Source organism: Monodelphis domestica, chromosome 6 (genome assembly GCF_027887165.1).
Source record: "Monodelphis domestica isolate mMonDom1 chromosome 6, mMonDom1.pri, whole genome shotgun sequence".
NCBI lineage: Eukaryota > Metazoa > Chordata > Mammalia > Didelphimorphia > Didelphidae > Monodelphis > Monodelphis domestica.
The window spans coordinates 84,605,250-84,893,607 of NC_077232.1; the positions used below are offsets into that span (position 1 = coordinate 84,605,250).

Genomic DNA, 288,358 nt, shown 5'->3' on the forward strand with positions numbered 1-288,358 from the left:
GCAGAGATTTCCTTCCAATGCCAATCCTTTCCTTCCCCCTACCAAAGCACCAATCTCTACCCATCACCTGCAGTGGTATCCACCTTACCACTGGTTAATGGTTCTCTAATGACCTTGTCTCCTAATACAATATCCCTTCAAGAGCTGTCAAAAAAAAAACTCCCTGGCAATCATTTCATCAGTGGATCAACAAGTATTTACTAAGCACCAACTATATGCCAGGCTTGAGTTCAAGAGAACAATTTTTGTTATTTTTGAATCATTTCCCTCCTTTGTGACTCTTCATGACCCCATTTGGGGTTTTCTTGGCAAAGATACCAGAGTGGTTTGCTGTTTCCTTTTCCAGTTCATTTGACAGATGAGGAAACTGAAGCAAACTGAGTTATGTGATTTGCCCAGAGTCACACAGCAAGGAAGTGTCTGAGGTCAGATTTGAACTCAGAAAGAAGAGTTTTCCTAATCAACTGTACAAAAAATCAAGTCATTCCCCAATTGATAAATGGACAAGGGACATGAATAGGCAATTCTTAGCCAAAGAAATCAAAACTATTAATAAGCACATAAAGAAGTGCTCTAAATCTCTGATAATCAGAGAGATGCAAATCAAAACAACTCTGAGGTATCACCTCACACCTAGCAGATTGGCTAACATGACAGCTATGGAAAGTAATGAATGCTGGAGGGGATGTGGCAAAGTAGGGGCATTAATTCATTGCTGGTGGAGTTGTGAACTGATCCAACCATTCTGGAGGGCAATTTGGAACTATGCCCAAAGGGCGACAAAAGACTGTCTGCCCTTTGATCCAGCCATAGCACTGCTGGGCTTGTACCCCAAAGAGATAATGGACAAAAAGACTTGTACAAAAATATTCATAGATGCATTCTTTGTGGTGGCAAAAAAAATGGAAAAATGAGAGTTTGGCCTTAGATTGGGGTTGTAGTATATGTTGGTGATGGAATACTATTGTGCTGAAAGGAATAATGAATGGGAGGAATTCCATGCGAATTGGGACAACTTCTAGGAATTGATGCAGAGTGAGAGGAGCAGAACCAGGAGAACATTGTACACAGAGACTGATACACTTTGGTACAATCAAACATAATGGACTTCTCTACTACAGCAATGCAATGATCAAGGACATTTCTGAGGGACTTATGAGAAAGAATACTATCCACATCCAGAAGAAGAACTGTGGGAGGAAAAATACAGAAATAAAACAACTGCTTGATCACATGGGTCGAGGGGGGTATGATTGGGATGTAGACTCTAAATGATCTCTCTAGTTCAAATATCAATAATATAGAAATAGGTCTTGATCAATGACACCTGTAAAACCCAGTGGAATTACACGTCAGCTAGTGGAGGGGTGTTGAGAGAAGGGAGAGAAAGAACATGAATCTTGTAACCATGGAAAATATTCTAAATTAACTAAATAAATTTTTCCAAAAAGAAGTTTTCCTGACTCTAGGTCCAGTATTCTATCCATTGCACCATCTGCCTTCCCCAGGGAGACCAATTAGGAGGCCATCATAGTCATCTAAACAAGACTGGATGAGAGCCTAAATTGAATTAGTAACTGGATGAGTAGGGAGAAGGATTGGATGTGAGAGAAGTTGTATTGATGGAAACAGCAAGATTTGGCAGTCTTTGTGAGGGAATGTGTGGAGCAAAGGATAATCTCCAGGGGACATCATGAACAGTCCTGGAGGGTCCATCTCCTCTGCTGAACTAAGAAGTCACTTCTCACTGCTTAGGTATAAGAAGGGCATCTTAAACCTCTTCCAGGGAATGGCACAGAACCACTAACTGCTGGCACATCACTGAATCTAGGAAAAACAGAGCTCAATGTACTACCCAGCTAAATGCAATTTATCCAGGAATAAAATCTTTGTCAGTACAAAAGACAAATGTTGAAAGTGACTATTTCAGAACGATCTCAGAGATTTTTTTAACTGTTTCCTATATAGCCCTTTAAGGTTTGAATTAATTCTCTTCCCATGCATTAACTCATTTGATCCTTAACTCTACAATGCCAAGGGTGTAGTTATCCCATTTTACAAGGAAACAAGCTCAAAAGCATTAAGTCATTTGCCCAGAGACACACAGCTTTGAAGTATCTGGAAGGAGGCTCTATACAAAGGTCTTTCTGATTTCCCAACCCCCTTTCTTATATAAAGAATGTGGCTATCAGCATGGTCAAGTGGAAAGTTTACTGGATTGGGGGAACAGGAGCCATGGATTCTTGTTCTTCATCTGCCTTGGGCACCTCAACTTCTAATTTCCTTGTCTATAAAGTAAGATGTCTCCAAGAAACTATTTTCACCTCTGAGAGTTTCTGTCTCTTCTATGTTCTAAAGTCCCTTATGCCTGTGGCATTCTATGTTCTAAATAACTACTGTCCTAAAAAGGATAGAAAACTGCTTTTGATATTCCAGGTACCTAAATTTCTTCCAGAAGAGATCTGGGTATTAGACATAGGGAAAATTGGACTTGTGATCTAGGTAACTGGAATTATAAAGCCTATCCATCAATTTAGGCATAGGGGATGGGTGGGGGAAGATACCCATCTGACTCAGCTTTGCTGAAAACAAACCAGCAGAGGGGCAGGAATTTTCCCTTTCAAATGAAGTGCATTGTTCAGATACCCTTCCCAGCAACAATGTCATAACTATTATGTCAACTCCTTACTCTCTAACCCCTAAATATCCTCCCTCCGTCGTTAATATAAAAATTTCAATAAAATTGGATCCAAGGATTTTTCTCTCATCTTTTCTAGGGAACAATGGAAAGATATAGATTTGAGTTTTAGACAAAGATATGAAATGTCCATATCCAAAAAGTAATGGTCATGATGAAACTTTTTAAAAAATCAAAATGCTGCCAGCTGAGCCCTCATCTCTGATTAGCTGGCAAGCTCACTGACATAATCTCCTGCTGATACCATTTCTTGTTATTTCATTTAATTCATCTTCACCAGATCTGACTGTCAAAAAAAAGAAGGAAAGGAGGAAGGGAAGAAGGAGGGAGGGAAGGAAGGAAGGAAGGAAGGAAGGAAGGAAGGAAGGAAGGAAGGAAGGAAGGAAGGAAGGAAGGAAGGAAGGAAGGAAGGAAGGAAGGAAGGAAGGAAGGAAGGAAGGAAGGAAGGAAGGAAGGAAGGAAGGAAGGAAGGAAGGAAGGAAGGAAGGAAGGAAGGAAGGAAGGAAGGAAGGAAGGAAGGAAGGAAACATACTATGGACAAGCTTTATTGTATCCACTAAAGTGTGATCTTGCCCTACCTGACCCTACTTTCCTTAATCCCTACTCAGCAGCCCAAATTTTGCCAGAGAATAAGAGAATTTTAGAGCTGAAAGGGACCTTAGAGGTCACTCAGGACTGTTGCCAGGGGCAACTACTTAGTGCAGAAATTCCTCTGAATCCACAGATACTTTGGTTGCTGTTTCCTACAGGGTATCTGGGGATGTGGGGTGTTAATTTAGGGTTTGCTTCTATCTCCTGCCTACAGATAGTAATTTGATGGGTGTGGTGGCCTCTCTCCCACTGGGGTTTTGATAGAATCAGGAAAGAGCATAGTCACTTTTGGAGAGATTACTGAAATACAACCCAACAAAAAGTTACAGAGCTATCCTGGGAATAGATTACATGAGATCTTCCTGTCCAACTTGATCTCTCTTGACCAAGAAACTTTCCCCCTTTCCTGGGCCTCAGTTTCATCCTTTATAAACTAAAGTGATTTGTACTCAAAGCATAAAACATTAGAATTTTAAAAGGCCTTAACTTTCCAAACCATACATGAATCCCCTCTATGGCATCCCTATTGAAGAGCCATCCATTCTCTTCTTAAAGACCTCTGTGGACCTCAAGAATTCCCTGCCTGCCAAGTCAGCCCATTCCTTTGAAGGAAAAACTTTCATTCTGAGGAAGCCCTTGTTTATATTCAATAAACAGACATTTATTATAATGGATACTATGTTTGACATTGGGTTTAATGAAGATATAAAGGAAATAGTCCCTGCCTTCCAATAGTTTCCATTATATATATAGTCCTTCTCTAGGATGTTCTCTTGAATGCTTGAAGACAAGGATCGGATCATATCTTTTCCCGTAAGTAATATTTTTCTCTAGATGAAGCATCTCTGGTTCAATTATTCTGTGACCTATGACCCTGGATAACTCATTGTCTCACAATACATATTTTGCCATTTTTTCTCCTCTGCAGAGACTGATTTGATGTCACTATGGACCAAAATATGACAAAATGAATTTTAATTAAAAGAAAGAGAAAATTCCAAAATAGACCCTTGACTGAGCAAACATTCAGATACAACAGCATCAAAGATTTAGAACTAGAAAGGACAAGAAGAGTCCATTGGTACAATCTTTTGGTTTTCAAAGGGGGAAACTGGGAAAACTGAGGTCAAGAGTAGTTAAGTGGTTGTCCACAGTCATATGCATAGTACATGGAATTTGAGTTTGGGTTTGAACCCAGATGCTCTGAGTCCAGATCCAGTGCTCTTTGCATTATACAAACACTGCGTCACCAATATAAGGAGAAATCTTAGGGCTGAGTCCTTTCCCCTCTACATACAAATCCCTAACAAAAGTTGGAGAAGAATGCCATTTCTCACCCTTGTGCCCTTCTTTAACTTCCAAATGTTCCTCATGCTACTCCCATCCCTGAAGCATAGCCAACCAGTTTCACTTGTTCAGGCAAGAATGTGATTCAGGTGTTTCTTTTCATCCCTCTTTTTGACCCATTGGCTCTTTATGTTCTCAGTGATGGAGAGTCAGAGACTGGACTTGGATTAACAGGCAATGCCTCCTCAACAGAAAAGACCAGTTAACTGTGACTTTCCCCAGCCTGTGTCACTGGGTTGTAAAGTCTTACCTGGCAATGCCAACAATCTATAGCCCCTCTATTCCCCAGAAAATTCCCTGTACCTCGGCCAGAGAAGGCTTAACATATCAACCTCAAAGGAGGAATGAGGGATTCTGGGTTGAGCTCCTCCTCTACAGGGGAAATAGAAAAGATTGAGGAACTAGAGAACAACGACCTGAATGACCCACCTTCCATCTGTCCACATTCCAGGTCCAAAGTTACCAAAGTAGGCCAACAAAAAACACCTTAGAAACTCAAGGACACATTCCTTCAGAGACACAGCACAGATAGAACCTACTGATAAGTCCTATACTGCCTTTTCTACAGAGGACTGTAGGGCAACTAAGTGATGCAGTGGTCAGAGTACCAGGTCTGGAGTCAAGAAAACTCATCTTCCCGAATTCAAAACACTCAGACACTTAATGGCTGTGTAACTCTGGGCAAGTCACTTAACCTTGCTTGTTTCTATTTTCCTCATCTGTAAAATGAGCTGGAGAAGGAAAATGGCAAACCACTGGGGTCCCAGAGAGTATGATTCAATTGAACAACAACAGGACTGAAAACCACAAGGGAAAATTTCAATTCTGTCTTCCATACCATGAGCTTGGAGACTTTCTCCCCACAAAGGATAAAAATGAGAAATTGTATACTGCCTAAGAAATTTTAATCAACAGGTTCATTCTCAACATTCCTCTTCTTTCCCATTATACTCTAAGATAGGAGCAGGTTGAATGAGGGTTCAATCAAGTAGACCGGGCTAGCTTTTTGTTTACATTTTCCCAAGTCCCTGACCTAATGGAAGCTAAGCTAGTCTTCCCTAAAAAGGCATTGAGACCTTCCTCAATACTACTCTGGGCCATGAACTTAAGGCTTAAACCACTGGTCTCCTAGTGGACTAATTTCAGAAATCAGCACTAAAGGAGTTAAGAGATCAGAGCCATGGCCAATGCAGATACAGAGAAGATGCACCCAACTGAATCCATGCTGTAGCCTTAATGAATATCCTTTCCATACTTGTACTAAGAAATGTCCTTTTGCCAACTGTTAGCTGATTGACCATTGTCTAATTTCATCCTAATCTCACACCTGAACTATTACACTGGCTTGAATCATGTCTAGTCTATAAAACCTTCCTACTCAATAGATTCCAGTACTCCCTCTTACTTCTAGTATTATTAGATGCTTTTGTTTTATTTTTTATTAATTAATGTATTAATTAATGTTTTTGTTTGGCATTTAGAGCTCTTTATAACCTGTTCCCACTCTACCTTTCCAATGTCATTACCCATTACTTCTCATCTCACATTCTATGACCCAGGTAAATTGGATTTCTTTTCTTTTTAACCCTTACCTTCTGTCTTATTATCAATTATAATACAGAAGAACAGAAAGAGCTAGGCAATTGTGGTTTGCTCAGGGTTGCATATATAGGAAGTGTCTGAGACAGATTTGAATCCAAGATCTCCCATCTCTAGGCCCAGCACACTAGTCACCATACTACCTATCTGCCCCAAAACTAGGTTTCTTAATGCTCCTTATGGACAACACTCCATCTTTCTTCTCTGCATCTTCACCCTAATACTTTCTATACCTGTAATACACTCTCTTCATCTGCATCTCACAGAATGCCTAGATTGTTTCAAGGCTTAGTTCCAGTTCCATCTTCTTTTTGAAGCCCTTTCTGACTTTACTCCCAGGCTCAGTGGCTAGTGCTTTCCCTGAAAAAATTAGTTTGTATGTATTTTGTGATTTTTTGAAATATATATATATATATTTATATATATATATATATATATACACACATATATGTGCCCATCATCTCCCTGGCTAAATTGTAAAGGTCAAAGATAGTTTCTCTTTTATTTGTATGTTCCTTGTGCCAAGACTCTGATTTGAACCCAGGACCCCTCATCTCAAGTCTTGGCTCTCAACACCTAGATATCCCCAACGACAGCTATTTATTAGATATCTATTATGTACTAGACACTGTCCTGTGCATTGGAGATACAAATAGAAAGAATGAAATAATCACTACTCTCAAAGTTTATTCTATTGCATACCATTGATTAATGGATTACTATATCAGCCTTAGATCCTAGATTATTACAGGTGAGCTAGCAAAGGCCTGACAGGCATGACATAGGGAGGATTGTGTGTTTGTATAGCAGGTTGAAGCTTTTTCCTCAATCCAGAACCATATTAATTAAGAATACTTTGCTCTGATATTATAGTTAAGGACAAAGTGCTCTAAATAGCAGGAAAAAGGGAAGAGTTCACTTTCAGTGGAAGAATAAGGAGAACAGAGGGACAGGGGCTCAGGAAAGGCTCTGATTGTTAGTAGGGTCTTCCTTAAATTGAACAGAAATCTACTTTCCTTTAATTCTTCCAGTCGTTCCTTGTTCTACCCTCTGGGGCCAAGCAGAAGAACCATAAAAACCTTCTTTCTCATTAGTGCAAAGAGTCTTCAACCAACCAAAACACACTTAAAACTCACCAACAGACTACAGTTCGAGGTAATTAGGGGTAAGCCATTTAGAGACAGAAAGGAAACACATTAGGAACAAAGCTTCAGTTGAGTATATTGGAAAGGATACCTGGATTTCAATTCCAGATCTATCTGGAACTTGCTTTGTGACCTTGAACAAGTTAATTCAACTCTTTGAGCCTTTGTTCCCATAAAGAAAAAAATTAAGGTAAGGAGAGGTGCATCTTAATGATTGCTAAGGTTCCTTCCAGGTCTAAAACAAAATAAGTACATAGTGTGGTAGAAAACAGAAGACTTGGCTTTGTCTCTCAGCTACCATATTTAAAAAATTGTGTAACTAGAAAGTCTCCCTAGACCTTAGTATCCTCATCTGTAGAAAGAGGACAATAATGTTTACAATCCTTACCTCACTGAGCTGCTGCCAGGAAAACACTTTGCACACCTTAATGTTCTAAATAAATGTGAGCCGTGATTATTATTGGGAAGGAAATTATATAGTTATGGGCTAGGAGTGGTCCATGGGGTGAGAAGGAAGGGAAGCAAGGGAGAGATTATGCTGTAATTCCATACAATGAAAAATAATCTCACAAAGAAAAAAGTCCTAGCCTGCAGAGGAAAGTGAGGAAAATTCTTGTTGCATCCACTCTGGCTTGCCCTCCATCCTTTTCGGATGTTATACCCATAATACCTTTGCAAGCTCCAGTGAAGGGGCTTTTGTGGTCTTGTTGTCCCAGGCTGAATCAGGGATAAGAGTATTCTACCAAGACTCTGCCTTCAAAATCCCCTTCCTGAGAATTTAACAGATACTTCAAAATAAATGGTTTTACTAAGAATAATGGGAAAGAGTTCACTATTTCGATGAAGTGTGAAGCCATTTCAGATATTTATTAACCATTTGTCCTCAAGCATATCACTCCACTGATTTATGACCTCAGTTTCATCATCTGTAAAAGAGGAATAAAAATATTTGTCCTACCTATCTCACAGGAATGTTGTTAGGAAAGTACATTGTGAACCACAGCTTTAATATCATCACCATCATCAGTATGCTGATGATTATGTGCCTCTGCACTCAATGCATCCTCTGAGACTGAGAGGCACCAGAGCAGGGATCAGTTCTCTGTCACTTGTGCTAATTTTGGCCTGAAAATTAACATCAAGAAAATAGAGGCTCTCCCCTAGCCAGCACTGCACCATCCATATGTGGAACCATTGGTTATATGTAGCAAATGGAGAAAATTGGAATGTTGTGGACAAGTTCACTTACCTTGGCAGTATATTTTCCAAGGATGTCCACATTGATGATGAAGTTGATACATACATTGCCAGAGCTAGCTCAGTGTTCAGGAGACTTCAAAGGAAAGTGAGAGAGAGAGAGAAGGGCTGCCCCCCAAACTGAAAGTCTGTAGAACTATTGGGCTAACCTCATTATTATATGCCTATGGAACCTAAACAGTATACCAGTGCCATGCATACCAATATAGAAAATCACCGGGCAAGATAAGGTCCTAGACACTAAATTGCCAAGCATTCAGACGCCATTGCAGACAGGACAACTCCAATGGACTGGCCACATTGTTCAAATTTCAAACACACATTTGCCTAAAAGCCTATTTTACAGAGTTCTCACACAAAGCAAACACTCATTAAGAGGTCTGAAGAAGTATAAGGATACTCTTAAACTCTCTCAGAAGCATTTTGTATCAATTGTGAGACACAGGAGACCCTGGCACAGAATTGTCCAGCGTGGCATGCCCATCAAAGAAGGCACTGGGATCTGTGACCAAGTAGAATTGCAGTAGGTCAAATGAAACATGAGAAACACAGATTTGGAGACATCTCCATCCCCAAATGTTCATACAGGCTCTTTGTGTCCAGCTTGTGGTATAGAGCCTTCTGGGTTCATACTGGTCTGATTAGCCACAGTTCAATGTACTGTATCATTGACCTTAACACAGTGATGGCATTTTGGTCCTCTGGAAATACAAAGAACAATAACCAACTAACTAACCAACCTTCCCAATAATTAGTAGCTTCACCAAACTGGAAATTCTTCAAGACCAGTTTTGGTGACAAATGGCATCTGCTGTATCAAAACTGTATCCCTCAGTCTAGCTGTGAATGAAAGGGCAGGCTAAGCAGAAGGAAATTATCCACAGTAGACTAGGCAACAAGTGATTAATTCTTTGATGACACATGAAACAAATTTTTAAAAATTATTATAAATCATTCCATTTCATCCCATAAACAATTTCTAAATCCTCACTACATGGAAAATTTCACTTAATTCATCTTCACCAGATCTGTCAAAAAAAAAAGAAGGAAAGGAGGAAGGGAAGAAGGAAGGAAGGAAGGAAGGAAGGAAGGAAGGAAGGAAGGAAGGAAGGAAGGAAGGAAGGAAGGAAGGAAGGAAGGAAGGAAGGAAGGAAGGAAGGAAGGAAGGAAGGAAGGAAGGAAGGAAGGAAAAAGCATTTACTAGGCACTTACTATGTGCCAGAGCTCTGTGTCAAACACTGTGACATAAATAGAAAACTAGACAATTCCCACTCATAAGAAGGTTACATTCTAATAATGGAGACAACACACTAAGAAAACTGGTGGCTGAGGAAAAGAGTTTTAGTTTGGGAAATTACAGATAGTGTGTAGAATAAGAGCACAGTCAAATATCAGTCAATTCCGGTCAATGGTAATCTTGATTTGATTATAGTTCTCAGAGCTAGGAATGGAAAGGGAGAAGGGGAGGCATCTAATATTAAGGTGCAAACTGGTTGAGGTCATAGATCATAGGATCATAGATTTAAAGCTTGAAAAAAACCTCAGTGGTCATTATGTTCAACCTCTTCATTTTACAGATAAGGAAATTGAAGCCAGAAAGGTTATGTTATCTTCCTAGTATCACAGAGCTAGCAAGTATCTGAGGCAAAACTGGAACTCAAGTCTTCTTGACTGTGAGTTCAGCATAAAGAAGAAAAGGAGTCAATGAGAGAACAGTAGCAACCAAAAGAGAGGAAAAGAGTCAACTGAGACTCTCTCTTGTCTTGCGCTGTGATAATGGAACTTGTTAGCCATTCAGAACTGGGAGTAGCATGAGTATGTGCAGAAGTTAGATAAAAGGCAACAAGGTGGGGAGAGAAGACCTTCACATTTGTATTAAGCATTAGAATTTGGAAGTTGTCCTACACTAATGCATTGCTGGTGGAGCTGTGAACTGATCCAACCATTCTGGAAGTCAATCTGGAATGATACCCAAAAGGATATAAAACAATGCATACTCTGATCCAATAATTCTACTACTAGGTCTGTATCCCAAGGAGATTTTTTAAAATGGGAAAGGATTTGCTGTACAAAAATATTTATAGCTGCTATTTTTTGTGGTGGCAAAGAATTAGAAACTAAAGAAATGTCCCTTGATTGGGAAATAACTGGACAAATTGTGGTATATGATGGTGATGGAATACTAGTGTGTTATAAGAAATGATGAACAGGATGATTTCAGAAAGAGCTGGAAAGACCCACATGAACTGATGCAGAATAAAATAAGCAGAAACAGGAGAACATTATACACAGTAACAGCAATATTGTGGAATGTTCAGCTGTGATAGACTGTGCTACTAATATCAATACAATGATCCAGAACAATGCTGAGGAACTTATAAAAAAGAATGCTATTCACCTCCAGAGAAAGAACTGTTGGAATAGGAATACAGATGAAAACATATGATTTATCATTTCTTTATTTGAGTGTATTTGGGGGATTTTTTAGGTTTAGAAGATTATTCACTTACAAAAATGAATGATATGAAAATGGGCTTTGCATGATAATACACGTATACTGTATTAAGGAAAAGATACCCAAATTGAATTGCTTGCCAGCTCCAGGAGATGGGAGGGAAGAAGGAAGGCAGACAATTGGATCATATAACTTTGTGAAATTATATGGAAATGTATTATAAAAATAAAAATAAATGAATACAATTAGGAAAATAAAAAATGAAAGTTCTCCAGCAATTCTCTAAGACAATAGGTTGTCATGTTGGCAGAAGGAGTTCTTTCTTCAAAAACTCACTGAGTCAGTAAGATCACCAAGGTCAGACTCTATCCCTATGCTAGGCTAAGGGCAGGGGATACAAAACAATCTTTGTCTTAAAGGAACTTACTTTCTAATGGGGGAAATAAGTAACAAACCTTGAGCTGCCTACCTCTAAGTCTATATTTAATTTGTGTACATGTTGTCTCTCTCTTCATTAGACTAAAAATTCCTTGAGAGCAGGCACTATCGTTTTTTTCATCTTTGCCTTCACAGTGCTTAGTGCAGATGTGCAGATCTAATTAGATGACAGATGTGAAAGTATACATGTCATGGTGAATTACTATCATGCTATTTTCTAGCAATGGTAGGTTCCTATAAGAATGCATTTGAAATCAGTAAATTTAAAATTGATCATTCAATCAACATACAAGGAACTATTCTTATTCAGGGCCAAGTATGTGGCAAAATTGTGAAGTCTGGAATGTTTTTCTTCAAACACTTGTCCAAAATCCTCTCTTTATACCCTTTACTTTTCTTTTCTCCCCCAAGATTCATTACCTGTTTGCCTAACACAGCTCCACACTGTCCATAGAAGGGGCCAGCTAGGCTCAATCCTTGCACCAATTCTGTCCAAATCTCTTTCCTGGGTCTTAAGTGTTCTACCTGGTGAGATGACAGATGACATGAACAAATCTCTGGAAAAAACAAAACCTTAACAGATAAAAGAGACCTTATCCCATATAACAGAGAATGTCAAAGCTGAAAGAAACCTCAGAATATCGTACATAGATTGTCAGAGTCAAGAGGGACATTAGAACATTAAACATAGCATGTTAGAACCTGAAGGGACTTAATGGATCATTCAGTCAAATCCAAAGAGATTAAGAGGCTTGATAAAGGTCACACAGCATGTCATTCAATCAGAAGTTCCAAATGGAATACTCTGTATGAAGTACACTGAGAGTGGATGGAGCTGCTTTTAAATCAGGGTAAGGTTATACAGTGATCTGGAAACCAATCACTTGGGATGCTCTTAGTGTTAAAGACATTCCTAAACCTGAAGCTAAATGTAGATATCATCAGGAAATGATGAACCTGGATCAGCGTGCTCAGAATAACAGAGCATCTTTTCATAATTGGAATGCAGGAGAAAATGGAAGAGCAAGGATCTATGAGTTAAGAGACCTAACCCCAGCTCTACACTACTTGGTTGTGTGACTTCTAGCAAATCATTTTTATTTTCCAGGTCCATTTTCTCCAGGGGCAGGGGTATACGAAGTGATCTCATATCATTCCATAAAGTTGCTTTGCTTTAAGTGCTTCTCCTATAAAATAAAATTCAGGGAGCTCAAGCAAAGCTCAGCAACCAACCAAATCTCTGATGTTACAGATAAGAAAAATGAAGCCCATTGGGGTTGCTAAAGTTCACACAGATAATAAGGGAGAAAGATTTGAAGCCTGGTCTTCTGACTCATTAGCCCATGAACTTTCTACTATCTCCCAAGGCTAATCATGGCAACAGGGTCTTTCTATCTATCTATCTATCTATCTATCTATCTATCTATCTGTCTGTCTGTCTGTCTGTCTGTCTGTCTGTCCATCCATCCACTCACTCACCTATCTATCTGTCTATCTATTCATCTATCCACCCATTCATTCACCTATCTATTTATTATCTATCAATTCATCATCTATCTATCAATCCATCTCTCTTATCCATCTATCCATTTATCCATCCATCCATCCATCCATCTATTTGTGTATCTATATGTCTGTCTGTCTGTACATCCATCCACTCACTCACCTATCTGTCTGTCTATCCATCTATCCACCCATTCACTCACTTTTCTATTTATCATCTATCTACCTATCAACCCATCTATCTATCTATCAATCCATCTATCTTATCTATCCATCCATCCATCTATCTATGTATCTATCTACTTATAAGTTGTTTGGAAGACTAAACACTATGTAAATGTAAGAGATTGTATTCGTTCCATTCGATTTAATAAACTTTTATTAAAGGTCAATCTATTAGCAAAGCATTGCACCATCCATTGCAGGGATGCATAGATGAAAAAGGACAGAGTTTCTGTCCACAAGGAGCTTAATGTCTAATTGAGGAATGGAAAGAAGAGGAAGGATATGATATATGCCCAAATAAACCACATAGAGATTCAAAATCAAATTTAATTTAATAGAAAGAAAGAATTTTTAGCCTAATTTGAGGCAAAGGTTGAAGAAAAGTTTCATGGAAGAGGTGGTTCTAAACTGACCATTGAAGGATTTAGGATTCTAATTAGCAGAGATAAGGAGAGGGTACTTTCCAGGTATGGGAGTGACTTATGCAATACCACAGAAGTCACAGAGAAGAGGCTAAACAACTTCCCTATGACCACTGACCATCATCTCGACAATGCCTACCTTCTAGGACTGTTGTAAGGACCAAAACAGGTTAATGATGAAATTAATGATGATAATCATAACTAATAATGATGAGATTTTTCCAAGTCCTATGGAAGACACCTGGCACAGCCTAAAGCACTAGGAATTTAATGTCATTCAATTTACACCATTTATTTGTAGATCTAGAATAAAACTAAAATGAGTAAAGCAGAGAGGTATGAAATAAGGTGAGAAAGTTATATGGGGAGGGTAGCTAGGTGGTTCAGTAGATAGAGGGCAGGACTTGAAAATGAGAGATCCTGGGTTCAAATCTAGACCCAGATACTCCCCAGCTATGTGACCCTGAGCAAGTCATTTATCCCCCATTACCTAGCCCTTACCACTCTTCTTTTTTTTTATTTTTTTAAACCCCTTACCTTCCTGACATAACCTAGAAACCAAACACATTGATGAATGGAAAGAGCAATAAATTTGTTTGCAATCAAAAACAAAAGCAAAAACAAAAACCCTTACCTTCCCTCTTGGAGTCAATACTGTGTATTGTCTCCAAGGCAGAAGAGTGGTAAGGGCTAGGCAATGGGATTAAGTGACTTGCCCAGGGTCACACAGCTGGGAAGTATCTGAGGCCAGATTTGAACCTAGGACCTCCTGTCTCTAGCCCTGGCTCTCAATCCACTGAGCCACCTAGCTGCCTCCCCCCTTGCCACTCTTCTGCTTAAAACCAATACTTAATATCAATTTTAAGACAAAAGGTAAGAATTCTTTTTAAAAAAGAAGAAAGGTAGGTTAGGTAAAGATCATAGAGGAACCTGAATACCAGACTAAGGAGTTTGTGCTTCATGCTAAAGACAAATAGCTACTTGAAAGTGTTTGGCAGGGGAGTAAATTGGTCAGACCTTTGGAAAATTATTTTGGCAACTGTATTAAGAATGCATTAAAGGGAGCACAGGAAGGTTAATGGGGATAGGGGAGATAATGAGTTCAATCCTAGACATGGAGAGTTTGAGAGACCAGTAGGATTCAGGTAGAGATGCCCAGCAGTCAAGATTTATAAAGTCTGGATATATCAGATGGTTCCTTGACAAAATCATGATACAGCTATTTGATGTTAAAACTTTCCCTGCCCGTACTTACTCCTCCATGTCCCCTGGTGCCCATTTTAGTGCCCTCATACTGCCCCTCAGTGGCCCTTGGTTCTCCATTTGTAGCAACCCACTCCCCTCCAATCTGTCTTCCCAGGTGACATTGCCCTCCTACTTAGAAAACTTCTCTAGCGAGGAAATTTGCTTGACTCTGGTATGCTTATATTCCTTATTTCTGGTAATTAAGAAAAAACAACTAATACTTGCTTGATATGTTACTTGTCTTATAGTGTCGACATGAATACTTTCATGGATTGGTGATCTAATGAATGTGAGTACATATCAATCATCTACAGCTTTTTAACTGGTAAAATTCTTGTTCTCGTTTTCTTATAATGAAAATCCACCAAAGATCCAGCCTGATAATTTGAAGAGGCTTGCTTTTGCATCTTTTACTCTCTTAGAGGTAACAGCCAACCTCCTTCTCTGCTCATAAAATATCTTGATGGAATCTTTCATGCCATTTCTCAAAAGCAAATTATTTCTGAAAGAAGCATTTGTTAAAAGACTATTATGCAAATATTATGTCATTTGATTCTTACAACAAGCCTGGGAATTAGGTGCTATGATTATCCTCATTTTACAATGGAACAAACTGAGGCAGATAGAGATTAAGTGACTTTTGCAAGATCACAGAACTAGTGTCTAAAGTCAGATTGAACTTGGGTCTTCCACCACTCTATTCACTTCAAAATCTCTAATTTGTCTTTGGTAACTGTGGAATCTTCGTCAAGATGATCTTCCTTGGTAGTACTCTGAGCTCCAGACCATTCCTTCCTTCCTGCTCCCCAGAAAAACTTGCCCCAGGTGACCAAGCAGCTGGATTACAGTTATCATCTGCTGGACCATCAGCCACTACTAGAACATCTTCCTTGGCAATGTCTTGGACTCTATACTACTTTCCCAACACACCAGGACCTACTACTGTCTCTACTCTGGTTTGTCCACACCACCTTCTCCCTACTGGTCATTTGGACTCTGCCTCTGGGTCCTTCAACCCTAAGAGGGCAGCTATTGCCAGGTCTCAGGTCTCCACTTCTCAGCATGTACTCTCCTTGCCATGTCACTGTATGTCTCCCTATCCATCCCCTCTCCCCTTTCCTTCATCTCCTTTATGTTGTCTTCCTCCATGAGAAGGCAGGGACTCCCATGCTCATTTACACTGAATGGTGCCTGGAACATGGAAATATACTTAAGTAAGTTATTTACCTTGATAGCTGGCTATTCTCAAATGCAAATGGTTGTCACTAAGGGAAGTAAATACAAGTATTCTTCCATATTGTAGGGGTTAGGGGCATGGAACTCCTGAGATCTGGAAAACTTGCAGAAAATCTTTTGGCCCTCTCTGTGTACCAGAAAAGAAATCTGATTTTTTTCTTTTTTCTTTTATGGAGTGTTTGTAGTGCCTTATTTTAAATTTGGGTTAAATTATGGGACAATCAAATGTAATCGACTTCGATAGTAATAGAAATGTAAAGATCCAGGACAATCTCAAGCGACTTATGAGAAAGAACACTATCCACATTCAGAGGAAAATCTGTGGAGGTAGAAACACAGAAGAACAACTGCTTGATCAATGGGGAAATAATTGAGGTTATAAACTCTAAATGATCACCCTAGTGCAAATATCAATACTATGGAAATGGGTCTTGACCAAAGACACATGTAAAACCCAGTGGAATTGTGCGTCAGATATGGGAGCAGGTTGGGGGGAGGAAAATAACGTGATTTTTGTAATCCTGGAAAAATGCTCTAAATTAATCAATTAAATAAAATTTTTAAAAAGAGAGAAATAACTGTGGGAGTGGGAATACAGAAGAAAAATATATGATTTATCACTTGTTAGTAAGGGTATACGATTTGAAGTTTTGGTTTTAAAAGATTGTTACAAAACTGAATGAAAAAGGAATAAGAGAGAAAGAACTGTGGGAGTAGAAATGCAGAAGAAAAAATATGATTTATCACTTGTTAGTAAGGGTATATGATTTGAGGTTTTGGTTTTAAAAGATTGTTACAAAACTGAATGATATGGGAATAAGTTTTGAGTGATAATATATGTATAACCCAGTGGAATTGTTTAGCAGCTCTGGGAGGGGGAGAGGTAAAAGGGGAGAGAGAGAAAATGAATCATGTAACCATGGAAAAATACTTTTAAAAATTAATTAATTAAAAATAAATAAATTTGGGTTAAGTATTTGGTCATTGGCTATATAGTTTCTAAATGTTTTCTGTATCACCTCCCAGCCTTTGTATGTCATCTGTGGCTTCTGAAAAACTCCCAGAATATTCTCATTTAATTTCTTCTGTTGAGCTGAGATATATTGAAACCACTATAGGGCATGTCGTGATGTGGAAGGGAAACTTGTAGTTTAGACAAACCATGGTTCTTCTGAATCTTTCCAGCCAATCAAAATATTTTCACCTATTTTTATGTGTCAAGCCCTCAAGCCCTCAGACTTGCTAGCATCCAAAAGGATCCCTTACATAGATGAGCTCTTTGCTTTTTAAATTTTTTAATTCTTAAATATTTCATTTAAATATGTTTCCATGATTCATTTTCTTTCTCTCCCTTCTTCTCTCCCCCCTCCCAGAGCCAACAAGCAATTCCACTGGGTTGTACAAATGTTATCATTTGAAACCTATTTCCATATTATTAATTTTTGCTATAGAGTGATTTTTTAAAGGTGAAACCCCAAATCACATAACCATTCATACATATGATAAGTGATGTCATATGTTTTGCTTTTCCATTTCTACTCCCATAGTTCTTTCTCTCAATGTGGATAGTATTCTTTCACGTAAGGCCTTCAGGAGTGTCTTGGCCTGTTGATACTAATTGCAAAGTCCATTATATTGTATTGTTCCATAATGTTTTATTCTCTGTGTACATGTTCTCCTGGTTCTGCTCATTTCACTCTGCATCAGTTCATTCAGGTTCTCCAATTCATATAGAAATCCTCCAGGTCATCAATCCTTACAGTACAATAGTATTCCATCACCATTACATACCACAATTTATTCAGCCATACCCCATCAAGACACAACCCTTCATTTTCCAGTTTTTTGCCACTACAAAGAGTGTGGCAATAAATATTTATATACAAGTCTTTTCCCTTATTATCTCTTTGGGATATAAATCTAGTAGTAGTATTGCTGGATCAAAGGGTATACATTCTTTTAAAGCCCTTTGTACATAATTCCATATTGCCTTCCAGAAGGGTTGGATTAATACACAACTCCACCAGCAATGTATTAGTATCCCAACCACTCCAGCATTTATTCTTTTCTTTTACTGTTATATTGACCAATCTACTAGGTATGAGGTAGTTCCTCACTGTTGTTTTGATTTGCATTTCTCTAATTATGAGAAATTTAGAACACTTTTTCATGTGCTTATTGATAACTTTATCTGAAAACTGCCTATACATGTCCCTTCACCATTTGTCTATTGGGGAATGGATTGATTTTTTGTACATTTGACTTGGATCCTTATGAATTTGAGAAATGAGACCTTTGAGACCTTTTTGTTATAATTTTTTCCAATTTGTTGCTTCCCTTCTAATTTTGGTTGCATTGTTTTTGTTTGTACAGAAACTTTTAAATTTAACATAATCAAAAGTATTCATTTTATATTTTTTAGTTTTCTCTATGTCCTGCTTGGTCTTAAATTCCTTCCTTTCCCATAGATCTGAGAGGTATTCTATTCTATGTTCATCTAATTTGTTTATGATTTCCCTCTTTGTATTTAAGTCATTTGCCCGCTCTGAATTAATCTTGGCATAGGGTGTAAGATGCTGATCCAAGCCTAATTTCTCCCATACTGTTTTCCAATTCTCCCAGCAGTTTTGGTCAAATACTGGGTTCTTGTCCCAAAAGCTGGGATTTAGGGGTTTATCAAACACTATCTTGCTACTGTCATTTACTCCAAGTGTATTCCATTGATCCACCCTTCTATCTCTAAGCCAGTACCATGTAGTTTATGAACTCTTTGCTTTTCAACATATAGAGAATGACAAATATTTTCAGATTCCCTTAATAGACAGAAGAATTGTGAATCTCTTTCAGATCCTCTCATGCCTTTGGCAACTAAAACCAGGAAATGACACTACAAATTACCCTGAATATTCAATGAAACTCAGAGTCACTTAGCAAAACCAAAGAGGGTGAGACATAGCTGGTGACCTTTGCTTAGCATGCCTAGTACTATAGCCAAATCCCCATCCCCTTAAACTCTCTATCACCCAGCAAGATGAGACATGCAAAGTATTATTATCTCAATTTTAACAGGGAAGGCTATTAAGTCTATAAGAGTTTGAGTCATGTGGCTCATCAATGACAGAATCAACATAGTACTTTATTTGATTCTGATCCTGGCTTCAAAATCCTTCTCTGTACCTGAACATGGATGGACAAGTGGCTTGAGCTTTCAAAGCTTCAACATTTAAATAGGAAGAGCAACTCTCTGCCCTACCTTCCTCTGAAGACCTTTGGGAGGATCAGATCACAAGATAATAAGAAGCACCCTGAAAATTAAAGCATTACATAAATGGAAGAAATAAGCACTCTGGGGAGAAGCAGAATGGGGAATGCCCTGGAAGCACCAAGAGCGTAAATCCTCGCCCTCTGTCCTTTACTACCTGTGTAACCTTGAACAGGTCTCACCTCGATCAGCTTCAAACATCAGTCCTTAAACTGGGGTGTGGGGGTAGTTGATTGGGATGATCTCTGAGGTCTCTCTCAGCTCTGATGCTGTTCAATTTGATGATTGTAATTATGTCATTTAGAGTCTATCCACTCGAGAAAGCTACACTCAGTGATGTGTTTTAAAGATACAGACTAATCTACTTAGAGGCTCCAAGGCAAAAAAATAAAATAAAATAAAAAATAAAAGCCAGTTTCCTAAGAAGGAATGAAGTTACTTCTTTTCTTTTCTTTCCCTCAGAAATCTAAGTTTCTGGGCAAAGAGCCACTTGGGGCTCTCACCAGCTCCAGAAAAGTGAAAGTTAAAGCTACAGGAAGCTCAGCAATCAATGGGACAGTTAATAAGCTTGGGAGGTATTCTGGGGAGAGTCATTCCAGGAACTCAGACAACTGAAGCTGTGACTGCAATTGCAATAGAAGGCGTGACATCACACCTCCAACGCAGTGAAATCCTAGATTATTTTTGTATGATTGGCTCAAGGAACTTGGAGATTTTCGCATATTTTGCAGAGACAAAGCACTTTGTAACAATGATAATAAGTATTATTATTATATAAGTATAATAAGTAAAAATAATAAGAAGGAAGGAAGGAAAGAAGGAAGGAAGGAAGGAAGGAAGGAAGGAAGGAAGGAAGGAAGGAAGGAAGGAAGGAAGGAAGGAAGGAAGGAAGGAAGGAAGCAAGGAAGGAAGGAAGCAAGGAAGGAAGGAAAAAGGAAGGAAGGAAGGAAGGAAGGAAGAAAGGAAGGAAGGAAGGAAGGAAGGAAGGAAGCAAGGAAGGAAGCAAGGAAGGAAGCAAGGAAGGAAGCAAGGAATGAAGGAAAAAGGAAGGAAGGAAGGAAGGAAGGAAGGAAGGAAGGAAGGAAGGAAGGAAGGAAGGAAGGAAGGAAGGAAGGAAGGAAGGAAGGAAGGAAGGAAGGAAGGAAGGAAGGAAGGAAGGAAGGAAGGAAGGAAAAGTAGCAATAAATAGAGAAGGGAAGGCAAAAAAAGATAAATGAGGAAGGAGAGAGGGAAAGAAAATGATTGAGAGAAACATAAATAGCTTTAGACAGGTGACAGGGCAAACCTCTGGAGCCTTTTTTCTCATCTGCCTAACATCTCCTCTGGGGTCAGGGCCATGTTGTGTAGTGAGGGGGTGTCAGTGCACCCCCCTGGGCTCTCAGAAATAGTAGTGTTGTTATTACTTATTTGATAATCAAGAAGGAAGCTGCCTAGAGACTCCCTGCTCATAAATCCTAAATGAAGCCTATGGACCAACTGTCAGGATTTAGCAGCAGGCAAGGTACTGGGCAAGGGCCTTAGTCACTGCCAACCCCTTCTCTCCAGCTGCCAAGCTTGTGGATTAAAGTAACCAAGCCCTACTTTTAATTTTCCATCTGATGATTCCAATATGATCTTGGAGAGTGGGTGTAGGAATAGAGAAATAAGGGATAGGGGAAAATGTAAAATTGTCTCTAAAAGAGGAGAGGAAAATTTAGCCATGAACCCTGGATTCTGGAAGGAGAATAACACAAGGTGAGGTTTGGGAGTTAATTGTCACTTCACAGTCTTTCCTGTCCCTGAGCTGGAAGGGAGAACAGCTGCTCCATCAGCTCCTGTGACCTGACCAGTTTTGTGGCGAAAGCTGAAGGTTCTTGGCCTTGGAAGATGCCTAGGAGGTGATCTGGTGTTCCCTGCAGTGCTGTGTCAATTTGGCTGGGGTAATCCAAAGATTAATATCTGGGACTTTGGGGTTTTTACCTAAGAAGCCAACCCTAGGTTTGGGGAAGGACTCCGTCCACCTGTGAGTCCATTCTCAATAGCCTGTTAAGAAACAATTAAGGTTAGTTGATTAACAATCTGGGATGCTTAGTCTTGATATGGGAGAGGGCAGAGCATCTTTCTACAAACAGGAGCAGGAGAAATGTCATTTCTTATTGCCAGTGAGTCACTCCTTCAGAGCAGACCCTGCTGTGATATTTTCTCTTTGACCTTTTTTTCTCAAATGAGCCATTCTTTTCTCTTTCTCTTTCATCTTCTTTCGAAAGGTTTAATGCTTTTTCTTTCTACTCTACAGGAGAAAAGTCCCTCCCCCCTTTTATTGAGCTGGTTTGCCCACTAATGGAGCTTTCCACAGGGGTCAAGGTGGAACAAGCAATTGGCTTAAGAGCCAGAAGGCAAAGAGGAGGGAGTAAGTATTTATATGGCACCTATTATGTTCCAGGCTCTGTGCTAAGTATTTCATAATTGTCTCATTTGATCCTCACAGCCCTTGGAGGGTTGTGATTATTATCATGATGATCCCCATTTCATAACCGAGGAAACCGAGGCAAACAGCAGTTAAGTGACTTGTAGTTCTTCTTGATTCTCCACTCCTATCCACCATGTTATCTGTCTCTGCCGGTGTCTCTGCCTTCCCCAGAAGACCACAGTTCTAGGCCTGGCTACACCAACAATTAGTTGTGTGACTATAGGCAAATTCCTTAGTGTCCTCGTGTGTAAATTTAAGATATGTGTGTCTTCACAAGCGATACATAGGCCCACAAAGGTTTTCTAAATACAGTTTATATGGGGGCAGCTGGGTGGCTCAATGGATTGAGAGCCAGACCTAGAGATGGGAGGTCCTGGGTTCAAATATGGCCTCAGACACTTCCCAGCTATGTGACCCTGGGCAAGTCACTTAACCCCCATTGCCTACCCCTTACTGCAATTCTGCCTTAGAATCAATACACAGTAATGATTCTAAGACAGAAGGTAAAGGGTTAAAATAATTAATAAATACAATAATTAAATGAATAAATGAATGAATGAATGCATAAATAAAATAAAAAATAAATACAATTTATAGGCAGGTCTAGAATCTGGCCCCTATTCGCCAAAGGAGACAGATTTCTGCTTTTAGGAGGACAGAAGAAGAACTGTGGCTAGTGAAATAGTTGGGTAATATGTATCAAGTTAGAGGGTAGGCCCAAACGACCACTTACTTGTAGGCCAAAACACTATCTGACTAGTTGACAAATTGGTAAAAACATTAAAGATGAGGTTTATTAATATTCACAAAGACAAGGCAGGGAGGACCAGGAACCAAGGAGTCCCCGGCTCTAAACTCTGGATACTCCACCCCCTTTCTACGGGTTTCACAAGAAACCATCTTCAAAGATCCCCCAGCTGCCTTTCACTATCCTCTATCTATAAACCCAGCACTTTCAAGCTTTCTAACCTAAATGGTCCTCCAAATTAATGGTAGACAAATTTAGAGTTCGTCAAAATTACGACAGCTCTGAACTCTTGGTGAGTTCACCCTCCTGGGCCTAAGCCAAAGACAGCTTCCAGCCTTTCACACAGACAGACTTTACTGCATCTCGGTGGTTCTCTTTCAGCAGTCAGGAAAACCCTCAGGACACAGGATCTCACAGGAACTCAAGTCGATGAAAATGTGGAGATAAGGTCTCGGGATAACAGGAAAGCAGGAACACAGGAACGTTCAGCTTCCCAGGGACAGGTAGGCCAACTCCCACTAGGCTCAGACAAAACCAAGCCCCAGGAAGTAACCTCTCCAATCCCCTTGAAAGACAGGAACAAGGGTTCCCCGACTGTCTCCTTGTGTCCAGTTTTATCCCTTCCCCAGGCTCTAGAATAGAGTTCATAAAAGTTGTGTGTGTGTGGCAAGTTCCCTCTTTGCAAATTCTTGCATTGGTATTTCTTTTGCAAAGTCTTTCTCACAATAGGCACTGGCTCCTTCCCTTCCTTATCTCCAAGAGGCATGTTAAACTCGAATTAAAGCCATTTCCCCCTCAATTATTGTTCATCTAGGGCTACAAGTCTCGTTTAGGACAAATGCTACTTTCTAATCACTGTGAAGGGGAAGAAACAGATAACCCTCAGTTTATATTTACCAGCTTAGCCCCTTCCCAACCAAATTCTGGTTACACAAAAGATAAGCACAAATACTAAATAAACACATTTATTCAAGCAAATTGCAAATAGGAATCAGAGAAGTTATACTAAGTAGAGTATACCAGAAAATGAATAAGAGGAGAAAAGCTCTTTAGATGGGAGCAAGACAAGATCTTGGCTCAATTAAGGAAGTGGATCTAAGTTCACCCAATGAGAAGATGATGCCTCTTTAGAATCTATAGTGGAATATATGACAGAAATCAGAGTCATTCAGAGCAATCAGCTTCCCCTAGTGCCTGCAGCTTTCACATCTTTCCACTCTTCCCCCTCCCAAAAAGTTTTGCACTAATTCTGCTTCTTATACAGTATGGTACCCAAGTGTGTCACATCACTCTCCATCAGTCCAGAGCCAAGTATCCTTCTGCATTTCTTCCAACATACAAAACTTGGGGGAAAGCCTAGTTACATAAAATAAGAATATTAGACTAGATAACTTCTAAGGCTCCTTCCAGGTCTAAAATTCTATATTATGGACAGTAGCATAAAGTGAGTGGAATAATTCCTGGGTCTGACATCAGATGGTTTGGGTGTATTAAATCCAACCTGTCCAGTGTTTATATATTTTGTTTGTGTGTATTAGCTCAAGGTCTGGCTTTGCCAGTCATGAGCTTGGCTACCCTTCCCCAAGCCAGCTTATTGGCTCTAAACACCATATCTGAACCTAACCTAACCTAAAAGTTAAGTCAGATAATATTTATAAGTAGTATATTAACTATTTCTATTGGCGATCCAGCTAGGAGGTTGAGAACTTGGATTGATTCTAAGAAAGAAAGTAAAAGCAAAAAAGTAAAATTTGTGTTAAAAATGAGGGAAGGTGCTGAAGACTGGAAAACCAATTCCAAAACCATTCCAACAGTCCAAGAAAGAGGTTATGAGGGACTCAACTAGGGTGATGCCTTGTCAGTCAATCAATTAGCATTCATTAAATACCTAATATGTGTCAGGCTAAGCCCTGAAAGGGAAGAAAAGGAGATATATAATTGAATGTATAAAGGTAGAAGCAATAGGACTTGAGAAATGATTGCATTACAGTAGATTTAAATGCTAAAGATTTTATTTTATAAGCATTGAAGATCTACAAAACTTTGGAGTAGCACATTGCTTACTGCCACAGAGGATAGAAGCATCTTCTATGTGGATGCTGACTCCAGCACCATTATCTATGGAATAACCAGAGACATCTGGCCAATCCTCCACCCTGTGATTTAGGAGACAACAATGGTATCCATGACTCAAGTCTCTTCTCATCCCCTCCACATCTGCTGCAGAGGTTGCCTTGAAGCTCTAGTATGACCATATCATTCCCCTGTCCAATAAACTGTAGTAGTTTCCTATAACTTCTAAAAGCAAATATCAACTCTTCTCTTTCACACTTCTAGCCCATCACAACCTTGTCCCATCTTACCTTTCCATCTTTCTTGCTGTTCAATCCCCTCACACACTACATGGTTCAGACAAAGTGACCTTCCCTTTGGTCCTCATACATACTATTCAATCTCTTCTCTCTGAACCTTTGTACTGGCTGTCTTCCATACCTGAAACGTTCTCCCTCCTCGTTCTCTATCTTGAAGCCTTCATCTTTCCATTGTCAGTGCAAGGTCCACCTTCTAAATATAAACCATCCCCAACCTCCATCCCAGCAGCTAGTGCCTCCCTGATGCATTTTATAAAGATGACATATGGGCATATTGTGTCCCTCATTTGGAAGACAAGTTCCTTGAAGGCAGGGACTCCCTGGCTTTTCACTTTTTATCACGGTGCTTGGCACACAGTAAGCCCTTAAGAAATGTTTCCAGTTATTGATTGATTCATGTGGTGTCAGAAGGTCTGAACTGAAAATCCCTGCAGCCATTTAATTCCTTGTGGGACCTTGGTGGTGGGGAAACACTCTTTATAAAGACTTCAGTTTCTTACTCTGTAAAAGGGAGGGTTGAAATAGGTGATTTCTAGTGTCCTACCTTGCTTAAAATCCAATGACTTAGTGACAAAGCAAAGTTCTCTTAAGCAAAATCAAGTTTATCTTTATGGAAAAATTCATCCCACTCTCACTTGGGGAAAATGAAGGCATAGAGTTTTCTCCTCCAGCAGCCAACTGAAAAAAAAAAAACCCAAAGTTTTACTTTTTCAGCAGAACATCATGGTGAGCATCAAATCAGGGTCATCTGAATAGGGGAAAGCAATTTTCTTAGTTGCCACCCCAGCTTTCCCTGCCTTATCAGTTTAATTGAGTTGCACTAAGGCTGTTTCTACCTCTTGAATTATCTCATATGTTGGAACAAGGCTAAACACCGTGGAGATATGGATGGGTCCCCCCCCCCCCCCAACAGCAAAGAAATTTGGACTTCTGAAGGAAGATTTTTGGCCTGAGACTGGGAAACAGAAGAAAAGACATGAGAAGTTATTTATGTCACCTTTACCACTGATTATTTAATGCAGGGGAATGGTTCAAGAGGTATCCTAGATTTGATCAATATGTTCCAGGGCTGGGCTTGAAAATAGGTAGGAAACACAGAGGTGAGAATGTTAGAATCAGAATAAGACCTTATTGGACTCCCAGATACAATACTTAATAGACATGACCTTAGGTCATTCACATTGCCTCTATTGCCTCAGTTTCCTTATCTGAAAAATGGATTTTTTTACTACTGCCCTTCTCCCATGGTCTCATAGGCTTTTATTGTGACCAGAAGAATGTCAAAGGCCAGGTAGTCTTACCCCTTACTAAAAGATAGGTGGAGATATGATGATTTCTTCCAAAAAAAGAATCATAAAACATCAGAGCTGAGAATGATTCTAAAATTCAATGTAATATGTTTATTTGCTCTTTGTGCTTGTCTTTGGCTAACCAGTATTTGGTTGGGAAGGGGCTAAGCTGGTGATTATAAACTGAGGGCTATCCATTTCTTCTACTTCACAGTGTCTAGAAAGTGGCATTTGTCCTAAACCAGACTTGTACCTCTAGATGAGTAAAAATTGAGGGGGAAGAGAGCTAGAATTCAAGATAAAAGGGACCTTAGGACACAAAACCAGAAAGAACAAAATTGTTACAATATAGAACATTGAATGCCCAACACTAGAATGAATCCATTCTCACAAAATGTTAAAACAAGATGGGATTAGAGAAGGTATCAGGTCTGGGATTAAGAGGATATGAGTTCAAATCTGACCTCAGACATTTTCTAGCTATATGACCTGAGCAAGTCATTTAACTCTAATTGCAAACCCTTGCTGCTTTTCTATCTTAGATCTGATACAAAGGCAAAAGGCAAGAGTTTAAAACAAACCAAAAATGAGAAGGAATTTGGGGATGTGGAGTGTTAGGGCTAAATGATACCTTAGAACACAGAGGGAAATCTGACTGTCCATCCAGTCCAGCCCTTCCTTTTTTAAAAAATCCCTTACCATCCATCTTAAAGTCAATCCTATGTATTGGTTCCAAGAGAGAAAAATGGCAGGGCTAGGCAATAGGAGTTAAGTGACTTGCCCAGGGTCACACAGCTTGGAAGTATCAGGCCACATTTGAAACCATCTCCAGACTTGACTCTATCCACTGAACCACCTAGCTTCCCTCAGCCCCTTCATTCTAAAGAGGAAGAAGCTGAAGTTCAGAGAAGAGGATTGACTTGCCCAGTTGCACAGAATTGAGACTAAAACCCAGATCTCCCAACTCCCAGTCCTGCAGTCCTTCCATTGTACCACATCATCTTTCCAGAGGAACAGTTCCTATTGTCTTTCCCCTATGCACAAATGCCAAATCCTTGTCTTATCCTTGTGGTGCTTCTTCCTTCCTTTCTTGTTGAAGGATAAATATCTGTGCTTCACACAATGATCTGATTAGAGACTTATTGAAATACACTGAGCTTGTGTCTGGTTTTGTGTATTTGTTTTGTTTTTGTTCATGCAGATTCCATATTTGGAGCCAACAGATGTTTATCATGAAGGAGCCTGGAGACACTGCCACCAAACCTTGCCACCCATTCTGCCTTGGGCTGTCTGCAGGCTCTTTTCATTTACTCTGTTCAAAAGGAGGAAGAGGAGTCCTTCCCATCCTGATGAGCACATCCCTATCCTAACTCCCCACAGCCCACCCTCCCCATGCTCTGCACAATCTGCTTTGGAGAGAAAGGGACACTTTCATCCCAGAGATTCAAATGAGAAGTCAGCTTCCAGAGCATACCCAGTCAGTAGTCAGTAGGAACTTGAGTTCCTACACTCCCTGCATCCATAGCCCTAGAGAGAGACAGAGACAAAGACAGAGAGACAGAGACAGAAAAAGGGGTGGGGGGGAGACAGACAGACAGACAGACAGGCAGGCAGGCAAACAGAGAGACAGAGAGACAGACAGAAAGAGGAAGCAGTAGGATAATCAGAAAGGCTTTTTGTTGGAGATATAGCACCTGAGCTTTGCTTTAATTGGAACTAGAGAAGACTAGGTTGCTTTCTAGATATGGCGATACATAAGGAGGGAATGTTGTGAACAGGATGCTAACAAATCTAGTGCACTGGAACCAAGACTGGATGAAGGCAGTGACAGGAAATGAGTCTAGAAAGATAAGTTGGACGTTAGATTGTAGAGGACTCTGATTGTTAGGTTGAAGATTTTGTCTTTTATCCTAGAGGCAATAGGGAGGTAGTAAGGATTTTTGATCAGGGAAGTGAGGTCAGATGTATCTTTTGGAATATCAACTTGAGCTAGGTGGCTCAGTGGATTGAGAATCAAGTCTAGAGGGGGAGATCCTGGGTTCAAATCTGGCCTCAGATACTTCCTAGCTGTATGACCTTGGGAAAGTCACTTAACCCCTACTGCCCAGTCCTTACTGCTCTTCTGCCTTACAACCAATACACTGTATTGGTTCTAAGACGGAAGATAAGGGTTTGAAAAAAAGGAGTATCAACTTGGCAGCTTTGTGGAGAATGGATTAGAGAGGGGATAGACTTAAAGCAGATATATAAACGCCAGCTGTTATTATAGTCCTGTTCTGGCTTCTAACTAATCTTTGGCAAGTCACTTCCTCTCTGGACCTCAGATTCCCTCTCCCACATGTGAAATGAAAAGATTAGGCTGGGTGATATCAAAGATCCCTTCTAGACTCAAATCCCATGTTCTATATTTTAAGGTTTCTTCTAGCATTGATGTTCTATGCTTAATGTTCTATGGTCCCTTCCAGCTCTGCCAATATATTTTAAAGTTCTTCTCAGTTTTCATACTCTATTCTAAGGTCCTTCCTAGCTCTGATAGTCTACATTCTAAATTATTTTTTTCTGATCTAACATTCTTGGGTCCTATTATATATACATGTGTGCATATATAAATATGTATACACATATACACACATATTTCTAATGAACAATGGAGGCTTTGCTTTCTTTCACAGGTCTTGGGGGGTCTCCATCTCCAAGTAACTGTGCAAAAGTTAGAATACCAATGAGAAAGAAAAAAAAAACCCTTGAGGGAAGGGGTAGGAAGATGCTGGAGTTTTCCATAGACACTGCAATAAAGCAGCAGGAAGAATGAGCTCACTGTCCCTCTTCAGGACTTTTGCTTATGCTTGGAAAATATTCATGCTTTCAGAAACGTCTATCTTTCTGATGGCTGGAAGTAGGATTAGTCTGTCAAATTCTGGTTCTTGAAAATACTTATTTCTAAGCCCCTATTTATACAGTACAATTAAGCTGCCATTCTCAGAAACTCATCTTTCTAAACGGAGCCAGTGTCAGCTCTTGAATCCTAGCAGACTCCTGAAAGCACCCAAAGGCCTGTTTCCTAGTCAGGCAGGAAGGTAAAATGTGATAAGAGAAAAATAATTGTGAGGCTCTTATAGGGAGCTCCCCATTCCCCAAAGGAAAAGCTGAAGAAACACACAAGGCTTCCCATAGGACTAAGAGCCATACCGAAGATGAATAATAGAGAATTTCAAACAGGAAGGGACCTTTTATAGATGAGGAAAGAGGTCTAGAAAGGGGGAAGTGGCTTTCCCAAGGTCATACGGGTAAAGCTGGGATTCAAGCCCAGGTCTTCTGACTCCAAATCAAGAGATCTCACCTTCTGTAGACCACTTTAAAGGGATACAAAGTAGATTCGTAGTGTCATTGGGATAGCGAATTCCTGCCCAGCAATTTCCTCTCCTAATAAAGAATAATGCCTTTTCTACAACTAAGAGTCTTAGCAAGTTGCCTACAGCTCTACGAGGTTAACCACCTTGCCCAGGGTCACACAGTCATATGTAAACCCAAGTCTTCTTGGTACTAAGGACAGCTCCCTGTTCACCATGACATGTTTTATGTTTTACAAAAATCTTTCCTCACCATGAGCCAAGGAAATTCATAACCACAAGTATTATTCCCATTTTACTGAGAAGAATACCAAAGATCAGATAAAGTGAAAAGTTTTGTCCAAGGAAGATCCCACAGTAAGTGGAAGATCCAGGTCTTGAATTCAGGACTTTTGATTCCAAGTTCAGTGTTATTTTCCACTATGGCATTCATTCAATACCAGAGATGGAAAGAGGCTTAGAGGTCATCTAGCCAAACTTGTATTTGAAACAAAAGTAAACTCCATAATATCCCTAACAAGTAGTCACCTGGTCTCTGCTTAAATGTGATGGGGAACTCACTACCTTCCAACAGAGACCAGGGAAGAGCCTCAGTATTTGATCACTACTCGGATCCCAAATCCAAAAGGAAACCACAGTAAGTCATTTTTCCAGCTCAGATCAGCTTAATGACTATTGTAATGGAGAAGAATCATAAACAGAACAACGAGAACAATTTATGCAAAAGCAACAACATTGCAAAGACCAATTAACTTTGAGAGACTTAAGACTTTTAAATAATGCAAAGACTAACAATGATTCTAGAGATGCAGTGGTGATGTATGCTATCCAACTCCTAAGAGAGATGGAATCAAAATGAGACAAATATTCTTGGATGTGGTCATTTTAGGGGAAGGGGCAGGGTAGGAAGAGAAGGGAATGAGCATTCATGTGATGCTTACCAAGTGCTAAGCACTGTTCCAAGCTGCTTTATCTTTTTAAACCCTTACCTTCTATCTGGGAATCAATACTGTATATTGGTTCCAAGGCAGAAGAGTGGTAAGGGCTAGGCAATGGGGGTCAAGTGACTTTCCCAGTTACACAGCTGGAAGTGTCTGAGGTCAGATTTGAACCTAGGACCTCCCATCTCTAGACCTGGTTCTCAATCCACTAAGCTACCCAGCTCCCCCCCCCAAGTTCTTTAAATATAAATATATTTTTGAAATCATTTGTGGGAAATTCTTTTGCTCAATTATGTATGTTTGTTCCAAAGATTTTGTTTTTATTTTAAAAAATAGCAATTGCTTGCTAATTAAAATAATAAAATAAGGTTTTTGTTTTTTAAAGACAAAGTTAGGATATTTGGCTTCAGACTTTTACTTCACTCTGCCAACAAGAGGATTTACTTTTAAGGTAAGCAGGAGCCACTACAGTTTGTTGCACAAGGAAGCAACCTTTATGAACCTCTGTTTGCAGAGTATGACTTTGGTACCTGTGTAGGGAATGGACTGAAGTGGAGAGAGACTTGAGGCAGAAGGACAATGTCAAGCTATTACAGTAGTCCAGTCTGAACTAAGATGATGACTGTGAGAGTAGAGAGGAGGGTAAATGTCAGAGATGTAAGGGAGATGAAATAAGTATGACTGACTACATGTGACTTTTGAGGGATTATCCCTTGCTGGCCTCAGTTTCCCTCATCTGTAAAATGAATATTTTATGTAAAGCAATATACTTGCTATACTGACAGCACAGAGTTGTGGTGAGAATCAAATAAGACATGATAAGAGCATCATAGGACACTGAAAATATGAGGGAATAGCATCATTGATTTCTTCTGCCCTGACAAACAGGAAGAACTGGGTCTTCTCTCAGTTAAACCAACCAGTTTCTTTTCATGCCCTCAACTCATCTAGGAATATTAGGCAGCTCTCTTCCTGGGTCTAATAAAAGGGAACATAATGTTAATTCTCACCTGTGTTCTGGTGCCCTTGTTCTCTCTTGTTCTCTGTCTCTGTCTGTTTCTTCCATCTCAGTCGATTTCTGTGTCCTTCTGTTCTCAAGATCTTGCTGGAGGAATCAAAGACAGTTTAACTGAAGAGGATGTCATGTGTGCTCATCCTTGAAAGGTTAGAGAAATAAAATGCAAGGATTTGGAAGGGGCCAGGATCCCAGTATCCTCTCTTTATGACCCTGCCTTTTGCCAATTTGACCCCAGACTTAATGTATCAGACATGTCTCTAAAGGGTAAAAAGTCATGTTCTGTGAGAGGAAAAGATTTTGAGTCAAGAAACCTCCTTTTAAATCCTTTTTCTCTCACTTATCATCTCTATGGTCATGGAAAAGTTGTTTGTGCAATTCATGACTCCCTTCACCATCTTTTCTGGATTTACATGACAGTGAAGTAGTTCAGTGAAGTAGCTGAACCCACAATCAGGAAGACCTGAATTGAAATCTAGTTTTAGATACTTCCAAACTGTGTGACCCTGGGGAAGTCACTTCTATTTGTTTCAGATTCATCTGTAAAAATGGGGACATCTGCAAGGATTTGTTTTGATGACCAAATGAGATAATCATTGTAAAGTACTTACTTAGCCCAGTGCTTGGCATATAGTAAGAACTATATAAATGTTAGCTATTAGTATTAGTATTAACATGACATGGTTCCATTTTAGTAGGCATTGCCCAAAAATATTTTTGGCTCACTCTCTCAACAAGTGTCCTACCTAGGGATTATCATAACATAGCTTAGGTCTAGTCTCTACAAAATAAATTATAAAAGTGCCTTCAACTTCATGAAAATATTCAAAATCAGTACCTTCAATGCAGGACAGGATTTATTTAACTTCCCAACAAAAGAAAGACAGAAAGAATTCATGCCTATACTCATAAGCAGTCTAAACCATCCTTCCCTTTTTATTAAAATCCCATGTTCCCCAAGGACTATTTTTTTCTTTTTTCTTTAGAATATTTTTCCATGGTTACATGATTCATGATCCACACACACCCGGCTCTTTCCTCCCCCCCCCTCCCAAATCTGACAAGCACTTCCACTGGATTTTACATGTATTATTGTTCAAAACCTATTTCCGTGTTATTCATATCTGCAGTAGCATGATCCTTTAACATCAAAACCCCAATCATATTCCCATCACATTACATGATCTATCACATATTTTTCTAATGCATTTCCATTCCCACAGTTCTTCCTCTGGATGCGGATAGCATTCTTTCTCATAAGTCCCTCAGAATTGTCCTGGATCATTGCATTGCTGCTAGTAGAGAAATCCATTACATTCGATTGTACCACAGTGCATTAGTCTCTGTGTACAATGTTCTCCTGGTTCTGTTCCTTTCACTCTGTATCAATTCCAGGAGGTTGTTCCAGTCCCCATGGAATTCCTCCACTTTATTATTCCTTTTAGCACAATAGTATTCCATCACCAACATATACCACAATTTGTTCAGCCATTCCCCAATCAATGGGCATTCTGTCATTTTCCAATTTTTGGCTAACACAAAGAGTGCAGCTATACATATTTCTGTACAAGTTTTTTTTCCTTAAAAAATTCTTAATTCTTAAAAAATCCTTAATATAATATTATTATATTATCTCTTTGGGGTACAAACCCAGCAGTGGTATGACTGGGTCAAAGGGTAAGCATTCTTTTAAAGCCCTCCAAGGGCTATTTTAGTGATGGAATCCCAAAAGGGAAAAGAACTTGAAGTCTCTAAAGAGTAAACCCCCTTTCCCAAAATGTATACAGTTTATGTAAGTGTATATAACACCAAGGATGGTCAAGGTCCATGTTTATCCTTTCATATTATGGCTCTGATTCTTCATTCTCCTTACTTCTGCTTCCTACTAAGTCTTAGAGCTCCAAAAAACTTGATCCTAGAATTCCTCCATCTACCAAGAAGTTCCTCCAAGGCTCCACCCCCACCTCTGGCTTCTGCCATCTTTGAAGCCAAGTAGTTCCTTGGAAGGACCCCCAGTCACCTAGCTTCTCCTTTGAAAGGTGTCATCCAAAAATGTGACCAAAGTGGCCTGAGTCTAGATGGCTGCAGGGAGACAGAAGTATGTCTTTGGCATAACTCTGAAGACAGAGATCAAGGGTGAAGATTTGCCAACATTGATGAGCCATAAATGAATATGTTTCAAACACCAAAGGCCATGGAGTTAACAAAATTGCAGGGATATGTAATATAAGCATGTGAACCTTGTGCTGAAGTATTTGCCTCTTCACTGTCACTCTTCCATTTGAGGAACTATGGAAATCAGTGTTTATCTGCTTTAGTGCTACAATTAAAATTATCTCAAGAGACTGATTTGGGGTTTGGAATATAAATTTATTGATTATATCAGGTTTATTAGTTGGGCTAGCTTCATATCTGATAAAGTGATATAGGTCTCCATGGCTCTCTCCATACCAAATGACCCATGCTGTTTCAAGCAGCCTGATAAATAGATTTTTAGAGATCATTATTCAGTCACCCCCTTGACCATCCCAGGATATCATTAATTGATTAAAGCTAATAAAAAGGTGGTCCATCAGACCCGCTCTCCTCTCCCAAACTGACAGTAAAGTTGTGTACATACACACCTGGAAAAGGACTCTTGTCTCCTTCATTCATTAACCAAATTCTATTTAAAAAGAAAGACATTCCTTGGGATTCCCAAGGACAAAGAAAATACAAAAGCAGCAGACAATATGATATCTCTGACCTAGATCCCAGACATAGGAATACACACTAATTCTCCCTAATATACAGAAACTAATATAATATATGAAAAATAAATTCTCACAATAAGGTACATGCATGATAATATGATGGACAGAACTTATAACTGGGTAAGACTGAAAAAAAAAGTTGAAGAAGAGAGAAAAAAAATCAGGAGTTTGGCCATTCTCATCTCCTATGTGAATGTATTAGAAGACTCTAGAGATTCAACCCACCTGGTTTGAGAAATGGGGCCATGCTTCAAAGCAACAAGAAGTGACATGAAGAAAAGAAAAAGAAATAGCATGTTCCCATTTCCCTTTTAGGAGAAAGGAACAGTAATCCAAGGACACAACCTATGGATAAGGGTCTCCACAAGAAAAAGCCTCATTCTAAGGGACTATATGTGATTCTGAGGAGATCTCTCTCTATAGATAGATAGATAGATAGATAGATAGGTAGATAGATAGATATAGATATAGATACAGATACAGATATAGATATAGATATAGATATAGATATAGATATAGATATAGATATAGATATAGATATAGATATAGATATAGATATAGATATAGATATAGATATAGATATAGATATAGATATAGATATAGATATAGATATAGATAGCTGTGTGGTACAGTAGATACAGTGAGTGCCTGGAGTCAGGAAGACCTAAATTCAAATCTAGCTTCAGACATTTAATAACTGTGTGACCCTGAGCAAGCCATTTAACCTTCTTTGCCTCAGTTTCCTCATCTATAAAATGAACTGGAGAAAAAAAATAAGTCACTTGAGCATCTAATAAAACACCAAATGGGGCCATGAAAAACTGAACATTGTTGAAACAATTCAACAACAGCAAATCTTCATCTATCTATACATGAGAGACAGAGAGACAGAGAGAGAGACAGAGAGAGAGGCCACTATAACACAGTAGGTATCTAATAAACGTGAATGAAAGATTGAATTCCTTTATGAAAAATTTTATATCTATAACATCTATATAAAGATATAGAGAGATAGATGTATATATTAAGATTAATGCTTATGCATTCTAGAATTGCCATTTTATTTTTCCCCTACTTTTGTTATTGTACACTACATGTCTTCAAGTAAGGAGAGGTCTCAGTGTACTAAGAGACATTAATCCTTCTTTTCCCAAAAGTCCTGGGTGGGCTCTTCAAGGCTCAAGCAAGTATGAGGAGATTATTAAAGTAGACCTTTGGGTAATGAGTTTCTCACATGGGCTTGAATGAGATTGCCAAGAGATAGAAAAGAAGGCCAAGGAATTTTATTATCAAAGAATGCAGAATTGGAAAGTGTTCCTTAGAGGCCACCCATTCAACTCATAAATTAACAGGAACTCTCCCCCTATCCCCAGTAACACACTCAAGAAGTCTTGAAAATACCTAGGAAAGGGGAAGACAGGACCTCTTGAAGAAGTCCATTGCACTACTGGATAGCCCTGTTAGGGATTTTTTCATCATTTATTTTAAAATGTGCACCTCTGGAATTTCTACTTATTACTTTTAGTTCTGCCCTCTAGGGCTAAAGCAGAACAAAATGAATCCTTTTTTCACTTGATAAACCTTCAAATATATGGATGCAATAATGATGTCCTACGTCTTCTCTTCTCCACAATAAGTTCAGAATATCAACCCATATTCATAATTCAACCCAAATGAGCAATTATTAAATGCCTACTTTCATGTGGCTCAGTGTATAGAGGTGGGGAAAATGGAGATCATAAGAGGAGTTAGAAAAAGCCTCTTAAATCTTTCTAGGAAGTTGGATTTGGAAGTTGGGGGTCAGGAGGCAAATAAATAATGCTTCCTTTGGCACTTTGAAAGCTAGGTAGCATAGCAGACAAAACACTGGGTCTCAAGTCAGAAGGATTCATCTTCCTGAGATCAAATCTGAACTCAGATACTTACTAGCTGTTCAAATCTGAGAAAGTCATTTAACTGCCTCATTTGTAAAATGAGTTAAAGAAAGAAAAGTACTCTTTGCCAACTGACTCAACCCAAACTAAAGTCATGAAGAGTCCAACATGACTGAAAAAAAAAACTCAATAGCAACAACCTTATAAAAGACATTCTACCATGTGTTGGGAATACAAAGCCCAAAATAAGAGACCCTAATCTCAAAGAGCTTATATTCTGCAAGGGAGGAAATAAAATACATAAACAACACACTATAGACTACAGGACAATTCAAGATACAATGAAAGGAATGCCTATAACGAGGGAGGTCAGGGAAGACTTCATTGTGTAGGTGGTATCTGAGCCAAGCATTGTGGCAAAGATAAAGAGGAAGCACACTGAAGGTATGGAAGATGTTAGTACTATTCGCATGTAGTAAGTAGTCTGCATTAGTACAGAGTCAGGAGACAGAGCACTGAGTTCAGAGCCAAGCTAGCAAGTCATTATGGCTGGAATGTACAGTTCTTAGAGGTCTGAAATCTGAAATAAAGCTGGAAATGATTGGGTAGGAGCCAGACAGGGAGGTGAGGTTGAGGAGGGGGATAATATTATATGCCAAACTGAGAAGTTCAACTTTTATCCCTCTTTCTGAGTGAGAAGTGACAGGATCAGACCTATGCCTTGGGAAGATTGTTTTGGAATTTAAGTGGATGATAGATTAAAGAAAGAAGAAATTGAAAACAGTGGTCCAAAAAGGAGACAACTAAAATCACTGAAGATAAAGGTGATAAGGATCTGAATATTGGTGGTGCCCACTAGGTAAGGAGAGAGAAATGGAAATATGTAAAGGAGGTTGTAGAGATAGAATCAATAAGTCTTAGAAACTAGTTGGACAGAATTCGAGGAGAGAGGGTGAAAGAGGAAGGAGGAGTCAAGGATGACTTCAGGTTAGAAAGTAGGATGACTAGAGAGATGCTGAAGTGTCCAACAGAAATTAGGAAATTTAGTAAAAAAAGGCATGTTTAAGGGAAGATTGAGTAACCTTTTGGATCTGTTGGATTTGAAATGTCTGTGGGACATCCATGAGGAGATATCCAGCAAACAGTTGATGGTGAATTGGAGACAGGAAAAGAGAGTAGGCTGTCTTTAAATTTTGAGTTACTATGCATAGAAATTGAACCCATGAGGACAGACAAGCTCATTAAGAAAGAAAGAGGCGAAAAAATAAAGCCCTGAACAAAGCCCTGGGACACTTAAAAATGTTGGTTGAAATCAATTGGCTCAAACATTAATATTGAAGTCATCCCTAATAATGACAGTTTCCTCATCTGTAAAACAATAACAATAATTCTGGCACTTTTCCACCACCAGAGTTGTTGTAAGGATGCTATAGAAAAAGGAACTATTTTATTTCTATTGCATAACTGCTTGGCATCTAGTAGGTACTTAATTGTACCTCTTGATTGATTATTGATTGATAAATGAATACAAAGTGAAAAGCATTTGAAGGGGGAATATATATCAACAAAGCTTTTGTTGACATTCAGGGAAATATTTGGGTCATATATTAACCATCTGTCTGGCTGTTTTGTCAGGCTAGATGCATGAAAAGCTTCTGAAAACAAGGGAAGGAATTTATCAACACATATGCTTAAGGCATTTTCAGCTAACATTCTGAAAATATTATCAATATGTTATAGCAGCAACTACCCCACCCCTCACTATTTTATGTCTTTTTAGGACTTGGGATTTCTTCTTCTGTCCCTCACAGAGCCATAGAGGTGACCTTGGGATCTTGAAGTCTAGGCCAGCAGAACCCAAATTCCAGTGGATTCTACCAGACTCATAAGGCTTTGAATATGGCTAATAATGAGTTGTGTATTTGTCATCCTAAGACCAAAGCCTACTTCAACTTCAATGCTGTCTCATTCCCATAAGGATGGCAACCAACGGATCAATTATTTTGACCATAACAATTCAAAAAGACTGGTCATTAAGATGTAGTAGGTTCAGAGAAGCTAGGTGGCTCAGTGGCTAGAGATCCAGACCTGGAGGCAGGAGAATTTGGATTCACATCTGACCTCAGATACTCTCTTAGCTGTATGACCCTGGGCAAATCACTTAACCCCAAATTCCTTTGCCCTTACTGCTCTTCTGACTTGGAATCAATACTTAGTATTGATTCTAACACAGAAGGTAAGGGTTTGAAAAGAAAAAATATAGTAGTTCATGTTCGGCATTAATAGAGGGTATAGCCACATAGTCACATTAGCAAATATTAACAAATAATAATTTGTTATATTACTTAATAATGAATATTTTTCATTAATAATTTAAAACAATTTGTTGAACAGAGTTAATTTGCAGTGTAGAGGTGCTGTATGTGGCTCAAGGAACCCTGGATCAATTGATTTTTCCTCCTCATCCATGTTGATGAAATTATAGATTATAAGGATGAATAATAGAGAGAATGGGTTATCATTAGTCCTTCATTTTCCAAGAATACCAGTGATATCATGAGGTGATGACTCATGCATGAATTAGATGTAAGAGAGGAAGAGTCACCCCTTTGGGTGCATTAAACCCCCAGAATGAACTGAGAGGCTAGAAATGCAACATATAATGATAAAATATATAAATATTTGTATCTATTATAAGGACCTTTTCCAGCTCTAACATTTTGTTTTCTGTGATAAATGCTATCACATGTAGAAGAATTTTAATGTTCTATCACCTAAAAATGAAGACAGAGGGGGTAATAAATATAAAATGATAGATTTGGAATAAAGGACCTGGGATTAAATTCAAGCTCTGATGCTTTCCACCTGTGACCTTGGGAACTTCTTTGAGCCTCAGTTTCCTTGTCTATAAAATTAAGGAATTGGACTGGGCTAAGGTTCTTCATGGGAGGAGGGTAAAAACTAAGATATTCAGAATGTTCTTAAATGCATAAAATATCTAGGATTGCAAAGGAAACTAGTTACATTGAAAAAGTTATTACTTTTTTTAAGTTAACGGTGCAAGTTAAGAATCCCTGATCAGTCCCCTCCAAGCCCTATGGCTTCAGGCTATAATCTTACATACAACTTCATTCTTCCTAGGTAAGATTTGGCTTCAAGTATAAGTACAGAGCCAGAAAGGAGACTGGAAAGGAAGCATTAGCTTCCATATGAAACTCTATCTTTCCTGGGCCCATAGCTCCCACCTAAATTCTCAGTATTCAATGCCTGATTCTCCTGTGGAGATGGTGTCTACTGGCCAAGGAGGAACAAAACACCCCAAAGCAGTCTGAGTTGGAACAACAACAACAACAACAACAAAGAATTTAAAAGAAAAATATTTTTCCTAGTCACTGCAGTAGAAAGGAAACTTCAAAAATGAAGCCCATCTGTAAGTCATTAAAATGTCTGGTATTAATAAGGATTCATAGGAGCTCAGCTGAAATAGACTCTAGAGATCAACATCTCACTTTACAGAAGGGAAACTGAGCCTCAGCAATGGGCAGAGACTTGCTCAAGGTCACATAGTGGCAGAACTGGGGCCGAGCCCAGGATTTTTGCTGTGTTAAATATTCTTTCTACCTTTTATGATGCCTGGAGGAGAAGAAGGGGTTGAGATACTTGCAAATAAATTGTATTACTACAATAGATACATAGTCTTTCCATTATGGGAGCCATACTGTCTCCCTTTTTCAGCTGGTTAAAGCAACATGAAGCCAAGGCTTTGAATTTTATCCCAGACATCTATATAGACAAATGAAGGAATGATACCTCTGGAATGAATCCAAAGGGGCTAATGGCCATGATGCTTTGCTAGAAAGATGGCCTCAAAGTAGGGGCTTTGAAGTCCAGAGATGAAAGCCCTGAAAGTAGGGAGATGGGAGGAGCAATTTGTTGTGGAGAGAAGTATTTGCAATCCCACAATTGTTCCACCTGGCACTCATGAAAGGAGGGAGCTTCAGGTCAGGTTGTTTGGATAGACCCAAATGGCCAGAGAGCAAGAAAGCAAAGACAGAGAGAACAGATGCTCTAATTAGTAGCCATCCACCAGTCTGGAGCCATTCAGGGTCCACTTTATAAAGAGTTCTGTGGAGAGCTGGGAAGATGCTGTCTTTGTCATCAACAGCCTCATTAGGAGGGTCAGGGACAGAGATGGAGGGAGGTGGAGAGAAAGAGGGTGGATCCACTTCATCTGTTAAAGTATGGAAAGAACTTCAGAAAAACAAGATCAAGGGATCTTGAGTTGTTTCTTTTCATTCTAAATCCAGGTTCAGAATTCTTTCCACTGACCCACTATCTCCTAGAACAATTGAAAAAAAGATACTCCCATTTTACCAATGAGAAAATCAAGGCAGCACTATCCAGAAAAAAGCATGCTAAGTGGGGAGGGTTTTCAGATTTGTGTTTGAACCCTAGCACTGTCAATTTCTATTTATATGACCTTCTGTAAATCGCTTAACTTCACCTGGAACTGTTTCTTCATTTGTAAAATAAAAGGATTGGAGTAGAATAACTTATATCAGATTGTATGTCATCTGAGGAGAAGGGGACCAGAGGGAAGGAGAGAATTCAGATTGCAAATGGTCAGAAAACAGTTGTTTTAAAATTGTTTCTACACGTAGTTGAAAAAAATGAAAGAGTTGAATTAGATGACCTCTAAGGTCCCTTCCAACTCTAGAGCTATGATCCTCTGAAACCCTGTCAGAAGTTACAAAGCCCACTGCTGAAATCCTGAGGTCCACAAAGGTGGACATGTAAACCTCAAAATTTCTTAGACTTATAAATGTTGGAAATTTCACCATTGGGAAATTTCATACTTGAAAAATTTCCTATTGATAATGGGTCTTGACTATTGGAATGTGAACCCCATTGGCATGGGAGGTTCCTCTTCCTCCCTTCTTAAGATTACTTTAGGACAGAAACCTTTTGCTGAACAATGGAAAGGACTTTGACCTATGCTTAAGCATAGAACAGGAATTTCTTTGAGTCATAATTGATTTTAGAATTGATACAATGGAGATACTTGGAATCAATCTCCACCCTATTCAGTCCTAACAGGATTGAGTAAAGGCTGCAGCCTAGATCAAAATTTAATTATTCCAATCTCTACCCTACTCAGGTTAACAGGATTTAGAAAGGGCTGTAGCAAAGGATCAAAGATTTAATTATTTGAAAATATGACCTTCAACAGACATGTGCAAAAGCCAGAAACCTCTGGGCAGTCCTGGGTTAAGCTAGAGCCTCCATTGGCACAGGGAAATTGATGGACAGTGATTGGTAGATGTGAGGACTGAGGGGAGGGAACTTGGATGGTTTCCTTAAAGAGAGAGAGGTCTGAAGACTCAGGGTGGTGGTTGAGGAGTTTGTCTGAGTGGTTGGTGTGTGCTCTGAGAAGCTTGCTCTGAAGGAAGCTGAAGGTGGGGGCCTCTGAGACTGTTTCTCCATTTTTGGTCACGGGAGTAATAGGGACTGATCTCTTTTCTTTGCCCCAGCTATCTAAGTGCTTGGGCCTTTTGGCCCAGCCTAAACAGAAGGGATATTTAAGCCCTATTCCCTTCTCTCCCCTTTCTCTCTCCCTCTCTCTCTATCTCTAATTCCTTTCTTCCTCCTGTTGTAATTAAACTCCATAAAAGGCTGACGGCTGACTTGAGTTTTCATTTAGGAATTACATAGCTGAATTCCTTGGCGACCTTAAATTAATATATATCAGTCTTTTAAAGTGATTTCCTTGTCACAGACATGAAGATAAAGAAAGGCAGGGAACACAGGGAGCACAGCAGATGGAGTGCCAGGTCTGATGTCAGAAGGACCTGGGTTCAAATCTGGGCTCGGTCACTTCCTAACTTGGTGATCCTGGACAAGGCACTTAACCTCAATTTCCTAGCCCAGGCATTCTTCTGTAAAAAGAAAAGAAAATGAGACTAAGAAATTAGGGCTAGCAAATTCTCTGCAGTGAGGCAAGCTGGTGGACATACTTTAGGGTTTGCCAGCAAGGACAAAGAATATAGCCTGAAGCCCAGAAGAACATTTTCAGGAATTCCAGACTCAAAGACACTTCAAAGGTAATCTGATCTAGCCTCTACCTGAGCGGGAATCTCCTCAACAACATCCTGGGCAGGTGGTCATTGAATACTTCCAGGGATAGTGAACTCACTAGCTTATGTGGGAGAGTTCATTCCAGTTTTTGACCGCTCTAATGTGTATAACAAGGAAAGATGCTCAGCTTTCTGGGTTAGTTCAGGAGCTATACCATCATAAGTCATTGGGGCCATGAGCAAAAAGATATCTGTAAATGGTACTCAGCTCTATTGTGTGTAAAAGATTGGTATTCATTATGCATAAACTATGTCTCACTAGCAAAGAGGACTTAATCTTTTTTTTTTTTAATCTTCACCTTCCATCTCAGAATCAATACTATGTCAAATGACTTGCCCAGGGTCACACACAGCTAGGAAGTATCGGAGATCAAATTTGAACCCAGGACCTCCCATCTCTAGGTCTGGTTCTCAATCCACTTAGCCACCTAGCTGCCTCCACAATTATCTTCTTTTAGAAACCCTCAGCTATCCAAAAAAGTGAATTAAGCCGGAAAACCTCATTCTATCAGTATTCTGATTAATTGGTACTTTCTTTTAACTGTTTGACTGTGGGGGTTGAATTCTGTCCCACTCTGCTAAGCCAGAGTTGGTTTTTAGCATCTTCTATACATAAGTCCTGGGCCTGAACTGTGAGGGCTATAAAGATAAATTTGTTTCCTTGAGAAAAAAAGATCGTTGTATTGATTTGAGTATTGTTACTGTCCACTGCATATGCAGCCTGAATGTTTCCTCCATGACTGTTGTTCCTGGCTTCATTTATTCCTAGAATGCTGTCTTCCTTCCTTTCTCCCTAAATGTCCACAACCTGAAGGGTCTACAAAGAACTAAGGACATAAGAGGTGTATTTCATCCACCTTAGGGAACGAATATGGCCCCAGAGCTTTCTCATGGCTTGATCATTTCTTGATCAAAAATGATCAAGAAAGCCAGGAGAGGTTTGAAAAGGGTTGCACAGTGGTTAGAGTCCTGAGCCTTTTTTATGAGTTCAAATATGGTCTCAGACACTGGTTGTGTGACCCTGGGTAAGTCACTGAACCCTGTTTGCCTCCATTTCCTCATCTGTAAAATGAGCTAGAGAAGGAAATGGCAAACTACTCTAGTATCTTTGACAAGAAAATCCCAAATGGGGTCATGAAGAGTTGAATACAACAGAAGCAACTGAACAACAAAAATTTAGGCAGCTAAGTGGTATGGTGGATAAAGTACTGGGCTTGCAGTCAGGAAGACCTGAATTCAAATCTAGCCTCAGATATTTCCTAGCTGTATGACTTTGGACAAGTTGTTTAACCTCTATTTGCCCTTGGAGAGGGAAATGACAAACCATTCTAGTATCTAGCCAAGAAAATCCCATTGGCAGAAGTCCCTGGGTCACAAAGAGGCAAACATAACTGAACAACACCAAAAAAAAGCTTGAATGGGAAGATAGGATGGTGAAATACTGCCTTCTTCATTCAAATCTGTGGGTTACCCTTTCCATATTCCTTGGTAGGACTGCAATATCCAGATAGTTTCTATTTCAGGGAGGGGAAATTCCCTTCACTCTGGCCCAAAGTATAGTCAAATCTCCTAGACAAAAAGGAGAAATTGTTTCAAAACATCACAAGGCAGACACAAATAATGGTTCCAAGGCAGAAGAACAGTAAGGGCTAAGCAATGGGAGTTAAGTGACTTGCCCAGGATCACACAGCTAGGAAGTGTCCGAGCCCAAATTTGAACTTTCTGACTTCAGGTCTGGTACTCTATCTACTGTGTTACCTAGCTGCCCCCTTAATGGCATTTCCAACCTTTAAAATATGGAGATACCAACAAGGGAAAATCCTATTTTGTGTATGATTGTCACTGACATGGAAAAACCAAATATCAGAGTGGAAATGGTGGTCTCTTTGTTAGAGAGTGACCACTACTTGTAAGAGTTTGTGACAGAGAAGGAACAGAAATCTTAGTCTGAAATGTATTCTAGATTTGGGGAGAGCAGATTTCCATGGGCTAAAATTCTCCAAAGAAAATCAGTTCTAGATTTTAGGATAATAGATTTAAATCAGTTCAGATTGAAAATCTGACTAGGAAGGAAAAGTGAGACAGTAGCATTCTGAATTGTACTCAAAGGAACTGAGTTTGAATCCTGACACATGATTGGGAGAGTCACTGCTGCTCTCTGGGCTTCAGTTCCCTCATCTGAATCCAGTGCTCTTTAGGGCACCTTCCAACTCCAATTGTTGGGTTGGGTCCCCTCAAGGACAACTACCTCCAGGTTCAAGGTTCATTGTGAGTCTTCACTTTTAAGAAAGACCATAGATTTCAGAGCCCCACACTAAGAATTTATCTTCATTAGTCAATTCACTTAAACTAAAGGCATTTACTAAAACGTTATTATGTGAATATTAGAGCTTCCTCCTCTAAGTTGGACTTGATCATTACTAAGATCACTTTCAGCTTGATATTCTGAGGTGCCACTTCTGACAGTTTATAACTCTAAAAAGACCTTTCTAATCACTCGTCAAGGTCAAGTGCCTCTTTCGACACACACTTGGAACATACACTTAGAAGAGATGCAATTTTTAATAATCAGAAAAACACTCCAAATAAATACGTGGCACAATACGTTTTACTACTCGAGCCAGGCAAATGTTGGCCTTGTTAGTGTTACAGAGGGCCAGAAGAAAATTTGTAGCTTTGTTCTTTCAAAGAGAACATGGATCAAACCAGTGAATTCTGGAGGACCACTCTGAAGTTTAGCTGGCTGAAACTGGTTATTAGAATGGCCCTCTGGCAGAGAAGCCCGATCCAAGAAAACAAGGAGACACATTGCATTTTGTCTTTCCAAAGTCATGGACCCCTTTGGATGTCTGGTAAAGCCCATAGATCCTTCCTCAGTATAGCATTTTTAAATGCATAAAATAAAATGTGAATTATCAAAGAAACCATTTATGTAAAAATACAGTTATCCAAAAAAATTTAGGTTTATGGATCTCAAGTTAAGACCCCTTGGTCTAAATTAATAAATCCCAAACGTTGGAATTTTCTGCATCATGGCTCCTAGATCAGCATGTTGCTCCTCTTTGACTTTGCTCCCCACTTTTATCTCCCTCACCATCACATAAGGATTTTTCTATTGACTGCATATGGTATCACTGAGGCTACTTTCCACTCTAAGGAAAATAATAAAATGTGTCCAGGGTTTTAGAACTTAGAGTGTCAGAAGAAAACATATAAAGTTAGAAAATGAAGAGACCTTATGATATAAAATATAAGCATGTACATAACACACAGAATATAAAAGTGCAAAGAAATCTCAGAATATGAAATATTAGAGCTGGAAGGGTTCTTAAGATAGAATATTAGTCAGAATAGGACCTTAGAAACTATGTAGTCAAGGAGTTATTAACCTTGTTTGTGTCATGGACTCCTTTGGAAGTCTGGTGAAGCTGATGGCCCCCTCTCAAGAATCATGTTTTTAAATACAGAAAATTAAATATGTAGAATTATAAATGGAACCAATTAGACTGAGATAAATTGATCAAAAATATTTATATTACCTATTTACTTACATATATTTAACAAAAATTTATCCCCAAATACATATATTTCTTTAATCCTGAGTTGGCTGACCCCAGTTTAAGAAATGGGTTCTAGTCCAACATTCAGACTTTTTTCCAAAGGAGGAAAGAGGTCCAGAAAGAAATGCCAAATCCCAAAGAAAGAGAATAGAAGAAAAACGAGGGGATGCCCATCAATTGGGGAATGGCTGAGCAAATTGTGGTATATGTTGGTGATGGAGTACTATTGTGCTCAAAGGAATAATAAAGTGGAGGAGTTCTATGGAGACTGGAACAACCTCCAGGAAGTGATGCAGAGCGAAAGAAGCAGAACCAGGAGAACATTGTACACAGAGACTGATACACTGTGGTATAATCGAACGTAATGGACTTCTCCATTAGTGGCGGTGTAATGTCCCTGAACAATCTGCAGGGATCTAGGAGAAAAAAACACCATTCATAAGCAGAGGATAAACTGTGGGAGTAGAAACACTGAGGAAAAGCAACTGCCTGAATACAGCGGTTGAGGGGACATGACAGAGGAGAGACTCTAAACGAAACTCTAATGCAAATATTAACAACATGGCAATGGGTTCGAATCAAGACATGTGATACCCAGTGGAATCACGCGTCGGCTACTGGGGGTGGGGGTGGGGGAAGGAAAAGAAAATGATCTTTGTCTTTAATGAATAATGCTTAGAAATGATCAAATAAAATATTATAAAATTTTTAAAAAAAGTAAAATAAAATAACATTGATCTTCACATTAAAAAAAAAAGAAAGAGAATAGAAGAGACTCATTCCCTTCTCCGTTTTGTCAAAACTTTATACTCTGAACCTTTCTAAGGAAAGAACAAAAGGAATTTGAAACCCAATAAAAGTTACATGCCCCTTGCAAGGCCACACATGCTTTCTGCACACCAGCCTCACAGGTATGAAAAGCGCTGGAGACAATACAGGCTTGGGAGTCATGAAAGATGATTCTTCTCCCTTGAAGGACCTGCCATAGAGCCTGGGGCTCTGAATCTGTAAACTGGTACACACTCGGAGGTTGCTTCTATTTAAAAATTAATAGTGGTTCTGGCAGTATTCAAGTCAAATGAAAAATAAACAAAGAAAATTCCTCCAGGGGTTAAGAGAAGACATGCCCTGATGCCTGTTCCCAAAAGGGGATGGGATGGAGCTCATGACTTTTGACCTGCATCAGTCTTCTGATTCCCTGAGGATAGAGAGCAAGGGTGTGGGGAGGGAGAGTGCTGGCAATCAACAGATCTTTCCTGACCACTTTCTGCTCTACTGAGCACTTTTCTTCACACTCAGACAATGCTTTGAAGTCCACAAAGTGTTTTCTGTACAATGTCCCCTTTTCTTCATTGCAACTTGATGTGGAGGGCTGGTGTGACAATTTAACGAGAATTGATGGGTTTCTGGAACAATCAAATTGTGCATGTCAAATGCTCTATAATATTGGTCTGAATGTCCATTTCCAGCCCTTTAGCCTACACACACACACTCACAACCAAATGAATAGGCTATGTCTCTAATTTAAAAATAGCAACAACAATAATGATAGTAATAATAATAATAATAATAATAACATTCATTTAATTAAAAGTTTACTAGGTACTTTCTTCACCAGTCCTCTGTGAGATAGTGCAAGTGTTCTCAGTCCCATTGGAGAGCAAAAGCATGGAAAGGATATTCATCAAGGATACCGCATGGATTCAGTTGGGTGCATCTTCTCTATGTCTGCATTGGCCATGGCTCTGCTCTCTTAAGTCCTCTAGTTCTTAAAGTGTGTGTGTGTGTGTGTGTGTGTGTGTGTGTGTGTGTGTGTGTGTGTGTACACATGTTCTTTTCAGGTTAAGCATCTCCATTTATTTAAACCATTCCTCAAATGGCATGAACTCACAGTTCTTCACCATCCTGGTTGCCTTAAACACATCTTAAGTTATCAATAAATTTCTCAAAACATGATTCTTTGAATTGAACACAAACTTATGTTAAATGTAGCCTCTGGAGCACACCAGTACCATCATCTCTCTAAGCCTGGATGCTAGGCATTTTCAATAAAGTGACTAACTTCTAACACTAAGGTCTACATAATGTTTTTAGACTATAATCCCATGAGATTGGCAGTGAAAAGATCATTGGCACTGTATCATCCAGGTTTGAAAAATGAAGAAACTGAGAAATTAAGAGACTTGCCTAAAGTCACATATAATAAGTGGCAAAGCCAGGATTCTACCCCAGGGGTGCTAATTCCCACTGTAGCACTTTCTCCACACTGTTCTGTTTCATTCTCTCGGCAGGAAAACTCACTCCCTGAGCCCTTCTCTTTTTTTAGGTCAAATTATTGGCCAACGGTAAAATGCAAATACCCAAAGACCATGAAAATGGTTAGGAGCCAGTCTCAGCTATGTTCCAGACTTTTTGAGAACTCCTGGTGGGCTAAGGACACTGCATAAAACATATGGTGAGAGAAAGGATGTGTTCCAAAGGGAATTGTACCTGGTAATTGCATTTTCCCATTCTGGCTTGGGAGTACCCATAAGAAAATGCCCAGCTCAATGCTCTCTTTGTTTAAGAGTCAATATTTTCCCAACTATTTAAGAGGCTGGCTGACTCTGCTGGTGTGGATCACATGGAAGAAAGTTGGCAGGTACTTTAGCCTCTTAAGTTTCAGAGCAAGAGGGCTCAATGAATCAAAGAATTGTAGTTCCTCAGAAGAAGAAGGGACTTTAAAGAAAGTGTAGTTCAACCTTCTCATTTTACAGATTAGGTAACCAAGGCACAAGGAGAAGAAGGGATGCCTCCACAGCAAATTAGTGGTAAAGTATAATTGTTTTATTTAATAACTAACCACAACCCCCAAGACAAATTCCCTGTCTCCTCAAAGCTCCTGTTAAGTACAAAGGGAGTTTCTAAGATTAATTCTACTGCTTTGGGGACACCTGGCATGGAGCCTGTAATGGAAAGAGCATTTGGAGGAGATATTCCTTACCATAATCAAAGATGTAGGGCAGCTGAACTGAGGGGCAGGAAGGAAACAGCTATTGCCAATAATATTTTTTTTAACTCTTACCTTCCATCTTAAAAATCAATATTGTGTATTGGTTCCAAGGCAGAAGAATAGTAAGGGTCAGCAATGGAGGTTAAGGGATTTGTCCATGGTCACAGAGATAGGAAGGGTCCCAGGCTTTCCTGTCTCTAGACCTGGCTCTCTATTCACAGAACTACTCCCTGCTGCCAATAATCTTAAAAGTACCCAATTCTCTTCTATTCTGAAGCTGCCTTAAGGTAGCAGATAAAAACAGGGAGAATGAGAACCTTTGGAATTGTGTTTGGTTTTGGACTATAGGTTAGGGATGTTTGGGAAGGAGGAAAAGAGAGAGACAGGGGAGATAGCCCAGTGTATTTCAGGATGCTCCAATGCTCCTTAGCGTCTTCCCCTCTTGATTTTCATATCTGGAGAAATCTTGTCTGCCAAGCTTTTGTATGAGCTGCCTGAGGTCTAAGTCACAGAGAACACTGCAGGGTTTAGCCACAATGACTCTGCTTCACAAGGTCAGCAATGGTCATATCCTGATGATGACCTCCAAACCCTTTCCTATTTACTCCCCAAACTTTGCTTATGTCAGAGTTTAAACAGGAGTCTGTTGAATATCAGAATCTAACACAAAGAGGCTAGTTTTTAGCCATGTGCAGGCCACCATCCAAATAAGCTCCAAATCAGGACTGAAATCTCCTTCAAAGGCTTTTCAGAGTTCAGTATGGTCAAGCCTGAAATCAAGGAATTGATCTAGATGATAACTCTAAGGCTCTAAATCCCATGATCTTTTACTTTGATGCGACATTGCCCATTTGAAATAATTTAGAGGTCTGTTTCATTCATTTCTGTGATGCTATAAAGAAAAATTTCCCCAAGGGTAGCCACCATATCCTGTATTTAATTGGGCTGCATTTTCCAGGCTCTCCAAGTTGGCTAAAGAAGAAAATTCCTACCAAAAAAATACATATGCAGTACTCGGTTACATTCCCTTACAGTATATATCCTCCAAAGAGTACAAAGCAGGGTTATGCTTGATGAGAATCACAGAATCACAGGTCATTTAAGGAAGTTCTGCAAATGTGAAAGGATTGGCAAAGACAGATGACAGAGTAAGAGATCTCGATTAGCATTGCTTAAAATACCACCCCACAAGAAATATGACAGTGGACTTTTCTTCTGAACCTGGACCCATTACCGGCTCACTCACTTTTCCTTCCTATCCTGAGAGAGGAAGCAGGAAACTAGAGTGTTTCAGACCTTTTCCATTTCTAATATTCTGAAACTCTTACAGTCCACATTTCCAGAACCCATCCAGCCTGATGTTCTATATTCTATATTTTAGGGTCTCTTTCAGCACTGACATTATAAATTCAAACATGCTGTGCCCTCAGATCTCTTTTGGCTATAATATACTTTAAGGCTGTAATTCTAAAGAAAGATGAGAGAAGGAAGTAAGCAAAGCAAATGAGGTGAGAGGGAAGAGGGGAGAAAGGTTATAGAGGGACTGAAATTAAAGCCTTTATTGGAAAGAAGGAATGCAGAGGCTTTCCTCTTATCTCATCCAAGCTGTGGCCCAACAACAATGGGACCAATAGATTCACTTCAAACAGACTCTATAGGAAGACCTACTTTCTCTTCAAACTCTCATTCCTTCTAGATTACAGGGAGCACAGAGGCAGGGGGCCCCTCAGGAAAATGTCTTAGGTACACATCACAGAACAAAACAAAGACTAGGACTTGCAGATCTGGAGGAGTTCTTAGAAATAACTTTGTTAAATTCCTTTTAAAAAAACCTTTACCTTCTGTCTTGGAATCAATACTGTGTAGTAGAGAAGAATGATAAGAACTAGGCAATGGGGATTGTGATTTCCCCAGAGTCACAAAGCTAGAAGTATCTGAGGCCAGATTTGAACCCAGGACCTCTCATCTCTAGGCCTGGATCTCAATCTACTGAACCACCTAGCTGCCTCCTTAAGCTTCTTTTTTTTTTCCTTAAATGAGAACACTGAAGCTTAAAAAGCCAGAGATATTGCCAATAGTAACATAGATAGTTAGTGGCCAAATTAGAGTGTATCTATTTATTCCTCTATTTATCGGAAAAGCTTTTTCCATCCATTAAGATAAAGTTCCCTGGATATATTTACAGGAACAAACAACAGCATCAACTAAAAGAGAAATGAACCTGGAGCCTGGTTAAAAGCTAGTCTCTAGATAAAACCTCCATTTGGACATTTATTACTAGTTTGGGTGATACATCAAGACCAGAGGTGACCCTGGTATAAGGAAAGTCATGTCCAGGACCAGTAAAAAACTGTGTATATATCACTCAAGGACTAAACCCTAGGGAAATGAAGGGGAAATCTTCACTAGATTTTGAAAAGCTAATTTTGGATCCTGGCAGGATATTAATTGTGGAGCCTTGGCCTCCTTCTCTGGACCTCTACTATAAAATGAGGGTATTGGACTAGGTTGGTTCCTAGGTCTCTTCTGAGGCAGCTAGGTGGTACCAGAGTGCCCAGAGTAATGAGGACTCATCTTCATGAGTTCAAATCTGGCCTCAGGCATTAGCTGTGTGACTCTGAGCAATTCTATTTGCCTCTGTTCCTCATCTGTAAAATGAGCTGGAGAAGGAAGGAAATAGCAAACTACTCCAGTACCTTCGCCAAGAAAACCCCAAATGGACTCATAGGCAGTCAGACACAACTGAAACAACTAAACAACAACAACAAAGGACTTTTCCAGGAGAGGGAACTAACAGGAGGAAAATAGTAACTGAATATGTAGGAATAGAAATAGAAAAAAATGCATAGAAAAAATGTCTGGTTCATAAAGACCATTTTGTCTAATGCAGACAAGATGATGATAATGAAGATGATGATGATGATGGTGACTAGCTAACAATTCTATAGTAATATTTTTTAAACCCTTATCTTCTGTCTTAAATACTAAGCACAGATTCCAAGGCAGAAGAGCGGTAAGGACTAGGCAATGGGAGCTAGGTGGCTTGCCCAGGATCACACAGCTAGGAAGTGTCTGAGCCCATTTTTGAACCCAGGAACCCCTGTTTCTAAGCCTGGCTCTCTTTCCACTTAGCCACCTAGCTGCTCATTGTACACCACTTTAGTGTATCAATCTTTACAACATCTTCTCAAGGCAAATATTATTATTATCTCCATCTTGCAGTTGAAGAAACTAAGAACTGAGAAACTATGAAACTAAAACTGAGAAAGGGTAAAATATTGCTTGGAATCAAATCTCTCAGCTTGCAAGATCTCAGCAGATGATCCATTGCATTTCCTAGCTAATAAGAAATAGATATGACAGAATGATTATATTTCCCATCTCTTCTCAACTCTGTCTTGCCTCAGATGGTAATGCTAGTAAAGTGAGAAATGGTATGAGAAGAGAAGTTGGTGGGAAATTTGGGGGGTTCAACCAGCCACTTCTGTAAATTAGGGCCAGGTAAGTAGCTGAAAACTCCCTCCAAAGTTCAGCTAGCAAACTGAGCAAAAATGTAACGGAAAAAAAGGAGCCAAAATCAAAGCCAGGGTCTTTTACCAAGATCATTAGAATAGGACCTAAACCTGGAAGGGAACTCATAGAGGATCAAGTCCAACCTCCTCATTTTACAGATAAGGAAACTGAGCCCCAAATCGGAAGAGGAACATGCCCAAGATTAAAACATAAGCAACAGAGCCAGGATTAAAATCCAAGTCTTATTACTTAAATCTAAAACTCTATTCACAGCGTTTCAGGCAAAAGGAAACACATATCTAATGAACTGGAGAAAGTCAGACCAGCGTCATCTACTAAAGGGTCAAGCTAGGGCCAAGGTACTCCAGGAGACAAAACCAAGTTAGAAAAGAGCCTCTGGAGATCAGTAGCAATAACACAGAACAGGTGTGGCATGGTATAGTGGAATGAGTGTTGGATTTGGAATGATGGCACCCAGGTTTGAATCCCAATTTCACTATTCACTAAAAGCATTCAGCCTCCTCAACTCTACAATGACGGAGTGAGAGAAAATGATGTCTGAGATACCTTAGTACAGTGCTTAGTATAATAGACGTTTAATAAATGCTTATTGATGAATTGATATTCCAGTTCTAAATACCATGGTCCTATAATACACTTGTTTGCTCTTCAAGTCCACTTTATTCACATAAGGTTAACAGTCCTCAGCCAGCACCAACAGGAGAGGCGGGAAAAAGAAGGAGCACCGTGATTTCTTCAACAAAGTCCCATTTTTGATCAAAGAATCATTAAACTATAACCAAATTTCAACTGTTCAATTGCAAATGAAAGTTGTGGCCAGGGCTGAGTCCATGCATGCCAGTCACAACTTTAATTAACACCTTCCCTTGGAGGAGTGGCATCGTCTTCAATGTGTCATTTACAAAGCCCAGGCGCCTTGAAAATGAAGATTGGGAGAGCTAATAAGAGATGAGTCCCATTTGAGTTCCCCATAGAGCTCACTTTGCAGAAAAGATGCCCACAAAATCAGGCCAGAATGGTACCTTTGTGCCAGTTGTAATAATGGGCTCAGCTCTCTGATGGTGAAAGTTAATTTAAAAAATTAACCTAAAGGATGGCTGGAGATGCCTGATTTTCCCCAGATCATCCCTCCCTGCTCCTCCCTGACCTTTCTGTGGGATGGGGGGGGGGGGACATAGAGGGAGTTTCTGAGGGCATTGCCTTTTGGCTCCAACCTCATTTATCTTTTTAGCCTCATCTCTCAACAATGTTCTATACTTTAGCCACACTGATGTCATGTCTATCTCTTGGCCACTTGTCCCATTTTTACCTCTCTTAAATGTACTCTTATGTTCTATTTTACACTTAAGAGAGGCAGATTATTTTGTACTAGAGATGCAGCTTGGCATATTACATCAAGTGCTTGGATGAGTGGTCATCCACTGAATATACCTGATGATGGAACAGTAGATAGAGCATCAGACTTGGAATCAGACATTTTGAGTTCAAATTCTGCTTCTGTTGATTATTTTCTAATTGTCCTTGCTCTGTATATATTTGTCTGCAGGTTGTTTCCCCAGTTAGATTTTAAGTTCCTTAAAAGAAGGGACTGACTATTTTTAGCTTCTTTGTGAATATCTGGCCTTAGCCCAGTGCCTGGCACATAGTAAGCACTTAAGAAATATCTACTGATTAGGGAAGCTGAGTGGCTCAGTGAATTTCAGAAAGCCAGGTCTTGGGTTCAAATCAGATCTCACATACTTCCTACCTGTATGGACAAATCATTTACCCACCCACACCCACACTGATTACCTAGTGCTTACTTGCCCTTCTGCCTTGGAACCAATACTTAGTATTGATCCTAAGATGAAAAGTAAGAGGTTTAAAAAAAAAGAAATATTTACCGATTTATTTATTCTGACACTATCTGTGTGACTATGGGCAAATCATTTAAATGATCTGAGCCTCAGGTCCTACATCTGTAAAATGGGGGTTATACTAGCACTTTACCTCCCAAAGATATCCCAAGGATAAAATGACATAAATGTATAGAAAGTGCTTTGAAAACTTGAAGTGGATCATTATTATTTGCATTATTATTACTTCTATGTATTTCTATCTCCCTTATTAGATTATAAGCTGCAGTGGTCAGAGACCATGGAGGATTTATCTTTTTATCTCCCCTCAGAGCCTTTTACAAGAACTTGACACATAGTAAGTACATAGTAAATAATTTTTTAATTGCATCAAAACCATTAGCCCTTCTATTGCCCCCAACAGGAATATGAATCCCTTTCCTCTCCCCCAGCCTCTTTCTTCACCTACTTAGATTTTGTCCATTCTCCAAGATCTCACTGAAGTCTCCTCTTTTCATTCAGTTTTCCAGGTTAACCAAATTCAAAAATATTTATTTAAACACTGACTATGAGCAATATAGTATTTAGATTCTGAACCATTCCAGAAATGTCGAAGAGTCAGTTGATAATTTAACACTAGAGGCTAGGAATGAGACTAGGATCATATATAATGGTAATTACATCTAGTAATCATCTATGTAGAAGTAATAATTGAACCCATAGGAGCTGATGCTATTGCTAATAAAGAGAAAGTCTTGGGGAAGTGCCTTGGAATGTACACTGGCACAAAAATAAGGATGATCACAATGGAGTAGCCAAGCAGGTAGAAAGAGAGCCAGTCATGAAAATGCAGGGAGGGAAGACTAGTGGGGGTGGGGGAAGGGTCATCAACACCATCAGATGATTCAAAGAGGTCAAGAAGGATTAGGAATGAGAAGAGGGTATGGGATTTGTCATTTAAAAGATTACTGGTAACCTTGGAGATAGCAGGTTCAGTTAAATGTGGAGGTCATAGGCCAGTTTACAAGAGATTGGGAAGTGACTGAGAGTAATTGGAACAGAAATGGCTATTTCTAGGACTTTGGTTTTGAATTGGAGGATTAAAAATATAATATGGTAGCTTGAGGCAAAGTTAGAGTGAAGTGAGGGCTTTTGAAAAAATAGGAGAGATTTGGCATGTAGGTAAAAAGCGCAGAAAGAGATAATTGATAGGGAGAGAATGAAAAATGTATTGAAAGAGAATGACTGAATTGCCAGAGAAGATAGGAGGGGATTGATCCAAAGGAGAGCTGGCTTTGGTAAGAAGAGTCATCACTTCATTGGGTACTGGAGCAAAGATGGGGAGAATGGGGGCTTTTTAAGATTTTAAGGTTCAGAATAGGGGAGAAGAGGAAGTTCACTAGGAATAGCCTCTATCTCTTTGTAAAGTATGAATCAAAGTCCTCTGCTGAGAGGGAACTTGGAGAATGTTTTAAAGACTTGAAGAAAGAAGAAAAAGTTTCTAAAGCACTGTAGAGAGCCAGTTAAGGAAGAGGAAAAGAGTTACTTCAAAATAGAGGGCCTGTTGATGTTAGATAGCATAAATTTGGTTTGTTTAAAAACAAACACCTTATTTTTTGTCTTATAATCAATATTTTGTATTTTTTTCAAGGTAGAAGAGTGGTAAGGGCTAAGCAATGGGGGTTAAGTGTCTTTTCCAGAGTCTGAGTCTAGATTTGAACTCAAAATGTCTCATCTCTAAGATAGCATAAATTTGTGTTGGATATAGTCAGCACCTTTATATGACTTCTTTCTACCCTGTTCAACAGCATATTTGTTAAAACAGAGAAAGGAGACAATGAGAGACAACTCAACTACAGTTTTATAAAGCATAAGTGCCTTGGGATAAGGAGGCAAGGAATTAGAGAGTAGAAGCCAAGGCATAGTCAAGATTGGGAATGAAAGAAAGTGAAGCCAGTACAGGAATGATGATCTAGGACAGAAGAAGGGAATAGAGGGTCTTAAGACAAGGATGAAAGTAACCAATACATTTAGAAGTGAGGCAGAAGGAGAGAAGAAATGATACACTTTATAGATGGATAGAGGAATTTCAGAATCTGCAACAATGGAAGTGGAATGCTTGTGGGTGATGGTGATATCAAAGAGATGACAGATATCCAGGTATGTAGCTGAGGGAGTTGTTCAGGTGTAAGTCATAGATGTTGGGGAGCTGGGAAGATGGCATTTGTGAAGAGTATATATCAGAATCCACAAGTACTTCAACCCTGAAGCATGAAATACAGAATAGTATAGCCAGAAGGTACCATAAGATATAACACATTGGATGTTGAAGACAGAATAAACCACGCTCATCTTTTTATATGAAGAAAGTGGTCCAAAGATTCACTTTACCAAGGTTACATACTCTGTCAGTGGGCAAGAGCCCCACTTGTATGATTCCTTCCACTCTACCCCACTGCCTAGCTGGCCAGAGAGCCTAGAGAAACTTAAGAAATAAACAACCCTATTTAAAGCCTTTTGTCAACTTTACAGGTAAGTAAAAGCATTGTTTATAGGAGAAGGGAGATATTGGAAGAGGATTTCTGCCTCCAACCCAACAACCTTCCTCTGCCACCTACCTACCATTTGAAAATGAAAAGCACTCTGGGAAAGGTGACACATGCTGGCCATCCATTAATAAACTAGTTTGTTTATACTGTTGCAATGTAATGCTGAATGCATAAGAATGATTGACAGAAAAAAAAAGAATGATTGACAGGCAGAAACATAAAAGAATGGGGATACATAATACTGTGTGATTATTTTATAATGAAAAGTTTAAGTTATTTTAAAATAATTTTAAGGGTAAGAAATTTGCTGCCTCCCAGAATCCATAGGCTGAACTCTTTGCAGAGGATGCCATGGAGATGCCTGCAGAGACCACCTACTGCTCCATGAGATCCTGGGCAAACTGGATATGCAAGATTGAATTTTGTGGGGTTGAATACATTTGTTTTGTATGTACTTTGTTTTGCCCAAGGGGACTACCCCTAATTGGTTATGTTTCTTTTTATCTTTTGTTTCCTTTTGTCCCCAGATTGTTATAATTTCCCTCTTGGAAACTGCAATGTTGTATGTATATTTAGTTGAAGTTACAAGTTTGGTTATATTTGTAGGATCCATTGAAGCAACTAGTCTCCCAATGGATCCCATGGCGGAGGTTTTAAAATTTTGTACCGTGGGGACTTCATTTCCCAGCATTCTTTACTCTTCCCAAGGTTCCCTTGTCTTGTGTTCCTGTGTTGTGCCCTGGTGTGGGTTTGTTTGTAAATTTGCTGAAACCTACACTGTGGAGCTTTTACTTTGGCTTGAGCATGGCAGGCTGCTGGGTCTCTGGCTCTTTGCTCTGCTCACTTGGCCGAAGGAACCTCTTTTCTCTCTCACTTTGTTGTTATTAAATCCTACAAATTTAAATATTTGGAGTAATCATTCATTTTTAGTCTCACAATACCATTGGTCTGCTTATGGGGAGAAAAGGCCAGTTGGGAAGAAAAAAGGCACTGAAGATAATCTGAAATTTCAAAATCTGGATATTTGTCACCCATTGAAGGTAGTACCTGGGTAAATACTTTCCTGTGTAAATACTTTCCTGTTTTTTAAATACTTGTGACTTTAGCTAAATCACCTTACCTCTATGGGTGTCAGTTTATAATTTTATAAAGTGAGGAAGCTGAACTATATGATCTCTAAGGTTTCTTCTAGTTCTAGCATTCTATATTTCAGTAGACTTCACTAGTCTAGTCTAGTGCTAGTCTCTCAGTGTCCGAGAATGACTATTGTCTTTGTGCAGTTTCATCTACGTGTACCCTCATGTGGCTTTGGAGTCCAAAGGCTGAGGCGCAGAGTTTGTGGCACATGGGGCATGGGACACCAGTCGTTACGGGAGGTGAGGTTGTGGCCTGGTGTCAGCGTTCACGCGCAGCGGCAAGAAGTCAACGTCGCTCATCTTCAAAGGTGGCGGCGGCCTGGTGAATGTGGGTTCACCAGCTGCTTCTGTCAGAGGCAGTGAGTTCTAGTTGCTTTGGTGTAATGCCAGCCCACAACTTCAAGTTTGACTTTAGCTGATCCTTGAATCTTTTCTTTGATCAGCCTTGTTTCCTGAGTCCAGCTGACAGTTCACCATAGAATACCTGTCTTGGTATTCGCTGTGGGTCCATGCAGATGACGTGTCCAGACCACTATTTGATCCTTATTGCTTCTGTTTTCTCTGGCAAAGAGAATAATCTTTGGTGCAAAAGTTCAGGTCAGGGTAAAAAGGCAAAAAAGACAGAGCCCTCCCCCCTCTGGGTTTATTGACTATAATAAACAAATCACTACTGATAAATACATTTATATGTATATATGTATATTTGTGTACACACATGAAAAGGAATTCAAGAAGACATATATGCTTCTTGTATCACCACCACTTAGATCCCATATGGAGTGTACTCTACTACCTGCTATAACTTCAGCATTAATCACTAATACTATATGGCTTCATCCTCATCTCTTCCTATATGTGGCAATATGGTAGGCATGATGATTTGAATCATTAAACCTCCAATCAAGGTAGTCTTATGTGTTGACTTAAGCCCTGATTTCCTTGGCAAAGCCATTCCTAATCAGCTCTTTTCAGCTATTGGGTTGGGATAGGATTAGTAGGAAAGTCTGTTTTGTCCCCTCCCTCTCCTAATTCCAGACAATTAAAATGTTTCCAAAATGAGTTATGCAACTGAGATGACAATTTCCCATGACATTTCCAATTGTCAGTGGCATAGCAGTCTCTTGATCCCTTAAGGTGGTCTTCCTGGAATCACGTGGTCTATATTGATGGTTTCATATTCCCAGTGGCAGTCAGACCCCTCTTGTTATAATATGCCATCTTCCTCAAAGAGCATCCAGTGTATTCAGGCATTGTCATTCTTGAAAATAGAGCTGAAGCATAGTGGTGATATATGTCTGAGAACATGTGGCCTAGTTGGCCATAGCTAGTGGTGAAGACTTCTGTACTTCTGTCCCTTGATCTTGATTCCTGATTCTCTCTTTTGTGCATACTGGTCATGGTTATGGTTATGGTTATGGATAGTGGTATCCAATGTGGGTACCAAATTGTGAGAAGGTATACTTATAAGCAATAGAGCATCCAGAAGACAGTCATCAATGTGACCCAATTGAAGATTATGCTAAAGGAGAAGGACCTGGAGGTGCTTATACTGGAGAGAAGAAAACTTGAGGAGAAACTTGATAGCTGTCTCCAACTGTATGAGAAGCTGTCATTTGGAAAAGGAATTGTTTTTTTTAAAGGAAAGTAGAGATGGGAATTGTATTAGACTTATTCTGCTTGGCCCCAGAGAATGGAACTGGAAGTCGTGGGTGGATTTAGGCAGAGTTAGATTTGACATGAGAAAAAATGTACTCACAAAAAGTATGGAGGAATGGTAAAGTATTTCTTGTTTAATAACAAGTTCACCTTCTCTAGGATTCTTTAAGTAGACTGGCATAAAAGGATGAGGATGTTTTAAAAACAATTAAATATAAGATTAGAGAGTTTCTGAAGTTTCTTCCAAGTACAAGATTCTGGAATTCTTTAGTTACCTTAAATCCTAACGTTGTCTGTTTTAATGTTCTGTGTGCTAAGGTTACTCCTAGATCTAACATACTAAATTAATCTCTTAACATTCTTTATTCTTGAGGGTCATTTCAGTTCTAGCATGTTATATTCTTAGAGATTTTCCTATGTTCTAGGCTTTAATCTCCTCCCCCCCCCCAATATCCAATGATTCTAGATTTCCATCTTCTGCATTGTACCATTGCTCCTCTAATATTCTATCTCTGATGGGCTATTGAGGCTAGAGTGCAAGTTTATCAAAATGGTGACTTCTTTTCCCAATTAGAGGGACTCCCATCATGCAATGTAATCTCTTTCCTATGACATTAAATCCCTCATTTCTTTTTGCATCTCCCTTCTTCAATGAGGAAACAATAGCCTCAAGCCAAATCAGTAGGTCATCCATCCATTAGCATATGCTGGCTGGTATGGAGCAGACGGCAGATTGAGTACTTAGACTGGTCGCTCTTTCTGAGAAATACAGATGTGGGTGACATATGCCATCGGGAAGCAAACAGGGCACTGTTTCTATTTCTAGTCCTCTGCCTGCAATCAGAACTATTCCCATGGATACACTCTGGGCAATTCATGCAGTAATTACCGGTGGAGTGTTCTAAAGACGCAACTGTTAACCTTCATTACTGATATTAACAGAAGTGACTATTTTATGGGTCAGAGCCATTTTGGAAAATGCCATGTTATGACTCATGGGAGCAAATTTATTCTCCTTCTTTAAAAAAAATCAATCACTGTTATTTCTGTTTTTTTTTTTAAGTCAATTGCTGCTTAAGGAAATGATAATTTGTTTTCTTCAGCAAGCAGTGGAAGGGTTTTGTGAAAAGCACTCTGGATTTAGGGTTGGAAGGGTTGCATTTTCATCTGAACGCTTATTACCTGTGTGACTGGGATAAACTGGTCTCAGTTTGCTCCTCTCTAAAATGAGGAGCTTTGAACTAGACCTCCAGATTTCTTTAAGTTCTAAAACCTATAATCCCATTAAATGTCTGAACTGAGTTTTCCTAATAAAAACAGGAGAGGCAATGGTACAATAGATACAACAGATACACCCAGGTTAGGGAAGAATGAGAACCAGTACCATCACTTAATCTTCTAGCATGTTAGAGCTGGAACAGATATAACTAATAGCTCTCATTTCTGTGTGATTTCAGACATTATAAATATTTTCCTCATGTTGACCAGCTGATGAGGTGGACAGTGTGAGAATTATTATCCTCATTTTACAAATGAGGAAACAGAGGCTCAGAAAGATTCTGTGACTTTCCCATCTCAAATCTGGAACTTTTGGCTTCTAATCTGGACACTCATCTGTATATTCATTAGCATAAAAATAAACTGGAAAGCATCTTGAGAGAATGTGCACACACGAGTCAAATGGACTGTCAAACTATTGATAGCCACATTCTTTTTTTTAATTAATTTTTTTCAATTAACAAGCATTTATTTTCACTTCCTACTACCACCTCCCTCTCATTGGAAAAAAAAGAAAGAAATAAAAAATGATCCAAATTACTATTAAAGAAATGCAAATGAAAGCAGCTCTGAGGTTTCATGTCAAACAAATTTCCTGAAAAAGTTGCCTATTATCTACTGTCAGTGCCTCCATTTTCTCTCCACTTCAAGATCTGGTTTGTGACCCCATCACTCAACTAAAACGGCTCTCACCAAAGTTATCATCAACTAACAAATTAATTAATAAATCTGAGTGCACACATATTCTCTACACGCTCATCTTTCTTGAACTCTCTGCAATATTTTTTCTATTGGCCCCTTTCTTTTCTTGGATATACTCTCCTCTCTAAGTATTCACGACACTGATCTCTTGCATTTATTATTCTACTTCTCTCTTTGGTCTCCTTTGCAGTATCATCATCAATATCACATGCCCCTAACTATATAACTCAAGGACCTTGCCTGAGCCTTCTATCTCTATATATTCTCATTTTGTGACTCCAACACCTTCCAAAGTTTTAATTACTGTCCCTGTGGAAATGATGCCTAGATCTACGCATCTAGCCCATGCATCTCTAGGCATGAATTTCCTTCTACTATTTCAAACTCAATTTTCTCTAGGTATCTCAAATTCAAAGAGAACTCGTTATTTTTTTAAAAACTGCTCTTCTTGCAAACATCCTTATTATTGTTAAGGTCATCACCATCTTTCAAATGACCCACCTTCACAACCTCAGTGTCACCTTGACTCTTCATTCTCCCTCATCCTCACATCCAATCAAATGTCATCATGTTTCTAACTCCAAACAACACCCCTTGGATAGATCCCCTCCTCTATACTTAAACCATCCACTCTAATTTGGACCTTCATTTTTTCTCATCTGTATAGCTGAGATAACCTCTAAATTGGTCTCTCTGCCTTGGCTCTTTCCCCACTTTATCACCTCCTCATAAAGCCACCAAAGTGACTTTCCTACACACACACACACACACACACACACACACACACACACACACACCACTCATTAAACTCCAATGACTTCCTAACACCTGCAGGATTAATTCACCATATACCTTAAAATGGGATTGTATCTATATTGTATCAATGGCAAATCCTGTTTAGGATAAGAACTACTGTTCACTGGATATATTGATATACACACACACACACACACACACACACACACACACACACACACACACACACACACACATATATATATATGAAGGCAGATGTAAAAGACTATGCCAAGAACAAAACAAGCTGGAGTACCGTGCAAGATAAAATATCAGCCAAGCCCTTATTCTATAAAATACGTCTGATAAAAAAATAAAATAAAATCCCAAGAGATTCAAAGGTGTATGAGTAAAGAAAGACTGTTGACTGCTCCATAAGAAACCTTGAGCTAGGATTTGAATGATAGATAGGTAGGGAAGAGTTAAAGAATCTCTTTGCACCTGGAATGTCCAAGCTGGAAGGCATCCTAGATGATAGTTCTAGGAACCATCTCTTCATTTCATAGAATTGCAGAGACCAGAGGTCAATAGTATCTTCTCCTATGGGCCTCTGAAGATAGGTTGGACATCAAAATGACAACATGCCTGCTTACACTCATTCCAAAAGAGAAAGGAGGTGCCATGCTACAAATTTTAAACATATGTAATCTTTCCATTTAAGAATAGAGAAAAAAAAAATAAACCTGACTGAGAAAGCTTGGAAGAAAAGGGTCTGCATAAACAAAGGCTCTGAGCCACCAAGCAAACCAATCTGGTTCCATGTATAAGCCCATTGATGATTGTTAACTGTGACATAGAAGGTTATTGGAGGAAAAGTAAATGGAAATTTAAATTTAAAGAAATATTCCCAATATAGCAAAACCTCAAAAGTGAATTTTTTTTCATTACCCTGATGTGGATTCAGGAAACAATAGGTTCTAGTCTCAGTTCTACCCCATTTGGCCTAGGATAAGCGCCATCCCTTTTGTGAGCTTCAGTTCCATCATTAAAGCCTGGGGAACTCAATGGTGCATAATGCCTTATCCAGTACTCCTGACTCTAAGGCTCTGAGTAATTTAAACAAAATGGGGGTGGAATTATGCATCAGCTACAGGAGAGGGATGGGGAGAGGAGAGGGAAAGAACATGAGTCTTGTAACCATGGGAAAATAGTCTTAATTAATTAATTAAATAAGTTTTCCAAAAATCTAAAAAATATATAATAATAAATAAACAAACTGGGAGAGAAGCCAGGCTTGAAAGATAGATTCATCTATTGTAGACATACAGAATGTTCTACACAACTCTGAAATGCTTGTAGAATTAGAGAATGCTCATGAGTTTTTTTAGACTTGGTTTGTGGATTATTTTTAAAGATCTGAAACTTGCTCACTTTCATATGCACTTTGTAACTCTAATTGCTATAAAGAACAAAATTGGCATGCTTTAGGGAAGAGATAAAACTCATTTCTAATTAGCAGCATTCAACAATTTGCCTACAGGGTGTTCACAATAAGCCTTCTCTTTCCAGCTTTTTTCATACTTCTCTCTTCCAGGCAAACTAAACATATATCTATCCCACCAAACCTCAACTCTCTCCTCTTACCCTATATTTTACTTACCCTGAAATGTCCTTCATCCCAGTTTCTGCATGTTGAATCATTACCTGATCTTTAAATCCAAGCTCAAATACTGCCTCCTCCAAGAAGCTGTCTCTGATCCTGTGGGATTTTTAACCTTCCCCCTTACGTGGTGCTGTTTCACTCTGCTATAATGAACTTAAAATGTGATTGGAGCCTGAGGACTAGACCTGTGACTTCCTTGGCATAGGGAATTTCTGAAGAAGAAAAAAAGGAATACAGCAAGATTAACTGACTTTCCAGAAGGTTAAAAGGTGCTCAATGGAGTAGCTGGAATTTCATCTTTCTCATTAGATTGGGAGCACCTTGAGGGCAAGGGCTGCATTTGCTTGTCTTTGTACCCCCAGAGCTTAGTACAATGCCTGGAACATAGGAGATCCTTTATAATAAATGTTTATCAACTGACTCATTGATTGGTTTTTCCATTATCACACAGTTCCCAAGTGGAAGAGCTAGGATTTCAACTTCTCATTAATATTAGCTCCTTTAGGGGTGGGATTACTTCTGCCTTTTTTTAATCCCTTGTGCATAGGATGGAACAACTAGATGGTGCAGTGGATGAAGTGCTGAGCTTGGAATCAGGAAAACTCCTCTTCCTAAGTCCAAATCCGGCCTCAGACCCTAATAGCTATGTGGCCTTGGGCAAGTGACTTAATCTTGTTTGCCTCAGTTTCTTCATCTGTAAAATGAACTGAAGAAGAAAATGGCAAATCACTGTAGTGTCTTTGCCAAGAAAACTTCCAACGGGGCCATTAAGAGTCAGACAAAACTAAAAATGACAGAACAATAAAGTGCTTAGTACAGTGCCTGGCACATAATAAGAGCTTAATAAATGTTTACTGATCAAAGGAAACTCTTCAATTAAATCATGCATGTTGGCCCCTTCTTTGAAGCTTATAAAGCAGAATTCTAAATATAATATTCTAGCATAGAATAGCAGAATATAAATTCTGAAGCAGAATTGCTTAGAGTATTAACGCATGAAGCAAATTGCCCAGTCACACAGCCAGAATCTGTCTGTCAGTAATGAGGCTTGAACTCGTAATTTCCTAACTCTAAGATCAGCATGCTATCCACTAGACTACACTGCCTTCTACAATATGATATCATGTATTATTATTATCTATGTTTGTATTATTCCCAGAAGTAGATATAGCAGGGATTGAATTTTTGTCGGGATGGATAGAAAGGTCTGATTCCTCCCCATGGTAACCACTATCCTGGACCAATGAGGTTGAACTGTATCAGCATCTACCCCCATGGTACATCACCATGGTAACCCTCTCACTACCTTTCTTCCTAATGGAGCAGGAGTAAGGGAAGAGCTGGTGTCCCAAAATTAAGCATGTAATGAAATAGTATCAATTACCTTAGTAGTTTCGTTTTCTGTGACTTCTACCTCCATAACAAGGCAGCTGGGTGGCACAGTGGATAGATGTTAGACTTGTAATCGGGAAGACTCCTCTTCCTGAGTTCAAATCTGGCCTCAGACACTTACAAGCTCTGTGACCCTAGGTCAGTCGCTTAACCCTATTTGCCTCTGTTTCCTCATCTATAAAGTAAGCTGGAGAAGGAAATAGCAAACCACTCCAGTATCTTTGCCAAGAAAATCTGAAATGGGGTCATGACGAATTTTCAGTTGGACACAACTGAAAAACAACTAAACAACAACTCTAATAATGTCCCTCCTCAGGTATTCTCTATGGGTGTAAAAGTGCAAAAGGAACCCTGAACTAGAAGTCAGAAGACCTAGATCTGAGCCTCATCTTGCCATTAAGTTGCTGTATAACTTGGACAAGTGGCTTTATGACATGCGTCCTCAGTTTCCTCACCGGTAACATGGTAACACTTGTACAACTTACTTTTTATTGATTCTTTTCAATTAGCAAGCCTTTATTCACTTCCTACTACACAGACTAGTCATGGGGAAAGCATTTTGTAAGTCTAAGCCTTTAAGAAATGGGACTTTACTGTTATATGATGTGAATGATCAGGAAAAAGAATAGTATTTGCAGTCAGAGACCCTGCATTCAAATCCTGCCTCCTGCCTCCACTACTTGCCTTCTATGTGACCTCAGACAAGTCATTAATTCTCTGTAGGTCTCCATTTCCTCATCCTTTAAAATGTTGGAGTCGGACCAGATGATGACCTCTAAAAATCTCTTTCAGCTTTAAATCCTAAGGAAATCTTGATATCATCTTTTCTCAGACTTGGGGGGAAGAGATCCAGAAAAGGGTTGGAAAAAACCCAGAAAGGGAAGCAGGTTAGGGACGGCAAAGGAAAAATTCTGATTTTACAATTTTGAGAAAGGTACGATTCCTCTCCCCTCACCAGGAACCCATGAATTGAGTTCGAGTGTTCATATTGCTTTCCTCTACACTTGCAATAAGGTTTCACATTTTAAATATTCAAAGCATGATGGATGATGGTGAGGGGAGAGAGTAAAAACAAAACAAAACTAAAAACAAAGTCTGTCTTTTCTTCTGCTCAACTGAATTCTACCTGCAGGCTGAAACAGGAACAATGGCAGTCACCAAAAGGTCTTTGGATCCCAACAACTGATTAAGCCTTTTAAGGAAAAGATAAATGAGCAAGGATAAATCCAGGCTTTTAAGGGTGGCGAGCTGGGGACCTGGGCATGGCTGGGAGTTTTGAGAATCATAATCCACTAAGAAAAATAAATAAATCTGTCTTCTGAACCAGCACCACCTACTGGTCATGTGAATTTATTCAGTCGATAAAGAAACTCAAATGAAATGTTCAAGATCTAATGTGACAGGAAAGTCAGTCATCAATGTTCACTGCAGTAGGTAAGTAGGCACTCCTTGCCTCAGTTTCCTCATCTGAGCTGGAGAAGGAAATGGCAAACCACTCCATTATCTGCCAAGAAAACCCAATGAACAGGACATAACTGGAAAACGACTGAAACTTAGATGCAGGATAAGTTCTGAAAGGTCTAGAAATGGCTTTCTATGAGACCAGAATAAGATGCATAACTATAGCATTCAATGACCAGCCCAAAAGTGCAGGAGGCATGTCTCCATCTGGCTCTGACTTTTTCAGCCACAGCAGCTTATAAAAGGGCCATATGGGGCAGGGAGGGGGGACAGCTAGTTGGTCACTTCCTGACTATGTGACCCTGGGCAAGTCACTTGACCCCCCTTGCCTAGCCTTCACTACTCTTCTGTCTTGGAACCAACAAATAGTATTGATTCTAAGATGGAAGGTAAGGGTTTCACAATAAAACAAATATTACCTCATTAGAAACAAATATCTTATTTTTGGACAGTAAACGGAACTGTATAAATAAGGATTTAAAAGGGGGGGGGTGTTATAAGGGTCTCCTAACCCTTATTGATTGTTGGTTCTATATTTATCTGTTGCAATCAATCCTATTTCCTAATTAACCCTTAATTAACTCTTAATTAACAAATATCCTATTAGAGGGGATATACTGAGGAAAAGAGAAACTGCAACCTGAATCAGTGGAAGCAGAAACTGCACCAATAAAATCATTGATAAAAAAAATTTAAATGATAAAAGTGTTGTCCTAAGTTAAGATGTTATTTCGGTAGTAGTCTTTTCCCTTCAAGCACTTCAGGAAGAGTGGAAAGGCCAATGGATCTGGAGTCATCAAATTTTGGTTGAATCCCAGCTCTGTTATTTACAACTTGTGTAACCTTTGAGCAGGTCACTAACTTCTTTGGGTCTCAGGTTCTTGGGCTCTACAATGTGCAGGGGTTAGACTGGATGACTCTAAGACCCCATCCTGCTCTGGATCCTCAGATCTCCTAATCATGTTTTCATCTTCACCAAAGAAAAGTTCTTCCATTCTCTTCCTCTTTCCCCTTTTCTCATCTCTCTTTCTCTCTTCTCCTCCCTCCTCTTCCTCTCCCTCCATCTCCTGCTCCCTCACTCCCTCTCTCTCTTCCTCCCTTCCTTTCTCTCTTTCCTTCCCCCTTCCCTTCCCTCTCCTTTTCCTTTCCTCTCTCTCTCTCTCTCTCTCTCTCTCTCTCTCTCTCTCTCTCTCTCTCTCTCTCTCTCTCTCTCTCTCTCCCCCTCTCTCTTTCCCTCCCTTCCTTTTCTCTTCCTCTCCCTTCCCTTCTTTCCTTTCCTCTTTCTCTATGTATATAAATACTGCAATATCTTTATTTATATATACACATATATGCCCACACATATAAGTATACACATACATATATTATGGAGTCACACACGCAACACCAGATATCACAATGGGAAGGGACCTAACAACATAAACATAAACATAAGAGCTGAAAAAGACATAACAAAGAATGTTCGAAGAGATTATCTCTTACAATCCCCCCATTTTACAATCCAATTTCCCTCTGTTGTCCCCCAAGCCAATTTCCTTCTGGAAGATCTTAGCTCCTCATCTTTCATCAATATTTTACAGAATAAAAAAAAATGAGGGCCAGAGAGAGAAGTGATTTGCCCAAGGTCACAGAGATACTTTTAATAACTTGGCTCATCTCACTTTTACTTATCACCCTTTTTTGGTTAACAGACTGCATCGCTTACAGACATAACAATTTGCGATTATCATGTCTTGTTGACAGTGGAAAGTTATGCTTCTAGATGGATGAAATGACCCCATCGGATCCTGGACATCTTTATTTGTAGACTTTTTTGTAGATTTACCAGGTTTGAACTCTTGTGAATTTATTGTAATACTTTGGATATAGGGAATCTACTTCCCAGGTGGAACCTTGAGCCAAAGGCAAGCTAAAAGGCTTGGAAGAGAAGTCAACAGCTTTCTGAAAACACCTTGCTTTGGGCTTGGGAGCCCCGGCATGAAGAGAAATGGCCTTTTTGTTGGGGTTTTTATGCCCAAGTTGTCTCTGTCTCTGGGTTCCTGGGGAGAGCTGTACAGCTGTCCAGGGGAAGGCTCTGCATACAAAATGATGAGCCTCTGTCCTGTAGTGGTGATCTGGAGAAATGAAGCCGCTCCTGATGGTCGTTCTGGCAAGCTGGAGGGCCCCCTATTGCGGCAATTGCATAATTCAGGAGGGAGACTACCTTGTGCTTGTGATTAAGCTGTCAAATCACACAGCTGTGCTCAGGTTTGGAGGCCTCCACATCAGCTGCAGGAAATACAGATGAGCAATTGGAAAGTTTTCCATCTTGGCTTTAGAAATATCTAATGTACATAGTTCTCGTTATCTGACTCTCCAGAAAAAAAAAAAAGACTAAATTTATGTTTTCTCCAGTCTGTAACAGCAGGCCTGGGAATTGGGAGGGGTCTTCACAAAATAAGCCAACCAGCACTGAGTAAAACAAGAGGCCTTGGTTAAAATTTTTACTGATGTAAAAGAAAATCAAACACGATAGAGGGGTTGAGGGAGATCAAGGACATGCTGCAGGGATGGGGGAGTGTCCAGGGAGGTATAGATGTGAGGGCACCTTTTGTTGTTTGGGGGTTCAGTCATTTTTCAGTCATGTCCTACTCTCCGTGACTTCATTTTGGAATTTTCTTGGCAAAGATACTGGAGTTCTTTGCCATTTTTTTCCCCAGCTCATTTGATGGTTGAGGAAACTGAGACAAACAAGGTTGAGTGATCTGTCCAAGGGCACACACAGCTAGTAAGTATCTGGGGCAAGATATGAACTCAGGAAGATGAGTCTTCCTGACTCTGAGCCTGGCACCATATCTGCTGTGTTATTGAGCTGTCCAGAGCACCTCTTTAGTACATTGTCAAAAAAAAGGAGGTCAGTGATGGTCATAGGAGAGGATATTCTCAGACTTGCCACATTCAGCCTCTACCAAGCACTCATCATTCTTCCTAATTGATGTCTAGAAAGTTTGGGTTATTTATTTCCTCTATACCAGAGCAATACAACCTCCCAGGCCAATGAGATATATAAGAAGGGGAAAGATGTTCACTCAGACTGTCTGACTGGTGCCTTCTTCCTGATGCTACAGGGAGGAAAATGGTTGGGCAAGGTCTTAATTTGAGGTTTGAGAATTTTTATAAGATCTTGATATATATATTTCAATAAAATTGGCTTCCTTTGTAATCCTATGGATTTTATTTCATGTGTTTAAAATTTTCTTCTGAGAAGGGGTCCAAAGGCTTTTCGAGATTGACTACCAAAAAGGTCTGGGACACAAAAAGAAGTTAAGAACTCCTTCTCTAGGGAATAGATGGTGACATCTGGCAGTATAAGCATTAAGTCTGGGAGTTTCCAACCTAAGTTACTGAAATTTCCAGAAAAGAGCTGAAGGACAGAGAAGATGTGTTAGTTAAAGAAAGGGGCTGAGTCCATACTAGAGTACTCCAGAAGGGACCCCCAACCCCATCTAGGGTTCTTTTTTGTTTGTTTGTTTAGTTTGGTGTTATTTTACTATTGAAATGAATAAGCAGGGATAAGGTAGTTCTGGGCAGCTAGGTAGCACAATGGAGAGAGTGCTAGGCATAGTCATAAAGACTGTGTAATTAGAAGTTTGTACCCCAAGACTCTGTTTTGCAGAACCCCACATTTGTCCTTATGTTACCTCCTTACATTCTGGAGATAAAGTTTCTGTAACCCTGCCCTCTTGCTCTCTCTTCTCCCGCTACTGTGGTCAGGAAAAACTTCTCTTTACTCAGGTTCTTTCTATTTCCTCTGCTTCAAGTAATATTAATAAATATTATAAAAATAATACTTGGAATTATTGGATATTAATTTTAATCTTACAAGACTCATCTTTATGAGTTCACTAGCTATGTGACCCTGAGCAAGTCACTTAACCTCAGTTTCCTAGCCCTTATCTCTCTTCTGCCTTAGAACCAATATGTAGCATCCATTCTAAGACAAAAGGTGAGGATTTTCTTTCCTTATTCCAAATGCTTACAAATCCAAACAAAACAAACATTTCCATATTTAAAGAAAAAGAAGATATTACACAAATAAAATCACAAGTCCCTATATGTTTCACTTGCTTTTCTTCATATCCAAATAAAAGATCCTATCCACTCGTGTCCCAAACCCTCCTCACCCTTCCTGTATCACATAGGATATCATCATGGAGTCCAACATGTTCATATGAATTGTCTTTCATGTTTGATCTTTCTGTTCAAAGTAAGGGTTGTTGGGGTATTTTTAATCATGGAATCAACACTAGAGGAAAACTTGCAAATCATTATCCAACCTCCATTTTATGCATGAAAAACTAAGACTTAGATAGTCAACTGAATCTGCTCCAAAGTCACACAGTATGTATGTTTAGTGACAACAGGTTTAGAATGGAAATCAAGGGCTTCTGATACCCAGTCATTGTAGATTTAAGCATAACATGATCTTTGATACAAGAAAATTCAGGGCTTAACCAGGAGTCAAAGAATAATATGGTTTTCTGGAAAGTAAAGTAAGATAAGAGGTGAAATATGAGACAAACCCAGAAAGGGAGCAATTAGATAATGTTTATGTTGTCTTCCAGTTGTAATAATCTATGAGAAGGCCATTCTCTTCTCTACTGCCCACTAATTTTCTGAGTTATAAGAAAATAGGACCAAAGATTGAGAGCCAGAGGGCCCAAGGGATCATCAGATCAGACCCTCTTGTTTTATATTTAGACTCAGAGAGTTTAAGTGACTTGCCCCAGATCACATAACTAGTGCTAGAATCCAGCTCTTCCTGATTCCAGAGTAATACTCAATTCATTATTCCATGCTTCCTACTCCCTCCTGTAAGGGCAATAAATTCAATCCTCTGCACCTCTAGTTCTGGCAAAGAGCCTCTAATTTTCAAATCACTGGCACAGTACATCATTTAATCCTCGTATCAATGTAACATAATGAATGTCTGAAGAAGGGAAGGTGAGGGAAGAAGATCCAAGATCTCAGCCAGAATTGCTTTGTCTTAGGTCTGCTTTGATTAAAAATCACTAAGCCTATAATTAAACTGAAGAGTGGAAATTTACAGCTGCTGGCTAGGACAGATGTAGCAACAGAATAGGGGAAAGAGCAAAAGATTGAGAGTCAGGAAATCCAACTTTTACCCAAGCTTTTTCCAGGGATTCTCTGTGTAATTTAGGGTTGCTTTCCCTCTCTAAACCTTGATTTCCTCATCTGTAAGAAAGAGAAATCATCACTAAGATCTGATCAGCTCTTCATTTAAATTCATAGATAGAGCTTAATCTTCCCCTGGACCAGATATATGAAAATGAATACAGTTTCTGGTCTCCCTTTCTCATGTTCTCTTTTCTTTATGAAGTTTAGGTGGTCTCTTAGAATATCAGAAGACATCATAGAGGAGATCTAGTCCAGTTTTTCATTCAGTAGAATGATCTCTACTGGAACATTCCAGACAAATGGACATCTGGTCTCTGATGGAACACTTCTAATAATAGTGAACTCATCACCTCCCAGGTAAGAATGTTCCATTGTTGACCAACATTGACTGTTAGGAATATCTGAGCTGAAATCATGGGATTTAAAGATGGAAGGGACTGGAGTAAGCCTAAGTCTCCTGATTCCAGATCTAGTCCTCTTTCTACTTTACCTTCATATAACTCCTACACACATTGCTTCTAGTTCTATCTTTTGGAGCCACATGGAATAAATAAGTTTAGCTTTTCTCTATGATAAAGATAATAATCATCATGTCCCTCCTAAGACTTCTTTTATTTATCCCCTCATCCTCACAATGATGCTCATGTGTGTTAGATTTAAAATGGTTGAGGTCTTAAACTGTAGTGATTAAAATAGTGGAAGATATAAATTGTGATAGATATAAGAGAGGGTGAGTAAATTTGACCACAGAAAATATGTTTCACTACAGTGTCTTGGTTTTAAATCAAATATAAGGTGGTCAACAGGAAAATATTCCCAATTATTCAAATACCCAAGTCAACTGGGTTTTATAGAGATTTTAATTAATACAAATGTGGAATTAAAGAAAAGAGAGAAAGAGAGAAAAAAGGAAATAAGTATGAAGGGCCTTAAGCCAACATGGCCTAGACCTAAGTCTTAAGAGAGAGAGATCAGTCAGTCAGTCTTTTAACACTCACCACAAGGTCTGCCTAAACAAGGATTCTAGTGACACCAGGCCAGCATCATCTCAGCTGCTTTCACCAACTCCCTCCTCCATATGAATGTTTCAGAATCAATCCTTCCTCAATAGATTCTGCTTCTTATATAGGAGGTTTTTCTCCTATGTCACCTCCCCTAAGTCCTTACATCTACCAATCACTGTAGACATTTTCCAAAGGACTGCCCATCTGAATTCTTGCTAAGTCGACAAATCTCCTCAGTAAGTCTGAACCAGTGAAAACACAGCTGAGTCAACTAATCTCATTAAGAGAAAACTTTCCTGACCCTTTTAGGTACCTAGCATCTCATTTTATCAATTCTAAAAAACAGGCATGGCTCAAAGAACTCCCTGCCTCATCATAAGCATGGAACCAAGTACTTTCATTGTTTAGCAAGGAGTTTTCTCCCCTAAAGCAGTCTTAAGTATGGGTGGAGTAGAGGTCCTCCCATAGCAAGGAGTTTTCTCATCAAAATGGGGAATGTTCCCAGTCCAATGGGGAAATTTTTAACATTCACAAGTCTGAGAAATTTCAAGGTTTACATGTGACATAGCTTCAAGGTTTCAATATTCTTAGCATGTAATGACTAGAATCGACCATAATTACTCAGGGGTAATATATCATGCCATTTCAGAGGCCAAAACTGCCCAATGGGAACAGAGCAGCTGGCAGGACCTGGAGACCACTGGAAGGAAAACTCCAAGAGGACAAGCAATACATTTTTGGATTTCTTAGTATCCATAGAACTTGCCACAGTGCCTGACACATACTAAACCTGTAATAAATGCTTATAGATCGCCTGACTGACTGATGTGCATTAAGTTGAAAAATTTAAGGTTCAAGTCACATTTCTACTGATAGTTTTTTTAAAGATCTAAAAATGGAACAACTAAAGCCTGAAGAGTTGACGTGCCCGAGCTATACCACAATCGCGGTGTTTCAGATTGGATATCAAGTACAGTAAAAGACTCTGTACCAGGAATTAGAAAGCTGTGGTCCAAGGACTAAAACTGGCCCACCACCTAGTTTTGTATAGTCTGAACTAACGATATTTTTTGCATTATTTAATACCTTATTTATAAATATAAAAATCACCATTAGCCATACAGAAACAAATAATAGCCAGCATTTGGCACTCAGGCCATAATGTGTCAACCCCTCATCATGGCAAATATTTTGTGTCATGGCCCCATGAACTATGAATGACCCCTTCTCAGAATAATTTTTAAATGCACTGAATAAAATACATAGGATTACAAAGTAAGTCAATTATACTAAAATCCAATTATTAAAAAAAATGTAAACAAGTTCACAAATCTCAAGTGAAGGGGTTCTTGGAGGTTCTTCACTTGGGATCATATTAGCAGAGCATATTAGCAGAAAGAGTCCTTCAGTTAGAGTCAGAAGACCTGAGATTGAAACCCAGTTCAGTTCTTCACTATCTATGTCACTTTGGCAAATACCATCTCCTCTGTAGGGCAGTTTCCACCTATGTGGAAATATGACTCTAAATTCCTTTCTACCTCTAAATATTATGATCTTTTATATCCAACCCTGTGTTAGGTGCTTTGAGGGATCTAGAAGATACTGAATTTCAGGATAAAATTGGTTTGCTTTATGATTCTATGTATTTTATTTAGTGCATTTAAAAAAAGTATTCCTACTTCAGACTCTCATAGGGGCAATATTTCTTGTCATTAAGGCCCTTACAGCATGGTTGGATAGCTTTTAAGCATGAGAAATAATTCAATAACAACAGTCTAGTATTAATGACTAAATATTAATAATAACACTAATACCTTTCATTTGAATCATGCTTTATATCTATAATCTCTTTTGAACCTCACACTTTGGGGGAGAGAAGAGGGAAAGTATCATAATCTCCTTTTACAGTTGCATAGACTAAAGTTCAGAAAGAAATTGGTTACCATGTGCAAAGTCACACAGCAGAACCTAGAACCTGCCTTCCTCTTCAAATTGTCCTAGAACATTTAATCTGGAACTCTTTTTTGCCCTCTGCATTCGGTCACACAGCACAAAATTTGAGTGTGCACCCTAGCTCTCTGACTTCATGCCTTTAGAGTGTAGGCTACCTGAAGGCAGAGTCTATTTCAGTTTTTCATCTTTGTAACTAGATGCTGAGCCCCAGACCTTTGTACACTGGAGGGACTTAAATGTTCATAGAAATGAATTTAATTCTGCCTCCAAATCCAATTCAGATGAGGGAAAATCAATACGGGCAGAAGCAGGTGGGATTTGAGCCACCCTTAGAAAAAAAAAAAACAACCCTATGCTCAGGGATTAGCCTGAACAAAAACACATCACACGCACAGTATCAACATTCCATTTTCAATCATTATCAGAAATAGTCTTTCAGACTGAGAAATTGTACGTCCTATCTTCCCAGCGATGAGTATTTTTACTTCTCGTTCCCAAAGGCTTTTAGTGTTTATGGGAAAATCAGGGGGTATTACCTTCCACATACTCAATGACAAAAAGGCCTAGATTTTAATAATTCAGCCCCATTATAGCTGAATGCAAAATTGCAATTTCCATCCGAAAGTTCAAGAAGGTCTTCATTGTGGAGTCCATTCCTCTGGTGAATACTTAGATCACTGCTAGAGGAAATGATTGGCTTTGGGGGTCAAAGAACCTGCATTCATATTTCAGGGCTGTAACTTGTGAAAAATACCTACCCTATTTTAGTAGACCCCATCCATCTTAAATCAATAATGTTATCCTTGTTTTAGTTCTAATCAGTGGAAATAGTGATCCATTACTTACTAATAAACAGTCATCAGAAATTGCCAGTCATAGTTCCAGTGATAGTTCATGGTTTGATGACTATTAAAAACAGAGTCTTTTTTCCCCAGGAGTCCTATATCTGACTTTGGCTTAGTCGACATAACTTGAAGGGAACTGACATGACTTTATAGAAGGGGGGCCTCCATCCCAATGTCACAAGCATCCATGGAAAGTCCCATGATATATTAAATATAGGGGAAATCCCTTCCACCCAGGATTGTAATGGAGCAGGTCTATCAACATTTCAGCAGAGGACTTTGTCTTGCTATACTAGGCATGGTAGCCCAGTGCTTTGCACATAGCAGGTGCCTAATCATACTCGTTGCATTTCATTGAATCGATCTATTTGGATTATTGATGACAGTAAATCTACCATTGTTTGGATTCTAACACCTCTTAGTATTTTGTACTTAATGTACTATCAGGAAGTGGAAATGAAACCTTAAAAAAAAAATTTAAGGCCTAGTACCTGAAACATAGTAAGCTTTTTATAAATGCTTGTTGACTTGACTTGAAAATGTGAGAAGAATCTGGATCAGATCCAACAAAACACACACAAAAGAAATCTGTGCTAAGGATGAAAGCGCTCTGATAGCATTGAAGGTCTGATTTTTTAAAAATATTTCATCCAAGAAGATAATAAATGGTGGAGAAAAAAACCTATAAAACCTTTATAAGAATAGCATATATACACATAGTGAGTAAATTGTTCCTTAAAAAAAAATACCAAGAAAGGAGTATAAACTAATTTTCTTTTTTTGTTTCATTGATGTTCTTTACTTTTAAAAACACATTATTTTCACTTCCCACTAATGGCTATTGCCTCTAAACAATAGTGTACTGTACCCACCCCCTCATGCAGAAATAGAGCCCAGCAAAACAAAATCAGAATAATGGCCATGTTTCTAGTTTACCATTTCATGCTTTACCATGCTTTTAGGCAGACTTTCCCAAAAGATTTTCTACAGCATTCCACATTTTCAGTCACAGAATCAACTGAAATGAGTAGAAAACACATAATTGCACTGCACTTCTTGTTTGCTGATTATTTTTTAATGTACTTGATTTGGTAGAGCAAAACAGCTTTAAAAACTCTCCTCTAGTAAGAAGTCTTTCAATCATGGATGAAGGTAATAAAAAATTCTCTATTAGCTGCCACAATGGTGCTAACTTAGCTCAAAGGCCCTCTAATTATTCAGCATCATGCAAAAAGGCCAAACAGACTCATCAGAGGTATTCACCATTTTCTAGGAGAATTTCCTATTCATATTCTAAATCAATCAATCAATAAACATTTATTAAGTACTTAATATGTGCCAGCCATTGCACAAATTCTGGATGAAAGAGAGAATTATATGATCACAGATCTAGAGCCAGAAGCACTTTATATATTGACTAATCTAACCCCCTAATATTACAGAGAGGAAACCAAAGCTAAGAGTTGTTACATGACTTGCTCGAGGTCACACCATTAATAAGGGTCAGAGGCAGGATTTGAATTCAGAATTCTGGCTCAGAATTCAATGGTCTTCTCACACTATTTAGAATTCCCTGTTGATGTTGAGGTCCTCCAGATGCTCCTTGTTGTAGATCCCCTGCTAATTGTACCAAGTCCCAAAATACTACAGAATTTCTTCAGTAAGATCAGAAGCACTCAAAAGAATTTAACGTAACGCTTCAGATTGGAGGAAAGGGAGGAAGGGAAGCTTCATTAAAAGTTCCTATTCGGACAGCTAGATTGTTCAATGGATCAGGAGCCAGGTCTAGAGATGGGAGGTCCTAGGTTCAAATATGACCTCAGACACTTCCTCACTGAGTGACCCTGGGCCAGTCACTTAATTCAAATTGCCTAGCCCTTAATATTCTTCTGCCTTGGAACCAATACAGAGCATTGATTCAAAGATATAAAGTAAGGATTTAAAGCAAAAAAAAAAAAAGTTCCTATTGCCCAGGCTTTAGTATAAAAATGAGAAGGCATTTTTCTTCAGGATATCTTCAGGATATACCGTATACCTTACTTTGGCACTGTAATTGGAAAATGAGAAGGACTGACAGCTAAATAAAAGGAAAAGACCTAGAAAGAAAGAAGCAGAGTGGATTATATTTGGGAAATTGAGTAACATTTTCGGGGATTCAAAACTATTCCATAAAAGAAAATCCTGTCTTTTCCAAAGCAGTCTTCTCTGGGTAATGATGTATGGCTAAAGTCACAAAACACCTTTGATGTCTTCAAAGAATCAAATTGCAGGGCAAGTGAATTATGGGCATTGACTTGTACTCAAGAAAGAGAATAAGGAATATCACCTGAGAAATGAATGTAGGGTTGAAAAATGAAAGTGGGCTAGTTTGGTAGCAAATCTAGATAACACCTAGGCAGATCATACTAGGAATCCACAGTTGTGGAGGGAAGGGAAGAGATCACTCATTGAATCTAGTATTTCCAAATCAAAGTTCATGATTCCAATCTCAGAATCTCCCAAGCAGGTAGAGGGGTCACCCTTGGGGAAGAGTCTCCCATCTCTGTGGATATATTCCAAAGTTTAAACACAATTTTTTGACTCTTGGCCAAATTGAGAAAATGCTGTGAATATCATCTCAAACTAGCGTAAATAAATAGAACAGAAATCTTTTTTAAAAAGGCAAGGTGGGGTGGAGAAGTAAAGAGTTGCTTTGAGTATCTTGACTGCATTTTTGCTATGAGACAGCTCAGTGCACCTGAACCTAATTGTTGCAATTCTATTCATGAAATGTTAAAAGACCAGGAGAAAGTCCCTCAGTTTGTGAGATGGATCCTCTATTTAAGCCAACAAGTCTTTATTGAGTGCCTGCTACATCAGCTGTGAGGCAAGGTATTAGAAATAAAAAGAAAGAGCAAAAAATGGAACAATCCTTGCCCTCAAGAAGCTTCCAGTCTGCTGAAAGGGAACAACATAGATGTAACATACAATACAAGAACATACTAAACAAGAATAAATGCAAGCTTTGAACAAAAGCAATACAGAGTAATTTCATTTCATAAAGTAAACTTCCTATGGAGGATTTAGGGAAGGAAAGATAGCTAGGTCCACACAAAAGGAGAGAAGTTCATGATCTTGTTTACTAAATATTTTGATAACTGGATTTCAACAATGTGCTGTTTTGGAGGAAACATGCATCCTGATAAATTTCATGCATCCACTGTAGTTACAGAAGTTCACAGGGATTTATCAGTTCAGATTGGTTCAATGCTCAAAAGCCTGAAATGGCTCCCTATAGCATACTCAGTAGAATGCCAAGTCCTTCATCGGGCAGTGGAAGCTGATAACAGTGTAGCTTTTCCCTACCCTTCCAGATTTAGCTCATATTATACCATTCTAAATATAAATGGCCCTGCCAAAATGTACTTCTTTTTGCTCTCTGTTCTTTTCCCCCTCCATGTTTTTTCTCTTGCTTTTCATCTGGGAGGAAATCACAGATCTAATCTCTATACATGGAATCTCAGATCTGGAACTTCCTCAAGGGTATAAGGTTTGGGATGGGAGGATGAGAAGGGGGAAGATTTCGACAGGCTTCACAGAGAGGGTGACACAGAAAAGTCAGATGTATGTCATATTTTCCACACTGTGCAAAGTTCATGGGCTGGGAATTAGGAGATTTGAGTTCCAGTTCCAAATGAGCTATTTTAACCTTGAAAAAAGCACTCACCCTCTTGGGACCATTCCCTCACATAAAATGAGAGGATCAGTCTTGTGGATCTCTCTACAGTCCCTTCCCCCATCACTGGCTTTTTGAGTTAGGCTTTGAAGCCAAAGAACCAAAAGTGTTGTCATTATTCACTTACTGATTGAAAGGAAAACAGCATGACACACTCATAGAACTTATTTTACTGTAATTTATTGATCTTATAACCAAAGAATTGAAATGTACTTTTGCAAATGTAAACACCCAGGGGTCCCAGTTCCAAATAATCTTTGAACACATTTGTTGCTCAGTTCCAACCAGGGGATGTTCAGTTCTGGCAAGAGATTGTAGCAGATCATCTCTAAGGTCCCTTCCAGATCTATATTTGTGATCCTTCATTTCTAGCTCAGTTTCTAGTTTGTTCTACCCCTATCTCTGCTACCTTGTCTCTTCTTTCCCTTTCCAAATCCTCTACTTCTCCTCCTCCCCCACAAAGCTCTTTGAAGGCAAGGACTATCTTATTTTCTTAGTAACCTCAAAAGTTATCACAATGCCAAACACATAGTAAGTGTGCTTTAATATATGTTTTACCTACCCATTTACCAGTATACTTATCTATATCCACATTTCTATCTTCTCTCTATCCCTCCTTACCTTCCTTCTTCCTTCCATCAATCCATCCATCTACCTACCAATCTATGTACCTATCTGTCTATCTCTCTATCTATCTACGCTGTCTGTCTATTTGTCTGTCTGTGTCTGTCTGTCTGTCTGTCTGTCTCTCTCTCTCTCTCAATCTATCTATCTATCTATCTATCTATCTATCTATCTATCTATCTATCCATCCATCCAATGATCCTGTGACTGCTCTAAGTGGCCCATAAATCTGCCCTATCCTAAATATCTCTCTAGACAAGATACTTGGGCTCATTTTGCAAATGTATTCATCTAGAGAACGTGATGGGACAGGTATGTGGTATAGATAGATAGCGGATAGAGAGCCAGATTTGGAGTTATCTTCCTGCGTTCAAATCTGGCCTCAGAAACTTGCTGGCTGTGTGACTCTGGGCAAGTCACTTAACCTTATTTGTCTCAGTTCCCTCATCAGTAAAATGAGATGAAGAAGGAAATGCCCAACCACTTCATGCCAAGAAAACCTCAAAAATGAAGCCATAAAGAGTTGGATGCAACAGAAAGAACTGAACAAGGAAAAACATATTATATACAGCCACAAATCTATCCAACAGAAGTAAGCTCTGGGTTGGTCCAGCTGGATTCCATAATTAATGTTTAGATCTGTGGTGGCTTCTTTTTGATGTGTCCCACCCCTTGCAGAGACCAAGTCTGACCAGCTGACCTGAAACATCTTCACTGACTTCCCCAGGGGAGGTGATTGTTGATTTCCTCACTTCCCTTCCAAAGGGGACACCTAGCTCCAGTGTAAGAACTTGAGAGAGAGAACTGTTTCAGAGCCAGTCGTCAGAAAATTTTCTGCTTCCTGGGGAAGCCACAGTGAGACAGGAAGGGTCCCCTACCTGTCAAGTAGCCAGGCATACAGCCTGTCTTGGGAGTCACTCATTCACTAAAGCTTCCACTATGTTTTCTCAGAGGAGATGCAGCTGTCCTTACCTGTCTTATTCTAGGGCTATGATGTGTCTCTGGAGTTAGGAGGTTTGATTTCTTCAAACCTTACAGCAAGAAATGGCCATCAGGATGAACTCATTATCTGACCCCCTAAACCTTCTCACCCTCATTTAATATTTCTGTCCATGGCACCTCCTTTCACCCAGTCATTCACAACCAAAATCTTGGCATAATCCTTGACTCTTCCCACTCCCTCCCCTCTCATTTCTAATTAATTCCCATGTCCTGCTCCTTCTACATCCATCCCATCCTCTCTATTCCCACTGTCACTGCTCTAGTTCAAATTGGCATCCCCTTCCAGTTGGACTTTTGTGGCCTGGTGGGCTGTAGCACAAAGGAAGCATGAGACATTTCCATCCCAAGAGTTCTAACTGGCTATGAGTGCCAAACTTGTGGTAGAGTATTCTGAGTATGTACTGGCCTGATCAGTCATAGCTGAACTCACTGTACTCTGAGCCCAGGGCTACTAATGTCATTGGTAGCTCAGTGGATAGAGAGCCAACCCTGAAGATGGGAAGTCCTAGGTTCAAATCTGGCCTCAGACACTTTGTAGTTGGATGACCCTGGGCAAGTCACTTAGTCCCCATTGCCTAGCCCTTACTGCTCTTCTTCCTTGAAGCTGATACTTAACAACAATTCTAAGACAGAAAGTAAGGGATACCCCCCCCAAAAAATAAAAAAGGCAGATAAGGTCATCTCAGAGGGAAGTAGGCATGAGTAGCCAGAGGGACTCAGCCTGGATCCCTGTAGAAGATGGTGCTTCCACTGAGTCAAGAAGAAAGCCAGAGATTCTAAGAGACAATGGAAGATCTGGAAGACACCTTAGAGCACCCTAGCAATCTAATCCATTCATTTTACATATGAAGAAACAGAAATTCAGAGAGAGGTACAGACATTTGTCCAAGGTCACACAGCTAATAAGCTGCAGGACCCAGATCTTCTGGCACTAAATCTAGTGTTCTTTCTATAACCCCAGTGTTGGTCAATGTAGGGCTCTGAGACCCTTTATAGGAGGATAAGCAGAATTATTCCAAGGATTTCATCTCATTAAAGGATTCAGTATAATAAATAAACAAACTTAGCTTCTGTAGGCCTACAGGCTTACAAGCTGGTATTGGTGATTTTCAAATCAATGTAGGTGATAAAATAATTCAAAGCATGATATAATGGAAAGAATTCTGAATCTGAAATCAGAAGATACCAGAGTTCAAAACCAATCTCAGACACTCATTATCTATGTGACCACAGGCAAGTTACTTCACCTCTCTGAGGCTCTGATTCCCCATCTAGAAAATGGAAATAATGGTATCTTCATGACTTACTTGCAAGACTCAAATTATGTGATGTGTGAAAAGTGGTTTATAAACCTTGAAATTCTATGTATCAGATATCGTTATTAAAATATGAAATCATCTAAAATCACTTAATCAAGCAATAAGTATTTATTAAGTTTCACTATGTACTTGACACTGAATTGGGGTATTATAGAGACAAAAACAAAAATAAAACAGTGCTAGCTCTCAAGGAGCTAATATTCTATTGAGGGAGAAAATATGTACACAGATAAGTACAGTCTCTTCCACATCATGGGGATGAGGAGTGCACCTCCACAATCTGGAAAATCTGCCTAAAAATTTTGACACTCCATACCAGAGAAGAAGTCTAATGTTTTTCTTTTTCTTTTATGGGGCATTTTTATGCAAAATTTGAGTTAAGTATTTGGCCATAGGCTATATGCAAGACAATGTTAATATTTCTAGCCTTTGTGTATCATCTACTAGCTTTTGGATTCTGTTCACAAACTTTAACTTTTAATTTATTTTAACTTCTAGAAAAGAAATTGTGTATGTTTATGATGTTAAAAGATAAACTATATTGATATTATATAATACTATGCACATATTTTATGCATTTCTAAGTTTCTAAATTTCTGTGTTATCTGTTGACTTTCACATGTCATCTGTGGCTTCCACAAAACTGAAAAAAAAATTTACATTTAATTTCTTAGGCTAACCCATGATATATCAAAACCACAATGAGGATAGTCACAATGTGGGATACATACCTGTATATACAAAATAGATGCAAAAATGCTAGATGATTTGGAAGTGAGAGATCACTGGCCATTGGGGGAAAGGGGTCACAAAAAGTCCCATGAGTCCCAGAAGTTGTAATATATTTCCTCAATTAACAGATACTGAGTCTCATTAATATCATGTGGTATTATGGTAGGATTTGGGGTGCAGAAAAAAAAACAAGAGGAAACATATCAATAAATTCTGGTTTATTGTTTGGGAAGGGTAGGAAGGAATAAGGGTTTAGGAATAAACTTATACATATAATTAATTGAAAAGCTAATATCTACAACTAACTAAACTATATTACTAAACTAAACATTAACTTCCCTATATCCAAGTCTCACACCAGGAGTCCAGTTCAAATAGGGCCAGGATCTCAAGTTGGTAGATGTCCAAGTAGGTCCAGAGATCTCCTCACTGATGCTGCCTGCAGCCAGATCCAAAACCTCTTTCCTCTGCTGGTCACAGGGAAAATCCTCTTCAAAACTTATGTCCTTCCAGGAGAGCAGACTATGAGATGAAAACCCTTGGACAATAGAATTTTGCCAGATCCCAAGGCTCAGGCTCCCATGTGACCCTAAGTCACATGCTCCTGTCAATCAATCTCTAAGGTTTGCATCTCTCAGTTTTTACAACAGTTTTTGCAAACCTTTCATCCTTTTTCACATTCCCCCCTTTTGCACGAACCAAAAATCATGTTGGAAACACTATTTTTGAATTTGTGCACAATCTAAAATACTTATGAGTTATCTAAACTAAGAAATCTACCCAAAATAACAAACAACTTACACTCAACTATCTTACTCTAACTAACACTAACCTATTCTAGGGATTTTAACAAGAAAAAAGGAAAAGGAAAAGGAATTTTAAAATGAACAAGTACAAATGTCAAACAGAAGCAAAAGCAAAACAGCAAAATAACATCAAACAAAAGATGAACATAATTTCCATGCAATCATCTACTATTGCAATATATTAACATTAAACTTAAAGAAAAATTTTTTGAAAATTACAATAAACACAACATTGCATAAGTTTTACACGGAAAATCAAAACAAACATTAAAATCACTTATGCAAATACATGTAATAATAAATATTAGTAAACTATGCACATAATTTACATATATGTAATATACATACAATATATGCATGCTGTACATATGCACATATATACACTTATGTACACTTCATATTTACACATAGTTTACATATAGACACTATATAATACAATTAATTTACAATCCAATTATACATCCTATTGACATATATTTACATATTTATAATTTTGTTTGATATGTGATGTCATATGTTGTTTGTGATGTAGTAGAAGTCAATATCTCATTTTCTCATCTTATCTTACTTAATTTTACCTAACTAATCTCTATCTTCAAAATACTTCTCTTAAATAATTTCTATACCTAAACTAAATCTAAGTAACTACATTTTGTTAGTAAATAACATATCTATAGCTAATCATAACATTGTTAGTACCCTAAGTATACATTGTTTCACAAATTTAAGTAGTGATTCAATGAAACCTAACCATGTTTATGTTTTGTTTATGTTTTATTATGTTGTTACTTTTGCTATATCATGTTGTTTTGCTATTTTAATGTCAGTGTTACTGTTATGTAAGAGTTATGTTACTGTTGTATGAAACATACTTACCCCTACTTTCTTTCTCTTCTCACCTCTTCTTTGAATATCTTTCTGCAATTTCATAGTAGTAAATATATTTGTGTTTGTATATGAATGAATGCTATGTTATTATTTACTATAATACATTACCCCAAAGTATAAAAACATTAGTCCATTTATCCTCCAATCTTCTTCATTGGAAATTTCACCCAGTCTTTTAAATTTATAAATTTTCAGTCTTTTAACAATGTCCATTAATTCCTGAATTCTGCTCTTCTTCTGCATTGCCCTCTTCTGTCCTCTTCCCTAGGAATGGTCCTCTCCTTACTGATCTTTTTGACTACAAACTCAATTTTACTGATGATTCTATCTTTATGCAATCTCTTCTTCATTTTCTTCTTCTTCAATTATTTGTACATTTTCATTATTTATACCATGTGCTAATTTTATACGTGAACAATGATACCAGGAATCTCTACCCAAAACTTTTACTGAAGATGGAGAAACTAACACAATAGTGTAAGGACCTAACCAACTTTCCTGTGTTGCTGATGTTTTAGCAAATTTTTTTACATATACCATATCTCCTGGTTTGTAATTATGAAGAGAATAATCCAAAGGACCAGTTTGAATTAATACTCACATACCATGTAATTCTTTTAGTCTTTGTTGTAAAGCACTTAAGAAAGAAGCAAATTGACAATCTCCTGCTAAGGCAGATGTATACACTGTCTTACAAGTTTTTGCTTGTAGCGGAGCATATCCAAAGAGCATTTCATAGGATGATATATGCAAATCTGCTTTTGGCCTTGTATGTAGGTAAAACAAAGCTGTGGGAAGAATCTCTGGCCATTTGAGATGAATTTCAGCACAGAGCTTCCCCACCATAGTCTTTATTTCCTTATTTATGTGCTTCGCTTGCCCTGAACTTTGTGGATAATAAGGCACATGATATTTTGGTATTGTTCCTAGATTTTCAGACTCTTTTCAGGATGTCTTAAGTGAAATGGGATCCTTTATCAGAGTCTATTGTTAATGGTACTCCAAATATAGGAATAATTTTCTTAATCAATACTTTCACCACAAAGCTATCAACAAATACCAAGCAAAACTTGTATCTTCCAGTTTGGGGCATGCTGATGTAATCAATCTGCAGACTCTCAAATGGACAATATGCTAAAAGTCTGCCACCTAAACCTTTCTGTCTGAATGCTCCTTGGTTGAATTTTTGGCAAACAGAACATCTTGAGCAGATCTTATTTGCTACAATACTTATTCCAGGAGCAACCCACTGTCTCTTTATGGTTGTTAACCATATAACATGTTCTTTTCTTGCTCCAAATTTCTCTTTCCATTTTTGTATTTCTGAGTCTACATAAGCTTTTTCTAGATCATCAGATTCAATAGTTGATAAGTTCATAATATACATTTGGGGCATTTCTAGCAGCAAATTTTGCAGTTATATCAGTTTTATGATTTCCTTTAGCAACTGAATCTCTTTTATTAATATGACTTCTACAATGGATTACTGCTAACTGTTTAGGCTTCTGGATAGCATCCAAAAACTCGGTTATTATTTCTGCATGAGCAATTGGTTTTCTCGGTACAGTAATAAAACCTCATTGTTTACAGATCTTTCCTGTAGCATGACAAACAGAAAAGTCATAATATAAATCTGTGTAAACATTAGCACTTTTACCAGTGCCAGAAGACATGCTTGCTTTAAAGCGATCAACTCTGCACTTTGAGCACTAAGGTTACTAGGTAATGATCCATACCACAGTGTCTCAAATTCTGTAACAACTGAAGTACCTGTACATCTAATTCCATTACACAAATATGAAGAACATCTGTGAATAAAACCAAATCTGGATTTTTGATTGGAGTGTCTTTTAAATCCATCCTTGGCATATCCACTAGATCTACTACTTCTAAACATTCATGTAATGGTTCACCGTTATTTGGCAAATCAGGAAGAAGTGTAGCTGGGTTTAATACACTACACCATTTCAACATGATGTTTTCACTACCTAGAAGTATAATTTCATACTTAGATATTCATTGGTCTGAATATGCTTGAGTACGAAATTTCCTCATTAGTGCTTCCATTTGATGTGAACAAAATACTGTCAATGGACATCCCAAAATTAAGTCTGATGACTTTTGAACTAACACAGCTGCAGCAGCTACAACCCTTAAACAAGAAACTGTACCTGCAGCAATTGGATCTAGCTGACAACTATAGTGTCCAATTAGACGATAACTTTATCCTAAAGTCTGTGTTAGTACACCAGATGTAATTCCTTTTGTCTCATTCACAAATAATTGAAAAGGTTTAGTATAGTCTGGGATTCCAAGAGCTGGTGCAGATAAAATCACTTCCTTAAGCTTACTTAAGGCTTGCAGATGTTCAGGTTTGAGTTTCAGAGGTTCTGGTTCTGTATTCCTGGTTAGATCTATTAAACATTTAGTAATTTCACTATTCCCAGGTATCCATTGTCTACAAAAACCAGTTGTTCCAAGAACAGCTCTGAGTTGCTTCTTGGTCTTAGGTGCACTCAGTTTCTAGATATAAGCTATTCTTTTCTTAGTGATACTTCTGGAACCCTCTGACAATACAAAACCAAGATATTCAACATGAGGCAAAACCCATTGAAGTTTTGCTTTAGAGATTTTATGTCCATGTTTATGAAATTCAATCAAAAGAATCTTGCTATCTCTTAAACACACTTTAGCAGATGGAGACGCTATTTTACTTTACCATTTTACTTTCCTTGAATGTTATTGTTTTAAGGTCTCTGTTCAAAATTTGAGAGAATTGGATTGGGCTATCACAGAAACCATGTGGAAGATTTGAGTGAAAGTCCACTGGGCACTGTCCCATGTGAAAGCAAAGATCTTTTGAGAATCCTCATGAATTGGTATCAAGAAAAATGCTGAACACAAATCTACCACGGTGAAATATCTTGCTTGACTTGGAATGGATGAGACTATAGCAGGTGGACTTGGTACTATAGGATGAGTCTTTATTACATGATCATTTACAGATGAATCTATAGACAATTCTGCCATCTTGATGGAGCTTTTGTTTTTTTTATTGGCAGTATGGGAGTATTATAATCTGAAAAACACAGATCCCTGGTTGAATTAAGAACTCAATAGGTCTTACTCTGTCAATAGCTTCTTTACTTAAAGGGTATTGAGGAACACAATGAACTGGTCCTTCCTTGGTTCTCACTATTATTGGAGTAGCTGATTTCAATAGGCCTACATCTTTGGAAGACTTTGCCCATAAATCTTCTGGTTTATCCTCAGGAATAGGCTAGATGGAATTCAACTCATTCTCTGCACTGACAGAATGTAAGAACAGCAATGGGAAAGCTTTCAAAGATTTTTCTGGGAGTTGTAATTATATATCCCCAGTGTCAGTACATTGAATTATTGCTTGCAATTTACAAAGCAAGTCCCTCCAGAGAAGGTTCATTGGACATTCAGGCATACAAAGAAATGCATGCTCCATAGACAGTGGACCTAATCATTTTAGGTTGTAGTTTTGCTACTCTCTCTAGTTTTCCAGTAGCTCCAATCACTTCCATAATACCAACAGCTCTACAGTCTTTAGGAAGACTTTGAAAAACTGATTTACTGGCTCCTGTATCCACCAAAAGATCATATATCTGATCCCCTATAGTTACAGAAACATAGGGTTCAATACTATTTGGAGGTTGGAAGGTTTCAAGAATTGGTGCTAGCACAGTAACATCAGTACAAAGCTCAGTCATTTCCTGGCCATTCAAGTCTACATCTGCTTGAATTATATGACTTTCCCAAGGTTTTGCATCATCAGCTTTTATATTACTATCATTGGTCCTTAAATTCTCCATCTTAGTGTCATTGTTCCCATTTACAATTTTATTATTATTTAGTTTATATTCTTCATTAATTTCTCTTATTATACATTCATTAGGATTTTCTATTAAATTTATATTACAATGTTCTTTCTCTGTACAGTTATTTACACCAACTATATCCTCCTTTGATTCAATTAATTCATTTGTATCACCATATATTTTATTTTCATTACTCCCAATTTCATTTATCTTCAATTCATTTTCAATTATACCACACTCATTTCTTAATGCATTCTCATATGTCTCTAGAGGAAACCTTCATAAGGCACTAGCATTCTTACTCTGGTCACCCTTTACTACTTAGCTGTATTTAGGTCTAGCTTCAGCATTTACCCAAGACTGCATAATACTAAGAGCCGGTGCTTGTTGTCCCTGGAAACAGGCATTCTGACATTGATTTGTATACCTATTTTGATTACCATTATTATTATTATTAGTGTTCCATCTGCTGTTATATTATTATAATTATTATTACCACTCCAGTTACTATATTAAACCCATTATTTAATTGACTTCTAACCTGATTCCTGAATCTGCAGTTCCTGTACAGATGTCCAATACAATCACAAAGGAAACAGCACTTAGGGCCTGATCTCTCATTAGGCTTATAATTGTTATTATTATACCTTGGCTGTACAGATCGCAATGCAGCCACAGCTTTTATTTCTTTAATTTCACTGTCTTTAGCTTTCATTTCAGCTTTCTTTAATTTCCTTTTCAAGTCCTCAACAATGGTATCTCTCATCATTTTTGTCTTCTAAGTCATTTGTAAAATATGTGTCTTTTCTCCTTAATTCTTCCAGATCTAACTCTTCCCAGTTGGGGTAATTGTCTAATCTTTGGGACTGCATTCTTTACAAAGACCCTTTTGATGTGTGCAATTGTGTTTTCTTCCAGTGGATCCATCCCTAATAAAGTTTCAGCTACCTCAGTTATCCTTTCCAGAAAAACCGCAGGAGCTTCAGAGATCTTCTGCTTTATAGCCTCAAATTTTGACCATTAATTGGGCCTTTTAGTATATCTCCCCATTACCTCTAGGATTGCATCTCTTGCTTCTACTAATGTATCATAAACCTCCTCATCTGACGTATCCAACTTTTAAGTCCTCTGGCCAAGATTGTAATAAAGGATCTGTTCTTGTCTCCTGTATAAATTTGGTTCTCTCTCTCTTTGTCAAGACCTCTTTAATCAATAGAACAAAATCACTGAAATCAGAATCATATAAATAAATTGCCCTATGCATCTCTTTAATTATTTTATTTGGTTTTTCATTGAAATTTGGGACCCTCCTTTTTATGGATTCAAGGTTCTCTGGGGGAAATCTCTTATGCATCTTTACCTTATGTACTTCATTTTGTTTAACCAATGGCATATCTCTAAGTGGGAATAAATTAACTATTCCTGCTACTTCTTCCTGTTCTAGACTATTTAGATTTTTTTCCTTTATTGTTTAATTTGTTGTTATCGTGTGCACAGCCTTGATTCTTATTCATGTTATTTAAAAATTACTCCAGTGTATCCAGTTGAGTTTTCATTTGTATAACCATCAGCTTTAAGTCAGAATCCCTTCTGAACCAAGTTACCAGATCTTTAAGATGCTTTACACAAAGGCACACGGAGGCACGAGACTTGTATACAATACAACCACAGATCACAGCAAGGGGTACATATGCCATAATATCACAGAGCTTTAAATCCATCAATGGCTTCATACAATCCATAGTGAAAACATAATGGCAATAACTAGGGAATGACACAAATACAAAATATGGAATATACATCAAATAGTTGAAAAACATCACTAGCAGATTGCTAAAAATGTCTGTTGACATGCCAGTTTCCATTGTAAAATTATTAGAAAAAAGAATATTATTACACTGTAACTTGTACATACAACAAAGAAAACAAAAAATAAATTTAAAAAGTTGTTTTCTCAAGATGGCTGCTCCAAGATGGCTGCTGGGGGTCTGTTGTATAGATTCACTAACCCCTTTGAGCAAGCCAAGCCCCTAGAATTCTATGTGGCTAACCCCCTAAGCTCCTAGCCACCTAAATACAGAGCAGAATGTTGACTTATACTTTAAAAAATACTTATACAATAAACAGACAAATAAATCTAGTCTCATTAACCTAGCTGGCTCAGCCAAAACTGTTATGGTAGGATTTGGGGTGAGGAAAAAAACAAGAAGAAACATAAATAAATTCTGATTTATTGTTTGGGAAGGGTAGGAAGGAATAAGGGTTTAGGAATAAACTTATACATATAATTAATTGAAAAGCTAATATCTATAACTAACTAAACTATATTACTAAGCTAAACATTAACTTCCCTATATCCAAGTCTCACACCAGGAGTCCAGTTCAAATAGGGCCAGGATCTCAAGTTGGTAGATGTCCAAGTAGGTCCAGAGATCTCCTCACTGATGCTGCCAGCAGCCAGATCCAAAACCTCTTTCCTCTGCTGGTCACAGGGAAAATCCTCTTCAAGACTTAGGTCCTTCCAGGAGAGCAGACTATGAGATGAAAACCCTTAGGCAATAGAATTTTGCCAGATCCCAAGGCTCAGGCTCCCATGTGACCCTAAGTCACATGCTCCTGTCAATCAATCTCTAAGGTTTGCATCTCTCAGTTTTTGCAACAATTTTTGCAACCCTTTCATCCTTTTTTTCACAGTGGGAGGCTATAAAATTTTTCCAAAATTAAAAAGGCTCCTCTAGGAATCATTCCATGGAGCTCTGCATGGAGCCTGCTGTTTTGTAATTCTGTAGTGCTCTTGTCATGCAATGTTTCATACTCTAGGATTCTATCCTTTTTTAGCCCACAGGTCAAGGATAGGAGCCACAAAACAGAGACCCATATACCTATCAGTGCTACTGACAAAAGTAGTGAATTCGGGAAGGAAAACAAATTTTCAAGAAAAGATAATTAACTCAATTTTGGATACACATTCTAGTAAAGATGCTCTGAGGGGAACTAGAGAAATATGGAAGCAAGGAATGGGATGTCTAGTTCAAAAAAAGGCCAGTAGGCCAGATTGGCTGGATCTGGGGTGTGTGAACAGGAGTAATATAAGATTAAATCTGAAAAGATAAGCTGGAGTCAGACTGTGGTGGGCCAAAAATTCTAGGTTAGAGGAAAAAGTGTTATAGGAAAAGTTAAAGTCAAAATATTGTTGAAAACACTATTTTGGCAATAATAAGCCAATGGTGGTTTTTGAGTAAAAGAGTCCCATAGTCAGGTATGTGCCTTAGGAAGATTATTTTAGTATTTGTACAGAGGATAGATTGGAAAAGGGGAAAGCCTAGAAGCATGGAGGCACTTGTGATAAATGAAGTGAGAGGAAATGAAGGCTTGACCAAGGCAGTGGAAGCTGCATTTCTAGACCTCTCTAATTAGACTTTCTCTATGACCCTTGATGATGACAAAGAGACAGTCTCATCTTTCTATATTTGAATGTAAATAGTTTATTCTCATTTCATTTTTATGATTATTCACTCATATTAGTCTTTTTGTGATTTCTTAACTCTGCATTTATACTTTAATGGTTCTATGAAGCTCTGGTTTTTTCATCAAGAATGGTAGGAAGTTCTCTATTTCATTAAAATATTATTTTTCCCCTTATAGGCTAATACTTGGTTTTGCTCAGTATATTATTCTTGGTCATAAACCAATATTCTTTGTTCTCTGGAATATCACGTTTTAAGCTCACTGCTCCACTATAATGGTAACTGCTAAGTCATACGTGGCCTGACAATAACCACTCAGTACTTAAATTCGTCTTTTCTGTTTGTTTCCAGTATTTTTTCTTTAACCTTGAAGATAAAGATTTGGGCTATAATGTACCTGGAAGTTAGCATTGGGTTTGTTTGTTTTTTAAGGTGATTGGCAAAATCTTTGTATTTTTTACTTTGCTCTCTAGTTCTAAGTTTTCTTTTGTCATTCCTTGAAATATGTCTAGGCTCTTTTTTTGGTCAGAGCTTTCAGATAGTCCAATGATTTTAAAATTCTCTCTTCTTAGGAAGGTTTCCTGGTCAGTTATTTTTTTTTTCTATGAGATACTCCACATTTTCTTCTAATTTTTCAGGCTTTCAACTATGTCCTAATATTTCTTAGTATCTCATGGAATCATTCTCTTCTTTTTTGGTACATTCTGATTCTTTTTTTTTTTTAAACCCTTGCCTTCCGTCTTGGAGTCAATACTGTGTATTGGATCCAAGGCAGAGGAGTGGTAAGGGCTAGGCAATGGGGGTCAAGTGACTTGCCCAGGGTCACAAAGCTAGGAAGTGTCTGAGGCCAGATTTGAACCTAGGACCTCCCATCTCTAGGCCTGGCTCTCAATCCACTGAGCTACCCAGCTGCCCCCTGTACATTCTGATTCTTATGGCGTTTGTTACTCAGTGAGATTTTGTATCTCTTGTTGTAAGCAGTTAAATCTATTTCTTATTGTTTTTCTTTCATAATTCTCACTTCCTTTTCACTTCTAGAACTCTCATTTCCAGTATCTACAAACATCTCTCTTTATTCACCTGGGTTAGAAAATGGCACATTGTGATTTTTTTCCTAGGTTTTCCAGTTAGGACTCAGTTCATTACATTTTCTATGTCTGTGTGGAGGAGTTGTGGGGCAGAGGTAGGCAGATCTTCCTGATGCTCTGACATCTTAGCTCAACAATACATATAAAAGCCTTTTAATTAGCCCCCCACCTCAATTCTCTCCCTTCCCCAATCCATCCTTCCCTCAAGGATCTAAAATAATATACTTAAAGCATATAATTAACCATCACTCCCTTCCTCAAGAAGCCTCAAAAACTCCCTATTGCTTCTAGGATATCATACAAATGTCTCTGTTAATAAAATACATTTTTGGGGACACCTTGGTGACTCAGTGAATTGAGAGCCAGGTCCAGAGATAAAAGGTCCTGGGTTCAAATCTGGCCTCAGACACTTCCTAGCTGTGTGACCCTGGACAAGTCACTTGACCCCCATTGCCAAGTCCTTATCACTCTTCTGCCTTGGAACCAATACACAATATTGGTTCTAAGATGTAAGGTAAGGGTACAAATAAATAAACAAATAAATAGATAAATAAATAAGTTAATGAATAAATAAATAAGCAAACAAATTAATTAATTAATTAAGAAAGTAAGTATATTCTCTCTGCTTCGCATTTAAAGTTCTTTATAATTTGGCTCCAGCCTCTCCTTCCAGACTTACCACATGTTATTCCCCTTCACACATTCTATATTCCATCAAATGACAGAACTTGTTTTCTGTACATGACTTTCCATCATCTCCCATCTCCTTTATGCAGGCTATCTCTAATGCCTAAAACACTCTCATTCCTATCTATGCCTCATCATCTTCTGTGACCCCTTCCACACAATGACAATTCCTATCCTCCTAGTTGTTAACAGCCTTCCATCTCCCCTATCACTCTGTAATTACTTTGTATATACTTTATACAATTCTATCCCTACTTTATCTGCTTTAAATTTTATTTTTATCTGCTCTAAGATTGTTTTATTGTATTTTCAGTTCAGAATTCTCTCCCTTTCATCATCCTCTTCCCTTACTCATAAAGAAAGCAAGAAAAACAAAATCTATTGCAAGTATGTATGGTCAAGTAAGACAAATTCTTGCATTAGTCATGTCAAAAAAATTCTTGAAGCTTCCCTGTGTCGCTCACATCTCTAAATGAAGATAAATGACATGCTTCATCATGAGTCCTCAGGAACTGTCAGTGGTTCTGTTGTGCTGATTAGAGTTCCTAAGTCTTTCAGAGTTGTTATCGCAGTGTTATTGTATAAATTATTCTCCTGGTTCTGCTTATTTTACTTTGTATCAATTCAGAACAGTCTTGTGTTTTTTTTTTTTAACTGTCCTCTTCTTGATTTCTTTTTTTTTTAAATTGTTACTTTCTGTTTTAGGATCAATTCTAAAGCAGAAGAGTTCTAAAGCAAGGACTAGACAACTGGGATTAAGTGACTGGCCCAGGGTTGTACAGATAGGAGGTATATGAGGTCAAATTTGAACCCAGTTCCTCCCAACTCCAGGCCTGGTGCTCTATCCACTGTGCTACCTAGTTGTCCCCTCTTCTTCATTTCTTTCAGCTCAATCATATTCTATTTATTGACATACCACAACTTAGTTCAGTCATTCTCCAACTGATTGTGCCTCCTTGGTTGCTAATTCTTTGCCACCACAAAAAAAAAAAATAGATTCTATGAATATTTTGGTAATTTAGATTTATTTCTCTAAAAACTATCTCTTCATATTCTTTGACTATCAGTTGAGGAACAGACAACCTAACTTCTAGATGTCCATCACACATGACATTCCATCTCATATTTCCATACCTTTATGTTGGCCATTGTAAAGTAAGGGAAAAGAGATCCTACAGTTAGGAGAGAAACCAGTCTCTTGGAGAGATCATCTGAATAGAGAGTGGAGGAGGGGAGAGGAGAAAGCTGAGGGTTCTGAGGAGGAATCAGAACTCTGGGAGCCAACTGACAGGACCTGGGTTCTTCCAGCCTAGGAGGTGGAGGAGAAAGGTGGATCTCCTGAAAGCTGAGAAAGAGCCTATCTATTTGAGACTCGTTTTTCCCTTCTGAGACCCTGAAATATCTCCACTAAGACTCTCAACTACAGCTATCTAAAATCCTCAAGAGGAATTGTAGATTTGGACTTCTCTCTCTCCTTTACTTGTCCCTTGACGTATACTTTTAAGATTTAGTTAGTTTAAGAGTAGGGACAAGAAAGCAGTTGGCAAAAAGGAGAGGCTAGAGCTGAGAAGCCTGTGGCCTCCAGACTCTGAAAGGCCAATTTGCAAGAGGGGAAAATCTTTAGGGCTTCCCTTTCCCCCACTTCCCATTTTTCTCCCTCATACCTCTGCCATTACCTTTCCTACTTCAATCTCAATAAATCATTTGAAATCTAGGACTTTGGGTTTGGGTCTGTCTCTAAAGAATATAACAAAGGGGACTAGGATTTGAAATCATTGAGACAGGATTTCAGCTTGAAATCCTCTCCTGTGACCTCTTAAAACCCTGGGATTGTCACACTTCTCACCAAGAGAGGGTTTGATTTCCAGACCCCAGTGACTCAGTACTCTCTGACCAGGGAACCTGTCATCTTCTCCTGGCAGTTGGGCCATTTCTAAATCCCTGAAAGGCTGACAGTTAATGTCCCTTTGAGAAATAGAATTATAAGGGATCATCTTGCCTCTCAAAGGCAGATTTGAGCTCAGAAGCCCTGGGCTCCTCTGAGGGAGGCATCTTGCCACCTTATTGAAGCACTTCCACTCTAGTCTCCTGCCATCCATTTCTTTCTTCTTTTTTTTTTAAACCCTTACCTTCTGTCTTGGAGTCAATACTGTGTATTGGCTCCAAGGCAGAAGAGTGGGAAGGGCTAGGCAATGGGGGTCAAGTGACTTGCCCAGGGTCACACAGCTGGGAAGTGTCTGAGGCCAGATTTGAACCTAGGACCTCCAGTCTCTAGGCCTGGCTCTCAATCCACTGAGCTACCCAGCTGCCCCCCTGCCCTTAAAGCAATCTCTTACAGGAGCCACATCTCCTCCAAGGAGACAGCACCTGGCTTACTTCTCCCCATTAGTAACAGAGGAAAGAAACAATCCTTTCACTCTCACCCATTTTCCCTCCTTCCTCCCACCTCCTCCATTACACCATCTCCTATACCTAAAATATATGCCCTCCTCATCACTGCCTCTTACCTCCCGATGTTTCCTTTAAGACTCAGTTCAAGGGGGACAGCAAGGAGGGATCCAGGAGTAGAGATGAGAGGTCCTGGGTTTAAATTTTGCATTAAATACTTCCTAGCTGTGTGACCCTGAGCAAATCACAACTCCATCACTGCCTAGCCCCTACCACTCTTCTGCCTTGAAATTAATACACAGTATTGATTCTAAGACAGAAGCTAAAGTTAAAAAAAAAAAAGACCCAATTCAAGTACCACTTTCTACATGGAGCTTTTTTCTCATCCCCCCTAGCCATGTGCCTCTCTTCCAATAATGATCTCTATGCATATCTCCCAAATAGAATGTAAGGTCTGTGAGGATGTTTGTCTTTGTATCACCAGCACCGAGCACAATGCCTAGAAAACAGTAAAGGCTTAATAAGTGTTTGTTGATTGACTTAGAGGAAAATATGAGTCTTTAAAGGCACAGAGAGCCAAGAATACAGTGCCTGGGGGGATGGGGGAGACAGGGACCGTGAAGTGAGAAGGAAAAGAAAGAGAATAGTTCCATTTGGATGAATATAGGCTGCATGGAAGAGATTCATATAATGCAAGGCTAGAACGGAGCCAGGTTGTAGAAATCTATGAATGCCAAACAAAGGAGGTTGAGTTTCAGTAAGTGAGATCACCAGATGTAGATTAAAGAAAATTATTCGGAAAATTACATGAAGGATGAATTGGAAAGGAGAAAATGGATGAGAGAAAATGTATTACGTGTACATTGCTCTAGTCCAGGTGGGTAGTAATCCTTCTTCCTTTCCAAACCAAGAATCCCAGAAGCTCAGCTTTTGAACTGTGAGTCCAGCCCTGGAAAAAATATGCCTTTATTCTCCCCAGGGACTTGAGCAACACATGGTTCATGGACCACACTGGCAGTGTGTTTTTTAATTAAACAGGAACACCTGTCCTTCTGCTGCCTCATTTAATTATGAGCTGAGTGGCATTTGAACAATGCAGAAGAGTATGCAAATGTCATCAAACCTGGTAAAATCACTGAAACAAACGTCCATTCTTAGAATTGTTCTGGGTCCAAGGAATGACTCCAATATCCCCTCTGCTTCTTCAACTCTCCTTTTCCCTTTAAACCATGGTTGTTCATATAGCACCACGATGAATGCTAGGCCAGAACTGACCTTGGGTAAAATGCAGTGCAGTGCCTGTCCTCACGTAGGAGCACAAAGGTAAGTGATGGTGCTACTATTACGTGGAAACTCTTCCAACATGAATGTTTGAGCAGATTTAATGGAAATTATCTTCTCTTAGAGCTTCCATCCAGAAAATCTAGGACAGGAGTCATGGTACTCCTTTACCCTACCCTGAAACCAGCTCTCCACTTACATGCATGCAATTCAGAATATTAGAAAGTTATATTAAAGTGAAGAAAAGAAAAGAAAAATCCTCAAAAAGGGTAACTTTGGGCCCAAAGACATCTGCACACTTTAGGGGCTCCTCCTGCAAAGCTTACTCACCTATGTATAAATGGATATTTTGAACCCTAGACTTCAATCCCCAGAAGTCCTTGGTATTTCCCAGAATTCCCTATAATCTCTCCTGAGTCTCCATGTTGAGATCAGTTATTGGTATTTAACTGGCAGTAATGCCTCCCACCCTCTCTTCCTTTGCAATGATGTAGCAAGTATAGTGGTAAGCTAAGAGCGGGGGATTTTAAATGGGCTAATCAGCCATGGGCATGTGGTTTTTATTTTGTATCCTCTTTATTCCTTGCTTTCTAATGATCCTTAATAAACCTCATCAAATATAATATCTTTATTATTAGAGATATAATTTAATTTTTACACCTAAGCCCCCAAGCCTAGCTGTCATTTGCTATTTTCTGCTAGTGAGAAGGAAGTGGCCCTAGGCTCTTTTTACTGTCTCCAGGCTACAGTCATTTTTCATGGCTCTTCCAGATTCTGCAATCTGCCATTTTACAGCCAAGAGAAGGATGAACTTCGAGGGTTTTCCCAGCCTTTCAATGCCATCTTTCCTGTTCAAAAAGGAGGCCAAATTTCTAGAGTCCTTCTTTTCCTTCTAGGAGCTGCTTCTTTGGTTTTTTTTTTTTAACCATCTCCTATCCTCTTCTTCTTCCTTCCCTCCCTCCCTCTGTTCTCTTTCCTTTCCTTTCCTCTTCTTTATCTTTTTCTTCCTCTCTTTTCTTTTCCTCCTTCCTCTCATTCTCTCCCTTTCTTTCACCTTTTCTCTCCCTCTCTCTCCTCTCCTCCCTTCCTGTCTCTTCATCTCTTTCTGTCTTTCTCTCATTCTTTCCTTCTCTCTCTCTATCATTTTATCCTTCTCTCCTCTCTCCATCCAACATCTACCATTTACCAGCCCCACATGTCACCATTTATATAGTCAGGCAGATATCACTTATTTACAAATGGTGAAGAAATGAAGGGGAAGGTTATTCAGGGCTCACACCCTTTAGGAACAAAGAGTATAATAAGATATGTAAGAAAATAAATATAATACAAATGCAGCAAAATGTCCCTCAACTTCTTAAACAATGATCCTGGGCTTGTAGCAACCACCAGGAACCATCATTCCCTACACCTCCATTTTTTGGAAATGCAGAAGCAACTGGAGTAATTTGTATAATTTGTTCAGCTATTCTAGATGACAGAAGAGGTAACAGAGAGAGTGCCTTCTCCAGGTCCCAAAGACTTTCTGGGTAAGAGATGAGAATTCCGGGATCCAGGCAGTATGAAAGACAGGATATAAATGACTATGGAATCCCCAAGAGCCAGCACCCAGGAGGAAAGAGAAAGCTATTGGAGTGGACCAAAATAGATAGTTTGGAAGCTCCAAGTCTTTTGTGATAAGGGTAAGGACTTAGGAACCCTGGTAATACAGATAATTGAAGTAAGTCAGAGATGCATGATGCCCTCTGGGGGACAAAGAGCAGCAATGCAGCCAGTTGAGGTTCCATTATCAAAAGATTTAAAAGCCATGCTTACAGGACTTTAGGCAGCATCCCCAGTGGAAAGGGGGGAAAAGTCCATGGATCTCGGATGGGAGTGCAGATGCAGAATAACCAGATGCAGAGATTAACATGGAGGAGCAAAACCTACCTTTCCTCTTGGTTTGGATCCAGCAGAGAAGAGTCTCCTGATTCTGTATCAGCCTCAATATTAAGGGTTTCTTTCCTTTAAATGTCCTAAAATTTAGTGGCACTGGGTGCCCATAAGGGAAAATAGTAGCTGCCTTTGAGGGAATACGAGATTGTGAATGAAACCCCCAGTTTTACCTGAGTGGGAGCAATGAGAGGCCCCCAAATTAGTCCTTTTTGTCAAGAAGGAGCATCTAACACAGAAGCTACAATTATAATAGGATAGAATTTCAGATTTACACGTTTTGACATCTACTGTCTTCTTTTATCCTCACAACAACCTTTAGACATAGATTAGGCAGGTATTGTTATTGCAGCTTGTCATACAAATCATTCATCATTAAACATTGACCAGGGGACAGGAAGTGCAAAAAGAAGCAAAAAGAATCCTGCCCTCGAGGAACTTAGTCTAATGAAGGAGACAACAATAAACAAAAATGAAAGATGAAGAAAATGAAATTCAAAGGGGAAAATAGTTTGTTCATTTTCACACAGCTTATAAGGAGTAGGGGACAGGGCTCAAAACTTTGTCTTTTGGGGGCAGCTGGGTGCCTCAGCGGATTGAGAGCCAGGCCTAGAGACGGGAGGCTCACAGAATATGCATGGATTATCCTCAATGGAGAAATGGTAAACCTAAAATAAGTCAGCTATCAATGTCCTTTAAAAAAAAGTTTTTAGGGGGTAGCTGGGTGACTCAGTGGATTGAGAGCCAGATCTAGAGACAGGAGGTCCTAGGTTCAAATCTGACCTCAGACACTCCCTAGCTGTGTGACCCTGGGCAAGTCACTTGACCCCCATTACCTAGCCCTTACCACTCTTCTGCCTTGGAACCAATACACAGTATTGATTCCAAGATGGAAGGTAAGGGTTTTTTAAAAAAAGGTTTTTGTTTTTTCAGTTATATGTCGAAACAATGTTTGACAATTTTTTTTGACATTTTAAAATTCCAATTGTCTCCCTCTACCCTCCCTGAAGTAGTGAATAGTCTGATATGGGTTATACTCATACTTTCATGTAATACATATTTCCAGATTGCTCATGTCATAACAGAAGATACATATCACACACAGGACAGAAATCTCATGGAGGCAATATAATGGAAGAAGGCATGCTTTGTGCACTCAGATTCTAGTGCTTCCTTCTTTGCCTATGGACAGCATTTTCTTCATGAGTCCATTGGGGTTATCTTGGAGTCTTGCTTTGCTGATAAGGCTTTAGACCTTCACAGTTGATCATCGTATATTTCTGTTCCTGTATACAGTGCTCTCCTGGTTCTGCTCTCTGAGTCAGCCCTGCACCAAAGAACGTCTGTCCTAAGAAGGTCACAAGAAGATCCCCAAACTCTCAGCTGTCCCCAGTTCTTCCCATTCCCAAGGAAGGGGATGTCATGCATACTCTTACTTCTCCAGAATGTTGCAGAAGGCTCTTGTTCTCTTAAATATTCCTTAATGAGGCAGATGTTTGGGCCAGATGACCTCTGAGGTCAACCTTTAAAAGTCAGATTCATTTGGCAAAGGTGTGGAAGGCGTAGTGGGGAGACCTCAAGACACGGAAAGGCTCGTGTGGGGAAGGCTGTGCTAGTAGGAGAGGCCGTGGGGACAAGGTAGGGATGAGTTTGGGGTACGTAGCTCACACTGGTATGGTCTGAGGTGGGAAGAAGCATGTCCTGGTAGCAATTTTCACTCTTCTTGCTGACTAGGCATGGAGCTCAGTTGTTCCTCCTACCTGTTATAGAACAGCTACCATCATCCTCTAAGGATGTCCCCCTGGTCAAAGCCCTGACTGCCCTCCCTGGTTACCCTAGCCAAAGTGTTGTCTTCATATAGAGCAATTGTCAGTACTGCAGAAACAATTTTCAAAAGAAGGGAAGGCAATTTGACATAATAAATCAGGATGTAAATCTAATGTAATAGATCAGGATGTATCCTGTTTTCTTTTTTTAAATAGACAGGAAAAGCAATTAAGGTAATGTGCCTGTTAATTTCACAAGATTTTTTTTTGACAACATCAGGAAAGAACGGTGACTAACACTATTATCAATTCTCAGAATATAGGGGCAGAAGGGCAAGTTTATTCAAATTTAAAAAAAAACTGTCAGGAATGGTCTAGCAGATGAGTGAAGACCCAGAGTTGGAATGACCTGGGTTCAAATCTGGTCAAGCCATGTGTGACCGTTGGCAAGTCACTTAACCCCCATTGATCCTTGGAACCATTATTTGTATTGATTCTAAGACAGAAGGTAAAGATTTTTTTTAAATGCCCCCAGTAGCAGAAACAGAAGAAAAACAACTGCTTGATCACATGGATTGATGGGGATATGATCGATGATGTACTCTAACAATCAACCTAGTGCAAATATCAACAACATGGAAATAGGTTCTGATCAAGGACACATGTAAAACCAGTAAAATTGCTCATTGGCTATGGGAGTGGAGTGGAAGGAGGGGAGGGAAAGAACATGAATGATGTAACCATGGAAAATTTTTCTTAATCAATAAAATAAAATAAAAATAAATGGCAAAAAAAAAATGTCCTCAGTGAGTTCTCTGGTCCTCCTATCAAATATCATCTACAATCCCAAAGTAAAGTCCTCAAGGATCCATCTCTGAGCAGTTTGGTTATATAACTACCTACCCTCAGCCTACCCATATCCTCCTAATTCTTCAAGGCCCACCTCTTCCAAAAAGTCTTCATTTCCAAAGAAAATGGGCTTCAAAGTAGAAAATAATATGGAATCATTAGAAATTTAAGCCCCAGCACAGATGGGAAGACAAAAAGAATAAAGAGACTTGAGAGAAGGAAACACAAAAGAAGAGGAAACAATGGAAACTCTCTTTCCCCTCTCTGTTTTTCTCTCTGTGTCTCTGTCCCTCTTTGTCTCTATCTCTGTCTCTGTCTCTGTCTCATACCTTCCATCTTGTTCACACTAAGGGAAAAATCTTTCTTACACCTTGTCTGTACTGTTCAAAGAAATCATCAGGGATGATTATAATAAACACTATTGTGCCATAAGACATGACACACAGGACAATTTCACAAAAATCTGGAACAACTGATATGACCTGATGCCGAGTGAAGGGAGCAGAACCAGGAGAACACCATACACAGGAACATCAATATGGTATGATGATCCACTGGGAAGGGCTTAGCCTTTATCAGCCATGCAAGGATCCAAGACAACTCCAAGGAACTCATGCTGAAATAGGATTTTCACCGCCATAAAAAGAGCTGATGGAGTCTGAATGCATCTGAAGCACAGAATTTTTCACTTTATTTCCTTCATAAGTATTTTTGGTATGTCTTCTGTCACAACATGAGGAAAACAGAAATATGTATTGTACAACAGTATTTATATAAACTATATCATATTGCTTACTGCCTCAGGATGAGGAGAGAGGAGGGAGGGAAGGAAAGAATTTGGATCACAAAAAGTTGGAAAAGAATGTTAAAAATTGTTTCTGTGGGCAATTGGAAATATATACATATATAATAAAGTCTTTGGGGGAAAAATCATCAATGGCTGCTCACTGCCTACCAAAATAATATTTTTATTTGCATTCCAAGTCCTACACAAGCTTACCTTTCCCATCTTAACTCATATAAGCATTCTAAACTTCAGCCTAACAGAACAGTTTTGCTCCCTAATCTTGTACCCATATGCCTGGTATGAATTTTAGATTTACTCCACTCTGCTTAGCCTAGCAATCAGGAATGTATACACCCCTACTTAAGGATTAAGTGTTGAGAAGGATGGCCTATGACAGACATGTGCTAGCAAATGACAAATCAGAAACAACTGACAGATCCCCTGTACTGTCCGAAGTCAAGCTTAAGCTACCATTAGTACATGTGAGACGTAGGAAGTGATGTAAAAAAGAAGTCTATGTATTCACATCCCTTCCTCTTGCTGCTCTTTTTCGCGACGGAGATGTGGCTGGTGGCAGCATGCTGGGCATCTTGGCGTCTTGATGTCTTGGCATGCCTGCAGCTCTTGTCCAGGTTTGGTGGTGAGCGTACTTGGTGTGGTGACTGGGAGAAAACTCAATAGTGTGGGTCAGGTGAGGCATCTTCCCTGAGCTCTCCGAGTTTAGGCTGATTCCTTTTTTTTCCTTTACTTTTCCTAAAATGCCATCCTTCTAGGAGGCCCCTCATCTCAGAAGAGTCCTCATGGCTGGAAGGTCTCTGAACTCCCCTTGGCTCAGGCTAGGCCGGAGAAATCTTATACCCTTTTCCCTCTCTCTTCTTCTTAATTCCTTCCCTCTATATTAATTAAACCACCATAAAATTCCCAAACTGACAAGTATTTTTATTGGGATTTAGAAATTAAATTCCTGGTGACCAACTAAGTTTATATTCAGTTTCAACCCTAAATTTACCCCAAACACTGGCCAGATGCAGTGAGGTAGTATAATGGATTGGAATCAGGAGGAATGCCAGGGTTCAAATCCTGCCTTCAACAGTTATTAGCCATGTCACCCTACTTCAGTATCTCTTTCAGCCTCAGTTCCCTCATTTGCAAAATGGCTATGGTAATAAAAGTACCTACTATACAGAGCTATTGTGAAGGGAAAAAGATAAATAATATTTATTTAAGTGATTTGCAAACTTTAAAACCAGGATAAGCATTAACTGATGGGTGGCTCATAGCAATTTACTGTGCCCTCAATAGCCACCCTCCTTTCCTTCTGTCCTTCCATCTTCTCCACAACCCCTCCACAATCACCTTGCTTCCTAAGGCAGGGATAATATACAAGAGGCTTTTTTTTTCCAATTTCTTCGTTGCTGACTATTTCTTTTTTCTTTAAATCCTTACCTTCCTTCTCAAAATATCTTTTTAGTATTGGTTCCAAGGCAGAAGAGCAGTAAGGTTCTTAGGGTTAAGTAACCCACAACTAGGAAGTGTCTGAGGCCAGATATGAACCCAGAACCTCCCATCTCCAGACCTGGCTCTCTCTCCACCTAGATGCCCCTTGTTTTAAGAAAACCTAAATCACCCATCTTCACAAAGAAAATCCATTTTGTAGAAACAAAGATATAATTTTTCCTAAGGGGATGCATTCCTAAAATCTAGGGGGCATGGGTGCCAGGGAACCTCAGGAGTGCCTGAGGCTTAGGGGATGTCTGCTTGCCCCTGGCTCCGCTGATATACTGGAAGGTCTACTCGCAAGCAAGGAAGGGGCAGGTCCACCTTTGCCTGGACAATGCATTAGAGTGAAGGGCTGAAGAGTCCCAGGACATTTGTTCTCCCAGACTGTTGTTGTTTTAAATGTCATCTTGACAAACGCTATTCAGCTATTCATGGATTTCTTACTATACAGAAAGCATTTTATTTTACTCTTAAGAAAATAGAAACTGAGTTCCTACATCATGATACTAGCAGCGTTAGTGACGTTCCGTTTCGTTCTGTCCCAAAACAGTAGCTGAGAGCCTTTGTGCCTAGCCTTGTCCTCTGGGCCAGAGGACAGACCAGATTTATAGAAGTTGGGAGTCCCTGCGCTTATGGTGGTTAGAGTCCATCCAAAGGAAGGCATTTTTTTTTAGCTACCATGGGCAGAGACCAGTGTTGGGTGCATTAATTAGAATGTGTGCCTCTAACTACATTTCCCACAATTCCCTTTTGTGTAGGTGGTTGGGTAAAAGGTAAAAGGGAATTATGGGAAATGTAGTCCAAGGCACACATTCTAATTAATACTTGGGGGAGGTAGACTCTTCCCAAATGAAACCTCCTCCCTCAAAGAGCAGTCAATTGATCAAAAGAGAGGCATTTATGTATTCAGTGCCTTCCTGTGCCAGATGCTCTGCTAGAGTTACAAAGAAAGATAAAAGATGGTCCCTGCCCTCAAGAGACTAGGTACAAAGAAGCCACAGATTAGACAAATTGAGGATGATCAATAGAGGGAAGCCAATAGCTTTAAGAAGCATTAGCTAGGATTAGGAAAGAAATCAGGGAAGTCAGGAAGCAGAGATGAGGAAAGAGCATTCCAGGCATGTGGGACAGTCAGTGAAAATACCCAAAATCTGGTGTTGGAGTGTCTTGTACAAGAAACACAGGAAGGGGGGTGGATGTGCTAGTTGGGTGGTTCAGTGGATTGAGAGCCAAGCCTAGAGCCAGGAGGTCCTAGGTGTCACTTAACCTCCTTCTGCCTTTGCACCAATACACAGTATTGATACTAAGGCAGAAGGTAGGGGGAGGGGGGGAGTGAAGGAACAGAGAGAGGGAGGAAGGAGAAGGAAGGAAGGAAGGAAGGAAGGAAGGAAGGAAGGAAGGAAGGAAGGAAGGAAGGAAGGAAGGAAGGAAGGAAGGAAGGAAGGAAGGAAGGAAGGAAGGAAGGAAGGAAGGAAGGAAGGAAGGAAGGAAGGAAGGAAGGAAGGAAGGAAGGAAGGAAGGAAGGAAGGAAGGAAGGAAGGAAGGAAGGAAGGAAGGAAGGAAGGAAGGAAGGAAGGGAGGGAGGGAGGGAGGGAGGGAGGGAGGGAGGGAGGGAGGGAGGGAGGGAGGGAGGGAGGGAGGGAGGGAGGGAGGGAGGGAGGGAAGGAGGGAGGGAGGGAGGGAGGGAAGGAGGGAGGGAGGGAGGGAGGGAGGGAGGGAGGGAGGGAGGGAGGGAGGGAGGGAGGGAGGGAGGGAGGGAGGGAGGGAGGAAGGAAGGAAGGAAGGAAGGAAGGAAGGAAGGAAGGAAGGAAGGAAGGAAGGAAGGAAGGAAGGAAGGAAGGAAGGAAGGAAGGAAGGAAGGAAGGAAGGAAGGAAGGAAAGAAGGAAGGAAAGAAGGAAGGAAGCAAGGAAGGAAGGAAGGAAGGAAGGAAGGAAGGAAGGAAGGAAGGAAGGAAGGAAGGAAGGAAGGAAGGAAGGAAGGAAGGAAGGAAGGAAGGAAGGAAGGAAGGAAGGAAGGAAGGAAGGAAGCCAGTGTTATTAGATCAAAGAGTATATATGGGGAGAAGCAAAGCTTAAGAGGAGAGTAGAAAGGTAGGAGAGGAGGCAGGTTGTGAAGGATTTTAAATGCCAAACAAAGAATTTTACATTTGATCCCAGGGGTAATAGGTAGCCACTGGAGATTATTGATTGGGGGGAGGGGGGATGATACTGTCATATCTGATAGGATTTTATTCTTTAGCATATGGGAAATTTGGGGGGACCACAACTTAAATATTTATGTCTGAGAGAGAATGAATGTACAGATGGAGTCACAGATTCTTCAAGTATCAAAATATAAGGGTTTTGTTTAAAAAAGCTGTCCATATGCTGATATGTGGCCCAAAAAAACAGTACTTTGCTGATGTGCTTTCAACAAATTCTAAATATAGCACCAAAAATCCACCTATTTTAAAAGAAGTCCATCTTTTTGTGTTTTATTCTGGTTCAATCACTATAACAGTTATGCATTTTGTTATAAATGGATTTGTACATCAAGATCTTGGCTGGGGGCAGAATGGAGTTGGGGGAAGCAGGGAGCAAATTAACAGAGCCAAGTGGGAGGCAGAGGGAGGGAGAGGAAGGGAACAGAAAGCTTGCTACAATAAGTAAGCCCCAGCCAAAGAAACAGCACTCCCTCTGGGAGCTGAATGATAGGTCTCCACTTAAACGGAATCCAAATTGACTTACATAAAATCATTCTGATGTCCAAAAAATTGGTTACAACAGGACTTGACCTGTTTTTAATCTCCCTTTTTCACAGACACCCTGCTGGGCAATAACTTAGCAGCTGATGCATTAGTAATTATAATACTATGATCAGTGTTCCATTAATGAATCAATAATAACTTACTGTAATTGTCTTATAAAACTGAAGAACCTTATATTAACAGGTAACTATAGAAACAAATTTAAGTCTGATTTAATTCAACCTGAAGTTAAGCAAAAAATTGGAAGAATGTGCATTTAGTGCTTTGTTTTTTAAACCCTTACCTTCCATCTTCAAATCAATACTGTGTATTGGTTCCAAGGCATTAGAGTGATAAGGGCTAGGCAGTGGGGGTTAAGTGACTTTTCCAGGGTCACACAGTTAGAAAGTATCCACCTAACTGCCCCTTGCACTTATTGTTAATATGTGTTTGCCATAGTCATAAAGCATTATGGAACACTAGAGCAAGATAGAACTTAACAGAACATTTAGTCTAGCCTCATCTTTTTAGAAGGTTTTATGAGATTTTCTCATTTTACAAACAATAAATTCAACCTTTATTTTATTGTTTATGGAGGAAGAAAACTGAGTCCTAGAAAAGAGTAATGACACAAGGTCGTACAGTCAGTTCAGTGACACTCAAGATGGAAAATCACACCTTCTGCCTTTATACTAATAATGTTCTTTCTATTATTCCAAACACATTCACTGTATCGGACATTCGTTAGAGAACCTATCTTGCACAATCCATTGTGTTGGGCTTTGGAGAATTATAAAATGGTGATTAGACAGGATTCCTGACATCACAGAGCTTATGGTTGAGTATTAGGGATAGAACACAGACAGAAGTAACTATAATTCAAAAGGGTATACAGTAAGGGCCAAACAGAGATACACAAGCAAAGTGCCACATGAGGTCTCGGAGAAAGAATCATAAATGTCATCTATCACTCTACACTCTAGTTAGTTGCGTATATTCATGTTGCCTGAGTTGACAGCACCATGATGGCAGGCGTGGTATGTGATTCCTCCAGCTCCCCAGCACCTTACAATATATTTTAAGGCAATAAAAGGCTATACATTTAATAAATGCTGATTGAAGTTCACAGTCAGTAACTTATCTAAGAAAATCACCAAATTAGCAAGAGATAATGGCCTGAAGAATGTATATGACTAATCCTTCATAAATCCTTCCTGGTGTGAGGGCAGCTAGGGGGCTCAGTGGATAGAAAGCTAAGCCTGGAGAAAGGATTTGGTCTCACATTTGTCCTCAAACAGGAACCCTGGGCAAGTCACTTAACCCCCATCGCCTAGCCCTTACCACTCTTCTGCCTTGGAACCACAACAGAGTTTTGGTTCTAAGATGAATTGTAATGATTTTTAAAAAAGAAAATAAATACTTTGTTGATTGGAGGGAAAATCTAGAAATATATAAACACAAATATAAAGTGTATAAATACAAATATATATATTAAATATATGTAATGTAGAATATAAATATAATAGTATATAAAATAAGAATAATATAATAGAAAATAAAATATTACATACCATATAAAATATAAATATATTATAATATATAAAATAAACTGTGAATAATATAATCTATTAATATGAATAATAGATAAGTATAAAATAATATTAGTATATTATACTATATAAAATATTAATATATTATGTATGAATAATATATTAAAAACCCTAAATAAAATATTATATGAAATAAACTATGAATAGCATATTACAATATACATAAACTATGAAAAAGATATTATAATATATAAAATAGGTATGTTATAATAGAAAATATATATTATGCTATATAAAATATGAATAATATATACTATATGAACTATAAAATAAACTATGAATATATTATTATAATATATAATATAAAACATGTTTGTATAATGTATACAATATGAATTGTGTAACATATAAAATATGAATATAATATAAAAACTATGAATAAGACATAATAAACTATGAATAGTATATTATAATATATAAACTATGAATGATACACTATAATGTATAACATATGAATGGTATATTATAAAATAGAAAATATGAATTAGATAGAAAACAAAATGTGAATTTATATTAACTATGAATAATGTATTATAATATGTAAAATATAAAATAAACTATAAATGTATTATGATATATAAACTAAATTATGAAGAATATAATATATAAAATACAGAAAATGATATGTAAAATTATATATAAATATATTGTATATGTAAATCATTTATATATAATATATAAAAATGGTTCAATATCAGGTAATTTGGGGGGGAGAGCACTTTGCAATTGAAAGGAATCAGGAAAGGCTTGAGGTAGAAGGAAGGACTTAAGCTGCATCTTAAAGAGAGACAGACAGACAGACAGGCAAACAGACTGTATGAGGGTGCAGTAAGGAATTATACGATCTAGGCATGTCAGAAATGCCCTTTGGGCAGGACCACAGTGTAAAGGATAGACTGGAAAGATAGGTAGGGATCAGGTTTTTAAGGGCTTTACAAGCTAAACAGAGAAGTTAATAGTTTATTCTAAAGCATTATTATACTAGAGGACATTTTTTAAAACCCTTAAACCTAGGCTTGAGCCCAGGTCCTCCCACCTCCAGACCTGGCTCTCCATCCACTGAGCCACCTAACTGCTGCCCCACTAGAGGTCCTTATTAATCCAATAACACTGTGAAGTGCTTAGCAGAGTGCCCAGCACACAGTAGTATTGGGGATAGATAGAAGATTTGCACAAGTAACTATAATTCAAGAGTACATAATAGGGGCCAAATAGAAGCATACAGGCAAAGTGCTATGTGAGGCAGAGGAGAGGGAAAAATGGCAAATGTATTCCACGTGTTGTCTCTCTCCCTTCCACAAGGAATTACACAATTGTGTAGGAGAGTCTGACAGTCAGATCTGTAATTAATGAAATCTACTCTGGCAGTAGTATGGAGGATGGACTGGAGTGGTGATAAACTTAAGTTGTATAAATCAATTAGGAAGTTATTACAGCAATTTAGGAGAGAAGCAATGAGGATCTGAATAGAAATGATAGATCTGGGTGTCAAAAAGCTATGTGACACTAAGGAAAAATGGTTCCAGACATAGGAAATCAGATTGACTTGAGTTTAAAGAGTGAATGTAGTGGGGAGGAAAGAAGGGCAGCTAGTGGTTTGGTGGATTGAAAGCCAGATCTAAAGATGGAAGGTCCTGGGTTCAAATATCATATCAAACACTTCCATGTGACCCTGGGCAAATCATTTAACCCCCCTTGCCTAGCCCTTCCTGCTCTTCTGCCTTGGAACCAATACACAGTATTGATTCAAAGATGGAAAGTAAAGGTTTAGAAAAAAAAAGTGAATAGGAAAAGAAAGGCTGGAATAGGGAACAGGCATTCTGGTTTAGGGAACAATATGGGCAAAGTCACAGAGTTTGGAGAATGCAGTGCTCTCAGGTCTACAAAGAGATGAGTTTGCCCAAAGCATAGAATGTGTAGAAGGGAGTAATAGGAAAAAAGGAATCGGAGAATGAGGCCAGATTGCGAGAGAAAACAAAACTTTAATCAAGTAAGAGAAAGCTAGTAGAGGCGTTTGAGCAGAGGAGTGTTATGTCCATGTGTCTGTATATGATTGAGAGAGATTATTTTGGTACTAATAGAAAGGATGGGTTGTAAATGGGAGAAAACAGAAACAGGAAGATCTACCTGTTGGGATGTGACAATAAGAGCTTTGACTATGGAGAAAGCGACCAGAAGTGGAGAGCAGAAAACACAGAAAGTATCATCTGAAGAAGGAAAGTAAGGAAATGTCAACAAGAACTTCAAAATGAGAAGCACTTACCCAGAGGAGGTTGCATTCAAATTGGGCTGGAAAGGCTGGTAGGAATTTCACAGTTGGAATGGATTGAGGGTATTCCAAGCATAGGAAATGGTGTGAACAAAGACAGAGACCACATATAGAGAACAAAAAGTATTCCAATTTGGCTGAAACACGTTATATATGTGGAGAGCTGCAGGGCCAAGTTGCCTCGATTAAATGTGTTTCCTTCTGACATCATCTATGTTTATGCTTACTATTTCTATTGACTCTTTCTGGAAGTTTTCCCCCAAGTTTATGGAAGGGAATATATTGAGTTGCTATTTTTCTTGTCATGTCAAATTAGTGACTTGCTTTGAGAAGTAAATTGAGGTAAATGCATTGGTGGGGGCCTATGAACTATAGTTTTAAAAGACTGCATCCAACCCCTTGAATACAAGTTGGAAGAGAGATTTCCCCCAAAAGGCACACTGCACTTATTAAATCCTTGAAAATCTGACCTTGACATTTGTGGCCCTAAACTACTACTTCTTCCAGTCATGTATTTACTTCTTGGAGATATCAAAAAATCTATAATTTCCTACCACCATTACCAACCACAATTTCACAACCTAGTGATTATAAGTTGTGTTGCTTCCCTTCAAGCGATAAACTTCTATAAAGAAGCAGGCTGTTTTCAAATAGACTTGCCACTGAACTCATACTTGAAACTTCCCTGGTTTAGAATGCATTGCTAATTTGTGTTCTAGTTCCATAGCCTTTGAGGATCTATAGATATTTACATTTCACAGTGCCACATGGGTGAGCAATGTCAGAAGGATTTCTTTATTTGGGGCTGATTCTATACCAAGCCATATGGAGTTTTTCTCCTACAATAATATCCTAGAGCATTCCCAATTTGTGGACAATGGTAAAGCAGAAATCCCATAAGTAAAGTAATTTGGATTTCTGCCATTATCAACAGAAACAACACCCTGCAAAACTATAGCAAAAATGTCATGCAGGGCCACCATTAGTTAAGACATAGTAGTTAATCTTATTACCATTCTAATTTCCTGAATATAACAAGCTTTTAATTTTCTGGCATCGCAGAGGAAAGCAACCACATAGATATTCAAGAATTCCATATGGAGCATTAAATTTGTTTGAATCTATGTCTGGTGTGTTTGATTTCTGAAATTCATCTATTCTTCAAGACGTCCATGATTGAGGATTCCACTGTTTTGGATACTCCTTCCACTAATAAAGATCAGAGACTCTCCCTGATGACCCCCAAACTCCTTTCCATTCTGGGCTACTGCTTAGTAGGATCTAGAGAAAAATGCTTTGTAAACTTTCAAGTGTTATATAAATAAGTCAACTCTCACTGAAAGGGGACTATTATTAGAAAGTTGGCCACCAAATGATGACTATTTTGGGTCACCAGAGTTGATTAAAAAAAAAACATCTACTAAGGAATCAAGGGTACAGAGACTAAGTCAATTATCCTTGAAATAACAAAGCCTCATCATTATCATCACTACCTCTAAAATCTAATGAAATTAAGTTGAATTTTCCTTGCCTTTCTCCCTTCTAGGTATTTAGCTATTAATAATCGCCTATATTTCATACTGCATTTTACCATTTATAAAAGACATGCCTCAAAACAATATTGTGGTGTAATTCATCTTAGAACAATATTGTGTGTTGATTCCAAGGCAGAAAAGTGATAAGGGCTAGGCAATGGGTGAACCCAGGACTTCCTTTCTCTGGGTTGGTTCTCTATCCACTGAGCCACCTAGTTGCCCCCTAAATATCTCATTTTAGGAAGAAAATGGATGAACTTAGAGCATAACTAGAGAGCATCAGTCAGAATTGTGACATAGAGAACATATGTGAGGAATGATTAGAGAAGATAAAGGTGTTTACCTTGGAGGAAATAAAAAATAAAGGATATATAATTGCCATCTTCCAATTCCTTGAAGGACTATGTGAAAAGAATAGGATTAAACTTGTTCAGCTTGACCCCTGAGCATTTTGAAGTGGACCTAAGCCCTAGGAGACTACATCTCCCAGGACTCTCTACTGCATCTTTCTCTGACACATCCCACTTCCTTTGTAGAAAGTGTCAGAGGGAGAATAAAAGAGGAGAGAAGCACAGATTTTGGCACCTTTTTCCCTGAACCTAGGTGGACAGTTTCGGTCCCTGCCTAGCTGCCGGAGATCAAACTTTCCCTGACCTTCCCAAACTTTCCTTTCCTAACCCTAAATGAACCTATCTAACTTTTTTGGAGTCTAGCCTTATTTAATTTCCTCCCTAGCCTACCTACAAGAAAACCCTGGTCAATTTCCTTACCACACATTGGGGAACCCCTGCTACCTTCCTTCCCTTCCTTTCCCTATCTTTCCTCCCATTTCCCTATGTCACCCCTAAGGGAAAAATTAGGAGTAATGACTAGAAATTTCAAAGAAATAGTTTGGTTTAACTGGAGCAAAACTTTTCTAATAATTAGAGCTGTCCAAAAGTGGCATAGGTTGCCTCCAGAAGATTAAGTCCCTTCCGACTCCAGAGATCCTGGGAAATCTGCTCCTTAGATTTCTCTATGCTGAATGTCCTCTGTCTCTGTGTTTTCTAAGAATTAGTATAATGACTCTCTTCTCTTCTCTCTCTCTCCTCTCCAACCCCCATTTAGCTCAGTAATATTTTTCATGTAGTCTTAAGGAACTAGTATAAAAACTTAGTACTCTGAAGAAAATAATAAATGAATGTTGATTTCTTCCTCGTATCCATTCTCTAAAAAAAAACATATATGTAATATATATAATATAAATATATTGAGTTATGAACAAGTATTTTTCCGATGAGAAAGGCATTTCAGCAAAAGGAAGCAACAACTCAAAACAACTCTTTTTAATTTTTAAAAGAAGTTTATAGCTTGAATTGCTGATTCAAAGTTTATATACAAACCAGAATTATTTAATTTTAAACATCTTTTAAAATATACACTGTATGCTACAAATAATATGCAGAATGGATGGCACAAATTTTAAAACATAAAATGAGCTATGGTCAAAAATAATTAGCAACATTTTGTTTAGCTTTTAAAAACTAGAACTCTACAACAATCATTGGTTAAATTCCAGTCTGCCAGATGAGTCTTGAGAAAGATGAAAGGAAATAAACAAATTATTCTGGCACAAGAAACGTCAAAAGAGAGGTAGGTTAACATGCAATAATAGCCTTCACTCAACCTGCCCACCCCCAAAATCTGTGCCACTCAGCTTACTGCTGTAGTATCACTGGATTTGCTTTATCTTCTTCAAAGTCTGTGACTGCCTTAACTCCTGGACTCCATGTGCATAGGAACAGGTTTCAGAGGTCAGAGAACAACCATCGGGATGGTGGATAAAAAACCAACAGAGACGTGTTTTAAAAGCTTCTGATGAAAGCCTTCGTTTAGCTTCTGGATGGTTTTTCTTTGCTGCCTTTTCTTCTCTCCAGTCACGAATGTAAACTCTCCCATTCACAACTGAAGTTTGAAACACAAAGAACAGAATGGCCAAACTATTAAGAAAGAAGCTACAAGATTTGTGCACATGGTATCTGGGTAGGGCATTTCTGAATGCAGAATGGGAAGACTCTGCTGAAGTCACCTGTTTTATCAAGCCTAATGCTGCTGAAAGATAATGCCAAATGAATAGACAGGCCTGCTGTATTGAAAAGCCAGAGACCAAAAAATTTACAGCACCATTTTGGGGGGACAATCAAGAACTGGAAAGAAAGTAGATGGCCATTGATTTGGAAACGATTATACAAATATATCCACAAATATGCATTAGTTATATTAATGTGTGCTAAAAGAAAAGAGAAATGTGATGATGCCAGAGAATCAAGGGGGGGAAAGAAAAGATCTACATGGGACAGATGCAGAGTAAAGTAATCACAGCTAGTAATCAAAAAGAATCAGCAAACAAAAATCAAAAGTAAATGTTGCGAAATTATAAAAAAATATGGATGGCTCAAAATGAGAAACATAAGACATTTTCACCCCATATAGCCTTTTGAGGAGGTGAGAAGTCCACAAGTGTTGTTCACTGCACATAATTTTAGATCTTTTGAATGTTTTAATCAATTATGCTGATTTTTTCCTCGTTTCTTTTTTTGGCTTAAGAAGTATAATTTATTTTATAGTTGGCTCTCAGGGGATGGGGGAAGTCTAAGAAAAATTATGGTGATAAAACAAGAAAAGGTAAAAGACAAAAACAAAAGATATCTATAAAAACTTAATTTTGGAAAAAATAAAAGTAAAGGTAGAGATTGAAGGTAATATAACTTTTTATCTTCCTCAGTTTGTAGCACTGAGTCCTAAATTTAATAATATTCTTAAAGAATGAGCAGGAGTAAATACTTGTATTGGTCAAATGACTGCTTAACTTTCTTTGAATATTGGTTTCAAGACTGTACCTAGGGGCAGGTAGGTGGCTCAGTGGACAGAACACAAGGCCTGGAGACAGGACATCCTAGGTTAGCCTCAGATACTTCCTAGCTGTGTGACCTTGGGCAAGTTATTTGGTCCCAACTGCCTGGCCCTTACAGTTTTTCTGCCTTAAGGAAAAAAAAAAGAAGAATGTACTCAAATCCACAATTTAAATTTTCCTTCAGTGCTACATGGACTAAAGATGACCCTGGGATACTGAACAGAATAATTCCAAGAAGCATAACCTCTGAGAAGTTTTCAAGCACAAATTAAGTGACCCTATCTGTGTTATTGGCCAGCTGAGGCCTCAGCACTGGGAGCACATTCCCAGAAGGTTGGCCACAAGAGAACTAATGTTCATGGCAATTTTGTAAATGAAACACAACTATGCAATTCAATTCAACAAATAATTATTCAAAGCACCTCTGCGCAAGGTCCTGCATTGGCCACTGGGGATACTAAGACAAAAAGGATTACAAAAAATTCCTACCTGCAAGCAGCTTACATTCTTCACAGGACATTGGGGAAGAGGTATAGAAGATGGCAGATAGTGTGTATACTGGTAAATAAAATATAATTTGAGAAAAGAGAATGTATCTAGTATTTATTGGCAGGGCAGAGGAGAGAGGTTAATTCAGAAGGCTCATGGAGGAAGCAGTGCTAGAGCTGTTCTTGAAGGGTTATAAGAAGAAAGGATGAGACTGAAAAATAGGGCTATGCGAAGACATAGAGATGGAATATGAAATGCATGTTAAATATTCAAAATGCTTACACATGCTGTTATTTATAAAAAGTTAAAAATATACGCATTCCGGGAAAGTCTAGGCCCTGAGGTGGTGTTAGATTGTATGCGAGAAATCTGGCACCATCAGTCCAGTAGATGTGGTTAAACCAATTTTGTGGGACCATCTGAGGTTAGCTGAAATTGGGTATTCCTTGTGTATTCTGTTTTATCCTCTTTATTTCAACAAATCCAACAATTCCACATGACACACAGCCAAAGCAACCAACTCCTTCCTGGTTTTTACTGGAAGCCTTAACATTGGCCCTGATTCACCTAAAATGTGGCCAAGATTAAAAATTTTAGGGGAGTAAGAAGGAAGAAAATTAAAAGAATGTTTTTAAAATCTAGTTCAAATATTTGTGTTGCACAAAGAACTAGAGGCTAGGTGAATTTGACTTTGGATTTCTTTTTAAAATACTCCATGAACAGAATGAACAGAACCAATGAACAGAATCCTACATAGTAACAGCAATGTTTTACAGATGATCAACTGTGAAACACTTGGCTACTCTGATTAAGACAATGAGACAAGACAATTCCAAAGGACCTATGTTGAAAAATGCTCTCCACAACTCCAGAGAGAAAACTAAAGGAGGCTGAATTCAGATTTATTTTCTTTACTTTTATTGTTTTATTTTGTGTTGTCTTTTGCAACATGGCTAATATGGAAATATGTATTACATGACTTTGCATATCAAATTGTTTACCATTTCAAGGATCAAGGAAAGGCAAGAGAGGGAGAGAATTTGAAACTCAATTTTTTTAAAATGATGATTGATTTTTTTTTACATATAAATGGGAAATAGTTAACAAGATAAACAAAAATTATTTTTTAAAATATTAAAGAACACATACTTCAGTGCTACGATCCTAGTAAGACAATTTGTCCCTAGCAGCAAACTGATTTCCTCTAAAATTATGAATATCTTTACATTATGTTATGTTATATTCTTATAAATATTCTCCTTTTGAAAAATGAACTCACAAGTAGAGTGCTTTTTCCATAAAGGAAGGAATGACTGAGATGATGTGAAACAAGCACTTAATAATACTAACAGAAACAAATGTGGTGACCCATGAACCTGAGAGAGAAGTAAGGTACTCTAAGATGAATAAGCAGACTAGTCAGTGCTTACATTATACTGAGGATAACTACATAACAAAGAGGAGGTAGCAGATGATGAGTGTCTGATTCAAAACAGGAATTGAGGCAAAAGTTAGGGCAGGTGGCTTCTACTATGTGGACATCTGCTGGAGTTTGATTTGGTAAAATTAGAAGAGAAATAGTTTCCTGTTTCAGAAATTAGAAAAGAGTAATCAAAAGCAACTGCCATTCTGAACCAGATTCTGTCCAAGAAGGAACCTCACTATTTAATGAAATAGAAATGATGGGAACCTTGGAAGGTAGTACATCAATTCGGCCTTCTGAGGGTTTGTGATAGATGAGAAAAAAGCTTATAATTAGAGGAGTAACTTAATATTTTACGGAAGATTTCAAAGAGCTCAAAGAAAAAAATAGGTAGAATGTTAAGGATCTAAAAATGAAGCTGGTTCAAAAGGGATTAAGGTGCCTTTTAAGACAAAATTACTTCTAATGAAGATGAGGGGAAGTGTCTAAAGAAACTAAATGTGATCAGTTAGGCAACTTGACCACCAACACATTTTAAAAGATCATGTGAAAGTGATTTATACATTTAAGTTGTAATTACAAGTAATGGAAGCAAAGGCAAGTAAGTAACCAGGCACAATACAAAAAGAATACCATGCTATAACAGCCATTAAGAAGGCTAAAGCCAAAACTGAGTTGAGGTGTGAAATAAATGCAAAAAACACAAACTAATAAAATAGAGCTATGATTGAAACAAAGGAGATGGTATGGATGGGGAAATAATATCTATTTTAACTTCTATTTTTATTCTGTTGTTTCTACCAAGGAGAATGTTTTTTCAACTGGAAAGACTAAAGAGAAATGATTCGGAGTAAGGAAAACTAAGGGCACCCTGAATTGCCTGCCCCAGTGTGTTCCAGTCACTTGGTTTTTCAGGTGAATTACATTGCAATGTACCAAAAGAACTGACAGAGGTGACTAGGATCCTTGAGGTATGGCGGAGGTATGGCCTTGAAGAGACCCTCAGGCTGAGGAAAACAAAAGTCAATACTCTGTTTCTCTGCTTTCACTGATGTTTGTCTCATCACACAGCATAAAATGGAGCCCATCCTCCTGCCATGATCTCTTTGTCTCTGTATTCCCATAAACCTGGAGAAATCTGTCCAACATGCCAGTGGCATCCCTCTCAGTCTTTACCATTTCTCCAACATCTGGGCAACTGTTCTCTCTTACCTATGGCCCAGCTGGTCCACCTCCTTCTCTGACCCCACAATTTCAACATTATCTTTTATGCTTCTTCATGCACGTGTCATCATTGGGAACACACTTCTTCCTTGCCTTAGTCACAAACCCAACCTTCATGTGCCCTGAAGACAACCTGAGAGGCATCTGGCCTGGCTTCCTTTGTAGGGAGAACGAGAATGTTGCCACAGTTCAATTCCCCTAAAAGTGTGTCAACTTCCTGGTCTCAGGACAAGGGTCTTGCATATGGAGAGAACTACTACATCAATGTTTACTGTTAGTCCATCTAAAATCTGTGTGACTTAGCACCCTCGACCCTTTTTACCTTCGGCTTTGTTTCACAGTTCACCACAGACTGAGGCAGGTGAGGTGCCCCTCTGCTTTCAGTCACTGATCTCGGATGATCACTGTTACCACCACAGCTTGACGTGAAGCTATTGAGTGTGGTGCAACCTGCCACACAGAGCTTGTGTTCCACTTGCATTCGTGCAAGGCCCTGGAGTGGGGCTTTTTCCATTTCCAAGTATAAGTCAATGATATGAAATAGATTTTTGGTAAAATTCTCAAATGGGCCAGTGATCACTGAGAGTGGGCAGACATTCACTACAAACAGGTCATACCAAACTGACTTTATGTGCTTTTTTGATTAAATGACCAGATAAGGAAGAGAGGGAAGAGACAGCACAGTGGAATTCATTCAAGCATTTGAAGATATTCTTGTAGATTAGATGAAAAGATAGCCTAGATGCTGGAGCAGTTAGAAAAGTGCCAAGTTGACTAACAAAATCCAAAATACATGGTCACTATCAGCAGGGAAAGAGGTCACCAGTGACTTGCAGATGAGATCTTTGTCCTGCTTTGACTTTCATTTTTGTTTTTAAACTTTTACTTTCTGTCTTAGTAACAACTCTAAGCCAGAAGGGCATGGACGAGGCCTAATGAGACCAAGTACCCAAACTGCACCCTCACACCACATGTGAGCCCCTCACCTTACCCCAGACAGGAGAGGGAGGAAGAAATGAAATGACCTCAGGTGTGGAAGAGATGGGGAGGGAGCATCCCCCTCCCACACATGTATAATAGGTTCACCAACACAGGACTAGACAAATGTGTTTAAGTGACTTGTCAGGGGTCCCACAGCTAGTACCAGAAGCCAAATTTGAACCCAGGTCTTCCCAACTCCAGGTCTGGCACTATATCCACTGTGCCCCTCTGCATTATTTTTTTTTTTATCACAGACTTCAAGACACGGATGAATGTTTATCAAATCTTGAGATCACACAGGGCTATTAAGTTGTCATGACCAAAACAAAATGTAGTTAGAAGAAACTGAAGGTAACAAAATAAAATTTAGTAAGAATAAATACAGATGAGCATGGTGGCACATGTCTGTGTTCCTTCTACTGAGCCTACTTCATAATGTTAAAATCTATATTTTAATTTTAATTTGATCTTTATTGGTGGCATATTCACTTTTTTTCCATCTTTAATGCTAGTGATTGGTTTTCTCTTTTTTTGTCATATTAATCAATAGTTTATCAATTTTGTTGACTTTTTCATGAAACCAACTCGTAGATTTATTTATTAATTCAATGGTTTTCTTACATTCAATTTTGTTGATCTCATCGTTGATTTTTAGGATTTCTAATCTGCTGTTTGATTGGGGATTTTAAATTTGTTGTTTTTCTAGTTTTTTAAATTGCATTCCCAATTCATTACATTTTTCTTTCCCTATTTTATTCAATAAGCATTTAGAGATATAAATTTTCCTCTAATTACTGCTTCTGCTATATCCCATAGGTTCTGGTATGTTGTCTCATTATTATCACCCTCTTTAAAGAAATTATTTATTTCAATTATTTGTTCTTTAACTTAATTCATTAAATTGTTTACTCTCTAATTAGTTTTTACTTTTTGTTTCCATAATCCCTTAATGTACACATGTTTTATTGCATTATGGACTGAAAAGGATCCATTTAATATTTCTGCTTTTCTACACATTAAACTATAATGTTTTTGTGCCCTAATATGTGGTCAATTTTTATAAAAGTGCTACATACTGCTGAAAAGACGGACTCTTTTCTGTTCTTATTCAATCTATGCAATTTTAATGTATCCCAATATTATGCTACCTTTTTGAGTGCCACATAACATGGCTGGCTCATTCTGAACTTTCAATCTGAACTCCCAGATCTTTTCTATAACCCACTCTCTTAAAATTTTTTGCGTCTAAGATTTTATATTTACCCCTGTTGAATTTTATCTTCTTAGATTGAGCCCACAACCTGTATCCTTATCATGATCTTTTTTAATCTTAATGTTGAAATTCAGGCTCTATTACCTAGTCTCATTTCCTTCTCTATATTTCTTTCTAAAAACTAAGTTGCAGGGGCAGCTGGGTAGCTCAGTGGATTGAGAGTCAGTCCTAGAGATGGGAGGTCCTAGGTTCAAATCTGACCGCAGACACTTCCCAGATGTGTGACCCCTGGGCAAGTCACTTGACCCCCATTGCCTAGCCCTTACCACTCTTCTGCCTTGGAACCAATACACAGTACTCATTCCAAAACTGAAGGTAAGGGTTTAAAAAATTAAATTAAATTTAAATTTAAATAAAAACTACATTGGTTGGTGAGTACTCTATGAATTCACATTGATTTCTTGAGACAAATTCCATTTTTTCTCTCTTACTAGAACTATTTCACTTAGTATCTTCAGAGGCTGATTTTTCTTATAATCTATGGGATTATTTTCCCTTTTGGACCTTTAAAATCTGCTTCCTTTAAACTCAGATGGATGTCAAATGAGCCCAGATTTCCTCTCCTTATCTAACATGTATTATTTTCCTGTTCTGTCACCTTTGGTATGCTTTACTTTAATTCCAGAATTATGTTATGTTCCTATGTACCTAGCACAGGGCTCTATAGTCATCATTATCAATGAAAATAATATCATTAATCATGTTATTAATAATGATGATGATAATAATAACCAGTACTTACATAGCTCTTCAAGATTTGCAAGCAATTCACATATGCAAACTCATCTGATCTTCACAACAACCCTAGGAAGTAGGTGCTATTATTATCTGACTTTACAAATGATGAAACTCTGGCTAAGAGGAGTTAATGACTCACACAGGGTCATACAGCTAATAAATGTCTAAGACAGGACCTATATAGTTTATTTCTAAATGTTGTTTTGCTTTTTAAACCTTCACCTTCCATCTTAGAATTAATACTGTATATTGGTTTTGAGGCAGACAAGCAGTAAGGGTTATTAGGCAATAGGATTTAAATGACTTGTGCAGGGCCATATAGTTAGGAAGTATCTGTGACCAAATTTGAACCTAGGTCCTCCCAACTCACCCTGAGCCACCTACATTCCTCCTCCTAACTCAGAAAAATATACAAATTAAATGGCACATATCATTACCTTCAAATACTTGATGATTGTTCTTCAGCAGGGTTTGGAGGCCTCCACATTCTCTTTTTAATCTTTGTAGAGTCTCTCTATCTAACTGATTTGCTACTTCTGCCAAAGAAAGGCTTCCTGTTGAGGTAAGAAAACAAACAATAAGGATTCTTCACCAAAATAAACAAAAACATAAATTTTTAAGTGCATATAAAAAGAAGAGACCAGTTAAGTATTCAGCACATGAAAAAATAAGATTAATTTTGTCATTTTACATATTTCATGTGCTTGTCTGGTTGAGACAACCTCACTCTTCATCCTAGTTTGATACCCACAATAAATCAAAGAAATCATTGAAAAATGACAAAAAATATAATAACCATATGCAAGAGTCCGATTGTTCACATATGATTATAATGATTTTTCAAAGAACATCCTAATATAATCTGCTTCAGGGAAGAGAGCCCTTAATCTAAATAGCTGTGGCAAGATCCCAGCTCTATTCCCATATGACCCTGGACAACTAACTTCCCCTTTCAGGAATCTAACTCCCTCCCCTTCTAAAACAGGGACTGGACAAAATAATTTCTAGAACCTCTTTTTCTAAATTCTAGATGCTCACCTGCCTGTTCATTATCATTTCATCTGTTCCACACAACAGCTCTGGGTAGAATGAAGTGAAAGTACTATCTCTACTTTACAAGGGAGGCAAATGGAGCTCATTAAGCATACTACTTCAGAAACAGAAGAAGTGCTAGAGATCATGACTCAAAAACTTCAAGTTATTAATGAGGTAAATGAGACTTATGATGTGACTTATCCAAAATCACATTGGGCAGTAGATCCAGAACCCAAATCTAATGTGGTCCTCCCTACCTCAGACTCAGTGACAATTCCACTCATTCTATCACATTACCTCTCCCTACAATGTCTCTATTCACAGAGAATTCAATTTCACAATTGAACACAAATGTTTAAGTGCTTATTACTGCCTCAAAAATCTTCTGATCTCTTACACCCATAGTATGACACAAAGGCCAGTGGATATTGAGGGCAAAGGAGAGATAAACACAAAATGCTAGTTAGGGTATTTTTCTAATAATGGAGGAAAGGATAGGCAGAAAAGGAGATGGGAATTATGCTACTTCAACTCTATCTTGACACATGTGGGCTCATTTGGGACCAATATCACCCATCCTCTGCTATGCCCCCAGATACCTCTCCTCCCTCACTTTCTTTTTCAGCTCCCTTTTCTGTGATGTCTTCTCCCATCAGAATGTAAGGTCCTTGAGGGGAGATGCTGACTTTCTTTCTATTTGTATTTGTATTCCAAGCACTTAGCATAGTTCTTAGTACATATTAAAACCTTTAAAACTGCTTGTTTTGACATATAAAATAGTTGACTAGGTTGAAAGGTCATTTCGCTATAAAAAAGAAAAGACCTTCACCACATTAGTACTAGCATAAATAATAAGCAATGAAAATATAATTTTTAAGAATATAACAGAACAAAAAAAGCATCCTACCCTTCTTGAGTTTACTGTCCAACCTCCAAAAGAATACTATTTTCTAGTTAACTTTTCTTATTGACTGTCTCAGTTTAACAGGGCAGTTATTTAAAAAATAGGTTAGGGGCAGCTGAGTGGCTCAGTGGATTGAGAGCCAGGCCTAGAGATGGGAGTTCTTAGGTTCAAATGTGACCTCAGACACTTCCTGGCTGTGTGACTCTGGGAGAGTCACCTGACCCCCATTGCCTAGCCCTTACCAACCTTCTGCCTTGGAACCAATACATAGTATTGATTCTAAGAGGGAAGGTAAGGGTTTTAAAAATAGGTTACCTTTTTTGTACTTTAAAAAGGCTAATATGACTGGAACAGAAATGGTATTCTTAGCACATTGGCAGTAGAATAGGGAAATCCTACCTTAGAATTAAGAATCTTTGGAGGAATTTGGTTCTTTACAGTTTGCTTTGTGACATGAGTTAATGACGGCAAGTTTCTGGCTCTTTCCTCAAGAAAAAAAGAAAGTTCGTACTCTGTTTTTCTTGCTCCTCACTGTTTTCTATCCCACTCGGTAACCAAGCAGAAAAAAGGCCCTTATTTATCAGTCTGAGGACTCTAATATTTATAATGGTTTAAAGTAGACTAATAGTTGAGGGAATACTGCATTTAACAAGAAACCAGATCACCAAACGCACAGAATTTTAATGATTTGGTCTCATTCTTTTTCCCATAACCACAGCAAGAATAAGATTTTCTCTTCTTGTAATTCAATATTTTTATGCTAAAAAAAAGTTTTAAAAATAAAAGGAATATAAAATTACATGGTAAAGACTTAAATAATAAAGTACTACAAAACAAGTAGGATTAAATCATGCAAAATGTTTAATTATATTAAAAATTACATGAAAGCAGAAAGAGAAGAGATCAGTACGGGTCTGAAAAAGCAGTTGTTACTCTGCTAAACTATACAAGCATTATTATGTTTTCTATTTTTTTTTTAACCCTTACCTTCTTTAGTAACAATTCTAAGACAAAAGGGCAAGGGTGAAGCAATAGGGGTTAAGTGACTTTCCCAGGGTCCCAAAGCTAGACAGTGTCTGAGGCCAGATTTGAATACAGGTTTGCTCAACTACTGGCTTAGTGCTCTATATATTGTGGCTGTCCCCACTATGCCTTCTATTGCAAGGTCACCTGAGAACATCCTGCTGCCCTTTGAGCCTCCTCAGATTGGAACATCAATACTTCGATCATTTTCTCACCCTGGAAGATGTATTCACTATTCAGGCCCCCTTATACTATAAGAGAGTTCTTCCTATTTGTCTTGTCTTACTCCATTAGAATATCAGCTCCTAGAGAGCAGGAACTATCTTTTTGCTTGTATTTGTAACCCTAGAATTTAGTACAGTGTTTGGCACATGGGGGTGTGTGTGTGGGGGGGGGGGGTGTAGAGCAGGAACTATCTTTTTGCTTGTATTTGTAACCCTAGAATTTAGTACAGTGTTTGGCGCATGGTGTGTGTGTGTGTGTGTGTGTGTGTGTGTGTGTGTGTGTGTGTGTGTTGGTACCATCATTCTGTGGCCATCTGAAATCATAATTTTTCTGGAAGGTTTAAGGACTCGAATATGAGCAATTCGATCAGAGATGTATTAACATGCACTACATGGAAAACATTTTAGAGAGCACTTCTTTGCCCAGTTTTGCAAGTTTCTTATTAATTTCATAAGAGAAAACAATACTAAATCAGAAAAATTAGTTTCCACCAAAGCACCTTAGCACATATCTCCTAGAAATGAGGTTGTTTAAAATTATTTACCTCCTCGATTCCAGGTTTTTGAGCTTCCACCGCAGGGGTCTTTTCTGGGGTTCTGCTGCTTCCCATTCAACAACAAATTAGCAACTTTCAAAACTATGTGATCAATGAAATCCCGTGGGAGAGAAGCACAGTTCCTAACTTGTTCAATTTTGTCTCTAGGCTGAAATCCATTTATCCAGATTCCATTTTCCTGGGGCACCTTTCTTTCATTTTCAGGAAACTGACCTTTGGAAGGTTCATCCCTGAGACAGTTTAAAGATACATGATGATCACAATGATCAGTTTCTACTGTGCTTCCTGGAGAGGAACAAGAATCTTCGATATGGGGAATCTGGGCACTGTATTGTCTCCTATCAATATACTCTGTTCTCTGCTTATCAACTAAAGCTTCTTCGGTAGCTGAATATGTTCTGGATTTTCCAATAAGGCAAACCTAAATTTACAAAAAGTAAAATTATTATTTTGTTATGCTAGCACAATATAGAAATATAGGAGTCAGCATTCAAAAGGAGCTTAAGGTTCACCTAGTCTAATCCCCTCACACCTTACAGATAAGGAAAACTGAGGTTCAGAGAAATGAAGCAGCCTGTCCTGGGTCAACAAGAAGGCTGGCTAACTTCAAGCCAAAAATGCTGACTTCAATCCCAGGGCTCCTTCCATTGGATCCACTGTTTCTGCATACTATCCTTGAGAGAATGTTCTTTTTCTCTATATATGTACCAAATTATGCAGTAACAGGCACAGAATTTATATTTATTTAAATAACAAAGCTCATAAAAGCCTAATTACACAATTTTCAATAGAGGCAACCTTCCCAAAAGTATAAAAATCTGAGAGTGAATCCAGAGCTTAGCATAGTAGCAAGCATATGTTGTTGTACAGTGATTTTTTTTTCGGCTATACCCAACTCTTGACCTCATTTGGGGTTTTCTTAGCAAAGATGCTAAGTGGTTTGTCATTTCCTTCTTCAGCTCATTTGATAGATGGTAAAACTGAGGTAAACAGGGTTAAGTGATTTGTCTAGGGTCACACACCAAGTATCTGAGACGGATTTGACCTCAGAAAGATGAGTCTTCCTGACTCCAGGGCTGGCATTCTATCCACTTGCACCACCTAGCTGTACCACTATGCACCACATAGTAAATAGCTAATAAATGCCTGTGGAACAAGTGAGTTAACATGGAGAAAAAAATCCAAGTTGAAATAAAATCTGGTATGATTAAAAGGCAATGAGACTAGCATCTGAACACAACTGACCTTAAGCATCCTTTTGTCCTCATATGTTACATTTTACAAAGTAAATTGAGGGCTGTTCTCTGAAGTAGTCACTTTCCAGAGTTGTATATTTAATTCAATGCTGTTGCCAAAGGTGTTTAGAACACTCTTTGGGAAAAGGATGTAGAGTTTAGAAATAAAACATCCAGGAAAACCAGGTTCATCACTTTATCACCACAAAAAATCCGATTTTTTTTTTCCAGAAAGTGTTTGGGTATTTGCATTCTCCAAGGCTCCCAAATCTGCGAGATTGTCAGTAATAAAGGGATTAAGTGTGCAAGGCCCTGGGGGGCAGACTAGGAGCAGTGGGTACAAGTTTTAAAAAAAAGGAAACTGAGGCTTAATTTGAGGGAAAACTTCCTTTTAAAGTTATCACCAAGTGGCACAGACTGCCTTGGGTAAGAAGGGAGATTCTTTCAAGCATAGGTTGAAATAGAGAACTTCTTAAGTTCCTTCCACTTAGCTATCCTCACTATCAACACTTTGGATATTTAAAAGAAGATGAAGGCACTGAAGAAAAAGCACAAAGAGAAGCTCCAAAAAAAAAACTCCAAAGAGAAGTTCTCAGTTTATCAAAAAAATTTTCTACAAATTTGTGGAAGCATAGCTACTTCATGCAGTGAGGTATCTGTTCACATAGCCACTCAGCTATTTAAGTGCTTTTGAGATTTTATTAAGTCTGACTTAATTATTAAAAAGATTAATTTATAATTACTCGATTAATTAAATACAAATGTGCAATTAGAGCATATGAAAAATGTGTTCCCGTAAAGAATTTTTTTTTTCTGAAATCTTAGTTACACTAGTTATATGCTTACTAAAACTATTCTTTATCACTAGTGCAGCCCTCGCAAAATTATCACAAATTCCAAATCGGGGCAATTGATGTTTTAGTTCTGTAGACTCCTACAAAATCTTCCTTTCATGACTATTAAAGGTCTTGGGAAGAAGGTAAATATCAGCACCCCCACATAGTCCCTTCTGATTCAAGAAGCTATCTCTCAATTGAAATTTACCAGAAGGGTAATCTGAGACAGATATAATTTTTTTTTTTTAAATAAAACCCTTACCTTCTGTCTTGGAGTCAATACTATGTATTGGCTCCAAGGCAGAAGAGTGGTAAGGGCTAGGCAATGGGGGTCAAGTGACTTGCCCAGGGTCACACATCTGGGAAGTGTCTGAGGTCAGATTTGAACCTAGGACCTCCCGTCTCTAGGCCTTGCTCTCAATCCACTGAACTACCCAGACAGATATAATTTATCATAAGGAGTATGTAACCCGATGATAAAGGACAGGCCTAATGGCTCTTCCTTTGTCCAAAAGGATTTGAATTGGGGGTCCAATACATTTTTATAAACATAAAACAAAAAACAGAATTCACCTGGTGATAGCCAACACTGCCAAGATGAAAGATCATTATTGGCCCCATCAGAGGAAGAAGGTATTTTCTTCCCATTTCATGAGGACCACTTTCTCTTTATCTCTAAGGAATGCCTTTGTAAATTTGTGACCTACATCCTGAGGTACCTCGAGCAGACTTTGATAAGTGGGTAATTAGGAAAGACCACCTTAACTATTTAAGATGGGACATGGCCAAATTATTCCAGCTTCTCAGGGATACCCCACAAACCTTTAAGAAATGCTGGGACATTGTTTCATGAAAGTATTAGGAATGGTTTTTCTTTAACTAGTAGCAATTGTATCCATGGTATCCCTCTCTTCAGAGGAGGGAGGTTAAGCTTTGGTCCACACAAGCTTCTATCCTCAAACCTCAGAAAAGAGGCTCTAGGTTTGACAGAATATTACAGTATAAAATCAAATATAAAACACCAGATAAAAAATTAATTCCCTTAGGTCTGGTCTTATAAGCAAAGCCATTGTGTCCAAGCCTATGAGTAACTTCTTTTTCCCTAAATACAATCTGTAAGGATACAGTTGAGGAGACTGCTAACTTTATTTTTAAAACTTTTATCTTTCACCTTAGAATCAATAATGTGTACTGGTTCCAAGACAGAAAAGTGCATTGAGGTCAAGTGACTTGCCCAGCATCACACAGCTAGGAAGTGTACGAGGTCAGAATTGAAGCTAGGATCTCTCATCTCTAAGACTGGCACTCTATCCACTATGCCACCCAGCTGCCCCTGAGATTGCAAACTTCTGATGAATATTAATTTATTTTGAAAATGACCTGAAATAACATTGTGTCCACTGAGATTATGATGTGGTTCCTGACTTTAAACCTAAATTGCTACAACTCTAAAGACAAGGATTAAAACTTACTCTTTTTGTTGATGGGATTCGAAGGCAATCTTCCTCAACATGGAATCCACAGGTAAACCCCACTTCTTTAATAAAATCAAGGTATTCCCTGTACTGGGTCTTCTTACTCTGCCTTCGGCTATATTTTCCAGTGAAATCAAAAAAACAACAAGGCAGGACAAAGAAACAGCAACTATATGATGACCTATAAAAATAATTAGCAGAGATGTAGAAACCAAAAGTTACAGATGAATCTGTTAATTAAAATTTAATAAGACTAAGCATCATTTCAATCCAATCAATATTAAATTCCAACTTAATGCTGTACAAAATTTTTTGCCCAAATATGATTTCATTGGTATAAGGAACTCCCTATGAAGAAACTCCCTCTTCCAATTCAAATCAGCAACCACCCTGCAAACTATAGTGTTAGAGAGTTAAAGTTTATATATAAGGCTCAGCCCCTGCCCTAATTGAACACTACAGTCTGAATGTAGAAGGAAAAGAGAGAAAAAGGTATATGTATCAAATCACACAAAGATTATGACGTATAAAACAAAAGAAGTAAATAAGTAATAAAGTGCAGTGAGATCCAAGAAGGGTAATATCATTACCATATCATATCATAAACACACTAGGTGCAATTCAATAGTTGCATAACGTGTGGAGAATGGCATCTAAAATTTTATTTGGTTTTGTATTTTATATGCTTTCACAGCAAAACAACCTGTATCTTCCTAGTCTTCAAAATAATTCAAAATAACTTTCTTTAAAACGCTAAAAATTAATTCCTGATGTTTTTCCATCAGAGCACTAGAATCAACGTGTTCTTAAGCAGAAAAAAAAAATCACTTCCTATATGCTTCTTCCATTTACTCAAGTCATTCTTGACTTCTGTTGATTCCTAAAAAAAATCTAACATATCTAGCTTTGGGAAAGTAAGTTTAAAAGCAGATACAAAAGAGATTAATTTAACATTCTGCTTTTATTCTATGAATGTTTTTGTTGTAGAGTCATTTCAGTTTTATCTGACTCTTTCTGGCTCCATTTGGGGTTTCTCAGCAAAGCTATTAGAACAGTTTGCCATTTTCTTCTCTGGCTCACTGAGGAAACTGAGGCAAATAGTGTTAAGTGATTTGCCCCAGGATCACACAGCTAGGAAGTGTCTGAAGCCATATATTGGAGCTCAGAGAGAGAAGTCTTCCTGACTCCAGTCCTAGCACTCTATCCACTGTGCCACCTAGCTGCCCCATTATCTTACAATAATGAAAACTAAACTGATGAGTATAAACCCTTCGATAAAGTCCTAAAAGCCAGTTATTTACTTTAAATTCCATAACTTCTTTGCAAATCAGGTTGTCTTCTGGGCTTTTCATCAGAATCAAAAGTGATCTCTAATACAGCATTGTGACTGAAGATATAAATCTCTCACACTATTTTAATTTATTAGCATATATTTTTCTTTTGAATGTTTGACTTTTTATTTTGCCTCACCTTGTGAGAGGGCTTATTACACAGAATGAGAACAAAATTTAAAACTCAGATAAAAGATACTGATTTCAACAGGGTAAAGAGCATGTTTTATTCACTGATGTCCTCATTAGGCATCAAGCACAGAGCCTCATAAAGAGGAAGGAGTCAATAAATGTGTGCTAAACTGAAAAGCAAAGTGGAAAGAACACTAGACTTAGAAGTCAACAGCTCTGGGTTAAAAACCCAGCTCAGATACTAGTTATAGAGACAAGTGTTCTTCCACCACCCTCACTGTTTTTATCTATAAAATGTGGATAGCAATTCATATCTTACTTGTCTCACAGGCTTATTAGAAGCAAAACACTTTATAAATGTTTTATTAGAAATAAAAAGGAGGAGAGTTAGGAGACTCAGTGGATTGAAAGTCATGCCTGGAGATGGGAAGTAGTGGGTTCTAATCCAACCTCAGACACTTCCTAGCTGTGTGATCCTAGGCAAGTCACTTAATCCCCATGGTCTAACCCTTACTACTTTTCTACCTTAGAATCAATATACAGTATTGATTCTAAGACGGAAGTTAAAAGTCTTAAAAAATACATAAACAAGAATGCTATCTAAATGGTCATAGTTCAGATCTCAAAAAGTTACTACCATTTATTATTCCATATATTTTTTATTTACCTTGCTGCAATCACAGGTATCCATGGAGTCAGCTCATCTGAATGGTTTCCAATTAACCAATCAACCTCTGGGAAAAGGTAACTATCATTTGGTCTAATTGCACTTTCCTGAAACAATGGAAAAGTATATGTTCAAAGAAATCTCCAGTTAACTAAAGAAAATGTCTAGTCTGGGTTTTAAAATACAGAAGTGTGAAAATTATCAATATTTTTCTGATTATTGATCTCTACTTTGTCAGTAAAATGCATTATACTTTGATATATAAAAGGAGGAGATAACTAAATATCAGTTGAGATTCAGAGCTGTACATTTCTAGTTTCAATATTTCTGTAATGAGAGAAACGAATACCTTCTGTAAGAGTTTTCTTATATAAGAAAACACTAGATACCAGCCCAGGTTTGCTGAGGCTAATGATTAAATTAGAGATATAAATTACTTAAATATTCCCTGAACTTTGACAGAACAAGATTAACATATAATTTCATTATGTGAAGCTGATTTATTAAAAATAAAAGAATACTATAAAAATACCAGAATGTGGATTTCTATAAAGGCACTTTTCTATCCAAGCTTCAAAGGGAAAAATCCATGTTTTTAAGTACCATGTTCTCCACTACATTCCTCTCTACCACACAAAACCTTAGATATAGGTATATTACATTTTGTCATGCTTCATTTTATTAAGCTTTAGAGATATTGTGGTTCTTTTTTCAAATTGAAGATTTGTGGCAACACTGTGTTAAGCAAGCCTATCAGCACCATTTTTCCAATACCATGTGCTCACATTGTCATATCTCTGTATCACATTTTGGCAATTCTTGCAATATTTCAAGTGTTTTCATTATTATATGTCTTATAGTGCTACAGTGATCAATGATCTTTGATGCTACTACTGTAATTGTTTTGGGGTGCCACAAACCAATCAAATAAGATGGTGAACTTTATCAATAAATGTTGTGTGTTCTGACAGCTCCCCCAACTGGCAATTCTTTTATCTCTCTCCCTCTCTTCTTGGGCCTCCCTATTCTGAGAGAAAAATATTGAAGAATTTTACATAAATTTAGTTAATAAAAGCAGCAGTAAGGTTTGAAAGAACAAATTTCAATTTTAAAGAACTTCTACAAAGGGTAGAATGCTATCAAACAGCATTGCATGCCACAAAGAAATCTTTCATGAAATTTTCATGTACCAAACTTCACTGATGTCTTCTTTTAAGAAATTGCCACAGCCACCTCAGTCTTCAGCAACCACCACCCTGACCAGTCAACAGCCATCAACCCCAAGGCAAGACCCTCCATCAACAAAAAGATTACATCTCACTGAGGGCTCAGTTAATGGTTAGTATTTAAAGCAATAAAATATTTTTAATCTAGACACATAGATTATTTTTTAGTCAAAATATTATTATACACTTAATAGTCTATAGTATACTCTAAGAATAACTTTTTTTTTTAAACTTTACCTTACCTTCCATCTTAAGAGTAGTAAGGGCAGGGCAATGGCGGTCAAGTGACTTGCCCAGGATCACACAGCTGGGAAGTATCTGAGGCCAGATTTGAACCTAGGACCTCCCATCTCTAGGTCTGGCTCTCAATCCATTGAGCTACCCAGATGCACCCTAAGAATAACTTTTAAATGCACCAGGAAACCAAAAAAATTGTCACAATAAAGTGTGATTCAGTCTGAAACTTAAACCACAATATCTCTGAGATATGCAAACTATGCAATACAATATCATATAAAATTATACAATTTGAGGCAGTAATCGATTATGGGGTTTTTAAACAATTATTTTGTTGATGATCTTTTTTATTCTCTGCAACTGCCCAAAGTTTTCTCACCTCACAACAAAAATATCCCTCCTAACAAATCGGTATGGCTAAGTAAAATTAATCAGCATTTTAGCCAGTTAAAATTTGAATCCAGGGCCTCTGACTCTGTTTCTAAGTTCTTCATTCTAAGACTTTACTAAACGTAACCAAACAAAACATCTCTATAAATATATATTTCTGAAAAGATTAAATAAAAAGTACCATCTAAGTACTCATAATTGTTTGCCATCATATTAGGAAGCTTCTTAGAAAAGAAATGAATCAACCAACAAGAATATACTAAGCACCTGATATGCTCTAAGGATGTGGATAAAAAGAACAAAATGAACAACTCTACTCCTTTATATTCTATCAGGGAAAATAGCACGAAGTATAAACATTGATAAATATAAATGACTTAAGATTCTCACTCTGCTATGTACTGCCTATTAAGGACTATCTATATGACTGAGCAAATCATTTCACCTTCAGCTTCTATGTTTATGAAATGTAAGATTTAGTCAGTCAGTCAATATTGATTAAGCACCTACTATGTTCTAAGCATTCTGCTAAGTGCTGTAGATACAAAAAGAGGCAAAAGATAGGCCCTGTGAATTTCAAAACTACTCAACCCTGTTCAAACCATTCTTTAGAGGATGGGATTTGGCTATTTCCTGATCAATAACAACAGAGATACTTGGAATGACAGAATCAGGTCTTGGAAACTACAATCTCCACCCTACTCAGTGTAACAAGATTAGGAAGGGCTGCAGCAAACTCAAGATTTAATTATTTGAGAATATGGCCTTCAACAGACAAAGGGGACAGACCTCTGGGCGGTCCTGGGTTAAGCTAGAGCCACCATTGGCACAGGGGAGACACAGGAAGTGAAGTAGAGGACAGCTGAGGAGTCTGGGGACTTCCTGGTGTGGAGGGAGAGTGTGGGAGTTGGAGCCTGGTGCTTGGAGTGGAGGCTCTCAGACTGTTTCTCCATTTTGGTCACGTGAGTGATAGGGACTGATCTCTTTTCTTTGCCTCGGCTATCCAAGGCCTTGGGCCTTTGGCCCAGCCTAAGCAGAGTGGGTATTTAAGCCCTATTCCCTTCTCTCCCCCTTCTCTCTCTCTCTCTCTCTCTCTCTCTCTCTCTAATACCTTTCTTCCTCCTGTTAGTAATTAAAAAAAAAACCCATAAAAGGTTGACTGCTGACTTGAGTTTTCATTTAGGAATTACATAGCTGAATTCCTTGGCGACCTTAAATTAATATACATATCAGTCTTTTAATGTGATTTCCATATCACAGCCCTCGCCCTAAAGAAGCTCACAATCTAATGAAGAAGACATTAAGCAAACAAATAAATTCAAACAATGTCTATACAAAATAAATAGGAAATAATTAAGAGAGGGAAGGCCCTAGAATGAAGAGAGATTGGGAAAGAATTCCTGTAGAAAATGGGAGTTTATGTGGGACTTAAAGGGGGGGGTGAGGATCTAAAAAGTTTTTGAATGCCAAACTGAGGATTTCTTTAAGATTCCTTTGAAATCTAAAGGCAATCTTTATTTCATGTGTCATATGTCTGTGCACTTACATATGCATATTTACATTATAAAGAGGACTAGAAATGAGCATGTTCAGTGGTGGTGTGGATAATCTAAGGGCATTCAAACCAAATTTTTTTGTAATATTTATTATTCTTTTCCTAATCCCTCAGAACACTGGCTAGTTTGTCTCTTTAAAACATCATAGGTTAGTAAAGTCATAATTTGCATTTAGATAATCATCCATGATCAAATTTATAGTCATCTTGTCTAATGGCACTTCTGAAAAACAAAAACCCACCTGTTCCTCTCATAAACAATTATAAGAGAGCTAATGAATATAGCAAATTGCAACATCTCTATTTCTTTTTTAGCTCAAAGAAGAAAAACAAAATCAAGGTTCTTTTTGGGGTTACCATAATGGCATTATTATAAACAGGTGTTTTTTTTTTTCTTGCTAGCAGCAATTTATCCTCTGGCTGACAATGAAATCTGATAAAAAGAATCTTTTAAAACAAAAGTTTCCTTTCATCTTAAAATCTCAACTCCTCCATTATGTTGATTCATTCATTTGTATAAGGAAGCAGACTTGGGTTCCTATACTAATAATACTGTTCTTAAATGGAAAAGAGTGTTTGTGAGCTATTGGATGCCCTAGATGTAGGGGGCCACTTGTCAAGGATGTTCTAAAGGGGATTCATAAATCAGAAAGGGAACTGAACTTGAAAAACCAATCTGTCTATGACACTTAGACCATTCTCTACTCTAAGTATTTATTAAGTGCATACTATTAAATGCATGTTTATTAAGTACCAGAGGCAGTGAGGTGGCTCAGTGGATAGAGTGCTGGGCCTAGAGTCAGGAAGACCTGCATTCAAATCTGGCCTTTGACATTTATGAGATATATGACTCTGAGCAAATTACTTAACCTCTGTTTGCCTTAATCCAGTAAAGAAAATGCCAAACCACTCCAGAATCTTTTCCAAGAAAAAAAACCCATGGTTTTGGAATTTTGGAATTGGTATGATATGGTCCACAGTGTCACAAAGAAGTCAGACATGACTGGACAACTCAACAATAATGTTATCAGGCCCTGGGACAGGTACTGAGAATACAAGGACAAAGAATAAAAATGATCCCTACTGGAAATTAGCACTGTTAAAAAAAAAAAAAGATTTTATGATTTTCAAGAGAACCAATACTGGTAATAAACTACTTATTCTGAAGAGCCTCTGATAAATAAAAGATTATCTGTTCTTAGCCACATTCAATTCAATTCAACATCTACTAAATATCGTCTGTGATAAGTAACAGAGAGTTTACAAAACTGAAGTAGTCTTTCCTGTGGGAAATGTGACAGACACAAATGACTATAACTCAAAGCAGTGTACATTATACCTTTTGCCAGATCAGAAAGCAATCTTAGAAATATAACTATTTTCTACTCCAGGGCACAGAAAGTAAGCCTGATTTTTTTAAAGGGCTAACTCAGCAAATTGGTAAAAGACAACAAAAGATGCAAAGTCAATGCTGATGGGGCTGTAGGAAGACAGGCACACTTTTTATACACTATTGGTTAAGCTATAAATTGGACAAATCATTTAGGGAAATAATTTGGAATTCTGCAATAAATCACTAAACCCTTTGAGCCAGAGATATCACTAGTTGGATATATATCCCAAGAAAGTCGAGAACAAAATTGAAGGGTTACATCTATCTCAAAGCATTCATATTATTTTTTTATTGTTGCAAGAGAAAAAAACCTAAAAACAAAGAGTAAAATGCCTGAGTAAAATGTGGTATAAAAATGCAATGCAATATTATTCTAATATAAGAAATGACAAATATAAGAACAGAGAAACTTGGAAAGACTTGTGTAACTGCTGCAGAATAAAGTAAGCAAAATCAGGAAAGAACAAAAGACTGTAATAATGTAACTGAAAAGAGTACTAAATCAAAACTGAAACCTGTGTCCCCTAATGGACAATCTTGGCCCCAGAGAAGAGATGAGAAAATGCATTTTAACATTTTCAATAGAAAGGAAGGGGCCTAAAGATTCAGAACAATGTAAATTCTGCCAAACAAGTTTTCTGATTTGGCTGTTTTTATTTAACTGACTTCCTTTGTTCCAAAGAAAGCCTCATTTGGGAGAAAGGATGCATAGAAGCTGGGAAATGGGCAAGAAGACATGTAGAAACAGTCATTTTTTCCAATAATGAAGAAACAAAATGCATCATCTTTTTTTGGGGGGGTGGGGTTAGAGGGCTAAATGTTCATCTGGCAATTAAAAAAAGGAACAGATAAGATATTGTAAAGCATGAAATTTTAATTAGTTGTAGAAAAGGACATTTTCATCGAGTTGATTGAATATGAGGCTGAAGGATTTCAAGGGATAAAAATGCCCTTTTCTGACTTGAGTTTTGTTTTGTTTTTAACTCAGAAATGTTTTTAAGGTATACACCTACACCTACACATACATATATCTATATGCCAGCTGTCCAAATCATTGAAGAACACCAGCCACTTTGTGGGACCAGAAAGGGAGGCAATATATTATAATAATAACTTACATGGGATCATTTAGAGCTGAAAATATAAGAAGGTAAAAGATATGGTTTGACTGAATATTTAAGGGTATGGTCGCCAGGAATTTCATTACTAAATTCCAATGAATTACTCAAGTCAGAATGACTTTTATGGAGGGAGAGAGGGAGAGAGGAAGACAGGGAGAGAGGGAGAGAGGAAGAGAGAGAAGGAGGGAGGGAGAGAGAGAGAGAGAGAGAGAGAGAGAGAGAGAGAGAGAGAGAGAGAGGAAGGGAGGGAGGGAGAGAGAAAGGGATGGAGGGAGGGAGGGAGAGAGAAAGAAAGAGAGAGGGGGAGGGAGGGAGGGAGGGCTACTCCAGCCTGGTCTGAACCAGGCAGGGCTTCAGGGGCTCTAGCAAAGGGGAGCAGGGAGGTGGGGGTGGGGGAGGAGAGCAGAGGATTAGTTAAACAAGGCTTCTAGTCATAAAGCCTCCTCCAAGACAAGGGGCCTCTCCAGAGGCTGATGCCTCCAGAAAAGCCAAGGAAAGCGAGTCAGCCCTTTTCACTCACCATGTGTCAATTCAAAGGGAAGTAGTCTGAGGTCTCAAGCCCAAGCTCCTCCAAGGCCAAGTTCAAAGGTGAAGACTCCCTCACAGGAAGTTAGCACCAAATTTAAAGACAGTTCTTTGTGTCACTTCCTGGTCCTTTGGTCCACTTTTTACATGTACCAGGTAGCTTAAACTTTTGTTTAAGTTGTTTCTGATTTGTCACTCACAAGCATATGTGGGTCAAAACACACACACACACACACACACACACACACACACACACACACACACACACACACAAAATATATCCTTAAGTGGGGTGTATACATTCCTGGTGGCTAAAATCTAAAGAATAAATAGGATGGAGTTAATCCCATTTTCACAATCCCAGGATTGATCATTTAGGAGACTGATTATTTAACATAATCATCTTGTACCTCTTTAATCTTCTAACTACAGGTGCATACAACATTGCACCTTCTAAGAGGAAACTACAATAGTTGGAGATAAGAGGGAAATAGAAGAGAGAGAAAGCAAAACCAATGTTTTGCTGGGCACATTGACAAAAACCAATTGGGGGCAATCCCCTTTGGCATAAGAGTGTACATTCAAAATAAATATTCAACTCCCTTCAGTTCAATCAACCACACCCCAAAGTTCATTCTGGATCTTCTTGATGCAGTGTAAGCTTTGCGGCAATCACTGGTTTTGTTCTTTTCCCTTTTATCCCCAAATTATTGTAATTTAAAAGTTGGTTATGTTTACAAGATCCATTGGAGAGACCAGTCTTCCACTGGATCTGGGGGGGAGGGAAGAAATGTGTAATTGAAAATCTGTTACCCTAAAAACTGCATTTCCCAGGAGCCCACTGACTTCCTGTCATTACATGCTGACACAGACAGGGGGATATATTGGGTGGGGTTCCTGGTCTCGCATTCTTTGCTTCCTGTGGGTGACTGTGGTAGAGCTCAGGGTTTTTGAACAAGTAGATTAGCCATGGGCACTTTTTTTTGGTTACCTTTTTTTATTCCTTTACGTCTAATGATCACTAATAAATCTCTTAAAAATATATTTAAAATTATTGTACTTTAATTTCTACAAAATAAGTTATCTAGTCCAACAGTCTCATTTAACAAATGAGGAAACTGAGGTTCTGGGGTTAAGTGGCTTAATCAAGGTCATGCAGCTAATAAGAGTCTAATGTGGGATTCAAACCCAGTACTCTTTTGTATCCAAGGTCCACTCTCTTTCTACTATATCACACTGCATTTTTACTTGAAAAATAAGCGGATTTAGAGTCAGGAGACTTGGACTGGATAATTAGTTCTGCTACTTACTACCTGTCAAACCTTGGAAAAGTCATTTAAGTACTTTGGGCCTTAGTTTCCTCATGTTAATTCTAGTGCTTTGGCTCTGTTGATTATCTCCCATTTGTGCTCTATTTCATCTGTGCATGGTTGTTTACATGTTGTCTCCCTCAATGGATAGGGAGCTCTTTAAGAACAGACACTGTTTTTGCCTTTTACTTATATCTTTAATGATTAGTACAGTGCCAAGCATATAGTAAGTACTTAATAAAGGCTTGCGGATTGACCATGTGGTACCACCCTGAATCCACTTATCATCCCACTGACCATCCTCTGAATCTAAGAAAGTTTTCAAGATCCCACAAAAATGTAGGATTGGATAGAATACTCCAAATCTGTTATAATTAGGGCAAAGACAAGTGAAACTAACTCTTTCCCTCCTTTGCTTTGAACACTAAACCATCTCTTAATGAGACCTGAAATTGCACAGGTTTTTGGCCATCACATCAAACTTCCTTGTTTAAATCTATGCTTATTTCAATAATATATCTCTATGATTTATTCATATAAGAAGACAGGAAACATTAATTTCTTCAATTCATGCTGAAAGCTACAAAAAGAATCTATAATTTTATCCTTTTCAATCTGCAGAAATCATTGAATACTGAAAAACTGCATAATGAGGATTATCATTGGGAGTATTTCTTATTATACTGTAAATACATTAATTTTCTTCAAATAATGGAAACAATAACAATAAATGCCAACATCATTTAAACAAAAGATGCCAATACCTCTAATTGAGTTTGTGGTCCATACATGTTCCATATTTTTCTTTTTCGGACATCAATCCCTCTACCTGGATGCTGAAATATGACAAATCAAATGGTATAGCAAGACAGAATAAAGTTAATACTAAATTAGCAATAAAGAATTAAATGTCTGGAAACCTAAGTACTGTGAATTGGTAAACTAAATTGATAATAAAGGAACATAACATTGACTTACTTCTTAAAATACTGACAACAAGCAAAGTATCCTCCAAAACTGAGGCTATATCAACATGGCATTATCAAAAAGAGTATTCTGATTGATTTCATGTGTGGTACAACCACCGTCAACAAAGACTGAGGAACCTCCCAGCCTTCATCAAGGTGAGTAAATGTGGGGGAAAAAAAACTGCCTGATCAGACTCTATATGAGAGTCATCTAAGGACTAACTCCAATGATTTCTCACATAAGTCTTCTGCCAGGCCGAAGCTAAATGCTCTTCCATCTCAGCGAGGTCTGTGTACAAATGTACCCTCAGAAATAACAACATTTAAGAACCAAGGATCACCTCCATGCCATAATGAAACAATGGAAGAATATGCCAATGGAAGATTTTTTGTCTCAAATGACTCATAAAATTTAATCTAACAACCAGGTTGACTAACTTTGGTGTTAATTTTGTGGAAGACAATGAACAATTGTGAAAACTTGGCTACTCTCAGCAATTTAATGATCTGGGACAATCCTGAAAGACTTAAGACAGGGAATGTTATCCACCTCCAGAAAAATAACTGTTGGAGACAGATGAACACAGACCAAAGCATATATCTTTCATGTCAGTGTATTTATGGTTTTATTTGGGAGTTTCAGTTTTGTATGAGTGTGCTCTTACAACAATGACCAATATGGAAGTGTGTTTTGCATAATGATAAAAATTAAATTAAAAAAAATTTTTGTAGGACATCATAACTATTTAATTTCAGCTTTTAAGTTATGGATCACAAATATGCTTTCTCATTTACTCATGAATGCTGTATCGCAAAATCTAGTCATCCATCTATTAAAGTAATATTTTAGGTGAATTAGTTATGGAATACCAATTAGTTATGGAATACCAAACTTAAGCAATAAATGTTGTGTCTTTTATTATGTTCCTGAGGGCAAGGGTAGAGGGAACCAGGAAGTATGGAGTAAGTAGTCAAAGCCTTAGGTTCCCCACTTCCTCTTGCCTGCTTAAAATCACATGTGTGTTTACACAGGTTTATAAATGAACTGAGGTGGAGGTGGCTGGCACCTTCCAAGGCTCCAGTCCCTAATGTGCTCCTACTCCCCATCCTAACACAGTCTCTCTTACAGCACAGGACTCCTGAGCAGGGTATATATATGGCAAAGCATAAATGAGGGAGCAGAACTGAAGTTAAGAACAAGCATTACCTTCCCTTACATCCCATCTGTGGAAAGGCTGTGGAAAGACTCACCTATCACTTCACTTTCTCAATAATGAACCCTGAGCTTAATAAAAAAATATAGTGGAAAATGTAAACTTCTTCTAAATAAAAATTATATAAGAATTTAAAACATAATATAATGTTTAAAAAATAATAATATGCTTTACCCCTTCATTGCTTAAGATATGAACAAGGAGTCCATTGCCACAACCTAAGTCGATAAAAGACTGTTTTTCAGTTACTCCCTTCTTAGCTCGTTCTTCTTCCCAAAGAACCTAGACAAAAAGGGAGAAAAATACAGTTTTTAATTGCCTCCAAAAGTCAAATAATTTCTAGGAAAAAAACATCTGTTTGAACAAAAGAGAGAGGAAAAATTGATTTAACTAGTTCACATTTTTCTGCACAAATTACCATAATCTTGCACCATCCTATCTATCAAAACTTTATGACCCACACAGCAACAACATAAATATTCAGTCCTAGCCACATATGGCCCCTTCCCAATTCTACCTACCTCCCAATCTATGTGCTATGTTTACTATCCTCTTCATTTTTATTCAAACTGTTTAGTCATATTCACATTCTCTCCTCAGCACCCTATGATCACTGCCAACTGCAAAAACCATAATATCAAGACTCTGAGTTTTATATCTCAAAAGTCTGAGATTGTAGCCAAAGAAACTAAAAACTTCAACCACTTTGAAAAATCATGCAATGCTATTATCTTGAGTTATATTAGAAGATGAATAGCACAACATTGTCTTAACATAAAATAAAGACATGCTATGGCAAGGTTCTTGGTAAATTTACAAAATATCATGATGGTCTGGAGTTCAAGAATAAAAAAAATCTAAGATAAGAATTAAGCAATGGGAGTTTCTAAGATAATGTTGGTTGAAGAATTAGATGAATTCCCAAAATATTTAAATGTTAATGTCTTTAATTTTTCAAAAGGACAAAAGACTCTTAAATCTATATAAAATTAATTTAGAGTAAGCAGAGAGGAAAAGTGGCTTGGAGCTAAACTGCCAAGGAGAAAAGCAATATGGAGAAAAGAGAAGGTGTACGACATGACTGTGGGATAATGCCTATAGTCAAGATACAGGACAAAAGCCTTTCCACCCCCTGATTCTTGCTAGAAATTTCAACATTTGAATTTTTAATTTATATGTATATGTTACAGAGGCACCAAGATAGTTTAGTGGATAAAGAGTCAAATCTAGAGATGGGAGGTCATAGGTTCAAATCTGATCTCAAATACTTCCTAGCTATGTGACCCTGGAAAAGTCACTTGACTTCAAATACATAGTCCTTACCACACTTCTGCCTTGAAACCAATACTTACTATAGAATCTAAGACAGACGGTAAAGGTTTAAGATACACACACACACACACACACACACACACACACACACACACATATGTAAATAAGTAAATCAGAATTCTGGTGGCAATAGTATAAAATAATAAATCATCATCAAATATCTAACAAAATTGGTGTGAGTGGAAAGATATATTCTATTCTATAACACCATTAGGACATACTCTGAAGGATCTTCAAAAGAAAGCATCAGCTGACCTTAGCTTTCTAAACATGGCCACTTTATATTTCAAGCATATTTGTTGAAATTCAGATGCATTCTTAAATGTACTATATAGATTAATGTATAATTATAATATAATTAATAGTACAGATTAATTAATAGATTAGTTAATGCAAAATTGTAAGTGGAAAAAAAAATTAGCCTTGTAGGAAAAACATAAACCAAAATTAAAAGCTCCATTTGATGACTTCTTCACTTTTGAAGAAATTAGCAACTATAGCCATTGGCACCTAAAATTACATTGTATACTTACATTTAATAAGTTCTTACCAACAAATAAGTAGCAATAGCAACATCTTCATATACAAACTTTTCAGGATCTGTCACTTCAGGCCATACCTGAAAAATACAAATAAGAAATTGTAAGGTTTATTTCATGTTTGTAATTGGAATATTTTAACTTTTTCTAATTTCATTAAATATTTCCCATTTACACATGAAAAAAAAATTTTTAATGACCAGTTTAAGTTTTGAGTTCCAAATTCTCTCCTTCCCTCCTCTCCACTCCTCAAGAAGGCAAGCAAGCTTTTCTGGAGGTGGAGTCAATATGGTGGCTTAGAAGCAGCAGAAGTTCAGACCTCTGAAAACCCTTCCTTCCTGATCACAAACTGACTGCTCCTAGGAGACTGAAAATCAAACCTAACAACAAGACTGAGCCAAGGAACCCTCCTGCTGGACTCAATCCAAAAAGCACACCCCCCAAAAGCCAGAATCCAAGAACACTCAGGTTCAAGGGAAAGGCAGAAGGAAAGTCCCAAGGACCCCTCCACCCTAACCTACTGTGACAAGGAAATCACTTTTAAAAGACTGATATATATTAATTTAAGATCGCCAAGGAATTCAGCTATGTAATTCCTAAATGAAAACTCAAGTCAGCTGTCAACCTTTTATAGAGTTTAATTACAGACAGGAGGAAGAAAGGAATTAGAGAGAGAGAGAGAGAGAGGGAGAGAAGGGAATAGGGCTTAAATACCCCTTCTGTTTAGGCTGGGCCAAAGGGCCCAAGCCCTTAGATAGCTGGGGCAAAGAAAAGAGATCAGTCCCTATCACTCACGTGACCAAAATGGAGAAACAGTCTCAGAGGCCCCCACCTTCAGCTTCCTTCAGAGCAAGCTTCCCAGAGCACCTCTCCAACCACTCAGAGCCAAAACTCTCCAACCACCTCCTCAGTCCTCAGACCCCTCTATCTTTAAGGAAACCATCCAAGTTCCCTCCCCTCAGTTCTCACATCTACCAATCACTGTCCATCAATTTCCCTGTGCCAATGGTGGCTCTAGCTTAACCCAGGACCACCCAGAGGTCTGTGGCTTTGTACATGTATGTTGGAGGTCATATTCTCAAATAATTAAATTTTGATCTATGCTGCAGCCCTTCCTAAATCCTGTTAGGACTGAGTGGGGTGGAAATTGTATTTTCCAAGACCTGATTCTGTCATTCCAAGTATCTCTATTGTATCAATTCTAAAATCAATCATGACTCAAAGAAATTCCTGTTCTGTGCTTAAGCATAGGTCAAAGCCCTTTCCATTGTTCAGCCAAAGGTTTCTGTCCTAAAGTAATCTTAAGAAGGGAGGAGAAGGAACCTCCCATGCCAATGGGGTTCACATTCCAATACACTATCAGTAAGAAATTTTCCAAGTATGAAATTTCCCAATGGTGAAATTTCCAACATTTATAAGTCTAAGAAATTTTAAGGTTTACACTACCTAGAGCGCTAAGGCTCCAGCGACAATGGGAACCGAACCTCTGGGCGGGCAAGGGTGCTAGTCTGGAGGGTGTACCTTGCAGGCAGGGCTGTGCCAAGCTCAGAGTGTCGAACACAGGTGGCGGGGAAGGAGCTGGAGAGGGACCACAGAGCTGGCAGCCTGGACAGAGCTACGAAGACCCTCCAAATTGTGAACTCTAGCCTTCCAGGAGGTTTTGGCCTCAGAGCACATTCAGCCCAACCCAGCTGAACTTAATCCGATCAAAAGTCTTCAGAGGTCAGAGAAGCCCAAACTCCAACAACCCTCCTTCACACACTTCTGGACTTTAATTTAATCCAATCAAAAGCCTCCAGAGGACTGGAAAGCTCAAACTACAACAACCCTCCCCCACAGACTGCTGGACTTTAATTCAATCCAATCAAAAGCATCCAGAGGACAGGGAAGCTCAAACTACAACAACAACAACAACACACACACACACACACACACACACACACACACACACCCCGCACAGGCTGCAGGGAGAGACCTTCTGTCAAAGCTCCAAGAAGGGAGACTGACAGAAACCCCCAAAACCAAAAAAATGAGAGGAGCAAGAACACAGACAAATACGGGGAGCAAAGAAGGGGTAAACATGAGAAAACAACAGAAAAAGAAGAAGAAATAAATTACAATAGACAGCTTCTGTACAGGTAATGAGCAAAGAGCAAAAGAAACAGAGAGGGAGGGATCAACAAAGGAAAAATCAGAAATCCCAGTGAATTGGATACAGGCTTAGAAAGAACTCAAAATGCAATTCAAAACACAATTAAGAGAGGCTGAAGACAATTGGGAAAAGAACTTAAAAACTAAGATAAGTCATCTGGAAACAGAAAATAGTGTCTTGAAAGCTAAAATCAAACAGCTGGAAAATGAGGCAAAGGAGATGAAAGATGACCTCCAAAGAAGATCAGACCAGAAGGAGAAGGATGACCAAAAATCCAGGGATGAAATCCAATCTTTAAGAACCAGAATACAACAACGAGAATTAAGTGACCTCACAAGGCAGCAGGACAGTATAAAACAAAACCAAAAGAATGAAAAAATTGAGGAAAATATGAAACATCGCATTCACAAAACAGAAGATTTAGAAAATCTTTCAAGGAGAGACAATTTAAGAATCATTGGTCTACCAGAAGACCATGACAAAAGAAAAAGCCTGGACATCATCCTACATGAAATTATTCAAGAAAACTATCCCAATATTCTAGAACAATGGTTCTCAACCTCTCAATCTGTAGCAATGAGAATATATAATGCATATCAGGTATTTACATTCCGAATCATAACTAGCAAAATTACAGTTTTTAAGTAGCCACCAAAATAAATTTTTGGTTTCGGGTCACTGCAACATGAGGAACTGTATTGCAGGGTCACAGCATTAGAAAGGTTGAGAACCACTGTTCTAGAACAAGAGGGAAAAGTGGAGATTGAAAGGATCCACAGATCACCTCCTGTACTTAATCCCCAACTGACAACACTCAGGAATGTTATAGCCAAATTCAAGAACTATCAGACCAAAGAAAAAATATTACAAGCTGTCAAGAAAAAGTCATTCAGATACCATGGAATCACAGTGAAGATAACACAGGATTAGGCTGCATCTATACTGAAGGACCGAAAGGCATGGAATATTATATTCCGGATGGCAAGGGAACTAGGTCTACAACCAAGAATCAACCAGAAAAAAATGACTATATTCTTACAGAGGAAAGTATGTTCATTCAACAAAATAGAAGAATTCCAAGAATTTGTCAAGAAAAGTCCAGACCTGAACAGAAAATTCGATGCCCAAGCACAGAACTCTAGAGAATCATCAAAAGGTAATTAAAAAAAGAGGGAAAAAAGAAAAACAAAACAAAACAAAAAACCAACTTTTTTTTTAAGAGACTCAATAAGTTAAAATGATATGTATCCCTATAAGAAAACAGGTCATTGGTAACTCTTAAAAACTGTTGTTATCAACCTGGGCAGCTAGAAGAATTACACTTAGAGAGAACACTGACATACTGTATAGGATGAAATAAAGAGACATAAATAGGTATATAGATATATGTATGCATAAATACATATACATGTATATATAAATAAGTATGTATATACAACTAGAGCTAAAAAAAAGAGGTTAATACTAAGAGAAATGAGAAAAGAGACAAAATGAGGTAAATTTATATTTCATAAAGAATTGCATGGCAGGAGTGGCAGAGAACACCAATACACTGGAAAGGTAAAGAGGTTGGAGACAGGAAATACCTAATTTTTACATGCATTGAATTTGACTCAAAGAAGTAAGAACAATCAGATCCACTGGGGCAGAGAATAGATTCATGCCCTATAGGGGAGTAGAAGGGTAACAAACGGACTGGTCAGGAGGGAAGCAATATAAGGGAGGGAGACGGTGGGGGTGTTAAGTTTTAAAAAGACTGCAAAGAAAATAAGGGAGGGAATAAGAAGGGAGGGGGGTAGAAAGGGAAGTAAAATAAGGGAGGGAACTAGGGGGACTGATTAAAAACAAGCATTGGTGAAAAGGAAATAGTAAAAGAAGAAAAGGCAGGACTAGGAGTAGAAATCAAAAACTCGAGAAATACACAGAGGATAATCATAACTCTAAATGTGAATGGAATGAACTCACCCATAAAACACAAGCAAATAGCAGAGTGGATTAGAATCCAAAACCCTACCATATGCTGCCTACAAGAAACTGTAAAGATTAAAAATTTTGGGGAAACTGAGGCAGGTAGAAATTAGTTTCTCTCTGCAAGGAGTATTATATTTTTATGAGGTTTATTGAAGATTAAAATATAAAGAAAACACAAGTAAGAAAAGCACGTGTCTAGGCCCTGAGAGCCTATTCATGACATCTTGCCTGCTAGGTGGAGAGCTGCGTGTGCTCCGAAGGGGAAGTAAAAAGAGGTCGAGCCTATTCACAACCAGGTTTAAATACCCCATCTCGCTCTCGGCCCAGGTGAGAATTCAGTGAGATTAGAGAGCATTCTGGGGAAGTAGAGCAAGGATTTCTGGGGATTGAAGTCCTGGATTCGAGTCTATTTTTACAAAACACACATGAGGAAGGCAGATATGCATAGAGTTAAAGTAAGAGGATGGAGCCAAATCTATTGGGCATCAACTGATAAGAAGAAGGCAGGAGTCACAATCATGATATCTGACAAAGCCAAAGTAAAAATAAATATAGTTAAAAGAGATAGGGAAGGTAAATACATCCTGATAAAAGGCAGTATGGACAATGAGGAAATATCAGTACTCAACATATATGCACCAAATGGCATAGAATTCAAATTTCTAAAGGAGAAACTAGTGGAGCTCAAGGATGAAATAGATAGAAAAACTATACTAGTGGGAGACCTGAACCTTCCTCTACACGAACTAGATAAATCAAACCAAAAACTAAGTAAGAGGTAAGAGAAGTGAATAAAATCTTAGAAAAATTAGAATTAGTAGATATGTAGAGAAAAATAAATATGGACAAAAAGGAATACACCTTCTTTTCAGCAGCACATGATACATTCACAAAGACTGACCATATATTAGGGCATAAAATCATTGCAAACAAGTGCAAAAGAGCAGAAATAATAAGTGCGGACTTCTTAGATCACAATGCAATGAAAATAATAATTAGTAAGGATACATGGCAAGGTAAATCAAAAATTAATTGAAAATTAAATAATACAATTCTCCAAAACCAGTTACTCAAAGAACAAATCATAGAAACAATCAATAATTTCATTGAAGAAAATGACAATGATGAGGCATCCTTTCAAAACCTATGGGATGCAGCCAAAGCAATACTCAGAAAGAAATCTATATCCTTGAGTTCATATATTAACAAATTAGGGAGAGCAGAAGTCAATGAATTGGGAATGCAAATTAAAAAACTAGAAAGTGAACAAATCAAAAATCCTCAGATGAAGACTAAATTAGAGATCCTAAAAATCAGAAGAGAAATTAATAAAATTGAAAGTCAAAGAACTATTGATTTAGTAAATAAGACTAGAAGCTGGTACTTTGAAAAAACAAATAAAATAGACAAAGTACTGGTCAGTCAAATTAAAAAAAAGGAAGGAAGAAAACCAAATTGAGAGTATCCAAGATGAAAGGGGAGACCTCACCTCTAAAGAAGAGGAAATTAAGGCAATCATTAAAAACTATTATGCCCAATTATATGGCAAAAAATATGGCAATCTAGGTGATATGAATGATTACTTACAAAAATATAAAATTTCCTAGACTAACAGAGGAAGAAATACATTACCTAACCAACCCCATATCAGAAGAAATTGAACAAGCCATCAAAGACCTCCCTAAGAAAAAATCCCCAGTTCCAGATGGATTCACAAATGAATTCTATCAAACATTCAAAGAACAACTAACCCCAATATTATACAAACTATTTGACAGAATAAGCAAAGAAGGAGTTCTGCCAAATTCATTTTACGACACAAATATGGTACTGATCCCAAAACCAGGCAGGTCAAAAACAGAGAAAGAAAACTATAGACCAATCTCCCTAATGAATATAGATGCAAAAATCTTAAATAGTAGATACTAGCAAAAAGACTCCAGCAAGTGATCATGAGGGTTATTCACTATGACCAGGTAGGATTCATACCAGGAAAGCAAGGATGGTTCAATATTAGGAAAACTATCCACATAATTGACCATATTAACAAGCAAACTGACAAAAATCACATGATTATCTCAATAGATGCAGAAAAAGCCTTTGATAAAATACAATACCCATTCCTATTGAAAACACTAGAAAGTATAGGAATAAAAGGGCCTTTCCTAAAAATAATAAACAGTATATATCTAAAACCATCAGTAAACATTATCTGCAATGGGGATAAACTAAAAGTCTTCCCAATAAGATCAGGAGTTAAACAAGGATGCCCATTATCACTTCTATTATTTAACATTGTACTAGAAACACTAGCAGTAGCAATTAGAGAAGAAAAAGAAATTGAAGGTCTTAAAATTGGCAATGAAGAGACCAAGCCAGCACTCTTTGTGGATAATATGATGGTCTACTTTAAGAATCCTAGAGAATCAACCAAAAAGCTAGTTGAAATAATCAACAACTTTAGCAAAGTCGCAGGATACAAAATAAACCTGCATAATTCATCAGCATTTCTATATATCTCCAAGACATCTCAGCAGCAAGAATTAGAAAGAGAAATTCCATTTAAAATCACCAATTATAAAATATAAATATAAAATATAAAATACTTAGGAATCTATCTGCCGAGACAAACACAGGAACTATATGAACACAACTACAAAACACTATCCACACAATTAAAACTAGACCTAAACAATTGGAGAAACACTGATTGCTGTAGGATGAGCTAACATAATAAAAATGACAATCCTGCTCAAATTAATTTACTTATTTAGTGCCATACCCATTGAACTACAAAAAAAAATTTCTACTGAATTAGAAAAAACCATAACAAAGTTCATTTGAAAGAACAAAAGATCAAGGATATCCAGGGAAATCATGAAAAAAATGCAAAGGAAGGAGAATTTTCAGTCCCAGATCTCAAACTATACTATAAATCAGTGGTCATCAAAGCAATTTGGTACTGGCTAAGAGAAAGGAGGATCAGTGGAATAGACTAGGGGTAAATGACCTCAGCAAGACAGTCTAAGATAAGCCCAAAGATCCCAGTTTGGGGGACCAAAACCCACTATTTGATGAAAACTGCTGGGAAAATTGGAAGACAGTATGGGAGATTAGGTTTGGATCAACACTCACACCCTACACCAAGATAAACTCAGAATGGGTGAATGACCTGAATATAAAGAAGGAAACTATAAGCAAATTAGGTGAACACAGAATAATATACTTGTCAGACCTTTGGGAAAGGAAAGACTTTAAAACCAAGCAAGAGCTAGAAAAAAAAATCACAAAATGTAAAATAAATCATTTTGATTACATCAAATTAAAAAGTTTTTGTACAAGTACAACTGATGCATTCAAAATTAGAAGGGAAGCAACAAATTGGGAAACAATCTTCATTACAAAAATCTCTGACACAAAGGTCTAATTACTCAAATTCATAAAGAAATAAACACCAATTGTACAAAAAATCAAGCCATTCTCCAATTGATAAATGGGCAAGGGATAGGAATAGGCAATTTTCAGATAAAGAAATCAAAACTATTAATAAGCACATGAAAAAGTGCTCTAAATCTCTAATAATCAGAGAAATGCAAATCAAAACAACTCTGAGATATCACCTCACACCTAGCAGATTGGCTAACATAACAGCAAAGGAAAATAATGAATTCTGGAGGGGATGTGACAAAGTTGGGACATTAATGCATTGCTGGTGGAGTTGTGAATTGATCCAACCATTCTGGAGGGCAATTTGGAACTACAGCCAAATGGCCCTAAAAGATTGTCTTGCCCTTTGATCCAGCCATAGCACTGCTGGGTTTGTACCCCAAAGAGATAATAAGGAAAAAGGCATGTACAAGAATATTCATAGCTATACTCTGTAAAAATAAACTTGAATCCAGGACTTCAATCCCCAGAAGTCCTTGCCCCACTTCCCCAGAATGCTTTGTAATCTCACTGAATTCTCACCTGGGCGGAGAGCAAATCATTATTTAAAGTATCTCCGCCCACAGCAGGGTCTCTTCTCTTCCTGGCTCAGCTGGCAAACAGACGCGTCTCATAATGTGAGTGAAACTTGGGTGGGCCTCATAGCCCACCTAACACGTGCTTCTCTTGCTTGTATTTTCTTTAACCCTTGACCTTTAATAAACCTCATAAAAATAATACTCCTTGCAGAGAGAAACTAATTTCTACCTGCCTCATTTTCCCAAAATTTTAATCTTTACAACTCTTTGTGGTGACAAAAAATTGGAAAATGAGGGGATGCCCTTCGATTGGGGAATGGCTGAACAAATTGTGGTATATGTTGGTGATGGAATACTATTGTGTTCCAAGGAATAATAAAGTGGAGGAATTCCATGGGAACTGGAACAACCTCCAGGAATTGATGCAGAGTGAGAGGCGCAGAACCAGGAAAACATTGTACACAGAGACTGATACACTGTGTTACAATCGAATGTAATGGACTTCTCCATTACATTGCAGTGCAGTGATCCTGAACAACTTGGAGGAAATCTACGAGAAAAACCACTATCCACATTCAGAGGAAACACTGTGGGAGTAAAAACACGGAAGAAAAACAACTGCTTGAATACATGGGTCAAAGGGATATGGTTGGGGATGTAGACTCTAACTGAACATCCTACTGTAAATAGCAACATGGAAATAGGTTCTGATCAAGGACACAGGTAATACCCAATGAAATTGCATGTCGGCTATGGGATGGGTGGGTGGATAGGAGGGAGTGAAATAAAGTGAGTGTTGTAACCAAACAAATAAAATAAAATAAAACACAATGGTAAGTTAAAAAATTAATAAAAAATTTTAAAAAAAAGGAACAATCTTTCTACTTAAAAAAAAGGCAAGCAACCTGATCTTTAATTATATTTGTGGAGCCATACAAAACATTTTTCCATATTAATCTTGTTGCAAAAGAAACAGCTCAAAAAACCCCAAGAAAAAGTTTAAAAGTTTACGTTTTTATCTAAAGAGTTCATAATTTCTTTCTGTGCAGGGAGAGCATTTTTCATCATGGGTTCTTTGAAATTGTCTTGGATCATTCTACTGATCAGAGTAGCAAAGCCTTTCAAAGCTGAATATTCTTATAATATTACTGTTATAACATACAATGTTCATACTCTATCATATTATGTACAGAATTCATATGAATCTTCCCAGATTTTTCTGAAACTATTCTGCTGGTCATTTCTTAGAGTACAATAGTGCTATTATACAATAGTGCTCCATCATGATTATACACCACAACTTGTTCAATCATTCCTCAAATGATGGGCATTCTCTCAATTTCCAATTCTTTGCTACCACAAAAAGAAATGCTATAAATATTTTTGTACAAATAGATCCTTTCCCCTTTTCTTTGATCACTAGGATACAATTCTAGTAGTGGTATTGATGGGTCAGAGGTTATACATAGTTTTGTTTCAAACCATTCTCCAAAAGTTTAGATCAATTCACAATTCTACCAATAGTGCATTTGAGAGTCCCAATTTTTCTACATCTCCTCCAGCATTTGTCATTTTCCTTTTCTGTCATGTCAGGCAATCTGCTAGGTATGAAGTGGTATCTCAGAGTTGGTTTAATTTGCATTTCTTTAATTTAACTTAATCATTCTTTAATCAGTAATGATTTAAAGCATTTTTTTCATGTGACTATTGATAGATTTTCTTTTTCTAAAAACTGCCCATTTATATCCTTTGGCCATTTGTCAATGGGGAATGGCTCTTATTTTAATAAGTCTGGCTCAGTTCCCTACATATTTGAGAAATGAAGTCTTTATCAGAGACTTTTGCTATAAAATTTTTCCTAATTCCATGTGAACTGGAATGACCTTCAGGAATTGATGCAGGGTGAAAGGGGCAGAACCAAGAGAACATTGTACACAGAGACTGATATACTGTGGCACAATAGAATGTAATGGACTTCTCTACTAGCAGCAATGCAATGATCCAGGACAATTCTGAGGGACTTATGAGAAAGAAGCTATCCACATCCAGAGAAAGAACTGTGGGAATAGAAACACAAAAGAAAAACAACTGCTTGATCCCATGGGTCAATGGGAATGTAGACTCTAAATGGTCACTCTAGTGACCTCTAGCAAATATTAATATGGAAATAGGTCTAAAGCAATGAGATCAAGGGAGGAGGTGAAATGTTCCAGGCAGGGAAATAGTCAGAACAAAGTGAGTCTGGAGAGTATTCTGTTCCAGGGATGACCAGGAGGTCAGTGTAGCTGGATCATGGAGTGGGTTGTAAGATGTAAGAAGACTAGAAAGTTAGGATGAGGTCATATTATAATTAGCTTTAAATGCCAAACAGAACAGTTTATATTTGATCCAGGAGGTAAGAGGGAGTCATTAGCGTTTACTGAGCAGGGGTGGGAAATATCTACACTTTAGAAAAATCCCTTTGGCCATTGAGAGCAATGTGGATGGGAGTGAAGAAAGACTAAAAGATGAGAGACTTGTTGGAAAGCTATTGCAATAGCCTGGATAAGAAATGATAAAGGGTTGTGGCTGTAAGAGTGGAGAGATGTTGTATCAGGTGAAACAAGATCTGGCCACAAATTTGATACATGAGATGAGTGAGAATGAACAGTAACAGAAAATATTAATTAAACTGGGGGTATCAACACCATTTATTAGATACTAGTAAACAGCACGACGAAGGGGAAAAAAACCTCTCAAATAAGGATCTGAGGTTCTAAAATGTTCTCTGTAACCAATAAAGATAACTAGTACTCATAGCATAGACATGGCATTTATATAGTCCTTTAAGGGAGTCACTGACCCTCAGTTTCACTATCTATAACACTAGTAATGTTTTGTCTTCCTCCTAGTTTTGTTTTGTTTTTTAACCCTTACCTTCCGTCTTGGAGTCAATACTGTGTATTGGCTCCAAGGCATAAGAGTGGTAAGGGCTAGGCAATGGGGGTTAAGTGACTTGCCCAGGGTCACACAGCTGGGACGTGTCTGAGGCCAGATTTGAACCCAGGACCTCCCATCTCTAGGCCTGACTCTCAATCCACTGAGCCACCCAGCTGCCCCCCTTCCTCCTAGTTTTGCTATGAGGATTACATGACAATAAATTTAAAAGTTTTTTATATATACTAAAGAACTATATATATGTCATGTTATTTTTATTTAAACAAAATAAGGAGGTAGCTGACAAAGTTCCACATACCTCTTTGATGTCTATGCTATGAATACTAGTTATCTTTATGGTTCCAATTTGTGGGAAATTTAAATTTTACACAGCCCTAATTTTAACTTGTGACAACAATATTATATGACTTCATTGAAAGACAATACTGACAAGGAAAATCTGGTTTTCATCAGAATTACCTTAACCATTTCTTTGTACTTCTCTTTCAGTTCCTGGTAAATCTGGCTATATTTCATAAGTGAAATGAGTGAAAGAGTGCTTTTAAATTCATTCTTCTTATCTTTCACAGACCATTTGGCCAACTTGGACAACAATTCTTTTCCAAGCCAGGAAGACTTAGGGTAAATGACTCCATCTGAATCCCATTTTTCTGGGCAGAAAGCAAACATGGAAATGCACCTTCAAAAAAAAAAGAAAGAAAAACAACATCAAATAAGCAGTTACATGGAATATGTTTTCTAGAATTATGCACTTAGTTGCACAAAAGGGGAAACCAGCAGTCAGAATAACATTAAATTTTGCCACATTCAGGAAAATGATTTGGATCCTGGCCCTGGATGTTCTCTCTGAAGCTCTCTCTGCTCAATCTGGTACCTTATTTCCTATTGTTTGTTATGCTTACATCAAACTGAACCCCTCTATGAAGCCTACAACACAAATTCATACTCCACAGTACTCAAGCCCTTGCTCTACTTAATTCCCAAGGCGTGGAAATGAATGTCTCCTTCCACCCCTTCCACCTGTCAAATTTCTGTCCCTCTTTTAAGAATCAATTCAAATATTAGCTCCTTTCTCAAACATGACAGAGTCCTTTGTTTTCCAACTCTAACATACTAATCATGTAATATAACAAATCAGTATTATTTGTATTAGTCTTATTTTTCCAACAGACTAAAAGCCCCAAGATGTAGGGATGGTGGCTTGTGTAAATGTAATATAATCCTTGAGACTGAGCAAGTCAGTGCTTACTAAATACTCTATTTGAATCTAACAAAAGAAAACTCACAGTTGGATATATTCTCTTTTCGGATTCTGTGCCAGTTGGTTTCTTAGAATATTACTAATTTTTGTTGTCTTTAATGAATATCCTTAGGACAACCTCCAAAACAGCATACAGTAGTGCCTGATCTTTTATTTATTTTTTGTTTGTTTACAGATGTCTTTCAGGAAAGCCCATGAAGATTAAACTCACCAATAAGGCAAGTACTATATAACACCTTGAGAGAATTGGGAATTCAGTCTGCTGACCTGAAAGTATCACTGTTTGGTCTACAAAGATAATAGAATGTCAAGTTCCAGACTGTTTGTTCCATCTCTGAGCACAAATGCATTAAATTCCTTCAATACTTTAAAAATTCTATCATTTGCATGGATGATTCTCATCCCACCAATGTAGGTAAAAATTCCATACTTCACCTAAACAAGTAATCTTCATAAGCTGCCATCATTAATATATATGTTTATAGATCTCTGTAGACAAAGCAAAAAGCCTGGAGTCAGGAAGACCTGAGTTCAAATATGGCCTCAGATCCCTATTAGCCATGATCCCAGGCAAGTCATTTAACCCTGTCTGCCTTGGTTTCTTCATCTGTCAAATGAGCTGGATAAGGAAATGGCAAATCACTCTACTGTCTTTGCAAGAAAACTCCAAATAAGGTCACAAAGAGTTGGAAACAACAGAAAGGACTAAACAACAAAATAAATTAGATATATAGACACTATTACAAACTATACATATATAGACACACCCAAAAACCATATTTGTATATATATATGCAAAATATATATTACTATACAATGCATTTATATGCATTGCACATGTGCATGAGTATGTGTCTATGAGTCTGTGTCTGTGTCAAAGTCTCTGAACTTAGCATGAATCGACCTAGCTTAACATTTGGAGTCTTGCCTAGGGCCATACTCAAAGTCTCCCTAGCTCCACAGGCTCTACTAGAATTTATATTCACCTAGTACTATCTTTGAAAGCCAAGGGTCAATGTCACACTATAAGACATTAGAGAAGTACTTTACTAAAGGCCACACAAAACATTTTGGTTGTAAGATGCCCTTACTTCATTCCATTAGGCTCAGATCAGATAAAGGTGTCATATGTGTTAATATGAATAGCCATCCATAAAAGAGCTCTCAAATTTAATCAAGGCAGTCCCAAAAACTGGATTTCCAAAAATGTTCTGAAAAATGGCAAAATGATAATGAAGGTGGACAATGGATTAGATGTACTACTTCCCAAGATAACAACATGCATTTAGATGTAGAAATCTTAAGTCCTTTGTGACTCAATTTTGCTGTGTTAAAAAGTGTCCTTGGGGGCAACTGGGTGTATTGAGAGCCAGGCCTGGAGACTGAGGTCCTGAGTTCAAATGTGGCCTCAGAAACTTCCTAGCTGAGTGACCCTGGGCAAGTCACTTAACTCCCATTGCCTAGCACTTATAGCTCTTCTGCCTTAGAATCAATATGCAATATTTAAGTTTTAAAAAATATCCCCACAGGACCAAAAAAAAAAAGGAAAAAGACCTATATGTACAAAAATATTTATGGCACATCTTTTTGTGGTAACAAAGAATTAGAAATTGAGGAGATGTCCATCAATTGGGGAATGGCTAGGCAAGCTGTGGTATATGATTGTGATGGAAATCCATTACGCTATAAGAAATGACAAGAAAGATGGTTTCAAAAAAAAATGCAAAGATTTATATAAACTTATATAAAATGAAGTGAGAAGAACCAGAACATTATCCACTGAAACAGCAGTAGTGTAATGATGATCAACTGTGAAAGACTTTGCTACTCTAATCAAGACAATGATCTAATAGAATTCTAAAGAACTGATGATGAAAAATGCTACCTACCTTCAAAGAGAGAAATGATGAATACTGAGTGAAGGCTGAAGCATACTTTTTCACTTTACTTTTCAGCAACATGGCTAATATGGAAATATGTTTTACATGACTTCACATGTATAATTGACATATTGCTTGTCTTCTCAATTGGGTGGGGGAGGCCCTAAAGGGAGGTGGAGAATTTGAGACTCAAAATTTTTTTGAAATGAACACTAGCAAAAAAAAGAATAAATCAATTTAAAAAGAAATAATAATGTCCTTGAACAAATATATTCTATATAATTCTGAACTAATGGACCAAATACATGCTTAGAAGCTCGATGCAAATTTAGATCTTCATAAAGAAATAAACAAAATAAAACTATATCATACTCAAAAGAAAAATAAAGTCTATGCCAACACCATCAACGTTGCTCCAAAGTATTCTTCCAAGGAGGTAGCTGTAAATTAGCTAATTATATCATCAACCATCACAATATTTTTAGAAAAGATCCTGTACAATGATACGGGACATGATACTAATTACTAAGAAGAGAAGTATAAAGATGCTTTTGGGGAATGACAAGTCTTTGGAGTTTACCTCCTAAAGGAGAAAAGATAAATAGATAGCACAGGGGAATAATCATTCTTCACTTTTTCTGTTCTCACTACTTCCACAGTAGTTTCAGTGGTGGTAAAATTAAATTTTAGTCAGTCTGCTTTAAGCAGCTGCACTCGCAGAGTACAAGAAAGAATCTGCACTGTATATCTAAACCTTGAAAACACTTTTCCAACTTAAATGAACACAAATAGTATAAAAAAAAGATCCTAAAGGAAGTCCCTGGTGTGTCTGGGTATACTAACTAAAGAATAAGAAAGCTGAAAAGATTATTGATAAAATTACTACCTTTGCCCCAACAAAGTCCTGTTACAAAAGGCCACACTGGTAAAACATAATGGAAAGTTGACAACAAACTCCAATATATGAACCGTTTGCTAATTATTCAAAAGATAAATGAATTAGTGAGCATTTATTAAGTACCTACTATGTGTCCAAAACTCTATTAGACAGAGGGGATACAAACATGAAAACAAGGCTGTCCCTGCTCTAAAAGAGTCTATCTTCTAATAGAGAAAACAATATGAATAAGAAAGTACTCGCTAGCAAGGGGATTTTTTTGTGTCTCTGAATTCACATGGCCACTACACTAGTTCAGATCCTCAACACCATTTGCCTAGACAATAGCCTCCTAATTGGTGATTCTGTTCCTAGCTTCTCTCTTTTATTCCATACAACTACAAAAAGAATATTCCTAAGGCATAGGTATGGTTAGATAACTCCCATTCTCAAAAGCCCTTAGTGTTGTGTGTTTTTAGGACTAGACAGCAATATGATATAGTTAAGGGTTACACAAAGACATGGAAGACTAAGCCCAGGTCCTTAAGCATTTGCCTAGGGAAACAAAACTTTAACATGCCTCAATTTTTAAAAAACTGATTTAGGTTTTTATTATTTTTGTTGTTGTCTTAACTCATACCTTATAGTGAAGCTAGAACTTTAAGCTAAGTCTATTTTTAGATCTAATACAAAAAGGTGTTAAGTACCTATAAAGGTTAAATTAATCACAAAAAGGTAAAGTAACTAACAAAAGGTGAGCTTAACAAAGAAGTGTGAAGTCCTCAGAAGATATAACCTAACCAGAGAAGGTGAGAACTAAACAGTGGACAGTCCTGGAGAAAATCTAATCAAAGAAGGTGAGAACTAAAGAATAGGCAGTCCTGAGAAAAGTGTCTACTGTGACTGGTAGACATGCAAATTTAGGAGAGGTGACATAAGAGAAAATTTCTTTAAAAGGAGACTAGAAAAGTCAGTTGAGTCAATTCAATTCGGAGTTCAGTTCAGGATTGAAACTCAGCCTGGATGACCTCCCTCAGACAGCTTCCTAGAGACAGTCTCGTGGTGAGTGATAAGACTAACTTCGCTTTCCCTTGGGCTCAGGGAGGCCATTTTGGTCAAGGCCTTTAACTACTGCCTGGCTTTCCCTGAGCTGGAACAATTTAAATTAACTCTTTTCTCTCTCTCTCTTTTCCTTAATTCCTTCTCTCTATATTAATTAAAAATCATCATAATTTCCAGCTGACTTGGGTATTTTATTATTTGGGATTTACCCTGGTGACCAAATTAATTTAGATTTCAAGTCATAATGCTAAAATTATCCTTACAAAGTGCAGTAGTCATTCCTGGAGCTAATCCGATGGACTGGCTGAACTTGCTCCATTTTTCTAATCAGTTCCAGTTTATCCCTCCTTAACCAACTTCTTGGCCCTCCATCCCGAGGGGCTTACCATATTATACTGAATTACCACTTAGCACAGACACTCCATTAGGATTTAGGATCCTAAATACATTAGGATTACTGCACAGAACTCCTGAGTTCCAGCATCTGCCAGCTTCAGCTTTCTCAGAAGCAGACTTAAGGCATGCAACACCATACTCAGCTTTGACCTGGTTTTAATTAAGTGGTACAGAGGCCACATGATATAGTAGATAAAAGTACAGGCTTAAAATCAGGAATACCTGGGTTCAGGTTCTGCCTCCAAAACATTTTGGCTATGTGACAATTACTCAGCTATTTGGAGCTACTATCAACTCTCTAAAGTTAACATTTCTAAGTAAATTGCCAATCTACATTGCTACATGAAGTTTCTACACTAAGAGTTCCAAGAGCCCAAGAACCCAGAGCCAGTCTAAAAGAAAAATTACTTGGCAATAGTTCTGGGTATAATATGTGTTAAAAGCCTGGAATGACACTATGAATAATACTTTATCCATATTATAGCATGCATCTAAGGAAAATAAACATCAAAAAATAATAAAGGTGGCACAGTGGATAGAGCAAAGCATTGAGAAGAGAGCACAGGTCCAAATTTGGCCTCAGATATTTCCTAACTGCATGACCTTGGGCAAGTCACTTAACCCCAATTACCTAGGCCTTACCACTCTTCTGACTTAGAACCAAAACTTAGTATCATTTCTAAGACAAAAAGTAAGGATTTAAAAATAATAATAATAAAAGTAAGGAACATAGAATGTTCAGAGTAACACATATGTCGTGTCTATCTCTAATATCTCTTGAAGTTACATAAAGAAATAGTCAATACAGTAATAGAAAAAACCCTATTTTTCTAGGGACTCTTACCATTCTTCATCTTTGTTATGTCTTAGCTGAATTTGATAGACATTGCTTTTCTTAACTTTTAAATGTTTTTCTCCTTCTAGTGGTAAAAAGGTTATGGTTCCATTGAAGACATCTGGGGAAAATAATTGAAAAATGATGTTATTATTTAAAACAGCTCAAGTGGTCTTCATCAGAAAGAGTATAGATAAGAAGCATATCCCATTCATAACTATATATATGAAATCTTTGAAGTAAGTTCTCTGATTAGGGTCTCACTTCTGAGATACAGAAGCAAAACATATAATAATAACATATTACATAAGAAATACATAAGTAAAAGAACCATTCCCCAAATAATCAAAAGTTTTTTTAAAAATCAATTTTAAGAGGAATATATCCAAACTAACAGTATCCACACACACAAAAAAAAACCACTCCAAATAGGTAATAATTTAAGAAATGCAAATGAAAACACTTTAGAAATTCCACATCTTACCTGTTAAGTTAAAAAATTACTCCCAAAATGGTGACAAATGCCAGAGAAACTAGAGAAAATTATCTCATTAACATACTGTTGGTGGTTGTTGTCAAAAGTAGTTCAATCATGGTAGAAATATGGAACTATGTCCCAAAAGTCACTAAACTTTACATGACCAATAACCTAGCAATATTGATGTGCCCAAAGAGATAAAAGAGTAAAAGGATGTATATATACAAAGAATATTTATTGCAAATCTTTTTGTAATGGTAAAGAATTGGAAACTAATCTGGGTGCCCATCAATTGGGGAAGAACTAAATAAATTATGAGAGTTGGATGTTTAAAATGGAATATTATTTTACCATAATAACAGAAGAAATAGGTTCAGAGATCTGAAAAGACAAGTGAAGTGGGCAGAACCAATGGTACTATTTGTATAACAAAAACAAAGAGCTCTGATAGATCTAAGAACGGACCAATGCAATCACTAACCAAGACTGTAAAGGAACGATGAACTAGGATACCCACTTCCTGATAGACAATTGATAGATTTAAGAACACAAAATTTTGGACATCGACAGTGTGGGAATTTATTTAGTTTGACTATTATATTCCCCTAACACCTAATGGAAAATGTCTATAAACTGAAAATAAAAATAAATGAAGTTTAAAAAAACAAAATCAATATGTATCTGAGGACAGCTAGGTGACTCACTGGATAGACAGCCAACCCTAGAGATGGGAGATCCTAAAATCAAATCTAGCCTCAGATACCTCCCTGCTGTGTAATCTCGGGCAAATTGCTTAACTCCCAACTGCCTAGCCCTTACCCAGTCTTCTGACTTGAAATACTTAGTATCAATTCTAAGACAAAAGGTAAGAGTTTAAAAAACGTATCTGGAATAATCTTGCATTAATTTAACAAACACTTATTAAAAGAACTACCATGCATAATAAATGTCAAGTTCTAGAGAAGACAGTCATTCAAGAAGACTTAAAAATATAGTTGGGGCACAGCCAAGATGGCCAATTAGAGGCAGTCACTCAGCTGAATTCTCCTATCATTCCTCTCCAAACAACTTTAAAGTAATACTTCCAATCAAATAACGAGGCAGCAAAGCCAACAAAAGTTCAAGATGAGAAGGTTTTTCTGGCCTAAGAAAACTTAAGAAGTTGGCAGGAGAAGTATGGGTGAAAGCCAGCCCCTGGTCCCTAAAAAAGGCAAAGACAACAGGGGCTGCAGTTTGGGGAGCTCTGAGATAAAAGACAAGAAAAGGTTCCGATAGCTAGTCAGAAAGGGCTTCCAAAGAACCCTTTGCAGGCATTGAGTATAACTGGCACTGACTGACACCTCTAGGAGTACTAGGAATCAGTCACAAGGGAACTACCAAAATAAAGAAAAGTATTTGTGGTTACAGAGGATCAGGGGTCCTTCCCAGGTAAAGAGCAGACTGCAGACCAGGAGAACAGGGACTATACCTCTCCCAGGATCACGCCACCTTGGAAGCACCAAAATTAGCAAACCCCAGTCATCTCAGAAAAAAAGCAGCACAAAAAACCTTTTAAGCCTGGTATAATTCCTCCACACCCCAAGATGAGCAAAGCCCAAATTTACCATAAAGTTCAAAGACAATAGACTGGAAAATGAGCAAATGCCAAAAAAAAAAAAAGATTTTGATCATAAAAAGCTACTACTACAATGGTAAGGAAGACCAAGACATAAACTGAATAGAAGACAACCAAAAAAGCATCAAAGAAAAATGCTAATTGAACCCAAATTCACCAAGAATTCCTGAAAGAGTTAAAGACTACTAGAGAAAAAAATAGGGAAAGTAATACCAGAAAAATTATGAAATGAAAATTAACAGGTTGGGAAAAAAAGGAAAAAACTTTTCTCTGGTTAATATCAGAGACTTGACTTAACTTGGAAAACTTACAAGAACATCTGTGAAAGTGGAAAGTTTCTGTTTGGCTGTCAAAGCTGCTCTCCTAAAAGGGAGTGCAGCTACCAACTAGAGGGCGCTATTTTCTCTCATTGAATCAGTGTGAGTTGACTCAAAGCTGAGAAGACTGAGAGAAGACATTTTGATTTCTAACTGCCACATTGGTCAGTTAGAGAAGATAACATTACTTTTGTTTTATATTTTAAGGAGGGTAATAATATTGAAGTTTATATATTAGGATATGGATAGATTTGGGTGTTAGGGAGAAGTGATAGTTTAGGGAGGTTCACTTTTGGTGAACAAGAAAATCCTTGTGGATCAGTTTGGTGGGATATATTTAGTAAATCTTGGATTTAGATTAAGAGTTTTCATATTTTATCTTTACCTCTTTTAACTTTGCCTGCCTCTCCTGAAAGTAATAAATTGGTGTTGGATTATACTGTGTCCAGCAGCTTTATACACCATCTACCACAAGTGACCCTAACTGCTCAAGTGTATAATCAGCTACCATCAATAACAAATAGCAAGATCAATATCATCTATAACACTACCTGGAGCCAGTCTTCTATAACTCAAGCATCCTCTGCTTCTACTGCATGGGCATTCCTGCCACAGATGCACATTACAGGCACAAAAACCAAAAAATATATATATTTTAAAGTTACTTCATAGTTTCGTATTTTAAATCAATCTAAATTATTTTTCCCATAATTGGCATTTGGAAAGTCCAAAGACACAAAACCCATTTACTCATCTGTAAAAGGAAATCCCTTCTAGCTCAAGATCCCTCAGCAGATGTAAACACTTTCAATGTATGGATTCCAGAAGGAACCTGAAAGAAGGAACATGGATAAGTTCTTAAGAACTAAATCTCACTATAACTGTTAGGTAAGGGGAGATTAAAGGCACTATTTTTGTACATGTATCCTTTTCATAGATAAGGAAATTAGAAGTTAAAACATTCTGTAGTATATGGCCATGTTGAAAAAGGGGTACAAAACTCCATAAGTATATAACTGTGCTTAATGTGGTTCTTTAAAATTTGAATATAAGAGTCCCTATATCTGTGAGGGATACATTCAAAGACCTACAATGAACGGCTAAAATGAACACTTGCTAATCCCCATATACATATATCTATATACATATAGATATATGTTCTCTCTCCCTATTCCTGAGCTTGCCTGTGGCCTTCCACCCACCCACGAAAAAAAAAAAAGAACTTAAAAAAATGTGAAAGTGGAAAAAGAACTGCAGCCAGGGCAGAATGAGGGCAGGCAGAGAACTTCATGAGTAGTTATAATAAACATTATGTCTATGATTATCCTCTGTAATAAAATCCTTACACTAATTTATCTTTACCAGGAAAGTAAAATTAGTCTTCTGGTAAAAGTTGTTCCTATTTGATTAAAAGAAGCAATGGATGTCAAAGTAACCCAGAGGCAAAAAATTACTTTGCTTTGGCAGCATGAATAGGTTTGTAAAACTTTTTTGCTAATAAAATGTGTATGAATGTAAAATAAACATCACACCAACTTTGAATCAGTTTATATAAGTTTAATTCCTTTCCACAATGCAAAATTAAGAACTTGAATTTATATGGATTACATTCAATTATAACCCTTTTTTATAGGTACATAGTATTTTCCTTTCAAACAATTCCAGATAATTGAAATTCATCCCATTAACATTTGATTTACACTTGTAAGGTACAAAGAAACTTTGAAATCCATGGCAGATACAGGAAATTTTTAAAAGTTAGCCAATTTATGTAGGGTAGCAAATTAATGTTTTTATCCATGTCAAATTTTATTTAATAAGGAAACAAACGAATATAGTACAATTCTAGGGCTATATAACTTTTTAAAAAAATAAATCAATACTTGGGGGGCAGCTAGGTGACTCAATGGATTGAAAGCCAGCCCTAGAGATGGGATTGTCTTAGATTCAAATTGAGTCTCTGACACTTACTAGCTTTGGGACTTTGGGCAATTCCTTAAACCCCCAGTGCCTAGCCCTTACCACTCTTCTGCCTTAGAACCAACATATAATATTAATTCTAAGATGGAAGGTAAGGACTTTTTTAAAAATACTTATGCTAAAAACAATGTTAATTTCTTCAAAAATAAATCACTGCATTTCTTTTAGAGACTGAAAACCAAAATGCTCAAAAAATTTAGCAGGATTTAGATGATCTCACTTGGCAAGAATTATCAATCAACAAGAACTGAACAGATACTAACTATGGCTTCTTTTTTACCAGACCTCTAATTTCAACAGGTTTGTTTTTTTTTTACATTCTTTTATTGCTATTTCCACAATGCTTTATTTTCAACAGTTCCAGGGTGAAAAATAAAAATATTGTCAAGTAATTGCCAATAGAGAATGAAACCTTCCTTGGTTCTGTAATTTATAATTTTCAGAGTCGTTTGGGGCACTGAAAGCTTAAATAACTTGCCACCAGTCACACTTCCAATATATAAAAGGCAGGAGGACATGAACCCAGTCTTCCTGACTCCCAAGGCTGGTAGCCTATCAACTAGGTCCTGTTGCTTCTTAGGCATAGAAGATATATAGAGAAAAATGAAGCAGCTCTTGCTTATATTCTATAGCCTAGAAGCACTATCTCTACTGATTCTCCTTCCTGTCTTCCTAAAATAAGTGTCACCCATAACACTGTTCTTAGCCATATTTTCTTCTTTCAGTCATTCTTTTTGTACATTATTTTATACAAGTATTTAATGGATTTTATACTGGCATCACAAATTCAAGATATAGAAAACTTAACAAGTCACTGCCTGAATAACTTGCTTCTACTCCTAACTTCTTTAAGAAGCCTTTCCTGACTAGGATGCTTATGTGAGCTTTTATCCAGTGACTTTATGCAAGGCATACAATATTCAATTTACAAATCATCTTATTATTGGGCGTTGGAATTAAGAATGCCTGAGTTCAAAACCTGCCTCAGACACTAAATAGGTGTGTGACCACTTAGCCTCTCTGACCTTTAGGTGCAGGCTACAGGTAGAGCCAGTAAGAAAATGGAAAAGGAAATAAACTTTAATCATTTTACAGTTCCATATGTAAATCATACTTGGGATATTACTTTTACCATTACAAGCTTTTGGAAAAGGCCAAAACTAGGCCTGTTTCCTCTTCTATAAAATGAAAGTCTTCAATTAATACCCTATCATGGGACTACTAATTGCTTTGAGGTGCAAACAAGATCACACTGTGTAAAGTGCTGTATAAACATTAGCTATTATCATCATACATCACGCCAATTAAACTTAGGTATAGAAAGGGACCACATGACATTACCTCTTACTATAATTTATCAGAAATAGGACAGGACATGAAATTTGAGTCTCCACTTTTATTTACTAGCTGTTAAGTATCATAAGTCGCTTCCCCACTTGAATCTTGAGGTCCTTTTTTCTGCAAAATGAGGCCACTGAGGGAAAAGCTATTTTACAAACTGTAATGAGCTATATAAGTGAGGTCAGGAGAGGGAACTGACACAAACTGACCCAAGCCCCAGCTCTGTCATTAACCAGCAGTGTGACCTTCCAGGTCACTTCAACTGCCTAAGGCTCAGCCTCTAAAACTCTAAGGACTTTTTCCCACTTGAAAAGTCTACAACTGGGTGCAGCTGGGTAGCTCAGTGGATTGAGAGCCAGGCCTAGAGATGGGAGGTCCTAGGTTCAAATCTGGCCTCAGACACTTCTCAGCTGTGTGACCCTGGGCAAGTCACTTAACCCCCATTGCCCAGCCCTTACCACTTTCTGCCTTAGAACCAATACACAGTATTGATTCCAAGACAGAAGATAAGGGTTTAAAAAAAAAGTCTAGGATTCCTTTCTTCTGCATGTAAAGTACTGTTGAAATAATGTAATCCTACAGATGCCTCTTCTCCAATCCCTAAGAGAATACGGAGTATTGATTAAATGGTAAGAACTAAGAAGGTAGCATAAACAAAGGCAGCACAGGGTACTATGCATACAGATTCTAGATGAATAACAGGCAGAAGCCCTGGAGGAGTCCTAAGCTAAAATTCTGTCTCAGATATTTGCTCTCTATGTGATGCTAGGTGAAACAAGCTCCCTCAACTTCAGTTACCTCCTCTGTAAAAGGGAATAAGGCAATTCCTCTGTAAAAGGCAATTTATCTTTCAGCTGCAGTCATTTTCTCTAGCTGTCTCTTATGCCAGCAATGCTCTCCCTCCTCCATTCCAACTATTAACTTCCCTGGCTTCCTTTAAGTCCTAACTGAAATCCCACCTTCTACAGGAAGTCTTCCCCAACTCCTCTTAATTTCAGTGCCCCCCATCTGTTGATTATTTCCAAATTATCTGTAGATATCACCTTATATATATTTGTTTGCATGTTCTTTCATTAGATTGTTGCGCTGAGCAACAATATCAAAGTGCCTGAATTATTTTCCTCCCTCATTTTATCTTGTCTATTTGACATCTCATGCATAATGACCCATTGCTATCTCCATATGTTTGTCTTCTTCCTGCTTGATTCTTCACTGAAGCAATACTTGGGATGCCCTTTTTTTTTTGCTCTCCAGCTTCTTGCCTTCCATTCAGATCTCACATAAACTTTAGCCTCTTCAGATACCTGCTGGAGGCTTTAGTTAAATGTCTACAGTTTCTCATTTTCTGTCCATACAAACTTTTGTCTTTTCCCCAGAAATAAATATGCCTTTGACCTGTGTCATTTGTATTACTTTTTAATCTAGTATTAAATTTATTCTGGTCTTTATTTCTCATCTATTTTCATGTTCCTGAGGTTTAAAATATAGGCACTGTGTGACCCTGGGCAAGTAACTTGCCCCCCCATTGCCTAGCCCTTGCCACTCTTCTGCCTAAGAACCAATACACAGTATTGATTCTAAGATGGAAGGTAAGGTTCTAGAATAAATAAATATATAAAATGAAAAGCAATTAAACAGAAAACGTTTACTATGTTAAGCTCCTATGGCGACGCAGCAAAGCACTGTGGAGTGCTCAGGGCATGTTGGAGCACAAAGGACAACATGGCCATCCAATGCAGCTGAGGAAGTCTCCAGGTGTAACGACTTTTCGTGCCAATGGACCCAGGCTTCTAAGGCCGAGAGAGTAGGACTGTCTCTGTGCATCGACTTTTCCACTTAAATCTCCTTCACGCACAAGTATCTTTGTGCACACTCATCTACATCACAGATGAAAGCGCACAAGGACAATCGTCATCCTCAGTTACCAAGAGACTACTACTACTACTACTACTACTACTACTACTACTACTACTACTAAAAGGGAATAGCACCTCCTTCATAGCTTTATTGCCATAATCAATTTAGATATTAGTGGATTTGATATCCTTAAAGAGCTCTTGGAATATTAGATATTATTACTAAATGAAGTTATCAGCAGCAATAAAAATTATGGTATTATTACTAGGAGCAATAGTAGCCTTACAAGTAGTAGTAGAAGCAGTACTAGTAGAATTACTAGTGGTAATTGTAGTATTATACTAGTAGAAATATTAATATTACTACTTGGAATTGGAATAGTAGTACTAGTAGAACATTATTAGTGGTAGCAGTAATAGTACTAGCAGTATTACTAGGGATGGTGGTAGTACTATTACTAGTGGTAATTGCAGTTCTAATAGTATTGGTAGTATTAGTAACAGTCTCAGTACCAATAGTATTACTAGCAGTGGAAGGAGTCATATTAGTAGTAATGTTAGTCACAGTAGTAGCAATAATATCAGTAGTGCTACGAGTAATAGTGTTACTCATGCAGTAGATTACTAGCAACAGCACATAAAGCTGATCTGGGTTCCAGACCCAACTCTGACACACCGTTTGGGTGACCCTAGACAAGTCCCTTTCTCAGTGGTGCTTGTCCATGCCTCCTCTTTAGGCCTATAATAAAGGGCAGGTCGGTGCTGGAGAGGAGGCTTGCTTGCCTGAGTTATGCCCCAAAGACTCGGCGAAGACAAGGCCCTCCTTTCAGAGGAGGCAAAAGGGGCTTTGAGGACTGGACAGCTGGAGGCTGATCAGTAGGCAGTGACAGTCCCCAAGCTCTCCACCCGGGGCTTTTCCATTGCCCCTCCACTCGCTCCCGTGTAGCGTACTTCTAGAACATAAGGGAGTTTCTCCTGAAAGGACGCGCGGTCCCCAGCATACCCCCACAACACACACACTTACGGTACTTAAAAGAACACGGTTACCTTTAACAACCATTTCTTTTTTCGGAGCTGGCAAAGGGCACAGGGCACTGGGTTTGGGGATGAGAGTCCTGAGGATTACTTCGGGTTCGGATCCAGGCTCAGGCTGCTTTTCCACCCGGCACCCCCTAAGAAATTGCAACACTTCCTCATCGTTAGTAACAAAGTCCCGGAAAAGATTCCTCCAAGGGGGATCCGGGTCCAAGGGAGGGCCCAGAGGCGTCCCTGGGGCTTGCACTTCCTCCCACTGGCCAAGGGCCATGCCCACGCCATCTCTCCTCTCCAGCTCTGCCCCTTGAGGTGACCCCTTAGATGCCGCGGTTGCCTCCTCCAACGGCGTCCAGGCCGGCCTCCCGGAGGCCTCCAACCTGGACCCGCACAGGCGCTTGTTTACCACGTGAGGCCTTTCCACCCATACGGCCACGGCTGACCAGAACCCCAGGGGGAGCAGCGAACCGCTGTCCACGACTACAGCCTGCCCTACCAACCCCATATCGGATGCTGCGGGCCTCAAATCCCTACTCGGGCAGAAAACTTAAAAGAGACGCTGGCGCGGAGAGATAGCGTCAGACGTCAAAAGACCTCATCACCTATGGGCGAGGGAAGGGAAAGGACGCTGATATACGTCATGACGCAGGCGCATGAACAGCCCCCCAGCCCAACAGTTCTTTCCCTTTGTCATTTTACGTTAATTCCAGTTGTTTTCCTCACTTCCTGCCTTCTGCAACCTTCTCTCAACCTGGTGATTAATTAAATATAACCTGAGCTTCTCCTCCAAGCTCAGGACTGAGGGTCTGGGAAGTAAGATTTACATCACCGGCCGTTTCACAGAATTCCACAGATTATGATTCAAAGTACGGTGGAGACCCTTCTAGCCCAAGCCGTCCTGTTTCCGTGTCATTGCACTAAATTCATACATTCAGCATCATTTATTTTAAGGGCCGTTGCCAGCAATAGTTTAGGGAGTGATAACACTGGGAATTCCCTATACTCACATAATTGATCTAGTGAAATTTTTTTTTAAAGCGGTCCAGGATTGGAGACGGAGATCCTGGGTTCAAATGGGACCTAGGACACTTCCTAGCTGGATGACCCTGGACAAGTCACTTAACTCCAATTGCCTAGCCCTCACAGCTTTTCTGCCCTAAAGTAGAAGGAAATAAATAAATAAATAAATAAATAAATAAATAAATAAATAAATAAATAAATAAATAAATAAATAAATAAATAAATAAATAAATGAATGAATGAATAAATAAATGAATAAATAAATGAATGAATGAATAAATAAATAAATAAATAAATAAATAAATAAATAAATAAATAAATAACCATGGGGTGAGGGAGATTGAAGTGTACCTAAAGTGTTCTTAAAATGTGATTTCATTGGCATAAGGACCTCCAGTAAGGAAAATCCTTCTCTCACTACAGATTGGTACCTGCTCTGAAATTTGCAATCTTAGAACAATTTCCAAACTTTTTAAACTATTGCTCATCAAAATTATTTAAAAGTATATATGCATATATAGGAAGAGAGAAGCAGTTACATGGCTATACATTCCAGCCAGTGTGATCTTAGGCAAGTCATCTGACACCAGTAGTCTAGCCTTTACAGCCCTTCTGCCTTGGAATCCTTGAATTCTAAGACAGAAAGTATGGTTTGTTTGGTTTTTTATTATGTCTATTAGCAAATTATATAAATGTTGAATTACTAGTTTAATGCACTATTAAATTGATATATTGTGTATATTATAAAATATAATTGCTGTTTTAAAAGGTGACAATGAAAGGACAAAAACAATTTTTAAATAATTTACTTAGTGATACAAAAAATATTTTTACTTTCACTAAAGTATAGTTAATAATATTTCATTCTGATGAACTGTCTGATTTTTATATAAATGAGAAAGACCTCCATGAACTGATGTGAGATAAAATGTGCAGAACCAGGAAAACATCATACACAGAAATTGAAATATTGTGGGCAGATCAAATGTGATAGATTCTGCTACTAACAATTCCGTGGAACTTATGAAAAAGAATGCTTTCCACATTGAGAGAAAGAACAATGGGAGTAGAAATGCAGAAGAAAAACATAATTAACCACTTGGTTTTATGGATATATGATTTGGGGTTTTGGTTTTCAAAAGATCACTATATTATAAATATGAATAATATGGAAATGGGTTTGAAGTAATAAGACATGTATAAATCAGTGGAATTGCTTGTCACTTCTGGGAGGGAGGAAGACATGAATCATGTAACCATGGAAAAAATATTCTAAATAACTACATACATGACATTTTTAAAAATAATATTTCATTCTTATAGATCAGTCATATTCAAATATGTTTGTGATCGAGGTCTGGCACATGGACAGACTCTATCACCTTGCTCAAGTGATGCCACCTCTCCATGTTGAAGACTCTAAGGAGATAACTTCCAGGATAATCATTAAGATTTGTAAGGAAAATATCTTGGAGAGGCTGTGGAACATGCATAGACATTCTGTTACTGTTTCTGGTTGGCAAATCACATAGTTGGAAAGAAATTTTTCTGATTGACTTTCAAAAGGGGATATTACTATCAACTTTTTCCTCTTTATTGCATTTTAGTCTGTGGGAGGTCAGAGACTTTCATGGTAGCCAATGATACTACTGCAGTAAAAGAAAGGACCTTGAGGCCTTCTTACCCAACAAGATTCAAGAAACAGGTGTCAGTCTTTGACTTTTTTGTTCATTCTTTATATTCTTGGTGAAAAATGTATAGCCTCCAACCATGAATTAGAATCCAGGCAGTGTTTTATAACTAATATGGTAGCCATGCTCAAAGAGCAAGGAGTAATCTTTGGGAGTGACTTTTAGAATCCTGTCCTACTACAAAGCAGTTATGCCATAGCTGGACATGATAATTGGTAAAACAGGTGCAATGTAGGAACTGAGATAAGTTTCAAACCTACTCTGCCAGAGATTAAGGTGGTACACGGGAGAATAGACACTTGGAAATATTGGGGGAAATGAGAACAGAGGGAGCTCAAATACTAAGGAATAAAAGCAACACCCCATTCCCCCAAGGGACCTCAGAGGCCTGAGGGGGAAAACTTTGGCAACCTGGTACATATGAAGAGGAGCAAAACATGCTTTGAACATGGCAGAACAACTGATGTCTTCTGGTTTTGTTATTACTAGTCCCACTAGACCTGCCTTTACACCTGGGGTTAAGTGATTTGTTCAAGGTCACACAGCCAGGAAATATCTGAGGCCAGATTTGAACTCAGGACCTCCCATCTCCAGGTGTGTCTGTCTGTCCATTGAGCCACCCAACTGTTCTAAAAGGCCATTATGTGAATAAATGCATTATTATAGCTGGACATGTCTCTGCTGTATTAGTGAGGGGCACTTTGAAAAGGAAGGAACCAATGTTCATCTGTTGGGGATTGAATACTACATGACATTTCCTCCCCCTTTCTCTAAGCTTAGATGTCACCAATGTACTCAGTCAGTCTAGACTAAAGGGTAAGTCTGTTTCCCCTCAGCCTCCTTCTTAACTGATGGATTTGAAGTTCCCCTCTTAACACATAGACATTGATTCAAGTTCTATTATAAATCAAGATATCTAATTTATTTGGGTATAAAGTTGCTGAAAAAATAATGAAAGGAGAGTGGGAAGAGGAAGTCCCTAAGATTTCTTTCCTATATAGCTTTTGAGAGTCTTTAGCCCAAAGATTGGTTCCAGTTGAGAACTGAGATCATCTCCTGTTCAAGCAAAGGATTTAGAGATGTGTAGTTCTCCCTCCAAGCACCAAAGAGCCCAAGATCAGAACTTTGATTTTTCTCCTCCAACTGCTTTTGAGCCTGGATGGAATTCAATACCATCCTCCTCCCCCCCCCCCCCCCCAGGTCCTGTGAAGTTCCATTTGCTCCTCTTCTGATGCATTTCTTCAAACTTCAAATTTCCTTCTTTCTGGTCATTCCCTTGTTCACACTGCTGAACATCACTAAACTAGAAATGACAATACTGGGCACTTCTCCAGAGTGAATATTGTGTCTACTGAAATTGAGAAAAATATGAAACAATCACTGACAAAAATCAGACCATGAAAACAGATTCAAGAGAGACAATTTAAGAATTATTGTACTACTGGAAGATCATGACAAAAGAAAAAGGCTGGACATCATTCTACAGGAAATAAACAAAGAAAACTTCCCTGACATTCTAGAGTAAGAGGGAAAAGTGGAGATTGAAAGAATCCACAGATCACCTCCCATATTTAATACCCAAGTGACAACACCCAGGAATGTTATAGCCAAATTCAAGAACTACCAGAACAAGATAAAAAATATTACATGCTCCTAAGAAGAAGTCATTCAGTTACCATGGAACCACAGTTAGGATAACATTGGATCTGGCTGAATCTACACTGAAGGACTGAAAGGCAAGGAATATGATATTCCATAAAGCAAGGGAACTGGGTCTGCAACCAAGAAACAACTACCCAGCAAACCTGACTATATTCTTATAGGGGAAAGTGTGGTCATTTAATAAAATAGAAGACTTCCAAGCATTCATAAAGAAAAGACTGGACTCCAAACACAGAACTCAAGAGAATCACCAAAAGGTAATTAAGAAAGGGATAAAAAAGGATAATTAAGGGACCCAATGAGTTGAAATTATTTGTATTCCTATAAGAAAATATGGTATTGGTAACTCTTAAAAATTGTTATTATCATGTGGATAGCTAGAAGAACTATACTTAGAAAGAACAGTGACAAACTATATAGGACAAAATGTCAAAATATATATATATATATATGCTTGCATATATATATATATACATATACATATAAAACTAGAGGTAAAAAAAGAGGTTCATACCAAGAGAAGTGAGAAAAGAGACAAAATGGGGTAAATTTATATTTCATAAAGAATTGCATGGCAGGAGTGGCAGAGAACACCAATACACTGGAAAGGTAAAGATGTTGGAGACAGGAAATACCTAATTTTTACATGCATTGAATTTGACTCAAAGAAGTAAGAACAATCAGATCCACTGGGGCAGAGAATTGATTTGTGCCCTACAGAGAAGTAGAAGGGTAACAAACAGATTGGTGGGGAGGGAAGCAATACAAAGGAGGGAAAGTGTTGGGGGTAGTTTAAAAAGACCCTAAAGAAAAATAAGAGGGGAATAAGAAGGGGGACAGGAAAGTAAAATAAGGGTGGGAATTAAAGGAACTGATTAAAAACAAAACACTGGTGTAAAGGTGTAAAAGTAAATAGTGAAGAAGAAAGGTCAGTACTAGAAGAAGCAATTAAAATGTTGGGGAATACACAGGTGGTAATCATAACTCTGAATGTGAATGGGATGAACTCACCCATAAAATGGAAGCAAATATTAGAGGGGATTAGAAACCAAAATGCTGTCATATGTTGTCTACAAGAAACACACATAAGGCAGATGGACACACACAGGGTAAAGCTAAAAGTCTGGAGCAAAATCTAGTGGACATCAACTGAGAAAAAGAAGGCAGGAGTCTCAATCATGATATCTGACAAAGTCAAAGTAAAAATAGATCTAGTTAAAATAGATAGGGAAGGTAATTACATTCTGATAAAATGCAGTATAGACAATGAGGAAATATCAATACTCAACATGTATGCACCAAATGGTATAGCATCCAGATTTGTAAAGGAGAAACTAGTGGAGTACAAGGACCAAAGAGATAGTAAAACTATACTAGTGGGAGACCTGAACCTTCCTCTATCAGAACTAGATAAATCAAACCAAAAAATGAATAAGAAAGAGGTAAGAGATGTGAATGAGATCTTAACAGAATTAGAGTTAATAGATATGTGGAGAAAAATAGGGACAAAAAGGAATACACCTTTCAGTAGCACATAATACTTTCACAAAGATTGACCATGTACTAGGTCATAAAAACATTACAAACAAGTGCAAAAGAGCAGAAATAATAAATGAAAACTTATCAGATCATAATGCAATAAAATAATAACTAGTAAAGGTATATGGAGAAGTAAATCAATAATTAATTAGAAAGTAAATAATATGATTCTCCAAAATTGGTTAAAGAAAAAATCATAGAAACAATTATTTCCTTGAGGAAATTGACAATGATGAGACATCCTTTCAGGGGGAAATTGATATTCTTGAGTGCATATGTTAACAACTTAGGGAAGGCAGAGGTCAATGAATTAGGCATGCAAATTAAAAAACTAGAAGAAGTGGACAAATTAAAAAATCCCCAGATGAAAACTAAATCAGAGATCCTAAAAATTAAAGGAGAGATCAATAAAATCAAAAGTAAAAGAACTATTGAATGAATAAATAAGACTAGAAGCTGGTACTTTGGGGGAAAAAAACAAATGAAATAGTCAAAGTATTGGCTAATCTAATTTAAAAAAGGAATGAAGAAAACCAAATTAACAGTATCAAATATGATTGGTGATATACTCTAAATGATCACATTAGTGAAAATATTAATAGTATAGAAATGAGTCTTGATCAATGACAGATGTAAAAACAGAGGAATTGCATATTGGCTATGAATCTTGTAACCATAGAAAAATATTCTAAGTTAATTAAATAAAATTTTCAAAAAAAACAGTATCAAAGATCAAAAGGAAGATCTCACCTCTGAAGAGGAAATTAAGGCAATCATTAAAAACTGTTTTGCCCAATTATATGGTAATAAATATGGCAATCTAGGTGATATGAATGAATATTTACAAAAACATAAATTGCCTAGATTAACAGAAGGAATAGAATGCCTAAATAACCCCATATCAGAAAAAGAAATTGAACAAGCCATCAAAGAACACCCTAAGAAAAAATCCCCGGACCAGATGGAATCACAAGTGAATTCTATCAAACATTCAAAGAACAACGAGTCCCAATACTATACCAACTATTTGACAGTATAAATAAAGAGGGAGTTCTACCAATTTCCTTTTGTGACACAAATATGGCACTGATTCCAAAGCCAGGTAGATCAAAAACAGAGAAAACTATAGACCAATCTCCTTAATGGACATAGATGCAAAAATCTTAAATAGAATACTAGCAATAAGACTCCAGCAAGTGATCATGAGAGTTATTTATTGTGATCAGGTGGGATTTATGCCAGGAATGCAAGGATGGTTCAATATTAGGAAAACCATTCACATAATTGACCATTTCAACAAGTAAACTGACAAAAATCATATGATTATCTCAATAGATGCAGAAAAACCATTTAGCAAAATACTCATTCCTATTGATAACACTAGAAAGTATAGGAATAGAAGGGCCTTTCCTAAAAATAATACACAGTATATATCTAAAACCATTACAAACATTATCTGCAATGGTGATAAATTAGAAGTATTCCCAATAAGAATAGGAGTGAAACAAGGATGCCCATTATCACCTCTATTATTTAACATTGTACTAGAAACACTAGCAGTAGCAATTAGAGAAAAAAGAAATGGAAGGTATTAAAATAGGCAATAAGGAGACCAAGCTATCACTCTTTGCAGATGATATAATGGTCTACTTAAAGAATCCTAGAGAATCAACTAAAAAGCTAGTGGAAATAATCAACAACTTTAGCAACTTAGTGTTCCTGCTCCCAGAAAACCACCTTCCCTCTTCACTTCCCAGGCTGGAAGTAACTCCTCATGTCAGTTGGCTTCAAAGTTCCAACCAGCTCTCAGAATTTACAGCATTCTCTCCCCTTCCCCCACTACTTCTCTGACTGATCTGTCAATCAGGCTGGCATCTCTCTTCCTTACCTTACAGTAGTCCTCCTTTTAATTTCCAATTCTTTGCCACCACCAAAAGAGTCATCTGAAAGCTTGGATCTTTGGATTTATCAAATACTATATTACATATGGTCATATTGTGAAGATTGGATTTGACTCTCCCCTGATTGTAACAATGAAGGTACTTAGCTCTTCCTTGATTATGAAGATTAAATTGTAATCCCCTGACTATTTTTTAGATTTAATCCCCCAAAATGCAAACACAATACTTAAAGTTGAGTGGGAAGATCTGCCCATGTTAGATCTAATCACCAAAGGTATACATATCCCCCTTAATCATGAAGTGGGAGGTCTGTGCCCCACATGTGCGATAGTGGGTAACGAATTAGAATTGACTAACTGCTTTCTGGGCCGTCTTAGAACAGAGCATCAGCTGTGATTGGTAGATGTGGAATTAGGGGAAATGATGCAAGAAAAAAGGCCTTTAAAAGAAAGAAACAAGGGCCTGAAGGGGGTTCTTCTGGGAGTTTGAAAGAGACACCATTGGAGTTAAGCCTCCTGTAAGAAGCAGCTGTCCTGGAGTTGAGGCTGATAAAGAATCTGCTGATTGAACTGACACGTGGTGAGTGTAGAGGCTGACTTCCTTTCCTTGGCCTCCAGAAAAGGACCATCATCTTGAGACTCCTTTCTTCTGGTTGGAGCCTTTGAATTCCTACCTGGCTCAGAGGAAGCCGGAGCTCACTTGCTTACGCTCTCTCTCTCTCTCTCTCTCTCTCTCTCTCTCTCTCTCTCTCTCTCTCTCTCTCTCCCTCTCTCTCTCTCTCTCTCTCTTCCTCTTTCTTTCATCCGTAATATTTTCCCTCTATTGAAAAATAAACCACCATAAATTCCATTCTGACTTTAGTAATTCATTTTTGGGATTTAGTAATTAAATCCCTGGCAACCAATTAAATATATTCAGTCCAACCATAATTTGTATACTTAATCTATTCCACTTTCTCCTATTATCTGTCCTCCCTTTCATCACTTCCCTCTCTTCTTATTCCCTTTCCCTCCTATTTTCCTGTTGAGTAAAATAGATTTATATTTTTCAACCGACTTAGATCCATCACTATTTCATAGTCAGAACCAAATTGTTTTACTGATTTCTGCTTTGGAACATAGTTTGAAATCTGGAACTTAACATTTTGTTCTTTAATTCCTTTGATAATCATTGACCTTTTGTTCTTCCAGATGAATTTTGTTATCATTTTTTCAAGTTCTATAAAACAATTCTTTGGTAGTTTGACATGGTACTAAATACATAGATTAACTTAGGTAGAATTATCATTTTTGTTATATTGCCTTGGCCTTTAATTAATGAGCAATTAACATTCCTTTACTTGTTTAGACCCATCTTTTTTATGTGAAAAATGTTTTGTAATTGTGTTAATTTAATCTCATGTTTGTCTTGGCAGATAGAGTCCCAAATATTTCATATTGTCTGCAGTTTTTTCTTTTATATATATTTACCAATTACATGTAATAACAAATTTCTACTCAAGTTTTCCTAAGTTATATGATCAAACTTATCTCCCTCCCTCTCTTCTCCCTCCTGGTGCTAGCTGTTGATTCCATCTGGGTTATACATGTATTATCATGCAAAACCTATTTTATATTGTTCATTTTTGTAAGTGAGTAATATTCTAAAACCAAAACCCCAAAACATAAACCCAAATAAACAATTTTAAAATCATATACTTTCATCTCTGCAGTTATTTTAAATGGAATTTCTCTTTTTTTATCTTCTTGCTAAGTTTTGTTGGTAGTATACAGAAGTACTGATGATTTATGTGAATTTATTTTATATCCTGCAATTTCCAAAAGTTGTTCATTGTTTCAATTAGTTTTTTCAGTTGATTCTCTAGGGTTCTTTAAGCATATCATCTACAAAATATAATAGTTTTGTCTTCTCATTAATTATTTTTATTCCCTTAACTTCTTTTACTTGTTTTCTTGTTATAGCTAGCTTTTCTAGTACAATATGAATAATAGTGGTGATAATGGACATCCTTGCTTCATTCCTAATCTTATTGATGTTAGGGGTAGAAATTGAGGGGGTTTATATAAAAGGTTAGACTGGAACACTAAAGAATAGGGTCACCAAGAATTTAATAAACCCCCCCAAAATTTATTTTAACACTTTATTTATAAAATATAGAAAGAGTGAAAGTAAGAAAAATAAGAGAGAGGATAGGGTAAGATATCTAGCCTATACGCTAAGTATTTTGCTCTAGCCCCTGGCTCAACCCAGGCAGGGCTAATTAGCCTTTAGCTGGAGAGGCCTTGGCTTTGAGCTGAGGACCTGGGGATTCTCAAGAATCCCTCTCTCAAGAGAGCCTCTCTCAAGAGAGTATGTCTCTCCTATATAAATGGAGATTTTGAACCCTAGACTTTATTCCCCAGAAGTCCTTGGTATTTCCTCAAATTCCCTATAATCTCTCCTGAGTCTCCACGTTGGTGAGATCACAATTGGTATTTAACTGGCAGTAACACCTCCTAGGCTCGCTTTCTTTGCAATGATGCAGCAAGTATAGTGGTAAGCTAAGTTTGGGGATTTTAAATGGGCTAATCAGTCATGGGCATGTGGTTTTTATTTTGTATCATCTTTATTCCTTGATTTCTAATGATCCTTAGTTAACCTCATAAAATATAATATTTTCATTATTAGAGATATAATTTAATTTTTATACTCCTGAGGCTAGTTCCTTCAGAAAATCCAAGGAAAGGAGTCAGCCTTTTTTTACTCACCATGTGTCAATTCAAAGGGAGAGATTTAGGAACAGTCCCACCAAGCCCAAGATCTCAGGTCCAGTTAGCAGATTCTTCACCAGCCTCCAACTCGAACTTTGAACTCCAGAAGACCCCCCCTCCGTAGGATGTGGTAACTCCTTTTTAAAGACACTGCTTTTGACTTCCGGTCAAGATGGCGGTGTAGAAGCAGCGAAAGTTCAGACCTCCGAAACCCTTCCCTACTGATCGCAAACAAAGTGCTCCTAGGCCACCGAAATTCAAGCTGAACAACAGGATAGACCTGGGGAAACCTCCTCCTGGACCTGGATCAAAAGGTACCACACCCCAAAAGCCAGAACCCTAGATCACTCAGATCTAAGGGGTAGACAGAAAGAAGGTCCCAGGACCCATCCCCCCCAACCCAGAGTGCTGAGCCCAAGGCAGCAGCGGGAACCTCAGGGCTCTGAGGACTCACCTTGAAAGCAACCTGAGCCAGTCTCCGGAGCGCCCAACACAGACGGCAGGGAAGCATAGAGAGAAGGGGGAAGCCTGTGGCCTCCTGGCTGGGTTCTTCCCTCTGGGTCTTGGGGGAGGTCCCAGCTTCGGGGCACCAGCTGAGCCCAATCCCATCGGGAGCCCTCAGAGCTACTGAAAGGACAGAGGGCTCAGGGCTGGCAAAGGGGTGGCTCCGAAGAGCCTACCTTGAAAGTAACCCGGGCCAGTTTCTGGGCACTCAACACAGACTGAGGAAGAGGAGGTTGCTGCTTTTCTCTTTCTTCTTTTTTGGCTCCGGGATCATTCGGCCCACACTACCTGAACCTAATCCCATCAGGAGCCATCAGAGTCCAGGCAAGCCACTACCCCTCCCCCCTTAGAGAGCAGGGTCTTCTGAAAGAACCAGTTGAACCTAATCCCATCAGGAGCCCTTAGAGCTGCTGAGAGGACAGAAAACTCAGGGCTGGCAAGGGGGGTGTTCCGGGGAGCTTGCCTTGAAAATAACCCGGGCCAGTTTCCGGGCATTCAACACAGACTGTGGAAGAGGAGGTTGCTGCTTTTCTTTCTTCTTTTTTGGCTCCGGGATCATTCGGCCCACACTACCTGAACCTAATCCCATCAGGAGCCATTAGAGTCCAGGCAAGCCACGACCCCTCCCCCCTTAGAGAGCAGGGTCTTCTGAAAGAACCACCTGAACCTAATCTCATCAGGAGCCCTCAGAGTCCAGGCAAGCCACAACCCCTACCCCCTTAGAGAGCTGGGTCTTCTGAAAAAACAGAAACCTAGAGGCGAAGTCAAGATGGCAGCCTAGAAGGAGCATAGACCTGGCAGCCTGGCTAGAGCTTTAGAGATCCTCCATATCTGCTCCAGCCATCCAGGAAGTTTAAAACTCAGAATAAACCCATCCCAAATAAGCTGAACTCAATCCCATCAAAAGTCTCCAGAACACAGGGAAGCCCAGGCTCCCCATCCATCCTCACTGACTGCTGAACTTTAAGCCAATCAAAAGCCTCCAGAGGACAGGAAAGCTCAAACCCCCAACAACCCTCCCTCAGAGATTACACCAAGAGATCCTCTGTTAAAGCTCCAAGAGGGGAGACTGATAGAAGTCCCTAAAAAACAGAAAAATGAGAGGAACAAGAGCACAGACAAATACAGGGAGGAAAGAAGGGGTGAATTTGAACAAACAACAGAAACAGAAGAAAGAAACTACAATAGACAGCTACTACTCACCAAATGGAACAGAGGGGGAGAGATCAGCAAACGATAAACCAGAAATCCCAGCGAATTGGATACAGGCTGTGGAAGAACTCAAAACACAGCTAAGAGAGGCTGAAGACAATTGGGAAAAGAACTTAAAAATTAAGATAAGTCATCTGGATACAGAGGCACTTGAACTAAAACAAGAAAATAGTGTCCTGAAAGCCAAAATCATCCAGCTGGAAAATGAGGCAAAGGAGATGAAAGATGAAGCAAAGGAGATGAAAGAAGAGATAAAGAGGATGAAAGACAATCTTCAAAGAAACTCAGAACAGAAGGAAAAAGACGACCAAAAAGCCAAAGATGAAATCCAATCTTTAAGAACCCGAGTAAAACAACTAGAATCAAGTGACCTCACAAGGCAGCAGGACACTATAAGACAAAACAAAAAGAATGAAAAAATTGAGGAAAATGTGAAGCATCTCATTCACAAAACAGACGATTTAGAAAATCGTTCAAGAAGAGACAATTTAAGAATAATTGGACTACCAGAAGACCACGACAAAAGAAAAAGCCTGGACATAATACTAGAGGAAATTATCCAGGAAAACTGTCCCGAAATCCTAGAACAAGAGGGGAAAGTGGAGATTGAAAGAATCCACAGATCACCCCCTGTTTTTAATCCCCAACTGACAACACCAAGAAATGTTATAGCCAAATTCAAAAACAATCAGATAAAAGAACAGGTATTACAAGCTGCCAAAAAGAAACCATTCAGATACCATGGAAACACAGTGAGGATAACACAGGATCTGTCTGCATCTACACTGAAGGACCGAAAGGCATGGAATATGATATTCTGGAAAGCAAGGGAACTAGGCCTACAGCCAAGAATAAAATACCCATCAAAACTGACTATATTCTTACAGGGGAAAGTATGGTCATTTAACACAACAGAGGAATTCCAAGCATTCATAAATAAAAGACCAGACCTGAACAGAAAATTTGAAGTCCAACCACAGAATTCAAGAGAATCATCAAAAGGTAATTAAAAAAGAGGGGAAAAACAACAACAACAACAAAGGTTTTTTTTAAGAGACTCAATAAGTTAAAATGATATGTATCCCTATGAGAAAAGAGGTCATTGGCAACTCTTAAAAACTGTTGCTATCACCTAAGCAGCTAGAAGAACTACACTCAGAGGGAAGGGACAAACTGTATAGGATGAAAGGACAAGACATAAATAGGTATATAGAGATATGCATGCATAAATACATATACATGTGTATGTATATATATATATACATGACTAAAGCTAAAAAAGAAAAGAGGTTATGACTAAAAGAAATGGGAAAAGAAACAAATGGGGGTAAATTTATATGTCACAAAGAAGCTCATGGCGGGAGGGGGGAGAACATCGATACACTGGAAGGGTAAAGAGGTCGGAGATAGGAAATATTCAACTCTTACGTACTTTGAAACTGACCCAGAGAGGGAAGAACAATCCAATCCATTGGGGAAGAGAATAGATTTGAGCCCTACAGAGGAGTAGAAGGGTAAAAAACAGACTGGTGAGGAGGGAAGCAGTACAAGGGAGGGAGAGGGTGGGGGGGGAATTTTTAAAAAGACTACAGGGGAAAATAAGGGAGGGAATTAGAAGGGAGGGGGGTAGAAAGGGAAATACAAGGGGGACTGATTTAAAGTAAATCACTGGACTAAAAGGTAGAGCTGAAGAAGAAAGGTTAGAATTAGGGAAGGATATCAAAATGCCAGGGAGTCCACAAGTGACAGTCATAACATTGAACGTGAATGGGATGAACTCACCCATAAAACGTAAACAAATAGAAGAATGGATTAGAATCCAAAACCCTACCATATGTTGTCTCCAAGAAACACACATGAGGCGGGTAGACACCCACAAGGTCAGAATTAAAGGATGGAGTAAGACCTTCTGGGCCTCAAGTGACAGAAAGAAGGCAGGAGTGGCAATCATGATATCTGATAAAGCCAAAGCAAAAATAGACCTGATCAAAAGGGATAGGGAAGGTTATTATATTTTGTTAAAAGGGACTTTAGATAATGAGGAAATATCACTAATCAACATATATGCACCAAATAATATAGCACCCAAATTTCTAATGGAGAAACTAGGAGAATTGAAGGAAGAAATAGATAGTAAAACCATATTAGTGGGAGACTTAAACCAACCATTATCAAATTTAGATAAATCAAATCAAAAAATAAATAAGAAAGAGGTAAAAACAGTATGATACTCCAAAATCGTTTAGTTAGAGAAGAAATCATAGAAACAATTAATAATTTCATCGAGGAAAATGACAATGGCGAGACATCCTTTCAAACCTTTTGGGATGCAGCCAAAGCAGTAATCAGAGGTAAATTCATATCCCTGAGTGCATATATTAACAAACTAGGGAGAGCAGAGATCAATCAATTGGAAATGCAAATAAAAAAACTTGAAAGTGACCAAATTAAAAACCCCCAGCAGAAAACCAAACTAGAAATCCTAAAAATTAAGGGAGAAATTAATAAAATTGAAAGTGATAGAACTATTGATTTAATAAATAAGACAAGAAGCTGGTACTTTGAAAAAACAAACAAAATAGACAAAGTACTGGTCAATCTAATTAAAAAAAGGAAGGAAGAAAAGCAAATTAACAGCATCAAAGATGAAAAGGGGGACATCACCTCTGAGGAAGAGGAAATTAAGGCAATCATTAGAAATTACTTTGCCCAACTATATGGCAATAAATATACCAACCTAGGTGATATGGATGAATATTTACAAAAATATAAATTGCCTAGACTAACAGAAGAGGAAATAGAATTCTTAAATAATCCCATATCAGAAAATGAAATCCACCAAGCCATCAAAGAACTTCCTAAGAAAAAATCCCCAGGGCCTGATGGATTCACCAGTGAATTCTATCAAACATTCAGAGAACAGTTAATCCCAATACTATACAAACTATTTGACATAATAAGCAAAGAGGGAGTTCTACCAAACTCCTTTTATGACACAAACATGGTACTGATTCCAAAACCAGGCAGGTCAAAAACAGAGAAAGAAAACTATAGACCAATCTCCCTAATGAATATAGATGCAAAAATCTTAAATAGGATACTAGCAAAAAGACTTCAGCAAGTGATCAGAAGGGTCATCCACCATGATCAAGTAGGATTTATACCAGGGATGCAGGGCTGGTTCAATATTAGGAAAACCATCCACATAATTGACCACATTAACAAGCAAACCAACAAGAACCACATGATTATCTCAATAGATGCAGAAAAAGCCTTTGATAAAATACAACACCCATTCCTATTAAAAACACTAGAAAGCATAGGAATAGAAGGGTCATTCCTAAAAATAATAAACAGTATATATCTAAAACCATCAGCTAATATCATTTGCAATGGGGATAAACTAGATGCATTCCCAATAAGATCAGGAGTGAAACAAGGATGCCCATTATCACCTCTACTATTTGACATTGTATTAGAAACACTAGCAGTAGCAATTAGAGAAGAAAAAGAAATTGAAGGCATCAAAATAGGCAAGGAGGAGACCAAGTTATCACTTTTTGCAGATGACATGATGGTCTACTTAAAGAATCCTAGAGATTCAACCAAAAAGCTAATTGAAATAATCAACAACTTTAGCAAAGTTGCAGGATACAAAATAAACCCACATAAGTCATCAGCTTTTCTATATATCTCCAACACAGCTCAGCAGCAAGAACTAGAAAGAGAAATCCCATTCAAAATCACCTTAGACAAAATAAAATACCTAGGAATCTACCTCCCAAGACAAACACAGGAACTATATGAACACAACTACAAAACACTCGCCACACAACTAAAACTAGACTTGAGCAATTGGAAAAACATTAACTGCTCATGGGTAGGAAGAGCCAACATAATAAAAATGACTATCCTGCCCAAACTTATTTATCTATTTAGTGCCATACCCATGGAACTCCCAAAAAATTTCTTTACTGATTTGGAAAAAAGCATAACAAAGTTCATTTGGAATAACAAAAGATCAAGGATATCCAGGGAAATAATGAAAAAAAACACTAATGAGGGGGGCCTAGCAGTCCCAGACCTCAAACTATATTACAAAGCAGCAGTCATCAAAACAATTTGGTACTGGCTAAGAGACAGAAAGGAGGATCAGTGGAATAGACTGGGGGAAAGCGACCTCAGCCAGATAGTATACGATAAACCCAAAGATCCCAGGTCTTGGGACAAAAATTCACTATTTGATAAGAACTGCTGGGAAAATTGGAAGACAGTGTGGGAGAGAATAGGAATTGATCAACACCTCACACCCTACACCAAGATAAATTCAAAATGGGTGAAAGACTTAAACATAAAGAAGGAAACCATAAGTAAATTGGGTAAACACAGAATAGTATACATGTCAGACCTTTGGGAGGGGAAAGACTTTAAAACCAAGCAAGACATAGAGAGAATCACAAAATGTAAAATAAATAATTTCGACTACATCAAATTAAAAGGCTTTTGTACAAACAAAAGCAATGTAACTAAAATCAGAAGGAAAACAACAAGTTGGGAAAAAATCTTCATAAAAACCTCTGACAAAGGTTTAATTACTCAAATTTATAAAGAGCTAAATCAATTGTACAAAAAATCAAGCCATTCCCCAATTGATAAATGGGCAAGGGACATGGATAGACAGTTTTCAGATAAAGAAATCAAAACTATTAATAAGCACATGAAGAAGTGCTCCACATCTCTTATAATCAGAGAGATGCAAATCAAAACAACTCTGAGGTATCACCTCACACCTAGCAGATTGGCTAACATGACAGTTATGGAAAGTAATGAATGCTGGAAGGGATGTGGCAAAGTAGGGACATTAATTCATTGCTGGTGGAGTTGTGAACTGATCCAGCCATTCTGGAGGGCAATTTGGAACTATGCCCAAAGGGCGATAAAAGAATGTCTACCCTTTGATCCAGCCATAGCACTGCTGGGTTTGTACCCCAAAGAGATAATGGACAAAAAGACTTGTACAAAAATATTCATAGCTGCGCTCTTTGTGGTGGCCAAAAATTGGAAAATGAGGGGATGCCCATCAATTGGGGAATGGCTGAACAAATTGTGGTATATGTTGGTGATGGAATACTATTGTGCTCAAAGGAATAATAAAGTGGAGGATTTCCATGTGAACTGGAACAACCTCCAAGAAGTGATGCAGAGCGAGAGGAGCAGAACCAGGAGAACATTGTACACAGAGACAAACACACTGTGGTATCATCGAACGTAATGGACTTCTCCATTAGTGGTGGTGTAATGTCCCTGCACAATCTGCAGGGATCAAGGAGAAAAAAACACTATCCAAAAGCAGAGGACAAACTGAGGGAATAGAAACACCAATGAAAAGCAACTGCCTGACTACAATGGCTGAGGGGACATGACAGAGGAAAGACTCGGAGCGAACACTCTGATGCAAATACTAACAACATGGCAATGGGTTCAAGTCAAGAACACATATGATACCAGTGGAATCACACGTCGGCCACGGGGGGTGGGAGGGAGGAAAAGAAAATGATCTTTGTCTTTAATGAAAAATGCATGGAAATGATCAAATAAAATACTATTTAAAAAAAAATTAAAAAAGAGTACAAAAAAAAAATAAAGACACTGCTTTTGCATTACTTCCTGTGCCTTCCTCTACTTTTATGTGTACCAATTACAGCTCAAGCTTTGCTTAGGAATTCCCAGAGGGCATTCAGTTGATTCTGATTTGTCACCTACTATCACACACGGGTCTGTTAAAATTTATTGGTTGGAATGAATATTTAATTGGTGGTCACAAGGATTTAATGACTAAATCTCAAAATGAATTTACTAAAGTAAAATGTAATTTATGGTAGTTTATTTTTCAATAGAGGGAAGATATTAAGGAAGAGAAAAAATGGGAGAGAGAAAGCTACAGCTTCCTCTGACCCAGGTAGAAATTCTAAGGCACTAGTTAGAGGAAAAGAGTCTGAAGAAGATAGGCCTTTCTCTGAGGTTCACACCTCCAGAAAAGGCAAGGAGCTAAGTCAGCCTTTACACTCACTACAGTGACCCTTTAAAGGGAAAGAAGTCTGAGGTCTCCTGAGTGAGCTCCTCCAGGGGTCCAGTTCCATAGCCAAGTGTCTTCACTCCAAGTCTAAGGGTCTGACTTCCAGTCTCTCCTCAAGTGTCTGTCTTCCCTCCAACTCCAAGTGACTGTCTTCCAGTTCAACTCCGAGTGACTGATTGATTCCAATCTAAACCCAAGTGACTGATCTTCTCTGTTTGTCTCTGTTTCCACTATTCAAAGACCTTTTTCTCTTGTGTCATGTCTCCTAAATTTTATGTCTACCAACAATAGCAGACACTCCTTTCCAGGACTGGCCACTCTTTCACAGGTGGGTCACAGACCTCCCACTCAATGTGTGAAATGGATGTTCATACCTTTCTGTGGTTAGTTCACACCTTTTTGTAGTTAGTCCATACCTTTTTGTGGACTTTAAGTACTGGGTTTACACTTTGGGGATTAAAATCTAAAAATTATCAGGGGGTTACAATTTAATCTTCACTATAAAGAAAGAGCTAAGTACCTTCATTGTTATAATCTGGGGAGAGCCAAATCCAATCTTCACAGGTCAGGGACCTCCCCCACTCAAGTATAAAGTGGGGTATTTACCCTTCTGGTGATTAAATCTAGAAATTGGTCAGGGGAAGAGTTAATTTAATTTTCACACTCAGGGAGAGTTAATTTCATTTTCACATTGGAAATGCTTCGAGTTTATCTGTCTTATACATAATGCTTGCTCTTGGATTTAGATGGACACTACTTTTTATTAAGAAAATTTTCATTAATTCCTATGCCTGTAATGTTTTCAATAGGAGTGGACATTGTATTTTGCCAAAGACTTTTTTCTACATATATTGATATAATTATATGATTTTTGTTATTATTGATATGGTCAGCATTTATTGCTAATTTTCCTAATACTGAACCATTCCTACATTCCTGGTATAAATCCTCTCTGGTCATAGTTTAAAATCCTTGTCATATATTAGCACAACTACATACATTTATCAAAAAGATGAATGAGAAATAAAGGACCTAAATAAGTTTACAAAAGTTATATCTGATAGAATCCTAATGATTACTGAATGGAAAAATAAAGGCATATACATATTCTAAAAGTTTTTTAATGGCATCTTTACAAAAATAGACCATATATTATGCCATTTGGATTTGCATTTATAAAACGAAGAAAGGTAACAATTAAAAAAACTCCAACTAAAGATGAAAAAAAATATTTTTAACCAAAAAATGAATTAAAATTGAAAGCAAAAAAATTCCATTGAAATGATAATAAAATTAGGATTTGCTCTTTTCTGACCAAATTATTTCTTAGTTTAAAAAAAAAAAAACCCTTTCTTTCTGTCTTAGACTTGATATTAAGCATCAGTTCCAAGGGAGAAGAGTGGTAAGGACCAGGCAATTGAGGTTAAGAAACTTGCCCAGGGTCACACAATTAGGAAGTGTCTGAGGCCAAATTTGAATTGGGGCTCTCCCATATCCAGGTCTGGCTCTCTTATCCACTGAGACACCCAATTGCTCTCTAAATTATTTCTTTTATTCTCCTTTCTGTCTGTCTCCCTCTACTTTGTAAGATCTTGTAAAAAAAAAATCATAATATTTTCAAGAAGCTTATATAAAACAAGCTGTATTGAATTATCAAACCATTATGAATGCTTTAGAACAATTTACTGATGACAGTTATCAGCAACCTATCACCTATATTGCTATTGTTTAGTTGTTTGTTAATTGGGTCCAACTCTTTGTGACCCCATTTGGGAGGCAAAGATACTGGAGTGGTTTATTTCCTTCTCCAGCTCATTCGACAGATGTGGAAACTGAGACAAACAGGGTTGACTTGCCCAGAGTCACATAGCTAGGAAGTGTCTGAGGTCAGATTTGAATTCAGGGAGATGACTTCCTGACTCCAGGTCCAGCACTCTATCCACTGCACAATCTTGTTGCCTTCTTATCACCTCTGCAGGTCAGCTGTTTGGTCAAAATCAGCCATTGGTACAACATCATTCTGAGTTATCCCATGACGTTTTTGACTTTGGGTATTGGTTCAGCCAGCCTGTAGGACATGATGGTCCAGGAAAAACCTTCAGGGATTTACATTTACATTCATGCATGTACTAATATTGCCATCTCCACATGATATTGTAATGGGGAAGGAACTGAGGCAATTCTATCACCTCATTGTAATTGTATATCAATCAGTATTATCTTACCCTTATGTGGAAGTTGCTTATTCCTGTCTTATAAAAACAGTGGACAGTTTGAATTCTGAGCCAATAGTAGCCCCCAACTCCAAGCTGCCTTGTTGTGCAAAAATAAAATCCTTTTGCTTTTCTTTTAGTTTGCCTATTGACTAGAGAGAGGCTACGAACCAAGATTTTCTTTAACACCGGTATAAATATTATTATCAATAAATAGAAACTATACTTAATTTCAGATCAATGAATAGCTATATGATTATTTGCTTTGACACCATTAAGTAACTTGCCTTAACATGCAATAGACTGGAGATAGAGTACATAATACAGAGAGGAAAAGAAGTCATAACAACTCCAGAATAAATGAGATCCTGTAACAGTTAAATTACTTTCTCTACTAAAAAAGTATTCTATTTCATGAGGTTTATTAAGATTATTAGAAATCAAGGAAATAAGAAAATACAAAATAAGAAAAGCACATGCCTAGGGCACATTAGCCCATTCATAACCTACTCACTACATCTTTCCTGCCAGGTAGAGAGACGCGTTTGCTTAGAAGCAGAAGAAGAGAGCTCAGTAGGCGTTATAGCCAGTTTAAATACAAATTGTGTTCTTGCACTCAGGTGAGGACTCATGTGAGATTATAGGGAATTCTGGGAAGTACCAAGGACTTCTGGGGATTGAAGTCTGGGGTTCAAATCTCCATTTTTACAATCCCCAAACAGAAGTATTATTCTGGACAAATGAAAAAATCCAAATATAACCCCAGAGGGAGAAAAAAATATGAATTGATAATTTATGAAATTATTAAATGAGACAAGTATGCTAGTTCTTTGGGTACTCACCAGGAAAAACCGTGGTTGGCAAGTGGGAAACAGGTGTCAATTACATTTTTATTAAACACAGAGGGAATATTTCTTATTTTATTTTATTAAATGCAGAGGGGCAAAAAACTCATAAAAGTAGAGTGAAAAGTGAGGAAGGCCACAGAAACAGATGGCATGGCTCTCAGGTGGGAGAATGGAATAGCAAAATGTGAGGAGGTCAATGAAGGAGTGAAAGAGCAGAAAATTTCTGATTTAGAGTTGGGAGTAGTAGGTAGCATGGACTCAATGTAAACAGGAGTTTTTGGTCTCATTTTAAAAGGTTTTTTTTGGGGGGAAACAGACCAACTTCTGTCTATGATACCTTGGGTAGTTCATTTATATATCTAGAGCAGAGTTATTGGTAAAACTCCAAAGTCATCATTTCAAAGTTATTAGCCACTTTTTTGTTGCTGTTCTGCTGGTCCAGAGTCAGGGAGTTCTGGAATTTACTGAAATTTACATATCCTAAAACTAGAACCTGGACAAGCAGCACCCAGTTTCTCCTAATTCAGCTTATATTTATAGGATATGAGTTTTGATTAATATATAATAAAGTTTGCAAATTATGCGACTAATCTTTGGGATAGTTTGTCTGTGACTTTTAGGTTTCCTGATATAATCTTGTTTCTTGCTATTGCTCCTTTATACTAGCATTTAAAAACAATTTAAACAGAAAATTCATAGTATAAAAGGAATAATAATAATAATTAACATTTACATAGTGCTTTGAATTTTGTAAAACAGTTTTCATATATCTCACTTGATCTTCACAATATCCTTGAAAAAGGAGATGCTATTATTATCCTTGGAGGTAGCTAGGTGATACAATAGATGGAGTGCTCGGCCTGGAGTCAGGAAACCTCATCTTCTGAGTTCAAATCTGACCTCAGACACCTCCTAGCTGTGTGACCCTGGGCAAGTCATCTACCTTGTTTGCTTCAGTTTCCTCACCTATAAAATGAACTAGAGAAGGAAATGGAAAACCACTCTAATATCTCTACCAAGAAAACCCCAAATGGGATACCAAAGGGTTGAAAATGAGTGAAAAATGACTGAACAACATTATTATCCTTATTCTATATCTGAGGAAACTAAGGAAGGTTAAGTAATTTGCCTACCATCATACAGATAGTAATTATCTGAGGTAAGATGTGAATTTAGGGGGCAACTGGGTAGCTCAGTGGATTGAGAGACAGGTCTAGAGATAGGTGGTCCTGGGTTCAAATTTGACCTCAAACACTTCCTAGCTATGTGACCCTGGCCAAGTCACTTAACACCATTGCCTAGCCCTGGGGAAAATCAGTTAACCCCCATTGCCTAGTCTTTACCATTCTTCTGCCATGGAACTAATTCATAGTATTGATTGTAAGGCAGAAGGTAAGGGATTTTTAAAAAATGTGAACTCAGGTTTTCTGACTGCATTTAGTGCTTTATCTACTATACCACCTAGTCATATATTTAAATATAAATTTAACAACCTAATAAGCAGTTAATTGCATTTTAAAAAATAATTAAACACAAGTTCTTCCCAAAAGTAACAAATCGGTTGAACTATTTTTCATTTTCAACTCTGTGTTATGAAGGAAAAAATAATTAACTTAAAATCAGAAAAACAAATTAAAAAAATTAATTTAGAAATATAAACATATAGCAATTATTTAAGAAAATTTTCTTTTTTTTTAAAACAGAAAATAAAAATGCTACGTAAACTCCTTGAATAAAAATAAAACCATAAGCTCATGGGGAAAATAAAGAAAAATGAACTATCTGTGGCTAAAGCTGACATTTGTTGCTTTATGCATCTGCAAAGAACTGTGGGCTTGGAGTGGGAAGTAAAGCTGAAGGGCAAACAGTACTCATCCCTCCTCAGTGCCCCATATCCTCTCTCCTTTAGAAAGTGAGTTTTGGGGGCAGCTGGGTGGCTCAGTGGATTGAGAGTTAGGCCTAGAGGAAGGAGGTCCTGGGTTCAAATCTGTCCTCAGACACTTCCCAGCTGTGTGACTCTGGGCAAGTCACTTGATCCCCATTGTCTAGCCCTTACCACTCTTCTGCCTTGGAGCTAATACACAGTATTGATTTTAAGATGGAAGGTAAGGTTTATAAAAAAAAGATAAAAAAAAAACAAAAAACAGAAAGTGAGTGTTATTGACGGGCCAGTCAAGTCTTTTTTTTTTCCTCCAATCTGGTTGTTTTTTCTTTCCTGACTCAACTTCCCATTCTCCCTCCATCCCTCAGAAGTTTCTCTCCACACTGAGGGAAGTAGAGGGTAGGAGCAAACCTGGAGGATAAAAAGTTTAATTAACATCAGCTGAGGTGTAGTGTGGTTACCAGGAGGCTTTCAATTCCTTGCAGAATCAATCTATTAAAAAAAAATAAAGTATTAAGCACCTTTTATGTGCCAGACTCTGTGCTAATTGCTGGGGATAAAAGGGGGAAAAGGCAATCTCTGCTCCTAAGGAGTTTAGAATCTAAAGGGAGAGACTACAGGAGAGACTATATAGCATAAATACAAGATCAGAGAAAAGGCATTGGGAATGAGAGGTTTGAAAAGGCTGCAGTAGAAAATGGTATTCAGGGAGGCCAGTAAATAGCATAAAGGAGGGAGGGCATTCCAGACATGGAATACAGCCAGAGAAAATGCCAAGCAGAGAGATGGAGTGTCTTGTTCACTGAATAACCAGTGCCACTACATTGAAGAGTATGTGTTGGGGAACTGGAAAGGTAGGATGGGGCTAGGTTATGAAGGAATCTGAATGCCAAGCAAAGAGTTTTGTATGTGATCCTAGAGGCAATTGGAAGCTTCTGGAGTTAAATGGGTGGGATGTATTGTCTTGGCAGGACCTGAGCTTTAGGGTTCATTTTAGTAGCTGAATGGAAGAAGGATTAGAGTGGGGAGGAACATGAGGCACGCTGACTCATTAGTAGACTATTAGAGCAATCCACGTGTAAGGTGATGATGTCAGATATACAGAAAATATTGCAAAAAAGAAATTGACAGGATGTGGCAGCAGTTTGGATGTGGGTGTGTGCATGAGAGATAATGATGAATCCATAATAGCTGGGGGCATTGCTGATAGTGTTGCCTCCTAAAATAATAGGAGAGGTAGTGGGATGGAGAGGATTTGGGGAAAAGATAATGAATTTTGTTTGGGACATATGGCACCTGGAGATACAAGACTGGAGGTCAGTAGAGAGTTTGGGGCAGAATAGACAGATTTAGGAACAATTTGTATAGAGACGGCAATTAAATCTATGAGAACTGGTGAGATCACTAAGATAGGCAGAAGAGAAGAGCCCAGAACAGATCCCAGTGAGAAGCCTACAGTCTGAGGGCAAAGCCTAGATGAGACTCGAGCAAAAGAGACAGTAAAGGCAGTAATCAGATAGGTAGAAGAAGAAACAAGAGAGCTGGTATGTCCCCCCACCACCCCTCCCCAAAAAAGAGAAAAGAGTATTAAGGAGTGATTAAGAATGTCAAAAGTTTCCAAGAGGTCAAAGGGATAAGGACTGAATAAAAGGCCTTTGGATTTGGTGACTAAGAGATTACTGGTAATTTTGGGAAGAGCAATTTCAGTGGAATAAGATCAGAAACATGACTGTAAGGGATTAAGAGTGTGAATGGAAAGGATGTGCTGGCACCTATCGTAAACCTTTTTTGAGGAGTTTGGCTAATCAAGGAAGAGGAGATATAGGATGATAGCAGGACTGTAAACTTGAGTGAAGGTTTTTATTTTTTTTAGGATGAGGCATACTAGACTAGATGTTTGTAGGATGCAGGAAATGAACCAGTAGAGAGGGAGAAACTGAAAATAAGAGTGGGGATGACAAAGGGGGGCAATCTGTGGGAGGAGGTAGAGAGAGGGCGCTAACCTTGGCAAAGAGTAAAGCCACTTCATCATGTGAAACAGGTGAAGAAGAACAAGGCAGAGATACAATTGTAAAGTTTTAAATAGTTTTAGGAGAGGCTGATCAGTCATTCTTTATTTTGGTAGTAGAGACAGATTGCAAGTGATTGGGGGTGAGGGGAAAGATTATACTAGTTTTGGGGTGTTTCTCTGTAGTTAATCTCATCAGACCATCTTGATGGTAGGTGATCCCTACTTAATGTCATCTAAATATCTAGGTGGAAGACTTCTCTTTTTAGACAAAATCAGCACAACCTTGAAGGTTCCATTTCTTTGACTTCTCGGGCTATTATTTCTGGGGAGATTCCCCTCAAACTCACAGCACACAGATTTTGTACATGTTCAACCACACTCTAAAAAGGTGGCTCATGTATGCCCTGTCCTAGATCTCCTGATGAGATAACGTGTAAAATTGGTTTGCAAACATTATAGTGCTATATTTTCTTTAAGGGGTTTGGGCTCTGCGATCCCATTTGGGGTTTTCTTGGCCTGCTAGTTATTACTGTTGTTCTTGTTATTAATACTGTTGCCCTCAGAGAGGATGAAAAAGATTAGGTTGTATCTATGCATTATTTCTTTTCTCCGGGGTTAAGGGCAAAGTTGGAGGAGGCATGCTAGGGAATTCTTGAGCTCTTTCACTCCTCAGGGCCTACACCAGGTAGGGAACGCCCCAAGCGTTTCCTAGGTGATCAGTAGAGTCGCTGCCTGATGATGTCTACGAGGCCCATCCCCACGGTTTATGTCGCTCTCCTTGGGCGTCTGTCCCAGCTCGCCAGCTCAGCCTGCGCGAGGGAGCGGAGCGCATGGGGACAGGGTGTTGGAGATAGCGGTTTCCTTTTCGCCCCGCCCCCTACAGCTGTAGCCCCGCCCCACCCCGCCCCTTCTCCTAGACTTGAGGTAAGAGTGCCGGGAGGAGGCGGCCAGCCTGAAGTCGTCTCGGGTCCCCAACTGGTTTAGAAGATCCCTGAGTGCACGGGTAGCGCAGAGGCTGGACAGCCGCTGGAGCTGGTAAGGCGTTGGAGCGCCCAAGGCTTGTGGCAGTCTTTCTTCTGAGGTGGAAGACTCGTCACAGGCGCCAGTATGTTTGTCCTTGTCTCTGCACTTCCTTGTGTCTTTGCCGCCCCGTCACCAATGTGTCTCCCAGTGCCCCCTGCTGCGTTGTCACCCCGCTCCCTGTCCATGGGTCCGGTGCTCCCCGAACTTCTCTGTCTTCTGGCCCAGGGCCTATTTCCATGTCTCCCTGTCCCACCTGCTTACTGTCCCCTGCCCTCGTATCCTCACGTCATCCTGGGCTGTCCTGTCCTTGTCCCTGCGCTTGTGACTTCCTGCGTCCGGGTCCCTGTGTCTTTGTCTCTTGCTTTTTTTGCCCCCATTCCCTACCCGTGCCCTTGAACTCTGCCCCCTTATCCCTGAGTTCTCGTTCCTGCATTCTCTGTTCTCCCAAGCCCCTGTTTAACTGTCTATTTGTCCTTCTGTCTCTTTATGCTCTTAAACTCTTCCCTCCTGCCCCACCATCCCTGTGGCAGTTCCTTGGTTCCTTGTCTTCTCTTTACCACCCCCTTCTCTATCTCTGTTCCTTTCATTCCCTCTTTCACTGTCCATATGTTCCTTTGTCCCACTGTGCCCATAAACTCTGCATCCCCTGGGTCCTCATTCCTGTGTTTCTGTCTTGGGTTCTCTCCATTCCCCTCTCTCTGCTCCCTGTTTCATTTCCCTCTGTACCTCTGATCCCGTGCCCTTGAACTCTGCTTCCCTGTCCCTGTGTCCCTATCTTGCCTTTCTCTTTACCTCTCTTCTCTCTCTTGTTGTCTCTGTTTCACTGTCCATTGATTTTTGCCTTTTTCCACTCCAGTGCCTCACCTCTACTCAGACTTTGAGTCTATACTCCATCCTATTTCTTTTTATCTGGATGTCTGGTTTTGTGCCTCTCTGCCGAGTCTCCCATCTTTATCTTTGTACCCCAGGTTCCTCTAGGACCCCAGGTCCCTGTATTTTTCTGGGGTTCTGACATCCCCACCACCACTCCCCACTTTTCCTCTGTCTTGTCCTTTTTTGCCCTGAGTTTTCCCCTGTCCATTCCCTTTTATATCTCTTGGTTTCTTCATTTACTTCTCCTGGATCTTGGGCTAGTCACTACCCTCTCTGGGCTTCAGGCACCTCATTTCTAAAATGAGGAAGTTGCATTATAGCAATCTAAGGGAGTCTTACTTTTTGCCCATGAACCCTTTTAACAATCTAGTGAAATTTATGGGCTCCTCAAAATAATATTTTTAAATATGTGAATGCTACATTTCAGGTAGAGGTTGGTAACAATAAAGATGTAATTTTTTTAAATGAAGTTCATTCCCCTGAAATTCATCAAAGGTCCCTAGGTTAAGAACTGGAGTAAATAATTTCTGAAGCCCCTTCCAATTTTAAATGTTTGTTGGTTCTCCTGTGATTTCTGTCCTATGTATACCTGTCTCCTAGTGTTCTAACCCCTTAGTGTGGCTCTGTCCCATTTCTGTGCTTCTCTGTTCCTCTCTGTCTTTTGTCTCTCCCTGTGCCCCAGATATCCTATGCCTCCTATTATTTGTAATCATTTGTCCTTTTCTGTTATCTTGGCCTTCTGGACTCCAAACCCCTGAATTTCTATCTCTCTCCTCTTCTCATGAGTTTTGTCTGTGGCTTTTTCCATTAGGAGACCTGTGGAATAACTATTGGTCATTAGACCTGTGAAAAAATCTCAGCTTTAATCCTGTGATCTTGGGCAAGTCATTATACTTGCTTCTCAGTAAAATGGAGCTAATGAGACTTAAATATGCTTGTGGGGAAAATAATTCATGACCTTTTAACCACTATAGAAATCTAAGTGTCATCTTCATTGATAAAAACAATAATAATTATTTCTAAATTGCTACACCTCTTAACGGCTGAGTTGCAGGCTGGTTGCCATTACTGTGCTCTGAGTTGCTTTATACTACCTGTTTTGCCTTGATTCTCATCTAGAACATAGTCTATACCAGCTGTTTCAGGGATACTGTTGCCAAAAATTCAGGGTGGGTCCATATGATTATAAAATTTTAAAACTGAAAGAAATTAATAATTTGTAGAGTTTTGATTGTGACAGAAGTTGATTAAGTCATGAGAAGTAATTGATAGCATGATAACAGACTAGAATTGGACTTATCCTTTAAAGCTTTAAAGCTATCTGAGGTAAGGATAAATTTTAAAAAAAGTTCTTCACTTTACTGTAATTGTGATCATCCAATACTCAAGGGACTTGAATCCTCAGACAACCAACAATTACATAAGCTGGAAATTACCTGTAGAAATTGGAGAGGTTTACATTTTAAACTCTGCCTGAACATTTAGGAAGAAAGACAGATCCTAGAGAAGTCACTTGAAGGCTCTAAGTAAAATGAAATGTGGAACTTGTAGTATCTAACCCACTTTGTAACTAATGCACTTATAGAATATTGTATATTAATATCTCTTTGTGTTGCTTTTGGATATTCTTGCTAAACCACACACTTCATCAGGGTTTTAGATCACATTTGATCCAAACTTTGTGTTCCTGCTAGTTCTGTCACAATGGTCTCTGCTCATAATAGGCTTTTGGTAAATCAACTTGCATTTGTTAATGGAATGTGATATATGCAGGATTTGTAGAAATTATAAATTTGGGTTTGTATTGTTCATGGAATGCTGTCAGTGTGAAGATGAGGTGATTCAAGTTCTTAAAGCTTATAACATCAGATTGCAAGTTTTAGTAGGTTTGAACAAGCAGAATTGGAAGGAATGACATCTTTAAGACAAAAAAAAAGACAAAGAAAGGAAAATGCAGGGTATGTTTGGATAATGGTGAATTGTGCAATGTAATTGGAGTATAGGATATGTTTAGTGGAATAGTGTTGGGAGAGTTGGGAAAAATAGGAGGATGTCATTTCATGAACTATCTTGACTGCCAGATGAGGGAGTTTATACTTTATTTGGTTGGCATTGAATAGACAGTGAAAATTTTTGGGAAAGGGAATGAATGGAATATTAAAAAGTGTTTAAATGTGAGAAAAAAACTCAATAGCTTAGAATAAAGTAAAATTTCAATTGGAAAAAAAATCTTTTCTATAACTGATAAAGATCTTACTTTTAATCAAGATATTGTATGTAACTGCATGCATTTCTATGTGATCAAAGAAAAGAAATAATTTAAAAAAGAATTTCAAACTGCTAATAACCACATGAAATTTTTGTTCCAAATCACTAATGATAGAAATGCAAATTATAACAATCCTTAGGTTTTACCTTACTCATCAGATTGGCAAAAAATGGCAAAAGAGAGTGTCAACATTGAAGGGGCTTTAAAAAGATAGGCACAATAATAGTGGAGTGGCAATTTGGCCCAATCACTTTGGAAAGCAATTTGGAATTATGTTACAAGTAACTAAAATGTCCATAATCTTTGGCCTCGAGACCACATTTTTGGAGCTATAACTCAAGAAAGTTAAAGACTGAAAAAAGGCAACCATTACAGAGTATTTATGGCAGTAATTTTTTTGTGAAATCAGAGAAATAGAATTAAAGCAGGTGCCCATGGATTGGGAAATGGCTAAACAAATTATAGAAAATGAATGTAATAGGATACCCTGGCATCTTAAGAAGTGAGAAATATAAAAAATTAACAAAAACTGTGGGAAATCTTGTATACTGAGTTGATGAAGTAATCAGACCAGGAAAACAAGATACAAACTGACTACAGCAATGGAAATAAACAGCATTATAAATTAAATCTGAATGCCTTGTAATTATAGCAACCAAGATGAGTCTATATGATTAGAAATTTTAAAATCAAAGAGGCTTAACCTTGAAAGAGATCCTTTGGACCTAGAAAAGAGCTGGGGAAATATATACCTTACTCCTTTCATTAGAATAGTATTGTGTGAGTGGGGGTGGGGAAGAGTTGCCTTAAGGGTGTGTAATATTGCATAAATAATCAGATGCTACTTATCCTCCTTTGTTATGAGAAAAGGCTCATAAAGTGGTAATGGAATAAGGAAACAAATAGGAACAAAAAATAATAGGCATCAATTAATCCTATTAAAGAAAGTAATGAATTAGCAGAAGAATTTTTTTTTTTTAAACCTCAAAAGCAGGCTGCCTAGAGGCAGAGGGAAACCAGTTAGATAATTTCTTCCCATGGCTCTGTGAGAGACTTTCATTGGCAAAATACATTTATTTTGAAGTGAAAATAATGTGCCGTCATCGCAGGGTAACTGGCTGCTTTTACCAATTTAAACCATAGTAGAGAGCCAAGAAGTAAGACAAAAGGGTCTTTGAGAAGCTGGTGTGAACATAGCAAGGACTTGCAGTCTCTTTCAAAAGAAAATCCAGAGGTAAAGTCAGTTAGTCCTACTTGTCCATTTTTTGGTTTTGTACCAGATCTGTGATTTTAATTGGTAGTGGAAGCTCTACAATGCAAATCAGTACCTGCTCAGCAAACAAGTGATAATAAAAAGAACCTGATATTCCAGCTCTCATTCTTGCTCAGGATGGGACTGTGTGTGCTGGGACCCAGAAAGTGAGTGAATGTGAATTGTAACCTTCAGGGAATGGGGTAAATAAGTCATCTGATTCCAATCTCCCTCTGTTTTTTGTGGTCATACTTTGGGCATTAGACAGAGGGAACCTTGGTCCTTAGGCTCTTAAATGCTTATGTTCACCTGAAACAAATTCCCACCATTAGCCACTCATTCCAATCATACCCTCTCTAGTTGGTACTCATTTCCAAAACACATACGGACTCCATCACTATTCCCTGGCATTCTTTAATGTCCCCTGAGGGATTGAAATCACTTTTTTTCTCCTTTTTTCAACTTTTCCTTTAAGTGTGACATCTGAGCAGGAAATCTATGGAGGAGTCTTCTCTGAGTTGCAGTGTTTGGAGATCTTGTGTCAATCTGGAAAAACACAGAGCCCTTAAAGCAGTTACAAAGAATGTCTTTAATCAGGACAAGGGAGACAGAGTTCTTATGGCCACCACACAGATTCATGTGCAACACCACACAGAGCCAAGCTCTAGGACTCTGGGAACAATGTCTCTGGGAAAATACTACCTCAAATGGAATTTTTCCAATGAACATGGGGTCTTATATATACTTTGGGGAATAAAGGAAAGGAAGGACAACTTATTGGCTTACATGGAGCCTAGGGAAGGAGGATTCCAGTAAGGGTCTGGACTAACTGGGAGAGGTCTAGATAAAATAGGAGAAACTAAAAAATAGGAGAAACTAATAAGAGAAAAGGATTTGATTTGATTATATCTACTACTACCTAGGCTGAAATCATTGAGTACTTGAGGGTTTATTCAGTCCATTAAAAACCTACTAATCCTGTCTAGGGTGATTCAGGGGTTCCTGAGAGTTTCATAAAACAACTTGTCATTTCCCCTTTTTGGTCAGAGCAATTCTGCCATTGAGCATATCAAATGGAGAAAGGGCTTGTTCCCAGGAGCATATGACCCTCTGTTAACAACAGTGGAAGGAGACAAGGGGCCTAAGCATGAAGATTTGGCATCTGGGGGCATTCCCCATCTGAAGCAATGTATTAACAGTTATCCAGAAGATGGGCACTCTGCTTCTGGCAAAATCTTAAAAATAAAAACTACCTCATCTCCCATGGTCTATTATGTCTTTCAAGTTGTATAGGTCTGGATGTAGGCTTCAGGGACTGTCCTTTATAGAAGTGTCCATTGCCAGAGACAGGTTCTTGAAAAATTTCATTGCTGGAAAAGAAAACATGAAAAATGTATAACCAAATTCTCCAATAGCAACTGATTGACTCTTCAGATATTTGTTCACAAATACACATAGGACTAAATTATGCTGTTAGCCACAGCAGACATTTGATAATTTTGGTTTGATTGAAGTATTCTGTTGGCCCTTAGAAATTATTTCATACTGGTGCTTTGAAAAATATTAAAAATAACCTCATTAGTTAGCTTTTAATAACTTATTATTTCTATTTAAATCCACTTGTACCAAGTAAAAATATAAGTTACACTTGCTAAGAAAATAGTTTACCTAAAATATCAAAATAGTTGCAGAGTAAAAGCAACATCAAAAAAAGTAGATACAAAATACAGAAAACTATGGAAATATAAAAGCCAAAAAAAAAATCCATATCACAGGTTTATCAAGGTTTGTATGCCTGGAAATGAACTACTAATCATTATGGAAAAGAAATAAAAATTTCAGTTAATACTAAATAAATGTGAGTTGAAATCTTACTACTCTAGTTAGATGTGAGGACTACCTTCTCCTTTCTGATTTTTCTGCTTCTCAGGTTAAAATCATTGCTAATCTTAAAAGGGACCTTGCTCAGGGTAGGTACTACTAGAACTTCCAGGGAAAACAAAAAAGCCAAATTCTATGTTTGGTTCAGGGAAAAATCTCAAAGGACAATGAAAGGCAGAATAAGAGGTATTCTTGGCCCAGTTCACCATTTGTCTATAAAGTTCCTTGTATAGATGCCTTAGGTGGATTCCTTCAAGTTAGGCCTCTAGAAATTGTTTGGGATAATAGGGCTCCAGTAGTTATGTCTTAGGTCTATTTTTACCCTACTTTCACCCGTGGCTTCCAGAAAAGATTTCATTTGTATCAGCTATGCTCCAAACATTTCTTTTTTGGTCTAAGGCAGAAAAGAAGCCACTTCAAAGGGAAACTTGGACTGTTTGATTAAAAAAAAAACAACAAAAAAACCCCCAACAAACTCAGGGTCTTTTACCATTTGTCACAAGTATTTTTCCAAATATTTCTTGGTCATTTGCAATAGCCAGTCAGGTCTGCAGTTTACCAAACCCAAATTAACTTTCTTATATTCCAGAACATATGCATGTTAATCAGAAGAGCCCTATGTTCTCTATAAGGAATAAGTAATAGCTTAAATATTTTTAAATCAAAGCATTCAAATCAAAAGAATAACTACCTAGAATAAAAATGCATCTCATTACTGGTATCATAAAAAATGACCTGCTATTGATATATAATTTTCCCCCATTTACCAAGCCAAAAGCGGTAACGGAAAACACCAAATATAATGTCATGAATGCTGGACCTTTCCTTTGGCTCTTGATGGAGATTCTGATACCCAGATCACAAGGTCTTATATTCTCAGCTTTTGGATAATCAAGTTAGTACAATTTCAAACATTAGTGGCTAACATTTAAACTGTAGCTTTTAAGGTTATTATAGAGAAACTTCATCTAAGAAAGACGTTAGAAATACAATATAGATAAAACTCAGAACAAATCTAGAACTTAAGTTCTCAAGCTTCTATGAGAAGCTTTTTCAAAAAATTTATAGCCATATAAAAAAAATTCATGCCATGAGGAACTTTATTTTAATTGGTCCAAAGTGAAAGTAAGAAATGAATAAATTTGGGGAAAATGCAAATTTGCAGAGGGAAGATACAGGAGTGGATGAATTGCAGAAGACAGAGTGTGTGCAGTAGGGACTCTGAGAATTCTGAGAGTGTTCTGAGGTGGTTGAAAAACTGCCAGCCTGGGAGAAGAGCCGGTGGGGGGATGGGGGGGGGGTAGTGGGAGATTACACAGCTCCTGAGCTTGCCTCTTCTCTGATCCTACTCCAGTTTGTCCTGCATACTCAGATGTGTCCTGTTTGATCTAATATTGTTCCTGCCAGCATTTCCCTATTGAGAAGACATTTATTTAACTACATGAAAGATAAAATACCATCTTGACTGAGTTGATCTGCTAAATTACCTCTGCAGTGTCAGCCTGCATTATTTGGTGACTAGATCAGTCCTGTCATCAGACTCCTGACCCAGCAACTGGATCTTCAATCTCACCAAAGACTAATTTGAATGGACTCAGATTAGGGCAGTTAGTCAGGAAGATTGGGGTAATTAGACAGAGAGGTAGACAGAGTAGCTCCAACAGTGTTGGAGGCTGAAGAGACCCTTTGCAGGTCAAAGGGTTCTGGGATAGATAGAGTTATTAGCCTAGGGAAATTCCCTAGGCCTCAATTCCTTAACAAATTCCAGTTATTACCTTTAATAAACCCATTGTTGTCAAGATCAAGAAGTCAGATTTGTGTTTCTCAGAGCTCGAGGCCTGAGGGTAAGCCATCTTGCTATTGGGCCAGGGAGAAGCAGCTTCAACTAACTGCTACATTACCAACCTTATTTAAGGGTCAATATACAATCTTTCAAAAGCAGTTACTCAAATTCAGATGAAGCACATTAAGTCTAATAACCTAGACTTCAACATTCCAGCTCTACTTCCATTCAAAACTTTAGCTGACCATCCATAAACATACATACAAGCACATGTACACCAAACCCATACATACGTGATTTTGAAGGTTGTAACTTCAGGCCGTACTGAACTAAATTTTGGCCAAAAAAAATGCATAGTGTCAGAGTTAGGTAACGTTTGCCAATTATCTCAACCTATAGTCTAAACACCCACAGGTACCTGGTCCACAATTTGTGGATATTTCAGGCAGCAGTACCCAAACAGGACTTGCTGGGGCATACACATTGCTGTAATTGATCATAGTTCAACAAACTCCAGATTAAAAAGTGATTCAACCTCCCAAATACATGAGTTCATTGTGAAGAGTTTCACTCACTCAGCCAGCCTGCCAAGTTGAACCCAAACTGGAACTCAACAGGTTCTTGTAGGTGCCACATATCTGGAGTCACTCTGGCAAGTGGGCTTAGGCAGCAACAACTTTGAATCTTGGTGGGACCACCAAATATTTTAATCTGGAACAACACAGAACTACTAAAGCAGTTACAAAGAACAAGTGTTTTTTTTTTTTTAAACCCTTACCTTTTGTCTTGGAGCCAATAATTGGGTCCAAGGTAGAAGAGTGGTAAGGGCTAGGCAAGGGGGGGTTAAGTGACTTGCCCAGGGTCACATAGCTAGGAGGTGTCTGAGGTCAAATTTGAACCTAGGACCTCCCATCTCTAGGCCTGGCTCTCAATCCACTGAGCCACCCAGCTGTCCCCAAAGAACAAGTCTTTAATCAGGACAAGGGAGACAGAGTTGTTATGGCCACCACACAGATTCATGTGAAATACCATACAAAGCCAAGCTCTGGGCCTCTGGGAACAATGTCTTTGGGAAAATATACCTTGAATGGGATTTAAGGTTTTATTTATACTTTGGGGAATAAAGGAAAGTATGATTCAGTTGTCCAGAATGATTGAACTAATTCACATTTCCATCAACTATTGTATTAATGTACCTATCCCTCTAGCATTAAGTATTAAAATTTTTTTGTCATGTTTGCCAATTCTTAGGATATTAGGTGAAACTCATTAAAAGCATTTTCTATATTATCTTTACTTTGTTATATGATGCAGATATTAAGATACTAGACTTTGCTCACTCTGATCTTCATTTAGTAGCTTATTATAATGTTCTTCTCTGAACTTTACTCCTACCTCTGTATTTTCCCCTTTGCCCTCTCCTGGAACATAGTAAATGTTTGATAAATATTTGTTGACTTGTTAATTTGTCAGAAGAAATCTTTTTTTTAATATTAGAAAAATTCTTTTTTGCTTTAGTGAGAAAATACATGTTTTTTAATTATTGCCACATACAGAGTGCTACTTATATGATGTTAAAGGGTAAAAATAGTTATGTGGTGGCTATAAACTATATTATCAAAGCAGAGGCCAGCATGCCTCTATCTGCTGTAACATAAAACAATAGATTCTTAAAGCTAGAATGGAAATTATTGTGCATCCATTCCAAATTGAAGAAAAGTATTCTAAATAACAGTGATATAAAACTCAAATAGAAATTTGTTGTTCAGTCATTCCTTTTGTCTGACTTTTTCTTGTCACATAGACCATACTACAGTAATGCTTTCTATTAACCTGAAAAAACACAGAATCACCAAAGCAGTTACAAAAGAAACAAGTCTTTAATCAGGACAATGGAGACAGAGTTCTTATGTCTGCTATACAGAGTCATGTGCGCTCACACACACACCCCATCACCACCACACCTACCTAAGATCTGAGAACAATCTGGGAACAATGTCTCTTGGGAACATACACCCGAAATGGGAATCTCCATTAGAATTTCTGTGGAACTGAAGAATTTAGGGTCTTGTATAAACTTTAGGGAGTAAAGGAAAGTAAAGACAACTGAGCAGTTACATAGGGGCTTGTGAAAGAGATTTTAGCCTGAGGCTAGGGCAGTGATGGTGAACCTTTTAGAAATGGAATATGGGGCCCTGCCTCCCCCTCACCCTGAGTACTATGCCTGCCCCCCCTTACCCCACACAAAGGAGGGAGGAAATGCTCTCATTGGGCTGCTGGGCAGAGGGGTAAGGGATGGGGAAAATATGGTCAGGAACTGGGGGGGGGGGGGGAAGAGACTGTGTGCCCAAAAAGAATGCTCTACATGTCATCTTTGGCACCCATGCCATACGTTTGCCATCACTGGGCTAGGGCATCTGGGAGAGGCCCAAATACAATGAAAGAAACTGAGAAACCATGAAAGGTACTTAAACTTGAGTATCTCCATCATTCCTAAAGGGTGCTGAATTGGTCCCTGATGGCATATTGTTCAGTTTGGGACAAGGGTCAGTCTGGGAGTTTCATGGGCAAATTCCCAAGGGACAAAGGTAAATTTGGGGTTTCATAAAACAAGGTTGTTATTTCCATGAGTTTTCTTGGTAAAGATACTAGAGTGGTTTGTCATTTCCTTCTCTAATAGATTAAACCAACAGAGTGAAGTGACTTGTGCAGGGTCATATAGCTACTAGTGGCTGACTGAATTTGAATTTGTATCTTCTTGACTCCAGGTCTAATACTCTATCCACTAAGCCCCCTAGCTGTCTCCTCAAATAGAAATGGAGACCACTAAACTTGACTTAGAAACCATAAGTTAACATTATCTATGTTGTGTTATATTTTAATTTATTTTGTTAAACCTTTCACAATTACATTTTTATCTGGTTTGGGGCATTCAGCAGGTTCACAGACCACTGAGTTTGATACCTCTGCTCTGCAATATCTCTGACAAATACAATAGTCACAGGCTTCCTTAAGACTTGGCTTTAAGCCAAGGAGATGATTACTTCCTGTTTCAGGTCAGGGGTTGGACTAGATGTCTTTTAAGGTTTCTTCCATCTTTAGGATTTCCTGGTTATCTACCCACTCCTTAAACATCTCCACTGCTGGAAAATAGGAAAGTTTTTCTTTTCTTTTTAATTGGATCATAGCTTTACTTTACTGTGGAAAATTACTAAAAGCCAATCTGTCTACACTTTAATCTCACACTAACTGTGCATTTTAGGTGAACTGACAAAACTCATCATTAACTGTTTTGGTTCCATCCTCTTTAGTCCTTATGTTTTTTAATTCATGCCAGCCCCTGTGCCTGGAATGGATTCCCTCTGTTTCTATCTATGCCAGTTAAAAGCCCATGTGAGTGTGCCTTCTCCCTCCTTACATTTCTCCTAATGTTTTTCTTGCCTGAATCTCTCTTCTTTTCATTTATTCCATTTTACCTAATGTTACTTTTATTTGTGTATATCTGTATCTGCCCATTTTGGGCTGTCAGAATATATTTAACACAGTTTCTTAATACATGTTAATTTCCAAATAGTTTGAAGATCCTACATGAGCCTGCTCCATGCTGCCATGCTGGCTTTCTGAACTAGAGAAGTCTTTGTTGCCTCTCTTTTCTTTTTCTTATTTGTGAAAGGCTCTGCTGCTCTAACCATTGTCTGACTTTCACCTGGAGAATACTCTTCAAGCAAAGCTTCTGTTTTTATTTTTATCCATCAGGCCTTTTCTTCTATTGGAGGGATGTCTTGCTTAGAAGGTGATACATGGTCCATAAGTCTCTTGTATAGAATGCGCTTTCAACCATTTTTGCTGATATTGAGTCTCTGACACCAGATCTGCAGATTATTTTGGGAGACTGTATGCAGAGGAGGCAGAGGGGTGGGCATAGGTGGAACTTCATCATTCTGATATTTCTGAAGTATTGAGGCACTTGTATTAGACTTAGTCTTTGTAGGAAGAAGCACAACAACTTCATCAAGATTTTCTGACTGTGCCAGGGAAAATACTTGGGTTACTGCTTTCATCCTGGCCTGAGCATCTGCCACCAGCTTGGCCCATGCACCCATCACAGTTGGCCCATTTTCTTTCTGATGAACTTCCATTTCCAATATAGTTCCATGTACTACCTCCTTGTCTTCCTCAGCTTTGTCTGCAGGGTTGGCTAGAATCTCTTCTTTTTCTACTTCCACAGGAGAGTCTTTATCCTCCAGGCTAGTTACTTTCATTTCTCTAGATATTAGTATCTCCAATTATAAAATGATAGGTTCAAGGAGTTTACCTTTCAACTCTACAGTCTTTAGAACCTAGCTTCTGACTTCCATTTGCTCACTTGTAAATTAGAATAATTTTTGAATTACCAGTAACTTTTCTGCTTCCCAGCTGATATGACTGCCACAGAGTGTATTTAGATTTCTTATTTGCACTTAACTACAATTTCAATTCAGTTGCACTTAATTTAACAAACACTGATTAAGTACTGTAAACCTTAAAATTTCTTAGACTTATGAATGTTGGAAATTCCCCATTGAGAAATTTCATACTTGAAAAAAATTCCTACTGATAGTAAGAACTCTATTGGAATGTGAAACTCCTTGGCATTGGGAGGATCCTTCTCCTCCCTACTTAAGACTACTTTAGGACAGAAACCTTTTGCTAAACAATGGAAAGGGCTTTGACCTATGCTCAAGCATAGAACAGGAAGTTCTTTGAGTCATGATTGATTTTAGAATTGATACAACAGAGATACTTGGAATGACAGAACCAGATCTTGGAAACTACAATCTCCACCCTACTCAGAGTAACAGGATTTAGGAAGGGCTGCAGCAAAGATCAAGATTTAATTATTTGAGAATATGACCTTCAACAGACATGAGCGGTCCTGGGTTAAGCTAGAGCCACCATTGGCACAGGGGAGAGATCGACAGTGATTGGTAGATGTGAGAACTGAGGGGAGGGAACTTAGATGGTTTCCTTAAAGATAGCGGGGGGGGGGGGGGGGGGGGTCTGAGGACAGAGAGAAGGAGGAGGAGGAAGATTGATGCTCTGAAGGAGTCTGAGAGGAGAGAGGTCCTGGAGGGAGAGCTCCTGGAGAGGTCTTGAAGAAGGCTGTGGAAGGAGAACTCAGGAGGAGTAAGGAGGAGAATTCTCGTGAAACATTTCTTGAAAGGAGGCTCTCTTGAAGGTGGAGCCTGAGGTTGGCATGAGAAGCCTTACCTAGAGAGATCTTGGGTGAGTGATAAAACCAACTAACTGATTTATCTCTTAGGACTGAGGTCTAGGCCTTATTGGCTTGAGACCTTTCATTCTTATTCCTTTCTTATTTTCTCTCTTTTTCTATTGATTAATCAGTGTATTATAAATTAAATTTCTCTATAAAACCCAGTTGGCTTGGGCATATTCATAAATTGGGAACATATTCCCTGGTGACCATCTTATATTTATATAATCCCAAGACACAGTAGAAAACATATTTCAGCGGTCATAATTGATATATATATATATATATATATATATATATATATATATATATATATATCCCTTGCTCCCAAACATTTTAATTATCACAGTTTATGGCTCCCACTCTCTTATCTACAACAATTTTAAACCCCAAACTTATTTTAAATCTAACAGTACCAACTATTTGCTACAAAGATAAATATGAGACAAGACTTTCTTGAGCTTCTATTTGAATGAGGGGTAAGATTACCCAAATAACTATGGTTGAGATTAGTACAAAGAAGAGGTCGAGGCAAATCTAGAAATCTGAGGAAAAATTGGAGAAATAGGAGTGGAATATTAAGGAAAGATTCATAAAGGAGGTAGCATTTCAGTTGAGCTTTGAATTAAGAGAGGGGAATCAACAGATGAAGATGGAGAGTTATAAGAATAGAAGTATTAGAATAGGAGAGGTAATGCTAACAAATGCTGGAAGAATGAGAAATGGAACTGGGGAAAGAGGAAGCTAGTTTAATGACAATGTAAAATACATGTAGGTGAGTTATGTGAGCTAGTTCATATAATTTATATAAAGAATGAGGGTTTAGAGCAAATGATAGAGGTTTTGAATGTTGCAGTAAGGAGTTTTTACTTCATTTGATCAAGTCAAGTTAGGGAACCACTGAATGTCTGAGTAAACAATGACATTGTCATAGCAGTGTATTAAGAAAGTCCTTGTCAGATGTGTAGGAGAGAGTCAGGAAGGCTGTAGGAAATCATTACAGTATTCCAGGTGAGAAGAAACAAAGGCCAGAATTGTGGTGGTGGCAGTTTGAAGTAAGTAGATGGGACTGATACAGCAAAAGTCAAAATGATAGAACTTGGCTGAGGGAGAAGGAAGTGGCAACAAAGAGCTTAATTTGTTACTGGTAGAATAGTGTCACCTTTGGCAGAAAGAGAGTAGTGAGCATCCTAGAGAACCATTATCTTCTATCACTTGTATAGGTATCTGGGTATCCCTTTGCAAGAGTGATTTTTTCCTTCCTATTGATTGTAAGTTACATATACTTATATGTGAATATACTTATATTCACATCTTTCCTTTAGTATTGAGCATGTAATAGATGCTCATTTAATGTTTGTTGAATTTTGAATTTGTTAAATTCCATTGTGAAACTTTTATAAAGTATATCATTATTTCCTCTCTCTCTCTCTTCCCTCTCCTTCCCCCCATATCTTGCACTGTTTCAGATTATTTTTTACCTTGTGGCATGTCTCTAGGAGCCTCAACAGAGATATGGGAAAGAATTCCTTCTTGCACCAGCTGTGGAAAGAAGAAAACCCTGAGCTCTTTACCCACCCAACCTCCCCAACCAGTACATCTGATTTCCCAGCTTGTGTTTTTCCTTTACATTTAGTGTAGTGGAAGCTTCTTCTTGTTTTTTATTATTCTTGATGAAAGAATTAGAAGAAAAAGAAAATAACAGTCCTCTAAAATAGTAGCCAGTTCTTAAAATATTTTTAGATATACATAGTTATTGTAAACCTTAGCTTTATTTTTAGGCTAACAAATTATTTCTTGATATTGACTGACAATTACACACCTGCTCAATTCATGTCACATTTGACAGCATCACAGAATCTCAAAGTTGGGAGGGATCTTAGAAACCATAAAGCATAGCATCCCTGACAAAGTATTCATCCAGCTTTAACTTGATATAGGAACCTTTGCTTAGGAGGAACTTTCTTTTAAGGGCAGGCAGTCCATTCCTCAGGAAGTTTTTCCTCTTAAATTAAGCCTAAATTTATCTCTCTCTTGCTTTTAGTTTTATCCTTGGGGGGCCAAATGGAACAAGTCTAATTCCTAACATTTCTTTACCTTCATGACTTGTGTGTTGGAATATAATTGAACAAACATTTAGTAAACATGTATTAACTGCTGATGTTCATTAAAAAGCTATCCCTGTGGAAATGTCATTTCAGAGGATATTTATTTTTGTTAAAATGTCCAATAAGCTTCACTGTTGGTTATACACTATATAGATATATATTGGAACAATATTAACTGGTTTCTTTTGTTTCATTCAGAATACTGTCCAAAATGGCACCTGCTTCTAAAGGAAATGGTCATAATCAAAGCTCTCAGGATGATTTGTTGCCAGATCTTCCCAAGGGACCATTATGTATGTATAGAGCCAAATCATCCTTCAATTGGAAGGAACTCTTGTTATTCTTAGAAGGAGAAGACATGCTAATTTTCAAGGTGAGATACTTACTTAACATTATGCAAAATGTATTAAGAATTTTATTGCCTTGTTACATTGGGATTTATGCAGTTAAGGAGTTAGAAGTTTTAGAGAAAGTGGAATTACTACCTTACATTTATTTAATGATTTCTTTACAAAAACTGTGAGGGATGAGTAGTGCAAATATTACCCTTATTTTATAGATGAGGAAACTGGGTCTTAGGGAGAATAAGAATTTTGCTTAAGGTCACCTAATTATGAAGTGGTAATTAAGTGATAACTAAGACTCTAACTCAGATCTTTTGACATCATATCTAACACTGTTTCAACTATACCAAATGAGTATAACATATTGCTTTTCAGCATGACATACTTTAGTTTCAAATCTTCTTTCTAATTTGCCACCATTTTTTAAATGATGAAATTTGGATTACATCTCTATGTAGCTGATGTAAAATTTGAATAAATACTAAATTAGGCAGGCTATTTAGAGATCACTAAGATCATTATGACATTTTGCAACTTAGATTTGGCTATGCAGAACAAAAGAAGACAAGATTTTTAGTAATAGAGGACTATTTTGATGTAATTAGAAACCATAGCAGTATTTCTGAATATTGTTCTATTTACCAGCATAAAAATCATATCGATTGAAAGTAAGACGTGTCCCAGATAAGAGAGGTAACAGTCTCATTCTTCTCTATTTTGGGCAGGTCATATCTGGTATATTATGGAGATTAGTTCTTGGTCTTGGATTTTTGGAAGGGCATTGATAAACTTGGACATGTGTGGAGAGGATAACCAGGATGATGAATAATATTAATATTTTGACATAGAATGATTGCATGAAGGAACAAAAATTATTTAGCCTAAAGATGAAAAGACATAGGAAGGACTTGATATAACTGGCTTCAATTATTTAAAAGACTGTCACACAGAAGAAATATTAGATTTGTTCTCCTTAGCCTCTGAGAACAATTGGAAGCAATGAGTAAGATTTGTAAAGGAGAAAATTTCATTATCATAAAAAATCTTTTAGGAATTAGAGATATCAAAAAGTGGAATAGGTGGCTTTGGGAAATAGGTTTTCCTCTTGCTAATAACATTATAGAAAGAATTCTTGATTATCTGGATAAATAATTTTTATCAGAAAATTCCCGTGATTCTCTTTTTCCATGTATTTAAGTCCTATAGGAAGTATGAGTGACATCCAGGGAGCCCACATCCCTTATTAAGGCTTGGTAGGACTTTCAGCATCCAAAAACAAACTTTATTTTCCTATTGTAAACAAGTAGATCAAACCTAGACTGCTAACAACTCTTTTATCTTATCTGGGCTTGTCGCAACTTCAGACTAATAAACATTAAAGTCCAAAGTAGGATTCAGTTTCATTCCTATTAAGTTTTTTTAGTCTTAATACTGTTTTTTTTTCCTATTCAAGAAAAGAATCTTCTCAGCCTTTGAAAATGATCCTCTCTTTGCTCATCATCCTGGAGAAGAATTGCCTATTCAGAAGTATCGTGAGCTAAACTTTCTACGCTGTAAAAGACTTTTTGAATATGACTTTCTTAATATGCAAGAAATGGTGAAGAATCCACTGAAAATTTCTATGCTGATTAATTGCCTAGGGATGTATGATTGGTCTTTATCTGCCAAATATTTTTTAAATACATATGTAAGTATAGTTTATTTTCTTTTCAAAGGGGAGGGTAATAGTATAAGTTTTTCTGTTTTAAGGAATCATGAAGGACTACTCTGGTATAGGTTATAAAATAAAATGGATAATAGAATTGAAATACATTTTAACATTTAAGCTTTCTTTTTCTTAAAAGAAACCTGTCTTTGGCTTAATATAGAGCCTGGCTTAGAGATGGGAAGTGCTGGTTTCAAATCTGGGTTCAGACACTTCCTAGCTGTGTGACCCTGAACAAGTCATAAAACCCAATTGTGTAGTCCTTACTCCTCTTCTGCCTGGGACCCAATACACATTATGGATTCTAAGATAGATGGTAAAGGTTTTTAAAAAAAAAGAAAAAAGAAACCTATCTCATAGCATTAAAAGCACCACTTTTGCTTTTTATTGCCATTTATTTAAATTCTGATAAAAATATATGAGTAGCTTTTACTTTAAGAGAATTTTTTTTTAATATGGGAAGCTGTAAAAATTCCTGAGAGGGTCACTGCTGAAGGACTTATGAGAAAGAATGCTAACCACATTCAGAGAAAGAACTATGGGAGTAGAAATGCAAAAGAACATATGACATCGTTTATCACTTGTATATATGGATATGTGATTTGGGGTTCTGGCTTTAAAAAAATTGCTCTATAGCAAAAATGAATAATACGAAAATAGGGATCAAGTGATAACATTTGTACAACCCAGTGGAATTGCTTGTTGGCTCTGAGAAGGGAGGGAAGTGGGGAGGGAAAGAAAATGAGTCATGTAAACATGGAAAAAGTATTTTAAAAAAATGTTCCTGAGGGTAGAATTAGTATGAGCAGAGTGGGCGCTTTTGAAAGGAAAGCCATTTTAGTCACTCCTAACACGTGCAATACTGCACAAATACATTATTGTTTGTATATATAGGCACGTTAATTATAGTAGTTTAATAATATTTATGATGATTATAAGATGGTGATCAAGGGTCTTCCCGGCCACCTTTTATTTAATTTTCTATCCTTTTAAATCCTTACCTTCCATCTTAGAATCAATACTGTGTATTGAGTCCTAAGGCAGAAGAGTGGTAAGAGCTGGGCAATGGGTGTTGTGACTTGCCCAGGGTCACACAGTTAGGAAGTATCTAAGGCCAGATTTGAACCTAGGACCTCCTGTCTGTAGTTCTGGCTCTCAATCCACTGAGTCACATAGCTGTCCCCCAGCCACCTTTTAGAGAAAAGTCTCCTTCACCTTTATTGCAGTCATACTTGAACACACTAAAAGCATTTCTACCTTGGTAGATCTGTCTTCTATTGACATAGCTTTTGAGAACTTGGGGCAACTGGGAGGCACCTGAATAGAGCTTTTAGCAGAAGAATAATAGCTATTTATATCTGCACTATAGAGTGCTTTAAGGTTCTAGTGCTTTCTCACAAAAGTCCTGTCAGGCAGATAGGGAATCTACTATTACCTCTATTTTATAGACAAGGAAAATTTTAAGTTTTATTTGTAAAATTATTTTATTATTTTACATTTTTTTGTTATCTGCTATTTTACAGACAAGGAAAACTTGTTAAGGGTCTTTTCCAGTCATATAACTAATCCATGTAGAGATTCTAGCTCTTGTTTCCTGATCTATCCAGCATTCATTCCACCTCTGTAAAATCCATGGTCCTAAAATGATAGTAATGTTTTCTACTTTTTAAGATTATTAGCTGTGTTTGACCTCTTATATTTATAAATCTGTACAAATGGAAGAAATGAAAGTAAGTCAAAATGTCTACATCTTCTTCCTCTTGCCTGATGACATGAAAGCTTTCATAGAAACACATACAAGCCTTTTTCATTTCTCAAGTAACACTAGCTTTTAAATTCTTTGCCTTTTTTTGCTTCCCTATCCACTCATGATCCTCTTCAGGTTTTAAAAATTCTATTTAGATTCTGTCTTTACAAATCAACTTCTTTAGGTCAAGGACAATGTTTTATCACTAATATGTACTCATATTCTTAGCTAAATATTGTAGTTCTTGAGACACAGCTCTGCATATTTAATTATCAATCTTATGTTTTCAGGTTTTTGCTTCTACTATTCAGAATTCTGGGTCTCAAAGACATATGCATTTTATTCAGAAAACCTTAAATATGGAGGTAAGTTAAAGCTTAATTGAGAGTTTAAATTCATTTTCTTTTGTTCTCTGTTTTAATGAAAATTCTAAAGAGGGGGAAAAAAGTAGACCAGAGTCTTCAGAAAGGGCACTGTACATGTTGTATGAATGGTTAACCTTCTCTGTCATTCTGGTTTATTCTGCCTCAAGATACTTCACCTATGCTTTAAATGGGTAAAATTCCAGTACTCTTTAAGTAAGCATTCACTAAATAACTACTCCATCAAGGGCATCATAAAATGTGAAAGAGAAGCCTAAAACTTCCTTCTTTTTCCTGTTGTGCTCAGAAAGTCCTTATGTCAAAGAACTGTGATATCTACAGTGTGAGTACTCTTCCTCGAAGGTGGATTCCACCCCATGGTCTTCCTGCCTTCAAGTGTGGTATTCTGGCCACTGTATATTTTCATTGTGTTCAGAACACCTCTTTTTATTTGCTAATTTGTTCCAGAGAGATTGGATATCCATGTCTTTAGCATCTCTGGGCAACCGACAATCTGACTTGTAGCAGTACTTCTTAGAATACAGTTTCACTCCAGGTCCAGGGAAAGAATTTAGATGAATTACAGGTTAGTTGTAATAGGATGGTTCTGTAGAGTTGTGACAGATATTCTTATTTATTTATTTATTTTTGAATAGAAAAATTTTACTTAATTAATTAATTTAGAATATTTTCCCATGGTTACATGATTCATGTTCTTTCCCTCCCCTTCCCCCACCTCTTCCTGTAGCCAACATGCAATTCCATTGGGTTTTACATGTGTCATTGATCAAGACCTATTTCCATATTATTAGTATTTGTATTAGGGTGATCATTTAGAGTCTATATCCCTAATCATATCCCCATTGACCCATGTGATCAAGCAGTGGTTTTTCTTCTGTGTTTCTACTCCCACAGTTCTTTCTCTGGATGTGAATAGTGTTCTTTCTCATAAGTCCCTCAGAATGTGACAGATATTCTTAGAGAAAGAGAAAGTAATGAATTTTCTCCACACCTGCCAACCTCTGTACTTCAAGGACCGGCTCAAAAATTGGCTTTCTCTAATTGATCCCACCCCAAAAAGCTACAAATGTTTTTTTTTCTTCCTCTGAACTGAGAAGAGGTGCTTCATATTTTATGATATTTTTATATGGTATTTTATGTTTCAGTTCTTTGTATCCATGTCTTACTTCCCCTATTATAGGAGCAGAAACCTTGTCTTCCTCTTCTTTATATCTCTAGTTTGAAACATAGAGACTTGAATATGATAAGAGTTCAAATCATTTTTGTTATATCAAAACTGAGATGAGAAATATGTTCATCCTTCATTGACCTTATGCTTGAATATTTAGATTTTTGGATGTTTTGCTCTGACTGAAGTAAGTCATGGGAGTAATACCAAGGCTATTCGAACAACTGCCCAATATGATCCCACCACGCAGGTCAGTATTACCTAATGGACCTTTAGGTTCATAATAGAAAAATGTCTCATGGGCATTAATTTAAATATTTTAAGGTCAAAATTATGTTAATAATTTATGTTAATAAATATATGGAAATAATATATGTATATTTATGCATCCTGCAGAGAAATAAGTAAATAAGAAATAGGATATGTTTAGGAGCCAGAATCTGTCCATAAGTACAGATATTAGTGGTATACATGTGTTGGGCGACCTCCAGTCCAGCTATCTTCTGCAGTAAACTTCCCTTTAAAATTTCCCCAGTAGTCAATAGCAATACAAAAGATTCCAGTGTTGAAAAAAGGAAACAAAACACTCTCCTTATCAGAACAAGAGGTGCCTTCTCAGAAGTAAATGACTTAAAAAAACCCATTTACCTTAAAACCCTTTGGTCTTGCTTTGAGTGTACTTTAGGCTGGGGCAGTGATCTGACTGACAAGACTGTTTTGCCCAAGTGGGTTCTCTAAGTAACTCAATTCAGACTCTCAGGGGCAAGTTCTTATAAATGTTTCCTTGCAGACACAATCTTTTGAGGAAGCTCTCCCATGTGCTGAGATGGGTAGTGCATTGGGCCTGAAGTCATGAAGACCTGAATTCAAATCTGGCTTCAGTCAAAGCTACTCCCTTGCTTAAATGGCATGTAGACAGCACACTCTTGGTTGGTCTTCCCTTCCACTAAATCAGATCCTGATCTGGGGCAGTGCCTACCATGACTCACACCATGATTGTCAGTACATGCTTTTGCACATAACTTAGTTTCTCTGAAGAGGTAGATTTAGGGAGACACTGTACAAGGGGATCATCCTCAATTTTGAATCCATTTCTATGCCATCTTTTATTTGAGGTAGGAGCTGAGCCACCTTGACTTTTGGTTAGTATTGAGACAAATCAGTTCTCACTTATTTGATGTTTTTATCATTTAATGTTGTGAGGTAGTAGGATACAAAGATAGACTAATTTTATTTTCATTTAGTAGCTGACAGAGTGATGTCAGTTCTTGACTGTTACTTCCTCTCTTAGCCATTGTCAAGGGAGTATGTGTGTATGTCTGTATGTGTGTGTATTGAAGTGGTGCACTTGATAAAATGAGTCTGGACACCCAGAAGTTCAAATTAATGGAACCAATATTTATTTATTAATCTTCTGATTAATAAATGAATCTCCTGGCCAGGACAGACTTTCCTAGTGAAAACTGAGCCGGACTGAAGTTACAATGCAGTTTTTATAGGGTGCAAGATACACAGCAAACAATGCTCATTAATGAGATATAACCTTGATAGAGCAAGTAGAAGCCAGATTCATCATTAGCGTGGGGTACAGGACATTCCATTGTATGTCTTATCCTATACTGGCTTCTTTGTTAGTAAGGGAGTCACGTTCTCATGCATACTGACCATATGTCGCTTTGGTTCTGAGCTGACTGACCTTCATGGGAAAGCTCCGTACTGCTTTCTGCTTACTGCAGGGAGAAGCAGGTTTTCTGATCAATGACTTAGTTTACCTCACTTCATATGTATTATGTGTGTGTCCATATCACACACACAGAAACATGTACAAACCTAGTCACTTTCCTGACCCTTAGGCTTTAGGAAGCTAATGCCATGTTGCTGGGCTGTATTTCCTCAGTACTTAAATCGTCAAATTCCAAGCTGTTGCTGTGGATTTGAATCCTTTGCCTTCAGATAGTTGTTCCTCCTGAGTTTACACAGTGTAACATGTATTAGTATCCAAATTACACATTATAATTGTCTTTAATCTATGTCTATAAAACTTCATTCGGTTACAAAGGGTTTCATGAGCTATTTTATCATATTAATTAAATAAGTAAAACATATTAGATGGTAAAACAATATCACTAACAAAGCCATTCAGATGTCATCAGGCAGAAGGCTGCTTTTGGCAGTGTGGCATCATCAGACACAATCTTTCAGAAGATGTATGTTTGCAGAGGGTCTAAATAGAATTTTGCTTATAGTGTTGTTGTAGTCCACTCCCCTAAAAAAAATTACTCATAGTTCATGCCAGATTTACCTGGGCTAGTCCTTAGATAACAGATATATACTGTGTGTGTAGATCTGTATTTGAAGCCTCTAGAAGGGGGCATATGGAGGCAGCTAGGTGGCTTAGTGGGTAGTGCATTGGGCCTGAAGTCATGAAGACCTGAATTCAAATCTGGCTTCAGACACTTATTAGCTCTGTGACCCCAGGCAAGTCATTTTACCTCTGCCTTAATCTACTAGAAAAAAGAAATACCAGAAGAAAATGGCAAATGGCTTTGGTACCTTCAGGGGTAGCTAGGTGGTACAGTAAATAGAATGCCAGGCCTGGCATCAGGAAAAGTCATCTTTCTGAGTTCAGATCTGATCACAGTAGCTGTGTAATCCTGAGCAAGTCACTTATCCCTATTGCTTAAGTTTCCTCATAAAATAAGCTGGAGAACATTTTTGCCAAGAAAATTTCAAATAAAGTTGTAAAAAGTTGGGATGTATTTGAAATGGCTGGATAAAAATGTGGGCAAAGTTCAAGTTCATTATCATGGCATTCATCAACCCAGGGTCCCTTCCAGAGCACATTGAGGGCATACAAATATGACTTTTCAACTTATGTTATTTCAAGACCAGGGCTCCATTAGGAATAAGATTAATGACATAAGATGTGTGCTTTTATACAGATTGTCATAAATATGTAGTGATTTTAAGAATTTTAAAAAGTATTATTAAATCAGCAAAATATTGTGAAATAGTACATTGAAATACAAAACCCTACAATGTGTATTCAGTTTCCTTGCTAGTCATTTTTTCACTGTGTAGGAGTTCATCATCAATTCTCCTGATTTTGAAGCTTCCAAATTTTGGATTGGTAATATGGGCAAGAATGCCACTCATGCAGTTGTATATGCCCAGCTATATACCCAAGGAGGCCAGTGCCATGGATTACATTCCTTTGTTGTACAGGTAAGAATGTATTAGTTACATTATTCTTATTTAATTATTTCATTGAACAAAACCCTTTCCCTCCTCCCTTTTCCTTCCCACTTCCTTGGGGGGTAGGGGGACCCTTAAAACAATATGCAAAGGTCAAGAGAATTATCTAGTGTTACATAACTGATAAGTGGCAAATTCAGGCAAAATTGATTTTCCACATTGGCTATGTCCAGAAAATATATGATTCAGCTTGCACTCTAAGTCTGTCATATCTCTGTTAGGAGATGGGAAGCAGACTTCATCATCAATCCTCTGGAATAGCCATTGATCATACCTCAATTAGAGTCCCCATGTCTTTCAAAGTTTTTGGTGTTTATGTTGTTGTAGTTATTGTATAATTTTTTTTCTAGTTCTGCTTGCATCATTTGCAATCTTCCTAGGTTTTTCTGAAATAATTTTTTGTCAATTCTTATAGCATAACAGTTTTTCATCACTAGTTTAATAACTTTTTGGACATAGTTCCAGATCGTTTTCCAGAATAGTAAGACCAATTCACATCTCCACCAACAGTGCATTAAGATGCCCAAATCTCTCTGACATTTGTCATTTTCCTTTTTGTCCATTTTGCCAATCTGATAACTGTAAGGTAGAATCTTGGAGTCATTATAACTCGTATTTCTCTCTCATTTGTTATTTGAATAGTTTTCTAATTTTAGAAAACAATAGACTTTCCGAATTAGAAGGAATTCTAATTTCCAAGGTCATGTCTCACATTTATATAGTATTGTGGTTAAAGAATGAACCCATATCTATTATCCATTTGATTTTAACTTTGAGGGATGACTTTGGGAATTAGAATTCCTTCTAATTCTGATAGTCTATTGTTTTCTAAAATATGAAATCTATTCAGATGATAAATTATAAAACAGGAATTTTCAGAGAAAAAATTCAAACTTTCAAGAGTTACATGAAAAAAATGCTCCTAATCACTAATAATTAGAGAAATGCAATTATAGGGACTGATCAGATTGGACTTTAAAAAAAAACCAGGGAAGAAAGCACTGAGCCAGCAAGGAGGTTTGTATAAAGTTGTAATCATAACCTCTGGGCCTAATTGAATTCACATTGTTGCCAGTTTCTTTATCTAATCCCAAAATGACTATGAGTGCTGCATGCCCAGAAGATAACTGGTATGCAGAATGTACAATTGTTGTTGGATGAGGTCCTAGTTGTACAAGACTGGAGTCTATAAACTTAATAATAATGAAAATCTCAAGTATTATTGCTTATATCACATAATTTAGTGAAACAGGACAAAGTAAACAATAGTCCACATGTGGCAATAGGTTCAAGGTGAAGAGATATCCAAATCTGGTTCCTGGGCATGTAGGTAATAAAGTAAGTGTTTCTTAGTAATTTTAGTGACTCAAGGTATTTCTTTCACAAAAGGGCAATAGCTTCTGGAACAAGGAATCTTTCAAATCTAGTCATTAAGAGGGGTAATGCCCTACTTTCTCATGGCTGGTGCTAGAGAAGGGAGAATGGGGTCCTGGAGAAGCATTCTTAGTGTCAGCAGTGGACCCCACCTTCCTGAGGGTCTTCAGGGATGATAGAACACTGATGGAAAAGAAGAGGTCAGTGAAATGTATTAAAAAACAGGAGAGTACAAGACTGCAAATTATTTTGGTCAAACCCCTCCTATTTGCATTAATTTGGCATTGAACTGACATTTTTCTTTTCATTGTAGCTTTTCAAGTTCCAATTAATATTTTCTCTCTTGCTTTGATGGTAGAAATAAATCATCACACTTAAATGTTCTAGTTATTAATTTGTCTTCTTACTACAGTGTTGTTTTTCTTAAGAGTCCCAAATAGCATTTCTTCCTTCAATTATGTTTGAAGATAATACTATCAATATGTGTGCAGAGAATATTAATTTCTAGTAAAGGCTTCTATAATCAGAATTTTCAGTTCAATATGTGGTAAGTTTAAATAATTAAATAAATTATGCTTTAATATGAATTTGAAAAGACTTAAAGTTACATTGTAGAGTGAACTGAATCTTCATATAGTCTTGAATGTCTTTATGTTCATCTTTTAGTATACTTATTAAAAGCCTACTTATCAAGAACTATTTGTAGAAATTTTTAGAAAGAAACTTAGAACTTAAATATATACAATTAAAAATCTGATTTTTTCTTTATACAAAAATGATAACCAGATGTTCAAGTCATAGAAAAGCTTTAGCTTTCCATTGACTACTAAAACATGAAGTTTGAGTCCTTAAAAGCAATCAACAAGTATCTGTTCCCATCTGCTGGTTATATACATTTGTTTTCAGTATTTATGTGTTTAGAATTATGTACTTTAGAATTTAGTTTTTGCATGATTATAACATTGTATTTTTCTCATTGATTTTTATGGGCAAAAATAGATACGAGATCCAAAGACACTTCTTCCAATGCCAGGAGTCATGGTTGGTGACATAGGAAGGAAACTTGGACAGAATGGTTTAGACAATGGGTAAGTGAATACATCTGACTGGAGAAGTACAATTGGGTCCAGCTTAGAATAATTTTTTAAATAAATTATTCAAAATGGATTCATAATAAAGCCTAAGGCTCATTTGACAACTGAAAAACAAAAAAGCAAAACAAAAAAGTGACACCCACAGGGGCAAGTAACTTGTTCAAAGTCACATAAAGTGTTGTTTACAGTTAGGACTAAAATTCAACTCTTGTGATTCCTGGTTTCAGCAGCTTACAAAGAGTTCTGAACCCAGTTCAAATGTTACTTTGTGACTTTGGATAAATCATTTTATTGTTTTTGAGGCTTGATTTCCTCATATGTAATAAAGATATACTAATTGAACTGTCTGGTTTACGGTTGCCATGAGGACTGGAAATAGAATTTGAAATGGGGGGAGGGCATCTAATAGGCTAGTTTCTCTACATCATAGATAACATGAAAATAAGTAAGTGAAATGAGTCTGCAAAGCACAAATAAAAGATGGGGGAGGTTCGGCTTACAGCATACACTTTGTGACATCATGGATATATCAGGTCAACAAGTATTTAATAAGTACCTTCTGAATGTCAGGCACTATGCTAAGGCAAAAATAGGCTTTACCAACAGGGGAGACAACATTCATACAACTCTGTATCAACAAGCTATATACACAGGATTAATTGAATGTGATCTCAGAGGGAAGGACTAGCATTAAAAGGAAATAGGAGGTGGCTCAGTGGATTGAGATCCAAGTCCTGAGATGAGAAGTCCTGAGTTCAAATCAGACCTCAGACGCTTCCTAGCTGTGTGACCCTGGGCAAGTCACTTAACCCCCATTGCCTAGCCCTTACCACTCTTCTGCCTTAGAACCAATACCCAGTATTAATTCTAAAATAGATGGTAAGGGGTTAAAATGGAAAAGGCTTCTTGTAGAACATTGAATTTTAGCTGAGAATGGGAAGTCAGTTAGTGAAGATACAAGGAGTTAGGAAATTTCAGTGTCTTGTTTAAGGAATGAGAGCAAAGAGGCCCATGTCCATGAATCATAGAGTTCATGAAAGGGACCAGGATATAAGAACACACGTAAAGGTAGAAAAGGGCCAAGTTATGAAGGGCCTTAAAAGCCAGGTGGAGGATTTTATATTTGATCCTGCAAGCAATAGGGAGCTACTAGAGCAGTGATGGCAAGCCTTTTAGAGAACAATAGAGACTGAGTCCCCAATCTGCAACCCTCATGTTGTATGTGAGTTACCCCCTTACCTCAGACAAGGGAGGGAGGAAGTGCTCCCACTGACTGTTGGCTGGGGGGGGGCGGGTCATGTGAGAAATGTTGTGTGTAGAGGGGGAGGGGAGCAGCCCTCTCTGGCATGCTCCAGCATGAATGCCATAGGTTTACTAACACAGTACTAGAGTTTATTGAATTGAGGTGTAAAGTGCTCTCACCTGTGTTTTAGGAGGACTCATCTGGCCTAAATAGAGTATAGACTAAACAGGTGGATGCTTGAGGCAGGAACACGAGCCAAAAATGTTTGCCCTCTTCATGTTTCAACTTTATATCCAGTTTGCTAACACTCACAAAGGTATTTCCTCTCCATTACATGTCATCTGAGCAATACACATTTCCATCCATTATTTTTCCCTTCATAAGTGGGTGGAGATCAGATGTTTAAAGAAGAAGAAAAAGATTTAGCTGGCCTACTAAGGAATGCTAATGACTGGTGAATTGCCTCAGACTTTACTGGTATCCTTATGAAGTCTGGAGAAAGGAGATGGCCCCACAGCATATGGAGTAGCCCTTCTGTGGTGGGGAGAACATCCACACTCCATTTGAGTCTTCATATCCTACTTCTTCAACAGAATCAGCATGTAAAAATCCAGGTTCACAAGGCAGACAAATTAAGGAGTGATGCAGTTCTTCAAGTATCAGCATGTTCATACTCCAACAGGAGCCTTTTGAATAGCAAGTTTCCTCAATGAAGTGTGCTTAAAGATATGAGTACTTTGATTTATGTGCTCCTTTCAGTAATCTATCTCTTCTGTGATTCCCCAGAAGTCCTCCATTGCCTCATCATGCCACAGAAGTGATCATGGGGTCTCAAAGGCTATGTCAAGATAGTGCAGAAAGGTTTCTAGCACCACCTTAATGATGGGCAGGCCAGTAGAGCTCAAGACAGAGAACCCATCCCTAGCCAGGAGTTTGGTGACCAGTTAAGGAATGTTTTCTGTCTCCCAGGAACTTCAGAAGATAGTCAGCTCAAACAGAGAGAGAGAGAGAGTAAGATCTGCACTGGGGAAGGGAATCCCCAGAAGCACCTTAGTGAGGAACTGTTGTGTGGTTTTCCCCTTTCATTTGCTTTCACTCTGAAGCCAGACTGCCTAGGCTTGGACAGAGACCAAGGGAAGGTAAGTTCTTTCCTCAGAAATCTGGACTTCTTTGTTCCACAGTGGTTATTGAGCCTATAATGAGGATAAGGATGGATAATATTAAAGCACAAAATACTATTTTTCTGAACTTTTATTTTTGTCAGTTAATAAGCATTTTATTTGTTCTTCCTCCCATCTCCATTGAAAAAAAGAAAAATAAAACTCTTGTGACAAAATAAATTCCTATATAGGCCTGTCCAAACATACAAGTTCATTGAGCATAACTCCTCTCTTTTAGGAAGTGGGCAGCATGCTTCATCATTGGTCTTTGGGAATTGTGGTTGGTCACAGAATTGTTCATTTTCAAAGTGTTATTGTCATCTTAGTTCATTCAGCTCACTGTACTCCATACTCTCAGACATTAACATTGTGCAAATACTGTTTTTCTTAGTCACTTTTCTTTTTTTCCCCCAAATTTGGAAAACTTTATGTAATCAATTAATTTAGAATATTTTTCCATGGTTAAAAGATTCATGTTCTTTCCCTCCCCTTTCCCTACCCCCCCTCCCATAGCCAACGCGCAATTCTGCTGGGTTTTACATGTGTCATTGATCAAGACCTATTTCTATATTATTGATATTTGCACTAGGGTGATCGTTTAGAGTCTACATCCTCAAGCATATCCTCATTGACCCATGTGATCAAGCAGTTGTTTTTCTCTTGTGTTTTTACTCCCATGGTTCTTTCTCTCGATGTGGATAGAGTTCTTTCTCATAAGTCCTGTAGAATTTTCCTGGATCATTGCATTGCTGCTAGTAGAGAAGTACATTATGTTTGATTGTACCACAGTGTATCAATCTCTGTGTACAATGTTCTCCTGGTTCTGCTCCTTTCACTCTGCATCAATTCCTGGAGGTCATTCCAGTTGGCATGGAATTCCTCCAGTTCATTATTTCTTTGAGCACAATCTTACTCAGTTTTCTTAAATTTAAATTTCATTTATTGTTTTTAATATGATTTTCCAGCTTTTCATTATTTTCAAAGGTACAAACACCTGTTAGCTGTGTGACTCTGGGCAATTCACATACCCTCTTTGAGCTTATTTTCTCATCTGAAAAGGATAATGGGAGTACTACCTTCCCTTCTAGGATTGTTGTGAGAATTAAATGAGATAACATATATAATTTATTTTGCAAACCAAAGTGCCATATCCATATTAGCTATTATTAGTGCTATGGTTGTTGTCATTATCATCATTCTCATTATTCAGAAGTTGACATAATCACTGAGAGTAAACCACTTCAATATTTTAGGGGTCTTCTATTTCATTGTACTCCCTTTACAGATATGTCACTGCCTTCTTTACTCCTTAGTAGGTAGTCTTTTTGAGTTGCTGTGAAGGAAAAAAAAATATCACCTAGAATCTTGCCCTCTGGGGATGGGTCTGTCTGATGGAAGAAAAAATTTAAAGGAGATAGTTAGATTAGAACAATTTGAAAATTTCAGCAAAATATGGTATTCCTCCCATCACTACCAAGAAAAGGAATAGAGGAAGTAAATTCAAAGATTCAACAAGAAATAGAACAAACTCAAATTGGAATAACACTGGATATACCTACTTTCGTTTTTTTTTTAACCTTTACCTTCCATCAGTATTGTGCATTGGTTCCATGGCTAAAGAGTAGTAAGGGTTAGGCAATAGGGATTAAGTGACTTGTCCAGGGTTCCACAGCCAAGAAGTATTCAAGATCAGATTTGAACCCAGAACCTCCCATATCTAGGCCAGTTTAGTTACTTTTGATAGCATCTATCCTGGGAGACAGGATGTGGAGAGAAAATTTAAGAATCATTAGATTCCCAGAAAAGCTGAGGGAAAAACCTAGTGCCTATATTTTAGAAAATTGTAAAGGAGAAGAGAAAACCTGGATAAAATATATTTCTTTTTGTCCCCAGTCCTTAGCACAGTAAATGTTTAATAAATGGTTGTTGATTGATTGCTTAGAGAAATTAAAAAACAAAACAAAACTAAAAGTAAGTTATAAAAGTAAACCAGTTTGAGCAGTTTTAAAAGTGGTAATGATGATCAAGGAGGGAAATGGCACTGTTGTCCCTTGGCAATTCCACCTTCTCTAAGGGTCAGTAAAGAAACAGAGAAACTCTCCTGTTGTGTGTGCAAAAAAACAGAATACCTAGGAAAAGGGAAAAGGAAGGATCTTGATAGTTCTTATCATTGTCATGTCACAACAAAAGAGAATCAAATAAAAGGAGAGAAAGAAGATATTGCCATAAAGGGAACCTCATTTTTATTTGAGCCAGGTAAGGGAAAATTTGAAAAGAAAAAGTTGATTGGTAGAAATATAATAAATGGGATTATTGGGCTATAGAACCTGAGGAAGGGAATCAAGAAAGAAGAAAGAATTGGGGAGGGGAATAGACACAGGCAGAGCTGGAAGGGAATTCAGAAGCCATGTATTCCAGTGTCCTTGTTTTATAGATGAGGAAACTAAGGCCCTTGAAAGTTAAGTGACTTGTTCAAATTCTCCCAGGAAATTAAATGGTCAAGTTAGGATTCAAACTCAGGTCTTCTAATTAAATGTCTAGCCCATTTTCTATAATGAAATATTTTGAAGGAGGTCATTATTTAAATACCTAATGCCAGCTAGGAATCAAATTATAAAAGAATAGACCTGGTACAGACTGCAATCTGTTATCCAGTCTACCCTCCCCACTTCTTTTATAGATGAGGAAACTGAGTCCCATAATAGAGACCCAAAACAATCATAACCCACATTTACATAGTACTTTAAGGTTTATGGAATGCTCCGCCCTACCATAAGGTTGGTGGTGCAAATATTTTTATACTCGTTCTACAGTTATGGCAGCAAGGTCATAGGGGTAAAATATCATGCCTCTTGTCTCCAACCCAGTAAACATCTGAGTCAAGAGAAACCAGATCTCTGGACTTCAAGCCTGGCAGTCTTTCTAGGGTACCACTAGATTTGTTTTCATTTGCCTCTTTTTCCTAAAACTAGAAAACTGAGCAAAATTCTTGGTAAGTGAGGTTCCAGTTGTGGTTTTACTATATTTTGATGTTTCATGATCAGTGTCACTTCTGAATTTTCCTCTATATGAACTAAAAATACCTATAACTAATTTCTACAGAACAGATTTACTTGAGATTGAGTGACACAAAGAACTCATCCTCAGCAAATGCAGAAAGGGAGAAACAGGAAAAAGACATTCTTTACAGACAACAGCACATAAAAATTCCCATCAGCAATGGATCTGTGCACAAAGGTTTCAGGCCTAAGTCTGGGAGGCCAGTTGCAGCTTCCAGCAGAGGGAGCAGTTGTTTTGCATTTGTGGGACTTCTAAGCTTGGAGTGAACTTTGATTCCTTTATTGTGTCTGATTTTCCCAGTTAATCCAGAGATAAAATTTTGTGAAAAAAATCACGTTAGTGATCTCTATGGAGTTTAGTGATTTTTATCAATTCAGAATCAGTTTGGTTGTAGTAAGAAGGAATAGAAGAAGAAAATTTTTTGTAGCCAGTTGGGGCTTTGGCCTCCAAAGGTAACATGATTGATTACATATTGAGCAAACAACTTCCACATCTTCCTCCTACTCCCCTTTTCTTTTGAAATCTCCCTTTCTATTCAAAAGAGGTCTAGAGACATGGAGATTTTAGAGTTGGTTGGAACAGAAAAATGCACTATCTGGCTCCCCTACATCCCAGCCTGAGATGAACAGTGTTCCCTGGACACTTCAGATCGCCCTCCTCTTCCCTCAGGTCCAAATGTAGCACAAAGCCTGGGAACAAATCTTAGGGAGTGACTATGAACTGCCTTAACAATCTCAGATTGCAGAGGAGGTCTTCTACTGGCCAGATGGGACTGAATGTTTTGATGCACCCTGTCCTCTCCTGTAAAGAGGAAGTCTTTCTTAGGTTACACTGAGGAAATGTGGGGAAAGTAGGTGCTCTGCATAGATTCTAGTAGTTTTGCCAACCCTGGGATGCTGGGTGGTCCAGTCTCATTTCTTCTGTCAGAGTTAGATTTAAAAGACTTGGGTCCTTAGTATTTTATAAAGTTTATTAGAATTACTTGTATAAGTAAAAGATCAGAATTAGGTAAAAGGATAAAAGTAAAATAGCCTAATCTAAACTACCATGTGGATGATCTCAGCTTGTCCACAGCAGCAGCTCCCCAATGCAGTCACCCAAGTTAAAGCCTGTACTTCCTTGTCTCAAACCTTTTAACCTCCCTTTCCCTTCTGGTTCAAATTCAATTATCTCCAGATCAAGGGCATAGGCCACAATCCAGTGACCCACATTAGGTGACTTAGGTGGTGCAAACTCATGTAAACTCAAGTGAGCTGCATCACCCAGAAAGGGGAGGAGCATAGAACTTTCCTCACACAATTCCAATTTTCTCGGTCATGCCATGAAGTCTCAACTTTGCTTTCCCTGCTATCTGTCATAGACGCAGAGCCCAGACTCCCCTCTTCTACATCATTAATATCTTGATACAGCAGGAGGAAGAATAGGGGACCAGGGCAGGTCTCAACTATGGGGCTTATTTGCCTCCTGGTAGAAAGAAGTTTCTTCCCCATAGTCAAAAGCCCCAGAGATTTGGGTATGTCTAGGGAATGCCTGCCCACTATCATTCCCATTCTTTAAATCTCCATGGCAATCAATGTATCTCAGGGAGGGATTAATATTTGAAATTATTTATATAGCATAATTATTTATGCTAAATATTGAGGTCATAATTATTTGGAATTTAAATGTATTAAATTTTAAAACATTAGGAATAATACCCTTTTAAAATTAGTATTTTTCTCATTTTCTGATCTTTAAATGCTGAGACATAGAAAAGTTGCATGAATAACTTCCTGTCATAGAGCTAGTTAATGTCATTTAAATGACTATTGGGGAGTATATTGTCATAGATCATTTCAATTAATTACCAGTATTTATAGTTCTCATTTCCACAGGATGATGGTCCTTTTTAAATAGTCCTCTAATGAGGTGGGAAACAATCCTCTTGTATACTAGGCCCAAAACCCGCAGATTTATTTTAAGCACCTACTATATATACTCTGCTAAGGTAACAGGGGAGAATCAAATATAAAGAAGGCACAGTTTTACAATAGAATAAGCAAAACATTGTCTCCACGGTAACAGCTATGTCCAAGATAATGTTTTTCAGTTAGTTTTGAACACAAAACATAGATTTTTTAAATTTAGAAGCTACCTTTGAACCAAGAATGTATGAGGTGGAATGACCTTTTGAACGTAAAATATTAGAAGATACCTTAGAGATTGCCTCATTATATATAGGTAAAAGAAATTGGGTGTTTTAAGTAAAGAATAGACTTGAAGCCAGAAATACCTCTGTTTAACTACCACCTGATAATATACTTCAGATAAAGCATACAACAAGGAGATATATGCCTGACAAAAGTGTTTGCCATTGTGATAGAGAAGATTCAGTGCAAGATTCAGATTGAGAAGGGATTCCTTTTGGATAGTGGAAAAAAATCCTTCAAATGCCCTTGTTTGTCAAAGACTGTGATGATTGAACTTTAAGATATTACAGAATCTTTTGGAAGAAATTTTTAATTTCCTAAAGGATTTAGACAAATTTTTCTGAGAGAAAAGGAGAGATTTAAGATGGTAACTTGAGGGGAAGGTAGTGTAAAAATCTTTTTTTTTTTTTTAAGATGAAAAAACTCAAAAGAAAGAGCAACAGAGAAGAAACCAATACCTAAATAGAAAGGATGATTGTAGGAACAATCTTCAGGAGAAGATGGGAAGAGATAAAATTGAGAGTTCATGTTGAAAGATTGGCCTTAGCAAGATGAAGGGCAACCTCTTCCTTAGGGATTGTAGTAAAGGAAGAGAAATTGAGAGCTGAGGAACCAACATGGCAGAATAACAGAAAGATGTATAGGCAAGCTCCTCCAATGCAATCTATAAATGCACCAGACTGAGTCCTGATCAGGAAGTATGAGAAAACCTCAGTCAATCATTTTTCCAGCTGAGGTTGGCAAAGAGAGACAGACAAAAAGTAATGAATAATAGAGCCTGGCTCTAACCAGGAGCCTGCCATGCCCCAAGGCGTATTCTTGCTCCCAGGTACTGAAAGAGGACTGAGGCTTTATTTGAGGTCAGGAGTGGTCCCAGGGCACCTCAGCCTCATGAAGGAGTTGGAATGGGTATCAATGGGACTTCATTGGTGTATTGATAATAAGAGAATAAGAGAATAAAATAAGTAGCAAGCAACAGTAGAGTGACTATAATGCCAGGGGCTGTTAAGATTGCAGCCCTCCAGCCTCATCCAAAGCCCAAAGTGTAATAACATGGACAGGAATCCTAGTCTAGAGAAGGACCTGTAGTCCTTTTGCTTCTAACTTGCAAAGCTTTTCAAATAGTTTGTCAATGGCTGAGTCTAGAGATAGTCTATTAGAACTTCCAATCAGGGATGTCATCACAGCAACTTGCTGAAGGAACTTAGACTAGAAGGATAGTGATCATACTTTGTCCCAGATTCAATTATTTTGGGAGTCCTAAAATCTTATCAGTCTGCAGTCTAGGCTGTTCTTAATATTTGGGAAAATATAATAGTCAATATCACAAGAAAACAGAAGAAGGAAGGACCCAAAAGAACAAAAGTACCTTGGAGATGGCAACAGTGGCACAGCACTGTCTGAAGTTCTCCCTTTAGAGATGGTAAGGGGGCTGGGCAATTGGTCAGAAAGATTACATGGGAATTCAAGCTGGCACTGCACACAAGATGCTCCTATATTGCCCATTCACAGTTCCTGGCCACATTCCAGAGTGGAGAGAAGCCTTAACACTTACAACTGGAGGGGAACAGGGGCCTTGGTCATAATTCCTGGATTGAGAGGAATGCTAGGACTTGTGGCTACAGAGGAACAGTGATACTTCTTGGGCAAAGATCAGAGGACAGACCAGGAAAGCAGTGACCACATCTCTCCTTGAAGTCCTTGAAGGCTTTTGGGAAGTACAAGAAACTTACCAGTACTAAGTTTGAGAAAAGCAGCATAAAATAGCCAAATTTTGTTCCTTTCTTCCCCTACTAATCCCCTAGGAGCAGGGTCTAATTTTTACATCATATTCAAAGCCAAGAAATAGGCTGGACAACAAAAAATAACTTGACTATTAAAAGTTCATGTGGTGACAGGGAAGATTAAGATTCAAACTCAGAAGAAAAGAGCAACAGAAAAACTTCTATATGCAAAACATCAGAGGGAAAAAAAATACAAATTTGACTCCAGTAAGAGTTCCTGGAAGAGCTACAGAAAGAGATAAGAATGGGAGAGGAAATATTGGGAAAAGAAATGAGAATGATAAAAAAATGTATAAAAAGAGAATTAACAGCTTGATAAAAGAGGCACCCCCAAAATGCTAAAGAAAATAGCTTCCTAAAAGACAGAACTGGCCTAATGCTAAAAGAGGCAGAAAAGCTTACTGAAGATAAGCATTCTTTTAAAAGAAGAGCTGGAAAAATAAAAAAAAAGAGATATACAAATTCACTAAAGAAAAGAACTTAAAAAGGAGAATTGGCCAAATAGAAAAAGAGGTACAAAAATCTCAATGAAGAAAAATATCCTTTACAAATGAGATATAGGCAACTGGAAACTAATGATTCCACAAGACAAGAAGAAGCAATAAAACAAATTCAAAAGAATTTAAAAAAGAATGATATAAAATATCAGGGAAAAAACTCACCTGGAAAATAGAGTTAAGATGAATAACTTAAGAATTGTATTACCTGAAATGCCATGGTTTAGAAATCTAGACATATTTCAAGAAATTATTAAAAAACAAACAAACCTGTCCAGATATCTTAGATCCAGAGGGTAAAATACAAATGGAAAGAAGCTATCTATCATCTCCTGAAATAGAACCCAAAATGAAAACTTCTGGGAATATTATAGACAAATTCCAGAGCTCTCAGATCAAAGAGAAAATATTGCCAGAAAGAAACAATTCCAATATTGTGGCACTACAGTCAGGATCACACATTGAAGAAGCAGAGGTCTTGGAATATATTCTGGAAGGCAATGGACCTAGAATAAAACCAAGCATAACCTACCCAGCAAAACTTTAGGGGAGAAAAATGAACATTCAATGAAATGGGGGACTTTCAAGCATTCCTGATCAAAAGACCAGAATCAAATAGAAAATTTCATATCCAAACAAAAGACTCAAGGGAAGCATAAAAAAAGGTAAACATGAAAGAATAACCATAGGGAGAGGGATGAAGGAAGGAAAAGTTCACATCTCAAAATTTAAAATAAATAATATTAAAATTAAATAATTATTTTCAAAAGCATTAACTATAAACCTGAATAAGCAATCATATGAGACTAAACAGAGATATATCATTTATCAAATATTTAAATAACAATTCATTCAAATACCATATAAGTAGAAAAAATAGGAAAAGAAGGTATCCAAATTCCTTCTATGAGCAAATATGGTCTTGATACCTAAGCCAGGGAAGATCAAAACAGAGAAAGAAAAGTGTAGACCAATATCCCTAATGAATACTGATGTAAAACTATTTAAGAAAATATTAGCAAGGAGACTACAGAAACATGTCACAAAGATTATACAATATGAGCAGGTTATATTTATATCAAGAATGGAAGACTGGTTCAATATTAGGAAAACTACAAACATAATAGCAATAATAATACAAATTATGATTATATCAATAGATGGCAAAAGCTTTTCATAACATACAACACTTCTCTTAAATTAGAAACCATAGGAATAAATGCATCTTTCTTTAATAACATAAGTAGAATCTATCTAAAAGGCTTTTCCAATAAGATTAAAGTTAAGATACTTGTTATCAACATTACCATTCAACACAATGCTATAAATGCTACATTTACAATGCTACAACAAGAGAAGTTGAACAATGATGTCAAGAGGTTTTGAGATGTATTGAAGTTGAAGGGAGGGAGTTCAAGGTAAATGGCATCATTTCCCAAGTAAAATATAAGAAGATCCTCAGTTGAGAAGATGGGAGAAAGAATTGGTTGGGAGATATGAGGAGAGAAGGGAAGGCTTGGAGTAGCCTCTGTACTGGGAGTGGGAAAAAGAATCAATTAGCAAGAAATAAAAGAATTCTTTTGCTGCAATGGAAACCCATCTGAAATTAGATTACAAATTTTGAGTGAACCCAACCTTTTCAGTTGTACGATTTCCCCTAGTTCCATTCAGTAGCATGTGAGTAGAAATAAAGGACCTAGATGGTAGGAGTAATAGAATATTGGAGTTTGGCAAAGTGTGACCATCAATAGGATAGAGGGACAAGGGATTTGAGAGCAGAGATTAGTGCACAGTTTATTAACCTGGGATAGTATTGGATTGGTGAGAATGTGATAAGTGGGTTTAAGAGTAGATAAAGCAGAGGGAGAGGCATAATGACAGAATGGGGACTACTGAGTTTTGATTGTTTAAGTGAAATGCCTGTGGGCAGGGCAAGATCAAACATGTGATTATCTTTTTATGTAGTTGAGGCCGAATGAAGGAATAAGTCATAAAATCACAGATTTTTGAAAGTCTGAAGGGACCTCAGTTATTATCTAGTACCTCATACCCCCAAAGAATCTGTTATCACACCCATTTCTGTTATTCTAATTATAACATACTGTATTAGTGATCATTCAGCTTTCCAGGAAGGAGGGGTCTACTGCCTCTTGAGTTATCTCACTCCACTTTGGGACAGCTCTTATCATTAGGAAGTTTTTTTATGACATGAAATTTATATTGGCCTCTTAGTAACTTCTATTCATTGTTTTTTATATCCTGCTTCTTGTTTACTAATAGAACAAGTTTACTCTTTCCTCCAGTTGACAGCCCTTAAAATAGAGCACAGTTATACTTCTCTTGAGTTTTCTTTTGTCCAGTTCTTTCAAATGACCCTCATAGGGTATGGAAGATATGGCCCTTCACCATCCTGCTTGCACTCCTCTGGATACTTTCTAACTTATCAGTATCCTTCAGCTATGACACTCAATCCTGATCATAATGCTCCAGATGAAGTTTGAGGAGAGAAGAATATAATGAGACTATCACCTCTATATTTCTGGAAGCTATCAGCTAGGCAGGCAGCCACTGAGCACTTATTACATACTTACTATGTGCCAGCCATTGGGTTAAGTGCTGGGTATTTGAAATAAGGTGAAAAGATCCCCAGCCTTCAAAGAATTCACATTTTAATGGGTGACACAAGGTGTAAATAACTAGGTATATATCTATATCTATATCTATATCTATATCTATATCTATATCTATATCTATATCTATATCTATATCTATATATCTTAGAGAAAATGGTATGGGAGAGGAAAGCACTAACAGCAAACACTGGGAAAGGCCTCCTGAAGAAGGCAGAAGTTGAGCTGAGTCTTGAAGGAAGCCAGATAAAGTAAAAAAAAGTAGAAATGAGGAGAGAGAGAGAGAGAGCATTCCAGCCATAGGAGAGAGACAGTGGGAAGGCATGGAAAGAGGAGATGGAGTCAAGAACTTTAGTGGACTGGTGTCACTGGATTGTATAGAGTACAGAGGAGATTAAAGTATTTAAGGACTTTTACATTTGGTTTTGTGGTAAAAGGGAACCACTGTAGGGTATTGAGTCAGGGAATGACATAGTAGTCACACCTGTGTTTCTGGAAAATCACTTTGGCATCTGAGTGGAGGTTGAATTGAAGTGGGGAGAGACTTGGGACAGGGAAATCAAAAGGTGACAGATGATGAAGACCAGATTGAACAAAGAAGAGGGAAAGCTACACTTCTCTTAATGCAGCCCAAGATTACATTAGCTTTTTTGGAATGCCACATCATCTTGCTTTCCCATATTGAACTTAACAGTTCTCTAAAACCTTCAGATCTTTTAAAAAAAATCTGCTGCCTTTTTATTTGGGAAGTTATTTTTTTTGTATCTAAGGATAATACTATATTTTTTCTTATTGAATTTCATCTTAGAAGATTAATCCTAGTACTCAAGCATTTTTGGATCTTGATTCTTTCATCTTATGAATTAACTATCTTTCTCATTTTTTATGTTACCTTAGTGTTTGATAAACTTGTCATTTCTGCCTTTATTCAAGTTATCAATTAAAAATGTTAAATACCACAAGATTAAGCATGGATACCTAGGGTACCTCACTAAAGACCTCCTGCTAGATGTTGAATCATTAATGACTACTCTTTGAGTCTGGCCATTCAATCAATTTTGAGTCCATCTAATATTATTTTAATTTTTATCAAATCCATCTCTCCATCTTCTCCACAAAGATGACGTGAGCTACTTATAAAAAGCTTTGCTGAAATTTAGTTAACCAACATCTACAGTCATGGAAGTTGAGATAAAAAAGAAATGAATTGTTTGAGGGGACATAATCACATATATTGAAATACCAAAATACTGTATTGAATTTTTGGGGAATGGAAGAAAATATCTTTGTACCCTGGTCCCAAGATAGTGTCAATTAATTAAGCTTTCCATTTGAGGCAGTTCCAAAAATTTCATTTTTAATGCAAAACAATTTTTTTTATTAAGCTACCTTTTGGAGATCAATTCATTTGTTATTAATTGAAGTTTGATTTGAATTTCAGACATTCAGGAGTTTTTGAGTGATTGGCAATATTTTATTATGTATACTGCCTACATGAAAATACTTAGATTTTTATTTTCTTTTTGAAAACTCATAATTATTCCCACATCCTTACTGATTATTATGATAATCTCCAGGCATAGATTTTTGCCATTTATTCAAGTAGGAAGCTTTTGTTTTATTAAATGACTTTATGTATACAAATAGACAGATATTAAGTATTTAAATATTTTGTAATTATGTAATTTCATAAATAAGGTTCTTTTGGTCTTATCCACATGCCTACCTTACATCCAGACTTTATATGCCTTCAGGGAAGGCATATTTTAAATCTTGGTGCCTGAAGCATGGCCTTAACTATAGTGGTCACTTGTGAATAAATTGAATTAAATTTGCAGTGCATTTTAATTAAAATCAATCATCTGATTTAACTTTCCCCTAACTTCTAAATATTAAATGAAGGGAATATAATTTTCCAATCAATGGCTTTAGAAAATATAATTGACAGCCTATGGACCTCCTATAATATAATTTTAGACTGTCCCTTGAAGATTGTGTAAAGAAAAAATAATTCCATTCTGTATTAGTTCTGTTTTGAACCAATTGTGCATTTATTATATATCATATACAACATACTGTGTAAGATGTAACATGTTATTACAATGTTAAGACACACGAGGGTGCTCTAAACAGTAAACATAAAGAAAAATGTTTAGCTACTAAAATTTAGGGGTAGTTGAAAATACCTAATACAACAATGTCCATTGTTGACAACATTAGTGAATTCTGACTCCTGTGATTAGGCAAACTAACTGACCTTTTTATTACACCCAGTTTCCTAGACAACTTTAATAACATAAAATGATTTTGAGATTGGATTTAAGGGATTCAGATGTATCAAAGATTCCAATCCAAAGGGTATCCAATTTAGTAAATGCTTCTGGGGTTTAGAGATTCAATTCAGTTAAGTAAACATTATTAAGTACCTATGATGTGTTTAATATAGAGAAGAAAAACAACACTGTTCCTGTCTCAAGGAGTGTACATTCTATAGAAAAGACAAGCCCTGAGAGATGAGAAATCTAGTAAATTGACAAAAAGGTCCTCCAGAGGTGGAGGCAGTTCCTGAGATGGCATTAGGAGAGGCAGATAGCTTTTCAGATTTGGGGATCAGGCTTTGAAAAGTTGTAGAATGAGAGAAGGAATGTTACCCATGAGGAGCAGGAGGTCAGACAGTTTGTCTGGAGTAAAACATGAGTGAGGAAGTCAGTTAGAAACTATGTGGCATTTAATACTCCTCATAACCAGACCCCTTTCTTTTTCTCCTTCTTATATGCTACTTCCTTCCATATTATGATTCGGCTTCCCTAGCTGCTCTAGTTGCTGTTCATCACAAACAGCATTTCATCCTCTGTTTTCAGGCAATGAGGAATTATGGTGGATAGTGTGCTGGATTTGGAGTCAGAAAGATCTGAGTTCAAATCCAACTTCAGGCAGCTGTGTGATTCCAGGCAAGTCACTTAACTGACACCTGCCTCAGTTTCCTTATGTGTAAAATGGAGTTAGTAACAGCAACTTCTTGTGAGGATCAAATAAGATTATATTTGTTTTTTATTTTTATTTTATATTTCTTGTCATGCAAAACATGCTTTCATATTGGTCATTGTTGTAAGAGCAAACTTATACAAAACCAAAACTCCAAAATAAAGCCATAAATGCACCGCTGTGAAAGACAACTCCAACATTCTTCTGTGGAGGTGGAGAGCATTCCTTGTCATAAGCCTTTTAGGATGGTCCCAGATCATTGCATGGCCGAGAATAGCCAAGTTTTCACAGATAATCGTTGTATAAAATTGCTGTTACTATGTACAATGTTCTCTGGGTTCTGCTTATTCCACTCTGCATCATTTTCCTGAAGATCTTTCCAGCTTTTTCTGAAATCTTCTTGCTCATCATTTCTTATAGCACAATCGTATTTCATGACCAACATGTACCACAGTTTGTTCAACCATTCCCCAACTGATGGATATCCCATCATTCTCCAATTCTTTATTACCACAAAAAAGCTGCTATAAATACTTTTGTATGAGTAGGCCTTTTCTCCTTTTTTTATTATGAGATGATATTTGTAAAGCACTTAGCATAATGCCTGGCATTATAAATTAATGCTTGTTCCTTTGTTCCCCAGCCTCATTCTCCCTTCCATGTCTTTGCACCAAATCGTCCTGTGCCTGTGTTCCTTCTTCACCTCTGCTTCTTAGTCTTCCTGACTGCTTCAGGATTCATCTCAAATGTTCCTTTCTGTAGAATGGCTTTCCTGGCCTTCCTCACTGCTGAGTTTTCAGATGTCCTTCCTATCCACTGCGGTCTTCTGTGTCCCTGGCTAATTGTGGGTCTCTGCTATGAGATTGTTTGCTCCTTAAGAGCAGAAACAGTGTGTTGGCTTTCTTTGTATCATTAGCATTCAGTACAGTGTCTGCTCCAAGAAAATACTTAATAAATGTTTGCTGTTATTGAAATAAGTTTGAAAGTACAGTTTGGAGTCAGATTGTGAGGACTTTAATGCCAAATAGGGAGTTGATTTTTTTATCTCAGAGGTGACAGGGAGCTTCACCAGCTTCTTGAGGGGAATGACGTGGTCACATTCAGGTTTTGGGAATATAAATTTAGCATTTATATGAAGGATAGACTGGAGGAGGGGGATAGGATGGAAGAAAGATCAATTAGAAGGTTCTTACAGTAATCCCAGTAAAAGGAAAGAAAGCACTGAATTAGTTCAGTGATTAATCCTACTAACCCCATTCTATAACATACATGAAAAAGGAGATCTAGAGAAGGTATCTTTCTTGCTCCAAATCAGGCACTCAACAGGCCACATCTAAAGGCAGTTCATTTTTTAAAAATACTTACTTTCCACTTTCCATCTTAGAATCAATACTCTATATTAGTTAAAAGACAGAAGAGTAGCAATGTCTAGGAAATGGGGGTTAAATGACTTGCTCAGGGTTACACACTGTCTGAGGACATATTTGAACCCAGGACTTCTTGTCTCTAGGCCTAGATCTCAATTTACTGAACCACCTAGCTTCCCTTGGTTAAATAAAAGAGAAACCTTATAAAGAATTTGGAGCTTTCCAAAAATATGTACACTTTCTCCCTCAATCCCAGGTATTCATATTTCCTTATATATACCTGAAAATATAGTCATTTGTAAGTTCTTTAGCAGATTGTTGTCAGTATGATTTAGTTTTGGAATGTAGACAATAATGATCTGAGTAAATCCATCTCCTGAGGGATAGTCTTCCACCTTCAACTAGTGTAGTTCCTTTCTTAGTGAAATAATCTGAATTTATGCCAACAAAATGTCATTTCTGTATCTGCCTGCTTGTGTCATTAGTCTTATTTTCTAAAGTTCTCTTTATTGCTGCCTCAATAAAAGAATACAGTTTATGAAATTGAGAATGATCTTAATAACCAGGTAAGTTGCTATAGGAACTACTGATATTTTTCAAGTACATTTAGCACAGTTTATAGAACATCTGTTAGTGTGAATAGGCATGTTCTCTAGAGTATTGTGAAATAAACTTTTCTAAATTGGCAAACTGAATCCTTTCATTATTAATATAACTTTTCATTGCATTGATGTATATGGTTGTCCAGTATTTTAAAAACTAGGGACATTATGATCTTGCCAAGTATACTTTTCAGTTCAAGGGAACATATCCATTTCTATTTGAAACATATACCAGAAAAATGTGAATTAAAAGGGACTTTAGTGGCCACCTAGTCCAGCGTATAACTCAAAGGAAGCCCTTCTGCAGCCTTTCTGATTAAGGAGTTCTTCAGTCTTTGCTTATAGATTTCAAAAGAGGAAGAGGAGTTGTTGTTTTTGGAAAAAGCTTGGTCTTCTTTTAGAGAATTTAAAGGGTTAAGAGGCTTTGTCTTTTCTCAAGCTTATCTTGACCTTTTTGCAATTTCCCCAGTTTAATTCTACCTTTAATAACCAAGCAGAATGTCTAATCTTTCCTCCATGTAACAACCTTTAAAATCCTTCAAGTCAGCAGGTCTAGTGCTTGCTTTAGTTTCCATTGTTTAAAAATATTTTTCTTAATGTTTATCACATTATATTACAAGGTACAAATTTTTAAAAATCAGTCATTTTTTTCTAGAATCTTTTAAGACTTGGTTTCATAGTCTTTACTTTGAAGTAACTGAGTACCTGTATATTTAATTTCTAATACTTTTCACTAACTTGTGTGACCCTCAGCAACTCATCCTCTTTGTGTGTTTCTTCAACTAAAAAGTGGAGATAATAAATAGCACCTCCCTCAAAGTATTGTTGTATAGATCAAATGGCACAATGTGTAAAACACTTTGCAAATCTTAAAGCACTGTATAAATGCTAGTTATTATAATTTCTAATTGAATCTATATTTAAGTTTCTAATATTAAAACTTTTCAACAATTTCTAAAAAACAAACCTTATAATTTCATCTCATCATAGAAAACTGTCTCAGGAAACTGAGATAAATGTTATCTGAGTATGGATATAGAGGGAAGTCAGTACCTAAAACCTGAGGACAAAATATGACTTCTGTTAACTGTACCACTTTTTTGTCAATGCTGTTGTTCCTCAGAATATTAACTGTTCAAGGGCATTTTCCCTTTTGTATCAGTCAGACCATTAGCAAAACAGGAAATGAGACACCTGAATCTTGGGAATTGGATGGCTATATGTCTGGCCGTATGTCAATGTCACTGCTCATGCCAGGGCTCATTTCAGCCAGCATATCAATAGCATGAATAATAGATTACATTTACATAGCATTTTACAGTTTACCAAGATCTTTACACATCTTGTTTATTTGATTTTTATAATAACCTTTTGAGATAGCTAGTGAAAATATTATCCTCATTTTGCAAAAGAAGAAACTGGATCTTAGAAATGCTTAGTGACTGCCTAGTATCATACAAATAGTGACAGACTTGGGACTTGAATCATGGCCCACTAATTTAAAATCCAGTTCACTTTTCCTTCTACCTACTATCTTCCATATTCAGTCAGCTCAACTCAATGAGACCATCATTCCTTTTTTTAAAATCACAAATAGTAGTAGTAGTAATGAAAAGTAATAATAACATACATTTTCCACCCATCAAACTGTTATTTAGCACAAGGAGGAAGGTTTGAAAAGGTTCTGAAAGCCCATGGTAATAATAAAAATGCTTTGCATTTCAGCTTTACAAAGTATTTTTCTTGACCATAAAACTGTGAAGTATGTAGAGTTCAAGTATTATCATCCCCCTGGAGGTAGAGCTTCAGAGAAGTAAAATGTTTGCCTATCCTGGAAGTTATGCTTGGTAGAGTTTAGGAGTCTGGCCCAAAGAACTAAAAGTTCAACTTTAAGTGGCTTCCTATTACCTCTAGGAGCAAATACAGACTCCACTATTTGGCTTAATCTGGTTCCAACCTTCCCTTCCAGGCTGGTTACACATTGCTCTCTTCCATGAACTCTGGGAACCTACATGTTCCTACTTTTCCTCATGTATAGTATTACACTGCCAGGCTCCATGACTTTGCCCCTGCTGTCCCCTCTGCTGGGAGGGCATTCCCTCCTTGCTTCTGTCTCTTTGCTCACTTGCTGCCTTTATGATTTGTGCAGTCCCTAATTCTCTGTAGGCTTCAATTTCCTTATCAGTAGAATGAGAGGGTTGTACTAGCTGGTCTCAGAGATCCCTTTCAAGGCTAAATCTAGGATCTGGTAAGTATATGGACATAGATTTTTTGAGAACCTGTTAGAGTCCCTTTAATAGGAAGTTTTAGTCTTCTCCCTCCAAAGTCACCTTCCATCTATTTGGTCTATACCTGAGTAGGTGTATGGACATGCTTCCTCCCCTTTAGAACGTGAGTTCTTTCTTTCAAAGCAAAGGCTGTTTCATCTTTTTTTTTTTTTGGTCGATATTCTTCATGCCTAGGACAGTGCCTGGTACACTGTAAGTGGCTGATAAATACTAATTGATGGATAGAAATAAAACCATTATAAGAATAATTTCTGTAGCTCCATTATATCATTCATTGCTGGCCCCCATCTTTCTGATCAGCTATTCCTCTATGCCTTCTTAGCCTTTGCCATTCTTGTATGTTTCCTTTTGCAAATTTGCAGTAGGTGATGTACCTACACACTTCAGATTTTCCTCTGTGCCCTTTACTATATCAGGTTTTGGTAGTATTCCTGCCTTTACTATTTAACCAGCCTACCTCCTCCAGCCTACCTCCTCTTCTGGTCATATCTAGGGAAGGAGAATTTTGTTTTTTGGGTCAACTCTGATGTTTAATTCATTGTTAACAACATGGTACAACCAGCTTGTGAAATATCAAAATTAGTTCTGTGATACCAACTGAGTTCTGAGTTCTCTTATTAATTTTTTTTTGGCAGATTCACTATGTTTCATAATGTTAGAATTCCCCGGGAAAATCTGCTAAACCGAACAGGTGACGTCACCCCAGAGGGAGTCTACAGTACTTCCTTTAAGGTACAGTACTCTTGTATTGAACTTGTGCATAAAATGAGGACTATCAAAAGAAAATTTATATGAATGATCCATTGTTCATCATACAAAGAATGACATTTTCCAACAAAGTGAAATTTGGCTCTTTTTGTGGCAGTAATATGCAGTAGAAAGAGCATTGAAGCTGGAGTGCTGGATTAGAATTTGAATCTCAGCTTGTTTCTACTGCAAATGTGAGCTTGGGCAAGTCACTCAATCTGTGTGGGTTTCAGTTATCTCATCCGAAAAATGAAGGGGCTGGGCTAGAAGATTTCTAAGGGACTTCCCAGTTCTAAAGGGCATCTGACATTTCCCTCATGGATGCCTGCTGCAGCAAAGGCATTTGGAGCAGAATCACATCCATAGGATAAGCATGATCTCCTTTAAGAGAAAGGAGACAGGGTCAGGTAAGCTCTAAACACTTCCAGTTAGGCTTTTGGGGGTTGTTTATTAAGTAAAGTCCAAGTCAATAGGCAATTCTTTTCAAATGAATTTGCTTAAGGTTTTCACACTAAGCCAAGTAATCTAGGGCTATTTAAAAGTAAAAAGAAAAAAAAGTGAGCATTTATGAGCTAGTCATGAACATGTTCAGGCTGCAAAATTCATGCTTCTCATACTTGCTTCAATATTCATTGTAGATGTAGTAACACACCAGATATCAGTACATAAGTATTCAAATGAGAACATTTACAGCAAAGGTTCATTCTTGGAATGTGCACTCATACTGGCAGGCTAGGTCCCCAAAGATTGGCAGTTACTCCTACCCCCCTCAGTATTCTAGGGATAACCCTGAAGCCCTGAGGCTTCTACATTATTGCACTTGAACTCCTTATCCAGCATGCTCCCCCCTATATTGATTAACTACTTGATAGCTAATTGTTACAAAGGCATGGCAAGAATAGGAGGACAAAAGCATTTCCCCTAACTTAGAGATGTGTTTTTCTCTGTGGAGAGAGGGCTCAAATTTGAAGCTGAAAGGTACTTTCATACCAGTAGGGAACATATTTGGCTGACAGATACCTTAAGACTTCTGGTTTTCAGAGTCCTTTTCTCAACTTGTAGAGTTTCCATCCAACAACTAGCTTTTAGGTATGTTGTCACTAATGTAATAAAGAATAAACTGACGGAAACTTAGAACTTCTTGAGTTAGAGAGGATGAAGTGAGGGGAACCAGTTTTTTCTACAAATGACTGTGTTCTCTGACTGACTTTGACTAGAGAGAGGACTGCTGCAGGGACCTGAAACTGCTGAGGGATATATATATATATATATATATATATCAACATGCCTAAGGACAAGGGATACAAATATGCATTGGTTATAGTGGATAGACTGACTAAATGGGTTGAAGCATGCCCGTCCAAGAAAAGTAACACTGCCACGGTAGTGAAATTTCTATTGAAGGAGATTATACCGAGGCATGGCATTCCCGATACCATCGACTCCGACAAGGCGTCCCAATTCTCTTCCCAGATTCTACGAGAAATCTATAAGAACTTGGGGATTAAGTGTAATTAGCATTCAATCTATCAGCCCCAGAGTTCGGGGCAGGTTGAAAGGATGAACAAAGAGTTAAAAACACAAATAGGTAAACTCTGTTCAGAAACATATTTAAAATGGACAGATGTTTTGCCTCTTGCTTTGTTCAACGTTAGAACCAGGCCTAGGACTGACCTGCACATATCACCTTTTGAAATGCTGTATGGTCAGCCTCTTTGGCATGGTAGGACAGTAAAGCCACCTTACTTGTCCATCTTAAGAGGGGAATGCATTCTTCATGAATACTTAAAACAGATACAAGGTAGGATTGAAGAACTAAGGAAACTGGGTTTACTTGTGCAAAGGATACCACTAGATTTTTCATTGCACAAGATAAAACCAGGTGATAAAGTCTATGTCAAGAACTTTAATAGAGAATCTCCTACAGAATCAAGATGGATCGGACCTACTACAGTCGTGATGACAACCCCAACATCTATAAAGGTTGATCAAAGAGATCCATGGTTCCATGCGTCACATGTGAAATTGCACCACACCCATAATATTGAGTAGCCCTAGGAAAATAAGTGATAAGCAAATGTAATCCCCACCCAAAACACAGGAAAGCACATGAGTACTAGCCACCAGAATACAATAGAGAGAGCCCTGCACAAGTTAAAATAATGAAAAGATAGCACCCATGAAGATATACAGCCATAATAATACAAAAAAAAATGAGAGCCCTGCACAAGTTGAATTGATTACAGAATAGAAATGCACCGCTAAATCTGAAATATATAGTAAAGTCTCTGAAGATATGCAGCCATTAACACAGAAAACAAAAGGAAAACCTTGCATTATCTACCTGAAATAGTAACAAAAAAAAATCTATCTCCAAGTAATACATACAATGACAAGTCAAAAAAAAGTTACATACAGTAACCATAAGATAGACCTTGAAAAATATACTCTGAGGCATAATGCATACATCCATGCAAGAAGAAAACACAAGTTCATCTTACCTACAAGCACGAAATGGTACACAAATGCAAATGCAAATGCTTACCTCATGCATAAAGAAAGATAAATTCTGCATGCACGGAGATTTCATCACACTTCCATGCAAAAGTAACTTTTCACTCATACACACACACACACACACACACGTATAAATCTCACACACATGCATTGTTCGTGGTTTGTTCGTGTGTTCCTGGGTTCCTGATTGTTGCAGCGTATCCTGATGGAAAGAAAACAAGTCTTCAATCAAGTCAGGACGATGGCGTATGGCATGCAGACCAGATGAAGGACCAGAGTGGAAAGGAAGAGAATTTCTTCAAGCAACGTGAATGAACATGAAAGAACTTTGGAAATGTGAAATTTGGAACTTTTGGCCATGAAGGTTATGTAAGGATTCGTCGTACATGTGGACATCACATATACATTTGCATGCACATCCTACATAGCAAAGTAACATAATTTGTGGAATGGGTAAGTATACAATATGTATGACAACAAATGAATACACTGATAAGAAATTTCTGTGGAAAATCCAAACAGACTTTTCTGTATGAGTTTGCACAGAAATCTACAAGGATGTACATATGTAAAGTTATACTAAGTTACTAATTGACTAATGAGCTAACTTTTATAGTAAGTTTATTAATAGTCTAACTACTAACAATAGTAATAGACTAGTGAATTGGTCTAAGACTTAGGAAATAGAAACATAGAAGTTCTATAGTAGAAAAGTTAGATTGTATTATGATTGTAGGTTAGCATTTGTTAGTGATAGGAGATTTTCTTAGTAAATTTATAGACATTAGGAATTAGAATATTTGCATGTTCAAAATGCTATTGAAATTGTTGTAATGATTTGGAAAATGTTACTTATTGTGTTATGAAAACTATATTCATGTAATTCCCTTACCTAAATCATTTTCCCATGACCCATTCTTAGCTTAGAATTTAGATGGATAGAACAGCTAAGAGGAGTTTAGGATTTGTTATTGGGGGAGGGGGTAAGAGTATATTTCAGATAGCAAAGAGTTAAGATAGAATTATTATTAATAAGGTAAGTATCATTAAAAATAAAATGTATGTTGCATTTTTAGGGCTAATAAAAGGGGGGATTGTATTAGAGATATGAAAGAGAAAAGATTTTGCAGGACATATGGACCAAGATGCATCTAGCTCTAAAATGCAAAACCCAGGATTCCATAGGAATGTCCCCGGGTTGGTGGCAGTTGGAGCTGAGTTGGGGGTTTGCTGGCCACACGGTGGGAGAGGAGAAACTTGGCTTTTGAACTTAGTCTCTTCTCTGGGCAGTTGGAGCTGAGGGAGGGGTCTTTTGTGTCTCTGTGTCTGGGACTGGAAGTCATACTTTTCCCTGGAGGCTTTTGGCTGGCCACACTAAGAAGAGTAACTGGGCTTTTGAACTTAGTCTCTGGCTCTCTGGCTCTGAGCAATTGGAGTTGACCAGAGGGGCTTTTTGGTCCCTGGGTCTCTGACTGGGGGACAGACATTTGCTCTCTGGAGTTTGAAGTTGGCTGAGAGACTTTTGTGAAGCTGACTTAGCTTTTGGACTCTGGTGAGGCTGATTTGGTTACTTGAAGTTCTCTGACTTTGGACAGTTGGAATTGACAAGAAGGAGAAATCTAACTGAAGAAGAAAGAAGATCTTGAAAAGCCATTGTCCTCCATCTCCCTATCTCAGAGTCACTGTTTGTGACTGAAGTACTCCCTCAAACCTTTCTAAAATCATTCATTTAGATTAGGGACTTCCTCGTCTCCCTTACCTCAGTTTCCCATCCTGTTATCCCAGTAAGCCCCTTACCTGAGAAAGAAACTTAGAGTATTTTATAATTCACTCGGGGGAGGGAAAATTGGGAGGAGAAGGGTGGCAGTTGGAGCAGGGAGGAGGAATGGAGGGAGGGAGGAGATTAGGAAATAGATCTGCCATCGTTAGGGATCAATAAGTAGATTTCCCCAGAGCAGTCCCTTGTGTACCAGTATCCCTGTGTGTGTGTCAGCATCCCCCAGCAGCATTTCTCTGTCCTCCATTACCATTAAGCAGTCTCAGATTACCTCAGCAGTTTCAGGTCCCTGCACCAGTCCTCTCTCTAGTCAAAGTCAGCCAGAGAACACAGTCATTTGTAGAAAAAAATGCTTCCCCTCAGTTCAACCTCTCTAACTCAAGAAGTAATAAGTTTCCGTCAGTTTATTCTTTATTACACTAATGGATGCGTTATTCTCTTGCTTAGCTCAGCTAGCTCCTTGAAAGACATAGTGTCCATCTATCACTGGCTTGGATCAAGCAGGTCTTTCCTCAGGACTGGTTATTCACCAGATGTGGCTATTGCTGCTTCTAGTACCAGGGGTCTATGCTACCACCTCTAGTAGCTGAGGGGACTGCTAATGGTCAACCTTTTGAAGCACAAAAGTCACAACATGGTCTGTGCTGAATCTAGACTCATTGACCCAAGAGTAGGAAAAAATAAATACAGAAGACACAGGGAGTGCTGAGGCTACCACAGTCCCACCTCCTACTTAGAGACTCACAGTTGTTCTTCACTTGAAAGCCACCAGGAAATTGAGAAGTATAATAAGGGATTAACTCACTGATTTTAAGAGTAGGTCAAGGTTGTCATTGAATAGGATTTTTGTAATGTCTAGCATAGTGCTTGGCATGTTGTAGCTGTTAAATAAATGCATGTTGATTGATATAATAAATTTATGGTAGTATTTTTACTCCTATCAAATAGCTATATATAGCTGTTACCCTGTGACTAGTCAGAAAGCTCTATGAATCCTTGAATCAAAGTTCATAAGGACCTCAGAGGATGCCGAGATCACTCTGGACCTAAATTGGAATCTTCCCCCAAAGCATCTCTGATGAGCACTAAGTCAGTCATCTAGCATCTTACATGAGGTCTTCTAATAATGTGGAGCTCTCTATTTCTTCCAGCAGCTTTATTTCTCTTTTATACAGTTTTACTTATTAGAAGTATTTCTTTATGTAGAACTGAAGCCTACTCCTTGGCAATTTCTACCCATTATTCCTAATTCTACTTTCTAGAGCCAAGCAAGAACAAGTCTTATATAGCTTCTACACCCTGGGGTGATTAGGATGGGTGGGTAAGCCAGCCTAGCTAGAGGACCCTGAAGGAAACCAGAAAATTAGACTTCCATTGACTTCCATTTCCCAATGGGCTTGGATGGACATAGTCTAGGATCTTGTATCTAAACCCTCAGAATGGCAGTGCCCTCCTCCCCTCCCCAGAATACTGTCCCTATTTCTAGCCTGTCTCTTTTAGCCATCATTGAGAAGATCAGCCCTTGTGAAAAATGGGCTTGTTCTTTGATACCACTAATACCAGCTACTGACCACTTCCATCATTAAGTATGTAAACCCCCAAACCCCTGGAATAGTAGTGCTTTTAAAACCCTCTACTCCCAGGTTAGTCCACACAACCACCATCAGGGAAGCAACCCTTCTGAAGAAGAGGCTAGACGTCTTGCCAGTTTCCAACCAACTGCCTCCAGCAGGGCAAATTATCTGAACTAAAGAGCAGAAAAAGAGGCAATGGGGTGTTATCAGTCAATTCAAACCTCTACTAACCTGATCACCACTTCTTCAGACCATGATCTGATAGCCCAGGACCTGGGCCAAGAGCCTGGGGATAGTAGTGTCTCCCCAGAGCATGGACCGTGCCTCCTTCCTTGTCCCTAGTCTCTACCCAATGGAAATGTGGCCTGGCAGATGCTTCTACAGGTTCCACAGTCACTGCCCCTTGAGGAGCCATAGCCATTGAAGACTTAAAAATGAGAGTTGCTATCCCCAAAGTTTAGTACAGTCAAACAATTCAAAATGAATTGCTATCCAGCTAGGTGACTCAGTGGATTGAGAGCCAGGCCTAGAGATGGGAGATCCTGGGTTTAAATGTGGCTTCAGATACTTCCTACCCGTGTGACCTAGGCAAGTCACTTAACCCCAAATGCCTAGCCCTTATTACTCTTCTGTCTTAGAAAAAAGTAAGGGTTTAAAATAAAAGATGAATTGCTCTCTGACACCATTGCCCCTTAAATGACCACTGAGCTGAAATCTCCACTATGTGTCTCCCACTAGTAGAACATGTGCTCCTTTAAGGGCAAGGACTGCCTTTCTTCTTTACTAGTATCCCTAGGGTTTTGCACATGATAAATACTTGATAAGTGCTCATTCATTCATATACATGACAGCCTTTCAGGTACTTGAAATCAGTTGTTATTTTCTAAGTTTTTTCTTCTTTAGGTTAAATACTCCAGTTCCTTCAATCAGTTTCCATATCACCTGATCTCCAGTCCTTTCTTCATATTGTTTATCATCTTCTGTATACACTCCAATTTTTTTATGTTTTTCAAAAAAGTATCATCCCAAACTGAACATAGTGCTTCAGAAATGGTGTGACCAAAAATGCATTTTTGTGTCCATTGTGAATACTGCCTGAGAATGTGTTATTAGAAGCTTTGCAGCTTTTTTGACTGCCAGCTCACATAATTAACTTCATTTTGTGTCAAGGAAGTTCTTCCCCTCCCCCTCCTGAGTAGCTTGACCTGTTGGTCAATGCCAGGTTTTACGTTTGTGTACATGTTGTGCGTCAATAAAAGTCAAGGTTTTGGGCTTCTTGGGGAGAATCGAGAAGGGAACAGAGAAGAGACATGGGAATGGAGCAGGAGGGTAAGGGGGAAGGAGGAAGAGTCTTGCAGACTAGGGAAGCACATGGTCAGGTTACTTATAGGAATGATGAGATTTAAACTGATTGTCTACCCTTTCTAACAAACTTTATAAAATATATGTCTGGGTAGAAATATTATTATAATTCTTACAATTTTGAGCTTATGGTTTACTAAAACCCCCAGATTTTTTCATGTCTACTCTTCTCTAGCTAGCTCTTCTCCATACTTTTCCAAGAGTTCTCTCTCTTAAATTTAATCTTTTTACATTTGGCCAAACATTTGAGACAAATGAAAGTCATTTGGATCCTAATTATGTTGGCCCAGCATGTTAGCTATCATAAGGGGAAAAAAAGGGTTAACTATAAAAAAAAAAGTTGTACTGGACTATATTTAAAATAGGGTTGCCAGGAATGTAATTTATTCCAAAGAGATTTCTTTACAATTTCTTTACAAAATATAGAAAAAGTGAAATAAGAAAATCAGAGAGAGGATAGGGTAAGATATCTAGCTTAAGCACTAAGTAATTTAATCCTGGCCCCTGACTCAACCCAGGCAGGGAGAGTTAGTCCTTAGCTAGCCTCAGCAAAGCCAAAGACCTGGGGAAGTCTCTCTCAAGAGGTAGGTCTCTCCTAAGGCTAGTTATTTTTTCCAGAAAATCCAGGAAAGGAGTCAGCCCTTTTCACTCTCCACGTGTCAGTCCAAAGGAAGAAATTTAAGAATAGCCTCTCCAGGAACAGGGTCTCAGGTCCAGTCAGCCGATTCTTCTCCATTCTCAACTCCAAAGAATGAAGAATTGTTTCTCACAGGAAGTTCAATTCCAAGTAGAACTCCAAGTAAAACTGCACTCAGGAAGTTGTAACTCCCTTTTAAAGACACTTTCTTTTGTGTCATTTCCTGTGCCTTCCCCTAATTTTACATCTACCAATCACAGTTGAAGCTTTGCTTTAGGACTGCTCAGGAGCAGTCAATTTAATTCTGATTCATCACCCACTATTGCACATGTGAGTCAGAGACTTCCCCACTCAAGTGTGAATAGGGTATTTACACCTTTGGTGATTAAATCTAAAAATGGGCAGATCTACCCACTTAACCTAAAGTAGGGTGTTAATACTCTTTGTGATTAAATCTAAAAGTGGGCAGGGGAGTTAATTTAATTTTCACAATTAAGGAAAAGTTAATTTCATTTTCACAATCAGGGGAGAGTTAAATTTAATCTTCACACTATATTTCTGGCATCTTCAAATTTTATAGGCCTGCTCTTTGGGAAAGGATAAAGTCATAGCTAAACATTCATTTCCTCTACCTCTTAAGCAAGTCAGGCATTTAGCAAACATTTATTGAGTTAATTAAAGTTTTGTCTATTACTGCAACCAAAGCACTTGTTGATCGCTTCAGTGATCTCTGTTCTTTATACCAACAGGATGTCCGACAGCGTTTTGGTGCTTCACTAGGTACTCTGTCAACTGGTAGAGTTTCCATTATAGGAATGTCTGTGGTGAATTTGAAACTAGCTCTATCAATAGCAATTCGTTTCTCTGCAACTCGCCATCAGTTTGGACCAAATGATGATGAGGAAATTCCAGTCCTTGAATATCAAATGCAGGTATATACTCATAAAATGGGATTTCATTTGTTTGTATGTATGTATGTATTGGAGAATGGTGGAATTTATTTATATATTGATTTAAGTGGCTATAGTTAGGTGATTGAATATTAGGGAAATCTTTCTTTTTTTTTGTCTTAAAATTTAGAATATTTTTCCATAGTTACATGATTTATGTTCTTTCTCTCCCCTCCTCCCCCTCCCCCATAGCCAACACTCAATTCCACTGGGTTTTACATGTGTCATTGATCAAGACCTATTTTCATATTATTAATATTTGTACTAGGGTGATCATTTAGAGTCTACATCCCTAATCATATTCCCATTGACCCATGTGATCAAGCAGTTGTTTTTCTTCTGTGTTTCTACTCCCACAGTTCTTTAGGGAAATCTTTCAAGGCAGAAGCTAAACAACAGAAATATGGCCTGCAACACAGGATAGCATTCAATGATTAATCATTGTTAATGACTCTGAATCTTATGCTCCAAATAGCTAATCCTCATCACCCTCTTGGTGGTAAGGTTGCCTTTAAGTACTGCTTGGAAGGTAGTTAAGGGAATTCTTATATAATAGCCAGTGTACTACCTATAATATTTAAATAATTAGAAAAAGAGGTGGAGTGGTCATCACATAGTAGAAGTGAAGGCAAGGGGGTCTGAGAGCTATGAACTATTGAAAAGTTTAGAGGAAGGTCTCTAGCAAGTTGGGTGAATCCTCTAAAAAATTTCTAGAATGACATGAGCAATGAAATGAAAAGCCACAGATATGTGTTCTGCATCAGTCAAGTGAATACCCACATCACTGAGATCTCAGAGCTTGCAAAACGAACAGGTGTTTGATCGGTGTTGATTTTGATTTTATTTTTTTTATGAGCCCTTCACAAATGAACATTAAAATGATATGAATCCATATTTTCAGTTGGCAGGATGGGTGATAATTTATCATAGCTGATAGGGATCTTCAGAGATCAGTCTTCCATTATCATTATTATCCCTGAAAAGTGATATTCCAGTGAATAGGAACTCACTGCTTCATGAGGCAACTTTTTTTTTTTATTGTTGGGCAGTTCTTGTGGTCTGAAAGTTTTCCTTTTTGTTTCTTCATTTAAAAAAATTGAATGTGAATCTGAAGAAAAGTAAGAATATAATTTGTCAGTGAAATGTTGTAAGGTTGGTGGGATATTAAGAGTATGATTTTGAATCAGTATCAAGAAAAAATCATTGGAGTGATTTAAAAAAATCTACTTAAAAGACTTACAGGATACTTGGTAAGAGCGAAGTATGAAGTAGTATCTTCCATTTATTCAGGTTTTTTGTTTTTTGTTTTTCAGCAATGGCGCCTGATTCCTTACTTGGCAGCTACATATGTTTTAGACCACTTCTCAAAAACTTTGTTCATGGACTTGGTAGAACTTCAGCTAGGCCTTTTACAAAATGATAAAAGTATAAGGCAGGTAAGATAATAATACCAAACATTTGTTGGTGTGCTTATGGTTACTAAAGTGATGCTAATTGAGTAGCTATGTTATGTTCAATGGAAACACAATACTCTTTTAGTTCAAAACAAATTAAGGTACTTCTTTATAGAGTTAATGCTTAAGAAGTATTTGGAGTTGTGATGGATCACTGTATTGATCAGAGTAGCTAAGTCTTTCACAGTTGATGACTGTCACACTATTGCTGTAACTATGTACAATGCATTGACAAAGATAACTAAGAGGTAAGCAGTGACAATAAGAATCTGCCTTTTAAGTGCTTCACTTGTCACCAGTCGTTCTGCAACCCTGTGGTAAGCAAGTGCAAGCATTACTTCTGTGAGGGCTATGCCCTTGCCTGCAACCAGCAAACCAGCGATGTTTTCAACCTAGCCAAGAACCTGATCACCAACTAGAGAAAATGCAGGCAGAGGTTAGGCTGGGCACTTCTGACCCATTAGATAGCTCAGATGAAGGTATAACCCCCATTATTTAAACCTAGTGCATGATGACAATAAATCCCTCTCTTCTTTGAAACAAAAAATAACATAAAATAAAATAAATTCATTGAATGAACAGTTAGTAAGTCAGTTCCTGGAGATCTTTCCAGGTTTTTCTTGAAACTATCCATCCATCATTTCTTACAGTAATATAGTATTCCATCACAACCAGTTCTTTGCCACCACAAAAAGCTTGTGTGAATTTAATATAAACTATACCCTCTTATTCCATTTGAAAAGCCATTCTTGGCCGATATCCGTCCTACCCCTTGACTAAGGGCTGTGCAAGTGTACTATAGGAGGACGACAGAGGTCTGCCTGCATGGCTAGTTGAAGTCCTGACTTGGTGTTCTGGTGAAGACTCATGAATCCCTGAGTGACAGATGGTATGGCAAAAAGTCAGGACTAGGACCCAGATTGAGGTTAAGCCTGTCCAATCAGAGAGTCCCAGGAGGAGTGGTGAAAACTGACTGTATAAAAAAGGGGATGCAGCAAGCTCTCTTCTGCCAGATGCTGGTCACTTTCTCTCCCTATTCTGGAGCATTTAACTCTTGGCAAGGACCAGCTTATCTCACAGTCCCTTGGGGACAAGCCCTTGGGTGAGCCAAGGCGGTGTGCATAAAACAGCTAGAAATTAGGGCAGCCTGGTGATCATTTGATCTTTTTCTCTCTCTAACCTTTATTAATAAATAATTATAAATTAATATAGTCTCCAGAGAATTTTAATCACAACAATCTCCTATAAATATTTTTGTACAATGGGCTTTTTTCCCCTTTTTCTTTTACTTTGATCTCATTTGATTCCCTTTGATCTCATTGGAGAATAGACCTAGCATTATTGCTAGGTCAAAGGGCATGCAGAGTTTAGAGCCCTTTGAGTATAGTTTCAAATAGTTCTCCTAAATCATTGGACCAATTCTCAACTCCCCATTTCTATTTTTCCAACCTCTTAGCAAAACTTTTACAGCTTTGTTTAATTCTTCTGTAATTGCTGTTGTATCCTAGAGTTAAACAGTAAGTTATCAAAACTGTAAGGTTGAAAAAAAATGCGTATTATAAAGGTACACTAGAAACAGTACTGTGTTAAGAGTCAAAAAAACCTGGGTTTTAGTACTTGTTCAACTACTGTCAACTATATGCCCATTTCTGTCTCAGAGATGAGTTATTTTCTCTGCAATATAAGGGGCTAGATAAGATGATCTCCAGAGTCCCTCCATGCCAACTCAAACATTTTTACTTATGGATACTCTTCTGATTTTTCCTATACTAGTAACACAAACATAGTTCTCAGTTGTAATATGACTTGCTCACCATTCTCATTCCTTTAACTATAAACAATGGAGAAAAATTAGATTATTACCAATAATAATTATAATATCTCTTCATATATAGAAAGTGCTTTAAGATTTTCAAAATTCCCAATAACCTGATGAAATAGGAAATGGAAAATTTATTTCTTTTATTTGGGGAGACTGAGGCTCAAAAAAGTGAAGCTATTTGCTATACACAGATTTAATGTCAGAACAAGCACTAAGCCCCAGGGTTTTTATTTCTCTGATTACAAATTCTTCTATTCCCTATACATAATTTAATATACTACTAATTTCTTATACATAATTTTGAAATATACTTGTTTGATAAGATGAGTCCCCTTTGAAATATTACTTAGTGTTAAAAGGTTTAAAAACTTCCTGTTTAATCCCTTCTTTTTAAGGCTGAACTTGGACGTGAAATTCATATATTGGCATCTGCTGGCAAACCTCTAGCTTCCTGGACGGCTCAACAAGGAGCTCAGGAATGTCGAGAAGCTTGTGGAGGACATGGCTATTTGGCTAGTAAGTGTGAGGGTAACACTTCTCTTTTGATTGAAGTTCTACCATTTCACTTTTGGATGATACTACATTGAAGATAATACTGCATTATATAGAGAGAAACTGAGAAGCAAAACCATAAGTTGTTTCAGTAGAAATTCAGAAACAATTCATTTGAATTCTGACTTCCCTTTTAACTACTTGGTAATATTCACTGACAAAATTCTCTTTGTAGGGAGAGAAGATGGTATAGCAAAAATATCACTGGATTGTGAAATTCAGGATCCCCAAGTTCTAATCCGAATTATACCTAACTTGCTACATATGGCTGTGGATAGGATACTTAATTCTTCCACATACCAGTTTCTTTATCTGTAAAATGAGGAGTTTGAACTCTTTCCCTAAGATCCTTACAAGACCAATATTCTTGAGTTAAAGAATTGATATATACAGCAATGCAGGGTTCCAAAATAACCTCAAGGAAACTATGACAAAAATGTTATATGTAGCCAAAGAAGTAACTGTGGGAGTCTGATTGCAGAGTAAAGCATTCCACTTTTCATTTTTGTTCCTTCATGATTTTTTTCTTGTGTGTGCAATATATGTCTTCTTTTATGGCATGAGGAATATGGAAATATATATTGCTTGTCAGGGTAACCTATGTCAGATTATTTAACTCCTTGGAGTGAGTGAGGGAAGAAAAGAAGAAGGGAGAGAACCTGAATATCAAAATGTCAGATGTGTAATTAAAAAAAATTTAAGTAAAAAAGAAATAAAAAAAGAATTGCATTTTGACAACTCAGACACTGATTTTTTGGTAAATGTTTAGATAACTTCTGACTTTTAAGCTTTTATATTAGTAAATGTCAAAGCATTCAATGATGAATCTCTACTCTTAATGATTCCCTAGTTTTTCTGAGAGTAACACAAAACTCTCCTCTCTTTCTACCAAGTATTGTTTTACAGCAAAGCAATAACTCACATTTTTATAGATCTTGAAGTTTGCCCAGTACTTCTCTTTATTTAATACCTTTTGTCTTTGTCATTACCCACTACCCTCTTGAGATTGAACCCTCTCTGTGACAAAGGAAAACAAGTAAACAAACATCATCATTTAAGGTAGACAGCAGGCTGTCTTTTCTGTTCTTCTTTATGCAATGTCAAAGGAAGTAGATTTGCTATCTCTTTAGGACCTTCTCTGGTTTTCCCATTTTTCAGAACTTAATTTATTTTGACATTTTTTTTTCATTTGCCTTGTTGTAATGATTGTATGTATTGTTCTCTTGGTTCTGCTTATTTTATAGTATTTTGATTCATATGGATTTTTCTATGTTAGTCAAAATCTCTCATATTAATTGTTTCTAATAACACAATAACATTGCATCATATTCATCTAGGAATATTTTTTAAAAAGCCATTCCTTAATCAGTGGACATCTACTTTGTTTCCATTTCTTTGCTAACATAAAAAGTGTTTCTAGGGATATTTTTGTATATGTCAGATATTTGATTATATCTTTGATTTTCTTTAGGCATAAACTTAATAGTAGGATTGCCAAGTTTAAGGGGGGGTATGGATAGTTTTGCTACTTTTCTTACATAATTTCAAATTGGATTCCAGAATACTTCATAGTTCTACCAATAGTGCATCACAGTGCTTGCCTTCTTATGGCCCCTTCAGCATTGACTGTCCCCCCACCTTTTTTTTTATTCTTTACCACTATGCAAGAATTAAGACAAAACCTCAAGATTATTTTAATTTGTGTTTTTCTTACTTTTGGTGGTTTGGAACATGTCTCATATAAGTTTACAGATCTTCTTTTGAAAAGTTTATATCCTTTTATCTTTTTTTTTAATCTTTACTTTCTGCCTTAGAATTGATACTAAGTATCATTTCTAAGACAGAAGCGGAATAAAAGCTGGGTCATTGGGGGTTAAGTGACTTACCCAGGGCATCAGAATCTAGATTCGAACCCAGGACCTCCCATCTCTACATCTGACTCTATTCACTAAGCCACCTAATTGTCCCCCCTCCCCCCAGCCTTTGATCTTTTGGAAGGAATGGATTTTGGTATCATGTATCAATTCCCTATACATGTTGGATGTAGGATTTTTCAGTGATATTTGATACGAATATTTCCTCTGCCATTTTCCTTCTGATTATGTCTTCCTTATCTTGTTTGTGAAAAAAAAAAACAACTTTGTAATGGTAATCAATCAAAATAATCTATTTTATCTTTGATCTCTTTGATCTCCCGTTTTGTTAAGAAATGTCCTCTTAACCAGGGTTATGAAAATACCTGGTTTCATTCTTTTCTAAATTTTATTTTCAGTTTAGTATGACAAATAATTCTAGATCTTGGTTTGGAGTACAAGCTGTTAAAAATATTAAAGAATGGCCCTTCCATACCTATGATTTTAATATTGATAAATGCTATATTATCTCAAAGGTTTTTCTCTGCTTTTAATGAACTTTATCTTTGTTGTTTATATAATTAAATATATTTATGTATAAGTAGTAAGGATGATTATGTATAATTAATCATTCTTATGGCTTTCATAATGTTGAATTATCCTTGGATCCACAGAATGCACACAACTTGTCACAGTGAATTATTTTCTGGATATATATATATATATATTTAGGTTCCTGGAAAGTATTGTATTTAAGTTTTTGGATCATGAAATTGATGAAGTTTTCTTTTTTTTTCTCCTTTATTTAAGAATCAGGTCCATATTTGTTCCCAAAGTAGATTTTTGGGAAATGATTTCTGACTATTTTTGGAAATTAAAAAAAAAGATAAGCATTAATTACTTTTAAAATATTTGGTTGATTTCATTTGTAAATTAATCTTCCCTTCAGATGTTTTTTCTTTATTAATTGATGACAATATATTTTTATTGCATTGAGTTCTTTAAGATCTGTATTTCTCTGGGTCTATAGCTCCTTTTCTTTCACTACTATTTTTATTCTTTTATGGACTTAGAAAGACATGTTTATTGGCCTTTTTACATTTGTTTTGATTCCTTTATACTCTAGGGCATGATAAGTTTGTCTAATGATACATTGGAATACTAAGAAATATGTATATTTAATATTATCAGTCAGGAGCTACCATAAGTCAGTCCAATCTAGTTAATCCAACAATTACTTTGGTTCTGTATTTTCTTTTCTTTACTTTGTTTAACATTTTGTTGGATTTATGTAGCTCTGAGAGACAAATATTAAAGTCTCCTGCTGTAATTACATTATTGTTGTGTCTTCTTGAAATCCACCTTGCTTTTCTTTTCAAGAACTCATCCTCTGTGCCTTTTGGTACATAAATATTATATATCTATATGTGTTTTATATATATATTTCATTGCTTATTTTTTCTATAAGCATAATGTAATGTCTTTTTTTTGTTTCTCTTTACTATCAGCTTTTATGATTTTATTGTGAGATTCTGGAGACAATTTTGCATTTTTAGAATCACCTAAAACAAGGGTTCTTAATTTGTTCGTGTTTTGTGAACCCCTTTGGCAGTCTCACAAAGTCTCTGGACTCTACAGACTTAATTTTTATAGGATTGAAAAGAAACCAATTATACTAAAGTAGTTATCAAAATATTTTTAAATAAGTTACTAAATGCCAAGTTAAAAATCCTAGACCTAAAGCATAATAGATTTTGCTCTATCCTTTCCTTTTCTCTGTAGGTCTACGTTTAAAATTTTTATTTGCATCACACTTTGGGATTCTATTTATTTAGTCATCCCCATATTCTTTTTATTTTTATTAAGGAGTTTAATCTATTCCATTTATTTTTAGAATTATGTTGTCTACTGTGACCTATTTATTATAATATATCTGCATCTATGCATAGATTAAATATATTTATAATTTTTCTCTTTTAAAAGCCAGCACTTAATCTCTTTCATTTGTTTTTGCTCATACAAATCTGAAACCAGTTTTCTGCCCCAGATTGTCTTTTCTCCTATTATTTTGCCCAATCACAAGCTCCTTCAATAAACTTTTGTTATTCTTTCTCTTTTAAATTTATTTAATCCTTCACTTTCCAACTCCAGATAAGAGTTCAGGTACTCATCCTCCCTACTTCTCTCCACCTCATACATTTTTCTATTTCAGTGACATTATTTGGTTTATAATGTATTTTTCCAAGATACGCTATTTTCTTTCCACTCCATTTCTTACTTCTTACTCCTTCTAGGAATTTCTGGAATCTCTTCCTAGGAAAGATATTTCTTGATTAAGACATTAGGTAACTCTGTTATTTGAGAAGCTAAAAATGAATGATCTTTTATTATTTCTTCCCTCTTCCACATCCTATACTTCATTAATTTTGGTGAAATTAGAATTTTGGGCACTTAAATTATTAATTATAATCATCCTTGATGTACTACATGTCTGATATATATTATAAATCTTCAAAACTTTGTGATTTTATTGTAGTGAATCGTTTGGGCGATATTAGAAATGACAATGATCCAAACTGTACTTATGAAGGAGACAATAATGTCCTGCTTCAACAGACTAGCAACTATTTACTGAACTGCATTACAGACAGACATCAAGGTTAGTCTCTTTTTTGGGATATCACTTTAAGATTATCTTATTTAAAACAGTTATTAATCTTACATATTGAATAAGAGCTGGTTTTCCTTTTTATTTGTTCTCTTAAAATGTGCCTTATATTTAAATGAAGAGAATATATAGTTTTAAAAGTGATTCTTAAAGTGTGATCTGTAGATCCCTAGGATTTCCTAAGGTCAAAACCATGTTCATAATGTTATTAAGATGTTACTTGCCTATTAAAATGTTCTTCCCTTTTCCAACTATATTTCTCTGCGAAGCTAGATTTTTCTTCATATACTTCAACCAAAACAACATGTTGTAATGGAGTGAATGCAGAAACAGATGTGAAAATATAGTTGTGTTGGGCATAGTTAGGTGGCTCAGGGAATTGAGAGCCAGGTCTGAAGATCTGAGGACTTGAGTTCAAATCTGGCCTCAGACACTTCCTGCTTTGTGACTCTGGGCAAGTCTCTTAACTCCCATTGCCTAGCCCTTGCCACTCTTCTGCCTTTTATTGATTCTAAGACAAAAGGTATGGATTTAAAAAAATGAAAACATAGCTATCTTTTATTAAGCCAGATATGTAAAATAACCCACTTTTTTTTGTGTTGTAAAGCATACTTATTTTTTAATAAAATTATACCATTTTGTTTGCATGTAATAGACTTACTTTAATTGAATTAATGAGTAAAGATTTTTATAATTTATCAGACTTAATTTCTAAAATAATGAATATTGAAAGCTATAAACAATGGTTTTCTATTACATGTTTAAAAACTGGTACTCCAAAAATGCATGACAGACGTTTAACTTTAATTTCTATCAGGAACATTTTCTCCCATAACTTTCTTAAATCTAGGCAATCAACAAAGTAATAAATAAAAGCCAGATTTGTAGTCTTTGCCAAAATCCAAAGTGCAAATGTTCTAATTGAAAATTTAATGGTCAGTTCTTATGAGGCAATATAAGCTGGTTCCAGCACTTCCTGGATATGACCTGCATAAATCAAAGTTTTGAGGGGTTCCCAGTAATTTTGAAGAATTAATTAAGGATCCTGAGACCAAAAGATTTGAGAACCACTATTTTAAAAGGTTTGAAATTGGTAGAGGCAGTGTGGTGAGGGAAGTGTTATCCCAATCAAGGAAGAAAAGCAATTGCCCTTGAAAGCAGGTAGACACCATTTTGTTCTAGGAGCCCTAAAGGGGATTCTGAAGGTGCCAACCTGGAAGCAGATTCTAAAAGCAGAAAAAGTCCACCTCTGGATCCAAATCATCTTTTCTGGCAGTAATACTAGGTCTCTTGAGCAAAGTTTGTGGATAAGTTTGAGCAAAACAGCCAGGTAAAGTTTCCATGTAGCCCCAGCAGTGCAGTCCTGAAACATGGTGACACGGGCAGCTTTCTCTACATGTCTGTGTTTGCATTGCTCTCTTGATAAGGGTCTTCAGAAAGTCTTACCCATTGTGTTATGCTATAAATTATTTGTGTCTTAGGAACAGAATATATTAATAGGTAAGGCAGTTATTACTGTGTCACAAGATCACTGATAGCCATTTTATTGATGGTAACTTATGAGCCCTTCCTTCTAGAATGTACCTAGGTCTTGGTGCCCTGGAGTCATAGAAACAGTACTAGACCAGAAGCTAAGAAACCTAGCTTATCATCCCATCATTGCTGCTATCTAGCTCTGACAAACTATCTCACCTCTTTGAGCCTCATTTTCCCCACCCAGAAAATGAAGGGTTGGACTGGATGATCTCCGAGATTCTTTCTAATTCTAAAATTCTATGTTTGTATGATTAGTACAATTATAAATAGCTTCTAAAGTGACAATTCTGAATGGATATTGATTACTGAAAGAGCATAGCTTATCCAAGTCAAGACATTCCTCCAGACCTTTATATTCTTAATTTTTAGGTTCCATTCTTTCAATAAATATATTTAATATTTATCAGATAAAGTTCGTATTGAAAGTCCACTGGAATCTGTAAATTTTCTTGAAGATTTTAAAGATATTCTTGGCCAGAAATTTGTGATATCTCGAGTTGAAGACTGCATGGATTCTTCAGGTAACTTTTCTTTTAATTTTAAAAGAATATAGTACTGTTCTCTTACATAACATATTAATTATACTTTATAATTTATCTTATAATAATTGCAAAATTCACTGTGCATTTTAAATACCAAGAAAGTAATTATAAATAACTTAATTTAGGTCATGATTCAGAACATAGGGTTTCATTTCAGTAAAACTTCACATTTTGGTGAAAAAAGTTATGGATGTGGGATTAAGAAACCTTGGTTCGCATTTTATCTCAGATTCTTACAAGCTATACAACTGGATGCTCCTTAACCTCACTGAGCCTCAGGGAACTTTCCTACTTGGCAAAAGAGATATACTATCTGCCCCATAGAACTATTGAAAGAAAAGCACCTTGTAAACTTTAAATTGCTATAGAACTGGGAATTATGATTATTCACAAGTTTTATTTCTTCTTTTGATATGTCAAGGGAATTCCAATTAAGCCTGTGGTGAACTATGTAGCAAGTCTAGATTTTTTAAAATCTGAAAAACATTAGTATATTATGTAACAAAATATACTTTATTTGAATGTATGATTTCCCTTTGCTAAAAATAGTTAATCATACTTCCTGTTCAAAAGCTAACTGGGTCTCTCTGAGTGAGCAATTTTAACTCTCTAGAGTATTTCCAGAAATCCAGGTTTATTTGACCACCAGGTATTACTCGATCTGCTCCTGTAGTCATCTTTGTGGTGTTTATAAATTAATTGATTAATTGAAAGGTCCCTAGGGATTTGGGGTTTTATCCTGCTAACCATGGTGTGCCATTGAAAGTTTTGAAGAAAATTGACTTGATCATTCAAGAATATGAGTTTGGTGGCATGTATGGATAGATTGGAGAAGCAAGGACGTCAGTTGAAGCTAATGAGGTAGAATAGATGGTGTGAAACTTCTTTTAAAATGGATGTGTATCCCTCTGAGTATCAAGGAGAGAATAGGCCACATGCTCTCAACTTTTCTGTACACTTCACCTTTCAAAGATTCTACCATCCTTACCAACTTTGCCTTGTATGGAAAGGAAATGTGAGATAATGCTAGACTCTGGAGAGGCTAGGTTTGAATTATTGAAGCAGTAAAGCCACCCACTGTTATCACATTAGCTAACATTCAGTGTTCTGTGGTAATCTTTTTCAAACCTGGAAGAGTGTATGGTAGATTATCAACCAGACCCAAATTGTCAGTTCTGAAGGTTTACACAGACTCAGTCATGCAGAATTGTGTGTAATTGAAAATAAAACATCTATGAGTAGATAAGCATGCTCCTACAATAGGAAAACTTTGGGCACATTTAAAAAATAGCTTTTAAAAATATGACACAACTTTTAAAAACCCAAGACAAAGCAGACATCTTCATTGTGAGGTACATAATGTCACAATGTTCATATTAAGAAAATGTTAAGGTATGAGTTCATGGAATTTATTTGTGTATCAGAGTTATGAAGAAAATTGGTTTTTAACCACATAGAGAAAATTCTTCCATTAATACAATTTTTCTACAGACTACTATATAATTGCCTCCAGATTTATAGGAAATATTATACTTCACTATAGAACCATGAGATTTCATAGGACTAAGTGATTCCAAACGTTGCACAATTCAAGTCGATCTGTTAGATAAAAAAATTGATCAGACTCGATGGACCCAAAATATTATGGGATAACTTTCTTTGGGGGGGGGCTTAATATTTAGCCTGTTTTATGCATTTATTTAGTATTTATTGCATTGAAAATAAGATTTACTTCTTAGACTTTATGTGAAAATTTTTTATTTACTTTCTATATGTGAGTCATGCATTCCCCTTTTCTATCTGGATCCCAGGCTACTCACTGCTACCAAGGCCCATTCTTGTAACCTATCAGTATTCCCATAGTGATGGTGTGACCTATGAATCGAGGGCACCATAATCTTATAAAAATCATAATTATAGATGACACACAGTAGAGTGGAAAGATTAATAGTGGGTGTATTTTAAGTAGACTGCAGTATATTATAGATGACCACTTGCCCATGATAGTTCAAAGGCCATTTACTTTATAGGTTAGAACTAAAAGGGATGGCAGATTGTCCAGTGCAGACCTCTTATTTTACATATGAAGAAAATTTGTGCTAGAGAGGTGAAGTGACTGCTTAGAAACCACAATTCAAACCATTGTTATTTGATACATTTCTTTATGCTCTGTTATTTTGCAGTCCTTTCTCAGCATTTCTTATCTGCAGTTCCTTCTTTGATATTTTGGATATCCACCTTGACCAGGAGATAGGTCTTGTTTCTTCCCTAAACTATTCTTTGTCATTCTAACTACACATAGCAGGAGCTAAGACATAGTTACACATTTGCAGCAAGATTACTCTCATTTTTTGAGAATGAATTACTCTACTTCATTATATTTGAATGTTTCTTCTAAGCATTTTAAGCTGAATTTCAGGATAAAAATACCAAATTGAAATAGCTCTTTTCAAAGCTAGAATGAATTTCAATTCAGCTCCACCTAAGAAAAATTTATTCAGTGTCAACTATGTACAAGATCATTGGGTATACAAAGATTTTAATAAGTGAGACAAAGCATGGGCACAGACAAGTATATAAAGTAGAATATTTAAGAACTAAAGATAATCCATAGGAATGTAGGAAAATTAGAGGAGTGGAACATTATTTTTAGTTGGAAGTTTTAGAGTTCAATAAAGGCAGACTTCATAAAGATTTCAACTGTTGGACATCTTCAATCACAGAATACATTCTAGGAAAGGAGACAAAGTTGTACAGATTTGCAGAAGTAGGGGAAGATTGGTTAAAATTTGGGAATAGCTAGTAATTGAATTTTTTAAAAGTTTAGAAATGAAGTTTAGAATCAGATTGTAGAAGATATTAAATTATATAAAACAGAGTCACTGAAGTTTTTAAATTAGGGGAATAAATGTTATTGGTCTGACCCATTTACTAGGAAAATAATTTGTTGGTCAGGGTCTAATGGTTTAGAGAGGGGAGGAACCAGAAACAAGAGTGACCATTTTAGAAGGCTATTATAGTTGTCTAGGTGAGAGGTGATAAAGGCATCAATTGGAAATGCAGAAGTGTGTGGATAGTGTGGAAGAGAAACAATCAAGAAGTTTTGTGCCAGTAGAATCCACAGGGCTTAGAAGTTGATGAAATAATGCTGGGAATGAAGGAGAGAGAAATCAGATATAAACCCATGTTCTTATGTCCAAGTGGCTTGGAGAATCTGAAAAATTTAGAAATTTTGGGGTAGGGACAAGTTTGGAGAGGAAGATAATGAGTTCAGAATTTACTGGTCCTGAAGTTCTGGTAACTTATCTAGGTGGAGATATATAATACTACTCAGAAACAAAGGACTCAAGCTCAGGAGAGATTGGGGCTGGAGATACACACACACACACCCTTATGTTTAGGAGTCATCTACGTAGAGGTGATAATTGAAGTCATGGGAAGGAAGGAAACCACCAGTTACACCTAGAGACAGACAAGAAGAGCAAGGATAAAATCTTGGGAAAGGACACTCACAGTTAGGATTTGGGGTAAGAATGCTGAACTGTTGGAGACCAAGGAATGGACAGACATGTAATTGGAGAACCAGGGGAGATTGCTATCAATAAAACCAAAGAAACAGAGATTATCAAAAAGAAGGGATTGCTAACTGGGTCAAAAGGAGGAAGAAAGTTCAAGGAGGATGAAATCAGAGAAAAGGCTATTGGAAGGATAAAGCAAATCTAATACTTTGAAAATTAAAAAATTCTGATCATTGGAAAGCTAGTTCTTCTTGATCTCAGTTTAATTATCTATAACATAAAGAAGTTAGATTTGAGCAAGATGATTTTCCATTACAATTTAATAAGCATATATTAAGTGTCTACTGTGTGTAAAAGCACTGTACCCATTTCTGGGTGGGTAAGAGAGGCAGTAGTGAAAGATTGAAAAACTATACCAACACTGGTTCCAAGGAGTTTACAGGCTAGTAAGAGGACATATATGCAGATGACCATATTGCCAGTTTATATGGAAAAAAGTTAAACAGAGTGGCATAAATACTTCAAAAATCACAAAACAACATAGTAGGAAGGGATTTTAGAGGTCATCTAGTGAAATCTGCATCCAAACAGGAATCCTCTCAGTAGTATCTCCAATGAGTGGCCATCCACCTTTTGCTTGAAAAAGGAAAGATGCACAAACACACACACAACCAGTTACTAATAGCAAATCAGTAATTTGCCTCTTTGGGCTCACTTCCCTCTTCTGTAAAACGAAGGCACTGGACTAGATTATTTTTTCCCAGCTCTAACATTCTGTGACTTTGTGATTTCAATTTAAAAATTCTAGGACAGCATCAGAGAAATAGCACATTATGTAAAAATGAATTAGCAAAAATAGTTTTGTTTCTTTGGCAGATTCTTTAAAATTCATTGTTGCATAAATAAATCATGGAAAATATTACCATCCTCATGATACCAATCTTTTGTTCATCTTTATGAGAACTGACCATCAGAGGAAGAATTTAACACATGATGAAAAATACAAAGATTTAAAAATAAATGTGTGGAAATATCAGCTGATATGAATGTTTCCCCAAATGACTACTATGCAAGAAAAATAGCAGGTTTAAAAAAATATTCTAATAATAAATGTACTAGTAACTTGTTAAAACTGAGTTACTTCAAAATGAATTTTACTTAAAGGGATTTGGAATCTTTATTTCTGTGACTGTGAGTACAATGAATTCTAGAGCAGCTCTTTGAGAATAAGCATACTCTTTAAAAAGAAACAAACCAACCAACCTAATTAGCACATTAATCTCTTAAATCTAGAGCCCTTTCTCAATCCTTTTCCCTTTAGACCTCTTAGAAGCATATGATATATATGGTTAGTAACCTCTTCTTAGATATTCTCTCTTCTTTGGGTTGTAATAACATTGCTTTATCTTGGTTCATCTCAGTCTTCTTTGCTGGATTGTCTATTTTATGTCAATATTATGTCCTCTAACTACATTCCCCAAAGCTCTTTCTTGAGGCTTCTTTCTTTTCTACACTCATTAACTTCATCTCTTCCCATGGGTTTAACTATTATCATTTTGTAGATGACTCACAGAACTAAATTGCCATTCCTCTTCAGGCTCCCCAGCTCCAGTCACCCATTGCCTATTAGACATTTTGAACTATATGCCCAGAGGCATCTGAACTCAATATGTCCAAAACAGAACTTGTTTTCTTATCCCTGCTCCCCCTACTCCACAATTATCATTTCAATAACCTAGATTTATAACCTTGATATTATTCTTAACTTCTCATTCACCTCATTTAGCCAATCAGCCAATCCTGCATGACTTCTTTTGCATATACCCACTTTCTCCATGCACACAACTACCATCTTATCTCAAGCTCTTATCTGTTAAATTTAATGGTGGTTGGAATCTGAATAATATTAATTAGGTGGTCACCAGGGATTTAATTCTAAATCACAAAATGAATTACTAAAGTAAATGGAATTTTATAGTAGTTTATTTATAACATTTACAATAGAAGGAAGATTTTTCTTCCAGAGTTTTCTCTGGAAAGAGAGAGAGAGGGAGAGAGAAAACTCTGGCTTCTTCTGATACCAGTTAGAATTTCTAAGCCCCAGCCAGGGGAAGAGTCTCAAGAAGTTGGGCCTTTCCTAGAGGCTTCATGCCCCCAGAAAGGTGGGGTCACTCAAGTCAGCTTTTCACTTACCAACAGTAACAGTCTAAAAGAAGTCTGGGTGTCTGTATTCTGGTTGCTTCTCCAAGTCACTGCCCGAATGTCCAAACGAAACTCCGAATCTCCGAATGCCCATCTTCCCTTCTGCTCCAAGTGACTGATCCTTCACTCCAAACCTGGGGTGACTGACTGTCCTCCAAACTCATCCAAATGTCTGAATCCGAATGAATCTTCAGTCTTTCCCCCCTCTATTTAAAGACCTTTTTCTCTTGTGTCACCTCCCCTAAATTTTCATGTTTACCAATCACAGCAGACACTTTTTCCAGGACTGCCCACTCTTTAGTTCTCACCTTCTTTGGTTAGATTTTATCTTTTTGGGTTACTTCAATCCTCTTTTGTTAAGTTCACCTTTTATAGTTAGTTAACACCTTTTAGTGATTAATTCACCATTTGTAGTTACTTACCACCTTTTTGTAGTTAAAATGCAAAAATATATTGTAGCTTACAATTCTAGCTTCACTATAAAGGAAGAGCTAAGTACCTTCATTGTTATAATAAGGAGATTACAATTTTATCTTCACAATAAAGAGCTAAGTATCTTTATTGTTACAATCTTATTAACAAACTAATAATACCGCTGTACATTTACACTGGCAGTTCTGCCCCAAGTGCCTCCCTGCCCCCTCATTCCTATAAAGGGAATGAGGTAATTCCTTGCTTCTACCTCTTGGAGGCCCTCATTTCCTTCAGGACTCAGCTGAAACATTGTCTTATGTCTTTCCTGGTTCCCTTAAATTTGTTACATACTATTTATATATACTATTATATTTTTATGTTGTTTTTATACTTAGAATATAATCTCTTTGAAGGTAGGACTGTTTCTTTTTATCTTTGTATACCTAGAGCCTAGTGCAGTGCCTAGCATGTAGCGATTCTTAATAATACTTCTTCATGCATCAGAGCAGCAGCCTAATGTGTTAATTAGACCACTGTATTCAGTGTCTAATCCTGGCTTCTCTTCCTGCTAGCTTTGCAAACATGGAGAAGTAATTTAAGTTCCTTGTGCTCTGGCTTATTATTTGCAAAATAAGGAGGATAATCATGCTTGTACCATCTACCCCCACAAGACTGTTGCAAAAATCAAATAAGAAAATGTCTATAAAGTATTGAATATTTACAAAATGTCATATCATAAACTTATATTAATTATTCAGAAGAGGGTGAACTGTTTTAAGATTAGAACCCCACAATCTAAGTGCTTGCTAATGGCATGGACTGCCCAAGTTACAGTCATGTGACAGCTGTCATTTCTTTTGTTTTTAAGTTTCCCTGGCAGCATACAAGTGGTTGGTTTGTTACCTACTACGAGAGAGTTATCAAAAATTAAATCAGGAAAGAAAATCTGGAAGTGATGATTTTGAAGCAAGAAACAACTGCCAGGTACTAATCTGGTAAAGCTTTTGGTTCCTCCCCCTCCCCTCCCCATTTTCATATCTGTTTAGGCCTCCTATTAATATATCTTTATACACTAAGTTTTTCATTATTTTCTGTTGCAGGAAAAGCTTTGTGTGTGCCTTTAGTTATGCTGTTTTTTAGAGAGAATTAACAGTTTGTAGTCTTGTGGTTAAAGGATTAATCTGGAAATCAGGAAATCCGTCCTCATTTCCCAGATCTGCCACTGACTCATCATGGATTCAGTGGCTTATTCAAGGTCACACACATCCCCACTGTTTGTTTTTCTTTTATAAAAAAGGGATATAGTCAAATAACTGACTGCGCTAGTAGAGGAGAAAATGTGGTGTGAATCATTCAAAAATAACTTACTTCAGTTGGGATTTCCTTTTATCTGGGACTGGATGTTTCTTGAACTTTGAAAACTGATAGTTTAAAAAGCTTAAAGGATCAAACTGTGACACTAAATTTATTGTACTGTATTAAAATGTTCCCTCTAGAAAGAATACTGCATATCTATACACAAATATATACATATATAGAAAGAATTATGTATGTCTACATGCTTGTAAATGACCATATTATGATCAAATGATATGTCCCACATATATAACAATGCATTCTACATATACATAGTTTATATATGTATATACACACATAATACAAAAATATTCAGCCTTTGTGCCTTATTAACTACCTTTGTGCCCTTTTATAACCTTGCTATAATTTAAACATACTTGTCTACATTCTGAAATATTTAATTCTTCATGTTAGCTAAAATCTTATTTTCCACTGAGGATAAAATATTCTTGCCAGTTTTCTCCACTGAACACTATTCCTTCCATTTCTCCCCAAATTATATGGTCATGAGGAAGTGTCAAGGGTTAATTAAACTTTTGCCAACTTTGATTCCTCCCATATTCAGTCATTTGGCAAGTCCTATGATTTCTAATGATTTCATCTCATATTTTCCTTTTTGTCTATTCTTGTTGCCATCACCCTTGTTCAGAGCCTAATGAAATTATACAATTTAGAACTGGAAGAGGCCTTAGTGATTAGCTAATCTAATCCTTTCATTTGGCAAATGAGGATTTTCATTATTTATTTTTTATTACTTATTTACTTTTAATATTCTTTTCTTTTAAAATTTTCATTTCTAGATTCTCTCCCTTCTTCCCACCTTTCCCCTGCCTCCTGAGAAGGCAAGAAAAATTATATCAATTACATATGTGAATTCATAAACAACATATTTCCATATTAGTCATATCCCAAAAAATAAAAGAAATGAGAAAAATTATACTTCAGTTTGCACTCATAGTTCATCAATTCTCTTTCTGGATATGGATAGCATTTTTTCATCACAAATTTTTTGGAATTTTCTTGGATCATTGGATCTTCAGGGTTGCTAAATCTTTTATAATGAATTATGATTAAAACATTGATATTATTGTACAAAATAATATCTTGGTTCTTCAGTTCATGTAGACCTTGCCACATTTTTTTTCTGAAACTACCCCATTATCATTTCCTAGAGCACATAGCAGTCCACCATAATTATATGCCACAACTTGTTTAACCATTCCCCAATTGATTAGCATCTCCTCAATTTCCAATTTTTTGCCACCATAAGAAGAGTTATTAAAAACATTTTTGTATATATAGAACCTCTTCCTTTTTCTTTAATCTCTGGGGTACAGACCTAGTACTTTGTGAAAAGGCATACAGTTTTTATGGCCCTTTGGGCTTAGTTCCAATTGTTCTTTAGAATGGTTAGACAAGTTCAATTCACCAGCAGTTCATTAATGTACCTATTTTCCTTTGATAGGTGTGAGTTGTTTTAATTTGCATTTCTCTAATTAATAGTGATTTAGAACTTTTTTTTATTTATGTGACTACAGATATCTTTGGTTTCTTCTTCTGAAAATTGTGTCTGTATTCTTTGATTATTTGTTAAATGGAAATGGCTCTTATTTTCATAAAATTGACTCTATTCTTCAAATATTTGAAAAAAAATGAAGCCTTTAACAGAGAAACTTTCTGTAATTTTTTTATAACACTTCATTATCTGTGGCAGCTTTTAGTGAAGTATAGCTTCTCTGCTTATATCTTAATTTTTTTTTTCACTTACACATAGAAGCAGTTTTTGACAATTTTTTTTCTGACATTTTAGGATTCAGATTTTCTCTCTTCCTCCTTTCCCTCCATCCCCAGAGGTTGTAAATAATCTGATATGTTCTATCATCACTTTTTACAATGAATATTCCCATATTGCTCACATTGTGATAGAAAGTACATCACACATACAATAGAAATCTCATGAAGGAAGTATAATATGGCACGCTGTGGTCTACTCAGACTCTAACAATTCCTTCTTTGGCTGTGGATAGCATTTTCATTGTGAGTTCCTTGTGTTTATCTTGGAAACTTACTTTGTTGGTAATGGTTTAGTCCTTCACAATTGATCATCATATAATATTTCTATTACTATATACATTGTTCTCCTGGCTCTGTTCATTTCACTTTGCATCAGTTCACATAAGTATTTCCAGGATTTTCTGATTTCATCCTGTTCATCATTTCTTGTGGTACAATAGTATTCCATTCATTATAATACCATTTACTACAGCTTGTTTATCCATTCCCCAAGTGATGAACAGTTCCTTAGTTTCCAAATCATTTCTGCTACGAAGATAGCTGCTAAAAATATGTTGGTACAGGTAGCTCCTTTTCCCTTATCTCTGATCTCTTTGAAATATAGATCCAATAGTGATAATACTCCTTATTTCTTTTAGTTAAGTCAATTTTTGCTTTGTCTGAGATCATGATCGCTAATTCTACCTTTTTAAAATTCAACTAAAGCATAATAGATTCTGCTCTGGGCTTTTATTATTATTATTAACTCTGTGCCTTTTTATTTTCAGTGTGTCTCTTGTAAATAATACATTGTTGGATTCTGGTTTCTTCTAATCTATTCTGCTTTCTTCCATTTTAGGGGTGAACTCATCTCATTCACATTCACAATTATAATTACTGTGCACTTCCTTCCATCTTAGTTTCTTCTGTTTAACCTTCAGTCTCTCTTTTTTTAATCCTGTCCCTCCAAAAAAGTCTGTTTTGCTTCTGACACTACCTCCCTTTAACCTCCTTTTATTATAGCTCCCCCCATCTCTTATCCCACTTCCTTTCAATTTCCCTAATTATGATAGATTTCTAACCCTATTTGAACCAATTCCAATGAGAGTGAGGTTTAAGCATTGCTTACCACCCCATTCTATTTTCATTTTCTCTTCCATTATTAAAAAAAACAACACACTTCCTTGGCTGCCTCTTTTATAAGAGAAAAACTTTCCTCATTCTACCTCTTCCTTCTTTTTTATCTCAGTGCATTCTTCTTTCTCTTCTCTTCATTTTTTTAGACATCATCCGAACATAACCAATTCATATACATGCCCTCTGTCCATGTTGACTCCTTTAACTGTCCTGAAAATGATGAAGTTCTTAGGAGTTACCTGTATCATTTTTCCATAAGAACATATTAATAGTTTAATTTTATCAAGTTCTTTATGATTATATTTTCATGTTTACAACTTTTTATGCTTCTCTTGAGTTTTGTCTTTGTGTCAGATTTTTCTATTCACCTCTGGTCTTTGAAAGTCCTCTATTTCATTAAATATTCTTTTTCTCCCCCAAGGATTATACTCATTTTAGCTGTTTAGGTATTCTTGATTGTAATCCTAACTCCTTTGCCTTCTGAAATATCATATTCCAAGCCTGCCTCTCCTTTAATGTAGAAGATGCTACATTTTATGTAATCCTGACTCTGGTTCCACAATATTTGAATTGTTTATTTCTGACTTACAATATTTTTTCCTTGACCTAGGAGCTCTGGAATTTGAGGGTAATATTTCAAGGAGTTTTCACTTCAGGACCTCTTTTAAGAGATGATTGGTAGATTCTTTCAATTTCTATTTTATCCTGTGGTTTTAAGATATTAAGGCATGTTTCTTTTATAATTTCTTGAAATATGATGACTAGCCTTTTTATTATGGCCTTCAGATAATTCTTAAATTATCTCTCAATGTTTCAGATAATTCTTAAATTATATCAATCTGTTTTGTAGATCTGTTTTTTCAAATGAGATAATTTACATTTTTTCTTTTTTTTCCATTCTTTTAACTTTTTAAATTGTTTCTTAATTTCTCATGGAAATTTTAGTTGCCAAAATCTAATTTTAAAGGAATTCTTTGATGCAACTCTTTTTCCATTTGGTCAGTTCTGCTTTTTAAGAAGTTCTTTTTTATTGGTGAATTTTTCTGCCTCTTTTACCAGTTATGATTTTTCAGGTGTTATTTTCTTCAGTTTTGTGCTCCCTTTATCAAGCCATTCTCTTTCCATTATTTTATTGCATCTTTTTAATTTCTTTTCCCAATTTTTCCTCTAACGCTCATCTTTTTCTTTAACATCTCTGGGAATTTTTGTTGAACTTGGATCCAATTATTACTTTTTTGGAAGTTTTTCTTGTAGGTGTTTTCATGTTGTCTTCTGAGTTTATATTTTTGTCTCTCCTGCCACTGTAGTAGCTTTTTGTTGCCAAGTTCATTTTATTGTTGTGGTTTGCTCTTTTTCCCAGCCTATATCTTGACTTTGAATTTTATGTTTAAGTTAGGCTCTGCTCACCTAGGGATGGGGAGGCATTGCATCAGGCTTTTCCATGTTATTGTTTTCAGAGCTGGTTCTGGCAATTTGCAAGTTTTCAGTGCTTCCAAGGTTGTGTTGTACTGGGTGTTCTCTCCTGGTCTGTATTATGATCTTTACCTAGAAAGGGTCTTTGTTCCTCTGCAATTATAAATGTTAATGTTCCTCTTTCCTTTGGTACTGTGACAAGGGTCCCCGCTCCCTTGCAACTGATACCCAGTGCTCTGTTCTGCTCTGGGTATATGGACAATAAAGGTATGCCAAATGTTGCCATCCTCACCCAGTGTCAGCAAAAGATACCCTGTAATCTCCTACTGGCCTGTTGTTTGATCCTCTTACTGTCTCTGAGCTGAGAGCTTCTGAAGCTGCTGCTGCTGTCCCTGTTGTGGTCACCTCCAAGGCCTATTTTTTGTGCTGCTGACACTTGTTTTCTGGGATGTTCCCCCATCTTGTGTCACAGACCTTTCTTGCCAACCTCCTAAGTTCTCTGAGACTGAAAAAAGCCCTTCTCCAACCCTTTTTTTGGCTCTACTGTTCCAAAATTTTATTTGAGGAATTATTCATCTGGGTTGCTGCCTATAGGCATCTTGGCTCAACCCTTCTACTTTGACTACTTCTTGCTGTATCTCTTGCCATTGCACTTCATCCACTATATCACAGTACTCTAATGCATTCATCAGCTAGTCTTTGCTCTCAGTTGTTATTTTTAGTTCATTTTTCTGCCCCTGTTCTTCAATAACCTCTGCTCCATCTGCTTATACTACCTCTCCCCTTTCTTGTTAATTTCATATATTAATATTTTTCCATCTTCTTCAGTAACATTATTATCTGGCTTCCCATTTTCCTCTTTGCCTCTTCCCTTACCATTGTCCTCCATGACTTCAGTATTCTTGTTGATGACCTTTCTAGCATACTAACTGACCTCATAGTTTTTCAATCATTCCAATTCCAACAACATATATTTCTATTCTTCACTTCCACTGGCCTTAGATTTTATTCTTACCTAGAACTGTTCTACTTCCTTCCCCTTCTCTTTTTTCATTTACTTACTAATCTTGCTTTATAGTTTTATTATGATTCATACCATTGGAAACTCATAAAGTTTCTTCATGTGGCCAGTCTCCTGGGGATGATCTTCTCTCAACTTAGCTACACTAGCTCGCAAAGAACCCCTGTGTAGTCCTTTGGCTTCCTTCTGCCAGAAATTTTTCCAGTGGGATTCTTATGTATCTCTGTCCTTTCTAGCACAATACTTTGCCCATAATAGTTAAATGTTTGGCAAACTGTATCTTCTTCCCTCAGAGTCATTATAATGGGATTATATTTCACTTCAAATTCAATGAAGCCATACTAGGAAATTTAACTTAAAAAGAAATGCAAGCTTATTTTTATCCCACTTTTTTTCTTTAGCTTTCTCCCTTCTCATATAAATTCCTAGGACCCCTGGTTTGCATCTTCCTTAAACTGAAAGTGCTAGAAAGGTCATTTACCTATCCAGAGTAGGAGTCCTGAGTTTTTGTTCTGGCTCTGTTGAACAGATAGTGATAGGTAATCCTAGGCAAATTGCTTAAACATCCTGTGCCTCAGCTTTCATCTCTCTAAATGGGGATATTTATAATTGTAGTACCTACTTCATAGGCCTCTTGTGAGAAAATATAAATAAAACACTTTGTAAATCATAAAACATTTTATGAAACTTAACCAAAGAAGAACAGAACTCTTAGTAAACAGTGTTTATGACCCACATTGGCTGCCAAAAATCTTCATGTCATGACTGCTTCCTGGTGATAGCTAAGCTGATCCTCCAAGGACCCAAGTCCAGTCCTTCACTAGGTCTTCCTTAGAGGTTTTTCCTACTGGAAAAGTTTTTCATTTGACAGAACCTTCAGAAATCCAGACCCCTTCTCCACTGTGATTAGATTTTGAAGAAAGCCTTTAGAGGAAGATCTATGGCATGTTTTGAATGAAATGATTAATTTTGTAGGCCTGTCTGGGACCTGAATTGGCTTTTACAATAATTTTCCCATGAGAAAATGCATTCTTAGATCCTGGACAACCTTCAATTGGGGAATGGCTGAACCAATTGTGGTATCTGTTGGTGATGGAATACTATTGTGCTCAAAGGAATAATGAACTGGAGGGATTCCATGTGAACTGGAACATCCTCCAGGAATTGATGCAGAGTGAAAGGAGCAGAACTAGGAGAACCTTATACACAGAGACTGATACACTTGTGGCACAATGGAATATAATGGACTTCTCTACTAGCGGCAATGCAATGAGTCAGAACAGTTCTGAGGGACTTATGAGAAAGAACACTAACCACACCCAGAGAAAGAACAGTGGGAATAGAAATGCATAAGAAAAACAACTGCTTGATCACATGGTTCGATAGGGATATGATTGGGAATATAGAATCTAAACAATCACCCTAGTACAAATATTAATAATATGGAAATAGGTCTTGATCAATGACACATGTAAAACCCAGTGGAATTGCTCATTGGCTATGGCAGGGGGTTGGGAAGAGGAGAGAGAAATAACATGAATCATGTAGCCATGGAAAAATATTCTAAATTAATTAAATAAATAAATAAACTTAATTTAAAAAAGTAAAGATCATGGAATAGATTGGAAAAATGAGCAAAAGACAAAGAAATCTGATTACAAAAAAGACACTATGGGAATAGGGAAGATCAAACACAAACTCAGAAGATAACCATGTCAAAACAGCTACATGCTAAGCCTCAAAGGAAAATGTGAAATGGTGTTAAGACCAAAAAGAACTGCTAGAGGAACTAAAAAAAGAGCCATTCCCCAATTGAAGGGTATTCCCTCATTTTCCAATTTTTTGCCACCATAAAGGGCACAGAAATAAATATTTTTGTACAAGTCTTTTTCCTTATTATCTCTTTGAGGTGTAAATCCACCAGTGGTATGGCTGGATCAAAGGGCAGGTAATCTTTTAGCGCCCTTTGGGCATAGTTCCAAATTGCCTTCCAGAATGGTTGGATCAATTCACAACTCCACCAGCAATGCATTAATGTCCCAATTTTGACACACATGATCTTTACTTTTATGTTGGGCTCTGTTCCTAGGATGGAGGGGGAACTGTGCTAAATTTCTTGTGCTGGGGCCTGCTCTGGGGCACAGGGGCAGCCTGGCTACCTTGTGGGCCTGCACTGGGAATATCATTGATTTTTATCAAATTAATTGATTAAAATGTTGAACATCACAAGGCTAAGGACAGATTCCTGGAATAGGCTTCTAGAGACCTTTTCCAATTTGACATTGCCCCATTAATAGATGATTTTCAGCTCTGGTCATTCAACTAATTTCAGGTCTACTTAATTGCATTATTCCTTAACCATTTCTTCACCTGTTCCACAATCTCAAAATGCAATAGCTACAAGATTCTACTGGTGCAGTAGTCTACTTATCTGTTAAAAATAGAAATTAAAGTTGTCAGGCATGATCTATTCTTGATCAAGCCATACCACCTTTTAGTGGTTGTAGTTTTCTCCTTTCTAAATGCTTAAAATGCATTCTTTAATAATGTATTCTAGAATTTGGCCAGGAATATGAGTCAAGCCTACAGATTTATAATTTGCAGTTTTTACTCTCTTTACTTAAAAAAAGACAGGATATTTCCCCCTTCTTTGGACTATGACAGTTTCCCCATTTTCTAAATCTTTCAGGATTTCTGGTAATAGCTCAGCAGTCACACTTGCCAGTTCTTTCATATACTTAAGATATAAATCATCTTGGCTTCATAACTTGAGTTCTTTGAGGGCAGAGAAATGCTTTGTGACCTCCTCACTTCTCCCTCTTAATGATTTCTAACCTTGTCTTTCCTAGCCCATGGAAGAGTCTCTTTGGAAAAACAAAAAGTAGTAAATCTAGTGGTTCATCATTTAAAAAATATTTATTTTTTTCTACTAGGTCACCTATGCTTATTTAATACACAAGTAGATCAACTGGTCTTTTTGATCCTTTGCTAACTGCTTAGTGGATTCTTTTGGATTTTTGTCCTCCCATGAAAGTTTTTTTTTTTAATGTTGTTCATCTTCTGGGGCTCAAGACTATCTCATATAATCTAGAAGTGCTTTTAGCATTTATTCTAAAATACATTTCTTAGAGTATGTTTCTAAAGCCTTTCTCAGTCATCATATCTGAATTTTATCTGAGACCTCCCCAAAGCCTTACTTTTGCCTATTTGCAAATATCTAAGTATTTCTTCATCTACGGTGTACCCTTATGTGGCTTTGGAGTCCAAAAGCTGAAGTGCACAGTTTGTGGCACATGGGGCCTGGGACGCCAGTCGTTACGGGAGGTGAGGTTGGGGCCTGGTGTTGGCATTCACGCGCAGCGGCAAGATGTCGACGTCACTCATCTTCAAAGGTGGTGGCGACATGGTGAATGTGGGTTCGCTGCTTCTGTCAGAGGCAGCAAGTTCTAGTTGCTTCGGTGTAATGCCAGCCCACTTCAAGTTGGACTTTAGCTGATCCTTGAATCTTTTCTTTGCTCGGCCTTGTTTCCTGAGTCCAGCTGACAGTTCACCATAGAATACCTGTCTTGGTATTTGCTGTGAGTCCATGCGGATGACGTGTCCAGACCATCGTAGCTGGGTTTGGAGGACCAGGACTTCGATGCTGGTGGAGTTGGCTCTGTCGAGGACGTCCTGATTGGTGATTCGGTCCTGCCATCGGATCCTCATCATTGACCGGAGGGAGCGTTGGTGGAACTGCTCCAGCTGTTTCATGTGCTTCCGATACAGTGTCCATGTCTCGCAACCATACAGGAGCGAGCTGAGGACCACTGCGTTGTACACTTTGAGCTTCGTCGCAGTGCTTACATCTCTGTGTTGGAGGACTTTGGAGCGCAGCCTCCCGAGTGCCTGGCTGGCCTTTTGGATCCTGGCATTAATCTCGTGGTCTAGGGACCCGTCGTTGGCGATGGTGCTGCCCAGGTACATGAAAGTGTTGACGTTAGAAAGCTGCGTGCCGTCGATTGTAATACACGGCTGGTTCGTGGCCTCCCTGGTGCAGGTTGGAACAGCACCTCTGTTTTGCTGAGGCTGATAGTCAGGCCAAACAGTTTTGTTGCGGTAGAGAACCTGTCCATAATGGTTTGGAGATGATTTTCTTGGTGGGTCATGAGAGCAGAGTCATCTGCAAAGAGAGCCTCCAGGATGAGTCTCTCTGTTGTCTTTGTTTTTGCAGTCAGGCGGCGAAGGTCAAATAATGAGCCATCCAGTCGGTATTTGATGTAGACGCCCAGGTCTAGATCCATCACAGCATGTCGTAATACTTGGGTGAAGGATAGGTTGAATAGTACCGGAGCAAGGACACAGCCTTGTTTCACGCCATTGGAGATATTGAAGCGATCGGAAGTCTCTCCACCAGATAGGACTTCCCCTGTCATGTCGACATGAAAGAGCTGGATCAGTTTGACGAATTTTGCTGGGCAACCGAGCTTGCTGAGGATCACCCACAATGCGTCCCTGTTCACTGTGTCGAAAGCCTTTGTCAGGTCTATGAAGACAACGTAGAGACTCAGGTTCTGCTCAAGGCATTTTTCCTGCATTTGCCTCACTGTGAAGACCATGTCGATGGTGCTGTGATCTGGTCGGAAGCCACATTGTGATTCAGGCAGGTTCTGCTCTGAAACAGATGACAGGAGTCTGTTGAGTATGACATGGGCGAGGATCTTTCCAGCAGTGAAGAGTAGTGAGATGCCTTTGTAGTTGTCACAGGCTGCTCGTGAGCCTTTGTTCTTGTATAGGGCTACGATGGAGGCATCTCTGAGTTCTGGGGGCATGTCTTCCTCTTCCCACTACAAAATGAGGAGGTTCCTTTTACTAATGTAGGTCAGCACCTTCTCTGCAATGTAAGAGTTGCCTGGATCACTGAGTGGTTAAGTGACTTGTCTAGAGCCATGCAGCCAGTTTATGTCAAAGACAGCACTCAAACCTTGGTCTCCCTGGCTTGTGGGTCAGCTCTCTAGCCTATTCTGTGCTGTCTCTCATACACTTCTCATGATAGGTGCTTCATAAGTTTTGTGAATGAATGCTATTCTCAAGTCCCTCTTCTATGACTTTTTTTCAAGGCATACTACTGTCATTCCCTCGCTCTTGTCTTCATTGAGCATACAGTTTTACAGAGGTATCATAAGTATACACACCATGCCAGCATGCCAACTTCTCTTCAGCCTGTCCTGAAACGTCTTGGTGCTTTGTATGGACTCTGGTCTCTAAGTCGGCATATGGCAGTTCTCTATCAAGGTGAGAGTCTTCCCTTCATTATTTGACAGAAAAGCAGAAATACCCTTGTTTTGTGCAGAAGAGAAACTTTCCCATTGAAAGGGAAGCCAATAGTTTCCATTTTTGCTTACATAGATATTACCTATTCATACTTTTGCCTACTCTTAGTTTGATACTTAGATCTGAAGATTGTGGGGGGCATTAACTATAATATAATCATAAAATTATAATTATACTCTAAAAAACCAAATATGAAGAGTAGAAAGCAAACCAAAGATTTAAAACATAATGGACAAATGGAAAATCACCTTATAATCGCCATATACTATTGGACATTGAAATTATTAGCTAGTATTTTGCCCACTCAAACATCCTTAGAAAATTTTCTTCATAATTTACCCCAACAAATTTGGAATTTCATTACTCCAGTTTACCCTGTTCTGCAGTCACAGAGAGGCCACTGTGTATTCTTTCTTCAAAATTAAAAATTAGTTAACATTAACTCCAGGATTGATCCTAAAGGAACTTCACACTTCTATTTATTACTTTATTTTTTCCCCTAAAATCCTTTTTAGTTTGATTTTCAAGAAAATAGATTTTTAGAATGAAACCCCTGAATAAGAGACATTTTATGTATTTAGGCTTCTTGACCTTTGTGTGTGTGTGTGTGTGTGTGTGTGTGTGTGTGTGATGGACCCCACTGGCAGTCTGGTGAAGCCTATGGACTCCTTCTCAGAAAGGTGATTTTTAAATACATAAAATAAAATACATAAGATTACCAAAGAAACCAATTATATTGAAATACTCTTTTCAAAAAAATGAAAAAAATCAAAGTCACAGACTCTCAGTGAATAACGTCTGATTTAGACTCTCATAGCCTTGAGGGAAGAATCTTGGAAAAGAGCACTGAACTAGGAATCAGGAGACCTGGCTTTTAATCCTGGCTATGAGATTTTAGGAAAAACACTCAAACTTCTTTAGTGCACGTAAGATGAAAACAGTAAGCCTTGTCTCATATCCCTCATAAGGTAATTGTGAGGTTCAAATAAAATATCAAGTATGAAAACCTAAGGCAGATTATCAATATGAGAAATTACTGATATGGTTTCTAATGAAACAAAGACAAATAAAAGACAGGTTAAGTAATAGAAGGATGAAGCTAATAACTTGGCCAGACCAATATGCATTTTTAAGAATTAATAGTGTTTTTAGGGGCCCAATAATTTGGAAAACTATTTTCAAAGTCTCATGAATATTTTAAAATTGCTCTATTAATTTACCCAAGAGAGTTTCTAAAATGTAACCCATTCTTGTTTGTGTTACTATATATATGCCATATATACTTGCAGGTGGATATTTTTCTGGTGAACAAGCAGGTAAAATGATAAAGAATGCTATTTTGGACCTGTGTGCAAAGGTGAGTCCCAGCAATTTATAATGCTAAGTATTAATATCCTTATGTAGTAAATCTCAGTCATATGGAGCTCTCAATTCACCAGAACTTTTGGACACATTTAACTTTTAAGGGAAATAGGCAATAACGCATCACAAAACAAGCTTAAATCAGTGGCTCAGCCACACAGCTAAGATTCATGGAATTAACTAATGTACTAATACTAATACTAATGTAGGGAATTAAGTCCTCACAACAAAGACCGAAGACCCTTAGAAGAGCACTTGGAATATACTATCTCAGAATAGGAAGGGTCCTTAGAAGATTAACTGCTAGATCTGGGAAGGGACCTTAGTCTCCATCTAGGCCAACCATCTTCATTTTACAGGTGAGGAAACTGAGACCCAGAGAGTTAAACGGATGATCCTTGGGTCATTCAAAATGTTTAGTGACAGAACAAATGCTAGAACCCGTGTCTCCTAGTACCTAGTCAGGTACGCTTTTCAGGGCTAATGGGGAAGTCAAGTATTTTCAGGCCAATTTCCTACATCTCCTGCATTAAGAATCGCAGAATGGTAGGGTAAGAAGAAAATTTAAGAGATTGTGAAGGCAGACCTTTTCTAGTATAGAAGAGGGAATTAAGGCTTAGAGAGATGAGGTGATTTAGCCATAGGGAAACAGTGATTACATAGCAAAGACACAATGTTATCTTCAGTGTTCTTATTACTATAGGATACTCTTTTTTTTTCCTTTCTACAATTATATTTAATTAGTTATTCTTCTGATGATATATTCTCAGATGGTCCAATTTGTTTAATTCTCAAAATTAAATTATTTTCACTAAAATAAAAAAGTATTAAAATATGTTTAAAGATTTTCAACACAGTTTTGAAACTAGGGTTTCAATTAGCCTCAAAATTCATTTAAAGTATCTAGTTTTTAGAACAAGTTTTTACCATATTACTGTTTTACTCTGATGAGTAAAAATGAAAATAAACAGCTACCAACATTTTATTTTATGCCATCTTAAAGGTTTCTTAGTAAGTTATCCCTAAAATATTTCATTCTATTAGTAACTATCATGAAAATAAAGGCTGATTTCTTTGGGTTTAGTTTATGCTTGGATCCCAGACATTATTGACCATATATGTACTACTCATGATTGTAAAGAATATGCTATTTAGTCAAATATGGACTCTACTCTTTTCTCAAATCATTTGTAAAAAATAACCTTAAGGCAGTAAGAGAATGACTAAGACAAACTATTTAAATTAAAGGAAAAGTCAAATCAGAATTTTCATAATAAATGCACAATTTCATATATCTTACAAAATTGATTTTTGGTGAATACTTATGTTTTTGCTTTCCTTAAAAAAGATTTCATGTGGCAGCTAGATGATTGAGTGGGTAGAGAGCCAGGCCTGGAGATGGGAGGTCTTGGGTCTTCAAATCTGCCCTGACCCTTCCAATTGTGTGACCCTAGGCAGCCCTAATTGCCTAGCCTTTAGTACTTTTCTGATTTGAAAATGATACTTAGCATTGATTCTAAGATAGAAGGTAATGGTTTTAAGGGAGGGAAAGATTTTTTATAGAATCCCAGCTTATATTTAGGGTATCCAAATGTGTATCTCAATTCATAACTTATAGTTTAACTTAAGTAAAACTAATAATAAAAGAAAATTTAAATTTTCATATTATATATTTGAGAGTAACTCTTTAAAAAAGAAATAGGAAGGCAAGGCAAATATAGTTTTGAACTTTCTACTGAATTGTTTTTAAAGCTCTTCTATAATGATTATGCATTAGTTTATTTCACTTTAATTGGGCCATGGTCTTGAATTCTGTTTTTATGCAGAGCAGTTAGCTTTGTTATGTTTCATAGTGTCAGACTGTTTCCCTGATTCCCAGCCTTGTAATTTAAAAGCCTATTCTACTGTGACTGATAGAGGAGAGAGGATAAGGTGGCATATGACAACTCAGTGAAAATTCATTCCACTGCCAGAAAAATAAATGAGAATTCATGATGTACACAAGGAAGCCCAGTTACCTATCTTCATGATGAAAAAGACAGCATTTATCTGTTATCTTTAGTAGAGGCATATCTGTCCATTAAAAATAGCATGTACATTTCTTAAGTAGTATAAGAATAAATAAACAATGTGAATATCTGAGTTTATTTCATTTATTACATTGTACTTTGTGTAACTTGCTGAATCTTTTTAAATTATTATTATAACTTGCCAGTTATAAATTAGATCTAAAAATTATTCATGAAACCTCCTTTCTATTTGAGCAATTCATTTTAATCACATAATAAAATATTTTAAAAATAATGTTTTTGCATTTAAAGAGATGCCTATAGGGGACTTTCTTATATAGATTTTATTTGTCATTTTGAGTAATAGTGTAAGTAATGACTGAGTAATAAAATACTCCTGAGGGTCATGAGACATTTCTTTTTATTACTTTACCAGTTGATCAGAAACATCACTTACATTTTTCTTGATATATTTTTTCTAACCAAAAACAGAGCAACCTAGTAAAATAAGGGGCTAATAAAGAGACAAGACTGAGAAGACATTTAAAAAAATGAGTTGCAAAGAAATCATTTTTATGAGTGTACCTGGTCTAATTGAAAACGAGTAAAGGACAACATGGTAAAAATATTAAAATGCAAAGTAAAGGAATCTGTTATCCAGGCCAATAAAAAGATAATGTGTTAGTTATACATCTGTGTGTGACTGCTTAAATTGCTGGTGGGTTTTGGTAACAACCCTACTGCAACTCTTTACTTGCTGGTTACCATAGAGATCCTAAGGAGCTGCCAAGTTTATGAACTTTGTTTTCAAACAGCTGAAAGATGATGCAGTTGCTCTGGTAGATGTCATCGCTCCTCCAGACTTCATCCTGAACTCACCAATTGGCAAGGCAAATGGCGAGGTAAGGAGGAAACCTTTTTTTTTGTTTGTTTTGTTTTTTGTTTTGGAAAAATAACTTATGGATGGGACAAATAAGGAAATTGAGTACCTACTAAGTTGGCCACAGCTATTCTCAAAGAGACCATAAAGAAAGCAATCAGCAACAGTGGAGGGAATACTCACACCAGCAAAATCACAAATGGTTGAAGTCTTGTGTCCGTGAGAGGCTGTTCTTGGTGTCCTCCAGGATCCCTTGCAGGTCTCAAATTCCACAATTCCAAGTAGAGATTACAAAAATCACAATCTAAAAGCCAGTGATCAAGTCATTACTAGATGTGGTTTTAAGAAAATTGTCGTGAGATTGATGATTTAGCCATCTGCTCTTGGATGAGTAGTTCATACCAAATACCAATCCAGCTATATTTGTTTTTCTAGAGAGTCATTAAATCAAGATTAATGCTTGAAGTTGTGAAGTATAATATTGAGTTTGTGACATGTGAAAAAAGTAAAAGACTAATACAAGGAAATGAAAATTAAACAAAATTGAGGAGGGGTAGGATACCTGAAAGATAGTTTGATGAATACATATCAGAGTGGAAAGAAAATTAGATATTACTGAGGGTGGATAATACATAAGAGCATGTATATAAATAGTAGTTTCTTACAAGCAAAAGTTATCTAGACTATCCAAAAGTCTAATGTATTATTTAAATTGATCTTTTGGGGTCATTAAGCAAAGTTTCCTTTAAGAAGTTTATTAGTGTGACCCCGGGCAAGTCACTTGACCCCCATTGCCTAGTCCTTACCACTCTTCTGCCTTGGAACCAATACACAGTATTGACTCCAAGATGAAAGGTAAGGGTTTAAAAAAAAAAGAAGTTTATTAGCAACTCAAACAACTCTTGTAATGTATAAGTCCAAGTCCAAGTTCTCACTAAAAACCTACTTTACACATCAGACTGGCCTGCTTGATCACTGTCACTTGAGAATGATGTGCATAATGAGTACAATATAAATGTAGACCCAGTGTAGACCCTTACTCTTTCTTGGGTCATAGTTCCCTCATTTGTAAAATGAGGCATATGAACTGCATGATTTCTAAGTTTCCTTCTAGCTCTAGACTTTCTAATCCTGTGATTCTGTGATCAGGCAAACTGAGAAGAACCTAGCCAAGCCAAACCTGGGTTTGTAACATCTCTGTCTTACCTATCCCATGCTGTGTAGAGAAAACAAGCACAATATGAAAACCATATAATTAAGACTAGATAAAGGATGCCTTTCTCAGGTGTATCTAACCAGAATATGATAACATGTCCACTTATACTAATAAAATTAAAGGGTCCAACTTCTGTGAGTCCCTGTGAAAAGGGCTGCTATTATAGAAACTCAATCATGTTAGAAGGGACCCTACTGATCATCCATAGAACTTAACGCTGGAAAGGATCCCATAGGCCATCTAGCCCAATTTCCAATTTCCCAAGATTTTCCTCTGCACTGCCCTCAACAAGTAGTTATTTAGACTTTGTGTGAAAATCTGAAAGTGACCCATTCACTTTGGAGTGGCTGTAGTTGTTAAAAAAATTTCCACCTGATGCCAAACCTAAATATGTTTCTCAGCAATTTATACCTATTGCTACCAGTTCTGTCCCATAAAGCCAAGTAGAACGAAATTAATCCCTCTCTCACAGAAAACTTTTCAAATACTTGAAGACAACCAGTATGGACTCCCTTAAGTCATCTCTTATCTAAGGCAAGCTTGATTCTCAGATGGCCTCACCTCAGGTCTCTTCATCATTCTGTCTGTTCTTCTGACTGACCACTCTTCACCTTAGCAGTATTCTGTACCTCAAACTCAACAAGTATTTCATACATGTCTCAATCAGGACAGTATACAGTAGGATTTATCATTTCCCTCTTTATGAACATTATGACAAAGATCATGTGATTTTCTTTTTTGGTTTGGCTAACATCACAATATTGATGCCTTCAACTTTAGATCCCCTAACATTCCCAGATCTTTTTTTTCTCGTAAAATGAGTCCCATCTTTTCTATCTTGTTCTTATTGTTGTCTTCATATGCTATATTTTGTCATTTCAATTCAATCTTTGTTTTTACTAAAGCCAAAAGATTTTTTTTATTATTAACACTTGAAAATTCTCCTAATAAGCTGTTAGCACCAGTTTTGTGTAATTTCAACAAAAATTTGAGTTGGGAATTACTTATACATTCAACCATCTGAAAAATATGTTTTTGTTTTTGCAGCTATATAAAAACCTCTGGGCCACTGTCCTTCAGGGAAGCAAAGTCCTAGAAAGGCCATCATGGTGGAGAGAATTTTCTACCTATAAACCCACCATAGGAAGTTTAAAATCGAAACTCTAGGTCCAACATGAATACCAGGACATCACTTGGACATGGATCCTTGAGCATTTGCATCATTTCTACCTACAAAGATCCTGGGTATAGAGGACTTTCATTTTGGCATCTCGTTTCACTACCAGATGACTTTAAACAGCACTACATTTTATGGGACAGCACATCTACTCTTATCAATCAGTTCCAGATATAGAGGTGCCAATCTTGTCCAACGTAATTATTTCCTTTGTGTGGGCAAGGGGCAATGCCTAACTTACTATTATAATTTTCATGCTTATCATGATTTACTACCTAAATGGAAACAAGTTAAAGTAATCAGCTTTGATGATGGAATAGATTAACTTCCTATACTCTATTTCCCTATTTAAATCTGTTGAGTATAGTCAGTCTTTAAGTGCCTTCTTTGGGAAATTTATTGTATTAATTGCTAGGGGAGATACAAATAGAAAGAAGGCAAAGTCCTTTATAGGGATTATAGTCTAACAGAGTCTGATGAAATGTTTATATATATATATGCATGTATATATATATACACACACACATATATATGCATATACATGTGGGGAGAAAGAGAGAGAGAGACAGAGACAGAGACAGAGATATGCAGGGTAAAAGAAGATTTCAAAATGCCAAGAAATAAAATTCAGGAGCTACCACTTTCAGCTGGAGAAATCAATGAAGACTTAATAGAGGATGTAACATTTGAAGAATATAAACAGGTGGTAGAGGTGAAAAAGGAGGACATTCCATATGAACCTTGTCCAGGGGGTCTATATCATTTATCTGTCTCTTAATCAGTCTGAGAACATCAGCTTCACTAAGGACTTCATTGTGCTATTTGGTATCCGCTGTAAATCATTGCAATTCAATTTCATTAATCTGGGCTAAATGAGGGAACACAAAGTCTGAATTATGGATTTGGGAGAGCATTGTGGTTTCCTTATTTTTAAGCATTTAACTGGAACTACCCATTGAAGTATTTTTTAAAAGAGAGAAGAAATCTAGACCTCAATTGTTAGATCATTGTTAATTAGAGACATTCATTATATCCAAGTGTTCTCTTCATTGATTAAACCTGTTTCTCTTTATCAGGTTAAATAAATCTACTATAATTTTGTTTTTAGTATTCACTTGTTTAAGTAATCTATTTTCCATAAGCAACACAACAGTAATTTTAGGTGAGGTTTATTTTCTATAAATCCTGAGCTAATAATTTTAACTGAATCTTATAAAAATTAAACAATGATTAAAACCAAGTTAAAATGTTAGATAAGAGATATATCTATGTTTATTTTTAGCTCCTTCAGTTTTATTCATTTTTTAATCTATTTTTAGTATCTCTTGCACATCATGGTATCTGCAGTAAATAGTATTGATTAAGCTTTTGGCTAAAACTAGGGCTAAACTATCCCCTTTTGGATATAGTTTAGACTCAGGCTCCTATCCAAGGGTCAGTTGTGATTTTACTTCTTTTGTTCCAAATAAGAGTTATTTGGTTTTTCAAGGTATATATATATTTAAAAACCCATAGATTTTATTTATTTTTTAAATCAAGCAATATTTATTATGTGTCCTTTATGTACTGGTAATATGCTAAGTGTTGGGGAGAAAAAAAGAGGCAATAGACAGTCCTCACCCTGAAGGAGTTTACAATCTAATGGGAGAGAAAATTTGCAAATATATACAAAGTGAGCTATAAACAGGATAAATAGGAAATAATTAATAGAGAGAAGGCTCTAGAATTAAGAGAGGCTGGGGAAAGCTTCTAATAAAAGGTGGGATTTTAGTTGAAACTTAAAAAGAGGCCAAGGAAGTCAGTGGGTAGAGAGGAGGTGGGAAAGCATTCTTGAACTGTGTCTTAAAGGAAAATAAAGACCAGGTGTAGATGCTCAACCAGGTGAAGGTGAGGTTTCCATTCCATATTAGTAATGGATCATCATGGTGTATCCCTCTTTCTTCTTGCCCTAGAATTGAGGAGACAACCCATAGATTTTAGATAGAAAATGTTAGATTCCAAATCAACTAGTCTATATCCTTAATTTTATAAAAGAAGGGACTAAAACCTAGAGAGTAAAAAGGAGTTGCTTAGGGTTTATATAACAAGTTAACACTATAGCTGG

The 288,358-nt window shown here is 37.5% G+C and overlaps 2 protein-coding genes and 2 long non-coding RNA genes across 12 annotated transcripts; 2 read left to right on the plus strand and 2 right to left on the minus strand.

The window, feature by feature from the left end:
* Window positions 1-24,619: 24,619 nt before the first annotated feature.
* On the minus strand, window positions 24,620-169,472 carry TRMT44 (tRNA methyltransferase 44 homolog). 8 transcript variants are annotated; one of them, XR_008912816.1, is made up of 13 exons: window positions 168,861-169,438; window positions 160,236-160,347; window positions 154,375-154,594; window positions 142,902-142,970; window positions 141,194-141,301; window positions 139,602-139,673; window positions 131,081-131,187; window positions 128,948-129,131; window positions 125,393-125,825; window positions 122,099-122,215; window positions 63,986-64,200; window positions 31,583-31,677; window positions 24,620-25,670 (listed from the first exon to the last, which is right to left on the minus strand). XR_008912816.1 is itself a non-coding variant. In XM_056802371.1 (13 exons), exons 5-13 carry the CDS (start codon window positions 154,582-154,584, stop codon window positions 114,352-114,354), a joined length of 1,533 nt encoding a protein of 510 aa, XP_056658349.1. In that variant the 5' UTR covers window positions 154,585-154,594; window positions 157,066-157,219; window positions 160,236-160,347; window positions 163,188-163,468; window positions 168,861-168,978; the 3' UTR covers window positions 113,963-114,351. The 8 variants fall into 8 exon arrangements, 7 of the variants coding, with proteins under 7 accessions (XP_056658349.1, XP_056658353.1, XP_056658351.1 ...); XM_056802371.1 differs by lacking the exons at window positions 24,620-25,670; window positions 31,583-31,677; window positions 63,986-64,200 and adding exons at window positions 113,963-114,584; window positions 157,066-157,219; window positions 163,188-163,468 and having other exon boundaries at window positions 168,861-168,978; XM_056802375.1 differs by lacking the exons at window positions 24,620-25,670; window positions 31,583-31,677; window positions 63,986-64,200 and adding exons at window positions 113,963-114,584; window positions 163,188-163,468 and having other exon boundaries at window positions 168,861-168,978.
* Window positions 72,104-73,838, plus strand: LOC103093659 (uncharacterized). Its single transcript, XR_001623068.2, has 2 exons — window positions 72,104-72,376; window positions 73,673-73,838. It is a non-coding gene; the product is annotated as an uncharacterized LOC103093659 (long non-coding RNA).
* A 23,083-nt stretch (window positions 169,473-192,555) lies between the features above and the next one.
* LOC103093527 (uncharacterized) lies at window positions 192,556-194,926 on the minus strand. Its single transcript, XR_469228.3, has 2 exons — window positions 194,147-194,926; window positions 192,556-192,635 (listed from the first exon to the last, which is right to left on the minus strand). It is a non-coding gene; the product is annotated as an uncharacterized LOC103093527 (long non-coding RNA).
* A 127-nt stretch (window positions 194,927-195,053) lies between these two features.
* On the plus strand, window positions 195,054-287,364 carry ACOX3 (acyl-CoA oxidase 3, pristanoyl). 2 transcript variants are annotated; one of them, XM_007496804.3, is made up of 18 exons: window positions 195,054-195,189; window positions 210,796-210,970; window positions 212,395-212,628; window positions 214,684-214,758; window positions 216,105-216,194; window positions 219,026-219,169; window positions 221,573-221,661; window positions 242,108-242,204; window positions 250,836-251,018; window positions 252,350-252,472; window positions 254,708-254,828; window positions 259,254-259,376; window positions 261,329-261,442; window positions 268,466-268,581; window positions 279,397-279,571; window positions 280,900-280,967; window positions 283,797-283,883; window positions 286,125-287,364. In XM_007496804.3, exons 2-18 carry the CDS (start codon window positions 210,809-210,811, stop codon window positions 286,242-286,244), a joined length of 2,121 nt encoding a protein of 706 aa, XP_007496866.1. In that variant the 5' UTR covers window positions 195,054-195,189; window positions 210,796-210,808; the 3' UTR covers window positions 286,245-287,364. The 2 variants fall into 2 exon arrangements, with proteins under 2 accessions (XP_007496866.1, XP_001372658.1); XM_001372621.4 differs by having other exon boundaries at window positions 195,120-195,259.
* The last annotated feature ends 994 nt before the right edge of the window (window positions 287,365-288,358 follow it).

Excerpts from the sequence above, each read along its gene's own strand:
- TRMT44 (XM_056802370.1), bottom strand. The coding sequence starts at position 169,350 with ATGGGGTTGGTAGGGCAGGCTGTAGTCGTGGACAGCGGTTCGCTGCTC. Across the intron at positions 141,302-142,901 it reads CTATTGCTACTTATTTGTTG|GTTCTTTGGGAAGAAGAACG; the intron begins GTAAGAACTTAT and ends CTTTTTGTCTAG. Across the intron at positions 122,216-125,392 it reads AAAAACCTGGAATCGAGGAG|GAAGCCTTTCTTTGGCAGAA; the intron begins GTAAATAATTTT and ends TTACCTCAACAG.
- ACOX3 (XM_007496804.3), top strand. The coding sequence starts at position 210,809 with ATGGCACCTGCTTCTAAAGGAAATGGTCATAATCAAAGCTCTCAGGAT. Across the intron at positions 210,971-212,394 it reads AAGACATGCTAATTTTCAAG|AAAAGAATCTTCTCAGCCTT; the intron begins GTGAGATACTTA and ends TTCCTATTCAAG. Across the intron at positions 259,377-261,328 it reads CATTACAGACAGACATCAAG|ATAAAGTTCGTATTGAAAGT; the intron begins GTTAGTCTCTTT and ends AATATTTATCAG.